The sequence below is a fragment of the Piliocolobus tephrosceles genome, chromosome 10 (assembly GCF_002776525.5).
Source record: "Piliocolobus tephrosceles isolate RC106 chromosome 10, ASM277652v3, whole genome shotgun sequence".
Classification (NCBI taxonomy): domain Eukaryota; kingdom Metazoa; phylum Chordata; class Mammalia; order Primates; family Cercopithecidae; genus Piliocolobus; species Piliocolobus tephrosceles.
The window spans coordinates 85,351,146-85,631,552 of NC_045443.1; the positions used below are offsets into that span (position 1 = coordinate 85,351,146).

The window sequence follows — 280,407 nt, forward strand, 5'->3', positions numbered from 1 at the left end:
TCTCCAAGAGTAAATTAGACTATAAAGTAATAATCAATAGAGCTAACCAAATAATTATAAGAATGTCAATAATAGTACTAAATACTAATAATTATCAATATATAGCTAAAAATAATAATAGCTAATGTTTTGATAGTATATATGGACAAGTCAGGGTGTTGAGGTAGTTAGCCACTCTAAACTTTTTCTTATCCACATTTTAGAAAAGAAACTGAAACTTGGACCTATTCAAGTATTGTATCCAAAGGATCTCACTCCTGTCAGAGGCAGAATGCATATTCAATTGTATCTTCTTTGAAGTTCCTTGAAGTTTTTAAAGATACATATATGCTCAATTTTATTCTAAAGGTGTGGGAAAGAAAATAGAACCATAACAATCTGAATAAACTGCTGTAAAATAAAAGAGAATAATTTTGAAGAAAAAATGTATTTAAGATTCAGTTCTTATTGTTCATAATTTTACGCTATCACTAAAATATAGCATTGATGTAATAGAAATCACAATTAAAACAAGAGTGCTATCTCCCATTCTGTAACGTGGACAAATGGATCCAGCGTCCTGTAACTAGCTTAGTTACTCATTCCTTTTATTTTTCTATGGTGTATTATTCCCTTTAAAGGTCTGAGATGATATACTTCCCAGGGTTTAAAAATAAGTTTCATCTATCGGGTTGATTTCACCTTGCCCTTCTTTGTTTTCACCCCTAGTACACAGCGCACAATGGTCTCTTTATTAATGTCTGTGGAAAAGAACGCTTACTGGTAGAACTGATACCTCCTAATCTCAATGAAGTCTAAGCCTGCAGCACTCCACCGATGATTTTCTTTTTCCTTTTTTTCTTAGCTTGAATTCTGGACACATAATCATGCCATTCTAAATACTGCCTATGGGATATGAGAAAGCGAAGTCATTTGTGTGCTACACCAACTGACATACCAGATGACATCCAACTGCGTAACATTCAGGCCGGTAAAAGAAACAGAAAGCACGTTGAAGCTTCCACGCCTGCAGGAGAATTGCAAGCATATGCTCGCCATGCCTTTCTTAATCAAATGTGCTCAGATTATTCTAGGTATTTTATGTATTATGTTCCACTCAGAACATTACAGTGAGTGTGAGGTATAGGGTAAATACCGAGAGAGTGTATGATGGGGGGAGGCGAGGACAACTTGTTCTGTGAAACGATAGCCTCTCTTTCTTCTCTCCTTTTATCATTCTTTTTATCATTCCTGCATACTGAGAACATGGCTAACTAATCTGCAATATTGTCTCAAGTTGAAAGTGAAGTCAATGCTTACCACATATCTACATCTCCCTCCAAAGACCTCTCTCCTCTTCCTTTTCTCTTCTTCACTCTTGGATAATATAATGGTCCACAGTACAGTGGGGAAATATCGTACCCATTATCATTTCAACACAGTTAATGAAAGAAGGACAGAGCTTTGCAGAGAAAATGAGGATGCCACTTATTAAGTTACTGTCTCTCACCTCCAAACCCACCTCTCCAGCTTTGCTTTGTGATGGGACTCTGCAAACAATGTTCTTACACACAATCTACTGCCATGCTTAGTTTGACAATGTGGACTGCTAAAAAGGAAACTGCTGTGTGGAGGAGGGGAAAAAGACTTGCTCTTTCTTGGTTCTTTGTTGGCTCCTGATAGGCTGAGTACTATGGTTCCTGACAGAGGAAAATGGTTTCTGGCTTCTTCACCTTGGCAGAAGCAAATCCTTCTCACAGAAAGATAGAAGATTGAGAAACTAGAGATAGAAAAGGAGACACGCTCCTTCCATGGGTCCCCTTTGTGTTTCTTGTGGGATTCCTGTCTGCTTTGGTTTTAGGGGAGCATCAATTCAGCAACACGTCTCAACCCCGGCAGAGGCAGTTTCTTCCCATAACAGTAACTGAATCCAGTTTTCAGCTTTCCCAGCACAGAACCAGCTTCACTGATACCAGCACCATCTGACTGGCATTCCCTCCCCAAAAGTCTGGGTTGCAGCCCCATGGGACCCTTTTCTGAGCTCAGAGATGGCAGCATCAGCTGAGTAGCACCCTTTCTTCAGACAGGTGTGGCATGTCAGATCCTATCTTGACAAGGTCCATAAGAAATATGACTGAATGACAAGTTAACGGACTCTCTCCATAAGCTCTAAGGAACTTCAAGCTTTTGTGGAGTGTTCTAATAGAGCAGATGGGATATGTGGGTCATAGCTTTAGAGCTGGATAATTAGTTTTTCAGATGCCCTTAGTTGAGCATTTTTGGACTCACTTTTTAGAGTCTGTTATATTGCTGCCTTCACTAATTTTAACTGCTTTTTTTCTGAGAGTGTATATGTCTTCAAAGATCAATATAGTAAGCTTGTAGAGGGTAGGGTACTTCTGTTTTGTGTGCTCAGTACACTGACAGTACTTAATATGTCTGAAATGACAACAACAAAGGGATAGCTTGGCTTCTGATGTATTTCCCGATTTGTGTGTCATGAATAGCAGGTTGCCAGAAAGGTTCTACCTACAGTGTATAGAGAGATAGGACTGTCCCAAAGGAATAGAATGGTAACTTAATAACGACCTTAATTTACAGTGTCAGCAGGGAGAAAATGTAAGTAGCAGCAAGAAATGGCAAATTGTAGCTCTATAGGGCAAAGGGAAAAAAAGAACCAAACAAAATTTTAAAAAAACAAGACACTCAGGAGAGTTCTACTAAAATTGCTATAGTACAGCCTTCTTAAAACAGCATTCTCTAGGGCCTGCATATTGGCATCATTAATATCATGAGCTTGGAATAGATGCTGTGAAACCCTATGAAGCTACCAAAGAATGAGGAAAACTGAAGGGATGAATAATACAATGAAAGCAGAGAAGTCCTAAGCTTATGAAGCTATTTATTCTGCGGCAATTTCATCACAGAGTGAGCAGATGGCTTTTCCAGTGCCTTAAATCAAACAGCAGGTATCTACAGCCTCAAAGTAAAAAGTATTAAGTATTAACCAACTTTCAGACTTGAGACATTGCAGAGGCAGAAATGGAAGTTTTCTCAGAATGGTTTCCTCCCATTTTTTTTCGCTTTCTTTACCTTCATATCTTCAAGCTTGATAGTAACAAAATTTGGTACCATATCTTTCCTCTGTGGATGTCATTGCTATCCTTCCTGTGAAGAACAGAACAGTTCTCATATGAGTCATGGCCTAAGTTTTAGTCCAAACCAATGTAAGTATTTTGGAAATGTTTACATTGAAGACACTTCTGTTCCTTTTCTTTATTCATAGAAGTATAAAATGGAGACTCAAAATCAAGACAAAAGACAATAAGGCATTTTTAACTTCTCTTTATAAATCATAAATCTTAAGGAAGTATTAGTGTTAGTTCTGGAGAAGTCTCTAGAGGAAAGTGTCCTGGACCTCAGATTCATAAGATCATAAAATCTCAGTATTGGAAGAGAACTGAAAGGTCATCTATACAAGAAAACAGCAAGCTTTTTTTCTATAAAGAGCCAGTTAATATTTTAGGCTTTGGGGGTCACAGTATCTGTCATACTATTCAACCCTATCATTGTAGCTTGAAAGCAGTGTATACAATATATGGAGCATGATGAGGTTCCAATAAAATTTGATTACAAATATAGGCAGAGAGATATATTCGGCCAGTGGGTTTTGGTTTTGCCACCCATGATCTAGAGTATCCAGCTAAGAGAAGGAAAATAAAAAGAAAGAAAACTTCTTTAAGATGAAACTCAAAATATGTCTGCCAGTATTGAAAACAGCATGGAGGAACCTCAAAAAATTAAAAATGGAACTAACATATGATCCAGCAATCCCACTACTGAGTATATATCCAAAGGAAATGAAATCAGTATGTTCAGTATGTTAAAGGGATCTCTGCACTCCCATGTTCATTGCAGAAGTATTCATGGTAGCCAAAATATAGAATCAATCTTAGTGTCCATCAATGGATATGTGAGAAAAACAATTACTATATATAGATATAGATATACACACACACATACACACACATGTATGTATATACACATACACACAACAAAATGCTATTCAGCATTAAAAGAAAAAAAAAATCTTGTCATTTGTGACAACATGGATGAACCTGTAAACACTACATTAAGTGAAATAAGCCAGACACAGAAAGACCAATAGCACATGCTCTCACTTAAATGTAAAATCCAAAAAAGGGGAACTCATAGAAATAGAGAGTAGAATGGTATTTACTCTCTAGTGGGGCTGGGTTAGGAAGTAGTGGGTTGCAAAGATGTTGGTCAAAATATATAAAATTTCAGTTGTGCTAGATGAATAAGTTCAAGAGGTTGATTATGCAACATGGTGACCATAGTTAATAACAATGCATTTTGAAAACCACTTAGAGAGTAGACTTTAAGTGTTCTCACTACAAAAAACAGAAGTGATAAGTATGTGATATGGCTTGGCTGTGTCCCCACCCAAATCTCACCTTGAATTGAAATCCCCATAATCTTCATGGATCATGAGAGATACCTGCTGGGAGATGATTAAATCATGATTGATGGCATTTTACCCCTTCCCCAGAGATCTGTGGAACTTTGAACTTGAGAGAGATGATTTAGGGTATCTGGTGGAAGAAATTTTTAAGCAGCAGGCATTCAAGAGGTGACAGAGGGCTGCATGTGGTGGCTCACACCTGTAATCCCAGCACTTTGGGAGGCTGAAGAGGGCAGATCACTTCAGGTCAGAAGTTTGTTCGAGACCAACTTGGTCAACATAGTGAAACCCCATCTCTACTAAAAATATAAAAATTTACTGGGCATGGCGGCACACACCTGTAATCCCAGCTACTCAGGAGGCTGAGGCACAAGAATCACTTGAACCCAGGAGATGAAGGTTGCAGTGAGCCAAGATCATGCCACTGCACCCCAGCCTGGGTGACAGACTGAGAAACTATCTCAGAAAAAAAGGTAGGGGGGAAGGGTGACAGAGCATAAAAGTTTAGAAAATTTGCATTAGAAAAGAAAAGCAGTAGAAAAGAAAAACCCATTTTCTAGGGAGAAATTCAAACCTGCTGCAGAAATTTGCATAAGTAACTATGAGCCAAATGCTAACACCGGGACAATGGGAAAAATATCTCCAGGGCATATCAGAGACCTTCAAGGCAACTCCTCCCATCACAGACCTGGAGGCCTAGGAGGGAAAAATGATTTCCTAAGTGGGCCCAGGGCCCTCCTGCTATGTGCAGACTCAGGACTTTGTGCCTTGCATCCCAGCCATTCCAGCTGTGGCTAAAAGGGGCCAAGATATAGCTCAGTCCATTGCTTTGAGGGTGCAAGCCCCAAGCCTTGGCAGCTTCCATGTGGTATTGGTCCTGTGGGTGCACAGAAGATAAGAATTGAGGTTTGGAAACCTCTGTCTTGGAAATCAGAGGGTGTATGGAGATGCTGGGATGTCCAGACAGAAGTTTGCTAAAGGGGCAGAGTCTTCATGGAGAACCTCTGCTAGGGCAGTATGGAAGGGAAATGTGGAGCTGGAGCCCCACACAGAATCCCCACTGGGGCACTGCCTAGTGGAGCTGTGAGAAGAAGGCCACCATTCTCCAGACCTCAGAATGGTAGATCCACTGACAGCTTGGATTGTGCACCTGGAAAAGAAGCAAACATTCAATGCCAGCCCATGACAGCAGATAGGAGGGGGCTTGTACCCTGCAAAGTCAAAGGGGGTGGAGCTGCCCAGGGCTGTGGGAGCCCACCTCTTATATCAGTATGCCCTGCATGTAAGACATGGAGCCAAAGGAGATCATTTTGGAACTTTAAGGTTTAATGACTGCCCTGTTGGATTTTGGACTTGCATGGGGCCTTAACCCCTTTGTCTTGGCCAATTTCTCCTATTTGGAAGAGGTTTATTTACCCAATGCCTGTATCCTCATTGTATCTCAGAAGTGACTAACTTGCTTTTGATTTTGCAGGCTCATAAGTGGAAGGTATTTGCCTTGTGTCAGATGAGACTTCAGACTTGAACTTTTGGGTTAATGCTAGAATGAGTTAAGACTTTGGAGGACTGTAGGAAGGGCATGATTGTGTTTTAAATGTGAGGACATGAGATTTGGGTGGGGCCATGAGCAGAATGATAGTGTTTGGCCATGTCCCCAACCAAATTTGATCTTGAATTGTCTCCAAGTGTCATAAGATGGGCCTGGTGTAAGGTAATTGAATCATGGGGGTGGTTCCCCCATGCTGTTCTTGTGATAGGGAGTGAGTTCTCACAAGATCTGATGGTTTTATAAATGTCTGGCACTTCCCCTTCTGGCACTCATTCTCTCTCCAGCCTCCCTGTAAAGAGGTACCTTCTGCCATGATTATAAGTTTCCTGATGCCTCACCAGCCATGCAGAATTATGAGTCAATTAAACCTCTTTTCTTTATAAATTGCCCAGTCTTGGGTATTTCTTTGTAGAAGCATGAGAACAGAATAATACAGTATGTGAGATAGTAGATATGTTAATTTGCTCAATTTAGCCATTTCTTAATGTATACATATTTCAAAATATCACATACAGGATAAATATATACAATTTTTATTTGTCAATTAGAAAACAAATAAATGTATAAATATATAAATGCATAAATAAGAGGTCTGAGATATCTGACCTCCATTTGATTGTTTACCTTTTTATATTTTAAGTATAATAGTCCAACCTTTAAGGGCATAAGTCTTAAATGATACATTTCTACATATGTATATACCCCTGTAAACACCAATCAGATGAAGATAGAACACTTCCAATACCACCAAAACACCCTCTCGTTCCCCTTCAGAATCAATTATACACAAAAATAATGCCTATTCTTACTTTATCCATATGAATAAATGTTGTTTCTTTTTTAACATCATATAAACGGAGTTGGGCAATTTCTCATTTGTTGTATGAGGTTTCTGTTGCCCAACATTTTGACTGGGGAATTACATCATTTTATAAAACTCATATTCTAAAATGTGCAATTTCAAACAGCTTTATTAAAGCATTATCTATGATAATATACTATATATTCAATGATAGGGCAATGTTTTCTTAAGTGAGGTAGATATTTTTGTGTCCACAGTATTTATTTATAACTTATATTAGAATTGCCTTGAGCTCCCATCTAACGTATTGGCAAAATGCTTATTATTGAACTCTTGGGACTCCTGCCCTTCCCATCATCCAGGCCCTTTACCCCTCATCAAAGATCCATAAGTGCTTTATGAAGTACAAAAGAGGGGTAAGTCAGGCATCCTTTCCCAGACTAGAAAGAAATCAAGTGTATACCAGGCTACAGGTGTCATCACTGCAGTTTGTCCTCCCCACCACACAGGTGAGCTTTGCAGAATGTTTCACCCCAGCCCTGCTGACCCATTCCACAGGAAGTTTCTGCCCAGGTCTGTCTAAGTCTCTCTTGCTGAACTCCCTAATCATAATCCTTTGAACAAGAGTCCCTCTGCAGGCAACTCCACGCTCTGCATTTCAAGCTGAGCCACAGGTGACCCTAACTTAAGGACCAAAAGCTTTGTAGTGCTAAATTTTTTAAGCATTCACACAATTACAGCATTTGCTTTCTCAGAACACTCAGAGAAGAGTTGGGCCTCTGAGAGGTAGTTGGGTGTAATAGTTAACGTGAACTCAAGGTTCAGACAGCTCAAATTCAATTTCCAACCCTTTAACTTACTAGCTGTGCAACATTGGAAAGCCATAATCTCTCTGTGCCTGTTTTTGCATGTGCAAAATGGTGAATTGTAATAGTACCTACCTTATAGAATCAATGTGAGGATTAAATGAATTAATCATGTAAAACTCTTGGAATAATGCCTGACATATAATACACTACACTGTATAGTTATAGTAATTAATTCTGAAATGCAAAACCTTTCTGCCCATCAATTGCCTGTAACAATTTAGACATTATTATTCTAGTCCCCATAGGAATAAAACCTAATTGCCCAAAAGGTCTAGTCAAATGTACCAAACTGGGCTGACACAGAAATGAAAGATTGAAGACAAAATTGAATATATTTTATGATCTTTATGGAAAAAGTTATACATATGCATAGAAATCATACTGGAAGGAAATATATAAACATGTCATCAATCATTATTTCTAACCTGTGAGATTATGAATAACAAATTATCTTCTTTATAAATGGTTATAATTTCTATTACAACAAGCAAGTGTAACTTTTTTTTTTTCCTTTAGACAGAGTTTTCTCTCTTTCTTGCCCGGGCTGGAGTGCAGTGGCACAGTCTCGGCTTATTGCAACCTCTGACTCCCAGGTTCAAGTGATTCTCCTGTCTCAACCTCCCAAGTAGCTGGGACCACAGGCGCCCGCCACCACGCCTGGCTAATTTTTCTGGTTTTAGTAGGGGTGGGGTTTCACCATATTGACCAGGCTGGTCTTGAACTCCTGACCTCAGGTGATAAGCCCACCACAGCCTCCCAAAGTCCTGGGATTACAGGCATGAGCCATTGAGCCCAGCCAAGCAAGTGTAACTTTTAGCATTAACTTTAACAATGAAATCACTTTTGTGTGTAGTTTATTTAAAATAATGAATAAAGCTTGTATATCAGTGCCAGAACTTCATCCAGTAGATTTATAATCATGGGATTTAGATGTCAGTACTTGACTGACATATCCAAACTGTGTTTTGCTAGCATCTAATATAAGAATGATATCCCTAATTCAATTGGTTGTCAAAATTAAATGAGAAATCGCATGATAAAACCCTTTTATAATGTAATATACTATACAAATGTAAGAAATTTCATTGATTTTATTATTAGATTGAAAAAGGCATATAAGGTAATATTTTCAGAAACTCAAAGTGCTCATTTATACCCAGAACATTAGGGAAAAATGAACAAAACTTCCAGCTAAGTAAGTGATTTAAAAGCTTACTGAGCCAGTGCCCCTTTGCTTCCATTGTTAATGAACTCAGTGGGCTATTGGCTAGTTTGTATCTGCTCATATAAGAGACAACCTACATGAATATACACCAAGTGCTAGAAGATGCCATTACCACAAAAAATTATTAAAAGCTGGGCATTGTGCTAGCCATTCAGGATATAAAAATAATTAAGACAGACACACTGTTGTCCTCAAAAATTTCACAGTGTAGAAAAATTGGAGACAATGTCATGCATATTTATGCTGGCTTAATCTAAGATTGTACATATTTTTTAATCTTTGTGCAATATTATCATAATTACTTTTGTTTTTCACAAATTTTAAAAATTTACTTGGATATTGTACACACACACACACACTCCTATTGTTTTTGATTATTATATTGGTAGACAGATCAATGAATATAGACTTTGCTGCTTAATTCGATGTTCAGTTTCAGCTCTTATGGACATCAGTTCGTTAAACAATAAGGTAATGAGTCCGGAAGGTAGTTGAGGTGAAGCTGGAGTGAGCTGAATAAAATAAATTTCCCAATTCCCTCTACTCTATTTTTTTTTTTTTTTTTTTTTTTTTGACAGGGAGTCTTTGCTCTGTCTCCCAGGCTGTAGAGTAGTGGCACGATCTTGGTGCACTGCAACTTCTGCCTCCTGGGTTCAAGTGATTCTACTGCCTCAGCCTTCAGGGTAACTGAGATTACAGGCAGCCACCACCACACCGTTCTATTTTTTTGTATTTTAGTAGAGACAGGGTCTCACCATGTTGGTCAGGCTGGTCTTGAACTTCTGACCTCAAATGATCTGCCCGCCTCAGCCTCCCAAAGTGCTGGGATTATAGGCGTGAGCCACTGCACCCCAACCTTTATTCTAATTTTTTAACTCTTTCATGAATTCTTCTTTCTTTGGTCTTTCTTTTATTTTTCCCACAAAGCCAAATGTAGAAACTACCACACCAAAATTTAATACTGGAATTTCAAGGAGGAATTAAAATAACTTTTCTGTTTGTTTTACTTATCACCACACTACCTTTTGTTACAAACATATGATCAACAGAAGTAGATGACTCTCAGAAAAGTATAGTCAATGTGTAGCCAGAGGACTGCATTTCATTGACTGGGAAGACAGTTAGGGTTAAATAAAGTAATTTTGGACACAGAGTCCCAAGACATAGGTCCTGATCCAATCCAGTGGTCCATTATTTCCTTAGTGCAAAGTTGAATGCTTAATAAATACAAGGCTGCTGAAATCCTTTTTCTTTTAGCCTTATCCAGATTAGTCATTGATGATGCATATAAAATACCTTTGATCTGCCCATTTTCCTCATAATAGAGTTATAAAATAGTAAAGAAAGTATTAAAAGAGCTGGGATGGGATACATTCACCTCCTTCATGAAGAAATACCCCTGTGGAAAAGGGAAGAACCAGGGGACCCAGTCAGTTTAAACCTTTTTGTCAAGTGAACCTCTGGGTAAACAGACCATTAACATATACTAGAAAGAAGAGATTTTATCTCTGAAATGCCCTTATATTTCAATAATATCCTTGATATCAGTGGATTGATTACCTACAGTAAATAGGATCCAGGATCTAGGAGACATAACTCCTGGAGGGATGTCATGTAAGCTATGCAATTGCCTGGGGTAGAGAGAAAGATGTTTTGTAATTGCAGCACTGGCCACCATGTGAGGAGACAGCTAACCACACTTAAAGACCTCATCTGTTCTGGGCCGGGGGGGATGTCCGATGTGGAAAGGAAGGATTCTGAGAAACACACCTGATGTTCCAAATCTCTCTCTGCTTTCTCTGAGCCTTTTCTGGGCCTTGATCCTCATAATTTTGTAGCAAATATTGATACCAGGTAAGATCTCTGAGTCCTTTGAATCCAATCTGGCAATGCAATACTCTGTGTGAGCGCATAAATATTTCAGAACTACTATATTAATAGCAATAATGGCAATTATTAAGAACTCAAACATCATTTCCTCTGAGAGAATACTCTGACTTCACCAGTATTTTGACATAATACCATAATCATGAATGTGTTCTTTGTTTCCATCAGGCTCTATATTAAGTAGTGCAATTGTGCTATAGTTAACAAAGAGATCCCCCAAATTTAATAGTTTTAGGAACAGGAAATACATTTCTTTCTCTCATAAAAGTCTCAGAGAGGTGTTTCCTGTTGGAATAGGGGGAAAGTTCTGCTCCATATTTTATTTGAGGACTCATACTTATGGAAGCTCTGCCGTCTTCAAAATATGTGGCTTCCAGATTCACCCTGGGGCTTGTGATCCTGTTCAGCCAAAAAGGAGAGAGAGCATGGAAGAGCAATTTGAAGTATTTTATGTGCCAGGCCCAGAAGTGCATCCATCACTCTGGTCACTTCCTTGGCTTCAAGCTTAGTCACATGGCTTCACCTAACTGCAAAAGAGGCTATTAAATGTAGTCTAGCTTTATTCTAAGAAAGAAAGAGGAAATCAGTTTCAGAGGACAGCTAACAGTCCCTGCCACAGGCCCCAGACATGGATTGATTCTTTTCTGAAAGTATAAAAAAATAATCAGACCATTAAGAAAGGTCAGGCCAAGGATTTCTTGACAAGTCTCTATTTTATATCAAATGTAATATTAAGTAACAATCATATATTTATTTCACTGTTTAGCCCTCTGCTAATGAGGTTTCCTCATTTATTTAAATGGCTGAGGAGTGCAAACTTCTCTCCAACCCCATTCACCTTAGAAAAAAGAGAGATGACTATTGCTAAATGTCATTTCTAGATGTATCACCTGGCAGCTGCATTCAAATAAAAACATATACTCAGTTATTCTAATACCTGACTCTATCTTTTATAAACAGGTTGATGAGTGGGTATAATGATGCAGGACAAGCAAGTCTCAAAAGTGGGGCTTAACTCAGGAGGGTTCTTGGCTTTGCCTAGGAAAGAATTCAAGGGCAAGCCAGTACTGTTAAACAGCAATCTTTTCTGAATGCTACTGTTCTTTGCAGGGTGGGGCTAACTCATAGGCAGTGTGCCCAGAGTTGGCAACATATGGGCTGTTGGCAACTGTATTTATACCCACTTATACCTACTTTCAATTACATGCAAATTAAGGGGCAAGCTAATGCAAATTGATGGGTGGGTTATTTAGAACTTTTTAGGAAAGAGGAAATAACTTCTGGGTCATTGCCAAGGAAAGGGGTGGTAAATTTTATTTTACATATGCCATGGCATTTGTAAACTGGCATGGCATTGGGTGGTAGCATCTTATACTAATGGACAATAAGGACAGCTATTTCATTGCCATCTGCTGGTTCCTGCCAGTTTCTTCACTTCATCCTGTTGGAACCAAGAAATAAGTCCTGTGGATCCTCTACCTCAATAAGATCTAAGAACAACCTCTTTTTTTATACTTGAGTCACTGTAAGGCAATGGCATAGTTTATATTCTCTAATGGAAAAACAAAAAACCAGAGTAGCAAAGGTAAATTCTGACCAGAGAGAGATATAGAAATTTAAAAGAAGATGACTCATTCCTATTTTATCCTTTTGTTGTAACATGTGCAAGTTATTTTTTAAGATGTAACAATTGGAACGTATAGTAGCTAACTCCAGGAACAATGGTGACTATTTTTTAATGTTGAAGGTAAAAGAAGAGCTATCACAAGGCAAAGATCCTAACGGTTTCTCAGCACATGAGTTGGATGTGCTGAGAAGACCCCTTGGGATCCAGAAGGGGTCATATCCCTCAGTTATATGTTATAGCTCCATGTAGCTTTCTTTATGACAACCACAAACATGCAGTATATTTTGTGGTTATTTAATTTGTGCCTTTCACACCTCCTCAACAATAAGCTTTATAAGAGCAGGAACCTGTTTGTTTTGGCTTACCATTTAATCCACAGTTTCTAGCAAAGGACTTGACATGTAATAGAAATCCAATAATAGTTGGTAAATAAATAAATGGCAAAAAAAAAAAAAACAGATAATGATAGTTAACATTTATTGATTCTCTCTATGCCTACAGCAACCATGGCTTATGGTCCCAAGAAGCATCTGACGTTGGTTGCAGCTCCAACCATTGGATTCTGGATAAACTGAGTGGTGTGTTTGCTCCTTGTCCATTTACTAATCCCCATAAAAGACTGAAAGAGTCTCTCCCCATCATCATTTTTTCTAAGGAAGAAACTTCCATATACCCTGACAATGCTCCAACTAAAAGACACAGATTGCCAAATTGGATAAAGAGTCAAGACCCATCAGTGTGATGCATTCAAGAGGCCCATCTCACGTACTGAGACACATATGGGCTCAAAATAAAGGGATAGAGGAAGATCTACCAAGCAAATGGAAAGCAAAAAAAAGCAGGGGTTGCAATCCTAGTCTCTGATAAAACAGACTTTAAACCAACAAAGATCAAAAGAGACAAAGAAGTCCATTACTTGATGGTAAAGGGATCAATTCAACAAGAAGAGCTAACTATCCTAAATATATATGCATCCAATACAGGAGCACCCAGATTCATAAAGCAAGTCTTAGAGACCTAAAAGGAGACTTAAATTCCCACACAATAGTAATGGGAGACTTTAACACCCCACTGTCAATATTAGACATATCAACAAGACAGAAGGTTAACAAGGATATCCAGGACTTGAACTCAGCTCTGCACCAAGCAGACCTAATAAACATCTACAGAACTCTCCACCCCAAATCAACAGAATATACATTCTTCTCAGCACCATGTTGCACTTATTCCAAAATTGACCACATAGTTAGAAGTAAAGCACTCCTCAGCAAATGTAAAAGAACAGAAATCCAACAAACTGTCTCTCAGACCACAGTGCAATCAAATTAGAACTCGGGATTAAGAAACTCACTCAAAGTCACACAACTACATGGAAACTGAACAACCTGCTTCTGAATGACTACTGGGTAAATAACAAAATGAGGTGAGGCTGAGCGTGGTGGCTCACCCCTGTAATCCCAGCACTTTGGGAGGCCAAGGAGGGTGGATCATGGGTCAGGAGATGAAGACCATCCTGGCTAACATGGTGAAACCCTGTCTCTACTGAAAATACAAATAATATTAGCCAGGCGTGTAGTCCCAGCTACTTGGAAGGCTGAGGCAGGAGAATGGAGCAAACCTGGGAGGTGGAGCTTGCAGTGAGCGCAGATCACGCCACAGTACTCCAGACTGGGCAACAAAATTAGACTCCATCAAAAAAACAAAACAAAACAAACGAAATGAAAGCAGAAATAAAGATGTTCTTTGAAACCAATGAGAACAAAGACACAATGTACCAATATCTCTGGGACACATTTAAAGCAGTGTGTAGAGGGAAATTTATAGCACTAAATGCCCACAAGAGAAAGCAGGAAAGATCTAAAATCGACACCCTAACTTCACAATTAAAAAAACCAGTGAAGCAAGAGGAAACACATTCAAAAGCTAGCAGAAGGCAAAAAATAACTAAGATCAGAGCAGACCTGAAGGAAATAGAGACACAAAAAAACCCTTCAAAAAATCAATGAATACAGGAGCTGGTTTTTTGAAAAGATTAACAAAATAGACAGCTAGCAAGACTAATAAAGAAGAAAAGAGAGAAGAATCAAATAGATGCAATAAAAAATGATAAAGGGGATATCACCACTGATCCCACAGAAATACAAACAACCATCAGAGAATACTATTAATACTTCTACACAAATAAACTAGAAAATCTGGAACAAATGGATAAATTGCTGGACAAATACACCCTCCCAAGACTAAACCAGGAAGAAGTCAAATTGCTGAATAGACCAATAACAGGCTCTGAAATTGAGGCAATAATGAATAGCCTACCAACCAAAAAATGTCCAGGACCAGATGGATTCACAGCCAAATTCTACCAGAGGTACAAAAAGTGGGCAAAGGATATGAACAGACATTTTTCAAAAGAAGACATTTATGCAGCCAACAGTCACATGAAAAAATGCTCATCATCACTGGCCATCAGAGAAATGCAAATCAAAACCACAATGAGATACCATCTCACACCATTTAGAATGGCGATCATTAAAATGTCAGGAAACAGCAGGTGCTGGAGAGGATGTGGAGAAATAGGAACACTTTACACTGTTGGTGGGAGTCTAAACTCCCACTTTTACACTGTTGGTGGGAGTTCAACCATTGTAGAAGATAGTGTGGCGATTCCTCAAGGATCTAGAACTGGAAATACCATTTGATCCCACGATCCCATTACTGGGTATACAGCCAAAGGATTATAAATCATGCCACCATAAAGCCACATGCACACGTATGTTTATTGTGGCACTATTCACAATAGCAAAGACTTGGAACCAACCCAAATGTCCATCAATGATAGACTGGATTAAGAAAATGTGGCACATATACACCATGGAATACTAGGCAGCCATAAAAAAGGATGAGTTCATGTCCTTTGTAGGGACATGGATGAAACTGGAAACCATCAATCTGAGCAAACTATCACAAGGACAGAAAACCAAACACTGCATATTCTCACTCATAGGTGGGAACTTAACAATGAGAACACTTGGACACAGGAAGGGAAACACCACACACCGGGGCCTGTCATGTAGTGGGGGGATGGGGAGGGATAGCATTAGGAGAAATACCTAATGTAAATGACGTGTTAAATGGGGGCAACAAACCAACTCAGCACATGTATCCATATGTAACAAACCTGCACGTTGTACACATGTACCCTAGAACTTAAAGCACTATAAAATAAAACAAAAAACTTAAACAAATTTACAGGAAAAGAAACAAACACATTAAAAAGTGAGGAAAGGACATGAAGAGACACTTCTCAAAAGAAGACATACATGTGGCCAACAAACATGAAAAAAAGCTCAACATCACTGATCATCAGAGAAACGCAAATCAAAACCACAAAGAGATATCATCTCACAGCAGTCGAAATGGCTAACTAAAAAGTGAAAAACAACAGATACTGGTGAGGTTGTGAAGAAAAAGGAACACATTTACACTGTCGGTGGGAATGTAAATTAGTTCTGTACAGCAAATCACCATGGCACACGTTTATCTGTGTAACAAATCTGCACATCCTGCACCTGTACCTCTGAACTGAAAAGTTGGAAAAAAAAAAAAAAAAGATTTGCATGCAGTGGTTCATTAAGATCAATGGCAAGGTCTAAACTGATGTAACCTATCCTGCTGGATTCATGAATGTCATCAGCATTGACAAGACTGAAGAAAATTTTTGTCTGTTGTATGACACCAAAGGTCACTTTGCTGTTCATCATATCACACCTGAGGAAGCCAAGTACAAGTTGTGCAAAGTGAGAAAAATATTTGTGGTCACAAAAGGAATCCCTCATCTGGTGATTCATGATGCTCACACCATCTGCTACTTGGATCTACTCATCAAGGTAAATGACACCATTCAAATTGATTTGGAGACTGGCAGGATTACACATTGCATCAAGTTCAACAGTGGTAACCAGTTGACACTGGTATCCTGTGACTGGAGATGCTACCTTGGGAAGAATTGGTGTGATCACGAACAGAGAGAAACATTCTGGATCTTTTGATGTGGTGAATGTGAAAGATGCCAGCGGCAGCAGCTTTACCATCTACCTCTCAAACATTTTTGTTTTTTGACAAGGGCAACAAAGCATGGATTTCTCTTCCCCAGTGAAAGGGTGTCCACCTCACCATTGCTGAAGACAGACAAAACTGATGGCCAAATAGAGCAGTGGGTGAAATGGTCTCTAGACATATTAGAAAGATCTTAAAGTTACTTAAAGTTAATATAGCATGAATAAAAAAAAATTGAAAGTTTCCTACACACTAGACACTGTACTGGGCATTTCACATGCAGCTGAATGATAAAACAGACACCTCATTATCCTCCTTGCTTAGAGGATGAGATAGGTTGGGTCACTTGCCCAAGGTCACTCAACTAGAAAGGTGCAGAGTTGGAGAGGTTCAAAAGTTAGTCTTGACTACTCTGGACGCATGCTCTATGCACTCTGTTCTTTGTTCTTCTTGTTTTTCATCTCATCTTATTGGTTGAGTAGTCCCTCTTCTACTGCAACAGCACATTATAGAAAAGAATAATGGTTGAATTTCATAAGTAGTAGGCACATCGAGAGAAGTGATTTCAAGCTGTAATGTAGGTTCTTTCTTAACTATGACTTCAGTCCTTAGCAGTGAGGAGAAAAACTCAACCTATTTGACATTCTCTCTAAGAACCTAAGGCCACAGATACATTGTAGAACACTGGCACAGGAATTTCTGACAAAGAAAGGACCGATGAGTGTGTCTAAGTATTATAAACCTAAGTGTAAAGAGTAAAAACAACATTCTGAAACCAAGAACCACTCCAAAAGGAGTAAAGCTTGCAACTATGAAAGGGCAACACTGGGAAGGTCCTCTCTCTCCTGCAGTTTGTTTACCAGGCTCAGGGGTTATAGAAATATGATCATCCCAGGCCTAATAATATTTACATTACAATTTTTTTATTGTTTAAATAACACTTTGTGACAGGGGTTTTCAACTTTAGTAGTACTGACATTTGAGACTGGATAACTCTGTTGTGGGGGATGGGGGCTGTCCTATGCATTGCAAGATGGTTAACAGCAACCTTTAGCCACTAGATGCCTGTAACACTCCCTTAATTGAGACAAGCAAAATGCTTCCAAACATTGCCAAATATTCCCTAGGGGAGCAAAATTGTTTCTGGTTAAGAACTAATGCATCTGGGGAAATTTATACCAATTTTTTTTTTTTTTTTTTTTTTTTTTTTTTTTGAGAGAGAGTCTCACTCTGTCGCCCAGGCTGGAGTGCAGTGGTGTGATCTCAGTTCACTGCAACCTCTGCCTCCCAGGTTCAAGTGATTCTCATGCCTCAGCCTCCTAAGAGGCTGAGATTACAGGTATCTGTCCCCACTCCCAGCTAATTTTTATATTTTAGTAGAGACAGGGTTTCACCATGTTGGTCAGGCTGGTCTCAAGCTCCTGAACTCAAAATATCTGCCCGCCTCAGCCTCAAAATTCTGTGTCTAGAAGAGACAGGGAAATATGATTGAAAGGAGAAACAATGTGTAACTGATTATACAGATGGATAAAGTAAGGGGAAAATGGGGACCTTTGAGTGAATGTGTTTTAGTAGTTATGGCACTTTGTGAATACATGCTCATAATTTGCCTTCACGGTTTTTTGGTGTATTTAGTCTATTGTCCTCCAAGATTTCAGGGCAATAGATTATTACGTCCTAATATCCCTCTAAAAAGGTATAAACAAATATTTATATCCTTCTCTATTCCAAAGAGAAAGAAAAACAGTAATTTTTTACACATGACATCATTCTATGAACATTATATTTGTAAGTACCATTGTCAAGAAATACACCTTGATTGAATATATTTCTAGCTATAAATAGCAGTTTAATAGAAGATGAAGTTGAAGCAGTACTTGGAGAAACTGTTTCTCTGTCCCTCTCTCTCTCTCTCTCTCTCACACACACACACACACACACACACACACACACACACACCTTTTCAACTGGCCAAAATAACTATATTTCTCCAATACATAATCCTCCTTATGTCAAATTTAAAACTAGTTTGTTAGCTCCTGACAATTTACCCATATCAGCAGCTACCTAATTTTTTTAACAAAAATCAATATATTACCAGTTCTACACAACTTTATGTGTCTCTTTCACTCATATTCAAATATGTAAACTTTTGTTCTCATCCTAAGGTTTTATTAGTTTTGCTTCAACTCTGCTCTTTCTTCCTTTGTGCCCTATTTCTTTTCTTGTTTTATTTCTTGCATCCTTCTTTATTCCTTGACAAAAAGAAGATTATCATTCCTGACTCAAGCACTCATGATCTGCTGGCACCAACAGCTACACCTGATTTAAGTAGGGCCTTGGGCAGCAATGTCATCTTTTCGAGGAGGCACATATACCAAAGCGGCACCCTAGTCCTTGAGAGGAGTACCAAATTTGAACTGAGCAACTTGGGCTGCTCTCTTCTGCACCCTAATGCAATTCATCTCTGCCAGCATGATTTCAACAAGAGCATGAAGAGAAGAATACACCTTGGAGTGTCCCCTGCTTCCCCTAGCTTTATGCTTTTATTTTCAAAAAGTGTAGAAGCCCCCAGCTATATCAGAGCTTCTGTGGACCCTTATAAACTGAAATAAATTACTTTTTCTCTCTAAAACCTGTCTTTGATGAAAGGTTATGCTTTGTTTATTTTCATTTCTGAAGACTTCTACTGCTAGCGTCAGTGAGTTAGAAATAAATGTACCCAAATAAAACTGGGAATGCTTGCTAGATTCCTGTTCTAGTCCTGTGATCGTGCTGCCCTCTAGTGTTCAGCACACTAATACCTTCTCTGACATTTATTTGTATCTTATCAAGATTTCTTCATGGGTTTGCCTCTTCTGTTAGTGAAATTTTATAAGAAGTCTATGCTCTGCAATAAATAAATAATTGTATTTTAATTAAAGAACTTAATATAAGAATTAAGGTTTAGGAAATATTAAAGATATGAATAGATACAAGCATTTTCAATTGTCATCACAGGAATTCCTTTTGAAGCATCTCAAACTGGACACGGGCCAAAACCAAACTCCATATTCCTCGTCTCCAGCCTTCCATTTGTTCAGACTAAAAGCTTCGAGCTAATCTTGACCTCTTTCTTCCTCTCATCCTACATATCCATGAGAAAACCTGTGGCTTCTCCTACTGAATAAATTGGAATACACCCTTGCCATCACTATCTTGACCAAGACATGAGTTCTCTCACTAGCGTTAGGGTGACAACTTTCCCACTGATCTCCCTAGGGCCATGGCTCCCCTCCCACATGGAATCTCTAAGCCTCACCAGTCACTGTAGTTCTTTAGAAATGGAAAGCAGATTGTGGCGTGACTGCTCAAAACTTCAAATTGCTTTCCACACCTCTCAGAGAAAAGACTGCGGTCTGCAATTTGGCCTACAATACCTCTCTGACCTGCCTCCACAACCCATTTCTCTGACCTCCTCTTTTACAACACACACACACTCTCTCTTTTAGTTTACTTTGTTTGTTTGTTGGGGGTTTTTAATTTAATGAATTTATTTATTTACTTAAAGCCCAAGGCTCACTCTGTCACCCAGGCTGGAGTGCAGTGGCACAATCTCGGCTCACTGCAGCCTCCGCCTTCTGAGTTCAAGTGATTCTTCCACCTCAGCCTCCCGAGTAGCTGGCACTACAGGCGCCAGTCACCACACTTGGCTAAGTTTTATATTTTTAGTAGAGACAGGGTTTCACCATATTGGTCAGACTGGTCTCGAACCTCTGACCTCAGGTAATCCAACAGCTTTGGCTTCCCAAAGGGCTGGGATTACAGGAGTGAGCCACTGCACCTGGCCTGCTGTCCCCTCTTGCTCAGAATGTGTTGACCCTAGGTATACCTAGGAATACTATACCTAGAAATACTACTAGGTATACCTGTATAATTTGCTTCCCCACTTCCTTCACAGGACTCCTTTCAAAATGTTGTAAGTGAGCTCCCTTACCCATCATAAAACAGCAAACTCCACGCCATCCCCTGCTGATATGGTTTGACTGTGTCTCCACCCAAATCTCATCTTGAATTGTAGTTCCCATAATCCCCACATGTCCTAGGAGGGACCCTGTGAGAAGTGATTGGGGTACAATTGCTTCCATAATCCAGGTACTGAGCACAGTACTCAATAGTTTTTCAATCCTTATCCACCTTCCCTCTTCACTCTTGTAGTAGTCACCAGTGTCTGTTATTGCCATGTTTATCTCCATGAAAACCCAATGTTTAGCTCCTACTTGTTAGTGAGAACATATTGTATTTGGTTTTCTGTTTCTGCATTGATTGACTTAAGGTAATGGCCTCCTGGTGAAACCATGTTGCTGCAAAGGAAACGATTTCATTCTTTTTATGGCTGTATAGTATTCAGTGGTGTATATGCACATTTTCTTTCTCCAATCCACCATTAATGGGCACCTAGGTTGATTTCATGTCTTTGCTATTGCGAATAGTGCCATGATGAACATAAAAGGACATGTGTCTTTTTGGTAGAACGATTTTCTTTTGGATATATACCCAGTAATGGGATTTCTGGGTTGAATGGTAGTTCTGTTTTAAGTTCTTTGAGAAATCTCCAAACTGTTTTGCATAGTATCTGGACTAACTTACATTCCCACCAACAGTGTTTAAGAGCTCCCTTTTCTCTGTAGCCTCACCAGCATCTGTTGCTTTTTGACTTTTTAATAGTAGCCACTCAGACTGACCTGAGATTATATCTCATAGGACTTTTGATTTCCATTTTCCTAATGATTACTGATGTGGAACATTTTTCATATGTTTGTTGACCCTTGCTTGTCTTCTTTCAAGAAATGTCTATTTGTGTATTTTGCCTGCTTATCTTTGTCTACAATTTTAAATGGGGTTATTTGTTTTTTGCTTGTTGATTTGATTAAGTTCTTTATGAATTCTGGATATTAGACCTTTGTTAGAGGAATAGTTTGAGAGCATTTTCTCCAATTCTGTAGATTGTCTGTTTACTCTGTTGATAGTTTGTTTTGCTGTGTAGAAGCTCTTTAGTGTAATTATCCCACTTGGTTTTTGGTTTTCCTTCAATTGCTTTTGAGGATTTGGTCATAATTTCTTTCCCAAGCCCAATGTCCACAATGGTATTTGCTACATTTTCTTCTAGGCTTCTTATAGTTTCAGGTCTTACATTTAAGTCTTTCAACCATCTTTAGTTAATTTTTTACATGCTAAAAAGTCACAGTCTAATTTCATTCTTCTACATATGGCTACACAGCTATCTCAGTACCATTTATTGAATAGGGAGTCCTATCCCCATTGTTTATTTTTGTCAACTTTGTCAAAGATTAGGTGACTGTAGGTGTGTGACTTAATTTATGGATTCTCTATTTTGCTTCTTTGGTCTCTGTGTCTGTTTTTGTGTTAGTACCATGCTGTTTTGGTTACTGTAGCCTTATAGTATAGTTTGAAGTCAGGTAATATTATGCCTCTGGCTTTGTTCTTTTTGCCTAGGATTTCTTCAGTAGGTCAGGTTCCATGGCTCCATATGAATTTTAGAACAGTTTTTTCTAGTTCTGTGAAAAATGACATTAGTAGCTTGATTAAGAATGGGGTTGAATGTGTAGATTGCTTTGGGTAGTATGGTCATTTTAAGGATATTCTCCCAATCCATGATCATGAAATGTTTTCCATTTTTTTCTGTCATTTAAGATTTCTTTCAGCAGGGTTTTGTAGTTCTCCTTCTAGAGACCTTTCACCTTTGTGGTTAAATATATTCCTAGGTTGTTTTTTTGTTTTGTTTTGTTTTGTTTTTTTTTTTTTTGCAGTGATTGTAAATGGGATTGCATTCTTGAATTGGCACTCAGTTTGAACATTGTTGGATGTATAGAAATGCTACTGATTTTTGTACATTGATTTTGTATCCTGAAACTTTATGAAAGTTATTTATCAGTTCCCAGATATTTTTGTTGGAGTTTTTAGGGATTTCTACATATTATCATATTGTCAGCAAGAGATCATTTGACTTCTTCTATTCCTATTCAGATGCCTTTTCTTTCTTTCTCTTTCCTGAGTGCTCTGGCAAGGACTTTCACCATTTGGGAGTTGTGAGAATGGACATCCTTACCTGTTTCAGTTCTCAAGGGTATTATTTCCAGTTTTTGCCTGTCAATATGAGGTTGGCTGTGGATTTGTTAGAGATGGCTCTGATTATTTTGAGGTATGTTTCTTTAATCTCTAGTTTCTTGAGGGTTTTTATCACAAAGGGATGTTGGATTTTATCAAAAACTTTTTCTGCATCTGTTTAGATAATTGTATGGTTTTTGTTTTAAATTCTGTTTATGGAGTCAATCACATTTACCATTTTTTTTTGTATATTGAACCAACCTCGCATTCCAGGACTGAAGTCTAGTTGATCATGTTGAATTAACTTTGTCATGTGCTTCTGGATTCAGTTCGCTAGTTTTTTGAGGATGTTTTTGTCTATGTTCATTAGAGATATTGGCCTAATATAGTAGTTTTCTTTCTTCATTTGTCTTTGCTAGGGTTTAGTATCAAGGTAATGCTGGCTTCATAGAGTAAGCTCAGGAGGAGTCTTCCTCCTCAATTTTTAAGAATAGTTTCAGTAGAATTAGTAGCATCTCTTCTTTGTACAGCTGGCAGAATTCAGCTATGAATCCATCTATCTGGCCCAAATTCTTCCTTTTACAACCAACAGTAGACTCATTCAAATCCTGTGACCAACTTGCCCACTTTAAAGAGATTCTGTTGTCAATGGTGGAGCATCTTTTACTTTGAAAAATAATCTTAATTGTGTCATCTTGCTTCTGTGAATTGCAAAGCATCAACATGGAAATGTGAACTCTCCATGATTTATACTATTTTGAAAAAACAGAGAAAATAATAAGTATTTAGGAGACTGTTTAGGTTAAGAACTTATACTCAATGAGAGGTTTAGGTTCAGAATGGAGCCTCGCACTTATCAGCAACTTACTTGAGCAAGTTTGTGAACAATTTGGAACTGCAATTTTCTCGTGTATAAAATGAGAAGGTAAAATTAGTGCATATTGGAAAGGATAAGATGAGAGGTAAATTCAATAATACCATATATGTTATTCACTTAGCATATTCCTTCTTTGGAATAAGCACTCTATAAAGGTTTGCTGTTGCTGCTGGTATTGGCACTCTTATTCTTTACAGAATCACAATCAACGTATAACATGTTTTTCAATGAAATATAATGTTAGCTGAACATATCTAATTTTTATTAATATAACATTATGGAATTTATTATAGTTTAACTTTTAACTTTAGGAAACACTGAGACTTGGTGATTATATGATTTAGTTTCTGTATCTCCTTAAAATTCATTTTGTTTAATTTTCTGATAGACTGTGAGCTTGTTGACATCTGAGTCTCCTTTGACTCAAGAAATCTTCATTCATTGTCTGCTATGTGTTAGCCATCATTCTAGGTTTAAAGAAATCAAAAATGAACTAAAGTCTTTGTCTTCATGAGACTATTACTCTTGAGGGTAAAATTTGACAATAAACAAATACATATACAATATATATAAATACAGTTGGAGGGATAACTCCAATATCTGGAGTAGAAATCGATTCAGAATAAGCATTCAGTTAATATAAATTAAATTTAAGTTGATTATTTTAAATTATGTCATTGTAATGTGGAGAATATGCAAAGATGTGCTGGAGTGAGCTTTTTCCAGCTCAGTAGAGCCAATTGTGTGCATTTATTCCCAATTTTGAGATCAGTGACTTCACCTTAGGAGCTTTAAAACAGTCACTGCAGGAGATTTTACACTATGGAAATTAGCAATGCTACACATAGGGTCTGCTTTTTCTGAGAACCATTTTTTTAAGCATTTACCAGCACCTCACTGAATGAAGTCTGGCAAGGAGCAAATTCTGAACTTTATGCACTTCTGAAAATAAATAATCCTTAACATATTACATTAGTAAATTAACACATATTAATATAATAGTACATGAAAATATTACATTAATAAATTTCAGAGAGTCAAATTTACAAATTATATAACACAATGTTATTATAAAGATGATCCAGAAAGTGCATACTTATGTAAATGAATACTTTCTTCCAATTAATAGCCATCTTTTGATTATTTAGGCCCAGGAAAGAAGCATAATGTGGATAATGCAGACCATTAACTAACTAATAAATGTTTGTATTTAATTTAAAAATTTTTTTTGATAAAAATCTGTGTTTCTGTTAGAATTTACTCAGTATGTTGTTAAGCAATTTATTTCCTTTAAGCATAATAACCCACCAACTATGGAGTAAAAAGAGAAACTTCTGGGTGTCAGGAGGAAGCAATTTTAAAATTATTTTCCTGTGGAAAAACCACGAAAATCATTTAGTTGACTATATGCAGAGCTACAATGCTCTGGGCTAGAAATTTCCCAAGGCTGCATGCCTTGAGAGTATACATTATTAAATCAGAATTTTTTGAAAAAGGAAAACACATTTGAAATTCTGCTACAACCTGTGTTTTATTGTTTAATTTTTGGTGGTGTATCAAATTTATTTTATGTTTTAGAAATATGTTTCTATTAAAATATTAGATATAGATTTGATTCTGAATCAAAAATGTAAGAAAGGGAAAAATTAATGCATTCTCAGCCATCAGGGAATCCCATGTACAAGGAGCAAGTGAGTGTGAGAATTACTAATCTGTTCTCAAAAATATCTTCGAACTGTATTTCCAATCCATGCCCCAGCAGAAATATACAGGTCTTACTTATATTTAGCTCCTGTTTAATATTAGGCAAATGAAATATTAGATTATGTCCTAAAAGCACAATCATATTATTTCTATTATGTTGATCAGTAAGTGGTAACAACCTGTCAAATATTTTTTAATAATAATATATGGATACCATTTACTGAAAACCAACCACTAGCTAGGCACAACTCTTGGTACTTAATATACTATCTCCAATCCCCGTAACAACCTTATCAGAAAATTATTATTATAAATGAGGAAATTAATGTTCAGAGAGGTTAAGTATTTCCTCCAAGGTCAAACAACTAACAAATAGCAAAATGAGGACCCTTAAAAAGGCCATTTTGGCTTAAAAGTTCATGAAAGTTTACTGAATTTATTGGCAATTACCCGACCTTCTGCTAATCGCCTTTAATTTGTTCTATGGCAATCTTTTCCCTGGGGGAAAAGAACATAAACATATCCTGGCAATAGGGGCATTATCTTCATAAACAGGACCATCTAGCAAAGCCAACTCAAAGCACATTAAATTGGAGCCCAGAGTTCTGCCTGACTTGCTTTGTATAATCTCTTTTGATTAACTTACAAATGGCACAAATTGTCCTTTTGAGTTTATGCCAGGAGCGAAGTAGAAGTTGTGGCTTTTATTTGTGCCAGGCAGTTGAGGTTTCAATTTGTGGCAAACTAAGTATAAGTAAAAGGAAACTGTTGAGCTAGAACTTTCATCTCCATGTCAAATGGCAGCTTATAGTAAAAGGAGCCAAAAAGCGTTTTCAAATAAATAGCTGTCTTTAGTAAACTTTTCTTAAAGATAACAGAGACATATCCTAAAATTAGAGTTAAAAACAAGCTATTTGGGTTGCTCAAGTAAATTGAAGAAAAGAGAATTTAGGTACAAATTTATAATCATTGTACTGATAGCTAAGTTATGTATAACCAAGAATAATGACTTAAGTAAGAAGATAAATATCATGAAAACACAGCCCATAAGTGATAAAAGTCAGAGGAATAGTGCTTAATTTCTTAGAAACATGTCCTTGTTTATTTGGAAAGTGCATTTAGGGGGTTCTACGTGACTTTAGGACTGGAACATGTTGGCCTCTCTGTTGCCTTTCTTTTCTTTACTCGTATATCGGGAAGTATAACAACAATTTAATTCAGTGGTATGTTTCTAAATTTGCTATGACTCATGTATACATTCAACATATTATTTTTGTAAATGTTAAAGTTCTGCCCGTGACATTTGACTGCTTGATTTACCTGAAATTTACCTTTGTGTGTGAGATTACAGATTCATTTTCACTTTTTTTCTATATGGATACCCATTTCCCCAACATGTTTATTTATGTTTTTACTTATTACTTTTAGTCAACACATACTAATCATACATATTTATGGAGTACAGTGTAATGTTTTGATACATGTATATAATGTGTAATGATAAAAATCTGAGTAATTAGCATATTCAACAACTACATTTATCATTTCTTAATGTTGAAAAGAATCAAAATCCATTCTTTCAACTATTTGAAAAATGTACAATAAATCACTTATTGTAATCACCCTACAGTGCAATAGAATATTAGAACTTAGTTCTCCTATCTAGCAGTACTTTTGCAACCATGAACCAACCTCTGGCTGTCTCCCCTCTCCCCAGCCTTCCAACACTCCAGTAACCACTATTCTACTCTCCACTTCCATGAGATCAACTTTTTGTGCCTCCAGGTGTAAGTGAGAACATGCAATATTTACCTTTCTGTGCCTCTCTTATTTCACTTAATATAATGTCCTCCAAGCTCATCCATGATGCTGCAAATGACAGAATTTCTTTCCTTTTTACTGCTAAGTAGTATTATATTATGTAAATATACCACATTTTCTTTATCCATCTGTTGACGGACACTCAGGTTGATTCCATATCTTAGCTATTGTAAATACTGCTACAATAAACATGGAGTACAGATACCAATACAATGTACTGATTTTTTTCCCTTTTTAGATATATACCCTTTACTAGCTTTCCTGGATCATATGGTAGTTTAGTTTTTAGGAACCTCCATAATGTGTTTCATAATGTTTGTACCAACTTACATTCCCATCAACAGTGTATAATAGTTCTCGTTTCTCTGAATCCTCACAAGCATTTGTTATTTTTTGTCTTTTTTATAATGACCATTCTAAGATCAGACGATATCTCATTGTAGTTTTGACTTGCATTTCCCTGATGATTAGTGATGTTTAACATTTTTCCATATATCTGTTGGTCATTTGCATGTGTTATTTTGTGAGATGTTTATTCAACTTATTTGCCCATTTTTTAATTGGAATATTTGGGTTATGTATTTCCTATTGAGCTGTTTGAGTTCCTTGTATATTCTCAATATTAATCCCTTGCTGAGTAAATAGTTTACAAATATTTTCTCCCATTCTGCAGGTTGCCTCTTCATTCTGTCATTGTTTCCTTTACTCCGCAGAAGGCTTTTAGTTTGATATAATTCCAATTATTTGTTTTTCTACTTTTGTTTCCTGTGCTTTTACGGTTTTCTCCATAAAATGTTTGCCCAGACCAATTTCCTGAAGTGTTTCCACTACACTTTCTTCCGGTAGTTTCATCATTTCTGATCTAACATTTAAATCTTTACTCCACTTTGGTTTGATTTTCATATATAGTGAGAGATGGGGATCTAGTTTTATTTTTCTGTAGATAGATATTCAGTTTGCTCAGTTCCAATTATTGAAGACACTGTCCTCTACCCAGAGAATGTTTTTGGCAACTCTGTTGAAAATCAATTGGCTGTAAAAATATGAATTTATTTCTTGCTTTACTATTCTGTTCTATTGGTCTTTGTCTAATACATTTATTTAATAATATTTCCATTTTTTTACTGATCTGTAACACTACCTCTTTCATGTATCAGTTTACATAGAGTATATAAGTTCCTTCTCTGGGGTCTCTACTCTCTTCCATTTTGCCTCAAATATGATGACAATCCCAATACTATGCTGTAACAAATATTAAATATAGCTCTATAATATTAGAGAGCTTTAGGATAAATATTGATATTTGATAAGGCAACTCTCCATACATCACTCTTCTTTGTTAGCAGTGTCTTGAAGATTCTAAAGACTTTGGAATTTCATATTAATTTTAGAATAAGCTCATCAAACTTTGTGAACAGAAAAAAAAAAAAAAAAAAAAACCTGTTAGAATTTTGATGGACATGACATTGAATAAGTCAAGTTGCAGATAATTGACATTTTTAATATATTGTGTCTGTCTATCGATGAACATGGTATGACACTCCATTTATTTGTTTGTTAACTTCCATTAAAGTTTTATAGATTCTGCACAAAACTTTTGCACTTTTTTGCTAGTTTTATTCTTAAATGCCTTATATTTTTGTTGCATTTATAAATGTATTCTTTTTTGCCTAAGTTGCTAGTTCTAAACATATGTTAGTATATAAGAAATACAATTGATTTATGTATATCAAGCTTAAATGCAGAATGAGCTCATCACTCTTGATAAATCTAATTTGTCCACAAATACTTGGGGATTTCTATATAGATAATTATGTCACCTAAAAAATATCATTTATTTACTTAATTCCAATTAGTATAGGTTTTATTACTTCTTTCTCATCTTGACAGTAAGCCCCATTGTTTTGATCTTCAACTTATAGGAATCTTTTTAGAATTCATAGTTATTTGTTGTGGGATTTTATAGATGTCATTCATCAGTTTAAGGGAGATTAAGACTGTAAACACGATGGCATTCATTAGTTTAAGGGAGATTATTTATATTTCTAGGTTGCTAGTTAGCTGCATTCCCAAAATTTTGATATGTAGGTCTCTTAACGTTTATTACTAAGAATATTTTAATTTTTATTGCTTCCTTGTTTGACTCACAAACTATTTAGAAATATGCCTTTTAATTATCACTTAAATGGATATATTTATTCATTTTTTGTGGAATCTTACAAAATTGTATTATCACAAAATATGTTGTACATATAAAAATATTCTTTGAAATTTGTTGAGACTTGCTTTATTGTGGTCAGTTTTCATAAATGGTGCATTTGTGCTTTTGAAAAATGTAAGCTCTCCAGCTCTTGAACATAGTAGTTGTATAGTTTGCTATTGCTGTGTAACAGATTGCCATAAACTTAGCTACTTTAACAAAAATTCATTTTTTAGCTCATAGTGTGGTTCTCGACAGAGGTCCATGGTATGTCAAAATTGTCTGAGCTGTGTCTTAGCACAGTTGTATTAATTTCTGGAGAATTTAAGGAAGAATCTGCTTCCATGTTCACTCTTACTGTTGACTGAATTCAATTCTTGTTGTTGTAGGACTGAAGTCTCCATTTTTTTTGTTGGCTGTCAACTGGATGCCACTCTTAGCTCTGAAATATCACCTGCATTACTTGTCATGTGGCTCCTTCCATCTTCAAAGCCAGCAACAGAATCTCCCTTGCACTATTTCCCTTTTGTGATGCTAGTTTCATTCTTCAAAATAAAAACTCAGAACCTCCTAAATGCCTATTTGATTAGATTGTATCCACCAAGGATAATATCCCTTTCTTAAAGTCAAATGTGCTATATATCAGAATTTAATCATGGGAAAGATATTCCATCATATGCACAGTCCTGGGACTTTACAGTTCATGTATACCATGGGTGGAAGCAGGAAGCCTGGAGAACATCTTAGAATTCTGCTTACAACACTAGCCTATGTATCATTAGGTCAAGCTTGTTAATTGGTAGAAATCTTTTATATCTTTATTTAATGTGTACTTGATCAATCAATTGCTGAGTGTGGTGTTTATGTTGTTCACTATGATAATGGTGAAAGATTAATATCTACTTATAGTTCTGTCCATTTCTATTTTTATATATGTTTAAATTTATTGTTAGGTACAAAGGAACAGCATTGTTTGTGCTTGATGAACAGAAACGTTTATGTTCCTAGTCATGTTTTTCTGTCATAATGGTCTTTTACATTACATTAATTAATTAATTAATATATATTGGTGACTACTAATGAAAAAAAGCTAATATTTTCATTAGCTTTTTTTATTAGTAGTCACCAATATATATTTTTCTATCATTTTTTCTGTCAAACATTCTGTGTTTGGAAGTTTTACATGGGTCTCTTTTAAATATCATACTGCTGGATATAAAAATATTTATCCATTATAATTTGCCCCAGTTACATGATAGTTACTAATACATTTTATTTTTGCTACTTTATTTTGTGCTTTTTATACAACCTTTTCTTTATTTTTTATTTCTTTTTTATTCCATTTTATTCTTTCTACCAATTTAGCAGTAATATGATATGACTTCTGTTTTCTTACTGTTATCCTATAAATTTTGGCATGCATGGCTAATTTAACAACATCAAAATTATATCTTACCCTTCAGGCTCACTGTGTATAGCTACAAGGCAGCACATAGTGTTTGGATTATGATCTATTTCCCCTTGAATGCATACAGCACAATCCACACACCCTTGCATGTTCAACTATACAAAGAACTCAAGTTGACTTAACTCTGGTCACCTATTGTTATAACTTGCATGTAAATGGTCTAAGATTTTAATTCTACCTTGTTTTTTTATAACTTACAAATTAGAAAGTATTATTGTTGCTTTATATAATTATTGTTTTGTTAAACCACATGTTATGTTCATTGGTAACAATTCCCTATGCCTCTCAGATTATTTTTGTAAATCACTTTTCTTTTTCCAGAGGAATATAATTCAGAAGTAACTTTAGATTTTGATTTGGGGAAAAAAAAATCTCAGTTTGGATTTTTCTAACAGGTTTTAATTTCTATTAAATTTTTGAAAAATGGGAATTTTTCTAGATTGCTGATTATTATTATTATTTTTATTTTTTTTATTTATTTTTTTTGAGACGGAGTCTCGCTCCATCGCCCAGGCTGGAGTGCAGTGGCCAGATCTCAGCTCACCGCAAGCTCGGCCTCCTGGGTTTACGCCATTCTCCTGCCTCAGCCTCCCAAGTAGCTAGGACTACAGGCGTCCGCCACCTCTCCTGGCTAGCTTTTTTGTATTTTTTCAGTAGAGACGGGGTTTCACCGTGTTAGCCAGGATGGTCCCGATCTCCTGACCTCGTGATCCACCAGTCTCAGCCTCCCGAAGTGCTGGGATTATAGGCTTTAGATTGCTAATTATTTAAGTGCATTGATCATTCCATTATTATCTGTCTTCGTTCCTCTTGAGAGTAAATATCAGCATAATATTTCTTTCTTTGTAGTTAAACTCTTTTCTCCCTGCTTAAGATGATATTTTTGGTGTACTGCTATTTAAAGATACAGAGTGCAGATGAGGGTTTCTCTTTGTTTCTTTTTTATTTTTTGATCCACAGGGCTTTCTATGTCTGAGGATGGTGTTTTTTTCAACAATTTTTACAACCATTTTCTTTATCATATCTTTCCCATTTTCTCTATTGTCTTATCTAGAAGATACAGGTTGACACTCTTACTCCATTCTCCGTCTCTCTTTACTTTTCTATTTTTCATTTTTAGTCTGTGATACAAGATGGCAAATTTATTCAAATACAGTCTTCAACATGTACTGTTTTCAGTAGCATATCTAATCTTTTTATCCAATCTTTTATTATCACACCTATGTTATTCCTACTATTTTATTTTCACTTTAAATTTTCTATATGATTTCTTTTCAAATATTTCTAGTCAATGTTAATAGTCTTTTATCAATTCTTTATGTTTTCAATGCATTCTTTACCTTTTAATTACTTTTTGCAGGTCTGATTCTGTCATTTGTTGCTACTCTTGACTCAATGGCTATTTCTATATGTTTAGTACTGGAGGGTGGGTTATATGTTTAAGTTATTTGGAACTTTATCTTCTGTGATTCCTTGAAGCCTAAGTTTAGAAGCCAGAGACTACAAATTATTTACTTTTGCTTCATCCAGGTACCTGGAGGCAAGATCAATTTCAGGACACTTAATACTACATTTTAGGCTTGAAGTTTGTTAGTACATCCTGATCATGTGAATTAAGCTCAAAATTCACCTGAAAAAATTAAAATCTTTAGAAATGCTAGGAGAAGAAGATATATACTAACACTGCCTCTGTCTGCAAAGTAAGGATTCATTTTCTAGTTCCCTCCTTTGTAGTTCACCATTAATGGGTCCTGGCATTTTGTAACCCCCAACTCTGGTCATGCCCTAAACTTTGTCTCTTATTCCCCTATTCATGGACCATTGAAGTTAACAATCTATGGCAGAGACTTAAACATACCTGAGGACAAACACCAGCTCTAATTCTTCTTACTCTTCTGGATTCTCTCTTTGTCATTCTAGCCTCTGAGGTAATCCTTTTTCTCCCCAACCTGTTCTGATATACACTGAAAAAAAATGCTTTTGTTGCAAAAATGCTTTTGTTGCATATTGTTTTGTTTCTAAATATGACATAGTTGGGTGTGTTATTCCAGAAAAAAAAAATCTCTGAATATATAGTTTACCATACTTCTGGAAACTGAAATCTCATATTTTCATTCTTTACAACTGTTTTTTACATATCAGCTACAATTTATCAGGTAGTTAGTTATTATGTGCCAGGCACTAAGTTTTCTCTCTCTCTCTCTCTGTCTGTGTGTGTGAGTGTGTGTGTATGTGTATGTGAGTGTGTGTGTGTGTATGAGAGAGAGAGAGACCTTATTTTTACAACAAATAGTAATGTGATAAGAGGAAAGTAGCATGGAAATTATTGAGGAAAAAATAATCACTTAAGAGAATCTTATCCTGTCCCTAGGTATAAATTATGAATTTATTCTAGATCTTAGGCCTATTTTTCTACAGATTTTCAATGTTAGAGATTATAGACTAAACATGTTTGAATTACTTGTCCAAATCACTCTCTAGTTAATAGCAAAGAACAACGCTATGCATTACTTTTAGCAGAATGGTACACAGACCTAATGATTTTGCCCAAAGCTTCCTTAATAACTACAGCAATTTCATACAACAATAACCCCATAAATTACCTGGGATGTATAGAATAAAAAATGGAAATTATTTTGAAATTATACTTTTGTGTGATCCATTCTCCATCTGAAATACTCTAGAAATGTAATTAACACAGCCTCTCTGCTCAGCCTAGCTCCTTTGCTAAGATGACAAATCCCTGGCAAAAAAACAGACTCTTGTTACAGCCAGTCTTTCTCCTTCTGTCTATAGTCTGCATAATAAAAGAAACAAGAAACAATCCATGTGAGAATTGCAAGTGTTACAGAACTGACAGGAAAAAAAATGATAATTAGACAGAAAATGTTGCTCTTTTGCCTGTGTGTGCTAAATGGATTATTTGCAGAGCCACAGGCAAGAGTAAATATGAAGACTCATACACCATATACCTAAATATTTTCAAGTTATAAATAAACCTACCAAATATAGCTACCAAATATATCTACATAATGTTATAGAAAACCAGGTTTATATTTAGAATCCTGGGACAACTCAGAGTCCTACTCTAGGAAGTAGAACATGAAAAGCCTCAGGCTCCTGGAATGAATTGCATCCTGTTTCTCCTCCCATTTCCTGCTATAATATGTCCTAAGACTCAAGACCCTGTGCACATGTATGGACAGAACAGCCCACGTTCTCCACCTCCTTTAACATCCTGTAAACAATTTCTCCTTCTCCACCCATCTGATAGCAAGGTTTACCCTTTGAGGCACTATTTTGGGGGAGACGCTCATATAGCACTGCAAATGACCTCAGGGTAATTACAACAGAGGAATTCAGCATCCCTGGTTCTAGAGCATACCCTGGAAGGAGGAGCATGTCTCCATGGCACTGAGGAGTTCTTAGCCAGTGTGAGTCACTCAAAACACAAGGTTCGTGGCAATTATCCACATTTCTAATGACTGTTCTGGTTGATCCGAGGAAAAGAAACTTCAGTGACAGGTATTAGATCACTCAATAAATATTAAGTATCAATTAAATGTCAGGTGTGAGAAATATAAAGAAGGAAAGACATTGTTCTTTTCTTGAAAACACGCATAGACTAATGGGAGAATAAATAAGCTAATCACTATGCTTAGTATAATCACATAATGGAATGCAGGTGGATGTCCAAGTAGAAAAGTTCACTCTAAAACTAATGTTCTTGGCAACATTTCTCAAAGGAACACATAAGCACAAGTTCTCTGTTTTAAAATGGAAAGGAAGTGCTCCTTAAAATTTAACAATTTCTCCTTTATCCTACAGTAGTCCCAGTGTCCAGACAGGCCACCACCACGTGCAGGACGATAAGTCGACACAACTCCTCATATAGAGGAATGTTAGCAGCAAGAAATGTTTAAGAAATCTTGCAAACCACACAATGTCAAGCAAGACTGTCAGGTGAAGTATCTGTGAAATATGCCTTCTCTTACAGTCCCACAGCATCTATTCTGTACTTCCACTGTGGCACACAGTACATCACATAAGTGCTTAAATCATTTGTTTGCATCACTCATTATATTAGAAGCATTTAGAGAGAAAGACCTGATTTATCTTTGTATCTGGAACATGTAGCAGAGGGCTTGATCTCAAAGGTGCTCTTTTAACATTTATTGAATGAATTTCAGTTAGATCTACACAAAATGTGTTTCATTTCAAAAGTAGTACTTAAAAAAAAAGGCTTTTGTGGAGCATTAGTATAATTTTCTGATATAACTATGTTTTCTTTCTTGTCTTGGTTGCCAGAAAACTCAAAATTAAATGTGGTATTCACAAGTTGTAGATTTTGATGTGTGCTAGAGTAACAGATAGGAAGATAAACAGCATATCTATTCCACCCTTACAGAAGTGAAAAGGGAAGGTAATGGGGAAGAAACCTTGATGAGGAGACTTAACATAATGGCTCCAAGACTGACATCTCTAGCCGGGGGTGGCCCAGGGCGGCTTCTTCATATCTCATTGTTTGTTTAGGTGAAGAGAAGATTTAATTTTTTAGTGAGTTATTTGATGTAGTATAGTTTCTGCTACATAGTAACAACTATTTTTATTATGCATATGAAAGGTAGTCATGTTAGGCAGAACAAAATGGCTCCCCAAAGATGTCCACATCCTGATCCCCAGAACTTGTGGATATGTTAGGTTATTTGACAAAACAAAACTAAGTTTGTTAACCACCTGCGCTTATATAGTAAAAATACCCTGGATTATCCAGGTCCAATGTGATGGTTAATTTTATGTGCCAACCTGCCTGAGCCCCTATATTTAGTCAAACATTATTCTGGATGTTTCTGTGGGGGTGATTTTGAATGTGATTTACATTTAAATTGGTGGACTTTGAGTAAAGCAGTTCACCTTCCATAATGTGGGTGAGCCTTAACCAGTCAGTTGAAGGACTGATTAGAATAAAAGACTTGACTTCTCCCCAGCAAGAAGGAAGTTTCCAGCAGACTGCCTTCAGACCTGAACTACAACTATCTTCTGATTCTCCCACCTGTTGGCCTTCCCCATGAGATTTAAGACTCACTAAGCTTCCACAATCTCACAAGCCAATTTCTTAAAGTGAATTTCTTCCTATACATGTACACACATCCTATTGGTTGCATTTCTCTGGATAATGCTGACTAATACAGATTTTCATACCAAGTGTATTTCTAGAGGAGTATAATCCTAAGGATGAGTTTTCTGAATCAGTTCTGGGGTTTCTGGAATTGGCTCTATAATCTGATTAAACACACTAATAACTCTATTTCCAGTTGTAGAGAGAAGATGACTAGTTCATGGCATGATGTGGCAATAGAAATAGGCGAAATATTACCACTGGAAACTCCTAATCAACCACTTATAACAGGCAAGGATCTGTTGAAATGTTTATGATACCTTTGAAAATTTTTGTCAAACTAACAAGTATAATGAGCTTTGCTGCTTGCCCCTAATACCCCTGAAGAAAGTGGAGAAAGAAAAAGATGAACTCAAGGATTTGAATTTCCAGCTCAGGTCATTTCCATTCCATAAATGACCTGAAAGTTACATGCCTGCCCTGAAATAGTTATTTCCTGTAGCCACGAGGCTGAAATTGCTGAAAAACCAAACCCAGGATTTCCTCTTGCAAGTGGTTAACTTACAATGCAAATAGAATTCCCAGGCTTGCAGGGGGTGTCAACTAGTAAGGACATTGACTGGGAAGGAATGTGATCCTGAAAGTTGAAAAGGGGATATTTAGCAAGACTCTGATAAAGATAAGGACATTCTGAATCTTCTTCACCACTAAAAATAGTAGCTCCTCTCCCATTAGAAGCAACCTCTCCACCTCCATCTGAGATTAACCCTGACAGTTGCCTTAAAAGATGCTAATTCCCTTCAAGATCAACCCCACCATCCTTCTTTGATACTAGACCTATAACTAGACTGAACCCCCTAAAGATGAGGTATAAAGTGTGATCCATGAGGAGGTGTGCTATACTCCAAAAGAACTACTTGAGTTTTCTAATTTATACAGATTGAAATACAGGGAATATATCTGAGAATGGATACTAAAGGGGGTGAATAGTGGTGGAAAGAAAATAAAGTTGGATCAAACCAAATTTATTGACATAGACCCACTGTGCAAAGATTCTGCATTTAATGTGGCAACTTGGGGAGTTATAAGGAACTCTAATTGGCTGAGCATGGTGGCCCATACCTGTAACCCAGAAGTCTTGGAGGACAAGATGGGTAGATTTCTTGAGCCCAGAAGTCCAAGACCAGCTTGGGCAACATATTGAAAATCTGTCTCTACAGAAAATACCAACATTAGCCAGGTGTGGCGGCACATGTCTGTAGTTCCAGCTACTCAGGAGGTGGAGGTGGGAGGATCACTTGAGTTCAGAAGGCCAAGGCTGCAATGAGCTATGATCCTGCCACTGCATCCAAGCCTGAGTGACAGAGCAAGATGCTGTCTCAAATTTTTAAAAAAGGAAGAGATAGAAAGAAAGAGACAGTTCTGTTTCGTTTGTTGGCTTCAGCATGGGCCAAAAACATGGCCAAGAGTGAATGAGATAGAAATGCCAGATCTGCCTTTGTTTACTATAGATGAAAGGATTTAAAGGCATAGGGAGACTGGAATGTAAACAGTGAATTTGTCTGAGACCTACTCAAAACTATGTCCCCCTCAAAACTCATATGTTGAAGTTCTAATCCTTGTTACCTAAAAATGTGACCTTATTTGGAGACAGGGTCTTTACAGAGACAAGTTCAAATGGGGTCATTAGGATGGGCCCTAATACAATATAACTGGTGTCTCTATGAAAAGGGGAAATTTGGACACAGAGATATATATAGAAGGACGATCATGTGAAGAGACACAGGGAAAAGACAGCAATCTACAAGCCAAGGAGAGAGGCCTGGAACAGATGCTTCTCTCACAGCCCTCAGAAAAGAACAACCCTGCTAACACCTTGATTTCAGACTTCTAGCCTCCAGAACTGTGAGACAAATAAATTTCTGTTGCTTAAGACACTCAATTTGTGGTACTTTGTTACAGCAGTCTTAGCCAATTAATATACTAAGCATTTAATAGATGCTACTTTTATTATCATTTTTATCAATGCTGCATGTTGAAGAGTCATGGAACTCTGGTGAAATGTATCAAAAGCTTTTAGATGTGACAGAAAAGCAATTATCCACCCACTGGCATTGTGAAACTTAAGAATAAATGCACTATTTGCATGCTCAGGAATCAGCAAGCATAGGTTTTTGCTAGCTGATTTTTTGGTTGTTTACTTATTTTGTTGTCTCCTATATATTCTTATTTTAAGGTTTGCTACGTTCTTCCTCCCTGGTTGTAGTTTACCCTCATTTAAACCGATTGCCTTTTTCCTAAATCACACAAACAGAGTTGGCTAATGCTGTCATCTACGTGATCCTTCAGACAAAGCTTATCATAATAAAACTTTCCATTTATATTCAGGAACAACATGGGTACAATCACGCTCAGGACTTCCTTCAGATTCTTCTCTTTCCTCATTGATTCTTCAGCATTTAATATACAATAAGGATACACACTGAGAATTTGTACTTCAGGAAGGTCTTTTGGATTGTCTTCCTAGAACTTTTCTTCTGCATAACTAGTTGAAGTTTTAGGATATAGATCTGTTCATTAAATGGAATTGTGTCTCCTATCAGCTTCAATCTAGACAGCCTGTCAACTCAGCTATTTTCTTACATCCCTCTCAAAACGATCCAGCCAAGATATTTTGCTGGTACGGTTTTCATTTTATTATTTATTTATTTATTTATTTATTTATTTATTTATTTATTTTGTCTTTTGAGACAGGGTCTCACTGTGTCACCCAGGCTGAATTGTAGTGGCACAATCTTGGCTCACTGCAACCTCTGCCTTCCAGGCTGAAGTGATCTTCCCACCCCAGCCTCCCAAGTAGCTAGAACCACAGGTATGCACCAACACGCCCAGCTAATTCTCTATTTTTGTTAGATATGGGGTTTCACCATGTTTCCAAGACTGGTCTCAAACTCCTGAGCTCAAGAGATCCACCTGCCTCGGTCTCCCAAAGTACTCCAATTACAGGCATAAGCCACTGCACCCAGCCCACAGTTTTCATTTCTATCTGCTGCCTTGACAAAAAATAAATACCTATATTCCCATTTTCTTGAAAGTGTGTACACACAGCACCACTAGAAGCCAAAAACTATGCTTTATTACTCCACATATTATAAAGATGCTGTAAAATAAAATATTTCTAAGAACCCTGATTCCTTTCCCCAATAAATATTGAAAAAACTGATAATAACCATAAAATGCATGCAAACATAAATGAGACTTCCCAAAGTCTTAGTGAATTTCTAAGCTTTAATAAACTCAGAAGTATAAATACTACAAAGTTACAAAAACATCATTTTAAATGTTACATCATTTTAAATGTTAATTATTTATATTGCTTTCAAATGTGTTTCTCAGTTTAAAGAATAAATTTTTAAGTTTTTGTTTCAGTCCCTGCAGGTGGTTCATTTTGATGACAATTTTAAAAATTAAATTTACAAGTACTATACAAAACACAATTCTAAAAAGGGCAAAAAGAAATCAAAATTGGTTTTCAAATGATGTCTCTCTTTCACTTGTAAATATTTATGCTTCTGGAGTTACTAATTCCTTAAAATATCACTAAGACATTTGGAACACCATGTTATTCATTCACTGTTTTCTTAAGCTTGTCCTTTACTCCAATATAATCATATAATTTTTATTTTCATGGTAGGAAAATGTTTATTTTTCGGTTTGAATCTAGCAAACCTCAGCAGACAGATTTTGTAACTGCCAATTAAAACATTGTTCAACAACTGCCCTGAATAATAAACCCATCTTTGTCTCTTTCTACCACGCATTAAAGTGTATTTCTATTGGAATCCCTCTAACACATTCATCACCAAACTGTAAAGCTGGGACTTCGTTCAATTTATTTATACTTTATATGTTATCATTGCTGAGGGCCCAGCTTAAAATCCAGGTAAAGAAATAAGAAGTGAGGTTTCCTCCATAAAGAATATCGCAAAACAGAAATCAAAGGTACAATTTTCCTTCTCAATCTGTGCAATCTAACTTGGTTTACAATTAAAGAATGATTTTAATTGTCAAACTTTTAAATTTTATTAAAATGTTTGGAGTAATGCACGAAATGAATTCCAGACCTACATAAATACACTAGCTGTTGGTAATTTGCATTTTTATCAGTTTTGAAAGAGCACAATGTACTTCCTGCATCTTATTTTCAGAATTTGCATTTTTATCATCTTTGGCTATCCACTATGTAGCATGGAGTACTTGAGTATCTCATTCTTGGAATTTTCACTTTTGATTGTAAATCAGATGATGTCTGGCACTTTTTTCTCATTTTTCTCTTCTCTCGACCTCCAGGTTTACTTGCTCCCATTTCTTCTTGGCTCTAATAATAAAATACGCAAAATATTTCAATTATTTTCTTGTTTAATGCACCGATATTTTGTTCTTCTTTTGCTAATTTCTTGCCATAAATCTAAAGACAAAGAAAAACTAATCTTACTGTTTTAACTTATAAATTTTCAAAATGCCATTCAAATAGTCCACTTCTTTTTGATGCTTACTATGTTTTGCATTTGGATGGAGGGGTGGAAAAGAATGGAAGTGACACCGTATATAAGGCTGTCCTATGGGGCATGCAGAATGAACAGAATGAAGGCTCCGTCATATGGAGACAAGCACCTTCCTTCGCACCAGCAATATCCCTATTACAAAGGACATGTGGCCTCAAGAGAAGGTCACCAATGAGAATGACATCTCCAGTTGCCTTCAGCTCTTGCCCCTAATTCCCACAGACATGTGCATTCTCCTCTATTATTTCATTATCCCCACAGTATCCAATAACATTTTTCCAAAAGGCTTCTCCTGTCCATTTACACTTCTGTGGCCTTGGCTGCCAGGGCCCTAGAGGAACAGACTCATGGCAGCTTGTGTTTACTGCCTCCTTTCCTCCAGCAGTCCATCTGTCCACTGGGAAATGTTGAAAATGTTGCTCTGTGACCTTGCAGGAATATGTGCAAGAAGAAACATAAGCTAATCTTTCTCTTCCTATTCTGGTGATGACAACAATTGAGAAAGATAAACATTTTGAGGTTATGCATTTCCCAATCAAAAGAAAATAAGAAAACAATCTATTTCATTATAAAATCTAATTTCTTAAGTCCTCATTCTTCCTCTGCATGTAAATTTAGTCCAATTCAGTGATTTATTAGGCATCTCACTTTTATATTTCAGTCACATTCAGATTTAAACTTTTTTCTCAGGGTTCTCTGTACCCCACCTCCCTGCTACTGATCCTAATTTCTGGAAGTGGAACAGGAGAGAATGGTTGTTGCTGTGAGAGTGTTAGTAAGATAATATAATTGCAACAGTTCTGACATGGGTGGATCCTGTGCTGGGCTCTTATTTTTCTTTAATGGTGGTCTAGATACCCAGTCTAAGGTTTCTTGAAATTTAATGTGTATCTTAATCACCTGGGAACGTTGCTAAACATGCAGATTCTTATTCAGCAGGTCTGAGATGGAGATTCTACATTTTAAAAAAGCTCCCAGGTGATGCCATTGCAGCTAGTCCTCAGATCATAGTTTAGTTAACAAGGATTTGGTCAGTGGATGCTGGCTCAGTTTCTCCTTGGCTCTCTGACAGAAGCAATCTGTCGAGATTAGAGTTAAATACCGACCCACCCCAATATGGCTCAACAAGAGCCTCTTTCTGGTGCTTATCCTTTTAACCCCAGCCAGAAGACTTCATTTGGACCCACTGGCCCTCTCTCCCATGAACTCTCTCCCACTTGAGGCTCACAGGAATGTGAACTGCCCTCCCACGCAATCTTAGCACTCGAAAAATCCCAAGAAGCTGTCTCCAGGCCTCTCATATTAGACATGGCTTATCTTCCCCCTAACCCAGGTTTAACATTGAAAAATTTCTCATCAAAGCTTTTCTGCCTAGATTGCATCTGGGAACTGCAATACAGCCATTTAGTACCGGACATAGATGGTACAAGTATTATGTGCTGAAGTGACCCTTCCTTTCCCAAATCCTTCTATAATTCATGTTTATCTGGGATGGGAGGGGAGAAGGCTACTGAAAGACAAGAGAAGTCATTACGACACGGCTAAGGGAGGAGCACTTCCCTTAATACTCCAAATATCACCTCACCCATAAGAGGACAATAGGAGAAAAGGCTATAGAGCTCAACAATTTCAAGTTTCACCCAGGATTTTCATCAACTCTTCACCTCTTTCCCCACCCCCCAAATTCAGTGCTATCACATGTGAAAATTCACACAAAATTAGGAGAAAGTATAATCAATTAAATAGCACTGCAGCAGAGTTCTCTCGCAGCACAGTATGATTTGGGAAAGAAGGGGGAAAAATGGAAAACAGTTGTCCCCAGTATAAAACGTATAACACACATCTGTGCCTTGAGTCACAGTTGTAGTCAGTGGGAGTTCCCTAACTGGAACTTTTTCTAAAATGTTCAGTTGTCTGAGAAGTAATCGGAAGCATTTTATCCCCTGTAGATTTCCATATCTACCGAACCAGCCCAGGACAGTCTGGAAAAAGACACCAAGCTGTTCAGCAAAAGAACAACCTGAGGTCAGGGATACAACAAACCTCTACCCTGAGGAGGTCCCAAAGGAACCCCAGTCTCCTAGAGCACAGGGTTCCACAAGGAGGAGACCACAGTCCCTCAGAGCCTATTGGCTGAGAAATTTCATCTTGGATATCCTGTCAGCCTGTACCAGGCAATATTTGGCTATGGTAGATATAGCAAAGCTTTAATGTCTTATGTTGAAATAGTTTTATATATTTGCTTTGCAGCACAGCAAAAAATGCATCTTAGCATATTACATAATTGCTGCAATTACTGTTTGTTCCCCAGGAAAGAACTGTATAAAAACGTTTTTGGGTAACACAGAAAAATAGACAAAGAGGAACACAGTAAAACAGCAAAATTAAATTACTAGTAGACAAGATATCTACTAAACTCCAAGTAATTAAGTGTGCATATATATCTTGAAATTTGTATTTATCTTCATGTTTTCTAAAATACTCTTTGCACTTAAAAACTTATTCATTTTCGGAATTGCATTATATTAAAAACACTTACAAATAGTTACCTGGATATATCTTTCCACTTTTTGAATATGTTTTTGAAAAAGGAATTTGTTTTTGCCAGGCTGAATCATTATACAATGTTGACATATATTTGTCTAAGGGAAAAAAAATCTAGAATGAAATATTTCATACCTTTAAAATCACATTCCAAGGGTGTTTCAACGTTATAAACATCTCAGGGGTGAAGCTATTCTCTAAGTAATTCATTTTACCATTTCAAAGCTAAAGCATCAGGGATACAAGTGAGTTTATTAAGACCATTTAAGTTATAAATGAACATGGTTACAGATTCTTAATTGGTTGTTCAATGCTTCAAGTAAGGGTAAGCTACAGGAGAGTATGATATCTAAATGTAATAAAAACTTTCACTGCATTACTTCATCATAGTTTTGCATCAATTCTGCTAATGTTTATTATAGCCCTTATTTAAAAACTGTGAAACTATGAGGTACAGCCCAAGTCCCATGTCCTTCCATGAAGTGACTTCCATGGTCGCAGTAATTGGTATGATGCAATAGTGAACTCACTGCCCCAGACAGCCAAAGCATTTATATCCTGACCTGGTCCTTAAATACTTCTTTTTCTCTGACGTATCTACATTTCTATTACTATCTAACAATGTTATATTTGTGTTTTCAAATATTACTATGCAGCTGTGTTCTCAAAGCATGATCCATAAGACCAATAATTTGCATTTCTCTTGTGTTGACATTTGCACTAACGGTGCAAAAGCAATATAGAGTATGAACTCTGGCACCTTCACACAAACCTAGACATTCGCAACTGTTCTAGTACTCATTGTATTCTTCACAGCCATCCACTTGCAGTAAAACAATAATAACAATAACAATATCAATAAATAAAAGAATAGTAATAAATAAAATTAAAAATAAGATTCACCTAAGAATATCCTCATTCACAAATAGACATCCATATATCATTCTATTCTAAAGCAAAGAGAAAAATAATTTAAATAATGCAAATGTATATTGAAATTGTAAAAGAAATCTATACACCTACCATGTACCCATAAACTTTTGAAAAAATTTCTTAAATTATAGAAGAAACTAAGAAAGATATAGTCTTATGTTTCCATAAGTTCAAAATATTCAGAACTCCACTACCTAAACCATGAACTTGGAAAAATACAAACATGAAATCATATAGAATTGAGCAGCATTTTGTTAAGTTTAGAGAAGAGAAACCCAACTTCAAAAGAGCAAAATCCATCTGAGACACAGGAAGAAAGAGATGAAGAGATTTGATTCTCTTCTCCCCTGTAGTCTTGTACTTTCTGACATATAATGACTTTGCCTATTATTTGATGAAATGATTTAGAAGCAATCTATCCATGGTGAGAGAGATGAGAGGTTGTCAAATGGCAGTTAGCCCCCAAACTAACCCTTTCAGAAAATAATCATGAAGGCCTACAGAAAAGTCAAGGCACTGGCCTGACAGTGATAATTGAACAACACAGTTGGTGGAACAAGAAAATGTCAGCCATTCAAAAACAATCCTCCTGAGCAACATGAAGCTGTCCAGGAGGAACAAAGTGCAGTGCTCTGAGGAAAAAATTCTAGGGAGGTGTGATCTGAAGTCATCTGCACACAACATGAGCTTTCTTCCATATCCTTTAAATCATGTACAGGACTACACATGGAAGAAATCCTCTCACTAGTTTCTTTGGTGGTGATGGCCAGGGAAGGGAGTAGGTAGTAGTGAAGATTAGTCAAGCCATCAGGAAATTCCATGGGAATGCAAACCACAGACAAGAGAAAACCACATCAACAAAGGACCTCACCTGGACTGAGGTTGGGTTTGGGTTCCTTGTTAACATGGACTTTATTGTAGGACCCATGCATGGGCCTGCTGCGGGGAGGTGCATTCGACGCGACAGTCCTGACAGCATCTCTTTGAACGTAGATATAGGATGCATTCTCAGCATTTCGATTTTTATTGTTACGATGATAACTCATTTTATTTTGGGGACTTGGGACCTGTACTGCTGTAAAGAAAGGTGAGAGTGAGGAGTAAAACAGGCTGGTTTCACACCCGTAAATAACATATTGCCCTATAAGTACTTGAAGTTGAGTTGACCCTTAAAGTAACATTTACGTCACATGACAGTAATTTGTTTTTCAGGTAGAAGATATCTGTTATTGAATGTTTTTTTTTTTTAATTACAGTTTAGAAATATCACATATATGGACACCTTACCTCTCCTCATTCCAGAGTCAGGAAAGTTCTTTGGTTCATCATAAATCCATTTTCTTTTTTTCACACCTTTAAAATGAGGCTTCTTCACTGGCTGGACATCATTCACTTGAAAATATACAAATTTTACAGTTTTTTAAGAGATGCTTTCATCTCTGAAATTACTGTAGGTGATAATTACATATCTGTGTATCCACATGTCAAGCAAGAGGAAAAAATAGATTCTAATACTTTACTTCTTAGAACAAAAGGTGATTTATTTTTAAGTGCCAAAAAAAATCTATCTTAGAAATAGATTGATGAAATAACCTTCAATAAGTAGCTTTCCTCAAAGAAAAATACTTTCCTCCAAAGGAATGTGTGGATTCTTTTAAAAGAACATAAAATTGCATTCAAAATATAATTATAAATCTCATTATAATGCTATTGTTAAGTGGTTTTAGAACTCTTATTTTCAACATCAATCTTTCTGTACTTTTTTAGCCAAAACCACTACTTCTTAAGAAGTTGGATTAACATAAAATACTTTCCGTGAATTTTACCGTATTCTTTTAAGCTCTTAAGTTGGGTATACAGATAGTTTGGTCAAGATCCAGCAATCAGAATTTATAAGTTCTAAGAATATTAAATTTTTCACTTTTTGTTTGTATATTTTTAAATCAAAAATTTTATATGTATTTTCAATTTTTCAGGAATTTCTATGGTACATATCTCCAGTGAATCTTAAAACAGTTTTGTAGAGGAGACACTCTGTTACTTCACTGTGCAGAGCTCCTGAAAATTCACAAGTGACCACTGCACAGAGAAACTGAACATCAGGTATACAGTGTAGATTACACTAGTTCTCTACAGTAAATGAATTAATCTTTCTGTGCCCTAACTCTCAGCTTAAGCTTTAAGTCCTCAATAAAGCTCTGATTCACTGTCTCCTCCTCAAATATAATGCCCTGATCCACTCCCACACTTCCAGTGCAAGGATTTGGAGTCCATATTTTTAACAAGTGCCACTAAACTGGGCTTCTTGAGGGCAAATAACAAGTATTCCCATCAGTGCCAGGCTGCGATCCAAGAATATTATAGGGGTTCAATAAATAAAATAAGGAACAGAAGGAAGGGAAGGGATCAGGAAGATTCACAAGTCTTAACTGTATCAAGAGAAGTAGCTTACTGAACTGAATGTCAAGGAGAAGCCAAACTAATAAAAACTAATCCAAAACATAATAAAGAGCTGCCAATGTATTATTCCACTATGGGTACAATTTAAAATGTTATGCTAGAGAATCTTCCAAACAGGTAGTGTATTATTAATTTTAATACCAAAATTAAACTAGTGGGAGAGCATATAACTTACTAGGACCTACATCACAGTTCATTGTCAGAGTTAGTTAGTAGAGGATATTTTGTCTTTAATTCTTAGTTCTGAATAATTTTCAAACCTTTTTTGTTTCTTTTTTAAAAACCTATTTTAAATAAGCAAAACAAATCCATGGTAAGACAAATATATCTAAGGCCAAAAAGTGATAGAGCTAATGTCTCACTTGAAGAGGGGTCCTCTCTGCACTTCATACTGATATTCTCAGTAGCATTTAATACATGCGTTGTAGGTACTAGTCGGGTAGTTAGGGAACGCTTTGGATGAGGACTGTCCTTGTTATCTTTTAAAGCAAATTAAGAAAATAAAATGTCAATATTAGTTTTTAAAAAGCATTTCAGTTGGCATTTCACTATTCAAACATTACTTGATGGGAACATCTCTTTAAAATAATGTATATATTTATGAATTGTGAGAAAAGCATCATTAACATTCCCTAGTTGCCACATGGATTTCAAAATGTCATCAGTAACAAAACAAAACTCTGAATCTATAGCCATCATTTTCAATATGTAAATAAAAACTCGTGGCAGTATTTTCAATATCTCCATACAAAAGATTTAAAAGGTTTTACGTTTTTACATTGAATGGTCCCATTTAAATTGGGGTTCTGAAAATATTTTCAATGTAACAACTTTAACCTGCTATATGCATTGGATCAGGACTCCTTAGTAGGGCTTTCCACAATTATGAAAATGTTCTAAATCTGTGCTGCTCAATATGGCAGTCACTAGCCTCCTCTGACTATTGAGCACATGGAACGTGGCTAGTGCCAATGAAAAGCTGAAGTTTTTATTTTACTCAGCTTTAACTTAAAGAGTCATACATAGTTGGTGGCTACCATATTAGAATAGCTTTCAGAGTTTCTTTGATGGGCTAGAGAAAACCTTTCCATCTCTGAGTGAGAAAATGAGAGAAAGATTTACAATTTTCCACAAAAATAATTTGATCACAGGCAACCTTTCCTATGCTTGAGAATATTTAATGGTAGAGATGGTAGATAAAATGGGTTTACATTTTGATTGAGAGTATGTGAAGCCCCCTAATTACAGGACAGCTGTGCTTTAAGTCTGTGACTGAGAGGCACTCAGCAGAGAGATACCAGCTGGTGGATTCTAAGTACAGTTAAGGGCAATGTAAAATTATAGGGGATGCATTTTATCATATCTCTTGATTATTCACAGACTAGTGTTAGCAATAATTATAAAATACGAAGTCTTTTTGAGATTAAACTCTTCACAATGTTCACAAACAATGTTTTCTAACAAAATTCATTTATACTGATATTATAAATTAAAGGACTTGGTGTTGCCATTTAAGAGAGCCAATAACTTTAGAACTAGCAATACTAGAAATTATATAGTCCAACAGGCTATTTTTCAGATAAGAAAACTAAAGAAAGATAAATTGTCATGGTCATACAATTAGGGACAGAGCCAGGACTGGATCTTAGAGCTCTTGACTCCTATTCAGTGTATATTTCGATTTATTACCATTCCTCTTATATTGGTTTTTATAACAAGCAAGCTTATCTTTAACTTGTCTAGCCAAATTACGAATGTATCAAAATTATATAATAATTAATTACCTTTAGTATTTGAACATTTTGATATGGTGATTTCTTTCTCTTCAGTTAAAGCTTCACTTTCATTGACTCCAAGAAATATGACCCTCTGTGGAACATAACAGTCACCTCCTATGACAAAACCTTACTGTCAGTGGCAACAATGGCAGGAAGTGATACAAACTAGCTTTCAATACAGGAACATTTTCTACAATACCCCTTTTGTCCACCTTTCTTTGAACACTTCTCAGGGATACCATATCCATCTCCATACATTTATATGCTTAGATTAATACATGAGTATTAATATATATGTATATGAATACACAGTATGTAAACTTACATATAGATCATTGAAAGAAAATTAAGAGTCAACAAAATTTTCCTTAATGTATAATAATCTTTAGTCCTACCCTTGAGAGATACTCAGAGTAAATGTAATTTATCTTCCATATAACATCTTCAGATATATTAAAGCAGTTTCCATATTTCCCCAAGGACTTCTATTTTCCATGATAAATATCCATAGTTGCTTTAACTTTACATACAAAATTCCAATATTCTTCACCATACAAGTTACCTTTTCTTAACATAAAATATTTGTTTCAAACAACCTTATTTTAAAATGACAACCAAATGTGAACCAAGCTGTGGAGAAATCAGCAGAACTATTAAAATAATATTTGCCATTCATGGAGTCATTTTCTAGGAATCAGACCCTTTACTGAGTACTTTAAATCACATTTAACTATCTTTCTATACTGCTTCTAATAATCCAATGTGACTTTACCATTGCTATTTGGTAGTGAAAACACATTCCTAAATTGTAAAGCATTGTGGCCAAAAAAACTCACTCTATTTTCCTCTCAAAAACTCCATCATATTGGGATTTTCCCAACTCAAAGAAAAACCACCATTTAATGGTTTGTACCTAAATATAAGAATGTATGTTTACCATTGCTTGAAGTTACCCTGCAAAATTTGGCTCATTGTTCCAACAAATTAACCTCCAGTTAACTGTAAATCATATAAACATGTCTACCTTCACCCAGTCATTCAGGGCATTTAAACGTATCACCCTTTATTCTATAAGTATTTGTTGAGTGCACATAACGTGCCAGGCATTCTACTACAGAGATTTATCTATAGTGATTGATTATATGCAGTTCCTGGCCTCAAGGAGCTTACACAAAACCAGTGATAAAAATGTCAAAAATATTTTTGGTTTCTGCCATGACCAAAATAGCTTTTATCGGAATAACTGTCATCCTAAAACAACTATAAAATACCAAAACAAGCTGATTGGAAAACCACCCAATGCATGTGACTGCAATGCCTGAGAGCAATGGAGGGACACAAAGTCAATTATAGGTTCACATTCACCATGGTTTTTTTCCCTGAAGGAGTTACACTCCACACTCACTACAGATTTTTCCCTGAAAGCATGTCTAATTCATCATGTAAGGAAATAACAAGCAGAAAGTGACACCAAGGAGGTGAAAAAGAAAGAGCCGAAAAGTCTGGGACTGTCTAATTGGCTTAAAATTGAGGGGGGAATGGAAAAGGAAGAACAACAAAGAAGTTCCTCTGAAATAGGCATACAACTCCCTTTAAATTGTTATCTGACTCCCACACTTTTCAAGTACAGAGTGGAACCCCAGGAAATAAGCAAAAATAGCATCTGGGAGGCTAAAAACTGGTCAGAGATTTCAGCATCTACATGCTGCTTGGGAGGTAAATTTTGCCATTCAAGCCTTGCCAGAGTAGAGGTATCTTGGTGAACATCCCATGTCTCAGTTGATAACCCAGTAAAGCAATGTTTTAGGGGTAAGGGTCTTATCCTAGGAATAAGGACTATACCTTCAAAGAAAGGAAAAATAATGTATCATCTACTACATCATCCTTAATAAAGCCCAAAACTAGTCCTTCACAGAATCAAGGTGGCCTGCCAGAAGAAAAGTTTCTCTGTGGAGAAATAACATCATTCATACACTATGTAATTTTTATCCATATTGTTCAGCATCAAATACAATATTAGAAGGCACAGTGAGACAGAACAATTGAGCAAAAACCTGAGGAAAATGAAAGATACCCAAACATAATCAAACAGGAAGTTGCAAAAAAATAACAGGAACGTTATCAAAATAGAGAACTGAATTTAAGTAGATAATCAATAAGAAGGTCAAATAGAAGATTAGAATTTAAAATATGGATTAAAGAGCAGAGAGGAAGAGAATTAGTGAACAGGACAGTAGGTTGTCAGAAAGTATCCAGATTTATCTATAGAAATCAATAAGAAAAAAAAAAAAAACATTCAAAATGGGCTAGAGACTTAAAAATGCACCAGACAAAGGAAAAAGTCAAAATGGCCAATAAGTTTATGAAAAGGTGCTCAACATTATGAGTGATCAGGGAAATACAAATTAAAACTACAATGATGTACCACTAGCCACCCACCAGAAAGGCTAAAGGTAAAGGACTGAAAATACTAACTGTGGGTAAGGACACAGAGCGAGCTAATCTCAAAGAAAAGCTGTGCATATGGCCTTTAGAAGACATGTTCAAGAATGTTAATAATAGTCCCAAACTGGAAATACTGTCCGTCAAATCCCAATGTCAATACTCATGGTCCTTTCATGCATTGTTTTTATGTTTGTTTGTTTGTTTGCAAACGTATGCAGAGTGGTGGAAATTTTGAATTGCTGGACCCACACATTCCTAGCTGAGGTCTAGCAATAGCAATGCTCAGCATTCTCATTTCAGTTCATACAGAGATGACCAGAGAATGGCTGGAGACCGGAGGAGGCAGCGCAGCACAGTGGAAGAAGCTCTGGCTCTGGGGAGAGGTGGAAGGGGTTTGAATCCCAGTTCTGAGGCTTGTTGGTGGGGCAACCTCAAGACAGTCACTTAAGACTTCTGACCTTTGTTTTCTCTTTTGTAAAATAAGGAAAACAGAATATACCAGAATGAGTAATTTCTACGATTTAAGATTATAATGTGTGTGAGATGTATGTATATGTGTGTGTGTACATATCTCCCCGAGGAGCAATGGTTCAGTGTTTGCTAATTCAGTGTTCATGTCAACTTTATAGAACACAGCTACCAGGAATAACAATAATCAATTGTGATTGTGTTTGTGTGTGTGTCGACTGTGTGTGTACATATACTATATACATAGAGAAATGCCCATGTGTGTTTTTATATATATATGTACACGTAACAGTATATGTCTTATATGTAAATATGTGTGAGTATATGTGGTATATATCTATCTATGTATAGATATTTAGGGCAAAGGAAAAAAAAAGATACTGCTACAATCAACGGCATGGATCAGTCTAATACAAAGAGCATTAAGTAAAAGAATCCAAACTAAAAGAGTTCAAACTGTGTATTTCCACTTATATAAAGGTCAAAAAATGCAAAATTAGCCTATAGTAATAGCGATCAGAATAGTGGTTACCATTGGGAGAAGACTATTGACTTGGAGAGAAGGAGCCATCTGGAGTACCATAAATATGGTTATACTGATACATACACAAGTAAAATTTTAACAAGCTATTCATTTCAATCTGTGAACTTTATTAAAGTGCAATAACACATTAAAATAATATTAAGACAAGACAATGCCTCAAGTATTTTTCTTGAAATGAATACTAACTCATTAATTATAATTTCAGTTTTGATCATCTTCATTTCAAAGATGTCTTATGAATACAGGAGCCTAAATATGTTTAGAGATATGTATCATTCACATATACCCAGAAGATTCTTTTATCCAGTGACACAGAGAACATTATGATGCCTGGAAAATCAACAAGCCTGACTATACCAGAATTTAGTATACCAGATAATAGAATTTTTTAAATATTCTTTTGATATGGCTTTCCAACTAGTTCAGTACTCTAACGATATTATTAATATTAGATAGACTAATGACAATAAATGACATTCTCACATTTTCTAACTCCCAACAAAGTAGGAAATAAATTATTAATGTTACAATGTGAAGGAAAGTTTATTTTAATATGAAAACATTAGTTTATCAATGGTTGAAAATAACCTTTTATTAACCAAAAAAGCAACCTGATTTAATGATATTTCAACAAACTGTTTAATTAGAACTGCTCAGGTTAAGTGGATCCCACTTATATAGGTTATATAGACAGTGTGAACTCTGTTGGGAGAAACTGCCAGTGTTTCTAATTTGTAGCTAAAATGTATTGCTTCAAGGCAACCAAACAATGACAGTTAGACTAAAACAGCTAGACTAAAACTGCTGCAGATATAAGAAAGGAGAAGAAATAATCATATTACTTTAGCACCAAAATAAAAAAAAAAGGTGGAGGCGCACACAGAAGAAAATGGCTGACACCAGAACAGCAGAAAGTATCACCAATATGCCTAAGAGATACTGGTACTTATTGATACCTGCTCTCAACCTCCTTCCTACTCCTCACACACATTCTTCCTACCAGCCACACCTTTGAACCTCCCCACAAAGTGTCTATATATTTTCAAAACAAACGCTTGGAATTTTCAGTTCGAAAGACAGATTTTCCAACATGTTTATGCTAAAAAGTAGTTCCAAAATATTTAAACTATAATACACAGTTAGAAAGTGATGACAAATGATACATATTTCAATATAGCTCCTTTAAAGTAGACTTTAAGTAAACTGGACTCGGTAGCTCATGCCTGTAATCCCAGCACTTTGGGAGGCCAAGGCAGGCAGATCACCTGAGGTCAGTAGTATGAGACCAGCCTGACCAACACGATGAAACCCCATCTCTACTAAAAATACAAAAATTAGCCGGGGGTGGTGGCACGCACCTGTAGTGCCAGCTACTTAGGAGGCTGAGGCAGGAGAATCACTTAAACCCGGGAGACAGAGGTTGCAGTGAGCCGAGATCGCACCACTGCACTCCAGCCTAGGCGACAGAGTGAGACTTCCGTCTCATTAATTAATTAATTAGTTAATTAATTTTTAAAAAGTAGACTCAATCAAATGATGTATTAAGTGCCTCCTTCATTTATAGCTCTGTTATAGTATATTACAGCACATACATAATACCTGAATTCATTATAGTCTGGAGTTGAGCCTACACACAGACACACACACACACACACACACATGCACACACACACAGGTTTCTCATTAAAATATGTAAAATGGAATGTCTTACACACTGAACACAAATTTGTACAAGGTATTTGGCAGAGATTTTGGTCTCTGAAAGCAACTGATTTTGTGATATACCTCCAATTCCTTGTGTTAAACATGGCATAGACAAAAAAAGAAAATTAGTTGTAAAAGATAAAATTCAGACTCATTTATTATGTGATGATATATTCAGAGTCAATCAGTAATAAATTAACTCACCTCCATTTTCAAAAGCAGCAATGTCAGTCTTTGGTTTCCCGTGCAATGATGTTTTTATTTCACTTTGCCTTTCATATTGGCTAAGTTTTGTCGGAACTGTAAGACTATCTCCTAGAAATAAGAAGAAAAAAGTCACCCCAGTAATTGGTAGATGCTTAAATAAGAAATTTATGATAGAATTCATGATGAAAGTAAAAAAAGCTTTAAAGTTAATGCAAGTATTGTTTGCACCGTGATCTGATAAACAATAAATTCATAAATACATGAGTTTTAAATTCTGTGTCAATAAAGAAGTAAGCAAGTACAGTCTCCTATTTGGATTACTTATTCAATGGCAATTTAAAAATTGTAAGCAATCTAATACTATTATATATACATAATGTATTTAGTTTGATATGTTTCTCATATAAGAAATTTTATAATATTGCTTTGGATTTTATGTGTTCACCATGAACAATCAGATAAAAAGTATTAGAGTCACTATTGACTACAAAATGCTAATTACACTGATAATTAAATAATACTCTCAGCTTTCCTCAGGCATTTCTGGATAATTTTCTTCTAAAATAAACTATTAAAAGCAGAATAGAAGAGACATGATAACCTAATGCAATGTGTGATTCTGGATTGGATCCGAGCTAGACCAGGGGAAAAATGTATTTTACTATAAAAGACATTAATGGCATAATTGATCAAATTTGTGGGAAAAGAAGGTTGCAAATGATATTGTATCAGTGGCCATTTTCTGATTTTTGTATTTATATTACAGTTATGTAAACGCAAAGAGCTATCATGTCTGTAACTTATTCTCTCAAACAGGTCAGAAGATTATAATAACAATGTGTGTATTTAGAGAGACTGAAAATTCAAATGTGGTAAAATGCTAACGTTTGAAGGAAATCTAGGTGAAGGGTATGTAGGAATTAACTGAAACTATTTAAAAATAAAAAGCCTTTAAAAGCATAATATAAAGCAAAACTACATATAATTGTCTTTATAATCTGCTATTTTTAATGTTCATTGCTAACTTGTTTTCTTCTTTTGTTTTTGTTTCCTTTTGTTTTTTCTCCTCTAAGTAGTGCGGGCCTGCAATCTGTCCTTCCCTATATGGCCCCCAAGTCTTGTGGACTCTTCTCCATCTGATGATGTCTTGCTGCCACCTACCGCCTTATGTTGGAATAGTTCGCTATAAACACTTGTACATATTGCAGATATTTATCCGTAGTAAATCAGATTCTCCAAAGGTAAGCACCATAAAACGCAAAGCCTTCTACTTGTCCTCCAGCATGGCCCCTGAAATAGCCTAGTCTACAGAAGACTCTCATTCAATGACGGAATAATCTCTGTTCCGCCACTAGCGTCATTCTGTGATCTCTCTTTCGTTCTTCTTGGGCTAGGCTTACTTTTCTATTCAGAAAGAAAAATCTAGACCTCTTTCACAGGGGGAATTTTTTTACAAAGACAAATAAAATGATAGAAGCAAATTATTTACAGGATTACCCCATGGAGTGTGTAGTGTCATTATGTGTTAATGAAGTCTATTCATTCTGTCACCTCTCTAGAATAACATAATCCCATTAATAGCAGCTTTGGGTCATTCAATACAAACACCTTCTTCTAGATCTCAGTTATGATGTATTATCACTTTATTCTTCTGTACATCATACTAAATAATTTAGTCTATCACACTAAGTATCTCTTACATATCACTATGAATGCTGCCTTTTCATTTCTTACCTTCTTGCAATTCACTGCCATTTTCCAAAGGCTTTTCTAACTCTTTTTCTGCTGTAGGTGCCATGCTTTTTGATGATAAAATATCTGGAGGAGTATGAAATCTGTAGTATTCCCCTAATCAACCATAAGAAAAGTAATGGTTAGTGTATTTATCACATCAAGTATCAGAAAATACAAAAATTATGTTTGATTTCTTACCAGATTTATAACACATCTCCTTTATTGCTCTTTTTTCTTCAATTTCTTCAGGGGTCTTTGTCCATAAACTAGAAGCATCTATAGGATATATATTTTTTAAATTAAATTGTCCCAAAGCCAAATAATCTGAAAATTTATAAACCAGAAAGGAAAATCCCAAATACTGTTCTCATGGATAGATTACTTTTTTATATTTTTAAAATCAATAATTTTTCATACTAGTAAATATTTCAAATTGCTACATTTTAAGTATTGAAAACAATGTCAAGAGAAAACAAAGGGCTATGTATTATGTATTTTGAAATGGGACGCTGAATGTATAGACTCAGTGTTGAGATGGTGTATGTTTATCTCGAGGTTGAGGTAGGCATGAAAGACATGGAGCTTCAGCACACAGAAACAGTAATAAATAGCTCTGTGTATTCCTAAGCACAGAAACTATGGTGGCCCATAGTCCATAGAAGGACATATTCCAACACAAAGATAGATTGAGAGTCTTTCTTCATGCTTATCTTATATATACACACTTTCTGGCACCACTGTGCTGGGTTGCTACGGGAGGCAAAGGATGAACTAAAATGCAAAGACATGGGTCTTAAGCCTGTTCATACTCTTGTGAGGATGACTTAGAATAATGCAGATAACAGTGATTTATAGATTGTTAACTACTACATAGATCTCTATAACTTCAAGGATTAAATGTGAAACTGATATATTATTAACACATACGTAGATCTCTATAAGCACCTACAGATATTTAAATATATATGTATAAAGTACTGGGATACATGTGCAGAACGTGCAGGTTTGTTACATAGGTACACACGTGCCATGGTGGTTTGCTGCACCCATCAACCCTCTACATTAGGTATCTCTCCTAACGTTATCCCTCCCCGGCCCCCCACTCTTGGACAAGCCCTGGTGTGTGATGTTCCCCTCCTCGTGTCCATGTGTTCTCATTGTTCAATTCCCACCTACGAGTGAGAACATGTGGTGTTTGGTTTTCCATTCTTGTGTTAGTTTGCTGAGAATGATGGTTTCCAGCTTCATCGATGTCCCTGCAAAGGACATGAACTCATCCTTTTTTATGGCTGCATAGTATTCCATGGTGTATATGAAGCGCCAATATATACTTAAGCATCACATCTGTCTCCCAGCCATCATGCAACAAAAACTTTCCAATCCAAAAGATCATAAATATGTTACACTTAGAACATAATTAATTAAATTTGTTTAATACAATTATAATTATTTTCTCAGCAAAATCTGCCTTATATATTACATCACAAACCCTTATAGTTAAACACATATGTAGAAAATGTTGTGAGGTTTTTGAATGTGCATTGTAAACCTGAAAAAAGATCTACTAACCATTTTGTTCATCCACTTCCTCTTCTTCCTCAAAATTAGTTTTTAAAACTAAAGGATGGTGGATCGGTCGTGATACATTTTCCTGAGGTTTCAGAGGTTCCTGACTCTGGGTTTGGAGTGGAATTCCTTCCTGACTTTCTTTCTGTAGTGTGATATCTGCAGAGAAAATGCAACATTTCAGTCTGTTCAAGATACATGTGATGATAAGTACATTTAATAATCAATCATTGCCCTCCTAATTAACTATATATTATTTTAAAATGTGTACAATAATAATACAATAATGGATTGTGTTTCCACACACTAGCAATGATTAAACTGAAAATGAAATGAAAAATAATCCCATTTACAATAGCATCAAAGAGAAAAAATATTTAGGAATTAATTTTAACATAAGGTGCAAAAATTTATATTCTGAAAAAGATTGCTGAAATAAGAAAAAATATTGTTGAAAGAAGTTAAAGAAATGTTGAAACGGAAATATATCCTTGTTTATGGATTGATTTGTGGTTGGTATGGCAATATTTTCCAAATTAATCTACAGGTATGATACAACTCTTATCAAAATCCCAATGGACTTATTGACAAAAATTGAGATGTCGATTCTAAAATTTATATGGACATTACTACAAAACTAAAGTAATCAAGACTATCTATCTGGACTAGCATAAAAATAAAAGTACATCTATATATCATTGGAATGGGATTGCAAGACAAGAACTAAATATTTACATGAATCCATTTATGCTTAACTGATTTTCAACAAGGGTACATAGACCATTCAATGGGGGAAAGAATAGTATTTTCAACAAATGTTGCTGGGATGACTAGATTTCCACATGCAAAGCAATTAAGTTGCACAACTTCATCACATTAGAAACAAAAATTCATGCAAAGTGGATCTAAGAACAAAATGCAAAAGCTGCAACTATACAACTCATAGAAGAACCTTTAGGTCATGCAAAGCTTTTTTAGATATGACACCAAAAGAACAAGCAATTAATGAAAATAGCCAGCCCCCTAGCACATGGAGGTGAGCCGTGAAAGCACCTGTCAACAAGGTCCAGATTTTGCTGGAAAGAGTTTCCAGCCCTCTCAGCCAGAGAATGAAGAAACACTCAGAACCCCAAGGTGGCACAGAGAGAATAAATGAGATCCAGCCTGGGCAACATGGCAAAACCCTATCTCTGCAAAAAATACAAAAATTAGCCAGGTGTGATGGCGCACACCTGGAGTCCCAGCTACTCAGGAGGCTGAGGTAGAAGTATCACTTGAGTCCAAGAGGTTGAGGCTGCATTTAGCTGAGATCATGCCACTGCACTCTAGCCTGAGCAACAGAGCAAGACTCCGTTTCAAAACAAAAACAAACAAAGCCAAATGAGATATCACTTCATACTACAATGATTACAATGATTAATTTTTTTAATTAATTAATTTATTTATTTTTTTTTTTTTGAGACGGAGTCTCACTCTGTCGCCCGGGCAGGAGTGCAGTGACCGGATCTCAGCTCACTGCAAGCTCCGTCTCCCGGGTTTTACGCTATCCTCCTGCCTCAGCCTCCCGAGTAGCTGGGACTACAGGCGCCCGCCACCTCGCCCGGCTAGTTTTTTTTTTTTTGTAGTTTTTAGTAGAGACGGGGTTTCACCATGTTAGCCAGGATGGTCTGGATCTCCTGACCTCGTGATCCGCCCGTCTCGGCCTCCCAAAGTGCTGGGATTACAGGCTTGAGCCACCACGCCCGGCCAATTTTTTTAATTAAAAAGACAATAACAAGTGTTGACAGGGATGTGAAGAAACTGCAATCTTCGTACATTGCAATCAGGAATGTAAAATGCTGTAGCTTCTTTAGAATACAATTTGGCAGTTCCTCAAAAGATTAAACATGGAGTCATCCTATGTCTCATCTATTACATTTTCAGCTACTTACCAAAAGATGTGAAAATATATGTCCATATTATACAAATATAATCATTTGTACACAAATGTTTATATCAACATTGTTTATAACAGTCAAAAAGTGGAAACAAACTAAATTTCCATTCTCTGATAAGTGAATAAATAAAATGTGGCATATCCATAGAATGGAGTGCTATTTGGCTATAAAAAGTAATAAAGTACTGTTGCATGTGACAACATGGATGAATTTTGAAAACATGCTAAGTGGAAAAAGTCATTCACAAAAATAATATATTGTATGATCCCATTTATATAAAATATCAAAAACAGATACATTTATAGAAACAAGAAGTAGTGACTGTGTAGGTTTTGGGAATTGGGAAAAAAGGAGGAGTAACTGTTAATGGGTGTGAGTTTCTTTTTTGGAGTTATCCAGTGTTCCATTGGAAAGAAATGAGGAGTAACTATTAATTGGTGTGGATTTCCTTTTAAGAGTGATCCAGTGTTCCAAAGTCGAATATTGTTCTTTGATCCATTTTGAGTTAATTTTTGTTCATGATGTGATGCAGTTGTGCTACTTAACTACTTTGCATGTGGCTATCTAGTTGTCTTGGCACCATTTGTTGAAAATACTATTTTTTCCTCATTGAATGGCCTCTATGCCCTTGTTGAAAATCTATTGAGCATAAACTGATTCATATAAAAGTTTATTTCTGGTCTTACAATCCTGTCTCAGTGATATATAGATCAATTTTTATGCTAGTCCAAATAGTCTTGATTACTTCAGTTTTGTAGTAACTTGTAGGTTTTGAAATCAAGAAGTGCAAAAGTCCTCCAAATTTGGTCTCCATTTTCCTGATTTTTTTTTTTTTTCCACTATTCTGGGTCCCTTAAATTTCCATATAAATTTTACAATCACCTTCTCAATTTCTGCAAATAAGTCTATTGGGATTTTGATAACTTCTACATTGAACCTGTGGATCAATTTGGAAAATACTGGCACACCAACCACAAAGTCAATCTATGAACAAGGATATCTCTATTTTTCAAGGTTTTCTTTAATTTCTTTCAAAACTCTTTTGTAGTTTTCTGAATATAAACTTTGCACATCTTATGTTAAATTAATTCCTAAATATTTTTTCCTCTTTGATGGTATTGTAAGTGGGATTTTTTTCATTTCACTTTCAGTTTGTTCATTGCTACTGTAAAGTAACATAATCCATTACTGTATATTAATATTGTATCCTACAATGTTGCTGAACATATTTCAAATAATTTTTAGATTTCTAGAATTAGGGGGCGGAGCAAGATGGCTGAATAGGAACAGCTCCAGTCTCCAGCTCCCAGCGCGAGTGACATAGAAGACAGGTGATTTCTGCATTTTCAACTGAGGTACTGGGTTTATCTCACTAGGGAGTGCCAGACAATTGGTGCTGGTCAGCTGTTGCAGCCCGACCAGCGAGAGCTGAAGCAGGGCGAGGCATTGCCTCACCTGGGAAGCACAAGGGGAAAGGGAATCCCTTTTCCTAGCCAGGGGAATTGAGACACACAACACCTGGAAAATCGGGTAACTCTCACCCCAATACTGCGCTTTAAGCAAACGGGCACACCAGGAGATTATATCCCACACCTGGCCTCGAGGGTCCCATGCCCACGGACCCTTCCTCATTGCTAGCACAGCAGTCTGCGATCTAACTGCAAGGCAGCAGCCAGGCTGGGGGAGGGGTGCCCGCCATTGCTGAGGCTTAAGTAGGTAAACAAAGCCCTGGGAAGATCGAACTGGGTGGAGCTCACAGCAGCTCAAGGAGGCCTGCCAGTCTCTGTAGACTCCACCTCTGGGGACAGGGCACAGCTAAACAACAACAACAACAGAAAAAAAAAAAAAAAAAGCAGCAGAAACCTCTGCAGACGCAAGTGACGCTGTCTGACAGCTTTGAAGAGAGCAGTGGATCTCCCAACACGGAGGTTGAGAGCTAGGAACGGACAGACTGCCTGCTCAAGTGGGTCCCTGACCCCTGAGTAGCCTAACAGGGAGACATCCTCCACTAAGGGCAGACCGACACCCCACACCTCACACGGTGGAGTACACCCCTGAGAGGAAGCTTCCAAAGCAAGAATCAGACAGGTACACTCGCTATTCAGCAGTATTCTATCTTCTGCAGCCTCTGCTGCTGACTCCCAGGCAAACAGGGTCTGGAGTGGACCTCAAGCAATCTCCAACAGACCTACAGCTGAGGGTCTTGACTGTTAGAAGGAAAACTAACAAACAGGAAGGACACCCACACCAAAACCCCATCAGTGCGTCACCATCATCAACACTAGAGGCAGATAAAACCACAAAGATGGGGAAAAAGCAGGGCAGAAAAGCTGGAAATTCAAAAAATAAGAGCACATCTCCCCCTCCAAAGGAACGCAGCTCATCGCCAGCAACGGACCAAAGCTGGACGGAGAATGACTTTGACGAGATGAGAGAAGAAGGCTTCAGTTCATCAAACTTCTCAGAGCTAAAGGAGGAATTACGTACCCAGTGCAAAGAAATGAAAAATCTTGAAAACAGAGTGGAAGAATTGATAACCAGAATAATTAATGCAGAGAAGGCCATAAACGAACTGACAGATGAAAATCATGACACGAGAAATATGTGACAAATGCACAAGCTTCAGCAACCGACTCGATCAACTGGAAGAAAGAGTATCAGCGATTGAGGATCAAATGAATGAAATGAAGCGAGAAGAGAAGTCTAAAGAAAAAAGAAGAAAAAGAAACAAACAAAGCCTGCAAGAAGTATGGGATTATGTAAAAAGACCAAATCTACGTCTGACTGGGGTGCCTGAAAGTGAGGAAGAAAATGGAACCAAGTTGGAAAACACTCTTCAGGGTATCATCCAGGAGAACTTCCCCAACCTAGTAGGGCAGGCTAACATTCAAATTCAGGAAATACAGAGAACACCACAAAGATACTCCTCGAGAAGAGCAACTCTAAGACACATAATTGCCAGATTCACCAAAGTTGAAATGAAGGAAAAAATCTTAAGGGCAGCCAGAGAGAAAGGTCAGGTTACCCACAAAGGGAAGCCCATCAGACTGACAGCAGATCTCTCGGCAGAAACTCTACAAGCCAGAAGAGAGTGGGGGCCAATATTCAACGTTCTTAAAGAAAAGAATTTTAAACCCAGAATTTCATATCCAGCCAAACTAAGTTTCATAAGTGAAGGAGAAATAAAATTCTTTACAGATAAGCAAATGCTTAGAGATTTTGTCACCACCAGACCCTGAAGGAAGCACTAAATATGGAAAGGAACAACCGGTACCAGCCATTGCAAAAACATGCCAAAATGTAAAGACCATCGAGGCTAGGAAGAAACTGCATCAACTAATGAGGAAAATAACCAGTTAATATCATAATGGCAGGATCAAGTTCACACATAACAATATTAACCTTAAATGTAAATGGACTAAATGCTCCAATTAAAAGACACAGACTGGCAAACTGGATAAAGAGTCAAGACCCATCAGTCTGCTGTCTTCAGGAGACCCATCTCACATGCAGAGACATACATAGGCTCAAAAAAAAGGGATGGAGGAAGATCTACCAAGCAAATGGAGAACAAAAAAAAGCAGGGGTTGCAATCCTAGTCTCTGATGAAACAGACTTTAAACCATCAAAGATCAAAAGAGACAAAGAAGGCCATTACATAATGGTAAAGGGATCAATTCAACAGGAAGAGCTAACTATCCTAAATATATATGCACCCAATATAGGAGCACCCAGATTCATAAAGCAAGTCCTTATAGACTTACAAAGAGACTTAGACTCCCATACAATAATAATGGGAGACTTCAACACCCCACTGTCAACATTAGACAGATCAACGAGACAGAAAGTTAACAAGGATATCCAGGAATTGAACTCATCTCTGCAACAAGCAGACCTAATAGACATCTACAGAACTCTCCACCCCAAATCAACAGAATATACCTTCTTCTCAGCACCACATCACACTTATTCCAAAATTGACCACGTAATTGGAAGTAAAGCACTCCTCAGCAAATATTCAAGAACAGAAATTATAACAAACTGTCTCTCAGACGACAGTGCAATCAAACTAGAACTCAGGACTAAGAAACTCAATCAAAACCGCTCAACTACATGGAACCTGAATAACCTGCTCCTGAATGACTACTGGGTACATAACGAAATGAAGGCAGAAATAAAGATGTTCTTTGAAACCAATGAGAACAAAGATACAACATACCAGAATCTCTGGGACACATTTAAAGCAGTGTGTAGAGGGAAATTTATAGCACTAAATGCTCACAAGAGAAAGCTGGAAAGATCTAAAATTGACACTCCAACATCACAATTAAAAGAACTAGAGAAGCAAGAGCAAACACATTCAAAAGCTAGCAGAAGGCAAGAAATAACTAAGATCAGGGCAGAACTGAAGGAGATAGAGACACAAAAATCCTCCAAAAAATCAATGAATCCAGGAGTTGGTTTTTTGAAAAGATCAACAAAATTGATAGACCGCTAGCAAGACTAATAAGGAAGAAAAGAGAGAAGAATCAAATAGACGCAATAAAAAACGATAAAGGGGATATCACCACCGACCCCACAGAAATACAAACTACCATCAGAGAATACTATAAACACCTCTACACAAATCAACTAGAAAATCTAGAAGAAATGGATAATTTCCTGGACACTTACACTCTCTCAAGACTAAACCAGGAAGAAGTTGAATCCCTGAATAGACCAATAGCAGGCTCTGAAATTGAGGCAATAATTAATAGCCTACCAACCAAAAAAAGTCCAGGACCAGATGGATTCACAGCTGAATTCTACCAGAGGTACAAGGAGGAGCTGGTACCATTCCTTCTGAAACTATTCCAATCAATAGAAAAAGAGGGAATCCTCCCTAACTCTTTTTATGAGGCCAACATCATCCTGATACCAAAGCCTGGCAGAGACACAACAAAAAAAGAGAATTTTAGAGCAATATCCCTGATGAACATCGATGCAAAAATCCTCAATAAAATACTGGCAAACCAGATCCAGCAGCACATCAAAAAGCTTATCCACCATGATCAAGTGGGCTCCATCCTGGGATGCAAGGCTGGTTCAAGAAACGCAAATCAATAAACATAATCCAGCATATAAACAGAACCAAAGACAAAAACCACATGATTATCTCAATAGATGCAGAAAAGGCCTTTGACAAAATTCAACAGCCCTTCATGCTAAAATGCTCAATAAATTCGGTATTGATGGAACATATCTCAAAATAATAAGAGCTATTTATGACAAACCCACAGCCAATATCATACTGAATGGGCAAAAACTGGAAAAATTCCCTTTGAAAACTGGCACAAGACAGGGATGCCCTCTCTCACCACTCCTTTTCAACATAGTGTTGGAAGTTCTGGCTAAGGCAATCAGGCAAGAGAAAGAAATCAAGGGTATTCAGTTAGGAAAAGAAGAAATCAAATTGTCCCTGTTTGCAGATGACATGATTGTATATTTAGAAAACCCCATTGTCTCAGCCCAAAATCTCCTTAAGCTAATAAGAAACTTCAGCAAAGTCTCAGGATACAAAATTAATGTGCAAAAATCACAAGCATTCTTATACAACAGTAACAGACAAACAGAGAGCCAAATCATGAATGCATTTCCATTCACAATTGCTTCAAGGAGAATAAAATAACTAGGAATCCAACTTATAAGGGATGTAAAGGACCTCTTCAAGGAGAACTACAAACCACTGCTCAGTGAAATAAAAGAGGACACAAACAAATGAAAGAACATATTGCTGGGTGCGGTGGCTCAAGCCTGTAATCCCAGCACTTTGGGAGGCCGAGATGGGTGGATCATGAGGTCAGGAGATTGAGACCATCCTGGCTAACATGGTGAAACCCCGTCTCTACTAAAAAATACAAAAAACTAGCCAGGCGAGGCAGCAGGCACCTGTAGTCCCAGCTATTCGGGAGGCTGAGGCAGGAGAATGGCGTAAACCCGGGAGGCGGAGCTTACAGTGAGCCGAGATCTGGCCACTGCACTCCAGCCTGGGTGACAGAGCAAGACTCCGTCTCAAAAAAAAAAAAAAAAAAAGAACATACCATGCTCATGGATAGGAAGAATCAATATCGTGAAAATGGCCATACTGCCCAAGGTAATTTATAGATTCAATGCCATCCCCATCAAGCTACCAATGACTTTCTTCACAGACTTGGAAAAAACTGCTTTAAAGTTCATATGGAACCAAAAAAGAGCCCGCATTGCCAAGACAATCCTAAGTCAAAAGAACAAAGCTGGAGGCATCACGCTACCTGACTTCAAACTATACTACAAGGCTACAGTAACCAAAAGAGCATAGTACTGGTACCAAAACAGAGATATAAACCAATGGAACAGAACAGAGTCCTCAGAAATAATACCACACATCTACAGCCATCTGATCTTTGATAAACATGAGAAAAACAAGAAATGGGGAAAGGATTCCCTATTTAATAAATGGTGCTGGGAAAATTGGCTAGCCATAAGTAGAAAGCTGAAACTGGATCCTTTCCTTACTCCTTATACAAAAATTAATTCAAGATGGATTAGAAACTTAAATGTTAGACCTAATACCATAAAAACCCTAGAAGAAAACCTAGGGAATACCATTCAGGACACAGGCACGGGCAAGGAGTTCATGTCTAAAACACCAAAAGCAATGGCAACGAAAGCCAAAATTGACAAATGGGATCTAATTAAACTAAAGAGCTTCTGCACAGCAAAAGAAACTACCATCAGAGTGAACAGGCAACCTACAGAATGCGAGAAAATTTTTTCAATCTACTCATCAGACAAAGGGCTAATATCCAGAACCTACAAAGAACTCAAACAAATTTACAAGAAGAAAACAAACAACCCCATCAAAAAGTGGGGAAAGGATATGAACAGACATTTCTCAAAAGAAGACATTCATACAGCCAACAGACACATGAAAAAATGCTCATCATCACTCGCCATCAGAGAAATGCAAATCAAAACCACAATGAGATACCATCTCACACCAGTTAGAATGGCAATCATTAAAAAGTCAGGAAAAAACAGGTGCTGGAGAGGATGTGGAGAAATAGGAACACTTTTACACTGTTGGTGGGATTGCAAACTAGTTCAACCATTGTGGAAGACAGTATGGCAATTCCTCAAGGATCTAGAACTAGAAGTACCATATGACCCAGCCATACCATTACTGGGGATATACCCAAAGGATTATAAATCATTCTGCTATAAAGATACATGCACACTTATGTTTACTGTGGCACTATTCACAATAGCAAAGACTTGGAATCAACCCTAATGTCCATCAGTGACAGACTGGATTAAGAAAATGTGGCACATATACACCATGGAATACTATGCAGCCATAAAAAAGGATGAGTTTGTGTCCTTTGTAGGGACATGGATGCAGCTGGAAACCATCATTCTTAGCAAACTATCACAAGAACAGAAAACCAAACACCGCATGTCCTCACTCATAGGTGGGAACTGAGCAATGAGATCACTTGGACTCGGGAAGGGGAACATCACACACCAGGTCCTATCGGGGGAGCGGGGGGGGGAGGGATTGCATTGGTAGTTATACCTGATGTAAATGACGAGTTGATGGGTGCTGACGAGTTGATGGGTACAGCACACCAACATCACACAAGTATACATAGGTGACAAACCTGCACGTTATGCACATGTACCCTAGAACTTAAAGTATAATAAAATAAATAAATAATAAGATTTCTAGAATTTTGGAAATAAAAGATCATGCCTGGATTTATATAAAAAATCCAGGACTGACATCATACTTGATGAAATCTGAAAGCTTTACCCCTAAGATCGGGAATAAGACAAGAGTGTTCATTCTTGTCATTAGTAGTCAAGACAGGGAAATTGTTGCAGTATAATCAGCTAAAAGGCTTCTAGATTGGAAAGAAAGATGCAACAGGTCTCTTGCTTTCCACCTGAAAGTTTTCCTTTAGTATTTATTTTCAGATGAACATACTGGCAACAAATTCTCTCAGTTTTTGTTTTCTGGGAATGTCTTTGTTTGCCTTTTTATTTTTGAAATACAGCATTTAAAAGTAGTTTTCTGGACAAAGATTCTTGATTGCCACAACTTTTGTTCTTGCAGTCTACAGTGAATACTGCCTATATTGTTTCTGATGGGAAGGTAGCTGTTAATCATACTGCAGTTCTATTATATGTAATAAAACATTTTTATCTTCTTGTTTTCCAGAATTTGCCTTTATCACTGGTATTTATCATTTTTTATATTGTGTCTGGCTGCAGATATATTTGTGTATATCCAACTTAGAGTTTGTTGAGCTTCTTGTATATTCAGATTAATTTTTTAATCAAATTTGGGGAATTTCAGCCATTATTTTTTCTTTCCTTACATTTTAGTAAAATGCCTCATATTTATCTTAGGCTTTGTTCATCTCTTTTTCATTTATTTTTCTCTTGGTTTTTCAGATTGTATAATCTACGTTGATTTATCTTCAAATTTACCGGTTCTTTCTTTTGCAGTTCTCAAATCTACCCTTGATCCCTTATAGTATTTTTTTTTTCCATTTCAGATATTGTGTGCTCAACTCCAAAATTTCCATTTTTTAGGTTTTTTTCATGGTTTTTATCCATTGATAGTCTCTATTGTTGAGATGTTGTCATAATACTGTTCTTTACTTCTTTACGCAGGAGTTTAGGTCTTTGGACATATTATAATTATTGCTTTAAATCATTGTCTGCTCATGAACACTTTTCGAAGGAAGACATATATGCAGCCAACAAACGTATGAAAAAATGCCCATCATCACTAATCATTAGAGAAAGGCAACTCAAAACCACAATGAGATACTATCTCACACTAATCAGAATGGCTATTATTAAAAAGCTAAAAAATAACAGATGCTGATGAGGCTGCAGAAAAAAGGGTATGCTTATACACTACTAGTGGGAATGTACAATTAGTTCAGCCATTGTGGAGAGCAGTTTGGCAGAAAGAACTTAAAACAGAAATACCATTTGACCCAGCAATCCCATTATTTGGTATATACAGTCTACCATGAAGACACATGCATGTGTATGCTCATCACAGCTCTATTCACAATAGCAAAAACATGGAGTCAACCTAAATGCCCAACAATGGAAGACTGGATAAAGAAAATGTGGCACATATACACGATGAAATACTACACAGCCACAAAAAAGAATAAGATCATGTCCTTTGCAGCAACATGAACGGAGCTGGAGGCCATTATCCTAAGTGAACTGACACACTAATAGAAAACAAAACACTGTACCTTCTCACTTATGAATGGGAGCTAAACATTGAGTATGCATGGGCACAAAGAAGGAAAGAACAGACACTGGGGCCAACTTGAGGGTGGAGGGTGAGAGGAGGGTGAGGATTGAAAAACTACCTATCAGGTACTATGCTTATAACCTGGGTGACAAAATAATATGTACACCAAACCCCAGGACATGCGATTTATCTTTAGAACAAACCTGCACAAACAAACCTGTACCCCTGAAGTAAAAATAAAAGTTAAAAAAAAATCAATGCACAGTTGAACATCAGAACCCTCTCATAGGCATTCTGTTGCCTCCTTTATTTCTGTATGTGGATTATACTTTTCTGTTTCTTTGCATGTCTTATAATTTTTATTGAAAACTCAGAATGTGTGATAATATATTGTAGCAACTCTGACTATTGATTTCTCATCCTAAATCTGAAGCTGTTTTTTAATTTTTGAGTGACTTTGTTGGAATATTTTAGTAAAATTTATTTTCTCCCACAATATGCAGCCTCTGTTGTCATTGCTCAGAGGATGTAGCCCTGGCATGTCCACAGTTAACAGGGATAACGAGGGCTTTAGCAGATCTCATTTTACCCCATTCCCTGGTTTCTCTGTTAATCTGTCCACCTCTATTGGTATCACACTGAGATGTTAGCTTCCATTCTTTGCTGGTGTAATGCTCCATTGTTTTCATCAATGCACTAGGGCATAAATTGCTCCACAGTTTAACCCAAGTAAATTCTTGGCTTCAGTTGTGTAATACTTTGCTAAGACACAGCCTCCTTCTATTTAGTGAGGTCAGTAGCTGTCTTACTTTTCATATGAATAAAATCCATTTTAGATACACATAAAGTTAACTTGCTCTTTGTTCACTTCATCTTGTTAGTTACTTAATGGCTCATTCTAAGCTTTCTCTCATCTCATGTAGAATCATTCCAAATTACCCACTGGCTATTAAATTGCATTGCTCACCTTGTCATACTTTTTAAATGTGTCATTCTATGCTGCTACTCCAAAACAAGATTAGAATATGGTGTGTCCATGTTATTCAAAAAATGTACTCACTGCTACTTGGTGGCAAAAATAATCCATTGATATTTCGAGGTTTGCTGTGATAAAAGATACAGCTGATCTTCACACAACCAAGAGGCTGAGTTTCCCAGAAGCAGGAAATGCTGCAGTTTTGCTAGATAAAATAAGATGGGGGGAAATGTAATGATTAGATGCCCTATTTACAACAAATACAATGTGGTACAATACTGCACAATGACACAAAAATGGTTAGTTAACTGATTTAGGATCATGTGTGTTTTCCAGCTTTCAGTGTTTCTAAGCCCTGCTATTCAAAAGCTGCAATGGGTATTTCTAAAACATGTTCCTCCATTAAGTTGAAAAAGTTGCAAAATGTCTAAAATCAAATAGAAGGAAGAATGATTTCTTCCCTATTGTTTTGTAAAAGTATAATTCAGCATTATTGAAGGGAAATGCTTTTTAACAAAAATGATGATGCTAAGTAATTCTACCTGCATTTCCATGTGTCTAAATCTGCAAAGTGGATCTAAACATTTCCTCTCTCTCCATAATGAGCACACAGTGTCACTGCCAAGGGCCTCTTCACAGTGTCGGAATCGGCACTGGGAACCCTAAAAGAAAAAGTAAACAGTGTAGAAAGCTCAATATGTTGACATTAGTGTTTAACAACAATAGGTCGCTAATTTGTTAAAGAAAATACGAGTAGATTAAATTAGAATCACAAAGATATACACTATCAATTTTAGACCATAAGTCTAAATTTTAGCAAGTTAGTCTAACTTCGGTGAGAAAGCAACAAGATAATCTAATGATTAAATAGTACAACATGCCGCAAATCACTGATAAAACACTACTTTTTGTTATTCGTTAATCCATATGGTTCACTAAGAATAGAGATGTAAGAATCCAGTGACACTTTGATCACAATTCAGTGACAGAACAACTTAATTTCTCGTTCTGAAGAAAGCCAGATGAAACTTTTAAGAAACCCTACCTATATTCTAATTGTGAAAATGATTTATATTAATCAATCCTTTTATTAGATCATCTGTTTTCTCAGCTTATGGAGATACTGTTAAGTTTTTATGGAACTTAAAATTTAAGTTATTGTGGAATTTTAATTATTATATTATGATGTACTACATTAAATATATGTACTTTGTGCCTTTAGCTTAGAAAATAAACAATTGCCTATACATATACTCACTGACTTCCTTATATGACAACACAAGTAGATGTGTATTGTTTCAATGGGCTGCTATTACTTTTTTAAAATTCCATGTTCTTTTAAACGCAAACACACAGTTGGTAAAAACTACTACAAGCCCCTGTTGTGTGGGAAGAGAGGTGGACAACATTCTTCTCTCTTTTGACACATGTTCCATGGTTGTTCGCTATCTTTTATCTCTCTCCTACTTCCATCTTCACTCTCTCCCCCTTGTTAAAGTAGATCCATGTACTCTCACAGCATGGGTTTGTGGGCAGAGGTTTTCAAGTCAATAAACTGGTATTTGAAAGCCTGGGCTCCACTACTTGCCCATCGTCACAAAGTTAATACTTAACTCATCCTCTCTGTGCTTTAGTTTTCTCATCTGTGTACAGGAAATAAAAAATACTTTCCTCACAGGTTAGCTGCAAAAATGATGTGATACAAGGTATTGTGAGCTATTATTATTATTTATTCATTTAATTATTTACTGGTAACTTACTCATTAGTCACTGTACTAAGTACTTGAGGATACAGCAGTGAAATAGACAAAACACTCTGCCCACCTGGGACATGAAATCTGTTATTATTCTTTATTATCCTAGCATTTAATTTAACAGGTAACATAAATGAATCTAATTTCTGTGGTCAGAGAGGTTGAGTCCATTCAGGTTTCCTAACAGTGAGGAAACACTTTAAACCAGACATAACATATTTTTCGCTGGATTATTTCTTGCATGAGCACGAAGCTCCAAATATTGAGTTTCTACCTTTATCTGGTTTTATGAAGATCCATTCATCCTAATACATTGGAGGAATTATCAGTTTTTCCCATTTAACTTTATAAACTTTATGTGGCCAATTTGTTTATATTAATTATTTTCTTTTTTACGATATTTAAATATTTGTTGTTACTTAGACTTTTGACAGAGGAAAATTCAGTAATTGGGTAAATAAATTTCAAATAAGAAAACAGATTTATTACAATAAGTTTGACAGTTACCTGAATTCAACTATTTGAATTTATAATGACTGGAATGATATTAATTAAAACAATATCTTATAACATATAACGTTTCAATATTAGGAATTTAATGTCTCAAGGTGCCATAACATAGGCAAAAGTGCCACATGAAGATTCAAAAGCTATAGGCATGTAACTGGCATATATAAGGGTAGTTTCAAACAAATAATAATTTCAAATTATCTCAGATTTCTTCAGAGAAATTCAGTATGTCAAAAATACATGCTAGGCTTTTACTCTAGATTTTACATATATAAGATATCTGACAAGAAAATAGTAAACTTTGGCTCAGCAATGCAAGTTATTGCCATATCTTCCTTCATTCTACTCAAATTAAGCATGTGAAGTACTGTCAGTTGTACAATATTTACCTTTATGCATGTGGAATTAAAAAAGAAATAGCAGTCATTCCCAACTTCTGCCATTTTCAACTCTCTTGCTGCTAATCCAATGTTTGTTTGTTTTTTTTTTTTTTTTTTTTGAAAAATATATATGAATTGCAGGAATGCAAATACAAAAACTATCAGTATGTAAAGGGGGAAAAATAATTTCTTTTCCACAGTCTTTCAGGCTTTTAAGTATTCCTTTAAAACTGACCTCCTGTTGACAGTATATTACACAATAGATAATTCTTAAACAAATTTAAATTAGAAGATACCTTCTCTAGCTTTGCAGAAATGTTGAAAGTGGTTGCTAGTAAGCACACAAACTCAAACTTCTAGAATTTTCCTCATTGTTACCTAATCCATTGTTTGCTCATCATAAATGACCTCACATGTAACTGTAGGTCAATGTTCACTCAGGTGAACTGTAGTTTTCTTACTCAGTTTTAGCATATTAACTAAAAAGGACTAGCAAAAATAAAATAGCATATTTTAATCTTTCAATGTTCTAGTTGAATATGGACTATAAACTAGTTTATGCTTTTATAATAGAAAGTGATAAGTATTTCACAAGTAAACAACTATTTCTAAATCTTCGTTTCTATAGAGGGTTTGATAATAACACTAAAAATTTGACATAGGTAAATGAGATACTCATATTCTAAGATAATAAAAACAACTATTTCAATATATACTCTCTGCTATCCATTGATTTGGGAAAAATCATCTTTAAATTGTGATATATTAATAACTACCTGAAAATATATTAGGCTACTTAATCATCATGTAGCCAGATTCCATTTATTTTTCATCCATCATAAAAAAAGAAATATCTTCTTCCTATAGCAGAAAGATTCCAGAGTGCTTGAAGGTTTTGAGAATGTGTTGAAAACAAATGAAATGCTCTGATTCCCAGAATGAAACACTTCAATCAGCAGTTATTGATATGTTCCTCTTAGTATCTTTAATCAAAGAATTAAAACCTAGCAGAAATTAATAAAAAATATTCATCATAAATGTATCAGTCCGTTTTCATGCTGCTGATAAAAACATACCCAACTGGGAAGAAAAAGAGGTTTAATTGGACTTACAGTTCCATATGGCTGGGGAGGCCTCAGAATCATGGCAGGAGGCGAAAGGCACTTCTTACACTGGGGTGGCAAGAGAAAATGAGGAGAAAGCAAAGGCAGACATCCCTGATAATCCCATCAGATCTCATGAGACTTATTCACTATCATGAGATTAGCATGGGAAAGACCCATCCCCATGATTCAATTACCTCCCCCTCTCTCCCTCCCACAACATGTGGGAATTCTGGGAGATACAATTTAAGTTGATATTTGGGTGGAGACAGAGCCAAACCACATCATTCCACCACTGGCCCCTTCAAACTTCAAGTCCTCACATTTCAAAACCAATCATGCCTTCCCAACAGGACCCCAAAGTCTTAACTCATTTCAGCATTAATCCAAAAGTCCACAGTCCAGAGTCTCATCTGAAACAAGGCAAATCCCTTCCACCTATGAGTCTGTAAAATCAAAAACAAGTTAGTTACTTCCTAGATACAATGGGGGTACAGGTATTGGGCAAAGCTACTCCAAGTGGGATAAATAAAAAACAAAGGAGTTACAGGCCCCATGCATGTCCAAAATCCAGCAGGGCAGTCAAATTTTAAACCTCCAAAATGATCTCCTTCAATTCCAGGTCGCACATCCAGGTCATGTGGATACAAAAGGTGGGTTCCCATGGTCTTGGGCAGCTCTGCCCCTGTGGCTTTGCAGGGTACAGCCTCCGTCCTGGCTGTTTTCACAGGCTGGCATTAAGTGTCTGTGGCTTTTCCAGGTTTTTGGCACAAGCTGTCAGTGGAGCTACCATTCTGGGGTTTGGAGGATGGTGACCCTCTTCTTACAGCTCCACTAAGCAGTGCCCCAGTAGCGACTCTGTGTCGGGGCTCCAGCCCACATTTCCCTTCCACACTGCCTTAGCAGGGGTTCTCCATGAGGTCCCCACCTCTGCAGCAAACTTGCCTGAGCATCCGGGTGTTTCCATACATCTTCTGAAATCTAGGTGGAGGTTCCCAAACCTCAATTCTTGCCTTCTGTGCTCCTGCAGGCTCAACACCACGTGGAAGCTGCCAGCTTAGGGCTTACACCTTCTGAAGCCACAGTTCGAGCTCTATGTTGACCCCTTTCAGCCATGGTTAGATTGGCTGAGACACAGGACATCAAGTCCCTAAGCTACAGACAGCACTGGGACCACGGGCCTGGCCCATAAAACCACTTTTTCCTCCTGGGTCTCTGGGTCTGTGATGCGAGGTGCTGCTGTGAAGGTCTCTGAAATACCCTGGAGACATTTTCCCCATGGTCTTGGGGATTAACATTAGGCTCCTTGCTACTTACACAAATTTCTGCAGCTGGCTTGAATTCCTCCTCAAAAAATGGGTTTTTCTTTTCCACTGCATCATCAGGCTGCAAATTTCTGAAATTTTATGCTCTGCTTCCCTTTTAAAATGGAATGATTTTAACAGCATCCAAGTCACCTTTTGAATGCTTTGCTGCTTAGAAATTTCTTCCACCAGATACCTGAAATCATCTCTCTCAAGTTCAAAGTTCCACAAATCTCTGGGGCAGGGGCAAAATGCTGCCAGTCTCTTTGCTAAAACATAACAAGAGTCACCTTTGCTCCAGTTCCCAACAAGTTCCTCATCTCCATCTGAGACCACCTCAGCCTGGACCTTATTGTTCATATCACTATCAGCACTTTTGTCAAAGCCATTCAACAAGTCTCTAGGAAGTTCAAACTTTCTCACATTTTCCTCTGTCTTCTGGGCCCACCAAACTGTTCCAACCTCTGCCTGTTTCCCATTTCTGAAGTCACTTCCACATTTTTGGGTATCTTTTCAGCAATACCCCACTCTACTAGTACCAATATACTGTATTAGTTTGCTTTCATGCTGCTGATAAAGACATACTCGAGACTGGGAAGAAAAAGAGGTTTAATTGGACTTACAGTTCCACATGACTGGAGAGACCTCAGGATCATGGCAGGAGGTAAAAAGCACTTCTTACATGGTGGCAGCAAGAGAAAATGAGGAAGAAGCAAAAGTGGAAACCCCTGATAAAACCATCAGATCTCGTGAGACTTACTCACTATCATGAGATTAGCATGGGAAAGACCCACCCCATGATTCAATTACCTCCCCCTGGGTCCCTCCCACAGCACATAGGAATTCTGGGGGATACGATTCAAGTTGAGATTTTGGTGGGGACACAGCCAAACCACATCAATAAATAACATAAAAGGTGCCATGACAATCACAGATTAGGCTAGATAAAAATGTATTTTTAAATTGTCATGTGTGTTTAATTAGAAATTTAAAAGACTGAGACAAATATGAATTCCCACTTTGGTTACGTAAAACAAGCTAAGCTGCTATAAACTTTTTAAAGACAATGCTTTAAGACAAAAATCTGATATGTAAAATAAACCAAAATTTAGAAAAAAGTTTTTAAATGTAAATTGAACATAATTTTAAAAATGAGGTAGTATGAGAGTTGTAAATGAAGTAGAGAATAAAGATTTGCCTAACCCTTGAAGACAGTGGCAAAGATACATAGAAAAATATAACTACATTTTGTTTTGCCCTATCTTCTAACTCTACAACAAAACACCCATGAAGTACTTAAGCCACTGGGAGAAACACCCCTAAGAAATACTTTAAGTGGGTTTTGCCTCCAGATAAACACTGTCTACACCTACAAACTTGTAACTTCATTGGATTGTTTTCAAATATTCTTACCAAACACCATTATTGCATGTTACGTGTAACATCATGATTAAAGCCATTGTGAGAATGACTGTTTTACAAAGGAGAAAGTCTGAAAAAAAGCATTTACTTTTTGAAGTTAGGTGCATACAGCTATATTCCAGTAGACATGGCAAAAATAGGTCAAACTCACATGGGGATTTTTTTTTTTTTTTTTTTTTTGTTATTGCAGAGCACATAAAATAGATCTGTACATTTTGGTAGTCTTTAGAATTCCTGGAGTCTTACCTTCTCTACCTTTTCAAGCTCTCTTTTTCTTTTCCTTCTCCCTCACATCCTTTTTTATTTTCCTTATTTTCTTCAGTTCTATTCTTTACTGTTGTGAATTTCATTCTAGTCTTAAAAAAAAAAAAAAAAAAAAAAAAAAACTATCATGGCCAGGCATGGTGGCTCATGCCTGTAATCCCAGCACTTTGGGAGGCAGAGGCGGGAGGATCACAAGTTTAGGAGTTCAAGACCAGCCTGACCAACATGGTGAAACCCCATCTCTACTAAAAAAAAATACAAAAATTAGCCGGGCGTGGTGGCACACGCCTGTAATCCCAGATACTCAGGAGGCCGAGGCAGGAGAATCGCTTGAACCGGGGAGGTGGAGGTTGCAGTGAGCCGAGATTGCGCCACTGCACTCCAGCTAGGGTGATAGAATGAGACTCCATTTCAAAAAAAAAATAAAGTTAGTATTACCCTATGAGGATGATTATTCCTGTGATGAAGACTGATGGGAAATTTGTCTCCAGGGCTGGGAATAGGACTGAAAATCCTGTAAATATTTTGTGTCAGTCAAAGCAGGCTCACACTGAGTATCTTTCATCTTTGGTGTTTACTAGAGCACCTAACGTATTAGTCAGAGAAGAAAGACTTTCTTCTGTTTTGTAATCCTGTGACACCATTTTAGGTACAGTAGCTGGTAGCAACTCCTTGATGACCCTTCAGAATTAGGAGAATGGGCAAAGTTGATGGCTGCTACCCATCAGAGCAGGAGTCCAGTTTATAACCATGAATTGATCCTGTGCCTCTCTCCTGATGAGGATTTGTGTTTCTGCCAGAAGCTTTGCTCCAGGTACTGATGAAACCAAAGTTCTGGAAATAGAAAGTGCTTCCTGAGAGATGACTAACTTTGCAACTACTATTCAAAGAATAAGTAGAGTGTGTTTTAGAAGATGAGTATTTCCCACAAATGACAGAACGTTGGACCTAAAAGGTTCTGTGGCAGTTTGGGAGGTGACAGTTGATAGTTGTGAAAGTTGTTGTCTCTTTGGGATTCATGAAATAAGCCGCTTTTTGGAATGCCTTTGAAGGAACCAAGAAGTCACTGGCACTCGACTATAAAATGCTAAAAAGTTTCTGTTTCCAACAGCACACAGCCAACATCAGGTTTTTTCTTTTTTGATAAATGTGGGTGGGGTGTGATGTGGGAGAACTTTTTGTGTTTTCCTATGAGAAAAAGATAGTAGAAAATAAAGTAACACTTTGAAATGGCAAATCTCTTTCTTCCTCCCTCCCCTCTGAATCCAGCAATAAAAAGACTGAACTTTTTTTAAATTTTATTTTTTTCACTGTCAGTATTCAATATAATTGTGAACTTTTTAAAGGAGATGTTTTATTCTTTGAGAATCCCCTTACTATTTAGATACCTCTAAGTGAGATATAGTTTAATTTTTCCAAGGGCTAAGTCAGTAATATGCTGGACAGTTGAATACATGCAGGTAAGACAAAGAAATGAGAGCTGGGTCTAGTCCAAGCCCATAAAGATGGCAGTAAAGCCAAAATTCCCCTACAACTTCAGGCTAGGAACTACTAAATGCAATGAGATGGAAAGGCTACTATTCCTAAATATTTAGTATTTATTTTAGTTAGTCATTGTCCATCTTATCACTTACCCTCAAAATATTCTTTTGAGCAGTAAGTTAAAGCTGTTTTTAGCTCGCAGTTGATTGACTACCATTACTCAAGCCATTTGGGCTGTTGGAACTCACCTTTAATTAAACAAGATTCCTATGAAAAACTTGAGAATGAAATCTGGTTGTAGGTATTCCTGTACTTTTGGATTAGTCTAAGGCTGAAATTTCACACTCACTCTGGAAAGAACATCAGAACCATTTTGACCATGTTATGCTGCACAATAAGGTGTAGGTCAAACGGTAACTTTTTTTTTTTTGGTCCCAGGTGTGTTTTATTATAGGGTTTTCTGACAATCTTACTGGAAAGGCAGTTTTCATTCTGCTTGGGAATCTGGGGATGTCTCTAGCTGTATATAAACTTCTACAGTGCTTCCCCCACGAACTAAAGATAACAGGCCAGTAGGTTTCATTGGAACTGCGTTAAATCGACATCTGAAATGTTCATTGCTTATAACTTGATCTTATTTAATTTCTAAAAAATCATCGGTTACTAGGTGTGGCTAAGTACACACGTTTAGGAAACGTATCTGTTTTCGCGGTTGTTAAAACCGAGGTGTGGGGCAGGGGACGCACGTGGGAACGCACCAGGCACTTCAGCTTCTGCACTACAACTCCCAGAAGGCGCAGCGGCCAGGCAGCCGCTTCTGGACGGGCGTTCCCGCCCCTCGCTGGGGTTTGGTAGTTGGGGCGCAGCCGCAGTGGCTGGGCGCGGAGTGTGAGTGGCCTGAACCCAGCGGGTGACTGCCGCGGGGCTTCTCCCCGGCTGGACTGGGCGCTACTCGAAAGCGCTCTCTCCACGCTTTGTTGGGCTCATCATGAAGCGCTTGGGCTCCGTGCAACGGAAAATGCCGTGTGTGTTTGTGACGGAGGTGAAAGAGGAGCCTTCCGCCAAAAGGGAGCATCAGGTACGGAGGAGCGTCGGGCAGGCTGGGCAGCTCGCGTGGGCTCCTCCCCGCGGCGCTGGCTCAGTGCGAACCCGGCGAGGGCGGCTGGGCGCGTTAGACCTGCCCTGCAGGCCAGGAGCCTCTGTAGGTTTCCCTGGGTAGGTTTGGGGTGGGAGTTCCGTACGCCCTGAGCTCTTCCAGGTTCTTGTACTTTTCTTAGTCGTAAGGGAGGGAATTTGCGAAAGGATTTTCCTGATTAGGAGATTCAAACTTGCCCTCGCGAGGAAATGGATAACCCACATCTACAGCATGTTCCTTTCTTTTCAGGTTAGCATCTTTTGGGGAAACCCCCTAATCAGATAATTGCCACATTCCAAGCTTTACTGCTTTTCAAGAGTGGAGTAAGAAAGGGTGGATATTAGAAGACTTGCTTTACCTGTTCTGTCCGAACCAGTGGCGGTGTTGACAGTAGCCTAATTAGGTCACTGAAGTTCAGACCTCATATTACCAGTAATTACTTAATTTATTCTAAGTTTGGTGTTCACATCTCAAGGTTTTCTATTGTAGCAACGTGTTTTCCACATAGTGTGCCCTCGGTAAATGCTAGTGAGTAACCCATATTTGGGTAATTTTTTTTCATATCGTACTATAAAACGTTGTAGTCTTTGATCAGTAGAATACCCAGTGATTAGTTGGGTGCTTCCCAGCTTTGCTGATTTCAAACAAAACCAACATGTCCATTGGAAATCCACCTCACTTGAGTTTCATAATTGGCACTGGCTTTTCTTCTGGACTAAAACTTGTTTAAGGCAAAGATTGCCCTGTTATCTTTAGTCCCAGCTTCTAGGACCTGGCACGTGGTACGCATTGGATAAATATTTACTGAATTAAAGAATGAACCCTGGAATCATTTCATGCCAGTTTTCCATTCACCTTGATGCTTTTTACCTTATAGCATCTGATCTTTTCATTCTTTCTATTACTGTCACTGTTGTTATAGTTAATATTTCATGTCCTGCTCATTGCACCACCTAATTGATCTTACTTGTCACTCGGAGTGATCATCACCGTGTTCTTTCCTCGTCAAAATGCCAGTTATTACTCAATGTTTGTAGCAGTAATTTTTTTTTTCTTTTAGCTGTAACAAATGTAATCCATATGAAACATTATCATCTGTTTCAGTATTTCACTCTACTGTGATTTTCAACTTCGTATGTTGGAGGGGAGTAGTTTGTAAAAGTATTCTCCACCAGGGAAAATAAGCAGCCCCTTCTCTTACCTCTCTGCAGTTAAGAACAGCTTACAGTATCGTTTATAGCATAGCATCCACATTCTTAATTATAATTCAGGGCCTCCCACTAATGAGGCTCAATCTACCTTCCATCCTTCTCAAAGTGGATTCTCTGTTTTAGCCATCTATTTCATCCTGTGAACATAACAACCACAATCCTGCCTCATATTTTTGCTCAGACTGTTCACTCTGGATCATCTCTAGAATGCTTTTAATTTCTCAAGTCAGTTCTTCTCCATAATATCTTAAATCAACTTAGTCATCTCAGTGATTTCCCCTACCCAGAAATTGTAGAGGGCCACTCAATCGATACTCACTATTTTAATACACGTACCTTGTTTTTCCAGTAATAGTCTAAAGTCTTTGATGACAGGTGGAAAAGGAGAACTTTGTGTACCCCTCAGTGTCTCTTGTGTTGTCCTTTGGACATGTCGATAGCAAAGAGCAGATGATTGGTTTTTATGGAAGGAATGTTTATACTCATCAGGAGTTGCATGGGGCAGAGTAATCTTCCCCCCATAGGATCTTTGATAAATTTAGATACACACACACTGCTATTGGACCAGACTCTGTGGCTCTACTATCCTAGGTTAAATTGATATCCTTTGATATCAGCGTCATAAGTTAGTGAAAAACAGTTGTATTTTTAAAGTACCGAATCCCTACTAGACGGTTATATTTTGAAAGTATTGAATCAATACTAGAAGGGCCTAATTTCTTAGTTTACCTGTTTGAAATAGTGCATTAGTCTTAAGCTCACACACAGCAATATGTTTATATTGTACAGTGTTGTTTCACTTTGTAAGATGATGTTACTTCAGATACAGACTGTAGAAGTGGCATAAGTCTTTTTCAGAAATGAAAATGAATTATAGATAAAAAGTTCGTAGGAACCCAGGAAACTGTCTTTTCCTCATCCTTGGTGCCCTTTTTCTTCCTGATAGTAGAAAAACCATCAATATGTAAACATCTCACTACTGATAAAGCTGAAAGGGACAAGGAGTGAGTACTCTCAAAGCAAACAAACTCAAAAGGAAAAACAAAAGGCAAGTGGTTCTTGGTAGTTTTAACAGTGAAGATTGTTAGGGGAAAAACATGAAAAAAACAAAATCAGCTTGAAACCTTGAGTACTTATTGTGCAAAGACATAGAACTAAAATGATACTGAAGTATACTGTATAACATCTCTAAGATGCCATAGTGGGCCAGCTTGTGCTCTCAGCAGGACTCTGTTTACAGGAATACTAATATGAGGTCTCGCCTAAGAGGTGATGCCAGCAGGTCTTACTTCTTTTTTGTATTCTGCCTGCATAGTCTAGGACAAGGCCATTCACAAACTAGATGCTCAAATTTTGTTGAATGAGTTACCACAAAGATTTTTAGATCGACATAGACTCCTGAATACAACTTTCAAAGTAAACAATTCATCAAGCTACATAGGGATGTCAGGTAACTGTGACGAAAACTATTGTCAAAGTGAAGCCTAACTCAAGAGTCAAGAGATTTGTTTTATGGAGGCAATTTTTCTTTTGCCATGTTGAACATTTTTTTTTTTTTTTTTGAGACGGAGTCTTGCTCTGCCGCCCAGGCTGGAGTGCAGTGGCCGGATCTCAGCTCACTGCAAGCTCCGCCTTTGGGGTTTACACCATTCTCCTGCCTCAGCCTCCCGAGTAGCTGGGACTACAGGCGCCCGCCACCTTGCCCGGCTAGTTTTTTGTACTTTTTAGTAGAGACGGGGTTTCACCGGGTTAGCCAGGATGGTCTGGATCGCCTGACCTTGTGATCCACCCGTCTCGGCCTCCCAAAGTGCTGGGATTACAGGCTTGAGCCACCGCGCCCGGCCATGTTGAACATTTTTTAAGTAAGTAAATAAACCATAGCTGATATAGCTCAGAAATTTAAGTTCGTAGTACTGTCATGTCTAATAATATAAATCACTATTAATGGTAGGAAACTATCAGGGGATTAACTTTCCTTTCAAGCAGATAATATATTTTCTAAGAGTATTTGTTGAACTTTATGATGATACATCTGAAGATTTTTAGTATATAAAACTGAATCAAGGGTAAAATTGTTCTGAAAATTAAGATGCTTTTAAAGTCTGTGATCTGTAATGTTTAGACAGAGATGCAAGCTCTGTGACAATGAAGGTATACTAATGACAATTGCTTTATGAAAAGGATGAAAATCATAGTTTTTCAACCTATGCTTACAATAGCAGTTGTTTATCATGCAGTTAAGGAGGAAAAACATGAAAAAAGTAAATCCAGAAACCATTTGATTTTGGCTCTTAAACTTCTTGGTAGCAAATAGAAACTGATGTCAATTAAATCGAGAAGAATGCACTGAAAAAGAGACAAGAAGTATGCCAAAAGGTTCTTTGTAATACGTCTGAATGGTGATGACATGGGTGATTCATTTATGCCTTTGTATATTTCATTTGCAAATTTTCTATAATGAGCATCTATTAGCTTTGCAAGGAAAAAAAGGTGAAAAAAGGCAAAAACGAAGTATGAACTATCTTCCATCTAGAATTTTGCCTGCTCCCTGAGAATTTTGACCTGAGACAGGAGTACATTACAACATCCTTGCTAAGACTCCTTACAAACCAAGTCTTAATTGCAAAACAAGTTTTATAAATCACAAAAATGTTTGTGCTTATAAAAAAGGGGGAAGATCTTATGTATTGAAGAGCAGATTGACTCTTGGGAAAACTGAAAATTATGATTGAAAGATACTTGTATTGAACTACCAGAAGCACCTATGAAGTTTGAGTTAATTAAACATACAATCTAGTTTTACCTTCACTCAGATCCAGACACAATGGCTGCTTTGCATTCTTCAGACACATCAAGAAACCTTACCTTTTGTTTTTTTCCTCAGATATTTGCGTGGTATTCCCTTGCTTCAAGTTTGGTCAAAGGTTCCCTCCTCAAAGTTTCCCTTTCCACCGTATCCAAAATAGCACCTCATCCCTCTTTGCTTTACCCATTTGTTTTTAGCACTTGCTTGTCATAGCTAACATTATATTATGCATTGTGCTTCTTTTGTCTCCCTCATTAAAATGCAAGTTTCACCAAAGGCAGGTACTTTTTTGTTCACCTCTGTATTTCCAGTGCTGAAGACAATGCCTAATCTTAGGCATTTAGTAAATAATTGTCAAGTATATGATTAAATATACTGAACGCCTGTGCTAGGGATGCAGCATTGCAAAGAACAAAGGTGGATTAAAAAAACGTAAATAATTACAGAATTGTGTAGAAAATCAGGTGTTGCTGTGATAGCATGGAAGGGAGGGAACGATTCGGAACTTCACAGAATAAATATTTTTAAATCATTCTGAAGGATGAACTGGAGATCATCCCTTAAAACTAATGAAATTAAGAAGATTTCAGGTGAGCATGTGTGCAAAGACATAGAGGCTATCTATTTTAAACCGGTTTTCTCTCTCTCTCTTTTTAAGCCATTTAAAGTTTTGGCAACTGAAACTATAAGTCACAAGGCATTAGATGCAGATATATACAGTGCAATTCCAACAGAAAAAGTGGATGGAACATGTTGTTATGTTACTACCTATAAAGGTAAACTAAAACTATAATATTTACTACAAATATTACTTATTTTTTCTTAATCACTTTACAGTCTATCTGAAATGAGGCATTTGCTCTTCATAGACCCTGGGAAACCTAAGTATAGTAGCAAAACAAAAAGGTCACAGTTGTTATAGTTTACTTATTATATTATTGTATTTTCTTCTTGGGGGAAAAAAGGAAGGTAACTAAAACATGTACTTAATACACTTAAGGGCCCAGGCAGTAGGGTGCTTGATATATATTATCTCCAATTTGTACAAGTAGCCTCTCCATTTCACAGACAAGAAAAATGAGGTTTAGCAAACTTAAATAATTTGTCCAAGACCCAATAGTAACTGAATGGCTGAACTGGCAATGGGACCTATGTTTGTGTGACCCTTAAGCTTATTCTTCCTGCACCGATTCCAGGGGCTTTATTCCTCTTGGCAGTGTCTGTAATTAATTTCACTTTAATGTAGTTTAAAAGGTAGAAATGCAAATAGAAATTGTCAGTCATTTTAAGAAGAAATGTATGGAAAAGAGTTTTTTTTTTTTTTTTTTTTTTTTTTTGTGATTATTTTTGGATGGTGAGATTACCTCTCACTTCCAGAAAAAAAATAGCATCTGGACACATTCCTGGGGCATTAAATGGACATCTGGACACATTCCTTGTATCAGGAAATTTATTCTGAAATGCAGTAAAATAACTGGGCTAAAGCATACATAATATTTGCCATCTTAACCATTTTTAAGTATGCAGTTCAGTGGCATTAAGTATGTTTACATTATTTTGCTACTATCACCACACTCCATCTCAAGAACTGTTTTCATCTTATAAAACTGAAATGCTACCCATGAAACAACAACTCCTTATTCTCCCACCACCAGCCCCTTGTAACCAGCATTCTACTGCCTCTATGTATTTGACTACTCTAGGTATTTTATATAAGTAGAATCACACAGTGTTTATTTTTTGTGACTGGCTTATTTCACTTAGCATAATGTCCTTAAGGTTCATGCATGTTGGTTGCATGTATCAGAATTTTATTCATTTTTAAAGCTGAATAATATTCCTTTGCATGTATCTAGCACATCTTGTTTATCCAGTCAACCATTGGTGGACAGTTGGGTTGCTTTTATCTTTTGACTATTGTTAACTAATGCCACTGTAAACAGGTGTGAACAGATATCTGAGGCTGTGCTTCCAGTTCTTTTGGATATTTAGCCAGAAGTGGAATTACCGGATGATATGGAGATTCTAACTTTTTAAGGAGCCACTATAGTGTTTGGCGTAGTGGCTGCAGTCATTTACATTTCTACCAACAGTGCACAAAGGTTCCAGTTTTTCAGTTTCCTCACCAGCACTTATTTTCTGCTTTTTTCTGTTTGGATTTTTGTTTTTGTTTTTGGATAGTAGCCATTCTAGTGGATGTAAATGAATTGCATTTTTTATGTTTACTGGTAAAAAAGAAACAAAAGGTCCATTGAACCAGAAATGCTAACACAGTTTTAATCTGGTTCTTCATACTATTTATCTGGATAGCTAATAAGTAGTACAGAATATCTGGACCAACGTATAGCAGTTTCTTTATAAACCTTGGATTTATATATTTGAGAAAACTGTAAAAGATTTTTCAGACTTTGATGCCTATTAAGAAACTATAGTGTGTATCATTACGCATGAGGATGGCAAACTGGATTAGAATTTAACTGCTAAAGTCAAGTCATAGAACCCAAAGTGACAGTGCTTACAAATCCACATTTATTACTGCTAAAGGATACACAATATACCAATGGCATTAAAAGTAAAGATGTGTATTATAGCCAAGGACTGTCTCACAGCAAGGAGTATGGAGAGGCCAAGTAAAAGCTACTGTTGTTCCCTGCTTTAGAGCCTTAGCAGGACACATTTTCTCAGATCAGGAACCATTCATGTGTGCAGGCAAACACTTTGGAACCACAGAATGCAAAATGGAGTCACAGCTGGGGATTTTTACATTTTTGCTGGTCATGTAGGTCTGCATCTTGCTGCTAAGTAACCAGCTTCAACAGCAGAGCCCTCCAGGGGTTTCAGACCAAGCTATCAGGCTCACTCCTACCAATAAATAATACTAGCACAGTGCCCTGCAACTCTCACATCCATGAGTACAAATCAACATTATTAGTATTTTCATGCCTTGATCAGGGATCAGTGCCATGCAGAACAGCTCAGCCTAATTCCAGATGTGTCAGAATTAACCCTTACAGCACAGTGTTATGTTTGGGGGGATGGGGTGAATACAGTTATCTGGTTATGTTTCCATTTTGTAGAGGTATCTTCAGTTGTCCATAAATGCTGCTTACTCATAAAATATGACTATGCAGTGTCCTTATAAAAAAGATAATATATTTACTTTTTGTCTCATCCCCCTCATTCTTTAACCAGAGAAGTAAGTCTTCTCATAGCATCAGGTACTGCTAGGTGGTCTATATTCTTAGACTGCATATTTCCCTTTGTCTTCTTTGAGAAATTAGCCTCCGGTTTATTGAAAAACTCTATTCTGAAATGTCTTTCAAGATAAGTTTTGTTTGCTTCATACTTTCCTTTTGTTATTACTTTTTTAGATCAGCCATACCTTTGGGCTCGACTAGATAGAAAACCCAACAAACAAGCTGAAAAAAGATTTAAAAATTTTCTGCATTCAAAAGAAAACCCAAAAGGTTAGTTTTTTTTTTAATTTTCATGTTTAAATAGCTGAAATTTGTGGCATTTATTGCTGTGGCATTTCTGTACATTATATCCTTCTGTATAATTTAAGCAACTTAGGAAAACTATAATACTTTTATATATAAAAGTATATTATTGAAAAATATTGTAAAATATTTTCCTAATATTTGTCACTATTCTTTATAGTATGAGTCTATTAAAACATACAAGTTACTGCATAGATATTGAAATGAGTGACATTTTGTGTAAGAGACAAATGTGTAATTTTATAAATCAGGTACAAATCTCAGGAAATTAATAATTTTAATTATTAAAATGCTTTTAAATATCTGTAGTAGATACACATTGTATATCTGCATTCATGTATATATGTTTATATTTGTATTCATAGTATATTAAAAATTCATAATCTAATACTTAATGGAATATGGTTTAGTTCGACTGTTAAATACTGCATACAAATGGCATATATGAAATTGAATATTTAAATTGTTAGTACCCTAATCTTAAGTACAGTCACATTGTGGTGATAATGAATGGAGAATAATTGTATCACACCTGATACTATGAGGTTTTAGTAGCTGTTCCCATTTTGAGTCTGTTTAGTATTTTACATTTTTTAAGTATCACCCCAAACAATATTATCTCTTTTTAATTTTTTTTAGAATTTTTTTGGAATGTTGAGGAGGACTTCAAACCAGCTCCAGAGTGCTGGATACCAGCAAAGGAAATAGAACAAATAAATGGGAACCCAGTGCCTGATGAAAATGGACACATTCCTGGTACCATGATATCTCTTCTAATGCAGTTTTGTGTTTACTAGTAAAATGATCAAAATATCCATTCAATCAGAAATTATAGAATTTAATTTTAATCTGGTTCTTCATTAATATGTATAGTACAGAATTTCTGAATCAAATTTATGTAAAGTCCTACATTTTATATCAAAGATGTTTCATATTAAGAACGTCCTCTTAGGTTTACAGTCTTTTCTAAGATGGATATTTTTTACTAGTTGTAGTCTGTGACAATAAAGCGTCAAAAGAGAATAGCCTTGAGGCCAGGTGCAGTGACTCACACCTGTAATCCCAGCACTTTGGGAGGCTGAGGTGGGTGGATGCTTGAGCCTAGGAGTTTTAAGACCAACCTGGGCAACATGGCAAAACCCTGTCTCTACAAAAAATACAAAAAGTTAGCTGGGCATGGCAGTGTGCGCCTGTAGTCTCAGCTACTTGGGAAGCTAATGTGGGAATCACCAAAGCCCCGGATGTCGAGGCTGCAGTGAACCGTGATCGTGCACTCTAGCCTGAGTGTCGGATTGTGACCTTTTCTCAAAAAAACAACAAAAAAAGAGGGAATAGCTTCCAAGTTCTTGTCAGGATAGATGAGATGATCTAGTCTGAAATGAGATTTCACGAAGTCTATACCTTTAGATTAGGGATGGAAAATTTTGCAAAGGTATGCTGAATAGGAAAATATCCCAGATTAAGGTTATAGATTCTCAACTGGCATGTCTTGAGTGCCCATTATGTGCAAAGTCCTCCTAGTTTCTGATAATACAAAAATGAAGGTCAGAACCGTTGTCCTCTATGATCTTTAATTAGACATTGGGAGAAATCAACCAATAATAGTATGATTTAAGAATAGGAATGAATATATCAGGTACCACTGGAGAAAAGAAGAGGAATTCCTCATTCAGCTTGTGGTTAGTGGAGGCTTCCAAGAGGAGTAGACATCTGTACTGAAGCTTAAGGACTAGGAAGTCAGCTGACAAGGAAGAGGGAAGATCAGTGTAGGCCAACTCCCAGGAAGAGGAGAGGGCATAGGGTATTTCGGATACTTTATATAACACTTTATTGCAGCTAGAATGTTCAGGGTATACGACATCATGAAGTGGCTGTAAAAGTTGAGGCTGGAAGTGTGGTGGGCTCAGATTGTAAAGTCCCTTTTATTCTATCTAAAGGAGTGTGAAGTTTATCCTGAAGATAATGATTTTTAATCAGTGGTACAGCAAAAGCATATTTAAGTTTTAGAAATAGAACTATGATAAAAGTGAGTTGGACGTCACTGGAGGCTCGGTGACCAGCAAATAAGTTATTACAGTCATCTAGCATGAGTAATGAAGGGAGCCAATTCTGGCAACAAGAATGAGAAGGGTAATAGCAATAATATTCAATAAATGTGTTCAGTATATATTGGAACATTTTAATAAACTTGGAACACGTACCACATTATGTCCATTGTTCCTGAAGCTTGAGAGAAAACTTGTTTTATAGAAAAAAATGTAAGTGCTATGTCTTAGAATAGTGCTCAGTTCTTACTGAATAAGGGTGAATTGTCTAGTAAGAGAATGCTAGGTGCTCTGTAGTGAATAACAGGTTAATTCTGCAGAATAAAAAATGAACCCTTGTGATTTTTTAAAAAGTAATAAACTGTTAACTTTCCCACTGAGTTTTTAAAGTAATACCTGTTTGTGATAGACACCCAGAAAACATGGGAAATTTACAACAAAAATAGAAATTACCTGTAGTTTCAATCCAAAGAAAAACAATCTAATAACAAATAATTTTCTTCTTTATATAATAGGTTGGGTACCAGTAGAGAAAAACAACAAACAGTATTGCTGGCATTCCTCTGTAGTTAATTATGAATTTGAAATTGCCCTGGTACTAAAACATCATCCTGATGATTCTGGACTTTTGGAAATTAGTGCAGTGCCACTTTCAGATCTCTTAGAACAAACACTGGAGCTCATAGGAACAAATATCAATGGAAACCCATATGGTGAGTGAAGCCTTTTTCTTGTTCAGTTATTGTAACTGTCATTTATAAAGAGAACTTTCTAGGGTCAACTTAAAAAACATACTACAACACTAAAGAAACGACTAACAAATTTGAGTTAGTTTCCTAGGATTATATCCATTTCTGTTAACTTTATACTCACAGAAAAATGCAACCATTTTATTAATCTAAAAGGTTGATTTTTATCCTCATTCTTTCCTGTAATAACATTACACAACTATGTATGAAAAGTAATGACTCAGTTGTAACCCCTTTGCTTTTTAAAATTCAGGTGAGTTGAGTCGAATGATGAAAATGCACTTTTCGTGGTTATTATAGCATCAATTTACATAGCCAAGGGTATAAAGTAAGTAAAGTATTGGCAATGAATACCATGTCAAATATCAAAATATATATCATGATGAATTGAGTGCAAGTACTGAGGGCACTATGGATTACACCTTGCTGACATGGAGATGGGAAGACACACCTAAGGATGCTAAAGGTATAATAGGAAAATCCTACACAGAGATCAAAAGTAGACTTCCAGGTATAAAGAAGCTAAGATGGTAGGTAGACAAGTTATCAGAGATACAGTGCAGCTGTTTGGCAAATGTTGAAGAATAGTTGAATGTGACCAGTGCCACATTGGTACCAAAGGTTGGTAGACTTTTTCTGCAAAATGCCAGAGTAGGTATTTTAAGTTTTGTGGGCCACTCTTCTGAAAGGAGCTATAGACAGTACTTACATGAGTGGATGCGGCTGTGTTCGTGGAAAGCTATTTACAGAAAGCGGTATCTGTCTAGACTTGGCCTACAGGTCATAGTTTGTTGAACCGTGGAGGAGAGCACGCCAAGGGGGAATTTAGAGTTACTGGAATAAGGTGCCAGTGCACCTTATTGGTTTTTAAGGAAACCAACCAGCTTTTCTACCTTTATTCCTAAGTGTTTCAAAAGACTTTATTTGAAGAGGTACATTTTCTAGTTCTTTCTGCAAGTTCCTTTAAATGAATATGACTAATGGCAAATTTTCCCACCTAGGGCTAGGGAGCAAGAAACATCCATTACATCTTCTTATACCACATGGAGCATTTCAAGTAAGAAATCTACCTTCATTGAAGCACAATGATCTCTTGTCCTGGTTTGAAGGTTGCAAAGAGGGTAAAATTGAAGGAATAGTATGGCATTGCAGTGATGGCTGTTTAATAAAGGTAATGGCAAAAATAGCTTGGGTGGGGTTATGTCATCTTATATTCCTACAGCAGAGTAGAAGTGATACTAAAATTCTCTCTACAAATGGCAGCAATTATTATTTGCAGTAAAGAAATTTAATTTTCTCATCCCACATACTACCATTTTTTAAGCGGTAAAACAGTGTTTCCCGGTGTGTATTGTATGGGGCATTGATCATAACAGGTGTGCTTCAGAATTAAAGGGATACTATATATCCCCTGCATAGAAATTCATGTTGCACAGTAGTGCTGAGACATCTTGTACTAACTTAACACAGCATCTCCCAGACTTGAGTATAGAATCTGTTGAGTAAAAAGAGTGCCAAGGTAACAGTTGATATATACAAAATGAATTATCTTATACTTTGTTCCCTTTCTGTCTCCTAGACTTGTCTATTTGACAATTTCACAGGTACCTGAAATTCATAATATTCAAAACTGGACAGGTACTGTCCAGGTACTGAACAGGTACCTGACATTCATAATATTCAAAACTGGACCTAGTTGTAACTCTCTGACTCCACATAATTCACTGAAGTAAAAACTTGGATATTAATTTTAACCCCCCTTTTCATTACTTCATGCATCCAGTTATCAGTTCCTAACAGTTCTAATCTATGTACTTCTTTCCAACCAATTAACTGTTAATTTTAATTTAAGCGAAGATTCATGCTCTGTCATATCACCCTCCAAAAACGTTATCTTTCAGTTTTAGTCCTGTCCTCTCCATTCTTCACAAACGAATGAGTGTATTACTTTCCTGCATCAATCTGTTCAGTTACATTAAATATTCATGATCTGGCCCCTGCTTAATTTCCCAGAACTGCTCTCCACCTCTGCCCCCACAAACACATTGGGTTTGCTCTAACTATATTTACATGATTGCAATTAGAGCAAAAAAACTCCATTCTACCACATAACATTCCCTTCAATTAGAATGCCTCCTTGCCCACATTTTTCAGGTAGCTAGTCTGTACTCAGCAACAGACTCTATGATTCATAAAATTTTATGGAGCCCCTGATTATATTCCTGGCATGTTTCCAGGTGCTGGACATACAGTCAACCAAACAAGGTGTCTGCCTTCATGAAGCTCACATTCTAATGGGGAAGACAGACAATAAACAAATATGTAATATGTCAGGAGAAGAACAGCTATGAAAAAAAAAAACTAGGGTAAGATAAAGTGGAGTCTTACACAGTGCCTGGCAGATAGTAGGCACTCAAATATTTCCAAGTGAATGAAGATAGTATCTGTATGCTAAACCTAATACCTTTTTTCTCTTTCAGGTCCATCGCCATCATCTTGGCTTATGCTGGCCAATTCCAGATACTTATATGAATTCAAAACCAGTTATTATCAACATGAACCTGAACAAATGTGACTCTGCCTTTGATATTAAGTGTTTGTTTAATCATTTTTCAAAACTAGATAATCAGAAATTTGCTAGACTCAAAGATATAATATTTGATGTATAAAATGCAAATAAAATTAGTTTATCATTATATTCTAATCTTGAACATTCTACCATGTTTAAAAATATCTCAAGGTTCCTGTTCATTATGAAACATCAATATGTCTTCTACCATTTGTGAAGAAATGAATTTTCCAGTTTCAAGTACCTATTCAAATTTTTATTAAAAACTAGCAAATTAATTTTAATCTCTAGCCATAAAAATATAAGTAACGGTAAGCTCCTATACTTGTACAAAGGCTGGATTCTCTCCACTATACTGAGTAGTAATTTAAAAACAAAATTTAATGTCACTAATTTTCAAAATTAAATAGTTTAAGCTCAATTTAATTTTGCTGGATATTTAACAAAACATATGGCTCAACCTCATAACTTACATGTGTGTATGTCTACATCTGTATTTATATATATCCTAGTTAGGATTTGAGAATCTTAACACATGTATAAATAAGTATATATAAACTCCAATTTTAAATATTAAAATTACTGAATTTACCCTCATATTCTTTAAAAAACCTAATCAAAACATTATGAATGTAGAGAAATTCACCAAAGCTCATTGTCTATTTGATGGCCATAACAAGTCTTCAAATATATACTTTTATAATAAGTTGAAAATTTCATATAATTTTATTTATTAAGAATTCCAGTCTAAGTATAAAGGTACAAGGTAGTGAGAAGGAAATACTACAGTTCAGACAATTGCTTATTTCCAGGTATATTTTAACTTATAAAGTTAATAAATAGTTAAATGAAACAAAGTTTATAGGTGACCTTCAGTAAATGGGGAAATTAACAGGACTTTCTTCTTCATCTTCAAACTCTTCCGAAGCAGCAACAGGGCTAGTTAACTCAAGTCCCAATTGTTCTGAAAGTTTTTTTACCTTCTCTTCTAAAAGAATATTCTTCTTCACTTCTTCCTTGTAATTATACTTAAGATCTTCAATTTCTTCAAAAAATGAAGGATCAAAATTTTCCAGTTCTTTTTTCAGCTTTTTTATTTCCTCCTAATAGAAACATGTTTAAAAGTTGGATATAGGAAATATACATATTTTAGGTTTGAACTGTGAGATTTAATTGTAAATATGAAAGCCAAAGTATTCCTGAATGGTCGAATACAGCAATAAAGGCAGAAAAATTAAGATTTTTCTTTGTTCCATTGTACAGTGTAAATAACTAAGTTGTTAACTGTCAAGTCCAATGATCTATTCCATAAGTTGTGTTCTAGTCTTTGACTAAAATTTATCATTTCTTAGAGTGGGATTTAATCTTTCTCTAAAAACATATAAGATCCTCTCAATAGAGTAATCAATCAGAATTAGATTTTGCAATTCATAACATTGAAGTTAGTCTGGTTGAGTTTTGGTTTAGACTTCATTTATATCTTCCTTACAGATTCTAATTTTTAATGAATCAAGTTTTCATAAAGTTATTAATATGATCAGGGAAATCTTTGGGACTTCTGACAATTAGGCATTGGTGAAGAGACAATTCAAGCCTTAGTGACTATTTAGAATAGCCAGTGATTACTAGCTGATTCTCATATCCATGCCTTTTTGTCCTGTTTACAGTATTAAAAGAGGTAAAACATAGCAAATATTTTTTTAAGGGAACTATAACCTTAGGATTCCTGAAAATAATTTCAAAAAAACAAACAAACAAAAAAAAAACTAAAGACACTGTTGCCAATGTGACCCAAAACTTAAGAACATACTAATGGCATATATTTGTTACAATTAAAAAATAAATTTACTATTTAATCCTATGTTGAGTCTGAATTTTTTGTTAGCTCTTATTTAATAAATATATTAGGAATAGTCAGATGAACATAATTAACTTTGCAATATAAAGGTCAAATATAAGATGTTATTACATGAATTTTTTAGGATACGTACTGAAAACTCTAAGATGGTAATGAAAATAGTTTTCAACAGCTATCTTCACAAAATGATACTAAAATATTACCTTCAAATGCTGCTTTTCTAGATCTGACATTTTGAGCTTTGTCTCTAGATCTTTTACTTTTTCCTTTAGTTGATCAGCATCTGTCAAAAAAGTTATACAAGTTAAACTCAGCTTTTTCCCACTATGAATGAGTTCAAAGTAATGGATTTGTTCTAGAGAACAGAGATTTGCTTTATGAAACCTAGAACCTGGAAAATACTGGATTTTATGGCTGAAATACTTAAGGATGTAAACACTTGATGCTACCTCCCTCCATCAAGTATTGTAATTTCATAGCAGGCAAAAAGAGGTTATTTGCTAGGTATTAGAAATATAGGCCAAGTGTTTTTTTTTTCACATGACAAATTTTACACGGAAAAAATTCTAAAGCCAGGAAAACTTGTTAGGTACTAAAAGTACAACAGAAGAAAAGCAGACTGTTGGGTAAGGGGCTATAACCATAAGCTGGCCAAATGCTCCCACTATCCAACACAGCATTGGCTATTCCATGTGGGTTACTACATGTTTACTGTGCAATTACTATGTGCAAAATGTGTCATGCAAGCTGTGTAATACAAAGATAAGACATACATAGCCCTGATACTTTGGTAGGAAAACAAAAGTCTACAAATACAGCACAAAAGTTATTTATTGGATTTACCCTGCAAGTTAACATACCTCTAACTTTATCAGCAGGCAAATACGGTTTTTGCTTTAATGCTATCTTTGCTAGATACCTCTTTTCTTTATATTACACTGCATTTAATGAGTCAAGTCATATTTTACAGCCATTGAAGAATAAAATTCTAAAAGTTTGAGAAGAGGCAGCGAACATTTTCATGGCTGGGACAAGTATCTTTTTTTGAGACAGTCTCACTCTGTTGCCCAGGCTAGAGTGTAATGGCGCAATCTTGGCTCACTGCAACAACCACTGCCTCCCAGGCTAAAGCGATTCTCCTGCTTTAGCCTCCCTTGTAGCTGGGATTACAGGCAAGCACCACCACGCCTGGCTAATTTTTATATTTTTAGTAGAGACCGGTTTTACCATGTTGACCAGAGTGGTCTCGAACTCCTGATCTCAGGTGATCCACCCGCTTCAGCCTCCCAAAGTGCTGGGATTACAGGTGTGTGCTACTGTGCTGGGCCTGGGACAAGTATCTTAAAAGTTATCTTACCACTTATATAGAAAGTGATTTAGAATTTCCAAAACAGTTCTGGTTTGATTTTAAGCCTTAATCTTAGAAAAATGACAGGTAATCTGTCTACTTCACATCAGAGATAAGGAATTTTGAAGGCTCAGAAATTTCCTTAAGAAACTGAGGTTTACAAAGATTAGAGAACTATCTATGGCCATACGACCCTTAATGCACATGCACCTGATCTCTTATCTCAGAAGTTAAGCACTGTTGGGGCTGGTTAATATATGGATGGAAGGAAAATTATAAAATTTTCCTAACATCAACAGCATTAATACTGTAGTCTAGTACAAACCAAGCAGGCTGCTATAAGGCATATTTTGTGAGTATTTAGTATGTACTTTTAGTTACCAAGACATAGCACAGTATAGCGGTTAAGGGCTAGGGATGCCAAGGAGCTGTGGAGTTTCATATATTTAGATTTTAATCCTGCCTCTGCTATTTCCTAGCTGACCTTAGAGAATGGTTACTTAACCACTTTGAATCTGTTTATCACATAAAATGGAGACAGTAATACCTATCATATATGGGTGTAAATACAGAATGCTTGTAAGGCAGTTAGCATAGTGTCGAGTACAACTCACACATGATGGCTTTTATTACAAATTAGTAATAGCACTACATACCATATTGAAAAAGCTACAAGAAATAGTCAAAGATAGTTGAGATATAAATTGGTATATTGGTATAATCCTTTGGAGAGAATGGCATTTCTATCATACTATCAAACAATGGCATAATAAGGTCAAGAGATTAATTATATTTTATAAAAGCAGAAACTTGGAAGCAAACTATCCACCAAAACATAAATGGTTCAATGTGCTTATACATGCAATAATACACTATAGAATTATTAAATGGATGAGACAGATTTATGAACAGACCTCAAAAGATGTCCAGGATAAACTGTTAAAGGCAAATACGCTAGACATGTGTATAGTATGAGTTCAATTTTATGTCAGTTGCCAAGAATATATATATACGTATATGCAAAGTCTATTCTCTATCCACAGCAGTTTTGGTCTATAAAGTTAGCCCAATTAGTGAATATCAAACCACTGCTGCTAGAGGAAATATGTACAGACATGCATATACATACATACACCTACATATCTCACACATGATAATCTTAAATCCTAAAGATAACTCATCCTGGTAAATTCTAATTTATTTACATAAGAAAAGGTTCAGAAGTGTTTGTGACTCTCCTAAGCCTAAAGCATTAGCAAGCCTCAGAATTGGGATTCAAATCCCTTCCAACAGGCCCCAGAGCCACAGCTTCTTGCACTATGTTGTGCTGCCCTCTGCCGTCTCCATCCTCTGCTCATTTCTCTATGAAAACTGAAATGAGGATACTGAGCACTGCCTTGTTGAACCTCTGCTGGGGACATGTAGGTTGGATTATTCAAACTTTCCAAGGCTCTGTGGATGTCTGCAAATGTGCTGCAAGTGTTGATTTGGGGATTACATACACGCTTTAGTGAGCAGGTGATTTAGAAAATACAGAATCCACAAATAATGAGGATCTATTGTACATATGAACACACAAACACATGTATGCATATGTGTGATATATATATAAAAATGTGTGTATGTATATGTAGGAATGAGGAATGATCACTTTTGAATGGGAATGGAAGGCAGCAGAAAGATACTTTCTTTTACTTTGTAAAAGGAAAAAAATAGAGGCAGTATTTACTTATTTGCAGTTTTTAAAAATGTTCAAAGGACTTGAAAGAGCGTATACTTAGAAACTGGAAGCAACAGATTTAGTATTCATTGCTTAGCTCTGTATTGTGATTAAATCTGTAACACCCAGATGGAGAACAAAGAGAAAAACACTTGGGTACTTGCTATTCCATAGTATAAACAACACAGAGAAAAATGGGAATATTTTTATATTAATAGCATGGAGGAGAGACAAGAGATCCAAAACTTATCAGGAATTTGATTTTTCAGTGAGACAATGATCAGAAATCTGAGCCAAAAGAAAAAAAAAAAAGGTAAACCCAAATTCAAAAACTTGGGGGTAGCTAACATGTTTTTTAAAATACATTACCAGGTATGGTGCTTTCAGCTCCACTTTGGTCCTTGTTAGCTTCTATCTGATGGATTAATTCTGCTTTCTCTTTATCCAGCTGACTATTAGCTAATCTAGAACACAATGATAATGTGTTAAAAAAAAATAAGGCAGGTATTGCTTCATAAAATATATGGGCATTTCTTATGAACTAGTGATGTACAGTAATCAGAACAAGCTAGTCTTTATCAAAGTAAACATTTACTCTCAATGCTACAATGTCACCATTCTCAAACAAAAAGCCTGTAATACAAAAGTCTTCACATTTTTCTTAATATCTGACCTGAGGTCATTTGTAAGAGTGGTTTTGTTATGAGGAGCCTAATGAAAGTGGGCTACAGAGACTCCTGAAAGTAAAAAAAATTACTTGTTCTCTTTCATTAGTAGTTTCCTCTGGGAAGCTAAGGATTAATTCATTCTATGTTCTTAGAAAAGTTTAAACTAAATTACAAACTGGAAACTTATATTAGAGTTGGGTTTATCCTTTTTTCCAGTGTGTATTATGAAAAAGAGAGTGATTAGCATTAGAAGGAAGAAATAAGGACCTAATAAGCCTGTTAAGCAGTAAAGTTGAAAAATGTTTGTCTCTAGTTGTAGCAATTCTGAGTATATAAAAACTAACAATTTTTATTTAAAAGAAACAAAGTAGTCATATGAACACATGACACACCTAAGAACTTGAAGCTCCCGTTTGAGGCCTTGCTCTGTCTCAGCACCTTCAGGAACATGTTTAAGAATCTTAATCTTTGGGGACAATGAAAAGTTAGAAGATAAGGTTTGCTATGGAAATACGAGGATTTATAAAGATACACATTTTTAACAAAGCATAATATTAAAATCTGGTTTTCAAAAGCATGCATAGGCAAATTTCTATGTTCTATTCACCATTCATTCAACAAGTACTGAGTAACTACTGCTTAACTGGCATTGTCCTAGGCACAGAGGCTACAGCAGTGAACAAAATAGGTAATGTTCCATCTTACATGGTCCTCGTTTAGTGTGGAAACACAAAGAATGTGTATGTAACATGATATGACGTAATAATACTGCCAGATGGTAGGAAGAGCTATCAAGAAAAAATAATCCAGGGTAAGAGGATAAAGAGTGATGGCAAGTAGTATAGGGTTAGGGTTAGGAAGGTCTCTCTGAGGAGCCTCTATTTCATCAGAGACATGAAGTCTGGGAGCAAGCTATAAGAATATTTGGGTGAACAGTATTCTAAACAAAGGAAACAAGTGTAAGGATTTAACGCTTAAACGAGTTTGGATCGTTTAAAGTACTGAAAGAAGGTTAATGTGGTTAAAACATTGAGAATGAAATGAAGGGAAAAGTGGTAGAAGATGAGATTGGGAAGAAAACTGGGTGCCAGACCTCATATATTGTTTTGGGATATGAAAAGAACTTTGAAGTTTTATTTTAGGGTGATGGAGAACCACTGGAAGATTCTGAGGATAGGACTTTGTGCTTTGTGATGTGCTTTATGTTTTAAAAGGGTTACTTGGCAACTGTGTGGACACAGACCAGAAATAGAAATAGGGTGAAATAATGCAAGAGTGGAAGCTGAGATACCAGCTTGGAAATTATTGCAGTTATTCAGGTATAAAACAATAGCCTGGACAAGACTGGTAGTGATGTCTCAAGATGCCAAGAAGTGGTCAGATTTGGGATATAGTTTGAAAATAGAGACAACATGATTTAACGATAAAAAAAAAAGATGTGGAGAATGAAAAGAATGAAGTCGTTGATGATCCAAAGTTTCTGGCTTAAGCAAATGGGTGAATGGGGTGCCCTTCAGTTAGACGGGTCTTCTTAATCGAATCCATTTTTATCTATAGAAGACAATGCAAGGAACATCCTGTGATATTATGTATTATTTTATCATGTAAAGAAAAATTACATTACTTACCTGTTCTTCAAGGTCTTCAGTGTATTTCTTAACTTTTTGTTCTCTCTCTGTTGCTTCTTTTACAAGCTGTTTAAGGTCAGTAATGCTTTGATTTTTTTTGGCAATATCAGTTTCCAATTCTTTTAACTTGGTTTCATACATTCTAAAAGTATAAAGAAAAAAAGTATAGACATGGCAAATAATTTATGTCACTGATTTAAAAGTCAGTTCAAATTACCGTACTAAAAATAAGTAAGAATATTTTATTTTACTGTTTCATCTAGTCAAGGTTTCAGCTACGTATTTATTTACCATTAAAAGGTGGTGGCAAGAGATAAGGTATCCCTAATTAACAGATGGCCCATTCAAAATAAAGGATTTGGGTATTTTCCAAGATTGTAAACAAGGACGGAGCCTGATTTGACCATTTTAAAATTAATACCCTTTTTCAATCACAAAATAAGAAAATACAAAGTAAAATTCTTCGGAATAGAAAATTCTATATTACTAGATATTCTTAGAAATACAAAGATGGCAAATAAAAAGCTTTTCTCACATATACAGATACACATAGGAGGTATGCAGAAAAACACTACAGGGAGGGGAAAATACTGTGCAAAAGCATGGGTGAGAAAAATAGTGTATGATGGGAGAGGGATAAAGCTTGTAAAAATCTGAATAGATTTATAATCATTAAAGAAACAATTAATAGTTCAAAAAAAATACAGACTCCAGAAAAAAAATTTCATAATTGAGCCAAACAGTTCTACTGGTTCATCATACCTAAATAAATATAATGCTTACAATATCCAAACTTTTCCAGAGAAATGGATAGAAAGACTGCATTCTAAGTTAAAATGGCCAGTATAGCTTTGGCAACAAAATCTGCTAGGATAATACAAGAAAGGAAAATTATGATTGTCTAAACACATTCAAACAGCTTTTGATAGATCTTAGAAACTTAGATTAGAAGGGAATGTTTTTAACCCAACAGAGACTATCACAGATCTACCACAAGTAAATGGTGAAATATCAGAAGCTCACTCCTTCACTTCATCTAATTTTCTGTTCAAAAGCCACCCAAGCAGAGAGGGCCTCCCTGATCACCCTATGTAAAACTGCCCCCACATCACCCTGGTTTGTCCCAGCAGTCAGGAAAAGGCCTGACATAGAATATGTGTTAATAAGTTTGCTGAATGAATAATAAAGCAACTATAAGGATGTCAGTAAGGGCAAGACCTGTATCATGGGTCCCAAAAGAGATCTCTCTGAACTGCTTTATTGAGAAAGGTGTATAATCCTCCCAGATTTAAACTTTAGTGAATTTTTTTCTTTTCTTTTTTCTTTTTTAACGGATTTAGGGAACCTGGAGGTCAACGATCAAAAGGAGCCTCTCTCTGTCAAGAGATTTCTACTTAGACTTATGTCTTCTGCAAATGGTTTACTGAAGGCTTACGGTATGCTCAGTGACCTGTATTGTTCTCAAGACTAAAAACACATATATGATCTAAAATGCAAAGTCATCTTCAATTATGGTTAAATATCATCATCACCTCTACTAACCATTTATAAACCTTATAAACCCTTTTTTGCACTAACAATTTCTTATGTAGCCCCATAGAGCCCTCTTAGAAAGAACTTGAGCCCACAGAAACGATGTAAGTTACTTAAGATCACAGTAAGAATTAGGTCTTTCTAAACCACAGAACCTACCTGGTCCTTTGAAGAAACCTAGGCAAGGTGGGCTTTTTAAAAATAATATCCAACATAAAGGCAGAGTCTGGCAATAGGAGGTACTAAGTAAATATCTGTTGAATAAATAGATTTCAGAGTAACTCAGAAACATTCTGAGTCCATATGTGATTATAGAAGAAAACAAAGGAACGACCAAGAAATCAATGGAGAGGGCTGCTGGCTAAGAGCCACTGCTAGGGTCCAAGAAGACAGTAGAAGAGACCCCCTTCCCCCACTCCATACCATCACATTTGTTATTTCATCTAACCCTGACACTGGCCTTCTTACAGAGTAATTTTTCCCATTGTGTAGATGGGAAAAGTGAGAGCTAGAGTGGAGAAGTGTGGATTCTGGCTACTCTAGATTTAGTATTCGGACAGGAACCAAGGGCTTCTCCATGACTTCATGGCCATCTGGGCTATCCTTTAAAGCATCTGCTTAATCTTTCTCTTTTCTCCTTAGACTTGGTTGACAGGGGCAGGTGCAGTGCAGCAGGCCCTCTGTGGGACTTGCTGTAGCCTCACAATGCTAAGACTCCCATCCTGCTTGTAGTGATCGCTATCTTGCCTTCCATCAAGACCATTCCAAAGAGCAGAGAGGGAAGATGAAGCCCTCAAAGACATCAAAGGGGATACTGGAGGTGCATGGACATAAGGAATTGTATGAGAATGTTGAGAGATAAAGATGAGTATGCCTTTTGAAATGGGGGCGGCAGATGTGCTAGATGGTAAAGGATACCACTTCATACGGGATGGCTTTAATGGGACAACACATGGGCAGGATCCCACTGTTCAATGACATCCAGGCTCCTTGAAGCAGCTGCTTAAAATTGGAAATGAGAATGACATGAAGAGCCTTTTACCTACTCATCACAGTCATGATGAACCACACATGATGATAGTGGCAACAGACTGAATGTTTACTCATAAACTCCCACCACCTCTTTCAGAGCCACAAAAATTAGTTTCACAGGTTGGAATTCCATGTATTCAGGATGGGAGAAAATAAAGTATCAGAAAGCAAAAGCCAGTAAGACATCAACACTGCTGCTGAATTCACCTCCTGGGGCTATCAGAAGAGAAAGTTGCCCAGGATATAACTCTAAAAGCATTACAGCACAGACTAGATCCAGTATGCCACACGTTGTGATAAGACAGCTCAATCATTCCTGGCTCATACTTGAGAAAGCAAGTTATACAGTCAAGAAACTGAAGCTGCAGTTGGAGAAAAATAGCACCCAGGAGAAGCTAAGCAGCCTCAGCCTAGAGTCATAGCTGATGACAGCTTCATGATACACACACAGCTCCAACTCCTTTGCCCAGCCCCAGCTCTACTCTGTTCCATGCCCATGCCCTGCCACCCAAACAAGGTTAAACAAGTTAAACATTTCAAGGAAGAAAAAGTCTCCATCAATATTACAAGAGAAAAAAAAGTATTATGTTAAAACAACAACCAAACAAACTGTTCATCAGGAAGAAACCAGGTTATTCAGAAGGGTTGTCTTTTAAAATAATAATACCAAAATTTGAAATGATTAAACTTTGTACAAGTATAAAATTCTGTTCCTACCTTGTAACCACAATGGATTTCCAGCTCTTACTGTCAGCACCTTCAAGCTGTGGACCTCTGCTTTCTGCAAACTGCAATCTCTTACCAGTCTCTTCTAGTTGAACTGTCATCTTCTCATTTAATATCTCTAAATTATTCTTTGCTATCCGTAATTTCTCTGCAGCATCAGTTTCCTATCATTAAATGCTAATTAGTATTTTATAAGAAAACATAATACTGTTCTCATATATTCAGTGTATTCAAAATTATCATTACAAACGGGGAAAAAAAATAACCTGGGGCTCTTAAATGCTGATTAAAATTTCAATAAATTCAATATTTCCCCTCCTTTAAAGCAGCAATATGGCCAATAATAATTAGAACAACAGATCATGAAAATGAGGTCAGAGAAATATATTTAGTTACTAGTGATTACTTTAAATTTGACATTTTGTTCCTCTGTAATATTTTTAGAAAAATGGGATAGTTTATACCTTTACGCATATAAGAGATTCTTTGTTTTGACTTCCTAATGCTTATGAGACCTAGCTATAAGCATAAAGTATGTGTAAGTAACGTGGATTATTTCTTTTTGTTGTTGTTGTTTGTTTGTTTGTTTGTTTGAGATGGAGTCTCGCTCTCTTGCCCAGGCTGTAGTGTAGTGGTGCGATCTCGGCTCACTGCAACCTCTGCCTCCCGGGTTCAAGTGATTCTCCTGCCTCAGCTTCCTGAGTAGCTGGGATTACAGGCACGCCAACATGCCCAGCTAATTTCTGCATTTTTAGTAGAGACCAGGTTTCACTACATTGGTCAGGCTGGTCTCGAATTCCTGACCTTGTGATCTGCCCACCTCAGCCTCCCAAAGTGTAGATTATTTCTATTATTAAACATCCACATTCCAAGCACAGTATCATTTGGTCTCTTAATACATTCTGATAATGTTCTAACTAGTTATAAAATATTAATCTTTAACTTCTTCACTGGATCTTCCATATAAATTACAATATCTATATATTTTGCTGAATAAACAAAATAAATCTTACTGTTTAACAAGGCAGTTTCATATACTCCTTACTATAAATTGGCCTAAATCATGTGCACAAACATCAACTAAATTCCACAGAGCTCTGCGAGATAGATACACTTAATATTCCCAAGTTTACAGATGAAAATTTTACAGAGGAAACTGAGGAATAGAGAAGGGATAACAAGCTGGCCCTAGTTCCCATGACTAACAAATAATAGAGCTAGAAATTGAATCTAGGCTGAGTAATGTGTATATTATAGTGCCTCTAAACTTATTAACTTTTATTATCAATGTTTTTCATGGTGGAATGTGATGACAGCAGGCATAGAAACACAATTCCTCAATCTCTTAATATCCACCTTGAATAGGCACTCTCATCAAGGATCTACTTTCAGTTTTTCCAAGAGGTATTAAGTAAAATAAAAATCAATAATTATAATCAGTCATAAAAGTCATACTTTTTTAAGTTCTTTACGAAGCTTTTCATTTTCAGCAATAATTTTTTCTGTGCCTTTGGTCTTGGATTCATAGTGCATGCTCAACTGATGCCCAAAATGAGCTTTAAGTTTTTCTAATTCAGCCTAATAAAAAAAACAAACAAAATAAAAACTGTACATTATCAAAACAAGGAAATAAAAGATAATCTCATAAACTCATAAATCTTACTTCAAAGTAGTTTTAGAAACCATATTTGATATGATTACAAATTAACAGTCTTCATTTGAATATCAGTCAGAACAGAAGTTCCCAATGTTGGCTACATATTAGAATAAATTGATGACTTAAAATAGTAACAACAACAAACATACCTGTGTCAGGACCCACCCTAAAATAATTAAATCAATTTCAGGGATGGGAGCTTGGGCGTCTGTATTTTTAAAAAGAAACACAGGTAATTAATCTATGCTGTCAGAAAAGTATTGGTCTTGAAATAACAAGAAAGATCAGGTGGACCTACTCTATAACCCTTAGCCTTGCCTCTCGTAAGTTTTTTTCTATGTGTATAAAATCTGTACTGTATTCATTAAAGCCATTTTTTTTTTTTTTTTTTTTTTTTTTGAGACGGAGTCTCACTCTGTCGCCCAGGCTGGAGTGCAGTGGCCAGATCTCAGCTCACTGCAAGCTCCGCCTCCCGGGTTTACGCCATTCTCCTGCCTCAGCCTCCCGAGTAGCTGGGACTACAGGCGCCCGCCACCTCGCCCGGCTAGTTTTTTGTATTTTTTAGTAGAGACGGGGTTTCACCGTGTTAGCCAGGATGGTCTCGATCTCCTGACCTCGTGATCCGCCCGTCTCGGCCTCCCAAAGTGCTGGGATTACAGGCTTGAGCCACCGCGCCCGGCCATTAAAGCCATTTTATATAGTAATAAGCATATTTGAAATTTTCCTAAATAGTAACAAATAAAAACAGTAAAATATTCCCCTAAAAATGATCACATTAAAAAAATTACCTTCAATTTTTCATTTTCTTGCTCAATATTAGCCATTTTTTCACTAGTCAATATTCCTGATGCTTTTTTCAACTGTTCATTTTCTCTCTGGACTTTTTCAACTACTTTTTTCATTAAACCAATGGTTTTTTCCAGTTCTGGGATTGTCTTTCCACTTCTACCAGACTACGAAAGAATATGTTAAATCTTTAATTTAATCAAATATTTTAGAGAGTATAATACAAAGCACCAACAATACAACAGGCTCATTATACTCAATATTAATAATTCCTAATATCTGAAGTCAAAACTGTGTTAATTCAATTCATCCTTAAAACACTTCTATGAGATAGGAATTATAATTTCCATTTTAAATACAAGAAAACCAAGACTAAGGAAATTTGACACTCCTAAAATCATTCAGCTAATAAGTAACATCTTAAATAGTCTAGTCTTGATGTCTTATCAAAATGATTAAGTCTAAATATTCTATTTAGCTAATGTTCTCTCCAGTATATCAGTTTTTCTTCATACGAAATAAAACCACACAAGAGAAATTGTGTCTTTAAAGAGCTCACGAGTAATTAAATTTTAATTGCAACATAATAGAGGCAATTTTCTCTAAGAAATGCTATTGCTTAGAGATTCAATTTCTGTTTAATATAAATAGAAGAGATATCTGAAATAAAAAACCACATAAATATATCAACAGAGATGAGTCATCAATAAGTTTAACTGCTTATCATTTAAAATAAAAATAATTTCTAACAGTTTAGTCAAACAGTATGCTTAATTTTTTTTGCATTTTAGTTAATCATCCATGACTAATTCTGAAATATAAATTTTTACATCGTTTCAGTATGTACTTTCATAATTAACTTAGATAGAAAAGGTCAAACACATATTTTCATTGATGAAAAAAATGTTGCTGTCAGCAAGATACTGTTTTGAATATTTTTCCTTTTTTTTTTTTTTTTTACGATGGAGTCTTGCTCTGTTGCACAGGCTAGAGTACGGTTGGGCGACCACGGCTCACTGTAACCTCCGCCTGCCAGGTTCAAGCAATTCTCCTGCCTCAACCTCCTGAGTGGCTGAGATTACAGGCATGAGCCACCACACCCAGCTAATTTTCATATTTTTAGTAGAGATAGGGTTTCACCATGTTGGCCAGGCTGGTCTTGAACTCCTGACTTCCAGTGATCCACCCACCTTGACCTCCCAAATTGCTGGGATTATAGGAGTGAGCCACCGCCCCCGGCCTATTCTGAATATTTTTCTAATAACACATAATATTTTCACTGAATCCATCATATATTTAATATTACTACCAGAATGACTCTGCATTATGATTGCTTCCATTTATGACCACAGCAACATGAAATCAATAGGAGTTTAAGTCTTTGGCCTTGACTTCATAAGCAACATTTATTCATTATATAAGGTGAATACAAAATAACATAGGGAGAAAATTACAAGAACACAAAAAAAGAGGGGGAGGAACAAAGTACTTATAAAACATTATACCAAGAAGGTGGGAAGATGTCATAAGAAATAGTTACAAAATGGCAGCACTAGACCAAGGACCAGTTAGCAGTCACCTCCATAAACAAAAGGATTCCTGGAAGTTAAATGTTTTCAAGGTGTGGAGGCATATTCAATAAAAAGAGAGATGATACAGATGATAAAATACATTAATTTGAGACACATAGAAATGCTTACTGTTTCATATTACAGATGCAAAATAAAAACTGAAACACAGGGCACTTGTAAAGGCATATCAGTACTGTTACAACATATCTAAACTTTTCATTTGTGGCTTATCACTGCTGAAACCGTAACAAATGTATGGTAAATTCTCACATACCCCTCTAACATGGCCAAGTTTCCGCTCAACTTCTGCTTTTTCTTTCTTAAGAAATTCACACATTTCCTTCAAATCTCTGACTTGATTCTGAAAGACAATAAGCAAACACCTAATAATTTAACATAGCTACAGCCATTGAAAAGAAAAGGCAAACAATTCATGTGAATCATCAATCTCTTCAACTGTATAGCCAAACCAAATAATTGGGTCTCTATACTAATGAGGAAGATTTTGAACCAAATTGTTAAATTAATACAAGAATACTGTGTATATGAAATTTCGAGGTATTTCTCACATTATTGCCTGATGCAATAATACAAATGTAGAATTCTGATTTTAACTGTCCCATATATTGCACATGTAGATCCTTACCCAAGCTTACAGAGCAAAAGGCAAATGAACATCTAACATTGGTTCTATCAATGTAAAAACCCGAATAAGAAGCAGTACCAAAAAAAAAAAAAAAAAAGAAAAAAAGTGTAAAAAGTTGGCAGATTAGTGCCCTGAAATAAATGAATAAATAAATAAATAAATAAATGAAGTGTGAGAAGCAAGACATAGCTTAACTATATCATTATCAGTAGAATTAACAGATTGCTAACATTCTGGCTTAGAAAACAGAACTGAAGCAATTAGCTAGCCAAGAGCAAAAAAGATTCCCATAAATAGGGTAAGACCTGGAAAACCAAAGATTAAAAAATCATTATTAATATCAGAATAAAGCAAAATTTCTAAAATAAATTATTCTTATATTTTACATTGTGATAATTTTTAATGAAATATACCATGTATCTTCCCATCTTAGGACATCTGAACTTGCTATTTCTGTTGTCTGTAATTCTTTTTCTAGTATCTTTATGACCCACTTCTTTACTTCTCCTTAGCTCTCTGTTCATACATCATCTTAATAAGGAAGACCTCCCTTACTACCCTATTATATTTCACCCCTTCCCTCTCCCCATACTCTTTACAGCAATCATGCTTTATTTCTCTCTTTAGCACTAACATTAGATGACATACTATTCAGTGACTTGTTTATTGTCAGTCTTCTCCACTAGAATGTAAGTTCTATGAGTATAAGGAATTTTTTGACTATTGTTTCCCAGAACCTGGAGGAGTGTTTCATACAAAGTAGGTTTTCAACAAATAAAGGTTAAAGAGTAAATATATAAAGTATACCACCACCACGATATTTTAGGAATATGCATTTTTGCCTTCTTAACAAGCTAAAAAAAGTAAACATAACAACTAAGGAAGGAGTTTTAGGCATTAGATTTCCTAACTATAATACAAAACATTAAATTCACCTTTAATCTTGGCAAATCTTTATTTGCTTGTTCAAGCTGAAATTTCAGTTCAATATTTTCAGACGACAACTTCAAGTTTTCCTTCTGAAGCTCCTGTTCTCTCTGACAATGATCATCTGACTCTATTCCTGAAATCTTCAGTGAAGTGAAATTAGGAATATTTTTAAAGTTTAATAAATGAAAGCCATAAAAGACATACTGGATAAGAAAATACTGTCAAAAGGTAACTTTTTTTCCTCAAAAGAATATGAGAAAATCGGAGTGTTCTGGAGAAAGCCAAAAATAAGTAAGTTAGAATACAAAACTTGCAGCACAAAAGGTAATATGGTTTAATTACAATGGAAGGAAAGTCAAGTATGACTTAATAATGTCCACACATATAATGCCTTCATGTATCATTTCATAATGGTTAAACTGATTTATGGTGGTTTCACTAGTCCAAAATAAAGCACGATTGTTATCTAACCGCTATGGGTTGAACTGTGTTCCCCTTACCCTCCATATTTTTATATTAAAGTCATAATTTCCAGTACCTCAGAATGTGACTTTATTTGGAGACTGGGTCTTTATAGAGGTATTCAAGTTAAAATGAAATTTTAGGGTAAACTCTATTCGACTATGACTGGTATCCTTATGAAAAGGGAAAATTTGGGGATTTAGACACAGAAATATATACAGAAGGAAGATGATATAAAGAAACAGGGAAAAGACAGCCATTTACAATCCAAGGAGAGAGGCTTTGGAAAGATCTTTCCCTCGAATTGTTCAGAGGAAATCAACCCTGCTGATGTCTTGATTTTGGACTTCTAGGTCTCCAGAACCAAGACCATAAATTTCTACTCTTTAAGCCACCAAATCTGTAGTAGTCTGTTACAGCCACCTTAGCAAATGAATACACTAGGCTACAAAAGAACTGCCTTAATTCTTTCCTCCTTCGGAAAGCTTTCCTTCATTTTTTGAGCTAAAGTAATGGTTCCCTCCTTTGAAAACCATTAATATTATATCTGCATTTCTTCTGACTTGTATCTACAGTGGGTTATTATTTATGTTCACTGTTACTTCTCATTCTAAACTTTATTTTTTAAAACTGTGCTTAATTACATTTTTCTACGCATTTTTTCTATAAATTAGAATACCATCTACCTCACAGGACTGTTATAAGCATCATAGGAAAGAATTTTTTTAAAGTATTCAGCACAACTTTTGTTTTTTACTCCTTTCTTTATTGGCTTGATGGGCTGTAGAGTCAGTTACTCCACCGACATTATGGGTCTTAAAATATATTATTATAAAATATCTGTTATACATGACTTTATAACATCTTTTAGATCTAGTGACTGCATGTGTCCATCTGATTTTTGTTTAAGGAGATGTGTGTGCATATGCACATATAAAGTAGCAAAAAAAAGGAGACAAACATTTTTGTTGATGTATGTAAATCACAAGAATACATTTCCACTTAGTAAGAAAGCTCAAGTATACATTCAAATGCTACCACTATTAGGTTAATACTAGGCAAATTCTACCACTTCACAAGGTTGTCAGTTTTTACATTTTATAAATGAAGGCATTAGACAGGATAACTTTTAAGGTTATTTCAGACATGGACATCTGTAATTTCCTGTCCCTGAGCTCTTCTGTCTCCCAAACTTCCTCTCTTCTGTGGTACCTATTTGATTCAGCAAATGATAAACACCTATGAATTTCACCAATTGGTAGATATAAAATATATTAAATATTACAGTAGAGGGTAATTCTATTTGATGAAGATCTCACATGAGGATATTTTTAACACATTTCTCACTAAAATATGATGCAGTTACTATTAGTGATTATGGATCATTTTTCCCTTGTATTTTGAAATAAGAAAACTATAGGTATTAGTTGATATTGTCCAAATCTGAAAAATAAATTCTAATGAAACTCTCTCTTGTAAACAGAATTACTGTATAATGACCTTCATGAGACTTCCAAACTCTTACAGAAGAACAATCTGCTTAAAAGCCATAAACTGCTTAAAATCAAATTCTTAGTGGCTAGGAGTTAGAAGTCTCAAATTCGTATTTATTAGCACGTGAAAAAAAGTGTTATGAATTAAAACACCTTCAACCATTTTCTCTTAACATATAGATATTTAATTTTAGTTGAGGTTTTCATGACTTAGGTGACTGGAATATCTGAGGTAGACAGTATAAAGAAAACAATGATAGATTCTATGAACAAACTTTTCTTATTCTGTATCTCAATGTAAGCTAACCAAAAGTAGTATGTACATAAAAAGTTCATAAACTGTTGAGTTAGACTAATATTCTGCAAAGTGCTTTTTGTTTGTTTTTGTTTGAGACAGAGTCTTGTTCTGTTGCCCAGGCTGGGGTACGGTGGCACAATCTTAGCTCACTATAACCTCAAACTCCTGGGCTCAAGTGATCCGCCCACCTCTGCCTCCCGAGTAGCTAGGACTACAGGTGTGCACAATCACACCCAGTTAATTGTTTTTTTTTTTTGTTTTTTGTTTTGGTAGAGATGTAGAGATGGGGTCTCTCAAGGCTGGTCTTCGACTCCTGGCCTCAAGTGCTCCTGCTGCCTTAGCCTCTCAAAGTGCTGGGATTGCAGGCATGAGCCATTTTGCCCAGCCTATGTGAAAAATACACTTAGGCACAGAGCCTAACACCATTTATCATTATCATTATTATTATTTTAGAGACAGGGTCTCACTCTGTTGCCCAGGCTGGAGTGCAATAAGGGCAATGTAATATCGAACTCCTGGGCTCAAATGATCCTCCCACTTCAGCCTCCCGAATAGCTAGGACTACAAATGTGTTCCACCACATCTGTCTAAATTTTTTGTAGAGACAGGGTCTGCCCAAGCTGATCTCAAACTCTTGGCTTCAAGCAATTTTCCTGCCTCTGCCTCCCAAAGTGATTACAGGAGTAAGCCACAGCATCCTGCCTGAGCCTAACACAATATAGACAGCAACACATGTAAGTTTCCTTTTCTCATTATAACAAAAGTATCTGTTATAAAACCTGGCAAAAAAAAAAAAAAAAAAAAAAAGCCACTGAAGGAACTTGCTATGTATCTTAGGACGTCACACAACACTGCAACAAAATTTTACTGATATAATCCACTGCAGTGAAATCTTACTTCTAAATACAGCCTGATGAATTAGAAGTTTCTAAGACAAAACAATCACCTCTAAAGTGCCTTATTTTTGCTATTCATTTATCTAATATAACCTTAAGTGAACACCAATTGTAAAAAAAAAAAAAAAAAAAAAAAAAGCACTAAATTAGAAAATGCATATTCACTAATTTTTGTAGGAACTAGTCAAAAGTTAGAGCTTAAGATAAAGTTTACTAATAGTTAATACTTTTTCTAAATCTTACACACTTTCCCATTTGCACTATATATGTATGTAAGCTACTTACTAAGAAAATTCAGTTAAGAAAGAAAGAAAGGACGGCCATGTATCCAAACCAAGGATGCGTCCTTTCTTGGCTGGATGGACGCATCAGTTTCATCACCTGCCTGTGCATCACCCTCAGCACAAATGAGCCACAGCATCAGCAACTGTCACATAATCACAGTCCTCCACAGCAGATTCTAGAGGTCCATGTAGTTGTTGTGACTCACATCTTCAGCGATGTGTCTCCTTCCTTTCTCACTCTTGCCTATCTTATTCTCTTCCTCATTTTTATGTTCCTGTTTATCATTTTGACAACATTCTTGATTAATTTTACCAACCTTAGGATCATGGTTCATTTTCAAAAAAGGAGTTAAAATCTGCCAAGTTACCATTTGTTGAGGTAAATTGACTTTATTTATTGTTCGGTCTTGACTCTGATTTATTTAATTCAATAGAATCTACAATATGTTCTAATTTGTATTTTTCATCATTACTGTAATACTATAAAATACTTGTAGGTACCCAATTATGTAAGTCATCCTTGGCACCTAGTCTTTTCCCATTTTTAATTCTGAGTGTTGCCATGATGTTTTTTGGTTCTGAACAAAGTGTTTCTTTTGTGAAAAATATTATGCCTTTGTATTTAGTTAATAATAGTAACAAGGATAAAAAACATAGTTGTGTCACACACCTGATTCTGCTTAAGGTGGAAGAATGAAGACACATGAAAAGAAAAAAGAAACAAAAATAATACACTAAATATTTAAAAAAATCCAACAAACAATTCTACAATAATGAGTAATGAGTTTTTAAAAGCTTAAAATATACCATAAATATTTCAATGAAAACAGTCTTGAAACATGTTTTCCTATTTAACCGTATACTGCTGCTACAGAAAAATACATAATAACTACACATTTAAAATTCCTAGAAATCATTTATGAGTTTTATGAAAAGCTTATGAATCTTAAGTTTACTGTTATTATGTTAAAAAGGATTAAATAAATTATTACACATGACTATCTGGCAAAAATAAAAGTTGAATTTACTGTATTACTATTAATGAGAAAGATGTAATGCTTTTGGGCCGATTAAGAAAGAAGTTGATTTCACTTTTATGCATTTAAACATGGAAAAAAGAAAAAAAAAAATAGAAGATATACACTTACTGAAGGCCTAGAGTATGTATCCTTTGAAAGCTGTTTTTCCAAAGCATGAAGTTTTTCTTGGAGGTATCTGTTTTGTAAATGTAAATCTTCTACAACAGAATCTCGAGGAAGAGCTTGGTGGGCCCTATGAACAGTAATCAGAGATTCTTTACTGTTCACATTTCAACTTTTCTCTGTTGTACTATATAAAAATACAAGTATTCACATTTCAACTTTTCTCTGTTGTACTACATAAAAACACAAGACTGAAAAGTTCAGTGTGTTTATTAATGCTACATTTATTTTAAATTCTTCAAACCTTCTAAACTTTACAACAAATAAATTAGGATATCGCAATTAGTATTATAAAATAATCCTCTACAGAGCATTCACTGAAGGGCTTCTTTAAATGATGAGTCAAAAAGTATATTTTGATTTACTGAAATACATTAACATTTTTAAAGAACATGCATCTATTTATATGGAATTACATAAGATAGTTAAACTAAAATACTATTTTAAAACATTATATAATAATTGCATAATATCCATGGTCTTCTCAAGAAGCTCAAGGATCTAAAAAGACTCTTACTGATTTCAGATAAAAATTTAACACTTCAAGTCTAAAAACATCCGCCTGGCCTACAACACCCTCCATGGTTTGGCACCTCCACAACTATCCAACCTTACCGTCCAGGAGTCCACCTTTACTTAGGTAAATACAAATCCACTCCTACCCATACATGAAACATTTACTCTTGCCTCTTGTCTCTGCTAGGGTTCTCCTCCTTGAAATGCCCCTCCTCTTTAATATCTAGATGATTCATAAAATTTAGAAATTCAAACTAGAGTTCAGAGAGAAGACAAATTCAATCTTTTCTATAAAGTATCCTCCAATTACTTCAGTCCACATGAACTCACATTATTAGAGGGAAAAAAAAGAACCTCTAAAAGTAATAGCAGATTTTAAAATTAAAATGATTTGATCCTTTGTAAAACCTGCAAAGAAGAATAAAAGTGTTTTGTTTTGAACGTATGTTTAGACAAAGAAAAACATGGAGGGAAATATCTACTGCTGGAACAAGACAGTAAGTATAAACAGATGTCAAGAGAAAGAAAAATTCCTCAATAATTTGTTTTTTCCCTATCAAGGAAACTTCTAAAATATTTTTAAGAAATAGTAACTTAGAAGGAAAAGGAAAGAATGTGGATTAGAAGCTCATGAGAGTGTTCCTTTTTTTTTTTTTTTTTTTTTTGAGACGGAGTCTTGCTCTGTAGCCCAAACTGGAGTGCAGTGGCCGGATCTCAGCTCACTGCAAGCTCCGCCTTTCGGGTTCACGCCATTCTCCTGCCTCAGCCTCCCGGCTAGCTGGGACTACAGGCACCCACCACCTCGCCCGGCTAGTTTTTTGTATTTTTTAGTAGAGACGGGGTTTCACCGGGTTAGCCAGGATGGTCTCGATCTCCTGACCTCGTGATCCGCCCGTCTCGGCCTCTCAAAGTGCTGGGATTACAGGCTTGAGCCACCACGCCCGGCCGAGAGTGTTCCTTTAAATAAGTTCAACTTCATATGTTCACATCACATCCATAATGACACAATAGTAAATAGACATTAACAAAGACTAATTAATGGTAATTTTTAAAGATAAATAGAAAAATGTGCATTTACAAAGGGTAAATATTGTCATATCCAAACGTTGCAGGTAGGTACCAGCCCTTTATAAAGATCAGTAATATGATCACAGATCATTTGTAAATGTAAAGAAGAAGAAATAGCAAATCATGTAAAACCAACCTAAGTTTACCTTGGAAGAAATGAGTGAAACAAAAGATTAAATAATTTTAGCTGTTGTTAGGAGAAAATTAAAAAGTTTTCAATGTTAACACTATTTTATTTTGCTTTTCACAACCATGACTACATCAGAAGATATAACTTTGCAATACACACACACACACACACACACACAAATCTTAAAGGCTCTGCTAAGAAATGACATGGGGTGATGCAGGGCAGGGGCGCCTGGTTCCAGGTACAACGAGTAAATACATTCAATCTTCTCTCTCCTAAATGCATGGGGCAACCATTTGAGGACTTTGCAAAAGAGTAGAAGGCAGATTACAATGGAATACCAGAATTTAAAGCAGCAGCAAACAGGTGATGGATTTACCTTTTCTTTTATTCTGTTACTGCCTGCCCTGAAGACAACATTATTTGAAACCTGAAGATGGGTGTCTGCACTGATGGAGAGAACTCCAGGTAAACCTTCTAATTCTAGCTCAAGTAAAGAGAAAGGGAATGTTTTAACACTCAGAGGGAATATGAAAACATCTCATCTTTTTTTTTTTTCTATCTATTCTTTTATGCCCCAACCCTTAAGCCATCCCATAGCAGTGGTAATAAAGGCTCCAATGGGAACTCACAGAAGCTAGTATTTTTTGGAAGGGAAATCTCCAGTTGGTAGAGCTATGATACTAAGACGGTAAGATGAAAGTAGTTTAGTAGTTTTTTTCTTCCTCTTTCTACCCTCCTCTTGCTTGCTTGGCTGCAGAAGTGTGCAACTCCTGAAATACACAGCATCCCTGGGTAACTAAAGCCCCAAATGGAAATCCCTAGGGAAACAAAGTATCAGAGAGATGGCAAAGAGGGAGGAGCTCAAAGAAGTCCGCCTATAAAATTATTTATGAACTTCTGGGCTCACTCTTGAGCTGCAAATGTATAGATTAATTCTAATCAGAATACCAAAGTTTCTAAGAACTGTACTAATAGTACATAGCTCACATAAAAGACCACCAATTGGGAGGTACACAGGCAGGACAGATCTGAAAAGTACTGTAAAGGCTTTGAAAACTGGAACCACAGCCCACAGAAATGAGGTTGGAACTTGTGGCCTGAACCTAATTAGACCAATTGCATGCTAAAACAAAAGTATCTACATTTTTCCATAGAATTTAAACAAGAACCAGAGTCTCACAATAGTCAAAAAATCAAAAATACAATCCAAAATAATGTGTCATATGAAGAACCAGGACTATCTCAATTCACATGGGAAAAGACAACATAACTCAAGCTTAAGACAACACACATTTATTATTTCAATTTCTAAGGGTCAACCAGTTTTTCTTCATTATAATGGGTAGCACATTTCCATACAATAGCTTACCTCATATACAATATATCATTTTCTAAGTCAAGATTTCTCTTTTTTAATTCTTCCAATTCTTTTTCTGACTCCAAAGCTCGTACTCCCAAAACTTGGTCAACAGTCATGCCAGTTGTTTTTAGTTTCCTCTGCAAAGTAAGTTTCTCTTTATCAGCTCTGTGGAATTTAACACAGAATCACGAAATATACCATTCAGTGTTTGGCTTTTCAATTGCATACTCATTACTAAACCCATATACAATAATTGTATCATCCTGTATTTGTCATAAGATAATTTATAACAAGATCACAGGAAAATCCATCCATAATGGCTACAATATATTTAAAACACATTTTAAAGAAAATAAAAAGTAAATCATAGACAATAAATGATCACTTAAACTAGATCATTTCTCATATTATCAACTACGATAAAGCTATATAATTTCCAGGTCACTAAAGGATTTTACACATAATTGGTTTTATAATGATATTTAAACTCACTTGGCAAAAAGATCCTTCAAAGTATTCAACTGCTTTGTTAAAGTAAAGACTTCCCCCTCTTTCTCTTTTAACTTGTTTCGAATTCCTTCTACTTTGGCTTGCCATTTTTTACCTTCTTCCCACCTAATTAATTCTTCTTTAGCATTCTGTAACAATAATGAAGGAGGTATGAAAATTACCAGTATTATTTTAAATTTTCTTTAAGATTTATCAATTATAATTAACCTAGAAAAACTGGAAACTACTATTTCCTAGAGAATACGTAAATATGTTCTTTTTGACATACAGGTTGAGCATCCCTTACGAAATGCTTGGAACCAGTAGTGTTCTGGAATTTGGAATTTTTTTTTTTTTTTTTTTTTTTTAGATTTTTGGAATATTTGCATATACATAATGAGATATCTTAGGGATGGGTCCCAAGTCCAAACACAAAATTCACTTATGTTTCATATACACCTTCTACGTATAGCTTGGAGGTAGTATCATACAATATTTTTAATAATTTTGTACGTGAAACAAAGTTTTGACTGCGTTTTGACTGTGACTTATCATATGAGGTCACGTAAGAATTTTCCACTTGTGGCATAATACTGGTGCTCAAAAAATTTTGTATCTTGGAGCATTTCAGAAGTTTGGACTAGAGATGTTCAACCTGTATAACTCCTAGAATCTTCAGGCATGCCAAGTCATTAGGAAAACTGCTCTTTAGGCTAACTGTGCTTTATTCTATCACAAGACAAACAAAATTCTGGGAGACAGTTCTGACTAATGCCAATACCCTTCAGGAGTCTTTAAATGAAGATTCTAATACAATCATGACTAGAGTAAGCTTCTAACAAGAATCCTACGTACAAATGACCGACCTCATCTGTTACCCCATGACAACTTCCTAGCATCAGAGCCCCTTCAAGTCTTCAATGTACATTACTTCAGTCATTTGACATACTTATTTAGTGCTAACCATGTGCCAAGTACTACTCTAGAGGCACTAGGAATAGAACAAATGAATAAAATCAGATAAAAAACTGTATCTTCAGGAATCTTACTATCTAGTTTATGCTAGTTGGCTAGGTAGATTGGGGAGAAGGGAGCAAACTATACAGATAACAAAACAAGAAACAAATATAAATCTATTCTGTAGTTAAGTTAGCTAGTTTTAAGTGCTAAAAAGAAGAAGAAGAAGAAAAAAGAAACGGAAGGGAATTAGGGCATATCAGGGGTAGGTGTCATGGTTTATTGTAACTATGATAAAGGAGCCAAAGAAAGCCTATCCAATGCAGAATAGTCTCATGCACTGAACAACTTTCAAATGTTTTACTGGATATTAATACAGTAAAAAATTCTGCTTACACTGGTCTGAGCTAAGAATTTATCTCCAACTAACACATTAACACTAAATAATTTTTTAATGGTTTTATTATACACTAAGTAAGATTATAGACATTGTTTTGCTGAGAACTGCACCAACAATTTGTTTACCATTTTGGAAATCAAATTACAAATGGCAATACCATCATGATCCATGAGTCGCCAATAGAACACATTTGTGTCAGTCTGCATTTGTAGCTTTGAATTCACGTTAATGAAGATGCAAGCACATGACTAGTTCATTATATTTTCCAATGGAGTCATGTCAAAGCTTTTACATGTTGAAATATGAATATTCCTTTTATGTTCCCCCTATATATTCCATTTAGGACATTCATAATGACATTTTTGAAATTATGTAAGTAGGTAGAGTTTGTGTTAACTATGAATTTCAATTATAATAATAAAGGGGAAATTATGAAACATTATATTTTTTATTAAAGAGAGTGATGAATCTGAAAGGGTTGAGAACCATGGTTTAAAGTCAAATTCCTGGTGTGACGGCTCACGTTTGTAATCCCAGCACTTTGGGAGGCCGAGGCAGGAAGATCGTTTGAGCCCAGAGTTCAAAGACAAGCCAGGGCAACATAGTAAGACACCATCTCAAAAAATTTTTAAAAAATATGAAATAAAGCCAAATTCTCACTAAGATTAGTTGTTCTATCAAAATGACCTTCTCAAATACTGGAGAACTATATTCTCCAATTCTCTTCTCTAATACTAATCAATTTTTTACCTTATTTAATTCAGCTAATAAGTGCCCTTTAAAAAATGTAAAAACCTCAGGTTGGGTGTGGTGGTTCACACCTGCAATCTAACACTTTGGGGGGCCAAGGCGGGCAGATCACCTGCGGTCAGGAGTTTGAGACTAGCCTGGCCAAGATAGTGAAATCCCATCTTTACTAAAAATTCAAAAATTAGCCAGTTGTGGTGACAGGCACCTGTAATCCCAGCTACTTGGGAGGTTGACGCAGAAGAAGCGGTTGAACCCAGGAGGCAGAGGTTGCAGTGAGCTGAGATTGCACCATTGCACTCCAGCCTGGGTGACAAAAGTAAAACTCCGTCTCAAAAAAAAAAAAAAAAGTAAAAACTTCACTAAGTGGTTGATAGTTATTAATTTCATTTTTTCTTAAAGATGTACAAGAATTTTTCTGTACTCCCAGAAATGTAAATACTAGTGGGGGACATAAGATATGTAATTAAATAATCCTGCAGCATACAGTACTTTGTTGGGTTTGGACAATTTCATCCCACCTGGCATTACCTGCTAAATTAAGATTAAGAGAACCAAGACTGAAAAAATAATTGAAAAATAATAAGAAAAACAACGAAGGTGAATGGTACCATGGGTATTGTGGTATTATTACATATAGGCTTTTGTCCATGGTTCCTGGCTTGTAACTCTCATAGCCCTTGTCATCGTCTTTAGTTATAATATTGAGTGTATTAGACCTCTGGAGCAGACCTCAGAAAAGTCTCTCTGACCTTCTCCTGTCCTCCTTTCACCTGCCCTAAGGCAGGATGTAAACTTCCCCTGCCTTTCTGACTGTGGGTCTTAAAACCTAATACGAGGGGGTCCTGCCCCATACCCTAGGAGAAGAAATACTGATGTCAGGAAACTTCCCTAAAAACCCGAGAGGACTGGGTTCAAAGAGGTTCTGAAGAACTGAACATGTGGAAGTTTCTAGAGGAAGGTGGCACCCCAGAAGGGCATGGAAGTTCCACACCCCTTCCCCCATATTTCTTCTCACACATCTCTTAACCTGTATCCTTTTTAATAACCATTATTATAAACTGGTAAACGTAAGTAAATGTTTCCCTGAGTTCTGAGAGTGACTCCAGGAAATTAATCAAACCCAAAGCTGGAGGCTGGGGTTGTGGGGACTCCGGAAGTTTTGGAGGCCAGGACTTGTGACTTGATCTGAAACAAGATCTCTATGGGATCTGACACTATCTCCAGATGGATGGTGAATTGAATTGGATGACACCCAGTTGGCGTCTGCTGCAAAACCAACTGCTTGCTTGCTGATGTGGAGAAATCTCCACATATTCTGGGGGTCACAGAAGTTTTTTTGCATTGATTGTTGTTATGGTTTGAGGGCAAGATAAACATATGGTTTGAGAACTTTTTCCAAGATAGGTATGTTCTAGACTGAATGACAAGAGGGAAGAAGACGGGATGATAGGAGAGTAGTTCTCTTTTCATGTTTTCTGTACCAAAAGCTTCATATGCGTAGATTTCAGAATAATATTATTATAATATTTAAAAATTTATATTCATTCAACAAATACTGAGCATCTACTATGTGCCAGGGATTGTTCTAGGTGCTGGGAATACAATAATAAATAAAATAGGCAAAGTTCCTGCCACCAAAGCTTATGGTCTAATAAAAAAAAAAGAAAAAGATGAACATACAGACAAGTACATGTCTAGTACGTTAAGACAGTCATAAATGATAAGAAGAATGAAATGCAAGGCACAGGTGTGGGTTTTGTTATATAGGTAGACTACAAATGCTGTTTACAGAGAAAAAGGTACTAAAATTTCCAAACAATATGAAAGCATTTCTTGAGTATAAATTAGAAATGCCCAAGCACTATAGAACCCCAAAAAATATTCTCACTAGATTCCTGAATACCAATTTTAATATTGGGCATAGACCCCTGTGTTCTCTTTCTAGTTAGTAATAAAATCTTACACTGCTATGGACGTGATGGCTTACAAAAGACTTCCGCATATCTTATCATTTTATGTAAAATAATCCTAAGAAACTGGCAATACAGATAGTATTATTCCCACTTTAAGGAAGAATAAACTGAATAAATAAACTGAAAAAACGGAAGCATAGAAGAGTCCAGGCAAAGCCACAAGGCTCTTAAAGCATTCTGATAGGAATCAGGTTAGAAACTGGTATAGAAACATACCAGTTAGGAACAAACATACAACTTTCTAACCTACCCCCATTTAAGGATAAGAATAGGCCTATCCCAATTAGGAAGTTAGCAAAGATGGAAATCCAAAAGAGTAAGGACAGTTTGATTTTACAGTTTTCACCAGCAAAGCTTCTGACAGCAAGCATGTTGTGACTCCATGCAAATAGTGTTATCAGAATTACACTGACATCAATGATTTTTCATAGAAAATTTTTGGAGCATACTCTTTTAAGAAATTTGAATTCCATTACCTATTTTCTATTCAATGCCTTTAAAGACAGAATTTTCTTTTCCATTTTCATGTTATTGAAATTATTTTGTAGATATTAAATATTTTCTGGGTAAATTTTATAGTAAAAATTTTTCCTAACCATAGCTCCTCCATACTGATTTTCTTCAAGGGTAAATATTACTGCTAACATCAACATTTCCCAGTTCACTTTCGATATTTTGAATGTTACCAACAAGTTATCTCCAATTTATTGTCCATAACAAATTTAATTACATACATTTTAGCCAATTTTAGTTTTTTGGGGGGTTGATTATTTCAATTAGTAATCTTTATTACAAAACAGTTTACTATGAACTATAAAATTTTAAGCAATTTCTCCCACAGTATTAATCTATGAGCAGATTGGTTACTGATTATTACCGCAAATACTGAATATATTCCAAATCACTTTGCTTTCTGAAAAAGCAGCCTAGTCTCCTGAAGGATAAAAAGAACCTATTTGAGTCAAAGTGTGGGTCTTAAAATGCCTATCTTTCTGTCCAAAAAGTCAAAAGCACCAACTTGTGTAAATGATTACTTTGGAGAGAAATGATACACAGCTGAATATGTAAGGTGTGAAGGAACTTTAGAGGTACTCTAATGTCAGAAAGATAAATGGAATTGATGTAGTAATTTCCAAGTAAGAGTTACATTACAGGTATCTCCTCAAGTAGACTGTAAATTCCTACACAATGGAAACTAACTTTAGACTTTTCTATGCTATCCAATACTACTTATAGCCCTCAAAATTAATACAGAATTAATACAGCCAGGTTCTCAAATTAAGGTAGTATATTAACTGTTAATCAACTATGTATTTAACTTACTCTGTCACTACCTTAAGCATATTAGTCAGCATGTTTGTTCACATACCTTTTCTTTCATAGGTTTTAGGTCTACTTCATCCACCTTTCCTTCCAACTGGCTCTCTAGTTTTTTAATTTTCCTTTGGAGTTCTTCAATTAGACTTTGTTTATTATCTATCAGGGGTTTGCCCTAAAAAATAAACTGGATCTTTATATTTTTAAAAATAAATATAAAACAAAATAGACAGTAAATATTTCAATTACATAATAGAAACTTTCTGAAGCTATCACTGACCATACTTTCTAAATGACACTTTTAATACGTAAGATAATCCGGTAGCTGCTTCCGCATTTTAATAAAATATGCTAATATGCTACTCTAGAACTATAAACATAATAGAAGTCACTGAAGAAATTAATTACATTAATCAAAATGATTTGAAAGTCAGTTTTAACAAATATCAGTGATAAAATTATAAAGTAGAAATAAACTACTGCCTCTATATTATAAATCAGATATTATTAGAGTTAAATATAAAATTACCTGTAACCCACTGGTTAGTCTTTTAATTTGCCTTTTCAGTTCATCATTCTCTTGATCAATTTCATCTTTCTCTCTAAGTATTTTATTATAGGCTTTTTGTTTTTTTTGTAGTTCATTATTTAAGTCATTCAAATTATCAGTTAGTGAGTTTTCTCTGTTTTTACTTGTTTTAAGTGCTTCTTTCAATTTTAAAAGATTTTCATTTAAATCTTCAACTTGTGTCTAATAAGAGAAAAAGAAAGGTATTATTCATGAGTCTTCATCAACTATCAATGATAACAGGAACATAAAACAGAAAATATGCCATTATAAAAAAAATTTAAGTCTGAATTTTTAAGTACACAAGGGAAAAAAATAACAAACTACATATATTTTTCCATATTCATGTCAAATCTACCTTGAAAAAAGTCGACCTTGAGGAAAAAAAAAAATAAAACTAGTATAAAGCAATTCATCTTCAACAAACACCCACAAACAAAATTTTATCAAATATGCACATTTCATTTTGGCTGAATTAATTAAATAAGTATGTAACAGTATATATGGCAATGTTTTAAACACTATGAAGCATAAGAGTAGTATAGAACAAATCTCTGACTTGAAGTAATTTCTAACCTACTTTATAAAGATAAGACATAAAAGGGTAACTCACAATACTAGACAATATGTATGCCATCAGAAAGGAGTTCCTAGCTGTCCTATGGTGAGAATGATGGGGACACACTGTATGTTTCCACCTATAAGATATTCTGGAAAAGGTGAAACTACGGAGACAGTGAAAAGATCACTGGTTGCCAGGGATTTGGTGAGGTGCAGAGGGAGGAATGAAGAAGAGAAGCACAGAAGATTTTTAGGGCAGTGAAAATACCCTGTATAATACTATAATGATGGATACATATCATTATACATTTATCTAAACACACAGAGTGTAAAACACCAAGAGTTAAAACAGAGGTAAACTTGGACTTTGGGTGATTATGATGTATCACTATAAGTTCATCAATTGTAACAAATGTACCACTCTCCCAGCAGGAGATATATGGGAAATCTCTGTACCTTCCTCTCAATTTTGCTGTGAACCTAAAATTGCTCTAAAAAAATTAAGTCTTAACAAAAATCCTAAGTAAAATATTTCTTCAATTTAATTTCATTAGAAAGAGTAGTTCATAATGGTCTATCCTTTCCTAATCCCCAAGATGATAATCAGTAAATGAATATCATAAAGAGACTTATTGTTGAAAAATGCATGTGTGTCTATGTCTATCCACCAACAGTATATTAAAATTCCCTATTCATCAGCAAAATTACTATGTATCATAGTGAATTATCTTCCAATAGGAATTATCAGAAATTTTGTTACATTAACATGTGTTGATGTTCACCTTTAGCTCTCTAGTATGTCGATCAACGATTTGTTGAACATTGAGATGAGCCTCTTTTTGAGAAGTTGCAGAAATAATACGCTCTTCAGCAGCTGCTGTCATTTCTGCCCGGAGTTCTAAAAGTGCTCGACTAAGTGCCTAAAAATTACAAAATAAAAAATGTAATTTTTAAAGGAAAACTGTCATTTTATATGAACAATACATGATACAAAAAATAAACAAGCTTTATTACTCCCTACTATTTTCCTAAAATACTATGAGTTTAATGGAACATAGTTCACAAATTAACAACTCAACTTTTTCAAATAAATCTTTTGTAATTACACTCAATTCTTTCCACATTGAATGTGAAAGTTCAAAATTATAATAATGATTTTGAGAACTCAGCATTAAATCAAGCTATTACAAAAATCAGATATGTTTGGTTTTCAAATATCCAAGTTTAGAAATTTACATTACTCACTTAGTACATCCTTCCATATGAAATTAATTGAATTTAGGTAGACAACAAAAGGACTAGGAAAGGCTTAAAGTTTACCCATAAATTTCATGAGTTAGCACAGAAAAACACCAGCACCTTCTAAAACAATTTAAATAGATCAAATCTGAGATAAATTTAAAACCTAATAATTCAGAATACACTGACCAACTCCTTCCCACAAAACCATCTCTATGACCCCCGTTTTTCATCTCTCCTTTTTGTCATTATAATACTTCCCTCAATCCCTCAAATTGTTCGCAATTGTTCATTTGTTAAAAAGAGCCTTAGTAGCAAAAAATCCCAGTAGGAAAAAAGAAAATACAATGTAAGGTATATTATATGTATATTTTTGTAAGGTACTTTAAGATTTTTCCTCATTTCATATAGATAATTCAAAAATCAGATTGACAGCATAAAAAGATAAATTGGACTATATTTGCCCTCAAAAACAGCATTTAATAAGGCCATTTAACAGAACTGTCTAAAAGACCTTGTTTAACAACATAAGATAAAGCTCATACTTTCTATTACAACACAGAGGTTTATACTACCATCTTTTATAAATTTACAAATCTTCTCTAAAAGCAATCTACCACACATTTTTCCTAAATGTTGATAATTTTCTGTTGTTACTTACTTTCTGTTGTTTCTCTTTCAAGGCTAATTGGCTTTTTAGCCGTTCTACTAGATTTCTCATTGTAGTTGTTGGAGCTCTTGAATTTGCTTCTTTTTGAGCCTGAAGTTGAGATTTTAAACACTGTGACTCCTTTTGTGACTGGTCCAGAAGATACCTTAAATCTTCTACTTCTGCTTTTACTTTTTTCACTTCATCTTCATGGTTTTCTTGGAGCCTGATGTAAATAAACATATGTGTGTGTGTGGTTTTTTTTTTTTAATTTTTAATTTTTTTGAGACCCAGTCTCACTCTGTTGCCCAGGCTGGAGTGCACATGCACAATCTCGGCTCACTGCAACCTCCACCTCCCAGATTCAAGTGATTTTTTTGCCTCAGGCTCCTGAGTAGCTGGGACTACAGGCGTGCACCATCAGGCCCAGCAAATTTTTGTATTTTTAGCAGAGATGGGGTTTCACCATGTTGTCCAGGCCAGTTTGAACGCATGACCTCAGGTGATAAGCCTGCCTCAGCACCCCAAACTGCTGGGATTACAGGCATGAGCCACCGCACCTGGCCAAACACATGTAATTAATAGAGTGGTTGGTGCAATTAATACCTTGATTAATACAAATTTCACACAGGGCAAATGTTCAGTCCTAACTATCCTTACAATCTAAATCTTGATGCAGGCACCCAAATCCAAAGAAGAATAATCCTTTATTTCACTTAACTACTCTTAAACTTAACAACACGTTTTTCTTCTAGTTTCTAATATTTTTGGCAACAATCCTATCAAGTTATTTTGTGACTCTAGTCAAATAATATAGAGAATGAACAAAAGGGCATTTTAGATACTATGGCTCTTGTAAAATGTGACTGCTTCCTCTATATGATAGTTTCCTAACCACACTACTAGTAACATTTTTGAGTGGATAATTCTTTGTTGTTGGTGGGGCTGCCTTGTGCATGATAGGATGATTAGTAGCATCTTTTGATTCTACCCACTAGATATCTACCCACCTAGCCATGACAATCAAAAATGTCTCCAGACATCGTCAAATGTCCCCAAGAGGTACAACTGTGAAAAATTGATCCTCCATATTTGAGAAATACTGTCCTATATTGACATATTGAAAAGACTAATATAAATTTTCACAGCAATCACATGTATTACTAATTTGTTTATGGTTCAAATTCACTAGCACTGTATCTGTAACTATATATATGGAAGTGGATAGTATCAAAAGATTTAGTTAATTCAATTAATCTTATTGCTCATTCAGCATTAAGTCTGTTAAACTGAATTAATATATTGTTGTGCATATGGACACTGCATCCGTACTGAGATTCTGACCAATAAGAGGGCAATAGCATTAACACATGAACAAATGTTATTCTTTGAGGCTTCTTGCTTTTGGCAAAACTTAAGTCTAACTTTAAAGAGTCATCATCCAATTGTGAAAATATCAGGTTTTACTTAAGAAATCACACAGATCCATAATTTCCTAATATACATCAAAATAGGCACACAGAGAACACAAGTACAATTTTGGGCTACAATGACATGGTAAGGTACACAACAATAACTTCAAGCATTTCATGTGGAAAAAAAATTATGTAAGGTATTTCAAAAGATTATGATTTTCTACACCCACAAATTGGATGCAAAAGCACAAGTCATTTTATACTCCAAAACATGACAGAAATTTACTAGATCAAAAATAACATCTCATGTACAAAATTTAAGAGAGTGAGGAAAAGAGACTGAAAATACACATATGCTGTTGCCAATTTTCCTTCTTTTAGAAAGTAATTTCTTAACAGTGGCAGCTCCTTAGCAAAGCAAAAATAGTGTTAATTCTGTCAGAGGCATTTGAATAAATGTGTAAAGAATCAAAGGCTCTAATAGGGGCTTGAGAGCTGAAATGGAATTATAAGTCAAGTAGTTCAACTTTCTCATGTTTTCTCAGATAATAAAATTTAGGCCCATAGAGATAACACTACAATGATTAGAAACTACGTAACTACAAACCTATTTTGAGCTTAAAATCTATGTTCTGATAAATTGGTTGAACAATGTTTAGAATCTCTATTATATGCCAGACACTCTTATAAAAAAGTGTGTAAATAAAAGTTTTTTTATCTGTATGTTGACAGTTTTCAAATTACTTTCATACATGGTATAATTTGACCTTCATATAATCACCCTGAAAGGGCCAGGGTAAGTACTGCTATTTACATTTTAAAGATGATGAGGCTGGGTGCAGTGGCTCAGGCCTGTAATCCCAGCACTTTGGGAGGCCAAAGTGGGCAGATCACTTGAACTCACGAGTTTGAGACCAGCCTGGGCAACATGGAGAAACCCTGTCTCTACAAAAATACAAAAAACTACCCAGGTGTGCTGGCACCTGCCTGTACTGCCAGCTACTCTGGAGGCTGAGGTGGGAAGATGGCTTGAGCCCAGAAGGTCAAGGTTGCCGTGAGCCGAGATTATGCCACTACACTCCAGCCTAGGCAATAGAGCCAGATCTTTCTCAAAAATAAATAAATAAATAAAACAATAAAAATAAATAAATAAATAAGATGAAACTGAGGCTCAAATAAGGTAAAAATGAGATTCTGGAAAAGAATTTGTATTGGCTTTTCAGTCAGACTGACTAGTTTCAAATTACGGCTTTCCCATCTACTCCCAGGCATGCTATTAAGCATTCCTGAGGCCATATCCTCTCTATAAAATAGGGAAAATGATAACATATGTAATCAGTAGTCCTGAGGATAAAAATGAGACAATATACTTAAAAGTCTTAGAACAGTGCCTAGCATAGCAAACACTTATGTTTATCTTCATTATATCATTATTACCATTTGCCTATTTTTACAATACATTTTGAAGACTTACCGTAATTTGATATTTTCAAATTCTTTTACTTTTAATTCAGTGATTTCTCTTTGTCTCTCTAAATCTTGTGACACTTTCTTTAGTTTGATCAAGAGTGAGGAGAGAGAGTCATCTTGTTCTGCTACTGTCCTCTCCATCTCAGCCAGACGAATAAAATGCTTGTTGGTAGGAACTGGAGTGGGAGACTGTTTCATTAAATCCTATAAAATATGAATATATTAGCAATAGGCATGCATAATTCAATGCCATACTTATTCTATATTTTTAAATTGGTTCCTCATATGATCAAAATATAATATCTAATCTAAAATTTAATGATTTAATAGATAATGAAGGCTTAAAGAAGACAGGAAATACAGACCTTATTCTTTGTATTTACAATAGCCAGCAAAGTGTCTACATGTAGCAGGAGATCAATAAATGTTGACTGAATTAATGAAGTAAGGCTCAAATATGCTAAGGTTATACATTAAAAGATGAAATACACATCATTTCATACATATGGAACAGAATGGTCAAAAGAGGCAAATATGAGCTGAATTCTGGAAGTTAGATATACGTAAACTTATAGTGAATAGAATTTGAAAAGAAAGGCAGGTAGGTTCATAGAAGATTGAGTATATAGCTAAGGAGTATAAATATAATTTTGTGAACAGTGATGAGCTACAGGAGGAAGAATGATCAGAGCTATGTTTTCAGAAGATTATTTTGGCAACAAAAAGGGTAACTTCTCTTCCAAAAAAGGAGAAGAGAACTGAATTTTAATTTACTTGGTCTAAAAATCAATAAAGAATGGAATAAAGTTCTTAGAATCTTACCCAAGCTGTTTGTTTGAATTTATTTAGTGAACTATCAGCCTGTAGTTCTAATTTGTGATGAAGAATATGAAGGTCTTCCTCATGTTTCTTCACAATTTCTCTTTGCTCCTGTTTTAAAGAACATCAAAACTATATCTTAAATTGTGATTAAAATAAATTCACATTTTGAAGACCTTATATATTTTCTCTTTAATCTTCTAAAATTCCTTCGAGATGAGGAAGAAACAGTATCTCCATATATGTATGTATTTAGACCGGTATACATGTTCCCTCACACAATGTTCAAGTTGACAGGCCCAGCCTCAGTTCATAATTTATTCTGAACATTAGAATAACACGTATCTATCATCTTTTAACATATTTCTAGAAAAAATTAAATGTCAGCTTTCTCCCACAACACAAATCTGATTTCTACTGATTACCAGTGTGATATATTTCATTCCACCCTATTGCCTCAATCCTCACCTATAAACTAAATTAAAAATATTTTTCAAAATCATGTTATTTCACCATGATAGCTACTCCTGGTTTATTTAGTCAGTGTGTAAGAGAGATACATTTACACAAACTGCCAGTTTTACTGATAGAGGTGTAATCCAATCACATGCAAGTCACAATTCTTAAATAGAATCATTTGAAAGCAAGAAAATAACTACCACTTTAAGGTAAAATAATATTTAGCATTTGCTTAAAAAAACTAATACATGAAACAATATAACTCATAATATAATAAAATACCTCTCTGGCTTTTTCTAGAAGATGTTGATACTTCTTTAATACTTCTTCTTTTTGATTTAACCTTGCTTGCATGTTTGCAATGGTTTGATGAGCAATTTTCAAAGTGTGGTGAGATTTTGGTTCCATTTCTTTTCTCCCTAGTTCAGCTATGAGCTTTTCTCTTTCTGCAGTGGCAGGCAATCGAAGCCTCAGTTCATTGATTACTTTGTCTCTTGACAGTATATTTTGTTCTGCTAACCTTAAAGCAGATTCTTTCTCTTTCAGCTTCTGCAATGATTAAATCACAATAGATCATTAAAGTATCTTTTTTCCTTTAAAATGCTTCATCTGAATTTTAGATTAGTTATTAGCAAAAAAAAATTCACTTTATTTTTCACATCATATGTACAATAGTCATTTGATATTTAATAAGGTTAAACTAATTCTAATTGACAACAGTTATTTGCATGCTTATTTATAAGAATATTACATATGTTAGAAACTTCATTGTTATGATGAAAATAAAATTTAATTAAGGTACTTTATCAAGATTATTACAGTTCAGAACTATAAAAGTGTGGTGGTACTAGATTTAGGAAGAATATGTAATAAATTATTTCTTTTATTTTGGTCCATTGACTAGCTGAGCATTAGAAGACTAATCTATAAGTCAGTTAAGTACAAAACTGGAATTTTAGTGGCCCAAGTCAATAAATTACTATTATAAAATCTGCAGCTTATTAAAACAAAATAGAAAAAATCAGAAACATTTTTACTCTTCAGGAGGATTAAGGTGGATATTTTAAATTAAGTAATTCAATGGCAATTCACATAAATGACAAATCTTACAATTACTGAAGATCTAAGTTTACTTAAAAATGTACAGTTTTACTTGAAAAACTCCTTTATATATATTTTTAAATGTATTTGTGGTTAATATATTTAGATGAAAACTAAAATGAAAATCATATTCAGTTTACATTATTTTCTGAATAATTTAATGAAGATGACAGATTTGATCACCTACTAATCAAATTCAAGAACTAGGTTAAAAGAGAAAGTAATTTCTAATTTATCTTCAGCCCTTTAACCATGCATAAAAGGGAATGAACTGAAAACTGATTCATAGATTATATAACATGCACTTCAAAGTAAAACCAAAAAAATAAGAATAAAGAGATCATATAAAGGAAGACAATATATTGCTCATAGAGCTACAATTAAATGCTTTTTGTTTCCTTTCATATTCAATGTACCTAAAGGTAACAAGTAGTAATTAAATAAATAGTGAATTCAAATTAACTATATCTACTGTTCATTATCAGCTATTAGAAACATTACAGGAGAATAGAAAAACAGTGAAATTAGCAAGAGACTCATCATTCTATGCATTGTCCTCATAAAGAAATATTATTTAGAAAGCCCCCCAAACATACCAAATAATACCAAATAATAATCAAAATGCAAACTCTTCTAATTACCTCTTCTAGTGATCTGCAAGTTGCCTGTGTTTCTAGGATTATGCGAATATTCTCCTTAATTTTTCTTAGAGCCATCTCAAGTTGATTTGGAAGGGGCAAACTAGGGTCAGGGATTGATCCTGTAGCTTCTTCAAACTATTAACAAATAGTATGTTTTTTAAAAAAGCAGTGGCAGCATTGAGAGTAACTATTAATTTTTAACAGTTGTATGATAAAACATAGATTAAATCACTCTTATATTTTAAATAGACAATATAACAATCAATTAAAATTACATCTGATACAGGAATTATTTCTGTGAGCTAATCCTCTAGCTACAGAGTAGCAAACAAGATTCATCATTCATACCTTCTGTGCCGCATTTAGTATTTCATTTTGCTGACGGTCAAAAATGTCTAGTTGACGTTCCAGGTCAACTTCTCTTTGATCCCAGGCCATTTGTCTTTCTTCATGAAACTAAAAAAAAAGACAATTTATGTCAGACACAAACACAAAGACATCAGGCACATAACAGGCATTTTATATATATTTTCTTATCTAATCCTCACAACACACTGAAGAAACTGTAATTATTTTCCTTTTGTGGAAAAAAATACAAACTCAGAGAGGTGAAGTAACTTGTGTAAGATCACAGAGAAAGGCAGATGTGAAGTAAGGACTTCAATCTCTCCATCCATCCATCCATCCATCCATCCATCCATCCATCCATCCATCCATCCATGCATCCAGCTATGCAAAAGATATTTAATGGTATATATCATGTGCCAAGTATCATTCTAGGCAGTGCAAATATAGCAGTAAACAAAACCAAATCCCTGTCACCATGGAACTTACATTCTGGTGAAGGAAAGACAGTCAATAATAAAAAAGTAAGTAGGTAATATGTCAGAAGGTTACAAGCACTATGGAGAAAAATTAAGTTAATTAATCTCTATTTAGGGAATCTTGATAGTAGGATTTACTGTTGTATGTTAGGTGGCTGGTGAAGGACACACTGATAAGGTAAGACATTTAAGCTAAGACTTGCGGGCACTGAAAGTGTAAATACCAAAGGTATCTAGGCTAAGAACAATTTAAGCAGAAGGAACAATCTCTGAGACAGTCATATGTTTGATGAATTTCATCTGTCTCTGAAGCATACACTTTATTCTATAACAAGCTGCCTTCTTACTCTATCAGTGAGAGCCAGTAGAAACGTGGAACTGTGAAAAGTCAAATAACTAATATCAAAATAAAAATTAACTTACCAAATGAGGTTGCTTATGTATCGCTCTTTTTAAGATTAAGACTACTGTCATAAAAATTAAATAAATATGATTTTTTAGAATAGTTTAGAAAATAAAAAACAAATTATTACATAATCAATTAGTAATGGAAGGTGCACTTAATTAGAAGAATAACATAGTCACTAGTGCAATATTCTTGCTTAAAATCTTAGGAAAAAACCAAAATAAATATAAAATAAAACCTTGTTCTGCTGCACAATTTCTTCTTCAAGACTGCTGATTGTACATTCATATTCAGAAATTATATTATTCAAATATTTTATTTCTTCTTTATCCTTGACTAATTCTCGATTTAGTTTAAGTTCTTGAAGACGAAGTTCTTCTATTTTCATATGCCAGTTGATTACCTAAGATTTACAATTTATATATACAAATGTAAATGCTATGTCAACAAATAACATTCCTCCATTGATGATAATGATTTTAATTGAAAGTAATGGGCATTCTAAAATAAAATAAGACACAATATTATCTTTTCTCAAGTTACCTGACAACATTTTATTTAGGATTTCCATAGACATTTCTAGAAATATGTGGGATTTTACAATAAAAATCTTCAAATTATGTTGGAATGGATATCACTAATATTCACTTTCTTCTGTTGTATGTTTATTGAACACTGACTATAAGCAGGTCATTGAAACTTTGATATCACTTTCAAAAACAGAAATTCTAAATGTTTCTAGCCTAGCGAATAGGATGTAGTTGAAAGATAATTACTTTTCATTTAATTCTTTCTAAATGAAGATAAAACCATATTAAAAATAAATGTGGGCTCACTAATTGTAGATCAAAGATAATTATGAACAGTAGAAATCAACTGATAACTACTACAGTGTTTAAGAATAATTAGCGTTTAATTAATATAAATTTTTCTATAGTATTTAAAATTCTTTGCTATTATACAACCTGAACATTCCCACTAAAATCTTTGGTTAGAAAAGCCTAATTTTATTTTTACAAATAATAGACATTCAAACAGCCAACACTGCTAAGTTGTAAAATCTAAATTAATGAATCATAATTGGAATTTAATTGTATCTTACACATTTTTCATATAGGCACATATTAAGAAATTATCACGTAACTCTTTGAAGATAATGAATTTAAAATTGGCTGGGCACGGTGGCTCATGACTGTAATCTCAGCATTTTGAGCGACCAAAGCAGGAGGATTACTTGAAGCCAGGAGTTCAAGGCCAGCCTGGGTGACAAAGTGAGACCCTGATTTTAAAAAATTCGGTAGGTATGGTGTGGTGCCCTGTTCTCCCAGCTACAACTACTCAGGAGGCTGAGGCTGGAGAATCAGTTGAGTCCAGGAGTTCCAGCTATGTTTGCAACACTACATTCCAGCCTGGGAAACTGATCAAGACCCTGTCTCTTAAAAAAAAAAATCAAGTTTAAACATTTACCTTTTGGGCTCCTTTGGTATCCTTTAAAGTGCTTATTAACTCTTCCAGGCCCTTTAATTTCAATTCCATCTCCAATGTTTTGTTCTCCATATTTCTATGTTCTTGTTGAGAATTTTTCATTTCTTGCATTATCTTAAGTTTGTCATTTTGTAGCTGAATCATTGTTTTAGAGAACTTTTCCTGTTGTGCCAAGGGTAAAGCTCCACTAAACTGTCGTCGTAGAGACTGAATTGTTTGGCGCAGATGTTTTGCTCTGTTTCTCCCCTCCAAACGAGCATAATAGAGAGCCTGTTCTTTTTCATCAAGTTTCTGCTCTAAGCGCAAATTGTAGGCCTCCGTCTTCTGCAGTTTAGATGTAATTGACTCCAACTTACCAAGAGCAGTAGCCTCACTAAGTTGAAGAGAGACATTATGTTGGTGCAACTTGGCAATCAATGCCTTTTCATCAGACTGTGCCTAATATTAAAAAATATATATATTTGTAGTAAGTTTCAAATTTTTCCAATGAAGGTTATCACACATTTAAAAATCACAATTTACTAAATAAAGTTTTAACACAGTGGCACACGAGATCTACAAAAATGTAACTTTGCTTTAATATGAATAATTACCAAAGAATTGTAAAAGAAAAAACCTAGAATCAAACAAACTTAAAATCCAAATGTAACTGAGTAACAGTGGGGATGTTACTGGGTTTGTTTTTTTTTTTGAGACGGAGTCTCGCTCTGTCACCCAGACTGGAGTGCAATGGCACGATTTCGGCTCACTGCAACTTCCGCCTCCCGGGTTCAAGCAATTCTCCTGCCTCAGCCTCCTGGGCAGCTGAGATTACAGGCATGTGCCACCATGCATGGCGAATTTTTGTATTTTTATATTTTTAGTAGGGACACGGTTTCACCATATTGGTCAGGCTGGTCTCAAACTCCTGACCTCATGATCTGCCTGACTCGGCCTCCCAGAGTGCTGGGATTACAGGTGTGAGCCATCGTGCCTGGCTGCTACTTTTTTTTTAACTTCCATTGCAAATAACATAATACTGATTCAGACAAAGTGTACGTTTTTATAATTCCCAACATATATAATGTAAGAATACGTGAAAAGTTACATATAAATACAAGAGAAAATATTGTTATTAAAGATGTACTAATAACTTCCTAGTACTCGTTCTCAGCGTCCTCATTTTGATCAGCAGCGTAATTCATCTATAGGCATTTAAATGCTGTACTGGATTACTGAACAATATTTCAAATTACAGAGTTTTCTAATCAGGTTACAACTAACAAGAATAACAGCCTCCGGTTGCTGTATCTTTTGATTAAAAACGTAACACTGGCCCAGCATGGTGGCTCACACCTGTAATCCTAGCGTTTTGGGAAGCCAAGGTGGGTAGATCTTTTCAGTCTAGGAGTTCGAGACCACCCTAGGCAACATAATGAAACCCTGTCTCTACAAAAAATACGAAAAAAAATTAGTCAGGTGTGGTGGCACGTGCCTGTAGTCCCAGCTGTTCAAGAGGCTGAGGTGGGAGGATCACCTGAGCCCGGGTGGCGAAGGCTGCAGTGAGCCTTGAATGTGCCACTGCATTCCACCCTGGGTGACAGAATGAGACCCTATCTCAAAGTAAACAAAAAGTGTAACATATCGCTCCCAACATCTAATGTAAATTTAGAAAAAAAAGTCGATTCTATATAGAAGAGCCAGTATTGCACATACCTGATAGTCTAGCAGTTGCGTTCTGAGGGACTCTACTTCCTTTTCCCTAGATTGTTGTTGTACATTCAAAATTTCAACTTGCCTTCTGGCAATATCAGAAATCTCTCTCAGTCTAGGAAATGATAAGGTACTTCAGGAACAATTAAGTACACTTTCTAAATAAATGCCAAAATTCAAAATTTCTAGACCCAAAAAGGTCTAGAAAATTTTTGATTTCCAAAAAAGCCCTTCATTTTCAGCATCTGTCTCTTCTTTTTATGAAACACTGAAACAGGATTTCCTAAACTGTTTAACGAAACATAATTCCTTGAGAGGTTATCATGTTTGTTATATAAAAAAAAAAAAAAAAAAAACTTCATTCCCCACATCCCTCCTCCTCCTTGAATATTCCTAACATATATTCAGTACTCTCCGAGGTTCTATCATATATAGCTATCTCAAATCATCCTTACTATATATAGCATTTTCCAAATGTATATAGCCAAAGAACTTCTGTTCCCATACTTTTTTCCATAAAACATTAATTGTCATAATTTGGAATATGCCAGGATAAGGTATTTAGTACATTTATCTAATACCATCACACAGTTAAGAATACAGAAATGTAAAATTTCTAGGATCCTTAGATGGATTAATATATGTTTTGATTTGTTTTAATCTACAAGTTATCAGAAATGTGAAAAGAAACAAAACATGCATTTAATAAAATTACAAAAAAAAAAAAAGATAGCCTAATGGCAATAAGTCCTTCAAATTCCCTTATGAATACTGTGATAAGCTAATACAGGCAAAGCAAAATGTAAAGTTTCTTTGCTTTGGGTTAGAATAATTTTAGTTCAGTGTTACAGATAAGGTAGGTTTCCTTATACTGATCAGAGGCTCTCATTGCCAGTTTCATGATTAACAAAATATGATTAAAATTAACTATTATAAGTTCGTTTATATCAAAAGAGGTCCATCAGAAGAAAGGATTAATTTTTTCAAAAAACGGTCTTTCATAGTGAAAAAGATGTCAAAAACTGATATTCCCAAGAGAACTATCAAGGCTCCAAAGGAATGGTTATATTTTTATAAGTAGACCATAAAACATTTTTACTATTTATGCTTGACAGATAACTAAGTGCTCCTTACACTTTTCTACTGAAATATCACCTTATTACAAAAGAGAATGAAAATACAGCATATAGCTGGCACACAGCATTTTTTTTTTTTTTTTGACAGAGTCTTGCTCTGTCACTAGACTGGAGTACAGTGGCGCAATCTTGGCTCACTGCAACCTCCACCTCCTGGGATCAAGTGATCCTCCTGCCTCTTCCTCCCCAGCAGCTGCAGCTACAGGTACACGTCACCACACCTGGCCAGCACACAGTATTTATTCCTTATATATATTTTGTGTTCTAAACTAGCTCGGCATACTTCTTTATGTAAAATGAAAACAAAGATATAACCTCAAGGTTAAGTACAATTGTACAAGTCAATATATGTTTAATACTTTGCACAGTGACTAGTACATAGTAGATGCCTGATAAATGTAAACTAAATCAAAATCTGAATTTTTAATTATATTCTTACAGCAACCTTATGAAACAGGTAGAAGAGGCACTATTACTTCCTTATTAAAATGAAGAAACTTAAGTTTAAATACAATAAATAACCATTCCTCCTCCATCACCCCTTCCCCAAAAAATCCATATGTGGAGGAACTGGACCCTTCTACAGTAATATGCCTGAACTCTAAACAATGTAAATCTAGAGAGGTCACTTCCTCTTTAACAACATTATTCTCATCAATACTGTTATTTAACCCTGTTAAAACCAATCTTAATATTACTTAATCCTGTTCTTATAAAAAGAAATCAGTATCAATTACTACTAAGAATTGTATACTTGCAATCAAGTTTCTTAAAGACAAATTAAAGAAAATACATCTAGTCAAACGACTAAAATGTTTACATGCACTTACTTTGACACTTCAACTTTTAGTTCCATTTCATTCTTCTCCAATTCTAGAATCCGTTGCCTATCAGCATCACTTACTGCCTTGCTCACACTACCAGCTAATTCATCTCTTAACATTTGTTCCACCTTCTGTGCATCCAAATTGATTTTGGTAAGCTAAGGAAATGTAACAAAAAATGTTCAGATACATCAATTTTTGGTGATTTTTTTGTAATTTAGCTTTTGAAGTACTGCAATCCTCTTTACTTGGCCTTAGTCCACATATATTGAGTGTGAAGTGTTAAGAACAGACTGAAGGAGGGTAAAAAGATGAAAGAATCAGAAACAAATTATGGAGACTCTGGTTATATTCCAATCCATCAAAAGTCATTTTTATTAGGCAACTCTTTATCTAATAATATCTGAACTTGCAATATTCTTACTTTGCTTAGAATGCAATCTGCTCACTATATTTTACTTCAATTATATCATCCATAAATAAATCCAAATGAGTTAATAAAATCTTACTCATATAGATTTAGTGACAGAGTTAAAGCAAAAATGATATAAACGCTTTGAAAATATATTAAATCTCAAGGTAAGCAAACACTGTAAAAGTTGTGTTTAATCATAAATTGTTAAATACTTGCACACTATATTTACTGCCATGCAGTTTAATGATTCTGACTACATCAAAAATATATAAAACCTCCAATTAGAATGTAAAGTCCCTGAAAGTAGAGATTATTGTCTATTTTGTTTCTTGCTATACTCCCAGTCCTAACACAGGGTCTGACATGTAACAGGCAATGAATAAATATTTGTTAAATGAAGGGATGGTGGTGAAAGGCAATTCCATTGTTTAGTAAATAACATTTCATATGTTGAATTTAATAATATAACTGGTGAAAAACAAGAACTTATAGAAATATCTGCTTTCGTTTTAAACAATTCAGATTTAAATCTTTTACTTACTTAATACACGAAACATAGGCACTATATTAATAAGCTATTTCAGACATACAAACAAACCTCTTAACAATAATACAATGTCTACCAAGACTAATTCTTTATTCTCTAATTGTACGATAAAACTTATAATATCAAACCTCAGCAAATTTGGTTTCCAATTCAAAATTACGTTCCTCCATTTGCTTTAATGAAGTCCGTAAGTGTTCATACATTTTTTGACAATGTTCAGCCCGCTGCCTTTCATTTAATTCCTTCATTTCCAGCATAGTTATTTTTTTTGAAATGGAAACAATGTCACTGTTGGTTATTGATTTCTTTGCCTTATCCATGCTAGATTCATTACCTATATGCAATAATACTTAAGTCAATCTCATGTTGTTTATATTAAAATTACCTCAGATATTTTAGATATTGTATGTAAGAAAGCATTATAGTTCCATGGAAAGCACATCAACTTTCTGAATTCTATCAGACTTGGACTCTAATCTTAGCTCTGTTACTTCCTGCCTGTGTGATGCCTATACCAATGTACCATTTAATCTCTGTGGAACTTAATGTTCTTCATAAGTCACATGATTAATAAAAAAAAAAAAAAAAAAAACCTACTCCTCACAGAATTGTGGAACTAACAATATAAAGGACTTAGTGCAGAAGTGTCACATATAAGAAATTTTAAAAATGGCAAGTAAACATTTTACTGAAAGGAAATAAACTGTCTGAGAAGTAGTGCAGTAAAGCAATGTGACTTTGTGAATATAAGTGCAATGACTTGATTTTTAAAGTCTCACAGAGCCAGGCTGAAAAGTAAAATCTGAAGCCATATGATGGATATATTCTACAAAATATAATCTTGTCTAATCATGAGTATTATTTGGTCTTTGTACAGACCTAATACCAAATATTTTACATTCTTTTATTACTTGTTATGCCTTAATCTTATATATGTAGTTATGTAGCTTGTCTTTGGACGTAAAAGTCTGTGGCTAAATGGAAAGAGAACTAAAAGCCTCAATCTACCATAAAAAGGCATCGCATAGGAGTGTCATTAGTTACTTAGTTATTTTTTGAGGAGGGGGAAGAAAACATAATTTTGCTTTGTAAACACGGTGTAGAAAAAAAACAAAATTTAGTATTTTGCTTTTCAGCAACTTAAAACTGATGTGTTTAGGGTGGCCAATTATTTAAAGGAGCTAAGCAGCAACTCACTTTGTAAACAGCTTTTTACAATACCAATAATGCCCTCTCCCATTTTTCCAGCTTCATAAGTTCAAGTTTTATAACAGTTTTCTCAAAGTACTATACATTTCCTGAAAAAATAAAATTGGTCTCTACCTCAGTTTTAAAAAGTACTTCATTATGTTCTGTATTTATCTTTAAAATTTATTATTTTAGAATAGCTGTTGCAAGCAGTAATCAAGTAACCAACAATCATGGATCACTAACAGGTGCTAAAAAGCATTAGTAAATCAGTTCATTATGGAATAAAGACTCACTCATTCAAGTAACCTTAGGTCCCATATAGAAAAGCATTGTAATAAATACCAATATATAAAGGAGTCCTCTTCCATTCTGTATTGTGCTAAACTCTGATAAGAAGAGAAAAGCACATCGCAAGGGCTGAAGCAGATTAGCCATCTTATATGTTCTTTGGTTTGGAGCATTCTTAAAGAGAGGATAAAGCACAACAGCCCAACACTAACAAATTCCTAGATGAAAAAAAGCTAATGATGTGACATTTTTAAACTAAGATAGAAGGTCAATAGGGAATAGGGAAACACTCTTAAAACTTCGGTGATATAAATCCATATATGGAAGAGATTAAGATACATAAACATTAAAGAATTTCTGTAGGGAATTCAGCATTTATTAAAAATAAAGATGATAAAATACAAAGAACCTACTAAAATTGTATGCAATACTATCTTATGTCTTCATTTAAATGGTGTCTTCTTCCAAGTAAATAGTACATAAAAGTCAATTCATATTTAATCTCTTATTGAGCTAAAAATTACATTTCTAAAAGTAGCTTATCTAAGATTTCCCAGTGTTAGGCTGCTCTAAATCAAGTATGTCATTACCAATTTAAGAGAACAGCTCTATTAATAATAAAAACCTTGAATATTTTTTTCCTAGACTCTAAGGTCTAGGAAACAAATAAATGAAAGTACATTATCAAAAGCAGCAAATTTATTTGAAAATTATGAAGCACAATATATGAGATAACATTATGAAAATCTTATAAACTAGGATAACTATTTGAAAAATTAATATGGAAAACTCTAACGAGAGCCACAAAGATTTCAATACCTTTTGAGACAGTAATATCTCTGTTAGATATACATGAAAATGTTCACTGTGGCACTATAACAGCAAAGATATAGAAAGCTAGTGATTTAATTACTCAAACACAGTAGGATATTGCATAACTATTTACAAGTATGATTACAAGTATGATGAATAAAACAATTTTTTATTTTTATTATTTATTTATTTTTGAGACGGGGTCTCGCTCTTATTGCCCAGGCTTGAGTGTTGTGGCGCGATCTCGGCTCATTGCAACCTCCGACTCCTGGGTTCAAGCAATTCTCCTGCCTCAGCCTCCTAAGTAGCTGGGATTACAGGCACCTGCCATCACGCCTGGCTAATTTTTCTACTTTTAGTAGAGATGAGGTTTTGCCATGTTGGCCAGGCTGGTCTCGAATTCCTGACCTCAGGTGATCTGCTCTCCTTAGCCTCCCAAAGTGCTGGGATTATAGCTGTGAGCCACTGCGCCCAGCCACAAAAATATTTTTGATACTACTATCTAAATACAGTATAGAACAATGTTTATAATAATTTAAAACGTATAAAATATGTAAACATATAGGAGCAAAAAATACAGTAATATAGTAGTAAAACTATGAGAAATATAACTTCAAATTTTCTTTGCTGTTTCCTGGTATCTTTTAATTTAAAAATATCAAATGATATATAACTAATATAGTTTGCACTCAGTGAAACAACTCATAATACCATTATTAAAATATCATCAGTTTTAATTGTTAAATGGTTCAAAATAGCTAATGCTTAGTCATAAATTTTTAACATACATGATTTCATTAGAAACAAATCTAACTTAAGGACTGAAAACTAAACTTAGGTGGGGTTAAGTAAAGGATTATTCATCTACCTAAGTTAAACTATTAGGCAGAAAGTTCTTTTTTTAGTCAAAATACTTCCTTTTAATCTAGTGTAAAAAAAGAACTTTAAATAAGAAATATTCATTATTAGATGTTAATCATTTAATATTATCAGTCATAAGACTTACCTAATCTAGTTTCTTGTTCCCAGGCTTGTTCAATAGTGTGAAGTTTTTCCTTGGTAATCTCCAGTTCTTTATTTATAGACTCTAGCTGTTCTTTTAAGGAGGCATTTTCACACTGAATAAAGGAAAAATATCACTAAGAAACTACATTGTAATTCAGACCAATACCACAAAATGACATTGTCTTAACTTTATATAACATCTCCTTAAAACTCACAATCCAGTTTTTTACAAAATTAGAATTTCCTCCATATATAATACATGTATGCATACAAACACATACATATATGTATAATACAGGTATACATATACACACTGATATGGTTTGGCTGTGTCCCTACCCAAATCTCATCTTGAATCGTAGTTCCCATAATCCTCCTATGTCATGGGAGGGACTTGGTGAGAGGTATTGAACCGTGGGGGTGGTTTCCCCCATGCTATTCTCATGATAGTAAGTTCTCACGAGGTCTGACGGTTTTATAAGGGGTTTCCCCCTTTGCTTGGCTCACATTCTTCTCCTTCTGGCCACCATGTGAAGAAGAATGTGTTTGCTTCCCTTTCTGCCATGACTGTAAGTTTTCTGAGGCCTCCCCAGCTCTGTGGAACTGTGAGCCAATTAAATCTCTTTCCTTTATAAATTACCCAGTCTCAGATATTTCTTCATAGCAGCATGAGAACAGACTATTACATATACATACATATATTATATATAATATAAAATATTATTTTAAAATAATCATTCAAATCCTGTGTTATCCAATACAGGGCCTTCAATTTCTGAGTACTAGCTTCTGCTACAAAAGCTGTAAATTCATTTTGGCCAAAATGGAATACTCAAGAGTTTTGCACCCTTCCCAAACTAGTGCTTACTTCCTTCATGCACACAGTTGCTGAGCATCCTAGTGTGTCATCAGTGACAGTTGACGATATTTATAGTGAAAAGAAATACAAAATTCTGGCCTTCAGAGTTCTGCCCATTCAGTGCCTATGTATACGGGTGGGTGGCAGGATTTCGCCACTGTGGAATGCAGCAGATAATAAGCAAGTAAACGAACAGAAAGCCTATTAAAAATGTCAATATTGGCCAATCACGGTGACTCACACCTGTAATCCCAGCACTTTGGGAGGATGAGGTGGGTGGATCATTGGAGGTCAGGAGTTCGAGACAAGCCTGGCCAACATAGTACTAAACATAGTGCTAAAAATACAAAAATTAGCCAGTCGTGATGGCACGTTACTAGTAGATCCCAGCTACTCAGGAGGCTGAGGCAGAAGAATTGCTTGAACCTGGGAGGTGGAGGTTGCAGTGAGCCAAGATCACGCCACTGCGCTCTAGCCTGGGCAACCACAGCAAGACTCCATCTCAAAAAAAAAGAGGTCAATATCAGCCAGGTGCAGTGGCTCACACCTGTAATCCCAGCACTTTGGGAGGCTGAGGTGGGAGAATCACTAGAGTCCAAGAGTTTGAGACAAGCCTGGGCGACAAAGTGAGACCTCATCTCTACAAAAAAATACAAAAATTTAGCTGAGCATGGTGGTGCATGCCTGTAATCCCAGCTATTTGGGAGGCTGAAGTGGGAGAATTACTTGATTCCAGGAGAGCAAGGCTGCAGTGAGCTACGACTGTGCAACTGCACTCCAACCTGGACAACAGAGTGAGACCATGACTCTAAAAAAAAGAAAAAGTTGACATTAAGAAAGAAAATAAAAACAGGGTACTGAGCCAGTGAACAATAGAAGGGAACATATTTAGATAGAGTGGTTGAAGGATATCTTAACTACCAAAGAAGTGGTATTTAAGCTGGACTGTGAGGTACGAAGTATTTATTATAAACCCAGATGCTCCAAAGGAAGAAAGCGTTTGGAGTACTATAAGATCTGAGAGGAGAAAACGATTGAAATGATTGGAGCAGGAAAAGATTCGGAGGATTGGAGCACCCAAGCAGAGTAAGCAAAAATAAGAGTCAATAGCAGTAAAATATGAAGTTGGAGAGACCATCAGGGGCCATACCAAGCAGGGCATGGCATGCCAAGACAAGGAACTGGAATTTAACTTAATACATAAAAGAAAACAGATTTTAAGGAGGAAGTTCTAAACAATCATTCTGGCTGCACTGTGGAGAATAAAGGGGTCAATAGAGAAATCAGGGAAACTAGTCAAAAAGACATTGTGGAAGTCCAGATGAGTGATGTTGCTGGTTTGGACAAGGGTTATAGCTGTGAGGATGAAGAAGACACATATAAACTACATTTGGAAAACAAAAAATGGTAGGGAAAAAGGATGACTACAGAATAACTCTAAAGTGTCTGCCTTGACTAGCTGGTTAGGTAACTGAACATCTATTGAAATAAGAATGACTAGGAGAGAAACAGTAACCAGGAGTTCATTGTGGATATGTTAAATGTGAGATCCCCTTGAAATACAGGAATTGTAAAGTAGGTAATTCTATACAACAGAATAGAGCTGTGAGGAAAAAGGCTGGAGACATAACATAAATATATATATCTTAAGTTCCTTTATTTTTTCTTTGAAAAAACAGAATGCCTATTTACTACATGCCAGCTACTCTAAGCAATGGATTTCAATGATAAATAAATTATATCCTAGAACTTATATTTGAGTGGAGTACCTGGAAAATAAGCCAATATATAATACAATGCCAGGTATTAAGTGCTATGAAGAATCATACAAACAGGGTAATGAGACTAAAAAGAGGACATGTTATGATTAAATAAGCAGGATAAGGTAATAATAATATATTTTTTAAGTAAAGTGCATAATTACAGTTTTATATGCTATGAATACACAGGAGGGAAAAAAGGAGGCTGAGGGTGTTTTAAATATCTTTCTATCCATTTTTTTTTCTTCTATTCATCCTTTTTCACAGGATAATTCTTTTGTTTGTTACAAATCTTTTTCTCCCACCTACCCTGATATTTTACTATTTCCTTAATTACCACTTTCACCTCTTATCTTCATCACTCTCTCCCTACTAACTGTAAATTTTCTTTCCCTCCTCCTTCAAACTTCATTGGTCTCATTTAAAAAAAAAAAAAAAAAAAAAAAAAGGCTGGGCCCGGTGGCTCGTGCCTGTAGTCTCAGCACTTTGGGAGGTTGAGGCTGGCGGATTACCTGAGATCCAAATTTTGAGACCAGCCTGGCCAACATGGCAAAACTCTGTCTCTACTAAATTAGCCGGCCGTGCTGGTGGGCACCTGTAATTCCAGCTACTCAGGAGACTGAGGCAGAAGAATCGCTTGAACCTCAGAGGCAGAGGTTGCAAGCCAAGATCACACCACTGTACTCCAGCCTGGGCAATGTAGTGAGACTCTGTTTCAAAAAACAAACAAACAAACAAACAAACAAAAGAATCCTCTTCTTGATTCTACCTCAGTCCACATCTGTTTCTTTTTTCTTCTACTATCAAATTTCTAGTTTTTCTTTTGCTTTATTACCCATCCAGCTTTTGTATTTCCTTATTATCTATTCTATTCTTAACATATGAAATCTGATTTTCATCACCTCTAGTCTCATAAACCTTTACCTCTCAAAAAGCAACAATGATTACCTAATGATTTGACAACATGTGCACTGTGGCTCTCCACCACTAATCACTCTCATGTATTAGCTTGACCTCTGTGCCAAACAGGAGATACTCAACACACAGAAACAAATTAAATAGTTCCTTATATCAAAAGGCTTATATTCCATTAAGGGAGACAGATATGCAAACACATTGTACTATGTACAAAACCTATGTATAAGATGCAGAACTAGTGTAGACAAGACTGACTTTATTCCATTAAAAAAAAGGATGCTTAAGAAAAAAAAAGGTAATGCCTGAACAAAGTTTTGAAACAGGAATAGAAATTCACTGAGCAAAACAACTGGAAGAGAGAAATGGTTCCCTACATAAAGAACAGAGCATGTACACAAGAACATACATAAGAACACTGTGCTCAGAAAACTCTGATAGTTCATCTCTTGCTTTAGATGACATGAGTAAGTAGGGGCTTGACTTTTACCCTTCAGGTGACTGGTAGCTTTTGACAGTTTTTAAGCCAAGGAGTCAAATGGGAGTCACAAGGTAGGATTCATGTTTAGAATGACCATTCTTGTGGCAGTAAGGAGGATGTAAGACTGGAGACAGAGACATGAATAATGGCTACCACAATAAAGATAATAAAAAATAAAAATAAGACACCACCAATAGGGATAGGTATGAGATATTCAGAATTATAACTGGGGCCAGGCACGGTGGCTCACATCTCTGAACCCAGCACTTTGGGAGGCCGAGGTGGGCAGATCACCTGAGGTCAGGAGTTCGAGACCATCCTGGTCAACATGGCGAAACCCTGTTTCTACTAAAAATACAAAAATTAGCTGGGCGTTGTGGGGCACGCCTGTAATCCCAGCTACTCGGAGGCTGAGGCAGGAGAGTTGCGTGAATTTGGGAGGCAGAGGATGCAGTAAGCCGAGATTGGGCTACTGCACTCAGCCTGGGTGACAGAGTGAAACCCCATCTCAAAAAAAAAAAAAAAAAATCTTGAGGAAAGATTAAAAATATTCTTTGGGAAAATGATAACGTTAAAAATCACTCATTGATACATTATCTACAAGATGTCTCTTGCTTAGGACTTTCTCATGCTGGAGAGGATAGGACAGAGGACATGGAGAATGGAAAAAAATAAATTATCACCACAGATAAAGAGGCATAATTTTCTATAAAAAGTAACATAATCACCTCTCTTTGGCAAAAGCAGCAGAAAGGAAACTGATTATGATTACTTCTAAATAATATTGATAAATATGACTCATAATTTAGTAGGAGTCCTGAAAGCTACTCAGAACAATGCTTTCATTTACTGAATGTGTCTCTCTGAGACAGCAAAAGCTTTTGAGCTAATAGAATTAGATTTTATGCTACTCCTGTGAGAGGATCTTAGATAAGAATTATCCAAAATCCATAAGCCTCTATTTCTGATGAGGAAGATGAACAAATCAGGAGCTTGTTCTGTCCTCAGTAAGAGGTATGGAGCTCAAGTGGCTGTAAGAGAACTGTAAAGGGTCTGGTCCATATTCACAGATTATAACTTACGATATTCTACTCTAGTTTTTTGTATTTCTACAAAAAATGATGAGAATTTACAGAGTGCATCCATGGTCCAAGAAGAGCCCTTAATATTTCAGTCACTGTTGGCTACATTCATTCCAAGGAACAAAAGCCAGGGACCATGGAATAATAGTTTGCTCTGGGTAAACGGGTAAGAGAAAGGGATGGGCACTTAATGGGTGCTTCCCTCTTTTGATTACAATATTCTACCGGTTCCAGGATCCTTTTTCTCTTAGATGTCTGGTGGAAAGAGGTTTCATTCAGCTAAATCATGCAAGTGACCTACGGAGAATGATCTAGATAATCATTCAGAAGTCATTTTGCCACTATAAACAGATAATATGTTGTGTGTGTTGATATTTGGGAACAAAATATTTATAACTAAACTGAATGAAATAATATGGATAATTATATCTCTGTTAAATTTATATAAATGCAGTCAAACTTTAATTAAAATCTGCCAAATCCCCTCAAACACAAAGACATTGACGAAAAATGGCTACTATCACAAGGTTCAAGAATCACACAAACTTACTTCCAGGTGTTCCAAGTTACTTGTTCTTTGAACGAGCATATTATCTTTTTGCAAGATGTCCCTGTACTTAGAAGTCAGTTCATTGTACTGTTTGTTAGCCAGTTCTAGTTCAGACAAACAGACACTATTATCTACAACTTTTTGGAGAGCTGCAATCTTGAAAATGGCCATTTCCTATGCAAATAAAGATATACTGAGTTATGCTGGTGTCTTTTATTCTGGTCAAGCACTAGCCACTTTTGAGAAAGATAATACAACTGAAAGTAAAACAGAATTTAAAACCATTTTTAAAATATATGATTTCCCATGTCAGAAAAATATGCAATAACATTAATTTCTTTCATATAATATGCTACTTTGAAAATCTTAATCATAATAAAAATAAAATACTTTTATAACTCCTGTCATGGTAAAATAAAATTCAATTAATTTGAGAAAACATAACAAACAGCAGCAATATATCTCAGAATACATCTTTGGATGGCTTTTCTAAATTTCATGAGATCAGAAAACAACCTGCCTTTTAATAGATAAATGGGAAAATTAGCATTACCATAGGTAACTTTTACAACTTAGCTATTTATGCTTACTATAAGCTAAACGGACTAGCTTTAATAACTAAAGAAAACTTTTTGTACACATGATCACATGATGGAAACATTGGGGGAGAACTTCTATTATAGTTCTCTGTAATAAACAACATCAAGGACTTTAAGTTACTTGGTTCATGGTTCTACTCATCAACTACAGAACTATTAAAAGATATCCTATTATCAACACCAAAATGAAATGCCCAGTCTTACAGTTCTCTTAAGTTGATCTATAATAGGCAAACATTACATAGAAAAGTACAATAAAGAGTGATGAAAGCTGAGATGTGGTATAAGGAATAACCAAATTTATGAATGAGGAAGTAAAAAAAAACTTACGGTTATAATTTATTCTGAAGTACAGTAATGATGGAAATATTTGTAATAGTGCTTCAGATCTCATTTTGGCAGCCTTTCTTCTCCATTTAAGTTAAGTATATACTATTCTACCTTACCCTTGATATTCAGTTTCACTGTTCTGGGGGAAACAGGGGTAGATGAGATTCTATTTCCCATCTCTTAAGAATCTCCCTTTTTCTTGGCTTTTCAATTGTTGGGAGAAAAAAATCAAGTTCATGAACAGGTAGAAGAGGAAGAAAACTGTAATTCTTTTCCCTTTCTATCTCAAACACTAACTGTATTCCTAAAACTCTAAGAAAAGTAGATTCTAAAAAAATCTAACACGAAAATAAGAAAACAAACATTTCCTTATTACGTGTCTGAATAAAAATCACTTATGTTTATTAAAGAATTTCTTGATGCTCAGTATTAAGCTTTAAGATCAAGCTGAAAATAGGTTTATTAGCATGACATCACCCATTGCAACTTTTAAACTGGATAGTAAAGAACCCCAGCCCATTTTAATTTCACTTTGAATTCTTTGTTCCTACAATCCTGTCTAAATTTAGTCATGTACATTGAACATTTACATGCTTAAAAATAAACTACAAGGTAGGGTATAAAACTAGGTGCAGAAGGGTATACATGTCATGTAACCTGTCTTGTCTTTATGTTTCCAAAAAAGAAACATAAGAAAGATACTAAGTTACCTACAGAGGGTAGAGCAGAATAATATGAAACACATAAGACCAGAATTAAGATTTCTCTGACTAAATATTTGCTTATATAAATATTGTATATATTAACATCTAATAAAAAGGGAAAAAATTCCTAAAATTAAAAAAAAAGAAAAACAAAAGAGCCTAACAATATATCAAATGTATAACATAACTGTATGAAGACAATTATTTCAAGTAAGCGTAGAATATATTACTTTGCCTATACATCCTCAGCAAGATAGATTCTGAAGAAAATAAGACCTGAAATAAAATTTTAAATCATGTTTGGCAGCATTGCTGTTGTTGTTACTATTAATATCAATTCAAGTATTATTTTTCAAAATATTGTATGTATATTGTAGGATAAAACAAATATTTTAATGTTAATAATAAAGATTTTCTGTGTAAGAAAAAAACATACAAGTGCAAAATCAAAGAAGTTTAGTAAAAACCACATACTATTTACTTACCCCATAATGTTATAATTAAACTGGAAATAACGATATGAACTTACAGTTTAAATATATACATATTTTTCTACCTTGTCTACTGAGAGACTAGTAGCAATGATACTTTGAGAGCAATGATGCCCAGCGGCCAGTTTTTGGTATCTAAATGCCTTCCCCGCTAAAAGGAACCTGGGCTCTTTAAAGAAATGGTTTATTCCAAGTATGAGCATGAAGTATGTAGGTAAGTCTAAGACATCTTATGCTAGAAAACAAGTCAAGTTTTGAGGCTTCATTCAAAAGATTAATGAATTTTTGTCAAAACAATATGAGTCAACTTTAAAGGACTCTCTTTGGCTAAAGTTGAGACAAAAGAAACATGGAACATTTAAAAGTCTGTGAGTCTAATATGATACTTAAAAAACAGAAAGCGGAGATGAGAAAAAAAAATCAGGTAGCGCAGAGCACACCAAGTGCGTATTCTAAAAACTGGTCATTAAAGAGAAAAGCATTTAGTTTGCCTTTGTAGTAGGAGCTATAAGTCAAGATAAACAAATCGCCTGGGCTAATGGGGAAATGCTATTTATTTTACAAAAGCATGTCTGTTAATAAATGCAAGTGCATAATATAACTAGAAAATTATGATGTTTACAACTCTTCATAATTGAGTTAGGCAACAATCATCAGAGGATGCTAAAATCATTAGGACTGACAAATAATTTGTTATTTGTATGGTACCAAAATATCACCAGTTAACTAAATTGCTTAACAATGGAGGTATATGGTTATCTTTACTTCTTCTTCTTCTTTTTTTTTCTCTCTTAAGAGAGAGACTAGTTCTGTTATATAGGCACACAGGCTAGAGATCAGTGGCACATGATCACGGCTCACTGCAGCCCCCAACTTCCTGGGCTCAAGCGATCCTCCCACCTCAGTGTCCCAGGTAGCTGGGTTTACAAGCATGTGCCACTACACCCAGCTAATTAAAAAAAAAAAAAAAAAAACAACTAAAAAACACATTTTTTGTAGAGACGGGGTCTCACTGTATTGCGTAGGCCGGTCTGGCCTCAGGCAATTTTCCTGCCTGGGCCTTCCAAAGTGTTGGAATTACAGGCATGAGCCACCACAGCTGGTCTGCTTATTTTTTCCGTAACACAGTAATCAATTACAAAACATGGAACAACCAGATACTCTTGAACTGATGCAGTATTAAGTATAGAGAATTACTTGTGAAGTATTCTTGCCAAAAATGTTTAAACCTGAAGCTAACTAAGGGTTCCGACCTAACTTTTAGTAATACAAGGGACAGAGGAACAAGTAAAATGACACACACACACAAAAAGTCAGATACATCTTCAAACATTTTCTGGAGAAAAAGAAAACCAAGAGGATTCTATATTAAAAAGATTTATGAGATGTAACATCCAAATGTTTATTCCTTGATCAAAAAATGTAAAAAATGTGACTATAATCAGGGTTTTAGGTGATATTAGAGAATTATTGTCATTGTGTTAGGTATAATAAAATTACTGTGGTTATTTAAAGAAAAAAAGGCCTTTTCAAAAGGGTACATTAATTATTTAGGGGAGGAAAATCTGTAATTCAAACATTCCTACAAAAATCAAAAGAAGCAATTATGGCAAGATGTTAATAAATGTTAACTATTAATTCAGGTGATGAGCATTATTGATACCATCCTATCTTCTGCATACTTGAAATTTTTTATAGTCAGAAAAAGCAAAATAAGAATCAGATGTACCTTAAATCTTTGCAAACATCCAAGTTTTTCACAAACTTCAGCCTCCATTGACAACAATTCATTCTTTTGTTTCTCATTTTCTTTTCTAAGTTGTCGCTCCAGTTCTACTAAGATTGTATATTGCCTTATAAGTGATTTTTCATTCACTTGCAAAACAGTAATTTTCCTACTGTTTTCTGCAAGTATTTTTTTCATTTCATCCGAATCCATCTGAAGAGCATTGAGCAAATTCTGCAGAAAGACACATCCATATTACTTGTTGAATCTAGCTATCCTAGTTTGTACTATATTGCATACTAATGTTAAAAATGTTTAACTTACATTATATTCTTTTACTTTTATAGCATCTTGTTGAATTTGATCTTCAAGTTTTCTCTTTTCCTCTTTTATTGTTTTAGATTCTGTTTTCCAGGTGTCCTTTTCACTAAAAACAAAACAAAACCAAAAGACAATACTGTAAACCTAATAAAATGTTTGACTACAAGAAAAGATAACTTCAGATTACGCAAATTTAAAGTTTTCTCAACACAAGAGGTATCATAGCTATTCAGTATCTGAAAACACAAAAAGTTAAAATTTCATTTAAAAAGGTTTTAGCCTAGAATTAAAAATATTTTAAATAAATGCAAGGCAACAAAGTTATCGAATTATCTTCATTCTTCCCTGATTCACCACTTAATGGGTGGTGATATAATTATAATTGAAGCTGAATCTTATAAACATTTTATTGAAGACAGAAAAAAAGTAGGAAAATAATACCCCATACTAATTCTAGAAATCAAATTCCAACATTCTGACCCCACTCTCAAATTTGGGCGTTAAATGCTTACAAAATAATTTGAATACAAACACATCAGAAATCATTAGACTTAAAAGAAGATGTGTAAAGGACACAAAATTGGAGTTAAGAGGAATAGTTCAAGAGATCCACACATAACAGTGACTAAAGTTAATAACAGTATATTATATACTTTAAAATTGCTGAGAGTAGATTTTACTACAAAAAAAAAAAAAAAAAAAGTATGCTGTAATCCCAGAACTTTGGGAGGCCAAGGTAGGCAGACTGCTTGAGACTAGGAGTTTTGAGACTAGCACGGCCAATATGGCAAAACTCTGTCTTTACCAAAACTACAAAAATTAGCCAGGCATGGTGGCACATGTCTGTAATCTTGGCTACTTGGGAGGCTGAGGCAAGAAAATAACTTGGACCTGGGAGGTAGAGGTTGCAGTGAGCCAAGATAGCACCATTGCACTCCAGCCTGGGTGAAAGAGCAAGACTGTCTCAAGGAAAAAAAAAAAAAAAAAGTATGTTAGGTAATACATATGGTTAAGTAGCTTGATTTAGCCATTCCACAGTATATACATATATAGAACACCATGTTGTATGCCATAAATTCTTACTTGTGAATTTCAAAAGTAATTTAAAACGTATTTATATATAAATTTTTTTTTGAAGTTGTGTAAGACACTGTTATCTATGCATGAGCATTCCACAAACATCTCCAACGTTCTTCGCATAAAACCCAGTACAGTGGTATCATTTCCTTTGCAACTGAATGATTGTTCAGACTTGGACATGTGACCCAATTCTAGCAAATGAGATTGGAGTCAATGTCTGCCAGATATCACCATAAAAAATGTTTATTTAAAATTAAAAGCTATGTAGGAAAAAAATGCTCCTCTTCTTCAATGGGCACAGTTTCATCTTTCTTGAATTCATGCAGCTATTTTACAACTATTATAGGTGTTAACAACAACCTTCCAATATGACCTGCCCTATAACTAGCTTTGTGGTTCTGGTTAGTCAGATAATAATTATTCTTAGTGTTTAAATCACCTTTGATTAGGTATTCTATTTCCTATTAAGGAAATCATTCTATTGATTTAGATGAGATGACAGAAATAAGGAGGAATATATTAGTTCCCTATACATATATGAACAATGATGATGGCGATGATGATGAATGATGCCAACAGCTGACATTTACAAACTGTTCATATGTGCCACACACTAGCCCAAGCATTTTCATCTAATAACTCACTTACATTTTACAATAATCCTATGAAAATGGTATTACTTACAAAGAAACTTACAGATAAGGAAACTGAGACACAGATAGGTAAGATGACTTGCTCAAGCTCTTACAAAAAGCAAATGCTAAATGATTCAAACTCAGGCAGGATAATCCCAGGCTTAATGTAATCATTAAACTACACTGTCTCCATAAACAAGTTCTTAATAGTAGTTACTAGAGTAAAAAAATACAATTGCAAAGGAGGAAGAAGAAGGGAAGAACAAAACATCAATTATTCTTATGTTACTTTCACAATTAACAAGAATATACTGCAGTTGTATTTATAAAGTTTTGCTAATACCTATACCTTAGGTATTCTTTATACAACAAACTTTGTTGATGACGAATTACAGCAAATTTTCTGTTATAATCTTCAAGAGAATCTTCTAAATTCTTTAACTTTTTTTCTTTATTTTCTAGTTCCTAAAAAGTGGTTTAGAAATAAGAATGCAAAAAAATAGAATGTTGAATTTGAAAGTATAAATTCATATTCTGACAACATTATAGAAAAGTTAAAAGTCACCAAATCTGTAAGCAACACAGATCATTTTTCTATAACATTTTGAACATTTAAGGCATAAAAATAACAGTACTATACAACAGGCAAAGTTATTTTTACCATATGTGATAGTTACAGTTAGCACACAAATAACCAGATCACAATGTTTTATTAGACAGAATAGTTACAAACTCACCTCTAGTCACTTGGCCACATACCCTCTTGTGAACGTATAGTTTCATATCTTCACTCAAATTATCCTTTCCAATTATTTCATTTTAAAGATGAAATTGAAAATTAAATAACATACTCAATATCCAAAAACTCATTAACACTGCACTTGGCAATCATTTTTACCAAATACATACACTAGGCTTGTTGTCTGGTGCTTTCCATATATACGGATCCAACGTTTGAGGTCGGGTCTGTCTGACTCCAAAGGTCTTACCACGCTTATAGCTCTATACAGCCTTAGGATTGAGAGTCCAAGCACCTGTTTTGCCACTTTGAACAGGTTTTCAGACTCCCAGTTGGTACTCTCTAATCTACTACAAACTTCTGATACATTTCTTACATAAAGATGAAAAAACATGAATTTTATCTCAAAAAATACAATGCCATACTACCACTATTTGCTGGTAGTGTCCCTATACCTCAGGTAAATAAGAGAAATAATAATGCTAAAATTATACATTTAAAAATAATAACTTAACATATAGTATAAAGCAATATTCTAGTAAGTAGTTAAAGCTGTCCTTACCTGACTTAGATAACATAAAAATCCCAATATTGAGAAAAAGATGAATTACTGTAATTTCCAAAATAAAAATGAGTACTTAAGAATTATAACTCAAGTATACTCACAAATGGATCACCCAACAGAGAGCAATAGTGGCATTTATAATCAAAAACATATTTTCATTGATTCTGAACATATATTTGTAATTATATTTATAATGTGTGTGATGTTACAGATAGTCAAACTTCAAATAATGAAAAAGATCTGTCATTAGGACATTCATAACAACCATTATATAGACAGCAAAACTGAGAAACCCAGGGCAAGTAGTATAGTAGAGTACCCTTTCCTCTTTAGAGGTAGATTAACTAACACTTTATTGGGTAAAGAGAAGACAAAGGTAAATAATAATTTGGTTTAGAAGTTTTTACTTGTGGCCGGGTGCATGGCTCACGTCTGTAATCCTAGCACTTTGGGAGGCCAAGGTAGGCGAATCACTTGAGACCAGGAGTTTGAGACCAGCCTGGTCAACATGACGACACACCATCTCTACTAAAAAAAATACAAAAATTAGCCAGGGATGCACGCCTGTAGTCCCAGCTACTCAGGAGGCTGAGGCATGTGAATCACTTAAACTCAGGAGGTGGAGGTTGCAGTGAGCCAAGGTAGCACAACTGCACTCCAGCCTTGGTGACAGAGTGAGACTGCTCAAAAAAAAAAAAAAAAAAAAAAAAAGTTTTTACTTGTGAATACAAAAAGGGGAACAATTCTATCATGACACTAAAAAGCTTTGACAGACTTTATTCTTATGTTTTCCACCCAGCAATAAATAAAAGTGCTCATTTATATAACACTGCTTTATAGTAGCTGCTTGTTGTTCTGCTTGTGAATCATGTATTTCACATGAACGACAGGCATGTGAATAAGATGTGAAAACATGCTGCTCTTGCAGATGAATGGAATGAATGGTACAAATTGCTTTTATGTATAATATTCCATCTAACATCAAAATCCATACAAAATATATTTCACTGTTACTGTTTTGAGAACTCAAAGGAATACATGAAGACTAAATATTAAGAAAAGTACTATCTGCATGCTTTGGTGATGGAAAAATTAAAATAAAGTAAAATAAAAGTAAAAATACAAACATACTACCAATGATTTTTGTTATTCACATGTAAAATTTTCAATACCTATAACAAAATTTTTAATACCTGTAACAAATGTATTAAATATTCATTCTGAGAATTAATGATACTGGCACTAGATGGTGCTATCCCATCAGGTAAGTCAATTCCTTTAAAAACAACATTTGATCCTTCTGATTGTCGTAAAAGACTAGTTTCTTTTTCAAGATGATCTATCTGGAAAAAAAAAATCCAGCAATGAGAATAACATCTCTTACACCCAAAGAAAGACAGATAACAGATATGTGAATGCCCTGCCAGGAATTTTACTTAAACTATACTTAGTTTCTGCTTAGAAATGCCCAGGTATAAGATTTAGAATTTTTGTATTCTTTTTAATATTATAAGGCACATATTTTCCACTTAATTTTATAAGAGAAATCCACTTTCTTAATATCAAAAGAATTCAACGGGCATTTTTTCATAAAGGATTCTTTTAAAAAAAGTAAAAGTTTCCTATTAAATCTCCATTCTTATGTTCAGCATTTTCTTCTATTTAATAAAATTCTCACCTTTAAATTAGCCTTTGCCAACTGCTGTGAATAATTTATAGCCTCTTTCCGAGATTCCCTGAGCTCCTGTCTTAATTCTTCATTTCTTCCGGTAAGCTGATCAACTTGGGCTTTCAAATGCAGACTGGCATCAAAGATTCCTTCTGCATTCTTTGATTCTATAGCCTAGTAAATTTATATTATACATTAGAAATACGGAGAAAAACAGTGAAATCATGGTAAAAAAAAGTCTGTCTTTAAATAAAATGGACATTTAAGCATTTTCCTATTTTCATTGCCAAGCATGATAATAAAGTATGCCAATTCAAATTCTTATTTATGGATCTATAAAACTTTCATTTACATTACCAAACATAGTAATTACTTCATTAAAACAATTAAAAAACATCTAGCTAATCTTAACAGACTGGTAGACTAGAAAAACAACCAGAAAGGAATAAGATGACCAGGGTTCAAATTTTAATCAGTCACTAGCTGGGAAAGTGACTTAAATTCTCTATATCTTAGTTTTCTTATCTCTAAAAAGGGGAAAATAATGTTAGCTCTGCTCATTATACAGGGTTTTTGTACAGTCAAAATGAAGTATTTTTCTCTGAAATTATATAGCATCTGTATTCAAAGCATGCACAAAGGAATGGAATACAATACAATATTGAAAAATTGATCAATACAACATTCAATTAAGTGAATTTTTCAGTGCTTCCTCTCCACACAATTGAAGCATAAATAAAAATAAAGGCAAGGTATCATAATATGGCATTATCTAAGAATAATGAGTAAGCAAAAATATGTCAAATATTAAAATATTATCAGAGTGGCATCACCGGCCCAAAATCTCCAACAGTGGCATACATAAGTATATACACACAATGCTCACATCTACATAATATATACATATAAATATATTTGGACTTTAGACGAACTGTATGGAAAAAACTGTTAAAGGCAAAGTAAGTCTTAAAAAATGAAGGTAGAAGACAAATAAGGTAAAATGAATAGAACCAAATGCAATCTCCTACTCAGGAAGGTGATCCGGGGTTTAACTCTAGGTAGTAGATTTATAAACACCTTCCCCTGAAGGAGATTAGAGCAGGTCATGCAGAGTAATAACTTATACTAATTCAAAGAGGATATCATGAAGATAAAAGTAGGTAGAGGAAGGTACTCTGACTGATAACAAGGTGATCTAGTTAGTTGTCTCATTGAGGAATAGTGCCTTGTCTACATGGACTTTGGTAAAATGAGAATGAGTTACATAGCTGTTGGGGGCACTGAAAAATACCTTGTAGTAACAAAAAGTGAATTAAAGTGCATAATCCAGAATTATCTGGTCTAAATTGTCATGAATTCTGAGATTTCTTAGAGAAGGATTGTTAGGTGATTTGTGAATTTCAGACAGGGCCTATGAATCTGAAAAAACAATGACAATCCAGGATAAAAGTAAATGAAGTCTATGGAAACAGTGGCTCCAGGAAGGCCCAGAGATTGTCAGCATAAATAGAAGTTAGGATTTCTTGGGCCATTCACTCTGTTTTCATTTGGTCCCTAAGTAGAGCTGCCCTTGGAAAATTAAGTTTGATCGGGGACACAGTATCAGTAGTGGGCATCATCACAGACAAAAGATGTTCACATAAAAAAAGCATAAAGAATCATTTTAGACATTCAAAATGGCAGAGGCAAAACAAAATCACCAATCAGAATGAGAAAGTCAGAATGAGAAAGATATAATGGGAATCAAACTATTTTCTTGCCTCAGGAAATTTTTAACATACCAGTATCATTCTTCTCTGCTAACAATCACAGTGTTGTTATAAAAAGTATCCAACTACTGATTAATCATTTTTTTTTTAAAAGCAATTCAGTAAATAATAATTTTTTTCCTACTGAAATCAAGCACATATTTTGGAAATAATAATGTATGCTAAATATGTTCAGATAACATAAATGACATACAGTTAAATATTAACAATGTGTTAATGTGTATATTATTGTGTGTATATTCAAGTTTATATAACAGATACTCTATCATGTATCTGTAAACGGTAAATCCATTGAGAATTTCTCAAGTCTCTATATGGTAAATATAAATAGAATATTATTGATGGCTAAATCTTTCCTGTAACAATGAGTAAGTTTTTAAACATTTAGAATAAAGCCATTTCATAATACTTCTTATAGCATAAGTTCCTAAGAGACCTACACTCCCATAAACAAAAACCGAATTTAAAAAAACAAAAACAAAAACAAAAACAACAACAACAAAAAAAAACAACTACCTAAAGTTTCTAGAAAATGAACAAAAGCAAGGAGATTTTAGGGAAAAAAAAGGTGGGGAGGGAGGGGGGCCGGGCGCGGTAGCTCACGTCTGTAATCCCAGCACTTTGGGAGGCCGAGGCGGGTGGATCACGAGGTCAGGAGATCGAAACCATCCTGGCTGACATGGTGAAACCCCGTCTCTACTAAAAAAAAAAGCAAAAACAAATTAGCTGGGCGTGGTGGCAGCCGCCTGTAGTCCCAGCCACTCGGGAGGCTGAGGCAGGAGAATGGTGTGAACCCGGGAGGCGGAGCTTGCAGTGAGCGGAGATAGCGCAGCTGTCAAATATGGAAGACAGAACCAGCAAAGATTGACTTTGCCATTTTTAAAGATTTAGTCATAGCGCAGGGTGCAATTGCAGTGACCTATCATCTTTCTCATCTAGAAAACCACAGGATAGAACCCAAAACCATGGGAAAAGTGAAAGAAAAATCCCAGTAAGAAAAGAGTCAGCAAAAACGAGCTCCAAATTCTGTGTAAAAATAACTCTTCAAGGTCTCAAGTTGACCCCTGAACCAAAAGAACAGAGATGAAAAGGAAAACGTCAGTGAACTTGAAGACAGATTAATAACAAATATCCAGTTGGTAGAAGAAAAGTATTGAAAGCAGCTCAAGAAAAACTACATTTTACATACAGGGAAACAATGATTCAAATGACTGAAAATATCTTATCAGAAACTATGGAGATCTGTACACAGCAGAAAATCTTTCTAAAGTGATAGAGGAAAAAGATTAACATGAAAAAATAACTTACATTAACTAGTCTTTCAAGGCTAGGGATAATTAGAGATGTTTCTCCTCCATTAACATCAGGATCTTTCTGCATTTCCTTAATTGCTTGCAATATTTCTTTCATACCTTCTTCAAGTTGCTTATTTTCTTCAACTAATTCTTTTACTGTAATTATACAGTTTTCTCATTGGATGATCAGATCTTTTTCACAATTTACACTATTCTATACAGATGACAAATATTTCACATATACCAAAGCAAGCAATGGAAAAATGCAAATGTAAATAAACAAACAAGAAAATTCAACTATAAATCCTACGTGAATAGTTGAGTTAAATGACAGACCTATTTATATCATATGCATATACACACATATCTCATCACTGGAAGAAATAAATCACAGGAATACTTTTGCCTTAACTTAAACTATACTTTATATTAAAGAACTTTAAATTTGGTGTTCTAACTTCATTTAGATTAAAGAACACACAAGAAAAACGAGTTATACATTCTCACAAAAAATTCGTATTAGTAACATTCTCTGACAATGAAAATAGCAAGGCAAACCAACTGGATGAGTGACACAGACTGAAGTATATACAGTACAGAGGTAATTAGGAGGAAAACAGATTAGAAAACAGAGAATGTGTTAATGTTCCTTTTAGGCCCATGATTTTAAGTCTAGGAAAAATAAGAACAGAAAAGTAAAAGATAATTGTAACTTACATTTATTCTGAAATTTGGCTATCACTGTCCTACTTCTTTCTAAATCTCTTTCTTTTTCAATTAGTTCTCTTGAAAGAAATTCATTCTGAAAAAAAGCAGAAACAACAAAATTGATTTTTTTCAACAAAATATCACAATAGTCTATAGTTTTCAAGTTAAAAGTTTGATCAATTAAGTATAACAAAACAAAAAAAAAATGAGCTATGAAGACATAGCAGCAATCATAAAAATAAACTAAAATGTAAACAGTAAAACAGGTGGTGATCTTCCTTCCACTTTCTCCCTCTCCCAACATCCATGATAAAAGGCAAAAAGATATAATGGTTTTTGTCTTTAGTACCACAATCATCTCTTTTAATGTTCTGCCTTTACACTACCTGTTCTGCCTGGCTTCTATGACGTTCAAGTTCTATTTCTGCATTTCTACTCTGTGCTTCTTTGATCAATAATTCCTGTGCTATGATTTCATTCTAAAGAAAAATTTAATAAATTAGACAAGTCAATGAGTTCATATCAATGTACTGCATTTTAGATTTTAAAAAGTAAAATGTGTATAACTCATGTTAAAATGCAAACAAACATATTCTAACTGTAATTGTTACAGAACTTTGTTAGAGATGTCATAAAAGAGCAACCATAAAAATATAATTTGGAGAAAAGCTCACCTGAGATCTAAGAAATACTAGTTCGCTCCGTAGCTGTTCTATAAGATTTTCAAGAGGATGTATCTGAGATAATTTTGACTGTGCAGTAATAAACACAGGGTCTGGAAGATTAACTTCAAGCTTATTTTTCAATATCTCTGTCTGTAAGGGTACTTCACTTTTTATTACATCTTCTTTCAAATTGTTATCAGCGTACTTTATTTGGGTATGAACCTGTTCTTCTTCTAATGTTGCTACTTGTGATTTATCCATGTCAGTTCTATTTTCATGAATTTGTTGACAAAATATTGCAGATTTTCGCCTAAGTGATAACTTCTGCATTATGACTGAAGCTGTTGATAAGCTGTGAAAAGATGAATTGCTTTTTTGTACAAAACTAGTCTTCTCTAGTGCTTGATGGCTTCTTGACTCTTTCTTCATACAGTCATCAGAAAAATGGCATACGTCATTTATTTCTTCATGGTTTTCCCTACTAAAGGTGCTGACTAACGATTCTAGATTTCTTGAAGACTGCAGACATGGTGCTTTAAAAATCTCTCTTATTGTAATAGTTTCTGGAGTTGAATTATCTTTTATTTGCATGGATGAAGAAAGTCTAGTTAAAGGGACAAAAGGATGCATTCCACTTTCTACACTACGGTGAATTTCAGATAACATTCTTGATAATGATCCTATGGTCATATTCTCTTCTGGCTCATTCTGATCTGACTGTGGGGTATTGAATGATGATCTCCTATGCAGCAGCTCTACTTTATCTGAACTCCTAATCTGTATTCAGAGTAAATAATGTCTCATTAATCAATCTTTGACTCACAGGTTATTTAAATAAGCAAATATTTCCCTCTACTTATTTATCAACAATAATAAGATTAGATGTTCAAGAATGAGATAAAGGGTGAAGAAATGAAAGCACAGTAAAAATATTTTCCCTTACTCTCTTTGCAATACTTTACTATTACCTTTGATTGTGCTTCACTCATATTTTTGAGGCTCAATAAATCCAATTTTCTTTCACTTATTCTGTCTCCTTGAGAAACGTTTTCAGTTAGGTTCAGGTCCTCAGTGGTTAATCCTATACATAAGAGAATTAACAAACTAAAAACATTAAAATAACCGTTCTACTATTCCAACATTTTAATTCTTAAAACCTACAATCAAGTTTTAAGCCAAAGGTAGAATAATTGTTTCCAAACTCCTCCGAAAATTCTACATAGCCAATACAACCTTCTGATCTAGCTCACTTTCAATGAACTATTAATAATGTGAGAACCTAATTTGAATTTCATCTTCTCTACCATTCTTTGCCTATTCTATATTAAACCGTTACTCAATAAGCACCAGTTAAAAGACATACAAAGTAAATATAAATGATGAGTAATAAGTAAACTGATTATTGTACTAATAAATTATGAAGTTTCATTTATTGAGAAAGTTTTGGATATATTATAGAAATCATAATGCTAAAAAGAACCACTCTGCTATTATTCATATATGTGCTTGGGGACTTGGGGCAAGTGAAAAAGATATTCCTTCTGTGTGGTTTTCTTACAAAAAAGCACTGCAATGGCTATTATAAAACTTAACTAACTGTTCTCTTTAGCTCAAGTAAAATAAACCAAAAAAAATGCTAATTTATATTCAATAAAACATTGCTTTCACTTAGTAAAGAATAATTTAAGTAAAAAATAATTTAAGAATTATTTTATTTAAATAATTAAATAAAAATTATTTAATAATAAGTTAATGGTGGCTCACGCCTGTAATTCCAGTACTTTAGGAAGCCAAAGTGGATGGATCACTTGAGATCAGGAGTTGGAGACCAGCCTGGCCAACATGGTGAAACCCTATCTCTACTAAAAATACAAAAATAAGCCAGGCGTGGTGGCTCACACCTATAGTCTCAACTACTCAGGAGGCTGAAGCACAAGAATTGCTAGAACCTGGGAGGCAGAGGGTGCAATGCGCCAAGATCGCACCACTGCACTCCAGCCTGGGCAACAGAACAAGACAGACTCCATCTCAAATAATAATAATAATAATAATAATAATAATAATTTACAAGAAAAGCTTTTCAATGCATAGTCCTTAAGGAAAGGCAAAATGTTGAGTAACATATTAATATAAAAACTACTAAGTTTTATTATTATTAATCACAACATATTGGTGCTGTCTAGAAATTAAAATATTATACCATAAAATTTTCAAATATTCCATAATTCTAAGGTTGGTTTTGTATGTTTGCTTAATTTTTGTTACTTTGTTTTGTTCGTTTTTGCCTATTTCAGATTCAGGACTGAACCCACTGACACTCACTTATCTCCTTCAGGCTGTTATTGTCATTTATTAAATTTGTAACAGACCCACAATAGAACAGCAAAAATAGCTAACACATAAATAATTTCATATCCAGACAACTCACTTACCAATAATTCTTTTTAAAGGTTTAGAATAACTGAGTATACCTGAAGTTGCACTTCTTTTTCCTCTTTCTTGAGCCATTTGACGAATTTTTTTTTTCAGATCAAGTCGTTCTTCCTCTAGACTTTCAATCTGCAAAGTATAAATTATTAGTATTTCTCTATAGTTCAACCAAGAAAATAATCAACTGACTACCACACTTGCCTCTTTCAAAAGAATCTGGTTTTCAGCTCTGTACTGCTGCTGTTTGAAGTGTTTGCTATTTCTAAATTCAGTTAAATCAATCATTGTCTTTGGTTCAAGGCCTAGAATAGAAAGCAATACAATTAAAAACTTAAAAGCATTCAAATAAACTGCAAAAATGTCATATACCATCAGGCAACTGGTTGTAATTCACTTAGCCAATATCACTGAAGAATGAGGTAACTTTCTGTGAAAGAATTTTCCAGATATTTAAACAGTAACCCGAGTTAAAATTTTATCACAATTATTAATGGAAATCCTAACAAAAACCTAATGTAAATTATAAACAAAGATTTGGAGCTTTTTAAACACAGAAAATATGATGTCTATGACAGCTACCTAGACTGGCCAGAAGTCATCTTTAGGAACTTCCAGATTCTTGGCTGTGATCTGATAGTCCAAGTGGATCAGAAGTCTAACTTGGGGTCCTAGCACAACTATGGATCCAAGTTAGATACTTTTCACACATATATATCCATATAAAATACTTATTTGTCTATTTATCTTTTCTTTAGATAACAGTTTTTACAAATGATCATTTTTAACTAAGAAATCATTAAATGAAATTTAGCAATAATGAAATCCTTATTTAGATATTTATTTTCATTTTAAAGCAGCAACTTAGTCTGCACTATCATAACACTTAAATTAGTAATATTAACTATTTATTAATAAGCTATTTATTAAAATAAACAAACTTTCAAGCTATATTACTAATTACTCCTTAAAATACTCAACCAAAGTAAAATGTAAACAGTCCAAATTATAACAGTCAAGTACTTAAAAATCTTTACAAGATTTTAACAGGCCAGCACGCCTATAATCCCAGCACTTTGGGAGGCCCAGGTGGTGGATCACTGAAGGTCAGGAGATGGAGACCAGCCTAGTCAACATGGTGAAATCCCATCTCTACTAAAAATACAAAAATTAGCCAGGTGTGCTGGTGCACACCTGTAATCCCAGCTACTCAGGAGGCAGAGGCAGGAGAATCACAACACACAGCGAGAGGTTTAAACATGTCATCTGTAACAGGAGCATTTTGCAAACAAATGTGGGTAATACATACCCTACTTTTGTTGGAAAAAAAATAAAAAAGGTTAACCTCTCATATGTGGTATTAATAAACTTTCATTTTTTTAAAGAAGCAGCTATTACTGAGGAGATGCTAGACTGAGTAAGGCAATGTTCCAGCCCTGCCCACCCACCACTCCAATACCATAAAATCTGATTCCACTTCAATCAGGTTAGCTCCACTTTTATTTGTATTATACATTTTATAAAAGTATTTGAGGCCAGGCACAGTGGCTCAAGCCTGTAATCCCAGCACTTTGGGAGGCCGAGACTGGCGGATCACAAGGTCAGGAGATCGAGACCATCCTGGCTAACACGGTGAAACCCCGTCTCTAGTAAAAAATACAAAAAACTAGCCGGGCAAGGTGGCGGGCGCGTGTAGTCCCAGCTACTGGGGAGGCTGAGGCAGGAGAATGGCGTAAACCCAGAAGGTGGAGCTTGCAGTGAGCTGAGATCTGGCCACTGCATTCCAGCCTGGGCAACAGAGTGAGACTCCATCTCAAAAAAAAAAAAAAAAAAAAAAAAAAGTATTTGATAAGAAGCATTAAACTACTTAATAAATAATAATAAACAAAATTAAATTTAAAAAAAGACTTGTAAATCAGGCTGAGCAAACTATGTAACTTAAAAGATGGCTTACCCACACGCTCTCTAAGTGCCTCATTTTCATCAAGGAAATCATTGATCTTCAATTCAAGTTTATTGATTTCCTTTGTCAATATTTCGATCTCTCGGTCTCTGATTTTAATTTGGTTTTTACAATTCTTTATTTCAACGACAGCATCTTCTAAACCATATACTCCCTGAAAAATATCCAATCTAATTTAAAATATAACATGGTTTACTTGAATAAAATTTTCAAGCTCATGATTTTTTTTTACTAAGTCTAAAGGAAAATATACATGTCTATAATTTATATCATTATACTGGTTTTTTATTGTGCTTCTATAAACCAAATCCCGTAATAATAATGATATAATATGCAACAGTTAAAACTTTCCAGTGTAACATCCTAAAGGCAAAGCAACTCCGAATATGTATTACATATAAAACACTTACCAAAATACTAAAAGAATTAGTAAAAGCAAATCAGCAATACCAGTAGAATAAGTAAGTCATTAGTTGCTTGAATCAGTTGTAACCAGTGAAAAAGTATAAAAAGTGGAGAGCAGGTTGTATTGACACAGTATGTTCCTGTCATAAATTCTGTCAAATTGGCCAGTGGTGTCACATCTACATCGTGGCCCAACGAACACAGATAATAAAAAATGTAATCCTGCTGCTTCATCAAAACTGATTATTTGGACAAATCACTGTGATCAAAGGTTTGAAAACAATTCTCCTGACAAAAAGTAAATGCTCAAGGATTTCAATAGTTCAGTATAAATTAATGAGGATAACCTTTATCGAAAGACACTTATGGAATGTTTTTTAAACGGTATGCAGTAAATAGCACAGAATAGTCTGTGAATGGCAAGAATAATTCCAAGCTCCTTGAATGACAAGATAAAAATACATACCGATTCATAATCTTTTAACCTCTTCAGAGTCTCAACTAATTCTTTATCCTTTTCCCTAGCATCAGCCTCAGCCAGTTCAGCTGTTCTCTCAGCCTCTTTAGTTTTCTCTTTTAAAATGTTTAACGTTGACTGAATTTTCATGTAATGAGTCTGTTGAGAAAGGGTTGAAGCACCTACAGAGTAAAAACAAAAATCATGAACTGAATTGACGACTTACGCCTTCAAATCAGTGATTCCAATATGGTGGCAAGAAAAGTGGTATGCTATTAAAAAAAAACTCCTTTAAATTTGTCATTTTATATTTGTAAGATGAAAGTTTTGTTTTGGTTTTACAAATACAATTAACTAAAAAACTAAAGTTCAGCAAAATCTTCTTAGCTGAAGGGGTATGGATTTTAAAAGGTTGCAAAATACTGCTTTACAAAGAATGATCGTTGTGACACAGACTGCTAGCTGTTCCTAATATTTAACCTCCCTTTTGTCCACTGTACTAAAACTATGTATTTTTAGCTCGACACATGGCCATTTGAAATAAAGAACTAAATTTCCACTGACACACAAGCAGCTATGTGTGGTCATGTCAGTAATGGAATATAAATGCAAAGGTCATACGTGAATTTCAAAAAAAAAAATGTTTTTAAAAGAAAGGAGTAATCTTTCTCTATCTTTCCTCTTTCCTATTAGCTGAAATCCACATGCATATGAAGGTGGCAACTTCACATGAATTAGAAACCACATGTTGAGATCGGCATAGCAACAAGATATAGGGTCCCTGATAGGGAATATTTGTGCATCTGTCACACAAATCCTGCCCTGGTTGCTTCAACTTTGTCTATGTTATAGAGAAATACATTTCTGTCTTATTTAAATTATTGTACTATGCTTGATTTTTCCATCACTTGCAACTAAATTCAATCCAAACTAAGCTAAAAACTTCCTAAATGCCTACTTGTAATATCTTACTAAATTGTTAAAAAAACAAAACCTAATATTGCTATCATTCCAAAATTTATTGACACAGATTATTCTCACACTCAATCATAAGCATTTACTAATATATAGGTTATATATTTAATATCGGACTTAGGCATAAGACTAGTATGTGAGATCACAAAAGTTTTTACGAAATGAGCCCAGCTGTCTGGAGCTAACAGCTAAGCTGTGGAGCGTGACACAGGCTGAGTTGTCCCCCAGTATCTATTCTCCCTTTCTTCCACATATCTACTTTCCTATCACTCTTCCATATGGCCCTACACAATAAACACTGTATTTGCCTGCCTATCCTTCAGCACATGCTTTTAACTCTTGTCCCCTCTTCCTCTCTCTTGCTGTTTGGGATACAGACACGAGATAAAGCTACACTGCATCCATTTTGGAGGGGCAGATGAAGGCAACACCCTAGAATGCTTAATTCTAGGCCATTACGTAGATGAGAAATAAATGTCTATCTTGCATTTGCCATTATTCTTCAGCTCTGTTTCTGATAACTAAACCTAATCCTAATTTATGAAGGAAGAATACCATTAGCCATTGCGTTTTACAAGTTAAGTTCAAGATACAGAGTACAGTCTAGTACACACACTGTCTGTGAGCTTTAGGGATTATACAACTATGGACTGACTAAAGTGTTATTAGATAAGTTCTTTTCCTTATTTGACAGCAGAGATCAATTGCCACTTTTTCTACTAGTAACCAGAATATGCACAATCCATACGATTAGTCATCCTTTTAAAGCAGTTTAAACTACTTTCAAAGTTTTCTGATACAAATATAACAAACACATATATAGATATATATATGTATTTATGTATTGTGGGCTCTTGAAGCTATTCAACAGTCATACCACATTCTCCACATCTTCAATCTTTCAGATGACCATTTTATACTTTCGCTTCTCTTCTTTCTCCTCAAACTTACGAAACATCTTCTCCCATCCTCACCTTCAGCTAAGAACCTTGCTCCCTTGTTCACTGAGAAAAAAGCAGCAACCAGTTTAGAACTTCAACAAATTCCCATTACCAGGATGTCTACCAAGTCACCTATATCTGTATCTATATACTCTACCTTCTTTTCTATAACTATGGATGAACTCTATGTTCCTAGGTAAGGCCAACCTCTTCACTGGCACACTAGGATCTCATCCCATTGCATTCTTAAAAATATTATTGTTCCAGAAGTTCTCTCTCTACACTTCATTGATTCATCAATGTTTCTTCTTTAACGGAGCTTTTCTATTAACCTAAAATCATGAGTTATTTCTTCCATCTTAAAGAGAAAAATGTTTTCTTAATCCCTGTTTCCCCTCAAGCTACCACCTTATTTTCCCCTTCTCTTTATAGAAACAGTCCTGGAAAAGAGTTCCTATATTTCCTTATTACATTTCCTCTCTACCCATTTTCTCTTGAACCAAAAATGACCATTGTTAAGTCCAACAGTCAACTTCTAGTGATCATCTTGACCTAACAGCATCAATGAACACAGCTCTGAAAGCAGTTGTTTTTTTCTTCCTTGGTTACATTCCTCATGTGGTTTTCAGGGCTCTCCAAACTCCTGCTTTTCCTCCGAGCTCTCTGGGCTTTCCTTTTCAGTCTCCTTTGGTTGCTCCTTTTTATCTCCCCAGCTGCTAAAGTAGAAGTTCTTTAGATTTTTCTTCTTAACCTACATTTACTCCCTTGGTGATCTTAGCCAGCCTCATTACTTCAATTACTTTTATGGAGACAGTTACCAAACATATCTTTAGCCTAGACTGCTGTCCTAAACCTTAGACTTTTACATACAAGTGCCTACTTAACACCTTCGCTTGAATGTCTAATAAGCATCTCAAACCTAACATATCTAAAATTAAGCACCTGATTATCTCTCAACCTGCTCTTCCCACAACACCACCATGACCAAAACTTTTGGTTCAGACCAAGAGTTCTCTCTCTCTCACATCCTACATCTGATCTGTTAGAAAATTCCATTTTTATCACTTTCAAAATACATCCAGAACTGCTACATCCAATAACTCCACTGCTACCACCATGCCCCAAACCACCATCACTTTTCTCCAGATTATTGCAATCGTCTTCTAACAGGTCTCCCTGCTTTTTATTTACCACTCCTACAGTCTACTGCAAACACAGTCTAAGTCAAATTATATCATTCTTATCTTCAGAAACTTTCCACGTTGTCCCTTCTCACTTAAAAGCCAAGCCTGCACAATGAACTATAAGGTCCCATAGGATATGGCCTCAGTTCACCTCTCTGATCTTATCACTGCCCCAATTGCTGACTCTACTCCAGCCAAAAAGACTTCTTTGTTGTTCTCAAACATGCTTTGTACACTCCTACTTTAGTGCCTTTGAACTTATTCCCACTGCGTAGAGCCACCTGCATGTTTTACTCCTTCACTTCCTTTAAGTATTGGTTCAATTATCTCCTCAGCAAGGCTTTTGCTTCATTTTCGAAATTACAACCATACCTGCAAACACCACATCACTACACTTATACACACATATGCGCACTGAATCACTATTTCTTCTTCATGTCATGTATATATGTATATATGTGTATATATATATGTGTGTGTGTATATATATATTCAGCAATTATAAAAAACATGTCTATGAATTTCCCATGAACAGTTTGCACTAGTGTGCCCTGGCATAACTATAGTATGTAGTGCTATGGAAATATAACAACACAGATATTGTGAGAACTTATATTCATAGAATTTGATGTGTTAAACTAGGTAATATGGCTCAGGGTAAGGAGAACATGATGAAACATTAATTTGAGTAAGATTAATGTGAAATGACCTCTGAAAACTATCAGCAATGCTGCTACACTGGTCAAAATTTTATTATCTTCCATTCTTTGTTAATTATAAAAAATTAAATAAAAATAATTGTATCACAATTTTTCATTTCCCTCATACCAGTGACCTGGTAATAAAAGTTAATGTAATTTTCACCAGAGGAGAAAAATAATAGAAAATACATCCATCATTTACAAAGGTAAGCACTAGTAATATAAGTATAATAAAAAATAATATCATGTATAATTTTTGAAAATATAAAATTCAAATGGAGAAAACTCAATATTGACTTGACATTTTATTTTAATAAATATAAAATACTTTAAAAACATAAAGGTATATAAAATAGCTTTATATATTTATAAAAATACCTTTGTTTCTTTGAAGCTCATTTTTCAAATCTTCAATAATAAAAGTATTCTTTTCCATTTCTTTTGTATATTGTTCTACTTGTTCTGTGAGCATCTTAATTTGACTGTCTCGTTCCTGTATACCCTATAAAATATTTTAAAACAACATATATCCCTTCATGAATATTAACCTAAAAAGGTAAGGAAAAAAGTAGGTCTGATTTTTTTCAACAAGACTGTAGAACATATTTTCTTGTGGGTTAAAGTATGCCTTTTACCATTTTGTACACTTTAACTGTAATACACAATGATACACATGATAGGTACACTGCTGTTACTCCAATACTGAAAGATGGATATAAAGGCTAACACTTTGGAAAATAGTATTTCCAGAACTCCCTAATGTTTGTGGCTTCTACAATTCCTTACGTTACTTTCCTCATCCTCCATTCAATTCCATCTTTCTACCATTCTGTATGTTTCTGTTTTGCTCTGTACTTTCTCTTTTATTCAATTTAGCTTTTTCCCCTTTAGTACTTTATTCAAAAATATTGTCCCCTGTAATTGCTCTTACTCAGCATATACTTTTCAAATCATCTTCTTACTTTTGGACTATAACTACAGCACAAATAATAAAAGTGTGACTTCCTTTTATATGAGTTATTTTCACTAAAAATAAAATAGGCAGCATAATCAAATTATAACCATGCTTTTAGCTTATTTCACATTGTGTAGGATATGTTAGGACTAAGATACAGTAAAATAAACCTTAACAGAGTATTAAATTATTTTAAAATTTCTAAAAGTTTTAAATCAGTTCTTGTTAATTTCTAACCAAAAACAATATGTGTACTATCCACATAAACATAGAAAAATAAACAAAATAACTCTAGTTCTAACTCTAATCTGGACTCTATAAACTTAATTCTAATTTTTTATTGGGACCAGATGGTAAAAGAAATTTCAAAAGACATTATTATACAGTTGCTAGTACAAGCCGCTAGACTAGGCACTGATGATATAATAAATAAAAGACATCGTTCAAAGTTCCAACTGTAATAAAACTGGTTGATAAACCAAATTTTGATAAGATTTTACCTGCTGTAGAGCCATAACATTACTTTTATCAGCATCAAGCTGAGCATTCTTAAGTTTCTCCCTTAGGTTATGTAACATTTGCTGATACTCAATAATTTCATCATCTTTAGAAGACAAAATAAGCTAGAAATAAACAAAATAGAATCTGTCATGCAAAAGGAAAGTTAATAAAACATTCTTCATTATCATAAATAATATACACCATTAGTAGATTTATGATACAGAAAATATAAGTTACTTGAAGTGAGAAAGTATGAGCAACTACTGGCATAATCTTTGTTCCTTTTATATACCTGATTTGAAATTCAAATAGAAAATGATTTTAATATATACACTGAATTTTCTTAATAATTCAATCTTTAAAAATATTTCAACCTTTCAAAACTCATTTATAAACAAGAAGTACTTCCATATAACTGTGAAAAGTTTTATACAAATGATCTTTATGAAGTATGCATTAAAATGCAACTAAGACGCAAAAAATATCTTGAATGAATGAAAGAAAAGGTATCTTGTGTTCTTTAGGAGGACCAAATATCATAAAAAGGTTTATCCTAAATCAATCTATAAAATAATTTATAAATTTAACACATGCCCAATAAAAATCCACAAGATATTTTTTTAAGAACTGGACAAGCCAGTTCTATAATTTACATTAAATATATTCATAAAGAATTCTAAAAGTGAAAAAATGATAACGTTTTTAGATATTAAAATATACACAAGTTAAAACAAGTATACACGGCTAGAAAATAGATCAATCAATTTAATAAAAGAGACTCCAAAATTAAATTCAAAGTCAAAAGGAGTATATAATAAAAATGAAATTGTATTTCAACAGGAGAAAGATGAAATAATAAATGATGTTTGGACAACAGAGTAGCTCTGCTGCATCCCTATTATACTCCTTACATCAAAATGAATTACATGTTTCAAAGATTTAAATGTAAAAAAAGCCAGGCAGAGTTACGCCTGTAATTCCAGCACTTTGGGAGGCCGAGGCAGGAGGGTCACTTGAGGCCAGGGATTCGAGACCAGCCTGGCCAACACAGTGTGACCCCATGTCTACTAAAAATACAAAAATTAGCCGCGCATGGTGGCACATGCCTGTAATCCCAGCTATTCCGGAGGCTGAGGCATAAGAACCACCTGAACCCAGGAGGTGGCATTTGCAGTGAGCTGAGATTGTACCACTGCACTCCAGCCTGAGGAATTGAGTGAGACTCTGTCTCAAAAAAACAAGATATTAGGAGAAAAGATGAGAAAACAAGTTTATACTCAGAAGCCTTTCTCATTATGACAAATGTCAAAAGTCATTAAAAAATAACAAATTTAACTAAGGATAAAAAGAAATATTTCACAGCAAAAAATGCCATAAAGCAAAAAAAAAAAAAAAAGTGACAAATTGGAAGAATGTATTTGCAACATACATGACAATTACACTTGCAGCAATTTATTCCACAGATATACTTGTACATTTGCAAAATAACATATATAAGAATATTAATTAAAACAGGTTCTAACCCCAAAATTGGAAACTTCATAAACTTCACAAATTATCAAATAAACACCTGTATATAAAGAAAAATTACATAGCCTTTAAAAAGAACAGCAATACTACATGTACTGATATAAAATAATTATGAAAAGATATTAAGTCAAAACACAGTACAGAATACATATAATATGTTACCATTTACCCTGCCAACATTAAATCTGGTAAAAACAACTGTTTTTTTCAGGGGTTGGTAGACTATGCCCCACAGGTCAAATCTCGCCTCCCACCTGCTTTTGTAAATAAAATTTTACCGGAAAACCAGCTTGCTCACTCATTTACGTATTGTCTATGGTTGCTTTCAGGCTATAAACAGAGTTTAGTTACAGCAGGGACCAGGTGGTCTAAAATATTCACTCTCTGGCCCTTTATATAAAGTTTATGGAGGCTTGACGGATTCTATAGGCCTTATTTCCATTGCTACTGCTTTTGTTTAAAATATAGGTTATCTGAGCTTTCTAGATGCTAACCAATTCCAAACTGCCAACAAGATTTATGTGAACCCTACTAGAAAGCAAATGACTCTAGAAGTGATAACTTTTAAAAATAGAATTATTCATTAAGAATAATCTCTGATGTTTTTCAAATATACAAATATCACAATCCCAGCTTCTAATATGGTAAGGCCTGACAATTTGGTTAAGGTTAGAGAGTGGTGGTGATGAAGAAAAGTGTATTTAGAAAAGGCTTCCCAAGTTATTCTGATCCCTTTGCTTATTCCTATTCCCACTGATTAACCTGACATTCAGTTAGAAAAATTAAATTAAACCTGCAACTATTTAACTAATGTATACAAGGTAACTACGAGTTAAGTGAAAAGATTAAAATTACATTTAGAATTATATATTTTAGTTGCCAAATATATTTTGGAGTTAGACTTCTATCAAAAAGTTTAAAGTTCAACTCATTGAAGTGAAAGAAGTCATTCAATAGCAAATGAGCTAGAGATCAAAAAGGACAGTTTTAGAGCTTTTCTAACCAATAAATAAAATAAACTTATGTTTAAAAACCCTAATAAAAATGTTATAAACCAGTATAAGGCATTAAACAAAAATAAGACTAAAATTTATACCTAAAATACAAAAAGAAAAAGTTATTATGTCAATTAAAAAAATACCTTCCATTCTTCTACTTTTGCATTGACAGCTACCATAATTGGATCATCTTCTTCATTTTTTGCTTTCAGAAGATCTGTAAGCTCCTGTACCTAAAAGACAACAGTTATTTCAAGAGTTGTTTCAAATTGATGTAATATATATTTACACCTGTGCATATTTACATATACATTATATATAAAAATATATCAACATACACATACATATTCATACTTATTATATACACATATACACATACATACAGATATATTATATTACATATGCATATTTATCATTGAAGTCATCCTGGAATTATAGGTGACATTTAATAGTTTCTGCATCTTATAATTGCATAATTATCTTTCATTACTAGAAAATTTTATTTTTAAACATTATTCTACGTTTTAAACAACTTTAATCCACATAGTGAACAATGTATTGGTTTCTAATATATATATATATATATATATATATATATATAATGTATTTATTTTAAGATAAAATTAAATGTTATGATCCACAGGATTTTCAAGTCTTTTATAGAAAGCCCCATAATTATGAGCTGTACATGACTGCTATCTACACATTCATTCAAGTATCATTTATATATCCTAAATTGCAAGAATTAGTGTTTGTGAGGGGACTGGAGAAACACATATGGACAAATATATCAACATGACAACATATTATAATATTAACAAGACAGACAAAAATTCACATCCTAGAAAAAGTACTTTCTAGTGTCTAATAAATAGTAATCAGATAACATGATGTCTGAATAAATAAGTTATTCTAAAAGTAATTCTTACTTGAAGTCGATAATGATCGTTTTCTTTCTTTAACTGATCTATTACATTATCTGTCTGATGTACAATAGCTTTCATTCTATTATATTCATCAGTCATCTTCTCCATTTCTTGTACAGACTCTTCTAAATTTTTTCTCATTTCCTGATTCTGAACTTCAATTTTCTCATTAGCTTCCGTTAAAGTCTAAAAAAGTTAAAGACACTATAATTAAAAAATAATTTAAAAAAAACTGAAAATAAAACCAAATTAAAATTAAATGCAGCCATAAGTGTCCGCTAGAAAAAAAGAGAATTCTTTATAGAACTTTACTAATTGGCATTGATCAATTAAATCAAACTGAATATCAAGACAATTGTACATAAGGACCTCAATTGTTCTTAATGACCAAGATAGGCAAATATAAAAAGAATGGTTAAAAAGTTGCAACTTCAAAGACATAATTTATTTCATGTTTTACAAGTTCATAGTGACAGATTTATACCAAAGAATTTACATGTAGGGCTAAATATTATATTTACATTATAATGAAATTAAAGTTTTTAGGAACCATTGCTCTGAACTGATTTCTAGCCATTTTACCTGAATTTCATCAAGATATTGGACAAGCTCATAGTTTTTTTTAGACAACTGTGATCGGTAGTCACTGTCTTCCCCTCTTCTTGATAAAAGTGTTTCTTTTTGTGAATCTATTTGTTTCTGGTAGTCAACAATATCCTGACAAAGTTGTTCATTCTGAAGGTAACCAAACACAACATTCCATTACGAAACTATTCAGAATAACAAAATTATATCCTCTAAATAGTGCTCTCAGAACATATCTTTAAATTCCCAAGATTTCACTACCCTTAAAGCCTCACCTTTTTCTTTAGACGTTTGTTCTACAGAAAAAGACAGGAAAACGGTAATTAGAAATGAGAAAGGCAATACATAACTAAAAATAATAATCAGAAACTGAAGAAAACAAAGAAAATTTAGGAAAATGATGTATATTATTTTGAATGACCAAAGAAAGAATATTAATTATCTACCAAAGAATATTTTAATTATGTTAGAAACTTAACTTCTATCAGAATAAACAATGTACAAACATTATTTGGCTCAGTAGAACCAAATGATAATCAGAATTTATAAGATTTCACAAGTAACAAACATTTTTAAAGGATCTGGGGTAAGACAAATAAGAATAGAAATTCAGTCATCTATTCAATTAGAAAACGAGCAAAGAATGGCTTATAAAACAAAACAAAACAAAAAAGATTTACCCGCATAGACCTGAGATGAAGGTAATACGTAATGGCCTCACATTTTGCTTTGCTTTCTATTTTCCCGAGACAAAGTCATACCATAAAATCAGTTTGAAAACATCAGTTACTTAGAAGACTCCAGTCCTGGTTACAATATAAATTTATGTAAACTTTTTAAACAAGTACTTTTGTTGAACCACCACAACTATTAAAATTTTTCACCAACCTCTCTTCTTAATTTGCTGTTTTCATTTTCTGCCTCCTCATTTCGAAGAGCCAACTAAAATAGTAAAAAACATAATAATAAGATAAAATTCAGAATTTTCTTTTTTTTTTTTTGAGACAAACTCTCTCTTTGTCACCTAGGCTAAAGTGCAGTAGTGCAATCTCGGCTCACTGCAACCTCTGCCTCCAGGATCAAGCAATTCTCCCACCTCAGCCTCCCAAGTAGCTGGAATTACAGGCATGCACCACCATAACTGGCTAATTTTTTTATTTTTAGTAGAGACGGGGTTTCACTGTGTTGGCCAGGTTGGTCTTGAACTCCTGGACTCAAGTGATCCACCCGCCTCAGCCTCCCAAAGTGCTAGGATTTCAGATGTGAGCCACTGTGCCTGGCCATCAGCAGTAATTTAATATAAAGCCACGTATTCAGCTTATCTACTTAAATTTTAAATCCTCTCTAATAAAGTAGAAAATGTTAAAGCTATTAAGGATTTAATATCAACCTAAAACATAAATAAATGGTCAAAATTTTCAAAACTTAAGGATTTAAGAAGGATTAAACAGTTGCATTTTAAAGAATTAAAAAGAACACACACACAAACTTTAACCAAAGAATACAGAAACAACTTAATCTGCTCCCCCCAAACAACCCCTAATAATTTTCTGCCCAATATCTTTATATTTCACTTTTCTATGTCATAACTAGACTATTATTTGCTCTCAGTGAACATAAATTACTTAGAAATAAAAGGCAATACAACACAAGAAGCAATCTAAAATCACACTGGCCTAGGTTTATGTCCCTTATCAACCAATTTCTAGTAAAGCATGAATGAGTTACTTAACATCTCTATAACTGAGTTTTCCAATATAAATTGACATAAGAGTTAAATAAAATGCATACAGAGTTCTCAGCAAAATGATCAGTGAATAGAATAGCAAAAAGTTATAAAGGACTTTCTTATCTACATATAACTGATTTCATTTGTGATTCTTATTTCTCCAAACAGGCAAACATTATTATAAACATTATGATGCCTTTTTTCACCTATTCTCCAAACCTCATTCCTCTTATGACCTTTCATTTTTCTGGTTCTCCTCTTTATTCAAGGAAATGATAGAATCACAATGGTATATAACGATATTTAAAAGTCTATAATAAAGAACCAAATGTAGTATGTGATCCTTGATGGAACTTTGGATATTGGAGGTGGGGAGATTGAAGGATATTATTCGGCCATTAGAAGAAATCTCATTATGGACTAGATAATAGTGTTGAATCAATATTAAATTTCCTGAGCATGACAATTATATTGTGTTCATTGTAGGAGAACATCTTTCTTTTTCAAATAGACAAGCTGAAATATTTAAGTGCAAAGTATCATATCTGCAATTAGCTCTTAAACGACTCAGCAAAAAATGTGATTGAACAAACAACAGACAAATATGTGTGTATGAAAATACTGACAAAAAGATAAAGCAAAGTTGGCACAACATTAACAACTGGTGAATCTATATGAAGGGTATGTGGGTGGTTATTGTTTTCCTTTTTTTTTTCCCATCAACTTTTATTTTAAGTTCTGGGGTACATGTGTAAGATGTGCAGGTTTGTTACATAGGTAAATGTGTACGATGGTGGTTTGCTGCACAGATCAACCCATCACCTAGGTATTAAGCCCAGCATCCATTAGCTATTCTTCCTGATGTTCTCCCTCCCCCTGGCCCCTTGACAGGTCCCAGTGTGTGTTGTTCCTTACCATGCATCCATGTGTTCTCATTGTTCAGCTTCTACTTACAAGTGAGAACATGCAGTGTTTGGTTTTCTGTTCCTGTGTTAGTTTGCTGAGGATAATGCCTTCCACCTCCATCCATGTCCCTGCAAAGGACATGATCTTGTACCTTTTTTTTTTTTGAGACAAAGTCTAGCTTAGTTGCCAAGGCTAGAGTCCAGTGGTGCGATCTCAGCTCACTGCAACCTCTGCATTCTGGGTTCAAGTCATTCTCCTGCCTCAGCCTCCCAAGTAGCTGGGATTGCAGGCATGCAGTACCATGCCAAGTTTTTTTTTTTTTTTTTTTTTTTTTTTTTTTTGTAGAGGCGGTGTTTCACCATACTGGCCAGGCTGGTCTTGAACTCCTGACCTCAAGTGATCTGCCTGCCTCGGCCTCCCAAAGTGCTGGGATTGCAGGCGTGAGTCACCACGCCTGACCTCTCATTCCCTTTTGATGGCTGCATAGTATTCTATGATGTATATGTTCCACATTTTCACTATCCAGTCTATCATTGATAAGCATTTGGGTTGATTCCACATCTTTCTTATTGTGAATAGTGCTTCAGTGAACATATGTGTGCATGTATCTTTATAAGAAAATGATTTATATTCTTTTGGGTATATACCCAGTAATGGGATTGATGGGTCAAACAGTATTTCTGCTTCTAGATCTCCAAGGAATTGCCACACTGTCTTCCACAATGGTTGAACTAATTTATATTACCACCAACAGTGTGTTTCTTACAATCTTTATGACGATATGACAATTTTCAAAATAAAAAATTTAAAGAAAGTTTATAATAAAATGCAAAGTACAATACAAATTTTAGAAGTTTGCCTATCACTATTATTCATTGAAAGTTAATAATCCCACTGTGTTCTGAATTGGGAAATTTTTACAAGAGAGAAGTCAAGAACTTAATACTAAAGCATTTTAATGCTATTGATGCTTTTTCCCTTGTCTTCTCAAACATCACACTCTGTGTCTCCTTTCTTGAGCTTTTCCTTGAAGCACTCTTCCTATTTCATTGCTTTATTAGACATTTCTCAGAGATGTGCCTTATAATCACTTGATTTATGAATCACATGATTCATAAATCCTCATTATCTGCCCAGGGTCTCTTGTGAATTCCATATCCACAGATAATCCTTTTTGAATATGCCCAGAAGAACCTCAAACTCAACATATACAAAACTGAAATAATCTCAAGCTTTCCAAATTCCTCTTGTGTTCGTCCTTAATGAATGGCACTATCTACCTAGTTAGTGGCCCAACCCACAAAATTAGGCAGACTTTCCATCCTCCCTCTCCTCCAACAACCAGTTACATTCCCCACATCCAATTACATCTACTTCTCTCACACTTGTCTTTCTCAGGCAAATGCCATCATTAGCGCTTCCCTGAATTAACACAAATGTCACCTTACTAGTCTTGGCCCTTTCCTATCCATTCTCTACAAAGTACAGTAATATAGATCTGATCATGATGTCCTGTGCTCAAAACTCTTCATAGTCTCCTTTCAGGAAAAGAATCAAATTCATCAGGAACTGGCCCTTGCTTATCTCTCCAGAGGATCATAAGAATTAAAACTGGGGGCCGGACACGGTGGCTCAAGCCTGTAATCCCAGCACTTTGGGAGGCCGAGACGGGCGGATCACGAGGTCAGGAGATCAAGACCATCCTGGCTAACACAGTGAAACCCCGTCTCTACTAAAAAATACAAAAAACTAGCCGGGCGAGGTGGCGGGCGCCTGTAGTTCCAGCTACTCGGGAGGCTGAGGCAGGAGAATAGCGTAAACCCAGGAGGCGGAGCTTGCAGTGAGCTGAGATCCAGTCACTGCACTCCAGCCGAGGCGACAGAGCGAGACTCCGTCTCAAAAAAAAAAAAAAAAAAAAAAGAATTAAAACTGGGTAGGCAAGATAGCACAGACTCTTGAGTTAAAACTGTTTTCAAATCCTACCTTTACCATTTATAAGCTGTGCAACCATTGGCAATTACCCTTTCTCTGTCTCCATTTCTTCATCTGTATCATGGTAGAAATGACAACTATCTCATATGGTAAGTATCAAATAAGCAATAATGAATTAATGCTTATGAAGTGCCTGGCACATAGTAAGAACTCTATGAAAGCTATTTTCACTTATATTTCAGTCAAAAAGAATAACTGTAGTTTCCTAAATACTCCACAACATCTCTCACCTCTACGTCTTAGCAAATGCTGTATGTTCTACCCAGAATGTTCTTTCCTTAACCACCATATACATCCTCATTCCTCTTACCAGTCTAACTCTACTTCAGGTCTCAGTTTACAGATCACATCCTGTGCCTCAAGGCTAATTACGGTATCCCTCTCCAGATTACGCCAGAATATAACCTTATCTATCTCCCTATCATATTATCACTATGTTATGCTTATTATTGACTGTGAATATGCTTGAGAACCAGAACAAAGTTGCCCACTATATCACTAGTAACTAGCACAGTCTCTGGTATGCTGTAAAGACTCAACAAAACTGAATGACTGGTTAAGGGCAAAGAAGTAATTGCCAAAGCAACCCATACCCATATTTCATCTAAAGGAATTGAGCAGCCAAAAAGGAACACAGGTCATATATTGAAGTTTCTCTTTGTGTGACTATGAATAAAGATAATACTCTAAGATATAAATGGACAAGGTAGTTCTGATTAACTAAGGGTATGTGGTATGAATGATGGTAAGTCAACTGATACAGGTCTATATAGAAGAACAAAAGTCCAGAAAACCACAGACATCCCCCTAAGCAATTCTACCAGTGAATATTATAAGTTAGATCCTTTATGACTATTAAAAAATCCACAGGTCTGCTGTGTTTTGCAGAGTTAACTAAACGGATAATGCTCTAAGAGCTTGCTCCTAACATTTAAGTGGCATCAGTCCATACTGTCTCTACCACATTGTTTCCATAGCTAACTTTTATATGATTCTTTAAAATTTTAGAGTAAAACAGATACGTGAAGAATGGGGATACTTTTCCTTACAAATCAATTTATGATACATTATCTTAAATAGCATATCGTTGTTTTCTTAAAATGTATGACCCTCAACTTCTGAGAGAACAATGGACAAAATAAAATAAATGGAATATAACACAACAATGACTTAAAGGACACAAAGGTGGAAAATGTTTCTGAGTATAAGGGACAGGACAGCTACCACATGTAGGCACCAAATTTTACTAAGTTTACTAACAGCTCAGGTGAAATAAAAAAACAAATAAACGTTAAGTAAATAAACAAAACATAAAACAGAAAGCTAAGGTAAAAAATAGGAAATTTTCTTCCAGGAAATACAAGTTTATCTGCAAAAAAACTTTTTTTCCTAAAACTAAATTCAAGTGAACACTGTAAGAATTATTAGTTTATAACAAGGAATAACATGAAGTAATAAAAACCAAGCATTAAAAAAATGTTAAAGATGTCATTTATAAACTACTGACATGAACACTACTTTTCAAAAACTATATATATGTAATATATATATCACACATAAAATAAGGTACAACCAAAAACAAGATATTTAATTAACCATTATTGAATATATCATCAAAAGATTCATTTCCAAATCTACTAATCATATAAATACACTGAAACAAACAAATATAACTTTTACCCAAAATAAACTATGGCACTAGAAAGATCACTTCTTTATGAAAATCTGTTAGTTTCTTGATACCAATCTTCCAGAAAAAAGCATTAATTTTAGGTAACAAGTTTGATGTACTGAGAAAAACGTACCTCCGAATATAAATAATTAATCTTCAAGACATATTCACTAGAAGTATCTGTTACATTATATTTTAAAATTGGTGATGACAAAATGAAAAGTGATATAAAACCTTAGAGATAAGTGAACATCATGTTTCAAATATAACAAACAATATAAAAATTGATATTGTTACCAATAATAATAAAAAGCCAGGTAACTTGAACAGTGAAGCTTCACGGAAAAAAAAGGTGCTTTACTTGCTCATTAACTTTCTTCTCTTTCTCCAACTCCTTTTCTATGTCCTCCAATTCTCTATCTTTTTGTTCTAATTGTTTTGCAAGTTGGCGAATTTCATCACGTAAAAACCGAGTATCTCGTCCACCTGCAGACTGCTGAGCCATCTTAAAGTAATAAACCCAAAGTATAAATTAATCCCATTATATTTTGAGGTTCAAATAAGTCAAGAAGCAAATCATTATATTGACTTTAAATATTCCGTATACTTCAGCGCAGATATTTAAAATCATATTAGCTTATTAGCTTAAGAACTTTTTTTTTTTTAATTTAACTTACTTAAGCTTTAGGTCACAGCTAATAACTCCTTAAATTTTTCCTGAGCCACCCAGAGCTGCAAAGAACTGACTGTTAATCATTCTGTTGTAACCACTGGGCCACAGGTAACCAGACTAAACTGCAAAGGTTCCTGAGCCTCAGGGATCTGGAATCTGAGTACAAACCATCAGAATCTTCGCCCCAGTCAGTGAAGCTGAGTGCCTTAACCTGCCCTTTCTCTCATATGCACTATTTAGACCAGTGCTGTCCCATAGGACTTTCTAACATAACGGACATGCTCTCTGTGCTGTCCAGTTCAGTAGCCACTCACTACATGTAGCTACGTTTGGGCATTTGAAGTGTGGCTAGTGCAACTGAAGAACTAAATTTTTCATTTTAATTTTAACCAATGTAAATATAAATAGCTACAAGTGGTTAGTGCTAGTGCTACCATATTAAACAGCTCAGGTTTTGGTTACCTTTAAGATTTGTAGCCAATTAAATCAATTTTACCTCATAGTCTCGTTAATTTAGGTCATGGCCCAGAACATCACATCATTTGGTCATCTAACGTGTCTCACATTCATTTCTTCACCATATAGTTCTGTTATTCCTCTGCATTAACCAAACTGTTCTTACTCTTTCTCTCCTTCAAAAAGTACTCCATTGTGCTCTCTAAAATTCTCTTCCAAGATACATTAATATTTCACAACCTCAGATGCCTTACTGAATCCTCCTTTCCATCTCCTTGGCTTAGCTGCAATTTGGATCCTTCAAGATACTAATGCCCTTGGAACTCTTTCAATTGGAAGGGGCTCATTCTTTCAGATCCCATATACATTAGGGTCAGGAGAAGGTGTTGGTACTTCTAGGTTTACCCCACCCTGCAACTTCAGGTGATCATTCCTATCATTCCTCCATCATCCTATGAAAATTTCAGCTGCTTTCTCACAAGATGTCCTGCTCTCCATCTTTACTTACTCATGGTAGAAACAAGCCATCAACTTCCCAATAACTCCGCAAAATGCATTGGGAATTTAAGCATGTGGCCCGCAGACGTCTATCAAATGTACACCTAAGCAATTTCCACATAACTTTTGTTCTAATCTATTTTTTTCTTGTTTCTTGAATTCACTATAGTCTCTCACTCCCACACCCACATCAGATCCTTGTCCAACCAGAACATTCTTTCAATTATTCCCACTATGCCTGTCCTATGACCCCACAGGACACTCTAATCCCTTGACTTCTCCCTCCCTATCCCTACCCTTCTGCTCACCCAACCCCAATCTTGACTTTCCTATCCATTCAGTTAAGACTTCACAATCATCACTTCAACCACTTTCCTACCAATATCTTCAACTGTCCTACCCTCCTATTCTACAGCAGCTGCCTAGCAAAACACTAACACAGAATTGATCCAACTCCATAATTCATTTAGTAAGTATTTATTCAAAGTGCTTGGCATCTTCCCAGGAGCTGGATACATAATCAAAAAACAATAGGTAATCCAAGTACAGAGAGTTAACAAGCAAGAGAATCAGGACTAGAACTCAAATCTGTCTGACTTCAGATCCCCAACTCTCCAGTCCATTCTCCAATGGATCTCAAATTTTATCTAATTTCATTAAAATGTGACCACACCATTTCCCACTCTTTTAAACAGATGATGTCATCACCAACTTCTCAACTTCCAGGCATTATGCCTACAAACATAAAAGTTTCTATACACATTCACTCTTCCTCCCCTCATCCATTCTTCCTCCTCTCCTAACACAAAGGAAAAGGGTATTCCTCCTTTCAAAGGCTGATCCATTTGCATTACATTCCTACCTTCTCAGGAGTCTCTATGTATTTTGTTCCTCAACAATACATTCATATTTTAGCCCTCAGCTTTGTCAAAAATTACTTCTATAACACCCTTTGGTCATTATTCCTCAAATGCCCACCCACCCTCCACCTCAGTTACTAATAATCTTTCTGTATATTTCCCAAGACTGTAAGCTCCATCCAGCAGTTAACTCTTTTTTATTTTGTTCACAACTGTATGCTCAATCCTTAGTACTATATGCATATATATAGCACATAATAGGCATGTAGAACATATATTGAATAAACAAATAACCATGATTACAATCATCTTTATAATTTTTCCAGCCAATAATAATTTTAAAATTTGAAAACAATTCAAAATAAAATTAATGACAATTACATCCTAGGGAATACAAAAAGACATACCTCCAGTTCATTTTCCAGTTTCACTACTTTAGTTTTTAATTGATTTTCTATTTAAAAAAAAAAAAAAAAGACAAATGTTTTAATTGATTAGTTAACACAAAACAAACTTTTAAGTAAATTTTAATAACAAAATTAATTCTTTTAAAAGAGTCCATCATGATTACAAGGTAACAAAAAGTATTACATGGCAGATCCATAAAACAGGAGTCTAGAAATATGTATTATTAAATAAATGCTATATATTAAAAACAAATTGAATATATAGGGTTTATAGAATATAATTTAATTTTCTACAGCTTAATGAACAAATGGAATTCATTATTTAATAACTTAATAAACTTTTTCCAAGGTGCTTACCAAATTTTGCTTGTTCTTCTCCAGCTTTTTCTACTTCTTCCAAAGCCAGCTCTACTTCTTGAGCTTTCATCTAAACATTAAAAGAAAGGTTATTTCAATATGCCTTTAAACTGGAATGTAAGCACTGAAAATAAAAATTGTTTTATTTGTCATGCTAATTAGTGCCAGCAATGGCTGGCACATGGAAACGTTCAGTAAATATTTGTTGAATAAATAAATAATTTTTTCCCTCCTTTTTTTTCTCTTTTGAGATAGGGCCTCACTTTGTCACCCAGGCTGGAGTGCAGTGGCACAATCTCAGCTCACTGCAACCTCTGCCTCCTGGGCTCAAGCAATCTTCCCATCTCAGTCTCCTGAGTAGCTGGGATACAGGTGCATGCCATTATGCTCGGCGTGCCATCATGCTTGGCATGCCATCATGCTTGGTGTGCCATCATGCTCAGCAAATTTTTTCGTAGAGGCAAGGTCTCACTATATTATCCAGGCTGGTCTCCAACTCCTAGCCTCAGGCAATCCTCTTGCCTTGGCCCCCCAAAGTGCTGGGATTACAGACGTGAGCCACCATGCCAGGCAATTTTCTTACTTTAAGACTACAATTTCTAGATTTTTAATAGCATGAAACATTTTTGATTCTCCCTTTTACCTCAAGTCCTCAAGTCTTATATCCAGTAAAGCAACATATCTCTTTGTAATGTTTTTCCACTACTTTTTTTCTGTTTCAATTGCTATTATTCTGATGCATAATTTCAGGTTTAAACTCCTCTATAATGTGATGTTTGCAAAGCTCCGATTTCCTTCAGTTTGTTCTATATAATATACTCAGTTTTGCCTTCCTAAGGCATATTTTTGTACCTATCAATTGTAGTTCGAAAACCTTCATTGCCTTCTCAATTGCTGACAGCATAAAATACACCTTTAATGCCCTCAACAACCTATCTCAAAGTACTGCCCAAGATTTTTTTCTCTACAGCCTGCTACAAACTTGCTGCACCGCATTTCCTCAAATGTAAAGAATAAACGTATTTCCTATTCTCAATATTTATTTATGGTAACCAACAGCTCTAGAATTTCCTTACTATCTTACCACTGCATTACCTTCCACTTACCTAAAACTACTCCTCAGTATTCATCCTCTGTGAAGTCTTCTGGCACCTCTTAGATCACTTCCCCTCTTAACAAATCCCTATAGCAGTCATTGTCTGCATTTGTCATTTGGACCTCAGGATATATTTCCTTCTGTTATTTTTCAACACACTCATTCTATTTCCCCTACATACCGTTTTAGAAACTTTAAGTAAAAACTAGCAAAGTTTTACACACTAAAATACTTAATCCACATTTAAATATACTGCATTTTTGAGTGGTGATGTAGATATTACCAAGTATTTTCACAAAGATTACTTTATATAAGAACAGATTTTTATAGTTTCTCTAATAGCCAAACCTATAGTTAAAACCTACTACATACAAACCTTCATTAGTGACTGAGTAATTCTGAAAAGGTGTATCACATTTTCTTGCTTTTCACTTTTTAGCTCATTTACTTCCACCTAAGTAAACAGAAAAGCAACTGTTTTATATTTTATAACCTTTAAGCAAAATATAAGAACTCTTCCAGATTGTGACAACAGTTGTTCCTGAAAAAAAAATCATATTTTATTAATAAACTAATCATAAGTTAATGTATATATCTATTATTATTGACCAAGTAAGCACCTTGGATAAGGAAATCAATAAATTATCTGCCAGTTCTTCTTGACGGGGCAGGTCATCTGGGTCAACTTTCATTATTTCTTTCCAGTTTATATTAGGTGGCATCTTGAATTCTTTCACTGTGCTCCACCTCTGTAAAAAAACAGGTGGATATTAGCATTTACAAGGTACACAGCATTATTGGTTCTCTAACAGCTTACATTTTTTGCAGATTATTTCATTATAGCTTTCTGATGTTAGCAAAGAACTATCCCTTAGCCACAAAACAGACAAGTGGGCAAAATAGCCTTGATCAAAAATAGCACAAACTGTCAGAGAGTGTACCGTCTAAATAAAATGTGACGGCTTTAATCTAAGTTAGGATTAAGATTTCTGGGTCCCTTCCTCCACACCGCCTACCCACAACGCGCGCGAACACCCTAATCCTGGAAAGCGCGAGGGTCTGTGTAAGGCTGACAATGATCCTTGATTTGGAGAAGCAGAATTGGGGCTGGGAAAAAAAAAAAAAAAAGCAGAAATTAACAATTGGAACGAGTGAAGTTGTGCGGCGGAAACCGGAACCGAAGTAACGCAGGATTACGGACCCGAGGATGGAAGGGGCGGGGTAGCTAAGCTGCGGCACACGGGCCCTGAGGCTAAAAAACCTGAGCGTGGAGTGACTCGCTGATCCGGCTTACAGGGATCCACCCACCTACACCAAGCCTGGCAACCAGCGGAGGTCCCTCACTACCGCAACCACCAAGCTGGACAGATCTCTATCGCGGTTCCACGCGGACTCTGGGTCCAGCCAAATGGTCCCGAGGAAGCCAAAGCGGCAGCGGCTGCTAAGCGACACCATCCCTAACTCCGCCGGGGCCAGAATAAGATCCCGGATGCAAAGAGAGCCTACAATTCACGACCGTGGGTGATGCTTTACGTTTAGATTCTCCGCCGGAGTCCCAGGACTTGCTGTTCAGGATGATGAGAAGGCATGGAACGAGGACTCCAAATCCCAGAGTGCAGGTGTGCCTGAGGTTTGTGCATGCTGGGAACTGAAGTCCCTGAAAAGAGGAGGTAAGGCGCTCCCGGCGTGCAACGCGGAAGGCTGCGACGGTACCGGGGCAGCGGGGAAGGACCGAGAGGCGGGAGGCGCAGTGGCTGAGGCGCCTACGAGCTGGTGGCCTGAACGAGGTAGAGCATGACTGTGGCTTTAGTGGCGTCACTCGTTGGGCCGCTCTTCATGAGGTTTTCCTAAGCCATCCCCTGGCGGAACCGCTTCCAGGTGAGGTCGAGCTGTCGGTCAGCGTATTAGGAGGAGTTAAGGGGAGCAGTGCTGGGTTAGAGAAGCTTCTGCTATTGGGGCCGTAGGGCCTGGCCCCATTCTGAAAAAGTGGAAACACCCTGCCTTCTCTTCAGGCGTTTGCAGGCGGCGTCCAGGGTAGTGCCTTCTGTAAGAAGGAAAAGACAAAAAGTTTTAGCCTTGTTTAGTATCAGAATCTGTCTTGGTAGAGTGAGAGCCGCGCAGCCGTGATCCTCGTTTGGGGGCGAGCGAAGAATTGACAAGAGGTCTCGGCATCCCGCCCGCCTTACCTGTAGCACCATTCCCTTCGCGGATGGTGGGACTTGATGGTTGTGGAGCTAGTATAAAGGGAAGGCTCTAGAGAGGAGAGATTAGTGCTTGTCCGGGCCACTGCCGGGGGTGGAGAGAGAAGATACCCGAGGACTCACCTGCACTATTGTTGTCACTTGCTTGGTTACCTAGGGTGTCCTTCCATGAAAGCGCCTTCTCTGGTGTTTATCACGCTTACTTGTGCAAGTTTTGCTCATCCTGCTCACCTGCTCACAGCCATGCTGGAGTATGATACACCTCTAAGTAACTTTCCTAAGAAGCTGTAGACTTAAATCTAAATGACATTTCCAACTATCTGTACCAGTGCTTCTCATCTTTCTTTTTTTTTTCCTTTAACACTGCTTTAAAAAAAAAAAAAAAAAAAATTTTACTATACTTGACAGTAAATTTTCCTTTCGAAAATAGGTAATGAATTTCTTTTTAAATTCCCAATTTGGGTAAAATAAGTAGCTCAGTACAAAATAAAAAGATACTGGTTTTGTGAGATAAACTTTAAAGACATTAGTTAGATTTATAGGAATGACAATTTTACTACTTTTCTGAAAGATTTTATGTCAAATACTATTCATTATCTTGTTTATTCTTCCTTACAATCCAGTGAAATAGGTGCTTACGTTGTCCTCATTTTCCATCTAAGTTAAGAAACTGAGGTTTGGAGAAGCTAAGTACTCTAACTTAAATAGTGTGATTGAACACAGATCTCTCTGGCTGAAGGACATATTCTTAACTTCTATATACCTCCTCAGACATTCTGGGAAACCAGTATTTGTGAAGTGCTTGTGCCTCAATCTTGCTATTTTTATTAAATGTTATATTTTAATTTTGTAAATGTTTACTCAATTAATTTGAATTAAATATTCTTCATGTTCAGTGTTCTTAATTCATAATTTAACATGGAATGGTGTTTCTGGAAAGGGGTTCTGATCCAGACACCAGGAGAGGGCTCTTGTATCTTGTCAAGAAAGAATTGGAGGTGCACACACCCCCATTGGAGGTGCTAGACTAAGGATTCTTATAGTTATTTCTTGATTATATGATAAACAAGGGGTGGGTTATTCATGAGTTTTCCGGGAAGAGGGTAGACAATTCCTAGATCTGAGTGTTCCTCCCCTTTTTAGACCATGTAGAGTAACTTCTTCACATTGCCATGGCATCGGTAAACTGTCATAGCGCTGGTGGGAGTGTCTTTTAGGATGCTAATGCATTATAATTAGTGTATAATGAGCAGTGAGAACTACCAGACTTCTCACCTTTCTCGCTGTCTTGGTTTTGGTGGGATTTGGCTGACTTCTTTACTGCATGCTGTTTTATCAGCAAAGTTTTTATGACCTATACCTTTTGCCAACCTCCTAGCTCATCCTGTGACTTAGAATGACTGACATCCTGAGGATGCAGCCCAGTAGGTCTCACCCTTATTTTACCCAGCCCCTATTCAAGATGGAGTTGTTCTCGTTCAAATACCTCTGACAATGGTAGGAATGAAATTTAATAGTTATTGAACACATGTTATGTCATATGCTATGCTTACTACTGCGTGTTTATTTTCATAATAAAACTGTTTACTGTAACACCTTGTTTTTCTTATTGTTTTTTCATTCATTACAACTTATTTTTATGTATTCACTTATAAGTTTTGTTTTGGTTATCTGTATTACTCTTTCCTGCCCTTACTGTCACCACCCTCTTGCTCGCATTCATAAACTCAAGGTGCCTGGTCTCTAATGGTAAATTTTATTCTGATTTTTCAGAAGCAAGAACAAGTTCATAGAAGTTAAGTAATAATTGATGAAGCTAAGATTGTAACCTAGATCTCAGTGACAATTGTAACTAAAATCAAAATCTTACGTAAATTTTATTCTTTAACTCATTCTAACAATATTTTTGATCTTGTTCCCTGTGCTAGGCACTGGGGATACAGCAGTGAACAAGTCAGCTCTGTTGAACAAGTCAGCTAAATTTGTATGCATTGTAGTCTGTTTGTACCTAACTGTGAATCAGGAAATTTAACTCAAGTTCTAGTTAAGTAACTCACTGTGTATTTTTGAGGAAAATTGCCAGAACTCTATTATTTTTCATCAGATTTTCTGCACCTGTCAGTTTTCATCAAGAGATGGGACTTATGTGACAATTTTGTAAGTGGCCTTGTTATAAGAACACTTGTCTGAACCTGCCTTCTTTCTGCCCTAGGCTTTTGTGAACAGTTTTATCTGACCAAAATCACTTAAGGAGGAAGCCTCACCTTTTATAATTGCTTACCTTTGTTCTCAGTAGCAATGAATTTATATTCCTTAAATGTTACTTCTAGTTCCTTTTTGCTGACTTACCAAGAAAAGTCATAGTAGCTTACTTCTCCAGTCTCTAAAACAAAGCATGGCCATTTTGTATCCATTGTGTATCCTAAACATTTTGTTTTGCCTTATTTTCGTGGTAAATTAAGCCATGATTAATGACTTAATTCACACTGACTCCCTACTGATCTTTCCAGTTTCCTCATGTTGAAGGGAAGACAAGTGTCTGCTTGCTGCACACTTCAGATAAGGTGAACATAAAGTAGCTACCTGTGGAGATATTTAACATTTTATTTGTAGCTGTCTGCTTAAGAACAAAAGGAGAGGCAGTTTCTTGCATGACTCAGCTTTTACCCTAATTTTTTCTTTAGGCATAATGAATTGGGATCCCAAGTTTTATTTTCCTTTCACATTTCCAATTGCACTTGGATTTTGTGCACATATATAGTAACATCCCATTTTTGTAAGCAAACAGAAATCAGTCATCCCATCCACTTAAACTGCATCTGTGAGTCTGCTTCTGTGGCTAGGAAAAATTAGAAGTTCTCACAACTAACAAGAATAATGTGTTACATGTTTACAATAATGGCCCCCAGTGAGTCATGTCCCCCTCTATCTATGCCTTTGTGTAAATCTCTCCCTTCCCTGCAACTCTACTTTGCAGGTGACTCTTGGAAGTAACCTGAGATGACACCACAACTGAGCTCATAATATGCTCTCTCTCCCTTTCTCTCATACTACGCTCCCTTGGGGAATATTAACACTTCTGTTATCTTGGCCCTTTTATAACTTCTTCCCCATTGATTCAGGATGTACCTTATTTAAATGATAATGTTTAAAATATGCATTAAATGCAGCCTTATAAAGAGCTTGTACATTGAACCTTGCCCTCCTATTGTCCTGAGATCATCATTTAAGAAGCCCAAGCTAAGCTATTAGAGAATGTGATAATAAGTAGCAGAGACTAGCTTTCAAAGCTGAGAAATCTACCCTTTAAAAGCCATCCAGCCCTAATCAAGCCACTGGATAACTATAAGCACATGAGTGACCCCAGGCACAACTAAAGAAGAACTATATACATACCTATATGTTTGGATATATATATATATATCAAATAAAGATATATCAAAGAATTGAATTATTTTGAATGTATTCATTTTTAAGTACTTCAGATGCCTAACTTAAGGAAAACTTTCTTAATAACTTGAACTGATTAAATTTAGGAAATAAAACTAAAAACTATAGCAAATCCCAAGTTCTTATAAAAATTCTAATTCTATTTGTGTATTTAGCTAAATTATTATGCTTTTCAACTGTGGTTGTGAATCCAGAAATTACATAGTAGTTTAAGATGTTTATTATGTTTAATATGTTTCTTATATATGTTATTATGTATTTTAAAAATTATAGTTATACAGCTAATATATCAAAGTCTCCAGGATGTTAGATTCTCTTAAAGGTAGCAATTACTCTAAAAAATCAGATGCATAATTTAATATTATGTTTATTACGAATAGTATGTATTTTTTGTATTTTTAATTATTTATTTTAAATTATTTTAATGTATTTAACAATAATTTAATAGCTAATGTATCAAAGTCTCCAGGATGCTAGATTCTCTTAAACATTGCAAGTATTCTAAAACTTAGATACATACGTTGTTCCCATGTATAACTTTAAAGTATTGAAACCACAGGTTTAATTTACTTTTTTCTTCTATTAGTTTTAAACTTTCCTGTGGTTAGAACATTTAACCAAACAACAGTTTGTCACCCCAAGTGAATTGATGTTACCAAGCCAGTGGCCTGAGATTATTTATGGGAAGAGAGATTTCTGACCTGTACACAAAACTTGATTTTTACCTACCCAAAGATAGATATCCTGAGTTGTTTCATTTGGTTTTTCTAAATTACAACATGTATGTGTAGCTGTCTTATATTGAATCCCATTTCCTGATTTCTGTATCTTTGTTTTTTAATATACTGCTTCATTTTAGTAGTGTACCTTTTCTCCGAGTTTCTTGAAAAGGAACATCAGAGGTAAATTTTTTGAGACCTCTAGTGACTTAGGTTTTTATTCTGCTATCCCATGTGGGAAATTTAGGTTTATGAATATAGAATTAGTTTAGAAATCAATATCCCTCAGAAGTTTGAAACATTACTCTTTTTATTTTGGAAGGGAATTTTTTGTTTTGTTTCTAGCTTACAGCATTTTGGGTGAAAAAAATGATTTTTGATTCCTGATTCTTACTCTGGAACCTTTTTTATTTCCAGAAGCTTTTAGAATCCTAACTGTTCGCAATGTTGCAAAGTTTTATGGAATTTTGTGCCCAGTAGAAAAGGGATGGAGGGTCTCAACCTAAAATATATGGACAGACTTTTTTTTACTTCACCTTTATTTTCAATATGCTGCCTTTTCCCTGTTATCAGAGACCCTATGTTTTAAATAATCCACAGAGGAAATATCCAGTTTTCTGCCTTGGAATAGGAGAGAAAGTTACTTGGCTTTATCCAGTAAGAGAAGGGGCTGACGTAGTGTCCCTGTTATCAGAGACCCTATGTTTTATAGAGGAAATCTCCAATCTTCTTCCTTGGAATAGGAGGGAAGTTTACTTGGCTTTATCCAGTAAGAGAGGGGGCTGAGTTTCAACAGGTGATTAGCTTATGCTTCTTAGAAGTGAATGGCATTTTAGCTGAGCTTTTCTCTGGAGAATTAATATGCAATTACTTACCCACCTACTAAAATTAAACTTACTTGAAATAAATATGTTCCTTATTTTATCTTTATGATTTTTTTTCCAGTTTTTGTCCAGAAGTGCTTACAGAAAAGATGGCTGATATTAACCTAAAAGAAATAACCTTAATAGTAGGTGTGGTTACTGCCTGCTATTGGAACAGCCTCTTTTGTGGTTTTGTTTTTGATGATGTTTCAGCAATACTGGATAACAAAGACTTGCATCCATCTACACCTTTAAAAACTTTATTTCAAAATGACTTCTGGGGAACCCCTATGTCTGAGGTAAGTATTTATATATTACTTGTACATGTCTCAGATTTTGAAATATTCTGGTATTTTATTACTTCTAATTTTTTATTAACATTATCATCACAACAATTACAAATTTTTAACCCTAAAATTGTTATATGAAACGTAACATGTTTGTAATAAATTGAACAGGAAGCTGAGGATGAGGTCATCTTCTTTAGAGCAGTACTTGATTATTTCTTTGCCTGTGTACCTTGGTGCCTTTTTTTTTTTTTTAAACTTTTATTTTAGATATAGGGCTACATATGCAGGTATGTCACGTGGGTATATTGTGTTATGCTGATGTTTGGGGTACCGATCTATCACCCAGACAGTGAGTGTAGTACCCAATAGTTTTGGCTTAACTTCTTAAAAATAATATATATTTATGTGAAAATCAAATGTATAGGGACAACAGTAGGTGTAATACATGCCTATTTCTTGCTAATTGACTTTATTTCTCTTTTTTCTATATTATGAATAAGGCAAAAGAGATGTGATATATTTCAACATTTTAAAATACAGCAACTTCAATATAAATAGATAAGACTTTAAGGGTAAAAATAGTAAGTACACATACTGCCAATTTCTCTTGCAGAGAAAGTGGTTATTACAAATTTTGAATCTTTGTTCTATCTCTTACATAATAGTTATTTAGGTTATATATTGAGAACCTGAAAGTTTAGTTCAATAGTTTAATATTTTATTCATCCATATGTCCATATGGTTCATTTTTATGAGGGTATTTTTACTGTTTTGAAGGTCACTGTTAAACTGTTTGGGATTAAATCCTTATCAGCTTGATATCATATAGAATGGATTCTAATTTTAGTTATGTCACATACTAGCTGTGTGAAATATGTGAGAATACATCTTTCAGATGGAAAGTCATTTTCCTGATCTGTAAAAGAGGATAATTCCTTTCTAAAATAAAAAAGAGAGTAATGCTTCAAATTTCTGAGGGATATTGATTGCTAAACTAAAATTCTATATTAATAAACCTAAATTTCCCAGGTGGGAAAGTAGAATAAAAACATAAGTCATTTAAAGTCTCAAGTAATAAATAAAGTACTTTATCTACAGTACCTGGAACATACATATTGAATAAATTGTTGAAACATAACATGTAACTCTTGGTAATGTTAACAATATGTTTCTCGGTCATTGTGGCCTCTTTCCCATTCCCCAAATTTGGAAGGCTGTCAAGGTTAGGGATGGAATCTTTCATTCCTCTGATCACAAGCACATATAATTATTTTGTCTTATTTAGTAAGAACACTTTATTTGCCTTTTTGTTCTCACCCAATTCTAGCTTTTGAAAAAAAAATCTTTTGATAATAAGGAGGAAAATATGGCCCTATTATACATTATTCTAGACAGCTTGTCCTCCTCTATACCTACCTTTGATCTCCAGAGACCCTCAGAACTATGTGTCCATTCCCTCAATTTATGCTGGTATCTGTTATGATTTTAGTCATAATGTTGAGGTTTTGACCTGATAGTTTAGCTGGCCATATTAAATGGTCTTATTTTCTAGATTAGGCTATTCTTGTATTGCTATAAAGAAATACCTGAGACAGAGTAATTTATAAGAAAAGAGGTTTTATTGGCTCACAGTTCTACCGGCTGTACAAGAAGCATAGCAGCATCTGCTTCTGAGGAGGCCTCAAGAAGCTTCCAGTCGTGACAGAAGGGGAAGCGGGAGTAGGCACTTCACATAGCAAAAGCAGAGCGAGAAGAGCAAAGTGGTAGGTGCTACACAGTTTTGAACAGCCATATCTCACAAGAACTCATTATAGCGAATATAGTACCAAGTGGGGTGGTGCTAAACCATTCATAGGAAATCCACCCCAATAATCCAATCATTTCCCACCCGGCCCCACTTCCAATACTGGGGATTACATTTTGATATAAGATTTGGGCAGGGACACACACATACCGCATACCATGGTGTCAGTGATCTGTTCCCTGATTTTCTCAGCTGTGCAGATTGAAAATTTGATTTTGTTAAGAAAGCCCATAAGCAGACGGACTAACAAAAAGACTCGTAATATGTTCTGACAGAATGGATGAACAAACTAGAATAACAGTTGATTAAGAGTGAAGAGTGTAGTTTCCTTGTATTTTCTAATGGGCATATTCTCTCCCTGAAGGCAAATGTGACACTAGGGAAGAATTATTCTGGGTAGTTCTTAGGTGTCATAGATTTCATGATAAGCCTGGAATTAGCATATTCAAAGATCTAATCGTTGATATCATCAAGTAATGATAGCCTAGAAGATACGTGTTCATGTGTATCTTACACGAATTTTTGTGCCAATGTAGGTCTTAAGAACACATTTTGGGCTTAGGACATTCTTCTAAGCCATATGAATACTGCCGTATTAGGGGTCTTTGGATTTCTGTGAACCTCTCAGTGTTTAGATTCTCTCTTTAGTAGGCTTATGCTATAGATATGTGCTACTCTATTTATTGATAGTTCATTGGACCCCAACCCTGACTGCCATATTAGAATTTGCCTGGGGCATTTAAAGAATGAAAACATATTACCAAGGCTCTGTCCAAACCTGTTGTTTCAGATAATCTCAGAGTGGGATTTAGGTAACAATATTCTTATCTTATTTTGTATGTGTGTGTGTTTAGTAGTTGTTTTATATGGGGGAAGAGGTTGGGGCTTTTTGTTTAAGTCATCCAGTTGATTCTTTGGTATAGCCGTGGCTGAGAGCCAGGGAACTGTAATGAGCCACCTTCCTCTGGCGTTTGGCCTATAAAGTACCTTGTGCTAAAGTAACTTCTGCAAATATTTTATCTCATTATGATTTTGCCATCCCTATATTGAGATTCACATTAACAGGAAACTTAGCTTATTCATTCATTATACTGTTGTATATTTTTGTTGCCAACTAATATCATGAGTAATTTTTTTAAAGAAAAAAATCATTAAATTATTAAAGTATTAAAGTATGCCTGAAAGTAATAATGATTTGAATTGTTTTTTTTAATGGCCCTAGGTGTTTTCACAAAGTAAACTTGATACCTAATGGACTGATGATTTGTCACAGTGGAATCTGAAATAGATCCCTAATGAGTTATGTGAATAATTGGTTATGTTAATAATTGGTCTGTTAGTTGGTCATCACCTATAGTATATGTATGTCTAATAGATCTAACTGAACAATTATGTATACTGCAATTCAAACTACATATTCTCTTCTACTTTCTGAGTTCATCCTTTCATCTGGAATATATGTTCCTTTGTAGCCACAGTGACATTTCAGGTACTCAAAGGGTTTCTAGAGTCCTTTTCTACTTTCTGGTACAAATCATGTCAGTTCAATACAGTGCCTTAAAAATAGCTTTATATGCTTGAGAGGAAATTTGAAGGATGCAAAGGAATTAGTCAAGCAGGAAAGAACATTCTAAGTAGATAGTACATCATGGAGTATATAGTCAGTACAAAGATACTAAAATGTTCCTAATTTCAAAATGTGATTTATTCTTTGTGTTTCCTAATGTTCCCTAGTAAGGATGAACAGGCTTAAGTCTACTTGTGTGCCAGAAAGTTACAGCAAAATACGATAGGAAGTAGAAGAGCAAAGAAGCTGAATATGGATGCCTATATTAGTCTGTTTTGCATTACTATAAAGGAATACCTGGTAATTTTTAAGGAAAAGATGTTTATTTGGCACATGGATCTGCACACTATGGCAAGCATGGCAACAGCATCTTCTTGGCTTCTGGTGAGGCCTTGAAAGTTTTATTCCCTGTAGAAGGTGAAGGGGAAGCAGGTGTATCACATGGTGAGAGAGGGAGCAAGAGAAAGAGGAGGAGGTTCCAGGCTCTTTTGAGCAACCAGCTCTCTCATTACAGTGGGGAAGACACCAAACCATTCATAAAGGACCCACACCCAATGACCCAAACATCTCCCACCAGGCCCAACCTTCAACATTTCAACCTCCTCACATTTCAGCATGAGATTCGGAGGGGACAAACATCCAAACTATGCCAATGCCCTTTGTATAAAACTACAAAAAAATAGCTTAATATTTTATATATATTTGAATTGTGTGTTTTATTCTTAAATCTAGTTTGGTTTTGTGTTAGGGAAAGAAGTATTTCTGATTGAATGTAACTTATAATTTAAAAAGAAAGTCAGTACTTCACATGAACTTTTATTTATTACCAAAGGAGAATACTGTAAGACAGGTGTCTATTTTCCTATTCTAAGAAAGTTTGTTTTTTTTTTTTTTTTTTTTGAGACGGAGTCTCGCTCTGTTGCCCAGGCTGGAGTGCCTTGGCCGGATCTCAGCTCACTGCAAGCTCTCCGCCTCCTGGGTTTACGCCATTCTCCTGCCTCAGCCTCCCGAGTAGCTGGGACTACAGGCACCCACCACCTCGCCCGGCTAGTTTTTTGTATTTTTTAGAAGAGACGGGGTTTCACCGTGTTAGCCAGGATGGTCTTGATCTCCTGACCTCGTGATCCGCCCGTCTCGGCCTCCCAAAGTGCTGGGATTACAGGCTTGAGCCACCACGCCCCGCCCTAAGAAAGTTTTTACTCTGGTATTACTCTGTAATTTGGGAAATTCTAGTTTAATATATTCAGATTTATACATTATGGAGATGTTTTTCATAAAACAACTAGACAGTAGCTTTTGAGTCATCACTATTTTAATTGAACTGGTAAGCATTCTGTTCTTACATTTCTTTTTGAAGATCTAGCCAGTAGTTATATCAACTTTTGTATTGCTAATAGATACGGAGGCAGGCTTTGGAGAGAATCCTGTGCTCTAACTTGACCAATGCCAGCATTGTCTTACTTTTTTTAAAAACTGTTATATTGAAGAGGAATTAATAGTCAAATGTCCTTTTACTGTTAGTTCTCTGACCACTGTAAATCAAGGAGGAAATTAACCTTGTTTGTGGACTAAGGAAATAGAAAAACACAGATTATAAAATTCTATTTTATTTTTGTGTTACTCTTAGGACATTTCATATTTTATTGTTATTTCTCAGTAAAATGTAGATATTGATATCTTTAATGGTAAATGCAATGATGAACTTTGGTACCCTGTTGGACCAAGGTACTTTAATAATCACTGATTGTTTTTTCCTTTTAGGAGAGAAGCCACAAGTCTTACCGTCCCTTAACAGTATTGACATTTCGCTTAAATTATTTGTTAAGTGAACTAAAACCAATGTCATATCATCTCCTGAATATGGTTTTTCATGCTGTGGTTACTGTGATATTTCTCAAAGTATGCAGACTTTTTCTGGACAACAAGAGTAGTGTGATTGCTTCTTTACTTTTTGCAGTGCACCCAATACACACAGAAGCAGTAAGTAAAACTATGAATTGATTTGTTTTCTTTTTTCTTTTTTACAAATCCTGCACAGTGATTATAATGGTATATATTTTTAAGAAAAAAAAAATTAACCCTGACTTTAATCCAAATATTTGAAGACTCTTAAATTCGTACAGTTAATTCTTAACTTTCTAGTACACAAAGTCTAACTTCTTACTGTGTAAAATTTTTAAATTTAAAATTTTTGAAACATAAACTTTTCATTCAAGAATATAAAATCCATTTAGAAATATATACATGAATACAGTTCTTTGCTCACTTTTTTTAATAAACAAGAATTTCTAAGGACTTTTTAAAGTTTATTGTCTTTTTAAACTTTAGTTTTCAGATTTATGAGGTATAACTTTTTGAATTTATGATGCCTTTGTATATTAAGAACATTCATATTTTAAGAAAATATGTAAGAAGTACTTAAGTTCTAGATATTCTACCATATTTAAATGGTTACTATTGAAGAAAGCTGGATAAAGAGTACACAGGATCTCTCTGTACTAGTTTTGAAACTTCCTATTAGTCTTATTATTTCAAAATAAGTTACAAAAATTATAAACTGTTAAGAGTCACTAATAAATTTCTATTCATGTAAGATTCACAAATTCACCACCTGAGGGCACCAAAAGAATGTTTAAGAAACAAATGTGCACTTGAAAAGTTATGGAAATTAAAGTAATATAGTAATTTTTCAAGATAATCTTTATTAATATGGACCCCCTTCGTTTTTCTTTTCTAGGTAACGGGAGTTGTTGGAAGAGCAGAACTTTTGTCGTCTATCTTTTTTCTCGCAGCTTTTTTGTCATATACCAGATCAAAAGGACCAGACAATTCCATAGGTATGTGTCTAACATTTGCTTTTTTTTAATAGTGCTAAAACTTGATTAAGGAATTTTTATTTACTCCTAGTGCTTCTTATAATACATTATATACCACATTTGGGATTTATCTTTATATATTGTTTTACTTTAGCGTATGTGAAAATATGAAATATGTAACATTGCTAGTATTTAGGAAGTTTGTGTATAATTTATATTTTTATCATGAGTTAATAGATTTTATATGATCTAATTTTAAAAACCAAATAACCTTAGAGTAGAGGAGTTTTAGAGTTAGTCCTGGTTCCATCTTCTGTTATCTATAAATGATATAGATACCAGTATTTCAATTGTCTTTGGAAAAATAACACCTAGTAGACTGTGATATTGTTTAGGCAAGGTTAAAAGCCTCCTAGAATATAATTTTTATTGTGTGTTGATCGTAACTATTTACTGAGCTCCTACCTTGTGACCTACCCTGGAAAGTGCTTCATATACATTAGCTCATTACTCTTAATGATGCCTGGCATTATCAGAAAACAAGTTCCAGGCAATAAAAATTATTTTTTTAGAATGTGGGCACAGTGGGCACAAACCTTTAAGTTCTTGGGGAGGGGGCGGATTTTCTCACTGTAGTTCCAAGGTACTCATGACAAGAAGCCTCATGTGTGGAAACTGAGGTTCAAGAAACACATGATTTAGCCAAACAACTTAAAGTGTTCTGGATTTGTAATATAAGTAAGTTTACCTTTGCTGCTCTGCATAATGCCTTCTTAAAACAATTTGAGTGGCCGCATAGCATAGTAGTTAAAAGCATGAACTAAAGAGTCTGGTTTCAAATTTTAGCTCCACTGTTTATTTACTAGCTCCATTCACTGTAATACATCAGGCAAATTAACCTCTCTGTGCTTACATTTCTTTATCTGTTAAATGTGGATAATAATAGTTCCCTACCTGTGCAGTCCATCATGTATTAAGAGGTACTTTAGTAACTAATACGGAATTGCAAACCAATATCCTCTTTAAGTACCATCCTCACCAAAACCTGAATGGTAAAGTTAGAAAATACTGTGGCCTACTGGATTATAATTAGGTTCTCGATTACCTGTCTTATCATATCTTCTGCCGTTCTTGCCCTCGCTGTCTTCACTCTAGCTAGATAGACCTTGTTGCTGTTCTCAAACAAGCAGAGCACCCACCTTTATACCTGCATTTCCCATTATTGAATTTTCTTCCCTTAGATCTTTATGTAGTAGTCTCATTTATATACTACTCTTTATTATCAGGCCTCAGCTTAAGTATTCTGTCTTAGAAAAGCCTTCCTTGTTCTAACTGAAATAGCTTTTCACCATATTATATCTTCTGTTCCAAATACTTCCACTTGGTGCTTTTTAATGATTTCTTATTCTTCACAATTCTAATATCTTGCCTTATTTCCTTAAGAATTACTTATTTGGGCTGGGTGCAGTGGTTCACACCTGTAATCTCAGCACTTTAGGAGGCTGAGGCGAGTGGATCACATTGTCAGGAGTTTGAGACCAGCCCGACCAATATGGTAAAATCCTGTCTCTACTAACAATGCAAAAATTAGCCGGGCATAGTGGTGGGTGCCTGTAGTCCCAGCTACTTGGAAGAATGAGGCAGGAGAATCACTTGAACCTGGGAGGCAGAGGTAGCAGTGAGCCAAGAACATGCCACTGCACTCCAGCCTAGGCGACAGAGGGAGACTCCGTCTCAAAAAGAGATGGCACCACTGCACTCCAGCCTGGGCGACAGAGGGAGAATCCATCTCAGAAAAAAGAATTATTTGAAATTCTTGGTTTGTCTCTTTAAGTAATTCTGATTCAGTAGTATATGTTATTATGTTTGTTCTGTCTGTTTTATGATTGTTGTATCCTTTAGATATTTAGTTATTTTGGCTTGTGAGCTCAAACCACATGTTATTCTAAAGTTATAAGCCACTGTGGCTGTTAAAGGGAAAGGCCAGGGCCACTCTTTGTTCAACCTGTGAGTCTGAAGGGATGAAAGGAATTATAAACCAGGATGCGAAGTTCCAGGTTCTGCAGAACTACTGTGGATCACTGTTTTTCCTACCAGTACTACTAGGCATGCTTTCGGTTTTCTTTAAGAGAATCAGCATTAAGGGGTCAGTGCACCATCCCTCTGCATTTAAATGGTAGCTCTGTGGAAGTTACTGCCTAGGAGTGATTGGTTGGTTTGTACCTTTTAAAAAATATCTACCTCTTACCCCATCAAGACTTCTGAAGTGCTCTGCTTTTACCTCTGGAACACCCACTAGCCATTGTAGCTGTGGATTTCTGCAGTAATGGAGCAGATAGTGATCTACCCAAAGCAGCCAGGAGAGGATAGAACAAAAGTTAAAAAAAAAAAAATTCTTACTCTTGTCTTCTACCTTAAATGTAATTCCTCATAACACTCACAGAACCATGCATGCTTAAAGTAACCTTGAAATGCCAAGGAGGTTTTTTGTTTGTTTGTTTTTGTTTTTACAAAAAAAAAAAAAAAAAAAAAAAAACATGTGTCTTAGAAACTATTTTTCCCTCTTACTTACCTTTTTCTAGAGTTGATTTTTGAGGAAGGGACCACAGATCAATCTAGTTCACCATTTGACCAAAACAAAAACAGGGTAATGTTGTTTTCTATACCTTTAACTTGTACTTCTGAAAATACTAATTTCTAACCTGAAAATACGTAGTTTACATTTTTCTTTTGTTTATTGCTTTCTCACAGTAGAGTGTGACCTTCATTAGGGTAGGTAACTTTTTCTCCATTTTTTGATCTTCATTTCCTAGAATGATTCCTAGTTTACAGTAGGTGATTAGTATGAGTATATTAAAGAAATAAGCAAGTGAATGAATGTAATATATTTTAAATTCTAATTGAAAAAATACTGAAATCTACCTTGGACCTCTCTTTATCCTCTTAACCACTCTGATACTTTGTACTCTTAGTAATTTTTCCTTTGAAGCCACAGTTTCCACATCATCTTTGTGTTCCCTATTGTATCTAGTATACACTGGCCTGTGCAAAGGTTTTCAAGTTGTAATTATTTATATTCATTTTTACTTGTGTATTATTCATGTCCCATACCTCTTTTGTAAATATGGTCATCCAATTTCAGGGCCTTCATACTTGATTTTTTATTACTTTAGGTTTCTGCTAAAATATCCACTTAAATGTCATCAATGTCACTACTCATCTTTCCCAGTGGTGCTATTTTTATTTCCCTTCATTCTCTTTTTTTCTTTTTAACACTTACACTTTGTCACCATTTGACAGAGTATATCATACTTGTCTCGCTTCCCTATACCCTTGAAATGTAGTAGATACTTAAAATAACTGTTTGAATAAGTGATGGATGAAGATGTGTTTCTTTTACATATATAGAGTTAGTTTAGAAACCTGTATTTTGAAATGGGAATGGATTTAAGTGTCCTTAACTTATTTACCAGGTGTACTTGTTTTGGACAAAATCACATGTAGTAACTTTTAACCACGGTGATCTGATTATAAAATCAAAGTATTTATATAGTCATATACTCACTAGAGGCTGAATAACTGAAGTGATTGGTTTCAGTAAGGCATTTGCATTTATTACTCTTAGTTGGTGAGATTGAATTCAAGGTTATAAAAGGTGACTGATTGCTTTTTCTTCCTTGGAGTAGAAATACAGATTACTGAGCAGCTCTGAATTTAAAAATCAGAAGAACCAATGAAGTCTTGGTCTCCTTATTCTTTGTTACTTTTTTAAAAATACCTCTACAATTCTTTCCTCATCTTAAAAATGGGTATGATTACATCCGTGTTCTTACTCCATAGAGTGATTTTAAGATTCAGTGAAATCATATATGCCAAACTGGCTATTTAAACTGTTTAAAATATCTGCTTTCAATGCTGTTATTTTCTACGAGTTTTTATGTAGACATATGCATCCATTCATACTATTCTCTATATCCTTCATTCGCCTAGCTTACTCTCACCCCTCTTTCCTTATTTATGCATCCACCTTTCCCAGTTTTTCCATGTCCTGTATATCCTTCAAGGGCCAACATTAGGTCCAGCCTGTTTTGTCAATAACCATCTTCTGATTTCTTCCTGTATGAATTTCTTGTTGAATTTAGCATTGTAATATAATTATAATCTAGTATATTAGTATTGGTGGTCTTGGCCTATTAAGATTATAAGATTTTTTTTAAAAGAAAGAATATTATTATACTTAGTATCTGCAACAGTTTCGTGGGTTTGGTTTTTTCGTTTATTTCTTGTCTTTGGTTATTTTTTCTTTCAGTAATTTTAGTTTGTAGAGTACTTTGAAAACAATTTCAAAAATAGGTGAATTTCTATATTAAGCCCAATGACAAAAGAAAATGTATTCAATTATGAATTCATTTATACTTAGGTTTAAGTCAATTATTTGAATTTTTGCTTTAGTTAATATTCTTAAAACTGAGGTCACGGCCGGGCATAGTGGCTCACGCCTATAATCCCAGCAACTTTGGGAGGCTGAGGTGGGCAGATCACCTGAGGTTGACAGTTCGAGACCAGCCTGACCAACATGGAGAAACCCCATCTCTACTAAAAAATACAAAATTAGTCAGGCATGGTGGCACATGCCTGTAATCCCAGCTACTGAGGAGTGTGAGACAGGGGAATCACTCAAACCTGGGAGGTGGAGGTTGTGGTGAGCTGAAACCATGCCATTGCACTCTAGCCTGGGCAACAAGAGCGAAACTCCATCTCAAAAAAAAAAAAAAACAAAGCAAACTGAGATCACACAGTCGTACTACCAGATGTTTTTTAAACTAGAAAAGACTAAGAGTTTACAGTTTTTCATAAGAAACCTGAAGCCGGAAAAGTTGCCCAAACTCACAAGATCACAGTGAACTTTCACAGTTCATTACTCTTTAGTCAAATTACTGCTTTATGGTAGACAATTACTTAAAGTCGACGAAGTACATTTTTCATTTAAATATAACTTATAGAGTCTATTGCAAATTTTTTGAAGAATAGTGTTTAAGTGCCTATTGTTTACCACTTTCATTTTAGTTTTTATAAGAATGGGCTAGACACGGTGGCTCGTGCCTGGAATCCCAGCATGGTGGGAGGATGGCTTGAGGTCAAGAGTTTGAGACCAGCCTGAGCAGCGTAGCAAACAATATTAATTCTGTCTCTACAGAAAAAAAAAAAAAAAAGGTAGCCAGATGTGGTGGCACATGCCTGTAGTCCTGTTTGGGAGGCAGAGGCAGATGGATTGCCTGAAGTTCAGAATTCAAGGCTGTAGTGAGCTATGTTCACACCACTGTACTTACTCCGGCCTGAGTGACAGAGCAAGACCCTGTCTTAAAAAAAAAAAAAAAAGTATGGTACCCTACTTTTCCCAATAGTTTTAAATTTTAAGTTTTTAATAATTTATCAGTTTAATAAAGTATAAAGATACCTGTCATAATTTCAGGAATTTGTCATTTCAGATTGATACCTCATTAATTATCAAACCTGTAAATTTCTCTTTTCCATATTCACCACCCTACCTTTGTTTTAAAAGTTAGTATTTGATTAAATAATTTTTCTCTCCATAAAAAATTTCAGTTCAAATTATACATGTTGATATTTTGCTTTGAATGTATAAAGCAAAAATTATAAAATTTAAGTGTATTTTAAAGTATGTCCTACTAATTAATGGGAAATAGCACTCATATGGATATGGAATCACAAGTAAAGTTTGAAATATCTTTTTTGTGTGTTTTAAAATTGTGTTCTGAATTTCTGTTCTCAAATTGCAGTGTGGACTCCAATTGCATTGACAGTGTTTTTAGTGGCTGTTGCAACATTATGTAAAGAACAAGGAATAACAGTTGTAGGAATTTGCTGTGTGTATGAAGTGTTTATTGCCCAGGGGGTAAGCCAAACTATAAATATATAAATGTACTTATTGATATCTTTTATCCTAATTGAATCAGGTTTTATTTACTTTTATTTTCTAAATGTATCATTATGTAAATTAGTGTTTACCATTAATAATACCAGAAATCATGTCTTATCCTCATACCTACTGAAAATTACTTAACATTTTATGATACTTTAAGTGTTTTAAGAACTGTGTTTTAAATTTCAATAATGGAATCATAAGGCAGCTTGGAAAAGTATGCAATAATACTGTACAGTATAATTCATTGTTGGGTAAGACTGTTGAGCTCAGTTTTATTCATTACTAGCTTCACACATTCTTCCACATTAATTTCATAATTATACTTGTATCTAATCTTGCAATTAGAAAGTACTACAGTATTGAAAACATTGAGATATGTTGTTATTTGTTGCTTAAAACATTTATTTTCTTTTTCAGTATACTTTGCCATTATTATGTACTACTGCTGGACAGTTTCTCCGTGGAAAGGGTAGCATTCCATTTTCTATGCTACAGACATTAGTAAAACTCATTGTGTTGATGTTCAGTACGTTATTACTTGTTGTAATTAGAGTCCAGGTTATTCAATCCCAACTTCCAGTATTCACCAGGTATGAAATTCTGGTTCTTTGTTTTCTGCATTCTTTTTTTTAACTTTGGATTTTAATGTTCATAAATATTCCAGAAAGTATTTTATTTACTTTGTTTTTTAACAGTTTTATTAAGCTATAATTAACATATTTTTTAAACTGCATATATTTAAAATTTACAGATTGGTAAGTTTTGACATATGTATACACCCTTAAAGCCCCCACAATAAAGATAATGAATGACCCATCCCAAACTGGTTAAGTGTTAAGGTAAGGTTAGTGTTAAGTTAGTCTCCTCTATCCTTAGTGATTTTTGTCTACTCATTCTGTCAGTTACTGAGAGACCCATATTGAAATCTCTGACTATACTTGTATATTTCGCTGTTTCTCCTTGCACTTCTATCCGTTTTTGTTTTACATGTTTTTGAAGCTCTGCTATTAGGTGCGTAAACAACTAGGATTGTTAAGGCATCTTGAGGAACTGATCCCTTTGTCATTATTAAATGAGCTTCATCCCTAGTAATAGTCTTTACTCAGAAATTCACTTTTTCTTATCCCAGCTATCTTTTGTTAGTGTTATGTGGTGTACCTTTTCCATCTTTTTACTTTTTACCTGTCTATGATTTATGTATAAAGATTTCTTGTAGCGTGCATACAATTTGGTCTTTTGTTGTTTGGTCAGATAATCTGACTTTTAGATGGGATATATCATGATTTACATTTAATATGATTATTGATATAGTTTGATGGAAATCTGTCATCTTGCTAAAATTGTTTTATCTTTGTCCCATCTATTCTTTGTTCCCTTTTTTTTCTCTTTCCACCTTCGTTTGGATCTTTTTTTAATATTTCATTTTATCTCCTTGTTGGTTTATTAGCTATAAATCTTGGTTGTTTTAGTGTTGCTTTAGGGATTTTAGAACATCCTCTGCTTATCACAATTTACCTTCAAGGAATATTCTAATTTTGAATATATATATAAAATGAAAAATATCAGTATATATAGTATAAATATCATATATAATATACATTTTATATATGTAAGAACTTAGCTTTTGTGCAGTTTGCATATGTTTTCCTTGAACATACATTGCTTTAAACAATTGTCTTAGAGGAATTTAAATAATAAAAAAGTATTTTACATTAACTATGGAGTCACCATTTCCAGTGTTCTTTATTCCTTTGTTAGGTAAGATTTTTATCTGGTCCTATTTTTCCTTTTGCCTGAAGGAATTTTTTTAGCACTTCTTGATTAAAAATATCTGGTTTTTCAAAGATATTTTCTCTGGGTGAAGAATTCTACACTGACTTTTTCATTCAGTATTCTGAAAATGTAAATGTACTGTCTTCTGGCTTATGTTGTTTTCAGTGAGAAAACCTCTATCATCCTTACCACTTAATGCTAATGTATGTTATGTGTATTTTTTTCTATGCCTTTTTTAATATTTCCTCTTTATGATTGTTTCTTATATATTTATGTTTCTTGTGCTTAGTCAAACTGAGCTTCTTGAAATCTGTAGGTTTTAATGTTGTATAAATTTTGGAAAATGTTTAGTCTTCAAATATTTTTGCCATCTTTTCTTTTTCCTCTTTTTCTTGTATGCCACTTAAGTATATTTAAGTTTCTTGAAGTTGTTGCAGTGATGCTCTGTTTTTTTCCCCTCAATCTTTTACCATTTTAGTTTGGATAGTTTCTTTTGCTATATCAAGTTCACTAGTCTTTTTTCTGCAATATCTAATCTACCCTTCATTTCATCTAATTATTTCTTACCTGTGAATCTGTTTTCATCTTCAGAAGGAAGTCTGATTTGAGTCTTCTTTTGTATCTTCTATATCTCTACATGTTCTATTGCTTTAATGTCCTTGCCTACTAATGTCATTCCTTAGTCAGTTTTTATCAAGTAAATTTTCTCTTCATTATAGGTTGTATTTCTCTGCTTCTTTGCATTCCTGGTAATTGTTGAACAGATACCATTTGTGAATTTTACCTTAATGTATTCTATAACTTTTGAGTTTTATTCTGGAATGCATTTAAGTTACTTGGAAAATGTTTTGTCTTTCACTCTTACTTTTCTTCTTCTATTTTTTTGAGATGGAGTTTCGCTCTTGTTGCCCAGGGCTGGAGTACAATGGCGCGATCTCAGCTCACCGCAACCTCCACCTCCCAGGCTCAAGCGATTCTCCTGCCTCAGCCTACTGAGTAGCTGAGATTACAGGCATGCGCCACCACGCCGGCTTTTTGTATTTTTAGTAGAGACAGGGTTTCTCCATATTGGTCAGGCTGGTCTGGAACTCCCGACTTCAGGTGATCCGCCCACCTTGACCTCCCAAAGTGCTGGGATTATAGGCGTGAGCCACCACACCCAGCCCAGTCTTGCTTTTAAGCTTTGTTTTGTGGAACCACATCAGCATTTAGGATAAGACTAATTTCACTTCACTACTGATGCAAGATCTTTTTGACTATTCGATGTGAACTGTAAATTATGATTTATTATTTTTATCTGAAAAAAATATGTAAGTTGTGAGATTCCATATGAAAATTTTGAAATGATATTGTTTCTTCAAATAGTATTTATTTTTATCAGATATTTGGTATGTTTTTAGAAAATTAAGTCAAATAAGTGATAGTAGTTGATTTTTCATTGGCTTACTCATTTTAAAATGAGAAAATGAGTCTTTTAAGTACTATATATTATAGCCAACAAAATTTAGAACACAGACTAAACTAATGAAATGTATATATGTCATGGCCTGGGAATAGATAAACTATGGTATAAGTTTATATTAGTATTTACTAAGAGAAAAAGTAGAACACAAATTGTTATATAGGCCTACACAGTTACTACTTTGTACTAGAAGTTTGGTTTTTAGCTTCCTAGGAGTCAAAGAGGGAAGAAAGCTTCTAGGTGATATGGTTTTCTCTCTCCGTGATAGGAGAAAAATATACTAATTTTTTCCAGGAAGCATAATTTTTAATTAACATTTAGCTCTAAAAGAAATGTCTCATGTAGGAAAGCATTGGTGAGTGTTTTCAAAAGTGATTCATACAACACATACAATAAATCTTATACAACTTTTTGTTACTACTTTTAATCAAAAGGTTTAATGGAACACTTTTGCAGTATTGTAATATTATAGGATGCATGTCTGAATTATTCTAATAATAAACAGAAATGGATGACCTGCTTGCCTTTCAAATAGTCCTTCATAAATATCACTTCTCTGAAGTAGGTATTTCATAAAGTTTTGATAGTTTGAACTCTAGCAAGAGTCTGAGTTACACATAACATTTATCTGTGTCTTCTGTTTAAAAAGATGATATATAAAATGTTTATTGTTTAGTGTTTTATTTATGTAAATAATTCTGTATTTTAAAAGTTTTATTGGTAATCATTTTTTAAATCCTTTATACAGGTTTGATAACCCAGCTGCTGTAAGCCCAACTCCTACAAGGCAATTGACTTTTAACTACCTCCTTCCTGTGAATGCTTGGCTTTTATTAAATCCTTCGGAGCTCTGCTGTGATTGGACCATGGGAACAATACCACTTATAGAGTCGTTACTAGATATTCGAAATCTGGCCACATTTACTTTCTTTTGTTTTCTGGGGACTTTGGGAGTATTCAGTCTAAGATACTCTGGTGATTCCTCCAAGACTGTTTTAATGGTAAGAAACTTTTCTTAACTTTTCAAATGATGTTACATTCAGTTGAATAAGTAAGAAACTACGTTTAATTCAGCAAAAGCATCTTTTTAGAAGCATTCCTTCCTTTGTTCAACAGCATCCCAATTTATAAAGGTATTTCAGTTATCCCAAAATTCGCAGTTAATTTGCAGGCATAATTTGACATATGTTCAGCACATAAAATATTTCTTACCTTTATCCAACTAAATTATATGCTTTTTGAAGAAATTGATTATACTGTATTTTATTTGTTTTCTTGGCACAGAGAACAACGTCATGTAAGATACACAACTAGCAGTACAGAGCTTTTGAGTTCTCATAAACAAGGTGGTTTTTATTACTCCTTTAGATAGCTTTTACTGTGTTCAGAGAACTCTGATTATTTGAAAAGTTTGTGTGTGTGTGTATGTGTGGTTATTTTTCTGTACTGTTTTTTTGTTTTTGTTTTTTTTTTAAATTTTATTACCCTGCCTCATTTCATACTCGTAAGGGTTCTGTTTTCTCTTGCTTTTAATTATTAAAGACAGGCCCGGGCGTTGGCTTATGCCTATGATCCCAGCATTTTGAGAGGCCAAGGCAAGTCGATCATTTGAGGCCAGAAGTTCAAGACCAGCCTGGTCAACCTGGTGAAACTCTCGTCTCTACTAAAAATACAAAAATTTGCTGGACGTGGTGGTGGGTGCCTGTAATCCCAGCCACTCAGGAGGCTGAGGCACAAGAATCACTTGAACCAGGGAGGTGGAATTTGCAGTGAGCCGAGATTGCTCCACTGCACTCTAGTCTGTGTGACAGAGCAATACTCTGTCTCAAAAAAATAAAAATAAAAATTTATTGAAGACAATAGTATATTTTCTCAGGCATTTATTATATGTCAGAAAGTATGTTTAATGAATTGCAGATACATAATTTTTTGCTGTGGCCGCTAGATTGATTTATTCATTCAATTAAAAACAGACTTTACCCTTTGTACAGTGCAGCGTTTTAGGCACTGAGGTTTTGATAGTAAATACACAATTCACGTTTCCAGAGAACTTACATTCTAGAGAAATTTGAATGTCTGAGATAGAGTAGATTGAAAGATTGTGTTTTCTATTATCCTTGAACATGTTTGCATTACTGTTGAAACATCCCGTTGGACATTTTGAACAGTACTTTTTGTCTGGAGTTCATAGAATATACTTAAGCTACACATAGAAATTTTATTCATTAACATAGAGGTGGTAATTGAAACCAGGATGTAGATAAGGTGGACTGTAGATGAGGTTATAGAGCAGCCTTTCTCAACTGGGGTTTTGTCAGTTCTGTCCAAGATGGTAGCTGTTAACATTCTAGATTCACAGAAGTTCACTCATACTCATAATGGAAGCCTTAGAGTATTTGGTGTTAATTCTCCCCAGGAAACAGTTGAGTGGGCTAAATACAGTGAAAAGAGAAGACATCTACAACTAGGTCTTGAGAAACTCCTATATTTAGATGTTGAAGAGAAGGATTCTAAATACGAGACATATCAAATGAAGAGAAAGGTAGGAAAGTGTATTAAGAAAGACCAAACGGTTAACACTAACAGATACTCTTGAAGGAGAAAGTGAGATCTAGAATCTGTTGGATTGGACCTCTTTTAGTCTGTAGTTACTTAAAGGAAATTTGTTTCTGTGCAGTGAGTGATTTGATAAGAAAGTGAAGAGAGCTGGTATAGATAACCTGTAGGAATAAGTTAACTTTGACTGTTTCAAAGGATGGGATAAACTTGATTTATTTCCTACCTAAGTAAGGGAAGACTATGCTGGTCAGGCAGTGGTTTCAAGTATAACAGACTGCTAATCTTATGTTGGGCTTGGGGGAAGCATTGAGATCTGGCATTAGTAGACCTTCAGAGGTAGGAGGGAGTGATGTCAGGGAGATATTGTTGATTGGTTGGCATATAGAAGCATTTTTATTGGAGTACTCAGCTACTCAGCTGACTTTTAGAAGAATGCGGATATCCCTGATGGGTTGGCTTGCAGGAACATATTTATTAAGTTGAAATGTTGATTGGTTAAGTGGTGGACTTAAGTCGATTAGTTAAGCAGGCTACTTGATACTATGGCAACAAAATCTTTCCTAAGATCATGGGAACTTGTACTTGAGGTATGTAATGAATAGGGAAGGTAGCTTAAAAGATGTATTGTTAAAGATGTTTAAGGCTGGAGAGACGAGAGTATGTTTAAATATAAATAGGAAGAATACAGTTGATTAGAAAGTGGTTAATAAATTAGAGAACGGATAATTGTTAGTGAAGTTTATGAGGAGCAGGAGATACCGAGCACAGGTTTGGCCTGAGATAGAAGAGACACCCCTTATGTTACAAGAAGAAAGAAAATGAATGTAGATGTTAGTAGGTTTAGCAGCAGGAAATTGAAGAAATTCTTGTTTTATGGCTTTAGCTTTCCCTGTAAATTAGGAAATGTAGTTGCCTGCTAAAAGTGACATGAGTCAACAGTTTGAGAAAAGTAATGAAGATTCAAAGCAGTCAAGAAGAGTGGAACTTTTGGTCGGGCGCGGTGGCTCAAGCCTGTAATCCCAGCACTTTGGGAGGCCAAGACGGGCGGATCACGAGGTCAGGAGATTGAGACCATCCTGGCTAACACGGTGAAACCCCGTCTCTACTAAAAAATACAAAAAACTAGCCAGGCGAGGTGGCGGGTGCCTATAGTCCCAGCTACTCGGGAGGCTGAGGCAGGAGCATGGCGTAAACCCGGGAGGTGGAGCTTCCAGTGAGCTGAGATCCGGCCACTGCACTCCAGCCTGGGTGACAGAGGGAGACTCGGTCTCAAAAAAAAAAAAAAAAAAAAAAGGCCGGGCACAGTGACTCAAGCCCGTAATCCCAGCACTTTGGGAGGCCGAGACGGGCGGATCACGAGGTCACAAGATCAAGACTATCCTGGCTAACAGGGTGAAACCCCGTCTCTACTAAAAAATACAAAAAACGTGGCGGGCACCTGTAGTCCCACCTACTCGGGAGGCTGAGGCAGGAGAATGGCGTGAACCCGGGAGGCAGAGCTTGCAGTGAGCTGAGACCCGGCCACTGCACTCCAGCCTGGAAAAAAAAAAAAAAGAGTGGAACTTTCCAGAGAAACCTAGAAATCCTAAACAGTCTTAAGGATAAATTTGAACTTGATGCTCATGCTTTTATGATAGTATTAATCTGTTCAGCTTAGGGACTTTCTCTAGCAGCGCATTGCCACTCTGATAAATACAGACAAAAGAAATAAATGGTAGAATACATCCAAAGCTGGAGTTTTGCTAAAAGAAAGTTTAAAAAAAGGAGAGGCAGGGGAATTAAGGTTTCAGCAAATAAAATAATGGTGCATGTAAGGTAAACTGAATTTAAAATGCATATAAAAATGGAACAGCTGTGACCTTAAGCATAACTTTACTTTCGGTATAGTCCTAATAAATGTGCTATTTTTTTATGGTGATATTTTCTGAAGACTCTGGAAGGGGTAAGTAGAACAAAGGAGTACCTACCAAGGACCAGATACCATCTTATGCACTTATTAGATAAGATGTCATATATTTGTCAACAGCAAAATGTAAGTCGTTATTAATCCCCATTTTGTTTGTAAAGAACTAACTGGGTTCAGTGGCTCATGCCTGTAATCCCAGTGCCTTGGGAGACAGAAATGGGAAAATCAATGGAGGCCAGGAGTTTGAGACAAGCCTGGGCAAGACAGTGAGATCCCATCTCTACAATTTTTTTTTTAAATTAGCAGGGCATGGTAGTGCATACCTGTAGTCCCAGGTGCTTGGGAAGCTGAGGCAGGAGGATTGCTTGAGCCCAAGAGTTCAGGGATGCAGTAGACTATGATCATGCCACTATACTGTATCCTGGATGACAGACAAGACCCTGTCAAAAAAAAAAAAAGAAGAAGAAGAAAAGAAAGCAAGACTCTTGAGGCGACTGAGTGGTTTGCCTTATGTAGGAAATGAGAAGTAAAGCAGATTTGTCTTGAACTCTTTGCTCTTTCTACTAATATCCTAACATTTAAGGACAGTTTATATTACTGGAAGAAGGAAATTAAAAGATAGTGATAGTTAACTAGGTTGACATACATTATTAGAGAGCATATTAGGACTTGTGAAAAAGTTAATCATTAGAGAACCTATAGATTTTTCCTGAGAGATTTTTTTTTTTTTTTTAAATATCTTATGCATCAGTCTACAATACACTTTTGGGTGAATTTAACACTTAATTCCTTCAAATGAAATTGCCTTAGGGCGGCCATGAATTAATAAGTAATTTTTTTTTCAATGAACTACATACATATTCAGGAACTTTATCTGTTTCACATTTTTTGTCAAGCATCTCTGGGAAATGGAAAGTGAATTCTGTGTACTCTTAGTTGTTCTTACCTTTTTGATTTAAAAAAACTGAAGTGTCAGACCTACAAATTGGTATGATGGTGACCAGTTTGATGGTAGTGATTTTCCTCAGATTCAGTGTTGCCTTACTACAAATCATTAATGTGTGAACATTTGTGGAGAGAGTGTTTTTTTCAATGTATATACCTCTGTATTTCACAAATTAAGTCAAATAGAAAAAAAAGACATTCTTTCACCTTAGCCCATTAGAAGAGTCTCAAACTTGTGAAGCTAAAGGTTTAACTTGTTTATTCAATTAGGTACTATAAAACAAATCACGGTAACAAAATATGGAAGCAGATGTCCATAGAAACAGATTTCCTAAAAGTGACCAAACTTATTTCCTTCACAAGCTATTTATGTGCTAGTGTTTTGTGGGTGTATAATGTGGAAACCACATGTCATCCCATTTTCAGAATGGTAAGAAATCTAAACATTTTTATGATGTTTCATTTCATTGTTCAGTGTTATATCAGTAATTTTAGAAATTCTTATAGAATGAAAGACTGTTGATTTAAAGGGGGGCAGTTTTATTTTTATGCATACACCAAGCTTCTAGTTAAATATATTTAACCTTTCAGGATGTTGTGTGAAGTAATGCTAAGGTACAGTAGTCTGCTGTCTTGTGTGAACAACACCTGATTTCGTTCCCTCAGTTTCCAATATCATGCGGTTCCTTAAAGTAGTAAAGTTGTAAAAATTGACATGTTTAGCTTTTTTTTAATCAGCCTCTGTGGTTTTGATTTGTTGAAAAACCTATTAGCATATTTCATTATCATCTTATTTTTACCACATGCACATAGTTAGATGTGTAAAATGTTTATTTGTTTAGTTTATATTCCTCCTAACTGAAGTTTTATGCCTTTTACCAACCTTTCCCCATCCTTCTCCCTCCAACCCTGGTGACCACCATTTACTCTACTTCTGTGAGTTCAACTTTTACAAATTCTACATACAAGTGAGATCATGTGTTATTTGTATTTCTGTGGCTGGCTGATTTCTATTAACATGGTGTCCTCCGGTTTTATCCATGTCAAAATGACAGGATTTCCTCTATTTTAAGGCTAAATAGTATTCCAAAGTGTATATATACCACATTTTTTTCATCCAGTAATCTGTTGATGGATACTTAGGTTGTTCCCATATCTTGGCTATTGTAAATTGAATAATGCTGCAGTGAACAGGGGAGGTCAGATCTCTCTTCGACATACTGATTTAATTTCCTTTGGATCTATACCCAGTAATGAGGATGCTGGATCACGTGGTAGTTCTATTTTTAATTTTTTGAGGAGTCTCCATACTGTTTGCCTAATGGCAATGCTAATTTACATCCTACCAACACTGTGCAAGTGTTTCCTTTACGTTCTTGCCAACATTTGTTATCTTTTGCCTTTTTGATAATAGCCATTCTTACAGGTGTGAGATGATATATCATTGTGGTTTTAATTTTCACTTCCCTAATGATAGTGATGTTGAACATTTATATACTTGTTGGCCATTGGCATGTTGTCTTCTGAGGAATATCTATTTAGCTCCTTTGCCCATTTTTTAAATTGGGTTGTTTTCTTACGATTGAGTTGTTTGAGTGTGTTATTTTAGATACAATTTCAAAAAGTACTTCCACTTTTTATTTAACTGGATGAACCTTTATCATTTAATTTTTGCTTAAAGATGTGAATATTTACATTAATTAAAGTTTTTATATTTTACTACACAAGCATATTCTTTACAGAAAACCAGTGAGATATAGCTAATTATGCTTCTCAAATTTAAAATGCTGTAATGGTTTAGATTTTAATTTCAAGGAGTAATCACTTCCAAGCACACCTAGAAATCTTGTTTTCGAAGAAAGTTCATAGATATCCTGTAATTATAACTTCTAGAATTCAAGATTTCCATTTCACCTTGCTTACATACATCCTGATGTTTGTTAATGCCTAAGTTGCCTTCTTTATGTTTAAATTAATATTCTTCACAGTATTATTAAAAATAATTTACCAGTACACTATTCAAATTAAATGATAAAATATTTGAATTCGAGTATCAGATGCCCATATATTTCTTAATTTATTATAAATTATTATAAATTATTAAATCTTTTTTTTTTTTTTTTTTGTAGGCGCTTTGTTTAATGGCATTACCATTTATTCCTGCATCGAACCTTTTTTTTCCAGTTGGATTTGTTGTTGCCGAGCGAGTATTATATGTTCCCAGCATGGGATTCTGTATTTTGGTAGCTCATGGATGGCAGAAAATATCAACAAAAAGGTGAATTTAAATGTCAGTTCATGTAATGCTTACTATGGAATTAAGTGTGACACATTTTAAAATTTAAGTATTTAGTTCAGTTTTCTAAGTCATGCTTTTGTATCTTTTGGTTTTTCATCTCCTTAATCTCCACATTTATCTTGTAAGACAAGTTAGGAAAGCTCCACAGCACCTACTTATTCTGTGTTCTTCCCCGTATTTATGCAATTTGATTTTACAGCCTGAGACAGAACAAACTTTGAGTCAGACCCAAATGAAAACAAGGATGTTACTGAGAATAAAGTCACAAATGACCATTGCCACTTCCATATTCAGTGAACTAAGATAATAGTCATCCTACTTAAGTGAGTCGTATTGAGTTAATATATGTAAAATTCATATGGTAAGCAATCTGTAATTTCTTGCTATCATCACTATCTTCATTATAATCTTTGTATCCTAGTTGCCTCAGACTAACAGTTAAGGAACAGCATAGTCACACTATATATGCTTAGGAATTATCATTGTTATAGTTATTATCTCATTGTATACTTAAGCTGTGGCACTAAAATTATCAAATCAAGCAAATTGTTAAAGGTCAAGTAATACTGATGTAATAATATTAACTTTGAATTTTCAACTTGAAAAAGAAATAGTCACTTCTCTCACTTTCCCATTTTCTAGTCACCCCTCACCCCACAGAATTCTGACTTCTCTCCACTTCACCCTTAAACATACAACAAAGTACCTCCTAGTAGCTAAACTAAGTCAGCTCTTTTAATTTAAAATTCATTTCCCTAGTGTCTGTAAAAAGTGTTTCTCTTGATTAATTCTTCTGGCTGTACCGCTTTGAATATTTACATTTTTCAAAGTCTTATAGCCACTTTTTTCACACTGCATGTGTTCCACAGATAATCTCATCCATGTCTGCAATTTTTTATTGCCATCTACCAAACCTTTTCTCTTAGCTTCTACCCATATATCCATTTATAATCACTACCCATTTTTGAATGCCTGCCATGTACCAAGGACCATGATAAACACTTTAGATTTGTTTTCTCATTTAATCTTGACACTTCTTAAGTCTATTTTGCAGATGTGAACATTGAAGCCATATTACCCAAGATCACACAGCTAGTAAATAACAGTCTTGTTTCAGATTTACATCTGACTGCTTCTAATGACCATGTTCTTTCTTATCCATACTCATGTGTCCTAGTTAAGTGGATCTATCAAAATGAAAGAAATTAAACCATGTTATAGGAACAAAAACACAGACTCAGAGACTATTAATACTAAACAAGATCATAAAGATTATAGGTGAGGAATTGAGCCTTCAAATAATTAACCTAAAGTTGTATAAGTAATTTGCCTCTGTTTAATGAAGAGTCACTTTTACTATGGCTTTTAATAGACAGTTCTGGCTTTACAGTAGAGAAATAAAGAATATCACGATAGTCTTGGTATAAATTGTAAGCAAAACATTTTCAAATGTGACCAGTGCTAAGGTTGACCAAACCTTTCTAAACTCAGTTAAGAATACTCAGTTGTAGGAAATGGCACAAAGGACTGTAAATGTGAAAAGTCACATTTAAAACTTGGTTTTATCCATTTATAATCATTTAATTTAAACAGAACTTTTGAAATATAGCCAATATTAGCATATATAATGCAGTTGACTGGAAGGTCATATTCACAATATTTAATTTTTTTGGTGTTGTGTCCTCTAAAGTTGGGTGATCATTAGAATGAATTAGAATAAATTCACATCTGATATTTTAGGAGCATTTAAGATACTTCTTACCTCTGTTCTAAAATGTAAAATGCTTTTGGTGATGAAGACAATTTTTTTTTTGTTTTGCTTTTTTTCTCTTAAACAGTGTGTTTAAAAAGCTATCCTGGATTTGTCTGTCTGTGGTGATAATCACTCATTCCTTGAAAACATTCCACAGAAATTGGGATTGGGAGTCTGAATATACTTTGTTTATGTCAGCCTTGAAGGTAAAGTGTTGTTCAGAATGACAGGAAAGTATGTCATCAGTGATTTCTTGGAACAATTTCTAAGCTGTTTTAACTTTGTTTTTAATTAGACATTTAACAGTCAAGATTAGGTACTTCACTAAAAGATTAATGAAAATAATTTGTTGTTTAATATATGCCATAACCAAATGCTCTGAATAATACTTAGCTATATGCCCAAAGCATATATGATAATTCCCTAAATGCTATACAGTTATTGGAAGCTCAAATGACACGATGTTTAAATCAGAATACTATATTTCATTAGTTCTAAAGGTGCTCATTTTTTTCCTTTTTTATATCTCTGAAATCAAATAAGTCTTAGAGTGAAAAGCATCTTTAATTAGTGGTCTTTTTTCTTTCTTTCTTTCTTTTTTTTTTTTTTTTTTTTTGAGACGGAGTCTCGCTCTATCGCCGGGGCTGGAGTGCAGTGGCCGGATCTCAGCTCACTGCAAGATCCGCCTCCCGGGTTCCCGCCATTCTCCTGCCTCAGCCTCCTGAGTAGCTGGGACTACAGGCGCCCACCACCTCGCCCGGCTAGTTTTTTGTATTTTTTAGAAGAGACGGGGTTTCACCCTATTAGTCCGGATGGTCTCGATCTCCTGACCTCGTGATCCGCCCGTCTCGGCCTCCCAAAGTGCTGGGATTACAGGCTTGAGCCACCGCGCCCAACCCTCCTTTTTTCTTTCTTAATGGTACTTAAAATAATGGTGAGTTTTATAATTGATGGCATCAATTCAATAAAATAAAATGCACAGCAAAAAAAAAAAAAAAAGGTACCCAACGATGTGGAAAATAACCAGTGGTTACAATACTATCAGAAAGATAAGCATTGTCAGAAAGGAAGGACATAAGATTGTCCTGTAGAATGTACCTTATAAATTGGAAAAAGGTCTTTTAAAAAACAAAAATTTGTTTTCTTTAAAGGTTATCAGCAAAGATGTTTTCAAGCTCTCCCTTACCAGTACCCCTCTTCAGATACCTGAATTTTTACTTCCTTTGGACTATTTCTTAACTCTTCGTTGTTTAGCTTTATTGGATTGCCGCCTCATTCCAGTAATCTGTGTGACTTCTTGATTCCACATCTACTTAAGATCAGATGACTCTCTTCTTATACAACTCAGTAGCTCTACTCTCTCTCCCAGCTCAGAAGTCTGCCAACAAGTGAGACCTCATTACTATGCTTATTAAACCATACTCCTAGGATACCAGTGGAGCCCCATAATTTTCCAGAATTTTGCTTATACTCACTCACTCCCAGAACAGTGGTTGGAACCTGTAGCCACAACCGCTGCAATTAGTTCCTTGGCTAGGTGTCATCTATCTGCAAGAACACCATGGCAATCTGTGAACTTTGAAAACACAGATTGACTCAGAGCTTTAATCTCAGGGTTTCTGTTACCATAATGGACTACATAAATAACTTTAAATATGTCAAGTCTAAAAATAAGTCATCAGTGCAACATTTAAACATATTCTCATGTTCCAGTGCTTTTGCTCCTAAAAATACAAATAGTAGAGCAGAAGTTTTGAAACATCACTGTGGTTTCATCAAATAACATTTTCAGTAAAATGTTAATATATAACATGAATGAAATAAGACCGTTATGGTTTTAGTATGCTGGTGTCCAGGGGCAGGGAGAGTAAATTTGGTGAAGCAGTCTTTATTTGACTCCTGTGTCATCCCCAGAGACATTTCCATAGAACATTATTTTCTTAATAGTATACCAAAGAAATATTTGTATGAACTGGAGTCATATTTTTTTTTAATTGTAACTTATTTCTATCTGTGCTTGTATTTAAGGTAAATAAAAATAATGCCAAACTATGGAATAATGTGGGTCATGCTCTGGAAAATGAAAAGAACTTTGAGAGAGCTTTGAAATACTTCCTACAGGCTACCCATGTTCAGCCAGGTAAGCATTATTAACTAATAAATTCATGAATTTTATTTTTAAAGTTTTGATTATCCTTGGGGGAAATAAGATAGAGTGTATTTACTAGCTTTATTCTAAGTGACTTGAATACTAGAGTTCAGTGCTTGCTCATTTTGAATTGGATTACATGTACTAGCCACTTAATATCAGACTGATACCTGTATTCAGTATCTGTATTCCCTGATAGTTCTCACCTGTATTCCCAGCACTTCAGGAGGCTGACACAGGAGGGTCAGTTGAGCCCAGGAGTTCATGACCAGCCTGGGCAACAAAGCAAGATCCTGTCTCTACAAAATAAAAATTAAAAAATTAGCCAGGCATGGTAGTGTGGGCATGCAATCTCGGCTACTTGGGAGGCTCAGGTAGGAGGATTCCTTGAGCCCAGGAGTTCAAGGCTGCAGTGAGCTATGATCACATGATTATACCACTGCACTCCAGCCTGGGTGACAGAGTGAGACTCTGTCTCAAAACAAACAAAAACATTTATGGTTTTTTTCTTAACATAGAGTTGTTGGGTGGCATGGATATGGATAAGCAATTTTGGTGGAATGATGGGTACAAAAGCCTGATGGTAGTGAGCTTAAGAGAGTGGTTAAAGAATAATTGGATACAGTTCATATAGAAAACTCTTTTGAAGGGTGTTGATAAGAAATGGTGGCAGTGCTGGATATGGGGTCAAGAAAGGATGGTAAGATAAGAGGGTTTTGCCTTTGTTTTTTAAGCCAGTTTGGGCCAGAAACAGTGCCTCAAGTCTGTAATCCAGCACTTTGGGAGGCCAAGGTGGGCAGATCACTTGAGGTCAGGAGTTTGAGACCAGCTTGGGCAACATAGTAAAACCCCATCTCTACTAAAAATACACAAATTAGCCAGGCACTGTGGCAACTGCCTGTAATCCCAGCTACTTGGGTGACTGAGGCATAAGAATTGCTGGAGCCTGGGAGGCAGAGGTTGCAGCGAGCCAAGGTCGCACCACTGCAGTCCAGTCTGGGTGACAGTAACACTCTGTCTCCAAAAAAAAAAAAAAAAAAAAAAAAGTTAGTATGGTTACGTGTTTTTCTCTTGCAACTTTTTAGCTATAATAGTGATGACATACACATGGAAAATTATGTTAAATCGGATTAAAGTTTTGTCAGTTGTGTATTACTAATCAAGAAAGGGTTTAAGGAGTGAATAAATGATGAGCCACCAAATCTAAGCTGGTTAAGAAGGGATGCGAGAGAGGATGAGGGATGGAGGAAAGGTAACAATCAGTGGATCTGAGGAATTGTTGATACCTGAGTAGGATATAGCTAGAGCAGCAGTATTTTTCGATAGGAGTACCGTTGGCATTTTTAGTGTAGAACTATATTACAGGAGGTGTACCAGACGTGGCCCCATCCACCAAATGCCATCATTATTTTCCATTCAGAGTGATGACCAAAAAGAAACCTCCACGCATTACTAAATATCCTTGAAGGGGTGCAGCATGTCGGACACTATTGTTTTCTTCTAGTAAGTACAACTATGACCATTGCACTAATTGGCTAAGGTAGAAAGGAGGTGAAAATCATTTGGAAAAAAAGGTCATCAAGACCACAGTATTCAAAGATTATATCTATATGGATTATGAAATCACTAAATCATTAAGAATTTTGACAAATGTAATGTTAGAGAAAGCAACAGGGAGCCAGAGTCTGTGATCCAGGAACTGGTGACTACAACACTGATAGGAATAGTAGATAATAGAGTTAAATTACAATCAGAGATGAGTATGGTAAAAGGAGAGAGAATTGTCCAAAAATGGCAACATGGATCAAGGAAGGAAGGTATCTATTTTTCCTCCAGGCCCAGTGTCACAAAGGATAGAAAAGAACACAGTCACCACTTGAAAGGGCTAAAGGTAACCATGTCTCCAAAACAAAGCTAAGTTTCATTTAGAGAAAGGTGAAGAAAAAGTTGTGAAAATATAACTGATGATCTAGCCTTTCAGTTTTATCTCCGTTAGACCTTCATGTAGTTTAGTTTTTCTTGGAATATGGGATTAATGTCCTGTACTTCCTTACTTCTTTGCCTTTATTTTCTTCCTTGAGATTAGAATTTCTCCCTTCTCCCTTTCCTCCCATTTTCCAGTGACTTCTAAAACTCTTCCTATCTTTCCAGCTATAAGCAAATAGCTTTCATCTGTAAAACCCCTTAACTTCCTCTGTATCTTTCCTATATTTGTAATTTTCTATTTAGTGCTATATTTTATTTTAAATACAAATTTATTTAAAATACTTGTTTAAACTGTGGAGCTTCCTTGGGGTAGCAGGAATATCTGATTCATTTTTGTACGCCTGCATCATTAAGTAGGGTCCTATACGCAGTCAGCAGTCACTAAATATTTTAATTCATTACTTTCTTAAGTCTTGAGATGTGCAATGCATGGATTAATTAGATTCTAGGAGTTTTTAGAGAAGCAGCCATCTTTGATTATCAGGCACACAAGGGCTTTGAGACTGAGATGCTACTTAGGCCTCTCAGACTCTTCTTGCTTGTTTCTAAAATGGGATCTATTTTAGAAATCTGTCTCACAGCATTGTTGTAAATACTAAGTTAAGTGTGTGGGGAGTGTGTACACATTCAGTTTTGTCTAGTGACTAGTGTGCCTATCACAGGATGTTGCAGATATAGACACTCAGTTTTTAAATGATTTTCCCGCTCATTGTCAATTGTCACTAATTGCTGTTTTTGAGATATTTGTTTAACCTTTCTTCTTCAGTTTGACTTCGCTATCACACTTTCAGAATTGCTGTTTCTATTAATAATAAGCCATGGGATAGGAAAACAGGTAAACCAGTTTATTATGATGTGTTATGAATAAAGCATTTAAACTTAGAAACATTGAATGTGGCATCTAGAGGTTTCTTGGCTTATTCCATGTTTTTTTAAGCTGTATTCTTCCTAGATGGGTTTGACAGATGAAATGATGTGTTATTTTACTGTATGTTTAGAATTAGATAGTTTAGGTGGGGCAAGACAGTAACCAGGATAAGGTTAAAAGGGACAACTAGTGTGATGTTTAGTTAAAAGTTTTGACTCTGGCATCACACCTTTTCTCAAATTTAGTTCAGTCACTCTAAGTTTTCTGTCTATAAATTTGAAGTAATAATATCTCCATTCTTTTGTATGGATTATGTTAAATACTGGTTATATAAGACTTGGGCCAGTTTCTAGGCAATAATGTATATTCAGTAAATATGAGCTGGTAAATATTGATGGCATTATTTTCACTGGAGCCAGGAAAGGAGGTTGCCAAGTGTGTCCTATAGACACAGGCTGAGTGACAGATGAGAGAGGTATGCTGACACAGGTATTTTGCCTGACAGTGCAGCTAGGAGACTTCACAGCTCAGCACCACCAATGAGAGAGTGCAGCAGCCATCGAGAGAATGCACCCCCCATAAGCCAACCCTAGTCACATTTATTTAATACAGATTTAATGATAAAGGCTTGGAGCAAACACAATTTGTATGTAATAAACATTGTCAACCCCCCGAGTAGAGAGCAGTCCTGTGCCCGAGTGATCAAAGATTGGTTTCTGGAGACAGGAGTAAACAAATTTATCTAGATAAGTTCCTTTACATTCCCTTGTTATCTATCTACCCTTTACTCTCAGGCTCTGGATAAGAGAATCTGGCTGCCTTCAGCCATAATTCCCTTCTGAAGCTTTTGCAAAACCTCCCGACCTTCCAAAAAGGTTTGCATCTTTCCCAACTTTTCTCACCACCCTGACCGAATTCCTACATCTCCCCCTTTTCTGTTTTTTGCATCAAGTTTTGTTGATTGAAGAGTACAGATGTGTGCAGCAACAGGTTTGTCAGGCGCAGCAGTTATAACTCATATTCCAGCTTGGCATCCTAGAATTAGTAAATAAGACAAGCATGACTATAATTAGTAATATTATTTTCCAATTAAGGAGTGACATGTAGTGTTACTTGGCAGCTCAGTCCAATGTGTGTCGTTACTAAGGAACCCCACCGGGGGTATGTTAATCCCTCCTAGCCAAGCAGTTACATTATTAGAGGCCGGGAACGGGGTGTCTGCCCGGGTAACAGGGTGAAAGAAAGGCGGATTTAGAAGATTGGCCTAATAGAGAGTAGCAGGTACAGATAGCAGGCAAAGTGAGAGAATAAGAAAAACCAATGTCCTACGAGAGTTGTAATGTACAACAGAAAGCATAGTAAGGAACAAATTATCTGGAGTGAATGGTGTCTGTGTCCAGAACAGGATTCACTCAGCCTCCTGAGTTGTCTTCTTCAGCATCCCCCAGGTAATGTCTTGGGCTTGTGTCATTCGAGAAAGCTGCATCTTCTGGGGCTGCTGGTCCTGCAGGGTCATTTCCTTCATTTCTGATACCAGGTTGGGTCCTAGCGACACCATAGTATGATTTGATGTGTCATGCTGGAATCCATAGAGGACCTGAGGGGTTGTGAATACAAGCATATCCTCTTCCCCATGTTAAATCATTTGGACCACACCATACATTACTATTTACATCTTTCCATAAAACTGCAGGTTTTATGTTTTGAAGGGCTTTAGTGAAATGCTTTCCTATGGTTGATTGAAATGTATCATCTAAATTTAAAAAAGTAAGGGTAAATAAGGCTTATGCCAATAGTGTTGCAGGATCCTTACTCATATTCTCCCTTTTTTGTTTTTTGAGCTTATTTTTAAGGGTAGAGTGGACACATTCTACTATGGCCTGTCCTTGAGGGTTATAAGGGATACCTGTGGAATGTTGGATGTTCCACGTGTGACAAAATTGTTGAACTTGTGAGCTGGCATAAGCCAGACCATTATCAGTTTTAATTGTTGTGGGCCACCCCATAAACACAAAAATTAAAAGAAAATGTTTAATAACATATTGGGAGGACTCTTCAGGAAAAGCATGTGTGCTAATTAGGTGAGAATTGGTAGAAGTGGATACATGTGTATCTGAGTTTTCCAAATTCAAGGACGTGAATAACATTTGTTTGCCATAGCTGATTAGGTTCTAGTCCTCTAGGGTTAACACCTGTTGAAGGAGGGCACGTGCCTGTGAGTTGGCAATGTGGGCATTGTAAAATAATTTGTTTAGCTAGTCTTTAGGTAAGTTGAAATTGTTTAGTTAAGTTTCTTCAGTTTTGGTGGAAAAAATTGATGCGATTGGGTGGCTTGGTCAAGCAGTGATGTCATAACCTATAGGTCTGCTTGTTCATTGCCATAAGCCAGTGAGTCAGGCAGTGGGCTGTGGGCTCGAGTATGTGTGTTAAAAATAGGATGTGTATGTTGATCCAGCAGTTGCTGAAGTCAAAGAAAAAGTGCACACAAGTGGGCTCGAGAGTGAACTTAATGAGGGCTGTCTTAAGGTTCTGTAATAAATAAACAGAGTAAGCGGAGTCATTAACAATATTGATAAGACTGAGCAGAAAAGGTCTCCAGGGCCAATATTAAGGCTCCAACCTCAGCTCTCTGAGTGCTAGTAAATCCAGAAGAAGTGAGGGAATTATGCAGTTTCCACCAAATAACCACTTTTCCACTTTTACCAGCACCATCAGTGAAAAGCGTTAAAGCTTTAGGTATGGGGGAGTGAACTACTTTTGTAGACACAAACTACAGCAGTACGAGATAAGAACCGAAGTAGTTTGTCAGCAGGAAGGGCATGCTCTGTATGGCCTGCATAATCACACAGTGCTATCTGAAGATCTAGAGATAGGGAGAATATTGCTTTGAATTGCTTTTTACTCAAAGGAATTCTTATGACATCAGGGTCATAATCTAGAAACTGATTGCATCGTCTGCAGCCTGTAACTAGCTGGATATAGGGAGATAGTGTTTTAGTCCCAGTACGTGAGCAAAAACCCATCCTAGGAAGCATAGCCCTGGGGCTGTCTGTCCTATTAATCCTGTTAGGGAATGTTTAGTAGGGAAAACAAACAGTTGAACTGAATATTGCAGGTCTATGCAATCTAGTTACCTCTGAGAAACAGCTTGCTCTATTTCCTCAATTTCCCTTTTTGCTGCAGGAGTTAAATGCCTGGGAGAATCTAGGGCTGTATTGCCCTTTAGGATAGAAAACAGGTTTTGTAACTTACCAGTAGTTATGCCCAAGATGGGGCAAAACCAATTAATATCACCCAGTAATTTTTGATAATCATTTAAGATATGCAAGTTGCTAGTATTTAATTTAACCTTTTGAGGTTTTACTGACCAAGAAGTTAGTATATATCCAAGATTTCAAGAAGACAATGGTACTTTTTCATGTGCTGCAATTAAACCTCTTAGCTGTGTATTCTTTATGACAGAGGCATATAAACTTAAAATTACTGGCTCTGTTGGGGATGCTAGTAAAATATCATCTATAAAATGAATAATCTTGCATTTAGGAAATTCTTTTCTACTTGGGAGCAAAGCCTGATTTACATGATACTGACACATGGTAGGACTGTTCAGCATCCCTTGAGGAAGCACTTTCCAATGAAATCAGTGAGTTGGGCTTTCATTATTGATAGCTGGTATTGTAAACGCAAATTTTTCTCTGTCCTGTTCTGCAAGGGGAATAGTATAAAAACAGTCCTTTAAGTCCATAATGACTAAAGGCCAATCTTGAGGAATCACTGCGGGGGAAGGGAAACCATGTTGAAGGGGCCCCATAGGTTACAAATTATTATCGATAGCCTGCAAGTCATGCAGACGTCTCCATTGGCCAGACTTTTTGGGAATGACGAAAATGGGTGAATTCTAAGGACTGTGTGATGGTTCTATATGGCTGGCTTTTAATTGCTCCTCAACTAATACATGGACTCTTTGTAATTTTTCTCCCTTTAAAGGCTACTATTCTACCCAAATAGGATTTTGAGAGAGCCATGTCAGGGGTAGGGGAGGAATAACAGTGGCCATTATTAGAAAGAGGTCTGCAAAATGACCTCAATTAACCCTCTCATAAATGGACTAGCAGCTCTGTTTTCTTTAATGCTTTTCCTTTATAAGTGTTAAAGTAATGGGTCCATGTACCCCATTGCCTTGTTGATCTTGCATTACCAGGCAAGAGCTCCCCTTCTAATGCCGCTTACCTAAGATAGAATCCCATAGCTGTAGTGCATCCCTTGTCTTTCTTTCAATTTATTGGAGTGGGGGGCTCATGCAAAACCTCCATTTCCTCTTTGGTATTTTGCCCTTTACTGGCGGGGCTGAGGGAGAAGGAGGAGGCGGTAAGGTAGGTAATGGTTTCTCCTCCCTTCCCTTTTTAGGCTCTTCTGTGTAGTGCGGGACCAAAGCAGCCCTAACTAAGGCCCATGACATTAGAGATGTTACTGGGACCCGATACCCTTGGGCATGATGTTAAGATTTCTCCACACTTGTCCTCAGAGTCCTATGTCTAGCGTACCTTCTTCTGGGAACCATGAGTTATGGGAAACAGCAGTTTGCGTTGGGTCCCTTAATTGAGCCTGCAAAACTGAGGCTCCACTAGCTTTAAGCAGCTGTTTCAGTACTTTTATATGCTGTTTCTGTTGAGCTGATAACCACTGTCCCATGATGAAGCCCTAGCCTGAACAGTTTCCTCAAACTTGGAAATCCCAAGCGGGCACCAATGACTTACTGCGCAGTCTCTTCACCTTCGTTTTTGAGGGTTCCATCACAATCCATTGCAGCGTTCCTCATACGGGGCACCACCTGCCAAGTCTGTCCCACAGACTCTGGCCGAGTGACGGATGAAAGAAGTATGCTGACACGGGTATTTTGCCTGACAGTGCGACTAGGGGACTGCATAGCTCAGCACCGCCAACAAGAGAGTGCAGCAGCCACCAACAGAGTGCAGCCCACCCTAAGCCAGCCCCGCTCGCATTTGTTTAGTACAGATTTAATGATAAAGGCTTGGAGCAAACACAGTATGAGGGTAATAAACATTGTCGACCCCCCGAGTAGAAAGCAGTCCTGTGCATGAATAATCAAAGGTTGATTTCTGGAGACAGGAGTAAACAAATTTATCTAGATAAATTCCTTTACATTCCCTTGTTATCTACTCTTTGCTCTCAGGCTCCAGGTAAGAGAATCTGGCTGCCTTCAGCCACAATTCGCTTCCTAAGCTTTTGCAAAATCCCTGGCCTTCCAAGAGGGTTTGCATCTTTCCCTATAACTTTTTCTTACAACTTTTCCCGCCACCCTGATCAAACTCCTACAGGAGGTAGCAAAAAAGGGACATATAATGCAGGGAAGAAGGCTGAAAGTGAATGGATAGCAAATGGCTCTGTAGGTGTGTTTGTTCATCAGGCATGTATTTGAGAATTTACCATGTGTCAGACACTGTTTTAAGTTCTAGGGAATCCAGAAGAAATAAAACAAATTTCCTCCCTTCATGGAGTTTCCATTCTAAATAAAGGCATAAACATAAGTAAACAAATACCACATGTAAATATATATACATATGCACACATGAAATATATATTACACACACATATGCATGCACATGTGTATTTATATGAAAGTGATAAAAGCTATAAAAAGGGCATAGAGATTAGAAATTTTCAGAGAAAGTTTCTTTGAGATGATAAACTGAGAGCGCAACCTTTGCACATATACTCTGGTGTAATTTTGAGTATCACTGGCTATGCAGAAAACAGTAAAGCAGGAAGATCATTTAGAAGGCTTTTGCAGTAACCCAAAGAAATGATTGAGTTGTAATTTTTTTAATAGCAGTCTTGAAGTACATTTGACATACAATAGACTATACATGTTTAATATATATAATTTTATAAGTTCTGGCATATGTATATTACTTGTGAGACCATAACTACAATTAAGATACTGGAAATATCCATCAAACCCCTCAAATTCCTTGGATCTTTTTCTAATACCTCTTACCCCTTTTCACCCCAGCCTTCTTTAAGCAAAAGCTTTCTATCAGTACAGATAATGTGCTTTTTCTAAAATTGTATATGAATGGAATTGTACTCTGTGGACTCTCTTTTTTTTTTCCTGGCTTTTTTACTCTGCAGTTATTTTGATATTCATTCATGTTCTATGAATCAAAAACACATACCTTGGTATGGCTGAGTAGTATTCCTTCACGTGGATATACCACAGTTTGTTTATCCATTTACCTGTCGATGAATGTTTGGATTGTTCGTAGTTTGGAGCTGTTACAAATATGGCTGTTACGAACATTCATATACCAGTCTTTATGGATATATGTTTTATTTATCTTAGGTAAAAACCTGAGAGAAGAATGGCATGGTCATATGATTTGTGTATGTTTAACTTTTTAAAGGCTGCTAAATTATTTTCCAGAGAATGTATTTCCCACCAGCAGTATAGGAGAGCTCTCCTGCCTTTCTTAATTCTTCATTTGCTGAGAATTTTTAACACAAATAAATGTTGGATTCTGTCAAATGCTTTTGTGCACCATTTGAGATGATAAGCTTTTTATTTTAATTTTTGGTCTGTTAATATAGTGCATATCATCAATTGAGTTCATAATGTTAAAACAACCTTGCCTTCAGTAATACACAATTTGATCATGACTTATTATCTTTATTATATTTGTTAAAATGCTATTAGTAATTTTTACATCTATATTTATGAAGGATAGAGAGTTCCTAGAAGATTCCAGATATTTATAAATTTATCTTTTTAAATAAATTTATAATTTTGTGGACATTAGGCCATCAATGTGAGAATACTTCACTGTTAGGCAGCTAATATTTCACTGTTGGGCAGCTGTGTATTAGTCATACACAGTTGCTTGAAAATTTCCCAGCTACATCACATTTGCATCCCTAGGCAGGATGACTGAGAGAACAGGTGAACCAGTGTCTAATAACTACTGTCATTTCAAAGAAATGGTGAATGTAAACCTGTGTACACAGGTGTTTGTTACTATTAAAAACATATGCAAACATTCATGCAGATAAGTTGATAACTTTTAGCAATGAGATAAGTTCCCTTCTAATCTTTTGTTTTCCTGGTGAAAATATGATATTAGAGATGTGAAGAGAGATAAGAAATGAAATATATACAACTAGGATTCTGGAAAAATTAAGTGATTATAGAAACCTCGTATTGACAAACTTAGGCTACATTTGTGAGGTCCTCATTTACAATTGAATTAACAGCTAGATTGTTAACTCATGCTGCTCTTTTGGATAGGTATTCATAAGAGTGGGTTTATTCTTTGAAGTTCCTTTAGCTCTTTAGTCATTTAAATAGTGATTTTTTTACATCTTGCCTTATTTTCTTACCTTTTTTTAATACTTAAAATTATCTTAAAAGTGATACTATTTTCCCCTCTAGAGTTTTAAAACTTTGTAAATTATAAAGAATTGCTTAGAAATTATGTCTTTCATTTTATTAGCTGTATTGAGTGGCCTTTTTGATGCTAAACGATATCTAATTGCATCTCTGCTCTTTGAAAACATAGGGCTGCAATACTTTAGTGTCTGAAGTCTACATTACTGACAATATCTCTTGGCCATAAGTCTAAGAACATGATTTCAGTGGATAGTAATTCACTACATTTTTTATCTAAGTATATAACCTCTTTCTTTTCTAACATTGGTTGGGGATAATCTCAATAACATTTTAAATACTCAGCTGGCATAATTACACTTTTATTTTAACAAATTTTCAGTTTATTCTTAAATTCTTAGGGTATAATTACTTTTTTCAGGTTCTATGTACCTTAGCTTTTCATAAATAACATTCTGAACTCTATAAACATTGTATGGATTTATCTGGTTTAAAAAAATAGTGATATAAAAGCAAAGACTACTCTGTATTTTTTAATTGACAATAATAGTACATATTCATGGGATATATAGTGATGTTTTAATACATATAATGGGAGCAAATACCCTGATCTAGTCACTATACTGTGTATTTTTTATATGCAGTTGGTAATACAATGATTTTCAGCCCTGATTCTACATCAGAATTGCCTTTGACACTTTTTATAAATATATTTTTGCAGATTTCGTTTCTGAACATTATGTTTTGATGGACCTAGGTGGGGCTGAAGTATCTGAATTTTTAAAAACTACACAGGTATTCTGATTTGCAGCCAGAATTAAGAATGGCTAGCTTAAACTTTTTTTGCTTGACCCCTCCTGGCTCCATGAGACTCAGCAATACATCTAAAAAGAAAAAAATCAACTTCCTTACTCCTAAACTTAACTATAATCAAACCTGGACTGCATCTGCCAGTTTTTGTGCAGTGCACACAATTGCCAGCCTAAAACAATATATAGCAAGTTCTTAGGACTGTTACTTGGGAAATACCCAAGACATATATGCTTGGCCCCTATGTGTCCTAGGAGTTGCAGGCAGAGAATTATTGCACAATTGCAAAATAATTGGTGGCACAAGGCAAGTAGTAATCATAATGAACCTTTTCATGTCTGTTTGTTCATGTTGAATAAAAACTGTCTGATTTAAGATCTTCTACCTTCCTTCTATCATTATTCCAGACCTTTGAAATATTTACTGGCAAGTGTATCTTTTTTTGTGCAATGAATCCTCATATCTTTCCTATTTCAACTGCATTTTTTTCCTATCCCTGAATAAATTTGCTGGGATTTTTATTTTCCACATCAGAAAATGAGACATAAATTCCTGACATTCTAAAATTAACACAGCCTTTTTTAAATTCTAAAATTAATTTTAAGGAGTTTATTATCATTTAAAAGAGGTGGGCCACTGCATCTTAAGTAATATTATTATCATTATTTTCCATTATACTCTCATTCTAGCCACAGTCACAAAAATTTTAAAAAATCGAATGCCAAAGTTTTTTTCAGTCTCTTTGCCCCTGTTCCACCATGATGCATATTTGTTGTAACACTAGAAATAATTCTAAAAATCCTGATGATTCATTTCACTTGTAGAGTTGAGCTATACCTTTTGAGTGAATTTCTTAGCTATGAGATTAAGTAAATGGAAGCAAGCTTTAGTATAGTAAAATACAGTGAAGGAAGGTAATAAAATTTTTTTCATTACCTTTATCTCTCTTATGTCTCAAGTCTTCAAAAACCCATTCAAATAGTTTTTTCATGCCATGTATGTATTTTCTGTCTTTACATGCTTTAAGTAAATTTGTGTTTACCATTGGTTTTAAGTTATAACAAGTTAAATTCCAAAAACTTTAAGGAAGAAGCAGGACCTGTTGCCTGCTTTTGCATTTGTCTAGTGTGTTTCTGAAAATATGTCTTCTCATTAGTTACATTGAATACTTGTTTATATATCGAATACATTGAATCATTTCATTGAGTATATTGAGTATATCAGTTGTATACTTGCCAACACATGATTGTTTTAAAATTTTAGATGATATCGGTGCCCATATGAATGTAGGAAGAACTTATAAAAATTTAAATAGAACCAAAGAAGCTGAAGAATCTTACATGATGGCTAAATCACTGATGCCTCAAGTAAGTTGCCATAATTTATCTGTTGGGTCATATCTATTAGATGTCCATATTGAATAGAATTATCTAGAAGGAAAATCTTTATCTTTTCTTCAGTTGATATAAAAATAAAGTGTCTAATGAATCATCTATTCCTATAAGTTTTATAAAGAATTACATTCTTCTAGCTCACTTAATTAATTAATTTATTTATTTATTTATTTTCTTTTTTTGGAAATGGAGTCTTGCTGTATTGCCCAGGCTGGAGGGCAGTGGTGCGATCTCAGCTCCCTGCAACCTCCACCTCCCGGGTTTAAGCAATTCTTCTGCCTCAGCCTCCCAAGTAGCTGGGACTACAGGTGCACGCCACCACACCCGGCTAATTTTTGTATTTTTACTAGAGACGGGGTTTGGGGTTTCACCTTATTGGACAGGCTGGTCTCAAACTCTTGACCTCGTGATCCACCCACCTCGGCCTCCCAAAGTGCTGGGATTACAGGCATGAGCCACCACGCCCAGCCGTAGCTCACTTAATTTTAAAAATTGTTTTTACACAGTCCATTTGTAAACACTAAATTCATAAAGTATGAATTTTAGATATTCTTGATTATGACTTATCAGCGAGTTATATGACTTTAAATATTTTATGTATATTAAGCATACTATTCGACATTATTCCTATCAAAAAATAAATAAAAATGATAAAACTAGTAGATACATCTCTTGCTATATTGTGTCTATCAGTTGTTATAATGATACAAGATTCATTAAATATAACATAGTATCAAAATTGGAAGATCTGACCCTATGTCAATTTTCATGTTATCAGCAAAATATTTTTGGGTTGTGACAATAGAGTAATTTATTCCAGAATATTGAGGACTGACTTATCTGGTGAAGTTTGGAAATTAAACACTCTGACTGATTATTAAGTTAAGGTTCTTATAATATATAGTACATATGGATCCAGACTTCCAGTGAACACAATAAATTAGATATGATAAAAACCAATAACAAATACAATTTAACTGTTATAGTTAAGGATTAAAATAATCCTTAAAATGTCATACAGTTCAACTTTAAACCCTGTCACTGTTAATATGACTATAAATATTATCACAATTGAGAAAACTTCAGCCCAGCTTAAGCTATTTTTTCTGAGGAAATAAGACTGTGCTGCTAATGTTACCACTTTATTAAAAATAAATAATAAAAATGTAAAAGAAAACACAAAAATGTAAATAAATATATTTTACTTATCCAAAAATGTAATTAAATAATACTTTGTGGCATTAAGGATATATTTTTTCGTTCATGCCACCTCAGTGGATTATTGTTAGCTTTTTATTTGTATCTATCTTTTTCTGAAGTCAAACAATTCAGAACTTTTAGAAGTCAAGCTCTCTTAGGTTTGATCAAAACAGGAATAGAACCCTGATCTCTCAGGCCAGTGTATTTTTTACACTATGTTCTGTGTTATTTTGAATTAGCCAATAGGAATATGTACTTTTGATTTTTGATACTGAAATATCAAATCATGAAAATGCCTTTTCTTCTAAACAGATTATTCCTGGTAAAAAATATGCAGCCAGAATTGCCCCTAACCACCTAAATGTTTATATCAATCTGGCTAACCTGATCCGAGCAAACGAGTCCCGACTGGAAGAAGCAGATCAGCTGTACCGTCAAGCAATAAGCATGAGGCCCGACTTCAAGCAGGCTTACATTAGCAGGTATCCCAGTTCAACTTAAAGCTAGCATTATGGAATATTGAAATTATATCTCCATGTATATTTTGAATGAATTGGCTTTTGGGGGGGAAAAAAATGTTTTTAATAATCTTAGCAACCAAGTGCATAGAAGGGCATAACTTTTTAGACTGACAGTCAGATTTTATTGATTTGAAATTAACAAGGGGAAACCCTAACTTGTAATAGCCAACTTAGGTTTTGTGTTAAGGAAAGGGTAGAAGCAGCTCTATCTTAGTTTCATTTTCTTCCCATCACCAAAATTGTTCTTTTCCTATTGAAATTAAAACTTGAAACTTACATCTTATAATAGTTACTTCTAATATCAAACTCTCAGGAACTTTCTTGGGTTTTAGAGTTGATTGGTTATTGATGCCTTTGACACAAAGAAAACATCTTGGTTCTCAGCAAAAAAAAAAAGTTTTCTGGTACTACATGTTAAAACTTCATTTATTTTCTTACGTGTATGTGTTATCATTTGTATTACTTTTGATGAAAAATTGTTTTTAAACTTTGTTTTGTAGCCTGGTCCAGAAAACTGATAGTAATTCGTAGCATTTTTTCTGCGGGGAAAGTACATTCTGAATTTAAGTTTTTGAGATAAAATCTGTTTGTAAGTTGGGGTTGTCTTTGTTCCGCCGTGCCCAGTACTTATTGAAGCCCATTGAGTTTAGCAAGGCTGTATCTCTAAAAACACCTGTCATGTATTAATCCGTAAAGAACTATTCAACAGTCTCTACATTAAAAAAATAATGATTTGGACAAACATTCATTCTAGAAGTGGTTTTAATGAGAATATTAATTGTTGTTCCTTTTATTTTATTCCTGTGCTGATACTATAGGAAAGAGTAGTATTATAAGAACAACTCTCATATCACTACTTAAATATGATTTGTACATATGTAAAAATAATTATTTAAGCAAAATTACTTTTTAAAATTTTCTAACGGAAAATAGAACCATACTAGAAAGATTTATACAATGGTTTCTTAACTGATCCTCAATTCTAAGTGTGTTTCTCAAAGTTATCTGTAGGTCAGACTCATCCCTCCCACTCTGCCTGATCAGCTTTTTTTAGTCCTTTTTTCTGTTTGTTTGTTTGTTACAGAGTCTCGCTTTGTCACCCAGGCTGCAGTGCAGTGGTGTGATCTCGGCTCACTGCTACCTCTGCCTCCTGGGTTCAAGTAATTCTTGTGCCTCAGCCTCCCTAGTAGCTGGGACTACAGGCGCGTGCCACCATGCCTGGCAAATTTCTGTGTTTTTAGTAGAGACGGAGTTTTGGCATGTTGGGCAGCTGGTCTCGAACTCCTGATCTCCAGTGATCCATCCACCTCAGCCTCCCAAAGTGTTGGGATTACAGGCACGAGCCACCATATCCAGCTTTTTTTTTTTTTTAAAGAATGGTCATATTATAAGAAGACATTGATGAGGACTAAATTAATATAAGAAGGGGTTACAGATTTTGAATATTTTGGTTTTTTGCACAGTGAGCCTTCAATTATAGATTCAAATATTGGAATTTCTCTTACCACTACTATATGTCATTTTTTTCTTCTAATGCTATTACTTTGTCACCTGACAAATTCATTAATCTCTCACTCTGGCTAGCTGTCCTTTTTCTGATGCAGTTTAGTCTGTCTCCTTTTAAGATAAATTCAAAGAATATATTTTCTCTGTCCTCCTTCTTGAATTCCTCTTGATAGGTTGCCCTCTGAAATCAGCATAATTTTTTTCTTCTTAAATAATATTTGAAAATATATCAAGCCAAATATACTGAACTAAGGATTTCAGATTTGAGGACAGTTTCAAAGAGTTGTTTTTGAAAGTTTTTTAAGACTCTGAGTTAAAAGAAAAAAAAAGCTGTATGTGGAAAGGCTTAAAACTTGGCAAAAATTGTATCTACAAACTGAGATGGTAATGTTGTAAGTAAAGCTTGTGTTTGATTTTTCCACAGAGGAGAATTGCTTTTAAAAATGAATAAACCTCTTAAAGCAAAGGAAGCATATCTTAAAGCATTAGAGCTGGACAGAAATAATGCAGATCTTTGGTACAACTTGGCAATTGTATATATTGAACTTAAAGAACCAAATGAAGCCCTAAAAAACTTTAATCGTGCTCTGGAACTAAATCCAAAGCATAAACTAGCATTATTCAACTCTGCTATATTAATGCAAGAATCAGGTATGTTTTCTGAAAATATATCTATATTTAAACAAATTGTAGTTTATAATATAATAAAAACCTTAATTTAACTTTATTACCCCTAGCAAACACTTTATGTGTTGACAGTTTATAGCAATACTGTGCTTAAATGATTTATAGGAAGAATATTTAAAATACTTGAAGTAAACTATTTTCAAGTAATATGCATTCTAACATATGATAATACTGATTTTTAATTCTTCTGGCATGTGTTAAGACTAATTTTTAAAGCAGTCTATTAAGCAACATTAACTATTTCGTATTTTATATACATAAATATAATGTAACTTATTTTATATATAAACTCTCCAAATAATATGAACTTGTGAAATTTTTTACATAATTAGCTGTGAGGAGCTGAGAGCATATATTTTCAAAAATAGCATTTTATTTTCTTTTGATTCATAAAAGCAAATACTTTTGGCACCATTTTATATCCAGTTTTACTACGTTTTCTGAGATATTATTGTGATTTTTTATATTTCCTATAATTTAGCAAAACTGAATTACTAACCACAGTAAATCTGGATCCTTCATCCATATTTTGTATAGGAATTTCAGTTCTGCCTCATAAGATAGTGTATATGATTTATAATCTTTTTAATTTTTAAATTAGAAAAAAACTCTTTATTATAATGTTTAGTTATTTCTTAGATACATTTCTTAAAACTTTGTAAAATATGAAAGAATCATAAAGATAGTATTTTAGCACTAAAGAGGACCTCTGAGTTCGCATTTGCCAGTCTTCTATTTAATAAAGTGAAGACCAAATAGTTTATGACTGTCCCAAAGTCATATGGCTAAGTAGCTAATCCAAGATAAGAACTGAAGTCTCCTGATTTATTTTCAAATGTTCTTTATCCATCGCGCTGCCAAATGAAAGAATTGAGAGAAATCTTTATGCCTGGTGTACAAAAAAGTATAAATTTGGAGAAAAGCTAGTATTTTTGTAAGGTTATCTACCTTGATAATCATGAAAGATGCTCATTATTTGACACAAGATTGTACTTGTACTATAAGGTTTGTAATTGTAGAACTTGAAGGTTTTTTTTTGTTGTTTTTGTTTTTGTTTTTTGTTTGTTTGTTTGCAATAGAAATTATCTCAGTGGAGATTTGTTTCCTGCCAGGCAGTAGCTGATGCCACTTTGGGAGGCCAAGTGGGAGGATCACTAGAGGCCAAGAGTTTGAGAATAGCCTGGGCAACATAGTAAAACTCTGTCTCCACAAAAAATTTTAAAATCAGCAGGGACTGATGGCCCATGCCTACAGTCCCAGCTACTCAGGAAGCCAAGGTGGGAGGATTGCTTGAGCCTAGGAGTTTGAGGTTATAGTGCCTATGGACACAGCACTGCTCTCCAGCCTGAGTGACATAGTGAGACCTTGTCTCAAAAAAAAAGAAGATACATGTTTCCTAAATCCTAATTTTATAGCCCTATATTTAATGGTATGTTTTTGTCCTTGAAACATTCCTAAAACTTTAAAGTAACATTTTTAAAAATGTGATATAATAATTCTGAAGCTTTTTTCTACCCAGTAATAGTTACAATTTGCTGAATATTTTTTCAGTATACATCATATAATTATTAGAAAACTCAGTTAACCCAAAGAAGTTAAATAACATGTTCAGTGTATAAAGTCATAATGTTACCAGAATCAAGATTGAATACATGTCTTTGTTGGCAAATCCCATGCTTCTTTCTCTGAATTCTCTATCTTCCCTCTGCTATTTCCATTTGAATTCTAAATTATAAGAGACATTTCTCTCCTTTTGGTTTCTGAAGCACTATTACTGCTTTAAAGGAAAAGAAGTAAGCTATCTTTTTACTGTTTCAAATATTTTGCTTTTCCTATGAAAACTTCGAGATTTTTGCTTTCTACTTAACTATGGAAATTAGTTGTTTTGAAGCCGTCTTTTTGTAATCTAAGTATTTGAAAATGGCTTTGTTCCTCACTTTGAATTATTTTACTAACAATATATTTTTTCTTTAAAAAAACTTTCTAGGTGAGGTTAAACTCAGACCTGAAGCTAGAAAACGACTTCTAAGCTATATAAATGAAGAGCCACTAGATGCTAATGGCTATTTCAATTTGGGAATGCTTGCCATGGATGACAAAAAGGACAATGAAGCAGAGATTTGGATGAAGAAAGCCATAAAGTTACAAGCTGACTTCCGAAGTGCTTTGTTTAATCTGGCTCTCCTGTATTCCCAGACATCAAAGGAATTAAAGGCTTTGCCAATTTTGGAAGAGTTACTCAGATACTACCCTGACCATATCAAGGGCCTCATTTTAAAAGGAGACATTCTGATGAATCAAAAGAAAGATATACTAGGAGCAAAAAAATGTTTTGAAAGGATTTTGGAGATGGATCCAAGCAATGTGCAAGGAAAACACAATCTTTGTGTTGTTTATTTTGAAGAAAAAGACTTATTAAAAGCTGAAAGATGCCTTCTTGAAACATTGGCATTAGCACCACATGAAGAATATATTCAGCGCCATTTGAATATAGTCAGGGATAAGATTTCCTCATCTAGTTTTATAGAGCCAATATTCCCAACCAGTAAGATTTCAAGTGTAGAAGGAGAGAAAATTCCAAGTGAAAGTGTAAAGGAGAGTAGAGGTGAATCCAGACAAACACAAATAGTAAAAACAAGTGATAATAAAAGTCAGTCTAAATCCAACAAACAATTAGGAAAAGATAGAGACGAAGAGACCCCCCACAAAACAACAAAAGATATCAAAGAAATTGAGAAGAAAAGAGTTGCTGCTTTAAAAAGACTAGAAGAGATTGAGCGTATTTTAAATGGTGAATAGCATTAATATTTATCGTGACAATGGTATCAAAGAACATCAATCCATATCATGTGATTGCTTTTACTGGGAGCTTTGAAAAAAAGTTCAAGGGTTCCTCATAGTCAATCATGAGCTGCCTTGAAGTAAGATCAAAATAACATTTTCATTAAAGACCTGTATTATCCCAGGATGTATATTATATATCGCTGTTTTCAGAGTTTGGGTGAATATAGCAGAAATATTACAGTGAAAGTGACAAATTTACAACTTTTATTATAGAAAGAAGGTGTTTCTGGCAGTGTAATCTTTACTGCTCTCAATTAAAAATAATTTTGAGGCCTGAATGATAATCCCTTGAGGACAAATCCAACATATGCTGGTTTATTCTGTTAATTCCCATTTATTTGCCTACTTCATTTTTCTTGCACCTCTTAGAATCTATGAATTGAAAACACTTATTGAACACTTTTTTTAAAGTAATTCTGTTTAATCAAGGGATTTGCACTACAAAAGAATACTGGCTTTTTTTATGTTGAATTCCTTAGTTGAGTTTTAGAAGGAATGCTGGATGAAACATTTTAAAATAAGTCATGACATGTTAGCTTGAGAATGTATTTTCATAACTGTATACTTGTTTTTAACTTTAAATGCAGTTTTTAATCAGGTAAAGTTTGACATATATAGCTACATACACACATTTTTAATGGTGCTCATATATACTGTATTTTTTGTTGTTTGATTTTACTTATTTAGAGTATCACAACATGACTCACATAATCATGATTTTTTTTTTTTACTTTTACTCCCCAAACTATTCATGTTTCTTTAGGTCATAGTCATTGAGAAGTCCCAATAACTCTAAACTTTTGAGGTATAACATAGTAAACTTCTCTTTCATCTTTGTGTTAGCTCTCTAGTCTTAACTTGAATTTTAATTTTTCTGTTTCCAAAGTCACAATTTAATTATTCTTAGATACCTTAAGCCACTGAATTCAGTTCTGTTTGACTGAAAGCAAAACAATGTGACAGTTTATTTTCAGACACTAACTTCTTGACATTTTGTTATGGTATATATTTTTATTACATATTTATTTTGACTACTGAGCTTTCATAAAATATTTGAAGGTATTTTAATCATCAAGTATGGGAAACAAATTGCTATTACATTTTCCTATATATGCATATATTATGGTTTAACCAGAATTGTGTCATTTTTGGCCTATTGTCTAGATATAAAAGATAATTAGCCTACTATAGTATTAATAAACTTTTCAGTTGGTTTGGGCAAATTTAAACCTGAAAAATAGGTTAAAAAGTAGTTACAAATTAAACTTACTAATTTAAACTTGATTTTTTTTCTTGAATTAAAATACATTTTAAATGAGCTTTATAATACCTTAAAAAGTTGGTTCTAATTTAAAATATTAAAGCTCTGGCTATCATCCTAGGATAGTAATTTATAATTAAGTAGTATTTCAGAAACTATATAATTTTTAATTCCTTTGCAATAACTAATTTCTAATTATATATGTTTCAAAAACCATATTCCTATAATTTTTTTAAGAATTGTTTCATAAATAGGCCATAAGATACAAGGTCTGCATTAAAAGACCCACTTTTACTAGGTTCCCTAAGGATCTACCATAGATCTTTTTTTTTTTTTTTTTTTTTTTCAGGTAGTTTAAAGCAAGCACTGATACCAGTGGGAGTTGGTCTTGATCTAGGAGATTCTGTTAAGCATCCAAACAATGCCTAATTTCAGTTCTTAGGTTATGGATGTGACTCCAGATAAAAGATGTGGAGAATACCTCATGTACTATGACTTGAAAATGAAATCTTAAAATTCTTATGCTCTCTCCATATATCTTAAGGAAAAGTTTCTGAGTGTGATTTCTTTTGCCATAGTATCAAGTGGAGGGTGGTTCAGAAAAGTAAAAGGAAATCTTTTGTGACAGCAGACTATAATAGAAGTTTGAGTAATATTTTAATAAATTTATATAATTATTCAAATGATAAAATGTATTAATGTTATCCAATGATTTATATTAAAAAATTACCTTATTAACACTTAGAACTGTGCCTATTACATAAAAAGTGCTCATGTATTTGAATTTTAAATTATTTACTTAAATCAAGACCACCATAAGTAATTCATAATTTAATAATTGTTTTAAATCAGTGGTTTTCAATCCTCACTTCATATTAGAATCATCTGAGGACTTTTCATACAGAATCCATCTCATAACAATTAAGTATAAATTTCTGGAAGATGGAGCCATGCTTGTTTTTTGAGTGGATTCTAATTTGTAGTCAGAGTTGGAGACCACTGCTCTAAATTAGTTCAGGGAAATCCTTTTATTTCTTCCATGTTAACATTTAAAATTAGTAGTGTACCCAGTTAAGTTTTAATGGTTTAAATTCCACTAAAGAACATGTTCTTCTAATAATTAGCATTTATTACATGAAATTTAAGAGCTTAAGTTCCATCAAACTAGCCCTTGTGTAAGATTATTATTTCTTCTCTGTAACTTCAAAATAGATATTTCATTCAAACTATTCAGGTGAGACAAGGTAATGGATTTTTTTTCCTCTGGAGCTGCCTGTTCAGAGAGATGGAGGAGGTGGTCACATATAAGGTCAATTCAGTAACCTATGGTTCAGAGTTCTGATCATATGTAAGTTTGGAAAAGAAAGCTTATCACAGGTTTGTATGCTGGTGAATAGATAAGAGTTTTAATTCTCACTGTCTCAAAAGAGAATCAGCTCTCCAGCAGTTCTAGAAAAGCTTTGACAATCCCCAAAGGGCAGTGTTACCTTACTCCTTCACTGCTTCTTAGAAGGTAGAATTAAGTTTCTGGAATTGCACCTATATGTTTTCTTATTAACATTCAGAATTGGGAATATTAATTTTTGCAGTGAGTAGTTTTCTGAAATTGGTAACTTGGAGAGTAAAATAATGTATTTTGCTTTTCAATTTTGTGTTTACTTTTATGTAAAAATTTTGTTATATGAATTACACAGTTCTAATAAAACCTCATGTCTTTTCATTACATCTAATTTGAACTCACAACTTCATGTTACAGAATGCTTCTTTAAAGATGCTTTAATGAAAAGTATTAAGAAAATATATAGATTTGTATGTCAATTTATACTTCAGAAATCCATATATTTGTCATATTTATTTTTTTAGAAACCTCCTAATTGGATAACTAGATGGTATTTAAAATGAATGCCCAAAAATCTCTTGTACCTTTGTCCAAAAGTTTATCTGTTGGAAGCTGTCAGCCATTCATGTAGAGAGTTTATAAGAAAAGAATTTAAAATTGTATGCATTTTATATTACTGTGGTATCTGTGTACCATATTTCTAAATATTAATTATTAAATTGGTACTTAAAAACATAACCTGGCTTGCCTTTTAGTGTTAAAAAAATACAATATTGTATACAAAGAGATTTCTTCCTTTATGAAGAAGAGCTGACATGTAATTTTTTTGCAGTGATCTGAGAAAGACCTTAAATAAGTTTCTGAGAGTGATACATTTTCAAACATGAGTGACAACAACCAAATTAAGAAAAGGAAACAATTCAGACTTGGAATTTTATAGGAATTTCATTTCTATATCAGCCTGGTATTGCCTCTGGCATAACTTAGAGGAAATTGTTCTACCTATATGTCCTCAGTTTCTTCATCTACAAGTTGGGAAAAACATTTTTCTCTTAAAGTTATGAAGAGGATTTATGTATTTATATGATATATTGTATATATTAATATATTTAAATTGCTTAGAGTTTCTAGCACATAGCAAATAATAAATATTAGTTATTAGTATAAACACTCAGGCTTAAAGTCTTGGATTTGATGCATATGACTTAATTTGTATTTGTGCTAGTAGCTGTAATGTCAGTGACAGGATAGCAAGCAAACGATTAGAAATCTAATAGTAATGCGTGTTCCTTAGCTATCTGTGCTAACAGGTACATAGATGATAGCTTAAAATTAAATCATACTTAATAAATTAAGCTAAAATGCATAACTGAGACACCTTAAAATTGTACTACCTTGTGCTGTTCACTGCCATCAGGGAGGTAGCATAAAACGAAAGATAAAGTCAGAAGACTGGATCCTGGCAAATTCGTGTCCTTTGTAACTCACTTTCTTCGTCAACATTTCTGTGACTCAGTGGATAGCATATTTCGATCAAGTAGCAGGTATAACGTGATGCTTTCATGTTTCTGCCTTAAATAAAATAACCCTCAAAAAACCGTTCTACTTTGCCCTTTCTTAGAGACTTGCATGGTCAACATTTTGTTTTATTTCTTGCCTCCTCCATGATTTAGTTTCAAATATTGGGACCATACACTGACTAAACAAACCCATACTAAAGTATAAATGATGGGTGAATCTTATTAGCCATATCAGAGGTTAAGTCAAGTGAACCACTTTCTTTGTAAAGTTTCAGGCAGTAGAGTGGGTTTCAGGGATGTGGCGTTTCTCCACCATTCTTCCTTTCTAACTAAATTAGGTCTCAAAAAGCTAACTGCAAAAAAAAATTCTGACTAGGTAACTGTTTTGGATTGGCCCTGACAGGCCAGGTTACTGACCTTTGAGAATTTCGAATTGAGTAACCAGATTGTTAACAGAATCAGATCTGGTTTTAACAGTGATAGGTATGTGGCCGGGCGCGGTGGCTCAAGCCTGTAATCCCAGCACTTTGGGAGGCCGAGATGGGTGGATCACGAGGTCAGGAGATCGGGACCATCCTGGCTAACACGGTGAAACCCCGTCTCTACTAAAAAGACAAAAACTAGCCGGGCGAGGTGGCAGGCGCCTGTAGTCCCAGCTACGCGGGAGGCTGAGGCAGGAGAATGGCGTAAACCCAGGAGGCGGAGCTTGCAGTGAGCTGAGATCCGGCCACTGCACTCCAGCCTGGGCGGCAGAGCGAGACTCCCTCTCAAAAAAAAAAAGAAAAAAGAAAAAGAAAAAAAAACAGTGATAGGTGTAAAAGTCCTGGGCAGTGGATAGCATGCAAGTTTTTAACATGGTTTCTTTTATGGCTATTTGCTTCCGTGATGTATAGTTTTCATTGCAGACTTCTTTTTCTCTTCCTATCACTTAACTACTAGTGAATACTTATTCACTTAAATACTAGTGAATACTAGTGTTCTTTTTCCGCTCTTTTTCTCTCTCTCTGGAGCAGTGGATTTAGTTTATGTATTCCAGATCCTCTAGCCCAGATTTTCTCCAAGCCCCAGAACTATGAGCGCAATGGTTTACTAAACATCATAGTCTCAGGCATTCATTACCCCCATCCTCTTCCAAATGCATGGCCAGTGGATAAAAAGTTTAAGAAAGAAAAAAAAGTATGTACAACATAAAGCAGGGAAGAGACATAGGGGAGAGAAAGACAAAAGGATCATAAAAGCCTGCCAATGCTTTACCCACTCAAAACAGTGACAAAGTTTAAAGGCAAATAATCATGATTATGGGCTTAGGTTAAAAGAAATACTAGACAAATACATACTCTACACCTGTAATCCCAGCACTTTGGGAGGTTGAGGTGGACAGATCACTTGAGGTCAGGAATTCGAGACCAGCCTGGCCAACATGGTGAAACCCCATCTCTACTAAAAATACAAAAATTAGGCATGGTGGTGCATGCCTGTTGTCCCAGCTACTTGGGAGGCTGACGCAGGAGTATCACTTGAACCTGGGAGGTGGAAGTTGCATTGAGCTGAGACTGCACCACTGCACTCTAGCGTGGGTGACCAAGAGAGACGTTGTCTCAAAAAAAACAGAATCTGTAACTTTTAAACCATCAGAAGAAAATTCTGATGGAATATAATAATGGGAGAGAGAAAAATTTTAAAATGCAGTACTACAGAAGCTGTTAGACTTAATAATTAATATAGCAATAATTACAGTCAATAAATGGGCTAAATTTAACAAGTCTCTTGATGTTTATATTTTATTTATGTTTGAATATTTATATATTTAATTATAAATGTGTTATAAAGCAACAATATGCTGTCTCAAAACACTTGATATAGAGAAGTTAAAGAATAAAAGCATGACAGTCTAACAGGAAATATGAACCAAAAGCAAACTAGTGTAGGAATTTTAATACATGACAAGATAGAATTTAAAGCTAAAGGGAAGAAAAGGAATAAGGGAAAAATGTATACTGTTGGAATAATAGAACAAGAAGATATGTTTATCATAAATACATATGCCACCTAATGATACAATCTAAAAATCGATCAAGCAACAATAAACAATAGTACAAGACAGTAGATAAATCAAAAAATGTAGCTGGAGATTTTAACAAAACCCTCGAAGAAACTAATAGATCAAGCAGAAAGAAAAATCAGGTGTCCTAACGCTTAATAAATAATGGTAAGTTTTAACTATAAATTTGTATGTAATTTTACAATTGACACAGAGATTATTCCTTATTTCCTAATACACATAGGAGAAGTAGACTAAAGTATTAGACCACAAAAGAAACTTTAGGAAATTCCGGAATACTGTGACCATAATACAACAAAATTAGAAATCAAGAGTGGAGGAGAACTTCTTCAGGGAGGATATAGTCGGTCATGGCATGCCAAAATTCTCATAGCTACAACTATTTTTTAAAAAAAATACACATCAAAGGATATATTTTAAAATATATTTGAGAGTTACAGCCAGGCACAGTGGCTCACGCCTGTAATTCCAGCACTTTGGGAGGCTGAGGTGGGTGGATCGCTTGAGGTCAGGAGTTCGAGATCAGCCCGGCCAACATGGCGAAACCCTGTCTCTACTAAATATGCAAAAATTAGCCAGGCATGGTGGTGCCTGCCTGTAGTCCCAGCTGCCCAGGAGGCTGAGACACGAGAATCGCTTGAACCTGTGAGGCGGAGGTTACAGTGAGTCAAGATCGTGCCACTGCACTCCAGCCTAGGCAACAGAGTGAGACCCTGTCTCCAAAAATAATAATAATAAATAAAATGAAATAAAGTAAAATGTATTAGAGAGCTATGAATAAAAGTAATTATAAGCATGAAAATTAAAATCCAGAGGGAAGAGTCCTTCCAAGGAGAGCCATTAACCATTTCCTGGTAATTTCTTCTTTTGGAGCATTTGCAAATTCTGCATATGGAAAGAAACTTTGGATTGTCCTGAGCAGAGGAAACTTACCAGGAGAAAGAAAAACTGGCAGAACTTTGGATAATCACATGGGAATGGCATTATATATTGAAAACTAGAAGAGACCAAACACAAGGCTGGTTCATCCCATAAGATATATAATGAGTTCTCCATTGACACAGGAGATTGTTGGGCTTGACTGTAAAGGTACAGTAAAATCTCCCATATTTTTACCTTGTTATGGTGACAAAATCCTGTGGAGGGGAGCCTGCATCAAACCTAAAACTGATCACTCTTGTACCCCATATATACTTATCTGATTTTGAGTTAGATATCCAAAACTGTGGAAAAATATGACTAATAAGACAAAAAATAGTAGCAGACATACCAATTATCCAAATAAATACTAAATTACCAAATACTTTATAATAACTGTAGTAAAAAGACTATTACTATAGTCTTTGCATTGCATTGGTGTGGAGAAAAAAAGACAATATTTTATTTTTATTTTTAATTTTTTTTTTTTTTGAGACGGAGTCTTGCTCTGTCGCCCAGGCTGGAGTGCAGTGCCCGGATCTCAGCTCACTGCAAGCTCTGCCTCCCGGGTTTACGCCATTCTCCTGCCTCAGCCTCCTGAGTAGCTGGGACTACAGGCTCCCGCCACTTCGCCGGGCTAGTTTTTTGTATTTTTAGTAGAGACGGGGTTTCACTGTGTTAGCCAGGATGGTCTCGATCTCCTGACCTCGTGATCCGCCCGTCTCGGCCTCCCAAAGTGCTGGGATTACAGGCTTGAGCCACCGCACCCGGCCAAAAGACAGTATTTTAAAAGAGAGGTTTCATTGGCTCACAGTTTTGAAGACTGTATAAGCATGGTGCTGGCATCTGCCTGGCTTCTATGGAGGGCTCAGGGAGCTTTTACTTGTGGTAGAAGGAGAAGCAGGAGCAGGCAAACCACATGGCAAGAGCAGGAGCAATAGGAGTGGGGGAAGCACCACACACTTTTTAAACAACTAAATTTCACGGTAACTCACTCACTAGTGAGGATATCACCAAGTGGATGGTGCTAAACCATTAATAAGAAATCCACCTTTGTGGTCCAACCACCTCCCACCAGGCCTACCTCCAACATTAGAGATTACAGTTGAACATGAGATTTGGGGGGACAAATATCAAAATTATATCAATCCATCCCTGGCCCCCCAAACTTCATGTTCTTCTCACATTGCTAAACATAATAATGCCTCCCCAATAGTCTGCAAAAGTCTTAACTCATTCCAGCATTAACTCAAAAGTTCCAGGTCAAGTCCCTTCTACCTATGAGCCTGTAAAATCAAAACAAATTATTTACTTCCAAGATACAGTGGGGATACAGACACTGGGTAAACATTCCCATTCCAAAAGGGAGAAAATGCCCAAAAGAAAGGAGCTACAGGCCCCTCACAAGTGTGAAATCCAGCAGGCCCATCATTAAAACTCTAACATAATCTCCTTTGACTCCGTGTCCCATATCCAGGGCACACTGATATGAGGGGTGGACTCCCAAGACCTTGATCACCTCTACCCAATGGAGCTTTGCAAGATTTAGCCCCTGAGGCTGCTCTCATGGGTTGAAGTCAAGTGTCTGTGGCTTTTCCAAATGAAGGGTGAAAGCCTCCAGTGGATCAACCCTTTTCAGGCCTGGAAGACACTAGTCTTCTTCCCTTCCCACAGTTTCACTAAGCAGTTTCCCAAGTGAAAATTTTGGGTGGGGCCTCCAACCCCACATTTCCACTCTGCACTATCTTAGAAGTTCTCTGTGAGGGCTCCACCCATGCAGCAGGCATCTGCCAGGACCCTGTGGTTTCCCATACTGATGTGGTTTGGCTGGGAGGTAATTGAATCATGGGGGTGAGTCTGTCCTGTGCTGTTCTCATCACAGTGAATACATTTCATGAGATCTAATGATTATATAAGGAGAAGTTTCCCTACACAAGCTCTATTCTCTTGTCTGCCACCATGTGAGATGTGCCTTTCATCTCCCGCCATGATTGTGAGGCCTCCCCAGCCATGTGGAACTGTAAGTCCATTAAACCTCTTTCTTCTGTAAATTGCCCAGTCTCAAGTATGTCTTTATCAGCAGTGTTAAAATAGACTAATACAGTAAATTGGTACCAGTAGAGTGAGGTGCTGCTAAAAAGATACCCAAAGATGTGGAAGCAAGTTTGGAACTGGGTAACAGGCAGAGGTTGGAACAGTTTGGAGGGCTCAGAAGATGGGAAAATGTGGGAAAGTTTGGAACTCCCTAGAGATTTGTTGAATGACTTTGACCAAAATGCTGATAATGATATGAGCAATGAAATCCAGGCTGAAGATGTCTCAGATGGAGATGAGGAACTTGTTGGGAACTGGAGCAAAGATGACTCTTATTATGTTTTAGCAAAGAGACTGGAGGCATTTTTCCCCTGCCCTAGAGAACTGTGGAACTTTGAACTTGAGAAAGATGATTTGGGGTATCTGGCAGAAGAAATTTCTAAGCAGCAAAGCATTCAAGAGGTGATTTGGGTGCTGTTAAAGGCATTTGGTTTTTAAAGTGAAAAAGAGCATACATGTTGGGAAAATTTGCAGCCTGACAATGTAGTAGAAAAGAAAATTCCATTTTCTGAGGAGAAATTCAACCCACCTGCAGAAACTTACATAAGTAACGAGGAGCCAAATTAATCCCCAAGACAATGGGGAAAATGTCTCCAGGGCATGTCAGAGGTCTTCATGGCAGCCATTCCCATCACAGGTCTGAAGGTCTAGGGGGAAAAAAAAAATGGTTTAGTAGGCCAAACCTAGGGTGTCTGTGCTGTGTGTAGCCTAGGGACTTCGTGTCCTGGGTTCCAGCCACTCCAGCCATGACTAAAAGGGACCAAGGTACAGCTTGGGCCATGGCTTCAGAGGCTACAAGCCCCAAGCCTTCACAGCTTTCACATGTTGTTCAGTCCGCAGATACACAGAAGTCAAGAATTGAAGTTTGGGAACCTCCGCCTAGATTTCAGAAGATGTATGGAAATGCCTGGATGCCCAGGCAGGTTTGCTGCAGGGGCAGGGTCCTCATGGAGAACCTCTGCTAGGGCAGGACAGAAGGGCAGAAGGAAAATGTGGGGTTGGAGCCTCCACACAGAGTCCCTACTGGGGCACTGCCTAGTGGAGCTGTGAGAAGAGGGCCACCATCCTCCAGAACCCAGAATGGTAGATCTACAGACAGCTTGCATTGTGCACCTGAAAAAGCTGTGGACACTCAACACCAACCCATGAAAGCAGCCAGGAAGGAGGCTGTACCCCAAAAAGCCACAGAGGCAGAGCTGCCCAGGACCATGGGAACCCACCTCTTACATCAGTGTGACCTGGATGTGAGACACGGAGTCAAAGGAGATCATTCTGGAGCTTTAAGATTGGACTGCCCCACTGGATTTTGGACTTGCATGGGGCCTTTAGCCCCTTTGTTTTGGCCAATATCTCCCATTTGGAATGGCTGTATTTACCCAATCCCTGTAGCCCCATTGTATCTAGGAAGTAACTAACTTACTTTTGATTTTACAGGCTCACAGGGGGAAGAGACTTGTCTCAGATAAGACTTTGGACTGTAGACTTTTCAGTTAGTTCTGGAACGAGCTAAGACTTTGAAGGACTGTTGGGAGGGTATGATTACTTTTGAAATGTGAGGACAAATGATTTGGGAGGGGCCGGGGTAGAATGATATGGTTTTGCTGTCTCCCCATCCAAATCTTATCTTGAATTCCCAAATGCTGTGGGATGGACCCTGTGGGAGGTAATTGAATCATGGGGGTTTTTCTTTTGCTGTTCTCTTGATAGTGAATAAGTCTCACGAGATCTGATGATTATACAAGCGGAATTTCCCTGCAAGAGCTCTCTTCTCTTGTCTGCTACCATGTGGGATGTGCCTTTCACCTGCCGCCATGATTGTGAGGCCTCCCACACCACGTGGAACTGTAAGGCCATTAAACCTCTTTGTTTTGTAAATTGTCTAGTCTTGGGTATGCCTTCAGCAGCAGCGTTAAAACAGACTAATACATACATTCTCTGAAATCTAGGTGGAGACTGCCAAGCATCCTCCTCCCTTGCACTCCGCACACTCACAGGCTTAAATTAACACCACGTGAAAGCTACTAAAGCTTATGGCTTATGCCCTCCAGAGTGGTGGCTGGAGCTATGACTAGGACCTCTTGAGCTATGGCTGAGCTGGAGCAGCCGAGATGCGAGGAGCAATGACCTGAAGCTGCACAGGACAGCAGGCCTTGGGCCTGTCCCAGGAAACCATATCTTCCTCCTAGGCCTCTGGGCCTATGATGGGAGGAGCTGCCTCATATATCTCTGAAATGTCTTCAAGGCCTTTTTGGCTTTGATGGCTACAAGCACCATTTTCTTGGCTACCAGCACCTGGCTGTATTTTAGTCCTGCAAATCTCTCTAGCAAGTGGCTGCTCCTCAGCCCACTTGTATTCCTCTTCTGATAATGCTTTTTCTTTCTCTGCCACATGGCCAGGCTGCAAATTTTCAAAACTTTTATGCTCTGCTCCCCCTGTAAATGTAAACTTCCAACTCTTAAGTCATTTCTTGGCTCCCTTATCTGAGCTAGGCTATTAGAAGCAACCAGGCCAATCTTGAGCATATTGCTGTGTAGAAATTCCTTCTACCAGATACCCTAAATCCTTACTCTTAAGTCCAAACTTCCACAGGTTCCTAGGCCATGAATACAATGCAGTCCAACTCTTTGCTAAGGCATAACATGTGTGATCTTTGCTCCATTTCTCAATGAGTTCCTCATTTCCATCTGAGACTTTGTCAACCTGAAATTCACAGTTCATATCATTTTTGTCACAGCCATTTAACCAGTCTCTAGGAAGCTCCAAACTTTCCCTCATCTTCCTGTCTTCTTCTGAGTCCTCCAAACACTGCTTGTTACCCAGTTCCAAAGGTGCCACCACATTTTCAGGTATCTTTAGAGCAATGCTCTGTTCCTCGGTACCAATGTTCTGTATTAAGCCATTCTTACATTGCTATAAGCTATACCTGAGACTTGGGAATTTATTTTAAAAATAAGTTTAACTGGCTCCATGGTTCTGCAGGCTGTGAAAACATGGTGGTGGCATCTGCTTCCTTCTGTGGAGGCCTAAGGGGACTTTTACTCATAGTGGAATGTGAAGCAGGAACAGGCATGTCACAAGGTGAAAGTAGGAGCAAGAAAGGGCGAGAAGTGCCAGACACTTTTAACATCCAGATCTCATGAGAACTCACTCACTCTCATGAGGAGAGCACCAAGGGGATTGTGCTAAAACTTTCACGAGAAATCCATCCCCATGACCCAATCACCTTGCACCAGGCCCACCTCCAACCTTGGGAATAATATTTCAACATGAGATATGTGGAACAAATATCCAAACTATATTATGAAACATGAACAAAATGGATTGAAATATATAGAATTTTAGTATAGAATTGAAATCTATAGGAATGAATCAAATGTACATTATTGAACTGAAAAACATATGAAATTAGGCTGACTTAACAGAAGCCTGGAAAGAGCAAAAAATAGAATTAGTAAACTCAAAAACACACCTATACAAACTCAACCAGCTAAAATATAAAGAGAAGAAACATAAAGAAAAGAACAGAATGTAAAAGACACATGTGATAAGTAAAATAATGTAACACCCATTTAAATGAAGTCCCAGAAGAAGAGAATGAGGCAAAAGCAATATTTGGGTCAAAGGAGAGGCTTCAAGATTGTTAGCTGGTAACATTTCATGCTCGTCTCCTCCACTTAGAAGACCAAAATGGTGTATAGATAGTCAGACTTCAAATACAGTATTCAAGAAAAGGCTCTGGAATTCAACAGAGAAGTGACGGGAAACACCAAAAGCAAGGAAGAAGGAAAGGAGGTAGCCTGCTTAGCCCAGATTGGCAGGGAGTAACTTCCCAACTCAAAGGGTGAGTGAGAGACTTCCAGTATCCCACATCCCCACCACAGAATAGTAAAATCCTGGCCACAGAAGAGTCTCTTGACCCTATCTATCCCTGAAATTAACATAGAGAGCTGCCAGGAGATGACTGTAGGATACAATTGCTCCAGGGAGGGATTTGACAATGGGTCCCACAACCTTTCTGTGACCTAAGTGGCTACAGCAAGGTGTCATTTTCAAACCTAGCATTTGGCAGACTGCTCATCCTTCTGGGACAGCATACAGGGACTGAGGTGTTAGAGAAATTCAGGTTGTTGCTGCTGAGACTAGGGCATGATCTGGGAGTGCTTCTGCAGCCAGGGCTGAGAAGTGAGCAAGGGGTTGGTTGTAGCTGCTGGTGCCAGAAGTGAGTGCTTCCAGGACTGACAGCATGATGCAGATGGGTGTGAGTTGCAACTGAGATTTGGTTACAAGATGGGTGTGAGTTTCTGCAGCTAGGGCTAAGGTGCAAGCTTAACAGGATCTGACACCCCCAGGGTTGGAGGGGTGAGCCCCTCTGGGAATGGGGCATGAGAGAGATGTATTTTTCTCACCTTGAGGCCTAGGCTGTGGCCATCAAGGCCAACCACACACTCTCTACTGTTTGCATGGTAGCGACTGCCTCCTCACTCAAACACTCCAGGAAGGGCCTAAGGATCGTCAGACTCCCACCAACTACAACTGGTACCTGCTCTAACTATTGAGGGGACCTGAACACAAGTCCACCCAGCCCACATTCACCCCACCTCTGAGACAGCGCACATAACCTGGGGTCCTGGAAATTGCACAATCCAATTCACCAATGTGGGCATCTGAGCACTTCTCTCAGGAACCAAAGGATGGGCCTAAACTCCTGGCCACTACCACTTAAGCTGTCACCTACCTGCAAATGCCATCTGCAGGCCTGGAGAGGGCCCGTGCAGTTCATTGCAGCCAACACCAACATCAACGCACACCACTCTAGACCCAGAGAATCATCCTACCACTGCTATTGTCATTGCTTATGCCACATTGAATACCTCAGGGCCCAAGAACCCACCCACCTGCCCAGTCAACCACTGTCACTACAAGCATCTGAGAAAGATACCTGGAAGCCAAAGAATCAGCCTGCCAGTAACCACCAACACAGATGACAGCATATGCCACCTTGGGGCACAAAGTTAGTCATACTCAGACCACCACTGCCACCACTAGGGCCTGAAGACAGGCACAACTGGCATCCCAGTAACCAGGACAACTTCCACTAATAACTGCACCCTAAAAAACTGAGAAAATCACAGACACCACTAATGCCCTTTGCCACCAAAGAAAACATACAGAGACTACATTAATACATGCACCTAGGATCAAAGTCAAAGTGCCTTACTGTATTAGTCTGTTTTTGCATCGCTATAAATACCTGAGGCTGGGTAATTTATAAAGCAAAGAGGTTTAATTGGCTTATGGTTCTACAGATTGTACAGGAAACATGCTGCCAGCATCTGCTCAGCTTCTGATGAAGCCTCAGAAAGATTTTACTAATGGCAAAAGGCAAAACGTGAGCAGGCACATCACATGGCAAGAGCAGAAGCAAGAGAGAGAGAGGGGGAATTGCCACACTCTTTTAAACTACCAGATCTCTCATGAACTCAGAGCAAGAACTCACTCATTTTAGCAAGGATGACACCAAGCCATTCCCATCTCCAACACTGGGGATTACATTTTATTATGAGATTTGGAGAGGACAAGCAACCAAACTATATTACCTACCTAACCAACATCATAGTATACATGTCAGAAAAACATCCTCCTCCTGTACAAAAGTAAACTCAAAAATGGAAGAAGCAACTATCACACCTGTATTAGTTAGGATTCTCTAGAGGGACAGAATTACTAGGATATATGTATCTCAGAGCCAGTGTCCAGTAGTCCCTGAAATGTTTGATCATTTCCCTTTCCCCAATGCACATTTACCCTGGGAAAAGGCCACAGGTCTCCTTAGGGAAGGATGGGAGAAAGATTCACTGCATAAATTGTCGGTAATGTAATGGCGTCTTCCCTCAAGGAGACCAGGTTTCTCCTTCATTCAAGGGGTTCTGGGTCTGTAAACTGGCTCAAGTCTGGAAATTGATTGAGGGGCCATGATTCTCTCTTTATAATTCAAAGTAGTCTTTTGTTCGCTTGACCTAGAAGTTTTCTGCTTGTGTAAATTAAGTAGGAATGCAGTAGGCTTCCTATCAATTTCACTTCTAGGAACACTAATTCACCAATGCCAGAGCTCTACACAATTTAAAACATTCTGATGGCCACTTTGCTTCTGCTGTCCATTACGGTAGCTATGCCCACCTTGCCTTTGATGGTTAAGTGCCTCCATTACAGAAGGTGTTGGTCAAAGGTATATCTTCTGGACCCTCCCAGCTGGGATGAGTAGGTCTAAAGTGACTAATCCATTCCACCATCCTAATCTCCCTAAGCCTTTTGATTCCATCCTCTACATTAAACCAAGGGAGATCAGGCATTTCCAGCTCATTTACAGTGGGCCATCTTTTAATCCATATTTCAGTTAACCAAGCAAATAAACTGTTAGAACCTTTTTTAACTCCCTGAACTGCAACATTAAAAGCAGAGTCCCTACTTTACTGGACCAAAATCAATATATTCAGCCTGATCCAACTCTATGTTCCTTTCCCCATTATCCCATACTCTTCATATTCATTCCCATGCCTGTTCTCCAGGTTGCTGTTTATATAAGTTAGAGAACTCAAACAGTTCTTTTTGAGTACAGCATGCCTCCTCATGGGTCACATTCTCTACCTCACTTCCTGGGGCCTGCCAGAACTTTAGTCTAGTTATAGGTCTAGAAGAAAACAGAGGTGTTGGAGGTGGCTCCTGAGGGGACTCAACATTACCTTTCCTGGCAACTGCCTAAGAGGAGGTCATCACTATTGCCTCAGGCAGCACAGGGTTCATCTCCTCAGACAGAGGTGGAAAGGCTGATAGCAGCATGGGTTGGGGAGAGGATGTTGCCACTACTGGGGATGGGGAAGCTGTTTCTTCTGGCAAAAAAGTTCGTTAGGTTTATAAACTCAGTGTCCCCAGCTTCATCAGGGTCCTCCCACACATCTCCATTCCATGTTTCAGGGTCCCATTCTTTTCCAATCAATGCCCTCACTTTAACAGTGGACATCTGGCAAGGCTGTGCATGCATCTTTTGCTTCAGGTCAGCCACTCACATGATAAGAGCTTTTTTTTTTTTTTTACAATTTCAGCTCTCACTCAGGGCAATCTTAGCAGATTTGAGGCTCAGTATCTGCTTCTGAAGCTGGGAGATAGAATACCTGAGTTCTGTCATTTTCTTTGATCACTTTGTCCACTGAACTTAGGAGCAACCAACCAGCTTCATTATGTTCCTTGGTTCTCCACATATGGTTACAGATATTATGTATACAGTCATTGAACTCCTTACCTCTTGTGAACAGTGAATCAGGAGTGTCAAGTGTATTTATTTTGCATAACTCTCTAAACAGTTCATGCCAAGGACTATCAGTGTTCTCCATACTCTTAGAAGTAGAGTCCTTAGCATTTTTGAGTCTAATCATATTAAGCAGCCCCAAAACCATTGAGAAACCTCTATCTTTAATATTCTGTTCCTCTAGAACCACTCCTGGTACCAAAATCAGTATTAGTCAGGGTTCTATAGAGGTACAGAGCTAATAGGATATCATTTATAAATATATCATTTATAAATGATATATATAAATGATATATATAAAGGGGAGTTTATCAAATATTAACTTACACTATCACAAGGTCCCACAATAGGCTATCTGCATGCTGAGGAGCAAGGAGAGCCACTCCAAGCCCCAAAACTTAAGAACTTGGAGTCCAATGTTCAAAGGCAGGAGGCACCCAGCATGGGAGAAAGATGTAGGCTGGGAGGCCAGGCCAGTCTCTCTTCACATTTTTCTGTCTGCTTTATATTTGCTGGCAGCTGATTAGATTGTGGCCACCGAATTAAGAGTGGATCTGCCTTCACCAGCCCACTGACTCAAACATTAATCTCTTTTGCCAACACCCTCACAGACGCACCCAGGATCAATACCTTGTATCCTTCAATCCAATCAAGTTGACACTCAGTATTATCTATCACACACCAGATGCATAAATATCAACATAAGGACAAAGAAGTCATGAAAAAGCAAGTAAATATGGCTCCACCAAAGGAACACGATAATTTACCAGAAATAGATACTTTTCTTTTTTAAAAAAAACTTTTTCTTTTTTTTTTACTTTTCTTTTTTTACTGAGGATCATCTTGCTCTAATCAGAAATGCATCTTAATTTTAAAAAATTAAAATCCCAAGTAAAGAATTCAAAGTGTTAGTTTTACAGAGTGCAGTGAGATGCAAGAGAATTCTAAAAAACAATACAAAGAAATCAGGAAAATAATTGAGGATATAAATGAGAAATTCAGGAAAAAGATGTATATTTTTAATAGAACCAAATAGAAAGTCTAGAACTGAGGAATTCATTAAAGGAAATGCACAATACATTTGAAAGCTCCAAAAATAGACTAGATCAGGCAGAAGAAATAATCTCAGAATTTAAAGACAGGTCTTTTGAAATAACTCAGTCAGACATATATAAAGAAAAAAAAGTCTAAACAATGTGAACAAAGCCTTCATGACATTTGGAACAACATAAAGCAACTACATATTTGAATAATCAATAGCCCTGAGGGCAAAAAGACAAAGAATTATAAAACCTATTTAACAAAATAATAGATGAAAACTTCCTAATGTTAGCAAGAGATTTACACAAATACAAGAAGCTCAGCTATTGCCAAGAATATACAATGCAAAAATGTGCTCTTCACAGTACATTCTAGGCAGACTGTCTAAAGCCAAAGATAGTAATTCCCAAAAACAACAAGAGAAAAGTGTGTCTACACATATATAAAAGGAATTCCATCAAACTAACAGCAAATTTCTCAACACAAACCTTCTGGCCAGAAGGAAATGGGATGATATATTCAAAGTGCTGAAAGAAAAACAAAAAAAAACCTGTCAGTCAAGAATATTAGATACAGCAGAATCATCCTTTATAAATGAGAAAAAAATACAGTATTTCTCAGACAAGCACATGCTGAGGGAATTTGTTGCCACTAGACTGGCTTTACAAGAAATGATCAAGGAAGACCTAAATCTGGAAGAGAAAGAACAACATTTACCAACATTAAAATACAAAAATTTATAAAACTCACTAGTTTTTTGTAATCATTATACTTTATGTTCTAGGGTACATGTGCACAATGTGCAGGTTTGTTACATAAGTAAACATGTGCCATGTTGGTGTGCTGCGCCCATTAACTCATCATTTATATTAGATATATCTCCTAATGCTATCCTTCCTCCTTCTCCCCACCCCACAACAGGCCCCAGTGCATGATGTTCCCCTTCCTCTGTCCAAGTGTTCTCATTGTTCAATACCCTCTTATGAGTGAGAACATGCAGTGTTTGGTTTTCTGTTCTTATGATAGTTTGCTGAGAATGATGGTTTCCAGCTGCATACATGTCCATACAAAGGACATGAACTCATCCTTTTTTATGGCTGCATAGTATTCCATGGTGTATATGTGCTATATTTTCTTAATCCACTCTGTCATAGATGAACATTTGGGTTGGTTCCAAGTCTTTGCTATTGTGAATAGTGCTGAAATAAACATACGTGTACATATGTCTTTACAGCAGTATGATTTATAATCCTTTGAGTATATACCCAGTAATGGAATGGCTAGGTCAAATGGTATTTCTAGTTCTAGATCCTTGAGGAATCACCACACTGTCTTCCACAATGGTTGAAGTAGTTTACAGTCCCATCAACTGTGTAAAAGTGTTCCTATTTCTCCACATCCTCTTCAGCACCTCTTTTTTCCTGACTTTTTAATGATCACCATTTAACTGGTTGAGATGGTATCTCATTGTGGTTTTGGTTTGCATTTCTCTGATAGCTAGCGATGATGAGCATTTTTTTATGTGTCTGTTGGCTGCATAAATGTCTTCTTTGGAGAAGAGTCTGTTCATATCCTTTGCTAACTTTATGATGGGGTTTTTTTTTCTTGTAAATTTGTTCGAGTTCTTTATAGGTTCTGGATATTAGCCCTTTGTCAGATGAGTAGATTGTAAAAATTTTCTCCCATTCTGTAGGTTGCCTGTTCACTCTGATGGTAGTTTCTTTTGCTGTGCAGAAGGTCTTTAGTTTAATTAGATCCCATTTGTCACTTTTGGCTTTTGTTGCCATTGCTTTTGGTGTTTTAGACATGAAGTCCTTGCCCATGCCTATCTCCTGAACAGTTTTGCCTAGGTTTTCTTCCAGGGTTTTTATGGTTTTAGGTTAACATTTAAGTCTCTAATCCATCTTGAATCAATTTTTGTATAAGGGGTAAGGAAGAGATCCAATTTCATCTTTCTACTTATGGCTAGCCAGTTTTCCCAGCACCATTTATTAAATAGGGAATCCTTAACCCATTTCTTGTTTTTGTCAGGTTTGTCAAAGATCAGATGGTTGTAGATGTGTGGTATTATTTCTGAGGGCTCTGTTCTGTTCCATTGGTCTATATCTCTGTTTTGGTACCAGTACCATGATGTTTTGGTTACCTTAGCCTTGTATTATACTTTGAAGTCAGGTAGCATGATGTGTCCAGCTTTGTTCTTTTGGTTTCGTATTGTCTTGTGATGCTGATTCTTTTTTGGTTCCACATGAACTTTAGTTTTTGTCAATTCTGTAAAGAAAGTTATTGGTAGCTTAACGGGGATGGCATTGAATCTATAAATTACCTTGGGCAATATGGCCATTTTCACGATATTGATTCTTCCTATCCATGAGCACGGAATGTTCTTCCATTTGTTTGTGTCCTCTTTTATTGCATTGAACAGTGGTTCATAGTTCTCCTTGAAGAAGTCCTTCACATACCTTGTAAGTTGGATTCCTAGGTATTTTATTCTCTTTGAAGCAATTGTGAATGGGAGTTCATTCATGATTTGACTCTCTGTTTTCCTGTTATTGGTGTATAAGAATGCTTGTGATTTTTGCACATTGATTTTGTATCCTGAGACTTTGCTGAAGTTGCTTATCAGCTTAAGGAGATTTTGGGCTGAGACAATGGGGTTTAATATACAATCATTTCATCTGCAAACCATAACAATTTGACTTCCTCTTTTCCTAATTGAATACCCTTTACTTCTTTCTCTTGCCTGATTGCCCTGGCCAGAACTTCCAACACTATGTTGAATAGGAGTGTAGAGAGATGGCATCCCTGTCTTGTGCCAGTTTTCAAGGGCAATGCCTCCAGTTGTTGCCCATTCAGTGTGATATTGGCTGTGGTTGTCATAAATAGCTCTTATTATTTTGAGATACGTTCCATCAATACTGAATTTATTGAGAGTTTTTAGCATGAAGGGTTGTTGAATTTTGTCAAAGGCCTTTTCTGCATCTATTGAGATAATCATATGATTTTTGTCTTTGGTTCTGTTTATATGCTATATTACATTTATTGATTTGCGTATGTTGAACCAGCCCTGCATCCCAGGGATGAAGCCCACTTGATTATGGTGGATAAGCTTTTTGATGTGCTGCTGGATTTGGTTTGCCAGTATTTTATTGAGGATTTTTGCATCGGTGTTCATCAGGGATATTGGTCTAAAATTCTCTTTGTTTGTTCTGTCTCTGCCAGGCTTTGGTATCAGGATGATGTTGGCCTCATAAAAAGAGTTAGGAAGAGTAACTCTATTGATTGGAATAATTTCAGAAGGAATGGTAACAACTCCTCCTTGTACCTCTGATAGAATTCGGCTGTGAATTCGTCTGGTCCTGGACTTTTATTGGTTGGTAGACTATTAATTATTGCCTCAGTTTCAGGGCCTGCTATTGGTCTATTCAGGGATTCAACTTCTTCCTGGTTTAATCTTGGGAGAGTGTAAGTGTCCAGGAAATTATCCATTTCGTCTAGGTTTTCTAGTTTATTTGCATAGAGGTGTTTATAGTATTCTCTGATGGTAGTTTGTATTTCTGAGGGGTCGGTAGTGATACACCCTTTATCATTTTTTATTGCATCGATTTGATTCTTCTCTCTTTTCTTCTTTATTAGTCTTGCTAGCAATCTATCAATTTTGTTGATCTTTAAGAAAAAAAACAGCTCCTGGATTTGTTGATTTTTTGGAGGGTGTTTTGTGTCTCTGTCTCCTTCAGTTCTGCTCTGATCTTAGTTATTTCTTGCCTTCTGCTAACTTTTGAATGTGTTTGCTCTTGCTTCTCTAGTTCTTTTAATTATGATGTTAGGGTGTCAATTTTAGACCTTTCCTGCTTTCTCTTGTGGGAATTTAGTGCTATAAATTTCCCTCTACACACTGCTTTAAACGTGTCCCAGAGATTCTGGTATGTTGTATCTTTGTTCTCATTGGTTTCAAAGAACATCTTTATTTCTGCCTTCATTTCATTATGTACCCAGTAGTCATTCAGCAGCAGGTTATTCAGTTTCCATGTAGTTGAGAAGTTTTAATTGAGTTTCTTAGTCCTGAATTCTGGTTTGATTGCACTGTGGTCTGAGAGAAAGTTTGTTATAATTTCTGTTCTTTTACATTTGCTGAGGAGTGCTTTACTTCCAACTGTGTGATCAATTTTGGAATAAGTGTGATGTGGTGCTGAGAAGAATGTATATTCTGTTGATTTGGGGTGGAGAGTTCTGTAGGTGTCTATTAGGTCCGCTTGGTGCAGAGTTGAGTTCAATTCCTGGATATTCTTGTTAGTTTTCTGTCTCATTGATCTATCTAATGTTGACAATGGGGTGTTGAAGTCTCCCATTATTATTGTATGGGAGTCTAAGTCTCTTTGTAAGTCTCTAAAGACTTGCTTTATGAATCTGTGTGCTCCTGTATTGGGTGGGTGCATATATATTTAGGATAGTTAGCTCTTACTGATGAATTGATCCCTTTACCATTATGTAATGGCCTTCTTTGTCTCTTTTGATCTTTGATGGTTTAAAGTCTGTTTTATCAGAGACTAGGATTGAAACTCTTGCTTTTTTTTGTTTGTTTGTTTGTTTTCCATTTGCTTGGTAGATCTTCCTCCATCCCTTTATTTTGAGCCTATGTGTGTCTCTGCTTGTGAGATGGGTCTACTGAATCCGGCAGACTGATGGGTCTTGACTATCAAATTTGCCAGTCTGTGTCTTTTAATTGGACCATTTAGTCCATTTACATTTAAGGTTAATATTGTTATGTGTGAACTTGATCCTGTCATTATGATATTAGCTGGTTATTTTGCTCACTAGTTGATGCAGTTTATTCCTAGCATTGATGGACTTTACATTTTGGCATGTTTTTGCAATGGCTGTTACTGGTTGTTCCTTTCCATGTTTAGTGTTTCCTTCAGAATCTCTTGTAGGGCAGGCCTGGTGGTGACAAAATCTCTCAGCATTTGCTTGTCTGTAAAGGATTTTATTGCTCCTTCACTTATCAAACTTAGTTTGGTTGGATATGAAATTCTGGGTTGGAAATTCTTTTCCTTAAGAATGTTGATTATTGGTCCCCACTCTCTTCTGGCTTGTAGAGTTTCTGCTGAGACATCTGCTGTTAGTCTGATGGGCTTCCCTTTGAGGGTAACCCGACCTTTCTCTCTGACTGCTCTTCACACTTTTTCCTTCATTTCAACTTTGGTGAATCTGACAATTATGTGTCTTGGAGTTGGTCTTCTCAAGGAGTATCTTTGTGGCATTCTCTGTATTTCCTGAATTTGAATGTTGGCCTGCCTTACTAGGTTGGGGAAGTTCTCCTGGATGATATCCTCAGAGCATTTTCCAACCTGGTTCCATTTTCCCTGTCACTTTCAGGCACACCAATTAGACATAGATTTGGTCTTTTCACATAATCCCATGTTTCTTGAAGGCTTTGTTTCTTTTTATTATTTTTCTCTACACTTCTCTTCTTGCTTCATTTGATTCATTTGATCTTCAATCACTGATAGTCTTTCTTCCATTTCATTGAGTCAGTTACTGAAGCTTGTGCCTTTGTCACGTAGTTCTCGTGTCATGGTTTTTATCTCTATCAGTTCTTTTTAATGTCTTCTCTGCATTGATTATTCTAGTTATCCATTCATCCATTCTTTTTCCAAGGTTTTAGTTTCTTTGTGCTGGTTATGTAGTTCTTCCTTTAGCTCTGAGAAGTTTGATCAACTGAAGCCTTCTTCTCTCAACTCGTCAAAGTAATTCTCCATCCAGCTTTGTTCTGTTGCTGGTGAGGAGCTGCGTTCCTTTGGAGGGGGAGATGTGCTCTAAGTTTTTGAATTTTCAGCTTTACCGCACTGCTTTTTCCCCATCTTTGTGGTTTTATCTGCCTTTGGTCTTTGACAATGGTGACGTACTGATGAGTTTTTGGTGTGGGTGTCCTTTCTGTTTGTTAGTTTTCCTTCTAACAGTCAGGACCCTCAGCTGTAGGTCTGTTGGAGTTTGCTTGAGATCCACTCCAGACGCTGTTTGCCTGGTTATCAGCAGCAGAGGCTGTGGAAGATAGAATATTGCTGAACAGCGAGTGTTGCTGTCTGATTCTTGCTCTAGAAGTTTTGTCTCAGGGGTGTACCCAGCCATGTGAGATGTGAGTTGTAGGTCTGTACCTCATTTGAAAATACAGAAATCACCCATCTTCTGTGTCACTCACACTGGGAGCTGGAGGTTGGAACTGTTCCTATTCGACCATCTTGGTGCCCCCCTCAGTTTTTGTATTTTTAAATGATTCTGTGTTTAATGGTTCTATAAGTTCCTACATAATAACCTCAATTTTCCCTGTTGACCTGCAAAACCTAAAATGCTTACTGTCTGGCCCTTAAAGAAAATGTTTATAATTGTACATGTTTATGGTGGTATATGTAATGTTTCAATACATTATATGAATATATGTGTAATGATAAAACCAGCGTAGTTGGTATATCCATCACCTCAAACCTTTGTCACTTCTTTGTTGTGATAAATTGCAAGGTCTTTATTTTTAATTTTTTGATAAATTTCTTGCTCTTTTCCATAATGATTGTTCTAACTTACATTTCTATCAACAGTGTGCAAGGCTTCCTTTTTCTCCATATCCTTGACAACAATTATCTTTGGTCTTTTTGTTAATATAATTTGGACAGATGTGAGCTATTTCACTGTGGTTTTAATGTGTATTTTCCTGATGATTGGTGTTGTTGAGCATTGTAAACATATACTTATTAGTCATTGTATGTTTTCTTTTGATAAATATCTATTCAGATATTTTGCCCATTTTTCAATCAAGTTATTTTCTTCTTATCAAGTTGTTTGAGCTCCTTATATATTTTGGATATTAACCTCTTATCAAATGTACAGTTTGCAAATATTTTCTGCCATTCTGTAGGTTCTCTCTTCATTCTGTTGATTGTTTTCTTTGCTATACATAACCTTTTCATTTGACATAACCCCATTTGTCTGTGTTTGCTTTTGTTCCCTGTGCCTTAATGGTCATATTAAAAAGTCACTGCTCAGATTAATGTCAAGGAGGTTTTCCCCTATGTTTTCTTAATATAGTTTTATAGTTTTGGATTTCACATTTATGCCTTTAGTCCATTTTAACTGAGTTTTACATATGGTGTGAAATAAGAATCTAATTTTATTCTTCTGCATGTGAATATCTGATTTTGTCAATATAACTTATTGAAGAGACTGTTCTTTCTCCACTGTGTGTTCTTGGCAACTTTGTTGAATATTAGTTGGCTGTAAACGTGTGTATTTATTTCTAGGCTCTCTGTTCTGTTCCATTGGTCAATGTGTTTGTTTTTATACAAGTACCATGCTGTTTTGGTTACCATAGTTATGTAATATATTTTGAAGTCAGGTATTGTGATACCTCCATCTTTGCTCTTTTAGCTTAAGGTTGCTTTGGCTATATGATGTATTTTCTGGTTCTGTATAAATTTTAGGATTCTTTTTTTCTATTTTTTGTGAATAATGTCAACTGTATGTTGATAACAATTGAATTGACTCTTGTATTAGTCTATTCTTACACTGCTACAAAGACACTACCTGAGACTGGATAATTCATAAATAAAAGAGATTTAACTGCCTTACAGTTCTGCATGGTTGGGAGGACTCAAAAAAACTTATGATCATGGCAAAAGCGGAAGCAGGTACCTTCTTCAAAGGTGGCAGGAAAGACAATAACAAATGGTGAAGTGCTCCTTAAAAAGCCATCAGATCTCAAGAGACCTCACTCACTATATGAAAACAGCATGGGGAAAACTGCCTCCATGATACAGATCCCTCCTTTGATACATGGACATTGTAAAGATTACAATTCAAGATGAGATTTAGGTGGGGACACAGCCAAACTATATCAACTCTTTAGATCATTTTGGGTAGTATGAACATTTTAACAATAATAATTTTTCAAATCCACAAACATGAGTTATCTTTCCATTTGTTTGTGTCTATTTCAATTTCTTTTATTATGTTCAACAGGATTCAATGTGGAGCTCTTTTAGCTCCTTGGCTAAATTTATCCTAAGTATTTATTATTTTTTGAGGCTATTTAAAATAAAACTATTTTCTTGATTTCTTTTTCAGATAATTTGCTGTTAGTGTATAAAAACTCCACTGCTTTTGTATGCTTAATTTTTTATGTTGAAACTACTAAATTCGTCAGGTGAGGTGGCTCATGCCTGTAATCCTAGCACTTTGGGAGGCCAAGGCGGGTGGATCATCTGAGGTCAGGAGTTCGAGACCAGCCTGGCCAACATGGTGAAACCCTGTCTCTACTAAAAATACAAAAATTACCCAGGTGTGGTGGCGGGTGCCTGTAATCACAGCTACTCAGGAGGTTGAGGCAGGAGAATTGCTTGAACTCAGGAGGTGGAGGTTGTAGTGAGCCAAGATCATGTCATTGCACTCCAGCCTGGGCAACAAGAGCAAAACTCCTTCTCAAAAAAAAAAAAGAAAAAGAAAAAAAAAAAAAAAGACACTGTGAATTCACTTACTAGTTATAACATTTTTTTTTTTTTTTTTTTCATTTTCTATCATTTCTGAGACAGGGTCTTGCTGGGATATAGGCATGTGCCATCACACTTGAGTAAATTTTTATTTTTTATAGATATGAGGTCTTACTAAAAACTCTTACTAAAAACTTGGAAGCTCAGGCTTCCAAGAGTTTTTTGGTGGAGCCTTTGGGTTTTATATGTAAGATCATGTCATTTGCATGAGGATAATCTAATTTCTTCCTTTACAATTTGGATGCCTATTATATTTTTCTCTTGCCTAATTGTTCTGGCTAGCACCTCCATTACTATATTAAATAGAAGTGTCTTTGAAGAAGGGTTCTCATCTTGTTTCAAATCTTAAAGGAAGAACTTTCAACATTTGCACATTGATTATAATATTAGCCATGGATTTGTCATATATGACCTTTGTTGTGCTGAGGTACATTCATTATATACCTAATTTGTTGATAATTTTTTTTATCATGAAAGTATTTTGAATCTTGTTAAATATCTTTTCTGCATCTATTGAAATGATCACATGGTTTTTGTACTTCATTTTATCAATGAGTTGTATTACATTTTTTGATCTATGTATGTTGAACCATCCTTGCATCTCAGGGACAAATCCTACTTGGTCATGATCTTTTCCTTTTCTTTTTTTTTTTTTTTTTTTTCCAGCGACAGGATGCTACTCTGTTGCCCAGGCTGGAATGGAGTGGTGCAATAATGGCTCACTGCAGCCTTAACTATCATGGCTCATTGAGCCTCAACTTCATGGGCTCAAGTGGTCCTCCTACCTCAACCTCTCAAAGTGCTAGGATTACAGGTGTGAGCCACCACATCTGACCATGAATAAACTTTATATGTGCTGTTGAATTTGGTTTGCTAGTATTTTGTTGATGATTTTTACATTTATGTTTATCAGGGACATTGGAGTGTTGTCTTCTTTTCTTGTAGCATCTTTGTTTTGCTTTGGTGTGAAGGTGAGGCTGACCTCTTAATAATTAGTTTGAAACTATTCTCTCTTGTTGAATATTTTAGAAGAGTTTGAAAAGAATTGGCATTATCAGCCGGTCGCGGTGGCTCAAGCCTATAATCCCAGCACTTTGGGAGGCTGAGACGGGCGGATCATGAGGTCAGGAGATCGAGACCATCCTGGCTAACACAGTGAAACCCCATCTCTACTAAAAAATACAAAAAACTAGCCGGGCGAGGTGGTGGGCGCCTGTAGTTCCAGCCAACCGGAAGGCTGAGGCAGGAGAATGGCATAAACCTGGGAGGCAGAGCTTGCAGTGAGCTGAGATCCGGCCACTGCACTCCAGCCTGGGCGACAGAGCCAGACTCCGTCTCAAAAAAAAAAAAAAAAAAAAAAAGGAATTGGCATTATTTCCTTAAGTTTTTGATAGAATACAGCAGTAAAACAATTATGTCCTGGGCATTTCTTTGATGGGAAACTTTTAAAAATTACTGTTTTAATATCCTTACTCATTGTTGATCTGTTAAGATATTTCTTCATATTTTAATCTCAGTACATTGTGTGTGTCAATACATTTATCTATTTCTTTTAGGTTTTCTAATTTGTTTACATATAATTGTTCATAAATGTCTCTTACAATCCTTTGCATATCTGTTGTATCAGTTGTAATGACTCTTTATTCAGTTCTAATTTTGTTTGTCTTCCTTTTATTCTTAATTAGTTTAGCCAAAGATTTGTCAATTTTATCTTTTCCAAAATCCAATTCTTAATTTTGTTGATCTTTTCTGTTGTTTTCATAGTCTCTATTTCATTTATTTCTGCTGTGATGTTTATTATTTCCCTCCTGCTCCTAATTTTGGGCATAGTCTGTTCTTGTTTTTCTAGTGACTTTAGACACAACAATTGGTTATTTGAGAACTTTCTTCTTTTTTGATGTAGGCATGTATTACAATAAACTTCCTTAGTGGTGCTTTTGCTGTATTTTCTATATACAGAAATACATAGAATGGGTAGCTCTGCTTCTGTGGCTTTACAATGTATGGCCCCACTGTGGCTGCTTTCATGGGCTGGCATTGAGTGCCTGCAGATTTTCCAGGCACAAGGTGCAAGATGTCAGTGGATCTACCATTTTGGGGTCTGGAGAATGGTAGACCTCTTCTCACAGTTCCAGTAGGCAGTACCCCAGTGAGAACTCTGAGTGGGGACTCTGACCCCCTATTTTCCTTCTACACTGCCCTAGCAAAGGTATTCCATGAGAGTCCTGCTCCTGCAGAAAAATTGGGCCTGAACAGCCAGTCATTTCCACACATCCTCTGAAATCTAGGTGGAGGTTCCCAAACCTCTCCTTATCTTCTGTGTACCCACAGACTCAATACCATGTAAAAGCCACCAAGGTTTGGGGCTTTCACCCTTTGAAGCAATGGTCCGAGCTGTACTTTGGCCCCCTTTAATCACAGTTGGAACTGAAACAGATGGAACACGAGGCACTATGTCCCAAGGTCTCACAGAGCAGGGGGCCTTGGGCCAGGCCCAGGAAACAATTTTTCCCTCCTAAGCCTCTGAGTCTTGATGGGAGAGGCTGCCATGTAGGTCTCTGACATGCCCTAGAGACATATTCCCCATTGTCTTGGTGATTAACATTCTGTTCCTTGTTACATACAAATTTCTGCAGGGGGTTTGTATTTATCCTCAGAAAATGGGTCTTTCTTTTCTATTGCATCATCAGGCTGCAAATTTTTTGAATTTTTATGCTCTGCTTCCTCTTGAATACTTTGCTGCTTAGAAATTTCTTCCACCTGATACACTAAATCATCTTTCTCAAATTCAAAGTTCGACAGATCTTTAGGGTAGGGGCAATATGCTGCCAGTCTCTTTGCTAAAGCATAGCAAGAATCATCTTTATTCCAGTTCCCAAAAAGTTTCTCATCTCCATCTGAGACCACCTCACCCTGGACTTTATTGTTCATATCCTTATCAGCATTTTGGTCAAAGCCATTCAATCAACAAGTCTCTGGGAAGTTCCAAACTTTCCCACATCTTCCTGTCTTCTGAGCCCTCTAAATCCCTTGGATGTTTCAAACTTTCCCACATTTTTCTGTATTCTTCTGAGCCCTCCAAACTATTCTAACCTCTGCCTGTTACCAACTTCCAAAGTCACTTCCACATTTTCGGGCATCTTTACAGCAGCACCCCACTACTCCAGTTCCAATTTACTGTATTAGTTTATTCTCATGCTACTAAGAAGAAATACCTGAGGCTGGGTAATTTATAAAGAAAATGAAAGATTCTCCCCCAAGGCCTGAAAGTTTGGGAGGATGAATAACTCCTCCCTGTGTAGGCCCAGTCCCAAGGTGCAAGGCCACTTGCACCAGCAGTGTGCATCATCAAGATAGCAAAAGCAGGAAGAGAACTGGCCGGAAGACACGTACCCACTGGAGATCGAGAGAGAGAGGCTGTCTGGGTAACACGTAGCAGTTACGCCAGACTGGGACACTTCCTGTTTACAGGAGACTATAAAACCTGTGCCCCAGCCTCACTTGGGGCTGATGCCATTTTAGGCCTAACCCTTCTGCAGTCAGGTACTCATTAAAACAGTGTGTTGCTCCACACCACCTTGTGTTGTTTGTTGGTACATTCTCGGGGTTCAAACCAATATAAGAGTCTTGCATCAGGTGCTGAAACCCGAGAGGGGCTCCAGTTCATGTCCACTGTGGACCTAACCCTCCACCCCAGAGAGCAGGCCACAGCAGCTGGACAAAGGAAGCTCCTCAGCCTCCAGTGGCCTCTCTGTACACACACATTGGTCACTGATCTTACCTACTGGTAAGTTTCCTGGGAGCCTGGTTAACAGAGATAAATCCACACAGCCTTTCTTGGTTTCTCTGGTCCAAAAATCCAACATTGGTCCAAGAAGGCTCCTCCAACATGTGCGAAGCACTCACTGATCATCTGGTCTTAGGGGGACACCTCTAAGCTATTTGATCCAGTTCTAGGAATGAAAAAGGCAGCAGTGAGGATTGCTCCTTTTATGTCTCCCTCCGGCAATCCAGGAAGGTCTCCTTTTCCCCATTCTCCCTTTGTTATGGGAAATTACCTGTCTTCCATTCCAAAGGACAGCCCTCTAGGCTGCCTCATAAAAAACCTGCAAATCTTAGGCCTTGGGCAAGATATCTGTCCTAAGTGCCTTGTCTTTTTTATTGCAATTCAGTTTGGCCACAGTATGAATCGGATAACGGGTCCACATGACCCACAAATGGAAGATTCAACTTTACAATTTTAACTAACTTAAGCAATTATTGCCCATGACTGGAAAAATGGGGAGAAATTCCTTATGTTCAGGCCTTTTTTACACTCAGATTACAATCTGACCTCTGCAATTCTTGCTCACCTGTTCAAACCCTCCTCCAATATCGCCACCCTGATCTCCTTTCTCCTCCTGACCCTACCTCTTTTTCCTTGTTTGATCCAGCAGACTGCTGTCCACCCCTCCCAGCCCCTTCCTCTCCCTCTCAACCATCTTCTTTAACCCCCCAAGCCTCCTCTTTTTCTTCCCAGCTGCCACCTTCCCAGCAGCCATCTTCTTAGCCACCACCTTCCTAGCTGCCATCCTCCCATCCAGCACCACCTCCAAAAGTATCCACTTCTTTTCCTACATTTTCCTCTCCTCAGGACAATTCTAGCACTGCTTATACCCATTCTCCTCCCTCATTGCCCTCTCCTGAGGCCTATAAACCCATCCCACCACCTTAAGCCACTATCTATCCTCCACTGCCTGTTAACTCAACCCTTCTTCCCCCTTCAAACCCTCAACAGGAACCACTTCCAGGTTCTTCCTTCTCTCCCACCCATACTCACTCAGGTGCCGTCTTTGGCCCATGCCCCACCCTTACTTCAGTACCTATGCTAGAGTGCCCCCTTTGGGAAGTAGCAGGAATTGAAGATATTGTTAGAGTTCATGTTACCTTCTCCCTCACTGATCTCTCTCAAATTAACAAAAGACTCAGCTCATATCCAGAAGATCCTACTTCTAATATTAGAGTTTCAGTACTTCACCCAGTCTTACTAACTAACTTGGCATGACCTCTACATTATCCTCTCTTCCACCCTCACCCCAGAAGACTGGGACCATATCTGGACCTTAGCTCAGGCACATGCTGATACAATTCTTCGCCAGTCTCCTACCCAGCCTACTGGCACAGAGGCAGTCCCCAATCAGGACTCCCAGCAGGGTTATCAAGATGGGGCCCCTGGACGCTGCTATTGAGACCACATGATTGTGTGTCTCCTTGTAGGACTCAGAAAGGGTGCCCAGAAAGCAGTAAACTATGAAAAACTTTCGGAAATCACCCAAGGTCTTGACGAAAACCCAGCCCTTTTTCTCTCGTTTAACTGGAGCCAGGAGAAAACATGCCAACTTAGACCCAGCCAGCCCAGAAGGAACCACTATTTTAAACGTTCAATTAATCTCCCAATTCACCCTCAATATTCGGTGGAAGCTTCAGAAGCTTGATGATGGCCCTCAAACCACACAATGAGACCTTCTTAATTTAGCCTTCAAAGGCTTTAACAATTGTGATGAGGAAGGTAAAAGGCAAAAACAGGCAGAATTTCAAATGCTTGCCTCCACCATCAGGGGCCCTGCAGGCTTACAGGGTCACAGTTCCACACGGAAGCCTCCTAATAATCCACCTCCACCTGGCACCTGTTTCAAGTGCAGCAATGAAGGCCACTGGTCCAGACAATGCTCTAACCCAGGTAAGCCCATCAGGCCATGCCCCATCTGCGGAGGACCCCACTGGAAGTCATACTATGAGTGGCCTTTGCAAGGACCACCCCCATTTCTCCCTGAGCTGGCAAAACCTCCTACTTGGATCTCATCGGCCTTGCCACTGAAGACTGACAGTGCCCTGGAATGGATGCCCTGGCAACTACCATCTCTTCATCCAAGCCAAGGGTAACCCTGCTGGTGGCAAGTAGACCAGTATATTTTTTAAATTGATACCAGGACAACCTACTCTGCTTTACCTAATTTTTCAGGACCCACCCAGTCCTCCAAAGTCTCTGTTATGGGTATTGATGGACAAGTCTCCAAACCCCGAGTCACCCATCTACTCTTCTGCTCCCTTCACACCTTTTCCTTCACTCACTCTTTCTTAGTCCTGCCCTCATGACAAACTCCACTCCTAGGTAGAGACATCCTTTCAAAACTCCACACTACTCTCCACTTCTACGTTCCCCATGGTACCCAACACATCCACCCAGACTCCTCTGGTGCTTCTAGCTTTCTTCTACTCCTCCAACCTCCCACCCTAAAATATGCAACCTTTCCTTATGCCCCATCCATAGTTAACCCCACTGTTTGGGATACTTCCACACCCTCAGTTGCAAAACACCACACTCCCATCCACATTGTCCTTAAAAACCCCACCCAGTTCCTCTCACAGAAGCAGTATCCAATCACCCAAGCAGCTCTTGTAGGCTTAAAGCCTATCATTTTCACCTCCTTGCCAGTCACCTATTCTGCCCAACAAACTCCCCTTTGTTAAAAAGCCAGATGGAACTTATCACTTAGTCCAGGACTTCAGGCTCATTAACCAAACTGTACTCCCAGTATGTCCAGTATTTCCTAACCCATAAACTTTACTTTCCACAATTCCCTCCAATACCACCCATTTTTCTGTCCTAAACCTAAAGGATACATTTTTTTTTTTTTTTTTTTTTTTTTTTTTACAATTCATTTGCACCCTGATTCTCAAGACTTCTTTGTCTTTACGTGGGAAGACCCCTACACCCACCTTTCACATCAGCTCACCTGGTGCATACTACCTCAAGGTTTTAGAGACAGCCCCCACCTTTTTGCACAGGCCCTTGCTCATGACCTCTGTACCTTATCCCTAAAACTGTCCACTCTCCTTCAATATGTTGATGATCTATTCCTGTGTAGTCCCTCTCAAAGACTGCAACACCCATACTATCTCTCTTTTAAACTTCTTGCAGAGTGGGGGTATCTGATCTCCCCTAAAAAAGCACAAATATGCACTCCCTCAGTCATGTACTTAGGCCTAGCCTTTACCCTGCAACCTGAGGGCTCACAATCAACTGCATATCCCTCCTCTAGTCCCTTCCACCTCTGCAAACTAAGGAAGAAATTCTCTCTTTTCTAGGATTAGTGGGATATTTTAGGCTTTGGGTTCCTTCCTTTGCTCTACTTGCCAAACAGTTATATCAAGCTGCTAAAGGCCCTCTCCATGAGCCTTTGAACCCTGCACAGCCTATTATCCAACCTTTCTGTCTACTCCAAAGGCCTCTTGTCTCAGCCCCACGCTCACTCCCCCAGACCTCACCAAAGCTTTCTCCTTTTATACCAATGAATGACATGGAGTTGCACTAGGTGTTCTAACCCAGTCTAAGGGACCTACCCTCCAGGTTATCACCTACCTCTCCAAACAGCTTGAAACCACAGTTCTCAGATGGCCTGCTTGCTTCCAAACACTGGCGGCAGATGCTGTCCTCATCCTTGAAAGCCTAAAACTATCTCTTCATGCCAACCTAACAATTTATTCAACCCATAACATCAAAGACATGCTAGCTCACCGCAGTGTACTGAGTCTCATCTCTGCCCCATGGATTCTCCAACTGTATGCTTTATTCATAGAAACTCCCTAAATCACTGTGCTAATCAGCTCCTATTTAAACCCAGCCATGCTCTTACCTGAAGCTACTACCTCCCAAGACCCTGCACACTTCTGTGTAGACACTGTTCAAACTTTTCTTATACCTTTTCCAAATCTAACAGATCAACCCTTTCCAGATGCCTCATTTACTTGGTTTGTAGATGGCAGCTCCTTTCTATATCAAGGATGCCAACATGCTGGCTATGTTATAGTGTTACCTCACACACACTATTGAAGCCAATCTGCTCCCCCTAGGAACCATCTCCCGAAAAGCTGAACTCATCACCCTCACTCAAGCACTCACTCTAGCAGGCAAACAACAAATTAACATATATTCAGATTCTCATTATGCATTCCACATAGTGCACTCACACTCATCCATCTGGAAAGAATGGGGTTTCCTAACTGCAAAAAAAAAACACTCCTGTCATAAATAGCTCTCTCATCAGCAAACTCCTTCAAACTGCCAGACTCCTGCAGAAAATTGCCATCATTCATTGCAGGGACCACCAAAACCCAGACAATCCTATATTGGCTGGAAATACTCTAGCAGATAAGTTAGCCAAACAAGTAGCCCTACAACCTGAGCAAGATCAGTTTCTGTCCCTGCCCTTGTTCTCTCATCTTTACTCCTCAGAAGAAAAGGAGGACTTCCAAGCCCAAAACCTTCAAAAGCAAGCGCCACAGTATATCAAGGAAGGGCATTTCATTGTTCCACACTCTCAAACAATCCCTATCCTGCAAACCCTCCACAGCTCTTTCCATGTTGGTTGCAAACCTCTCTTGCAATTTCTCCACCCTATTCTCACTTGTCCTCACCTTTCCAGCCATATTTGAGAAATTACTCAGTCCTGCTTTATCTGCCACTCAGTGTCACCCCAGGGTTCCCTCTGGCTGCTGCCTTTTCCTACCAACCAAGCCTGGTGCCTGGTGGGTAATTATATGCATGATGAGAGTTTGTGTGATGACATTTGAACATTGTGAAGTTGTTGGGAATGCTCCTACCCACTTGGAGAAAGTACAAACAAAGACTAGAAGAGAGCAGAGCCATTTATCAGGCAGCATATGAGTGAAGTCTACTTGCCAATCTTGCCCAGGTAATCCTCCCCTCCTTAAATCAGACATGATCTTTCATTCATGAAGCCACAAATGAGGTCATGCCTCTCCCTGTTGACACCTCCTTGTCCTCTCAACATAACTGTCTTGCAGGCACAGACATGTTTATCTGCCAACCTGACTCTCACAAAAAGCTACAACTGAAGTGGACAGGCCCCTACACTGTGATACTCAGCATGCCAACTGCAGTGAGAGTCCAAGGACTCCATCACTGGATCCATCGCACCAGGGTCAAGCTCACCCGCAAGGTTACTTCTTCCTCCAAAACATTAACAGCAAAGTGATCATCTAGGCCAATTTTCTCCTACCAAGCTTAAATTAAACCCCAAATTTCTTTTCTTAGAACCAAAAGATGAGGAAGACTAATCACTTGCTTTTAGAAATGGCCTATATCTACCCAACTGCCTGCTGTACCTCACTTCCAACCAAAAGTCTTAATACAGGAATATCCCTCATCACAATCCTAATATTGTCAGTAGCTTCTCTGCTGTCCACAGCAGCACCTCCAAGCTGCTGTGAGTGTTATCAATTTTTCCACTGTGGAGGAAAAATGCAACAATCCTTTACTTACCATACTCATATAGAAAAATCCTGTTATGGAACCTTAATTGAGGAAGGTGTTGAATCAAGGAAAGGTTATTGTAAAGTAAAAAATCCAGAAGTATCCGGCAGTCATAATGAGGCTATATGTTCAAAAGGTAGGCAGTGGTTTTGCTTCACCAAAATTGGACAATGGGGAGTAAACACTCAAGTGCTAAAAGACATAAAGAGAGAACAGATTATAGCCAAAGCAAAAGCAACAATTCCCCTAATGCCAAAATCACCCATGGTATTTCCAACCTTTTATACAAAACTACAAGCAGATGTATCCCTTCCCAAGTCAGGAAAAAACTGTTTGTAGATCTAGGAGAAAGCATCGCACTTACCATGAATGTGTCCAATTGCTGGGTACGCGGGGGAGCTCGTATGAGTGAACAGTGGCTGTGGTGAGCTCGTATGAGTGAACAGTGGCTGTGGTATGGGATAGACATTCTCCCTTAGTTACTAGCATCCCAAAATACCAGTCTCACTTTCAGTCCTCAAGAACACCCACAGTCCTGGACACTTACCAACCCAGTAAGAGGGACAGTGTGCATATTCCACAAGTGGACTGATGAAACCCATCACACTGTAGGTGAAAGCTCCTGTCAGCAAACCCTAACAGTCAACGCCTCCACAGCAGAGTGGTGGCCTAGGTTACCCCAAGGAGCCTGGTGTCCTTCTAACCTCAATTGTGTCTTATAAAAAAAGGCCTGGTACTGTACAAACACCACTAACCCTTATGCTGCATACCCTGCCTAAGTGCACTATGGGACAATCCTATGAACACCAGCCTACAAGGGATTGCCCCTGAGGGATTCTTTTGGATATGTGGGACCCAGGCTTACTCATGGCTATCTTATCATTGGCAAGGTTCTTGCTTCCTGGGCACAATTAAACCTGGATTCTTTTTACTTCCAAAGCAGGCAGGGAACACCTTTGGAGTCCTTGTATATGATAACCTCAACAGAGAAAAACAATCCTTAAAGGTAGGAGGAAGCCAAAGATGGCTAGAGGATGAGTGGCCTCTGCAATGGGTCATTGAATATTATGGCCCTGCCGCTTGGGCTGAGGATGGTTCATGGGGTTATCACACTCTCATATATAGGCTAAATAGAATAATTATACTACGGGCTGTTCTAATCACTAACCAAACTGCCTCAGCCCTGGAAATGCTTGCTCAACAACAAAACCAAATGCATGCGACAATTTATCAAAACAGGCTAGCACTAGACTACTTATTAGCAGAAGAAGGTGGGGTCTGTGGTAAGTTTAATATCTCCAATTGTTGTCTTAACATGGACAATAATGGAAAAGTGGTTCTAGAGATTGCCTCAAATATCAGAAAAGTAGACCATGTACCAGTCCAAACCTGGAAGTAATGGGACCCAACAAACCTTCTAGGAGGGTAGCTCTCTAATTTAGGAGAATTTAAAACACTGGTGGGCTCAGTAATCTTCATCAATGGATTCCTCCTGTTTCTCCCCTAGCCCACTGATAATAAAAGCCGTTAAAACTTGTTGAAACTACAGTTAACTGCCAGACAATCCAGATGCTGCTGCTGCTACAATGACACAATGGATACCAACCCATCTTTCAAGAATACCCCCAAATTTAAGTTTTTTTTTTTTTTCTGAGGTGCCCATGCCACCCCCTATGTCATACCTGAAGTAGTTATTGAGAAAGTTGTCCCTATTCCCTTTTCTATAACCAAACTGACAGGAATGAAAGATTCTCCCTGGGGTCTGAAAGCTGGGGGATGAATAACTTCTCCCTCCTCAGGTCCAGTCCCAAGGCACAAAGCCACTTGTGTCAGCGGCGTGCATCAGCAAGATAGCAGAGGCAGGAAGAGAGCTGACTGGAACAAATGTACCCCCTGGAGATCGAGAGAGAGAGAGCCATCAAGGTACCACGTAGCAGTCACGTCAGACTGGGACATTTCTTGTTTACAGGAGACTATAAAACCCCTGCCCCGCCCTTACTTGGGGCTGACACCGTTTTAGGCCTCACGCTGTCTGCACCCAGGTACTCATTAAAACAGCGTGTTTCTCCACACCACTTTGTGTTGTTTGTCGGCACGTTCTCAGGGTTTGAACCAATATAAGAGCTTTGCAAAAAAGAAGTTTAATTGACTCACAGTTCTGCATGGCTGCGGATGCCTCAGGAAACTTACAATCATAGTGGAAGGCACTTTTACACAGGGCAGCAGGAGTGAATGAGTGCCAAGCAAAGGGGGAAGCCCCTTAATAAACCATCAGCTCTTTTGAGAACTCACTCACTATTATGAGAACCGCATGGGGGAAACTGTTCCCATGATTCAATGATCTCCACCTGGTCTCACCCTAGACAGGTGGGGATTATTATAATTCAAGGTGAAATTTGGGTTGGGATGCAGAGCCAAATGATATCAGACCCATTATTTTGTCAGGAGTATATTGTTTAATTTCCATGTTCTCATGAATTTTCTGAAGTCTTCTCTGTATTTATTTTTAGTTGTAATACCATTGCAATCGGAAAACATACTTAATATAATATCAGTCTTCTTAAATTTGTTTAAACTTGTTCTGTGTCATATGATATGACCTATCTTGGAGAATGTTTCATGAAGAAGAGTGTGTGTTCTGTAGTGTTAAATAGAATGTTCTTTTTGTGTGTCTGTTAGATCCATTGGATTTAGAGTGTACTTTAAATTCAGTGTACCGTATTGATTTTTGTCTGAGTGATCTGTGTATTGTTGAAAGTGTGGTGTTGACATCCCCTACTATTAGGCATTGCAGTGAATGTCTCCCCTCAGATCTATTAATAATGCTTTACATATTTATGTGTCCCAATATTGAGTGCATGTATATTCATAATTTTTATATCCTCCTACTGAATGGACTTCTTTATCATTATATAATAACCTTTTCTGTCTTTAAAAAATTTTTTTTGACTTGAAGTCTATTTTATTGGATAAATCTATTATTACTCCTCTTTTTTGGTTTCTATTTTCATGGAATATCTTTTTTCATCCCTTCACTTTAAGTCTATGTATGTCTTTACAGATGAAATGTGTCTTTTGCAGGCAGTATAGAGTTGGGTCTTGTTTTAATCTCTAATCTATTCAGCCACTTTGTGTCTTTTGATGCTAGAATTTAATCCACTTACATTCAAGGTAATTATTGATAGGTCAGGACTTACTACTGCCATTTAGTTATTTTTTTAGTTGTTTTATAGATCCTTTGTTTCTTCCTTTCTCTGTTGCTCTCTTCCTTTGTGTTTACATAATTTTTCTGGTAGTATATTTTGATTTATTACTTTTCTGGGGTATCTACTATAGATATTCTACTTTGTGCTTACCATATGGCATAAAGAAAAATCTCATAGCTATAATAGATTATTTTAAGCTGATAACAACTTAACTTCATTGCAAAAAAAGACCTACTTCAATTTTACTGTATTCCCTCCCCAACATTTTGAGTTTTGATGGTATAATTTAGATTTTTTTATGCTGCTTGTCACTTAACAAATTATTATAGCTATTATAAAATCATTAATAGCTTACATTTTTGATTTTCAGGCTAAAAATTTTAATGATTTATACATCATAATTAGAATGTTTTAGTATTCTGAATTTGACTGTATACTTACTTTTACCAATATTTTTAAATTTTCAGATATTTTTATGGTACTCATTAGAATTCTTTTCTTTCTGCTTCAAGAATTCTCATTAGCTTTTTTTGTAAGCCATGTCTTGTGGTGATGAACTCCCTTAGTTTCTGTTTGGGGAAATTTTTATCTCTCTTTCATTTCTTGACGACAGCTTTGTTTAATATGTTAGTCTTGGTTGGCTGTTTTTTTTCCTTTAACACTTTGAATATATCATCCCCCTCTCTATTGGCCTGTAAGATTTTTGCTGAAAAGTCTGCTGCTAGATATGTTGAAACTTTATGTTATTCATTTCTCTGCTCTTGCTGCTCTCAGAATCCTCTCTTTGTGCTTCATTTCTAACAGTTTGGTTATAATATGCCTTGGGGTAGTCTTATTTGAATTAAATCTGGTTGGAGACCTTTGACTTTCCTATACCTAGATAGTTACATCTTTCTTTAGGTTTTGAGCTCCTGTTTTTAAAAATAAGTTTTCTACCCCTTTATCTTTCCCTTCTCCTTGTAGAACTCCTATGATTCAAAAACTTGCTCTTTTGATGTTGTCTCAAAAGTCCTATAATCTTTATTTCTTTTTATTCTTTTTTTCTGTTCTGACTGTCTATTTTCAAATAATATATCTTCAAGTTCACTGATTCTTTTTTCTCCTTGATTAATTTTGCCGTTGATACTATTTCTTGCCTTTTAAATTTTGTTCATTGTATTTTTTTTTGTCTCCAGGATTTCTGCTTTTTTACAAAAATTATTATTTTAATCTCTCTATTAAATTTCTCATTCTGGTCACATATTATTTTTCTAGTTTTATTATATTGTTTTATTGTATTTTCCTGACATTTACTGAGCTGTTGCTGCTGCCTCCTCCTCCTCCTCCTCCTCCTCTTCTCCTTCTCCTTCTCCTACTTCTTCTCCTTCTCCTTCTCCTTGTCATTCTCCTTCCTCTTCTTTTTCTTTTCTCTTCGAGACAGGATCTCACTCTGTCACCCAGGCTAAAGTGTAGTGATGTGATTATGACTCACTGCAACCTCAACCTCCTGTGCTCAAGCAATCTTCCTGCCTCTGCTTCCTGAGTAGCTGGGACTACAGGTGCATACCACCATGTCCAGCTAATTTTTGTATTTATTGTGGAGACAGGGTTTAGCTATGGTGTCCAAGCTGGTCTCAAACTTTTGAGCTTAAGCAGTCTGTTCACTTCAGCCTCCCGAAGTGCTGAGCTTCTTTAAGATAGCTATTTTGAATTCCTTGTCAGCCATTTTATATATCTTCATTTCTTTAGGGTCAATCACTGGCAACTTAATCTGTCTGTTTGACAGTGTTGTGTGTCCCTGATTGTTCTTGATCCTTGTATATAGATGTCTGTGCTTTCAAAGAAGTAGGTAGTTATTCTAGTCTTCACAGACTGACTTTGTCTGGGAAAGCCCTGCAGCAGGCACAGTATGGGGGTAGGTAAGCCAGAGGCCAGGGCATTTGCAGCTGGTGTACTGCTATTAGAAATCTGGGGCAGGCGTGGTGCTGGAGAATGCAAGAAGTTCAGGGCAGGTGCAGCTTTTGTGGCACTGGGGCATACTAGAAGCCTGGAGCCTCTGGGGGCTGCCTGCCATTGAAAGCTGTCTAAAGGTGACCTGGTGGGAAGTGGGCTAAAGATCAATTCTTCCACTCAAACCTGAATCCTGGAGATGTGTAGTTCTGCCTGACACCAGGTTGGGTCAGTAGAGGCTCAGTCTATGGATACTGGCTTGGAATATGGGTCTATGGGGGTCTGTCTAGTCCTGGGTTTTACTATGGTGGACCCACTGTTGGAGTCTAAGGCAAAGTCTTGTGCTCGCTTTCCTCTCTTTCTCCCAGGCAGATGGTTTCTCTCTTTGCACTGTGTTGCCTGGGCTTGGGGAAGGGGTTATGGGGATAATGTACAACTGGCTTTCCTACCCTTTTCAAGGGGTCTTTTCTTATTATTGTGCCACAACCGGGTACTATTGTCTCTCATTTGGCTTCCTTATCTAGAGGGAAATCATTTTTCACACATGGATATTTGTTATTTGTTCAATAGATGTTAATGTTTCTGTGGTGGTACTGTCACTGGAAATTCCTACTCTGTTGTTTTCCTCCACCCATCCTTCTATTATGTTGGTGCAAAAATAATTGTGGTTTTTGCCATTGAAAGTAATGGTAAAAACTGCAATTACTTTTGCACCAACCTAGTAATTCTATTATTTTAATTTACATTTTCTTACTGGCTAGCTTCAATTTACTTATACAAAGAGCCATTTGGAGGGTTAGTTCTTTCTCATGATTAGCTCATGTGTTTCTGGAGGTGTGGAGGCCAGAGCATATGACTCAGATCTAAGTCATTCTGCACATGGCATTGCTCCATCCACTGTGATTCACTTAGAACTGGAAACCTGACTAAATAAAAGTCAATGAAATGACCCAAGATTTTACTAACACTTCATTGACTCAAAATGAGAGAAAACGTATGTTTAAAATTGTGGCAACCATCTTTCCACTGTAAAGAGAGATCCTATATGGGAATAGAGCCAGGACAGAGTAGGCATATCATGGAAGTAGGAAATTGGGTTGCAGTGATATTGTTTGAGGGCCTGGTCAAACTGTATGTGAAAAGACAATAACATAGGTTAAAATAGAAGCAACTTGAATCACAACTGAGTGCTTGGTCAACTTTTGAACAAGGTCTAGACTTTGTAAGTAGTCTGGTCAAGCTGATGAGGTCACATGAAGAGCAATGTGGGCCTCAATTCCAGTCTTGGAAGTTGGCAGATTTTATTAAGTGTAAGCAAAACAACTGCTTAAACTGTTCTCTGTTTAAGCAACGGTTTAAGCAGCATTTCCTGTGGCCACGCTGAACAAGATGAGAAACTTTGTTTTGCATTCATCATTTAGAACATTGAATAAGGTCAAACAATGAGAAAGTGTTAAACCAGATCCATTTTATTTAAAAATAGATATTAGAGAATATTATTTTGGTGTAAGGTTCCCTTTGTTTTCTTTCTTTCTTTCTTTCTTTCTTTCTTTCTTTCTTTCTTTCTTTCTTTCTTTCTTTCTTTCTTTCTTTCTTTCTT

The 280,407-nt window shown here is 35.9% G+C and overlaps 4 protein-coding genes and 2 pseudogenes across 10 annotated transcripts; 4 read left to right on the forward strand and 2 right to left on the reverse strand.

Moving 5' to 3' along the window:
* The first annotated feature begins 12,930 nt into the window (after window positions 1–12,930).
* Window positions 12,931–16,622, forward strand: LOC111545041 (annotated as a pseudogene).
* A 23,213-nt stretch (window positions 16,623–39,835) lies between these two features.
* Window positions 39,836–71,938, reverse strand: C10H12orf50 (chromosome 10 C12orf50 homolog). 2 transcript variants are annotated; one of them, XM_023221581.3, is made up of 13 exons: window positions 71,883–71,938; window positions 69,485–69,604; window positions 69,027–69,147; window positions 56,729–56,884; window positions 55,358–55,435; window positions 55,160–55,273; window positions 53,423–53,533; window positions 48,064–48,171; window positions 46,642–46,758; window positions 45,107–45,211; window positions 44,691–44,894; window positions 42,892–42,984; window positions 39,979–40,155 (listed from the first exon to the last, which is right to left on the reverse strand). In XM_023221581.3, exons 2-13 carry the CDS (start codon window positions 69,494–69,496, stop codon window positions 40,130–40,132), a joined length of 1,245 nt encoding a protein of 414 aa, XP_023077349.1. In that variant the 5' UTR covers window positions 69,497–69,604; window positions 71,883–71,938; the 3' UTR covers window positions 39,979–40,129. The 2 variants fall into 2 exon arrangements, with proteins under 2 accessions (XP_026310392.1, XP_023077349.1); XM_026454607.2 differs by lacking the exon at window positions 46,642–46,758 and having other exon boundaries at window positions 39,836–40,155.
* A 6,058-nt stretch (window positions 71,939–77,996) lies between these two features.
* On the forward strand, window positions 77,997–93,037 carry C10H12orf29 (chromosome 10 C12orf29 homolog). 2 transcript variants are annotated; one of them, XM_023221780.1, is made up of 8 exons: window positions 77,997–78,239; window positions 82,972–83,089; window positions 85,685–85,780; window positions 86,453–86,569; window positions 88,374–88,571; window positions 89,609–89,778; window positions 90,845–90,973; window positions 91,088–91,117. In XM_023221780.1, exons 1-7 carry the CDS (start codon window positions 78,150–78,152, stop codon window positions 90,956–90,958), a joined length of 903 nt encoding a protein of 300 aa, XP_023077548.1. In that variant the 5' UTR covers window positions 77,997–78,149; the 3' UTR covers window positions 90,959–90,973; window positions 91,088–91,117. The 2 variants fall into 2 exon arrangements, with proteins under 2 accessions (XP_023077548.1, XP_023077457.1); XM_023221689.1 differs by lacking the exon at window positions 90,845–90,973 and having other exon boundaries at window positions 91,088–93,037.
* CEP290 (centrosomal protein 290) lies at window positions 91,880–186,169 on the reverse strand. Of its 4 annotated transcripts, none has more exons than XM_023221070.2 (54): window positions 185,871–186,169; window positions 185,183–185,311; window positions 184,939–185,016; window positions 183,467–183,536; window positions 183,110–183,156; window positions 180,577–180,720; window positions 174,805–174,858; window positions 174,192–174,212; window positions 173,914–174,066; window positions 173,335–173,517; window positions 172,549–172,638; window positions 169,877–169,999; window positions 168,800–168,923; window positions 164,630–164,802; window positions 163,750–163,912; window positions 162,000–162,100; window positions 161,840–161,927; window positions 160,337–160,449; window positions 158,713–158,797; window positions 158,009–158,151; window positions 154,941–155,105; window positions 154,456–154,605; window positions 152,308–152,423; window positions 150,247–150,349; window positions 149,926–150,156; window positions 146,073–146,246; window positions 140,427–140,538; window positions 137,257–137,462; window positions 136,173–136,324; window positions 134,210–134,321; window positions 132,497–132,952; window positions 131,268–131,432; window positions 130,148–130,255; window positions 129,800–129,934; window positions 128,340–128,606; window positions 127,602–127,709; window positions 126,784–126,983; window positions 123,907–124,120; window positions 122,789–122,926; window positions 121,407–121,628; window positions 120,930–121,052; window positions 115,484–115,629; window positions 115,001–115,156; window positions 111,861–111,984; window positions 107,285–107,419; window positions 105,978–106,064; window positions 104,135–104,299; window positions 103,145–103,267; window positions 101,681–101,853; window positions 98,399–98,540; window positions 97,163–97,236; window positions 96,472–96,566; window positions 93,238–93,317; window positions 91,880–92,279 (listed from the first exon to the last, which is right to left on the reverse strand). In XM_023221070.2, exons 2-54 carry the CDS (start codon window positions 185,282–185,284, stop codon window positions 92,049–92,051), a joined length of 7,443 nt encoding a protein of 2,480 aa, XP_023076838.1. In that variant the 5' UTR covers window positions 185,285–185,311; window positions 185,871–186,169; the 3' UTR covers window positions 91,880–92,048. The 4 variants fall into 4 exon arrangements, 3 of the variants coding, with proteins under 3 accessions (XP_023076838.1, XP_023076915.1, XP_023076969.1); XM_023221147.2 differs by lacking the exon at window positions 185,871–186,169 and adding an exon at window positions 185,579–185,662; XM_023221201.2 differs by lacking the exon at window positions 107,285–107,419 and having other exon boundaries at window positions 185,871–186,075.
* TMTC3 (transmembrane O-mannosyltransferase targeting cadherins 3) lies at window positions 186,105–242,482 on the forward strand. 2 transcript variants are annotated; one of them, XM_023221362.1, is made up of 14 exons: window positions 186,105–186,232; window positions 191,878–192,094; window positions 197,218–197,436; window positions 198,194–198,293; window positions 204,074–204,189; window positions 204,637–204,809; window positions 208,203–208,455; window positions 214,994–215,142; window positions 217,002–217,122; window positions 218,945–219,056; window positions 231,395–231,498; window positions 233,038–233,207; window positions 235,177–235,403; window positions 237,427–242,482. In XM_023221362.1, exons 1-14 carry the CDS (start codon window positions 186,201–186,203, stop codon window positions 238,236–238,238), a joined length of 2,805 nt encoding a protein of 934 aa, XP_023077130.1. In that variant the 5' UTR covers window positions 186,105–186,200; the 3' UTR covers window positions 238,239–242,482. The 2 variants fall into 2 exon arrangements, with proteins under 2 accessions (XP_023077130.1, XP_023077222.1); XM_023221454.1 differs by lacking the exon at window positions 186,105–186,232 and adding an exon at window positions 186,250–186,440 and having other exon boundaries at window positions 237,427–241,778.
* Window positions 242,483–273,492: 31,010 nt separating this feature from the next.
* Window positions 273,493–274,084, forward strand: LOC111545122 (annotated as a pseudogene).
* The last annotated feature ends 6,323 nt before the right edge of the window (window positions 274,085–280,407 follow it).

What these genes read in the sequence shown, in the direction of transcription:
- C10H12orf29 (XM_023221689.1), top strand. Translation starts at nt 78,150, where the DNA reads ATGAAGCGCTTGGGCTCCGTGCAACGGAAAATGCCGTGTGTGTTTGTG. An exon ending in CCGCCAAAAGGGAGCATCAG is followed by an intron (nt 78,240 to 82,971) that starts GTACGGAGGAGC and finishes TCTCTTTTTAAG; the next exon opens with CCATTTAAAGTTTTGGCAAC. An exon ending in TTCAAAAGAAAACCCAAAAG is followed by an intron (nt 85,781 to 86,452) that starts GTTAGTTTTTTT and finishes AATTTTTTTTAG; the next exon opens with AATTTTTTTGGAATGTTGAG.
- TMTC3 (XM_023221362.1), top strand. Translation starts at nt 186,201, where the DNA reads ATGCTGGGAACTGAAGTCCCTGAAAAGAGGAG. An exon ending in TGTTTATGTCAGCCTTGAAG is followed by an intron (nt 217,123 to 218,944) that starts GTAAAGTGTTGT and finishes CTTGTATTTAAG; the next exon opens with GTAAATAAAAATAATGCCAA. An exon ending in GGCTACCCATGTTCAGCCAG is followed by an intron (nt 219,057 to 231,394) that starts GTAAGCATTATT and finishes TTAAAATTTTAG; the next exon opens with ATGATATCGGTGCCCATATG.
- C10H12orf50 (XM_023221581.3), bottom strand. An exon ending in ATTTTTGCCACCAAGTAGCA is followed by an intron (nt 56,885 to 69,026) that starts GTGAGTACATTT and finishes TTTTCTCTGCAG; the next exon opens with ATATCACACTACAGAAAGAA. An exon ending in CAGAGAGGACCCCTCTTCAA is followed by an intron (nt 45,212 to 46,641) that starts GTGAGACATTAG and finishes TATATTTTCAAG; the next exon opens with TGAATGATGTCCAGCCAGTG.
- CEP290 (XM_023221070.2), bottom strand. Translation starts at nt 185,284, where the DNA reads ATGCCACCTAATATAAACTGGAAAGAAATAATGAAAGTTGACCCAGAT. An exon ending in TATTGATTTCCTTATCCAAG is followed by an intron (nt 185,017 to 185,182) that starts GTGCTTACTTGG and finishes CTGTTTACTTAG; the next exon opens with GTGGAAGTAAATGAGCTAAA. An exon ending in CTAAAAGTTGAAGTGTCAAA is followed by an intron (nt 134,322 to 136,172) that starts GTAAGTGCATGT and finishes ATCATTTCCTAG; the next exon opens with ACTGAGAGAGATTTCTGATA.